Source organism: Ornithorhynchus anatinus, chromosome 3, assembly GCF_004115215.2.
Source record: "Ornithorhynchus anatinus isolate Pmale09 chromosome 3, mOrnAna1.pri.v4, whole genome shotgun sequence".
In the NCBI taxonomy this organism is placed as follows: Eukaryota; Metazoa; Chordata; class Mammalia; order Monotremata; family Ornithorhynchidae; genus Ornithorhynchus; species Ornithorhynchus anatinus.
This window is the reverse complement of record NC_041730.1, coordinates 56,302,621-56,590,978: the sequence shown is the minus strand read 5'-3', so window position 1 is coordinate 56,590,978 and position 288,358 is coordinate 56,302,621. Positions and strand designations below refer to the sequence as shown.

At 42.0% G+C, this 288,358-nt stretch overlaps 1 protein-coding gene across 1 annotated transcript; it reads left to right on the top strand.

The window, feature by feature from the left end:
* Positions 1-78,362: 78,362 nt before the first annotated feature.
* Positions 78,363-214,091, top strand: PIK3C3 (phosphatidylinositol 3-kinase catalytic subunit type 3). Its single transcript, XM_029060555.2, has 25 exons — positions 78,363-78,488; positions 83,778-83,966; positions 88,200-88,343; positions 95,091-95,220; positions 109,328-109,414; positions 112,201-112,296; positions 115,236-115,307; positions 118,752-118,856; positions 119,899-119,991; positions 128,219-128,404; positions 135,060-135,214; positions 136,462-136,555; positions 143,007-143,074; positions 151,049-151,154; positions 154,018-154,134; positions 158,391-158,522; positions 159,628-159,756; positions 160,800-160,869; positions 161,880-161,944; positions 166,409-166,493; positions 169,612-169,686; positions 187,479-187,647; positions 195,269-195,359; positions 200,933-201,058; positions 213,353-214,091. Exons 1-25 carry the CDS (start codon positions 78,421-78,423, stop codon positions 213,365-213,367), a joined length of 2,667 nt encoding a protein of 888 aa, XP_028916388.1. The 5' UTR covers positions 78,363-78,420; the 3' UTR covers positions 213,368-214,091.
* Positions 214,092-288,358: the final 74,267 nt, after the last annotated feature.

The following is a 288,358-nucleotide window of genomic DNA, read 5'->3' as shown; positions in this document are numbered from 1 at the left end:
AAGGATTATTGATATTTTTCATAAAGAAGCCCTATGGGCCCAGAATGTCTAGACTTGAACAGTGGCTCACAGATGGATACTCAAGATTGGGGATGGAGAAGATGAAGTGCTATTACATATGCTCACTGGAGGGAGCCTTGTAATGACACCCTTATAGACAGGGTGCCCTTGAAAAACAAGTGTCAAGCACTGTTCTAAGCACTGGGATAGATACAAGATAATCAGGTTGGACACAGTCCCTGTCCCTCATGGGGCTCATACTCTTAATGCCCATTTTACAGATGAGAGAACTGAGTCACAGAGAAGTGACTTGCCCAAGGTCACACAGCAGACAGTGACAGAGCCAGAAATAGAACCCAAGCCCTTCTGACTTACAGGCCCAAGCTCTATCCATTAGGCTATGAGTTATGCAAAACAATGAAATTTTGACCTCTGAACAGGAGTGGCTATCTCCTAAGAGGTGGGGAAAGGAGTCCAAGAGGACAGTGATCCCCTGAACTCAGCAAACTGAAATTTGGAACCGTTTTGAAATACTAGAAGCTCATACACTTATAACTTAAAAATGCTGTGATATGGCTTCTCCAGACCTGGGTATCTGAAGACTTCCGGATTTTCTCAGACAGAAACAGGTTTTTGCAAGTAGGAAGTGTCATGGGCAAATGAATGCAAAACCATGAGTTGCCCTAGTTTTGTAGGAGATAAATAGCTTATTTATTGTTATACTGTACACTCTCAAGCACTTAGTACAGTGATGTGCACACAGGAAGTACTTCTTAAATATGACTGACTGACTGACTTTCCCAGCCTCACTCCACTCCCAAAATAATGACAGCTCTCTTATAGCTATAAAAGACAAAGACTAAATAGTAGTTTGCTCCGGTATTGTTGTGGGAATTCAAATTGTATTCTTATTCTAGATAAATGGTGAACCATGCCTTCTGGGAGCTCAGAGTATTGTGGCCATCTGTCTGGTTTACAAGGTAGCCTAATTTTCAGCTGCTCTGATGCTTCTCTGGGATATATTTTTTTTAATGGTATTTGTTAAGTGCTTAACGTGCCAAGCACTGTACTAAGCACTGTAATACATATAAGCAAATTAGGTTAGACAGAATCCATGTCCCACAGGGGCTCACAGTCTTAGGGGAAGCAGCGTGGCTCAGTGGAAAGAGCCTGGGCTTGGGAGTCAGAAGTCATGGGTTCGAATCCCAGTTCTGCCACTGGTCAGCTGTGTGACTGTGGGCAAGTCACTTCACTTCTCTGTGCCTCAGTTACCTCATCTTTAAAATGGGGATGAAGACTGTGAGCCTCACATGGGACAAACTGATTACCCTGTATCTCCCCCAGTGCTTAGAACTGTGCTCTGCACATAGTAAGCGCTTAACAAATACCAACATTATTATTAATATTATCATTATTAATCCCCATTTTACAGATGAGGTATTCATTCATTCTTTCATTCAATCATATTTTTTGAGTGCTTACTATGTTGTCCCACATGAGGCTCATAGTCTTAATCCCCATTTTACTGATGAGGGAACTGAGGCACAGAGATGTGACTTGCCCAAGGTCACACAACAGACAAGTGGTGGAGCGGGGATTAGAACCCATGACCTCTGACTCCCAAGCCCATGGTCTTTACACTAAGCCAAGAGCTTGCTTGGAATTGTAGTGGTTGAAACGTATATGCCTTGCTTTGAATTTCAGTTTCAAATTTTAGCCCTGTATCTTTCCAGTGGGTGGTATCATCTCCTCCAGATCATTGCATATATAGTAGAAATTCCCCAAAAGTTTTGCCTACAACTCCAAGTACTGACCTAGAGCCACTGGCCCAGATATGAGTTATTGTCTGACTTTATGTTTTCATTAATTCATTCAAATTGAGAAAGATTTCAAATGTGGTAGTTGGACCAATGGAACATATTCTTCATCGTCATCCTCGTCCTCCACATCATTATCATCAACATCAAAAAGTCAGTCATTTCATGAAAATGTAAATGACCTCCAAAACCATGTGCATCCTCTAAGAGCATTCAATCTAAAATTTATTAGCTGTATGTGTTAGCTGTGAGTCTGAATAAATGAAATTTCCATGTAAACCACAAAACAGAAGGGGAATGTAGAGTGTTAATTGGTACTATGTCATCCTAGAAGGCTATCATCCTTGAAGGCTCATTTAGAGTACATTTTCCAGCCCATAGGAATTAAACAAGATATCTAACAATGAAAAGAAACAAAGTAAAGTGAACCGCCAGCCCCCCCCAAAAAAACACCCCAGCTAGAAATCAGTTAAGTAATCCTTCAGAGGAAGTTGTAGATAATTTCCCCAAGAAATTAAATTTCTTTACAAAACTACCCTCGGGACTTTAACACAAATCACTCTTCTTGCTTGGGTCTATTTATCATTTTTAGAGCTTATAAATTATACACATGAAACTGCAATTTTATACACCAACAACCATAATAATCCAGACACAAAACAGAGGTGTTGAAGGATACTTTCTCCTTATAAAAGAGTAAGGGGGTGGAAGGGACTGAAAGTATTTTTCTTTAAAGTTCTCCTTTCAGGAGACCAGATTTTCCTCTTCATCTTTTCTCACTTCCTTACAGATTTCTTTCTCCAAAACTTACATTTCAATTTTTCTCAGAAGACAGTAATGGTCATCTCAGTACTCTAGGTGTGGAAGACCAACTATATTCACTATCTTCTAGAACATGTAGCACGCTCTTGAACATATTCCTTAGTTCTCATGGAATGGAGAAGCAGTTGGACTTCAAGAAACAATTTATTCCATCCCCTGGTTTCTAAGAAGTGCACATTAAAGCATTCTGGAAAGATCAATTTCTACCCTTTTTTTAGTAGATAGAACAAGAACCTGGGAATCAGAAGGATCTAGGTTAAACCCGGCTCCACCACAAGTCTGCTGTGTGACCTTGGGCAAGTCAGTTGGCTTCTCTGAGCCTCAGTTACCTTATTTGTAAAATGGGAATTGAGTGTGAGCCCCATGTTGGACAGGGACTGTGTCCAACCTGATTAATTTGTATCTACTTCAGAGCAAAGAACAGTGCTTGGCACATAGTAAGTGCTAAACAAGTACAGTAATAGTAATAATAATAATTCTGCCCTGACAAGGAACCTGAAAGAAGGATACTGCAGAGTAGTAGGGAGAGCAACAGGGCATTCCTATTAGGGAAGTTATCTTCTCCTGAGTCAAGAACATGTCTCCTTTCAGAAAAGACCAAGGTAGGGACAGAAGTAGGTCATTTACCTCTCCAGTCACCCTTAGTACCTGGGGTAGAAAGACAGACACTGTGTTGGGGACTAACCTAAAAGATTACTATTTGGATATAGTAGAGTGTGTATGGAGAGGCTTCATTTCTTTATTGCATGCCACATATAGGTTGCACTTTTTTGAAATGTTTTGGTAGAAATTTGATCCAAATTTCATTAGGCATCTTCTTGCTAGGTCTCACTTCAGGATGGCCCAGCTTTCTTTCATGGAGTTCATTGTTACTGGTCAGAGAGCCATCCTTAAACTTTTGAGTTTTCAACCAGAGCAGCTCCACACTAAGCAAGACCACATTACAATTCAAACTAAAGATATGAAGTGTGTCTCTGTAGGGGGGTGGGTGTGGGTGTGTGGGTGTGTGTGTGTGTGTGCATGCGCGCGGGCATGTGCGACCAAATAAAATCTACATCTATTACTGGCTGCAAAACCTTTTCAACAACAATTTTGTGTGTGTGTGTGTGTGTGTGCGTGTGTGTGTGCATGTGTGTGTGAATACTCAACACTGAAGGACACAGAGAATACCCCAATTCTGATCTCAAGCAATTGCATTTTTCTCTTGTGTTTTGTTTCCTTTCCTTTTCCCATAAGCTGTCTGACTGCTCACACATCATCTTATTAATACACATCACCCACTATCTTGCTAATCTTCCCAACTTCCCCGGAAGGTAACAGATGGAAAGTAATATTGTCGCCACTTTGCAGACGCTCAGGCTCACAGAGGTCAAATTACAATTATGTGCAAAGTGCTATGCAGTGAGGTTGTCTCCTACCTAAGGGGTCTGGAAACTTTTGGATTCTGGTCTGAGTCACACTGGGGTGGGGAGGGATTTAAGGTCATTTAAACCTTCAATCAATCATGTTTTTTGAGCACTTACTATGTGCAGATCACTGTACTAAGAGCTTGGGAGATACAAGGTAACAGAGTTGGTAGACACATTCTTTGCCTTTAAGGGATTCCTCAAAATACTTAAAAAAAAATAACAAAAAACAAAGGGATCATCCATAATAGCATTCATTGAGTTCTGCCATATAGCATATTTTCATTTCATATTTTGGCTAGAAGGCAGTTAAGGAATTAGGAAGCATTCCTCTGACAGTGTTAGCCTGTTTAGATACAGAAAAAACAGTTATGCACATATGTGCAGTGTTAGAACATGTGAATAATACAATGCAAATTTTCCTTAACACTCAGTTGTACAACAGTGCAATCCCCACATTACAGGAGAACTCACATCTATCAACTCTGTTGTATTGTACTTTCCTAAGTGCTTAGTACAGTGCTTGGCACACAGTAAGAGCTCAATAAATATCAATGATGGATTCATTGATTGAGGTTGGTGTATGAGCAAGGAATCTTTGGGAAACTTTTTGGAATAACAGCATGGGGATATGGCCAAATGGCGTTCATTTAAATTAGTCAATCAATCAGTGGTATCAATTAAGCACTTACTATGTGCAGAGCACTGTACTCCTGTACTCCTTGCAAGAGTACAATTCAATCAAGTTGTTAGACATGTTTCCTGCCCACATTGAGCTTACAGACTGGTGGGGGGAAAAGTAATTAATATGAATGATAATTTATAGATATGTACATAACATTTCTCATTCATCATTCAAATATGAAAGGATTGGAAAATTGGTATGATGATAGAAATTTAAACTACTAAATTAGACTATCAAAGGAAGTTGGGAGGTTTATAACCTTTGGTGAGCCCTTTTTGGGGTAAGGATTGTATCTGTCTGATTGTACAGAATCTACTACAGCATTTAAAACAGGGCTTGCCACATAGTAAGCCCTTAGAAAATACCATTACTAACTCATTATGAAATGTTCTTTCATAATCCTAACTACAGTCTGACACACAGTGTGGGTCAGTGGAAAGAGCCCCGGCTTGGGAGTCAGAGGTCATGGGCTCTAATACTGCCCCCACCACTTGTCAGCTGTCTGATTTTGGGCAAGTCATTTAATTTATCTGGTCCTCAGTTACCTCATCTGTAAAATGGGGATTGAGACTGTGAGCCCCATGTGGGACAGGGACTGTGTCCAAACCAATCTGCTTGTATCCACCCCAGAGCTTAATACAGTTCCTGGCACATAATTAAGCACTTAATACCATAATCATTATTATTATTACTATTATTATTAAACCAGGGGGTCCCTCATAGGTTTACACATTAGAGCTCATGTGGACAGAGGCTCTTCTAGAGATTTCTTTCTATTATTATTATCACCGTCATAATCCTCATCATTATCATTGGAATTTGTTCAGTGATCACTGTATGCAGAGTGCTTGGGAGTGTACAATACAACACAGTTGCTAGGCACTTTACCTATGCACAGAAGCTTTCAATCTAAGGGGAGATTCAATCAGAGGTGGGACCCAATAAATTCCAATCAAACCAAAATGTTATACATTTTGTATGAAGAACACTTTCTACCTATTTGAGGGGAGGGTTTTAAGGGACAGACTTAGAAAGTCTGGTTAATTTTCTCAACTCAAGGTAGAAATCAGCCAGATTCTGAAGCTACCCTCTCAAAGCAAAGACCATTCAAGAAGCAAGGCATCATGATAACTTCATAACAGACTCATTCAGCTCGCATGGGGTTTAATCCTCAATGTACAAGATCCAAATGATGGGAATTCTCTCCCCAGCCCCCTCTATTGCTTTCTAAATGGAAAATAATGGAACACCATGTGATTTCCTTGAGAAAAATCGATTAAAGCATCAGTCAGAAAACCACATGCAGCTTTTGCGTGTTGCTAATGGATTAGGGGCCCATGGCTTTTACATCAACTTAAGGCTACTTCAACACCTAACAGGCCGTAAAACTGAGTAACAGCCAAGAGAAGAATGGGACTGGGAGAATAGAATGCCAGAGTTAGGGTGTAGGCCCCTCTAAACTGTAAGGTTGTTAAGGGCAGAGAATGTACCCGATAATTATTTTGTAGTGTACTCTCCCAAGCGCTTAGTTCAGTGATCTGCACATAGTAAGTGCTTAGCAATAATACTAATTATAAAATTTACAAATTTACAAAGTGATTCGTTCATTCAATCATGTACATTCATTCAATAGTATTTATTGAGTGCTTACTATGTGCAGAGAACTGTACTAAGCACTTGGATTTGTGATTACTATGTGCAAGCACTGTTCTAAGTGCTGGCGTAGTTATAAGCTAATCAGGTTGGACAATGTCCATGTCCCTCATGAAGTTCACAGTTTTAATCCCCATATTGGGGTAACTGAGGCACAAAGAAGTTTAGTGATTTGTTCAAGGTCACACAGCAGACAAGTGGCAGAGTGGGAATAGAACCCGTGTCCTTCCGATTTCCAGGCTCAAGCTCTATTCAACACTGCTTATTGATTGAGTAATTGATTAAACTTCTGCCCCCATCAATCATCCAGTATTTTTTACTGAGTGCTTGGGTGCAGATACTGTACTAAGCACATGGGAGAGCATACTAGAGTTTTAAGACTCTATTGGGAAGCAGTGTTGCCTAGTGGATAAAGCATGGACCTGGGAGCCAGAGGACCTGGGTTTTAATCCCTGATCTGCTCCTTGTTTGCTGTGTGACCTTTGACAAATCACAGTTTCTCTATGCCTCAGTTAACTCATCTATAAAATAGGGATTTAAGAGTGTGAGCTTCCTGGACTGCATCCAACCTGATTATCTTGTATATATCCCAGTGGTTAGAATAGTGCCTGGCACATAGTAAGCACTTAAGTATCATTCAAAAAACAAGAACCTACAAGTTGAAAATTCATTATTGTTCTCCTTACTACTTAAACTGTTAGCCACATGTATGGCAGGGACTGTGCCCCACCTGATTAATTTAACTCTACCCCAGCATTTAGATCAGTCCTTGACACATAATGAGCATTTATTCATTCACTCATTCATTCAATCTTATTTACTGAGCACTTATTGTGTGCAAAACAGTGTACTAAGCACTTGGGAAAGTTCAATATAATGATAAACAGGCAAATTCCCTGCCCATAATGAGCTTACAGTCTAGAGGGAAAGATGGGCATTAATATGAATAAATTAATGAATTACATTGCTATGTTTAACAAATACCATAAAAGAGACATGATCCTTGCCCACAGAGAACTTAATACCTAGTGAGGGAGACAAAGTCTAAGTAATTTAGAGCTAGGAGAGAAAAGAGAAAAGGGAAATGGATGGATGAGTGAGGAAGAGCTTACAAAATACTTTCCCAAATACTTAATACAATGTTCTGTGCACAATAAGTACTCAATAAATACTGATGATTGATTGATAGCAAAGCATGTAAGTCAATAGGGACACAAATGCTGCAAGTTAATGTGAGTGCATATGTGGTACAAACAAATTAATGTGATAGGAGGATGTGACCTGGTTAGGAGAATAATTAACTGGGGAAGACTTTCTAAAGAAAGTAGGACTTCAAAAAGGTTTTCTGTCACAGATGGAGATCTGATACTTATCCCTGAATACTAGTTTTTTAAAAAGAGGTTTAGCTTCATATTAATGTCCATCTCCTTCGTCTAACTGTAAGCTCATTGTGGTCAGGGTAACTTTCTGCTAACTCTGTTGCACTGTCCCAAGCACTTAGTATAGTATTCTGCAGATAGTAAGTGCTCATTAAATACCATTGAATGTTGATTGATTAGCTTATGATATCCAGTAACCCTGATAAGAATTATTTTTTCAACTTCAGAGCCCAGTGCATTTCTCAACCAACTCCTTTTTGCCCCATTGGGAGGATATAAGAGTAAAGAGCAATGTGAGGTCTATAGAACAGTAATTCCAAACCTGCACTGCTAACGATGACCAGTCCTTGACATTTTCACTAGCTTTCCTCAAACTGACCTAAGTAACAGTGTGAAGGACAGTAGTATTGCCGTGTTTCCACTGGTTATTACCAAAACAAGTAAATAAAAATTCATCTACACCCAACTCAGTTGGTATGGTCTCTGATCAAGGTAAATTAGACCAACTATAGATTAAGAGTCTCATCAAATGCAGGGGTTTTTTTGGTCATTTTTGTTGTTGTTCTTTGTTTTTATGGTATTTGTGAAGCACTTATTATGTGCCAGATACTGCACTAAGTGTTGGGGACATACAAGCAAATCAGGTTGGACACAATCCATGAGGCTCACACTCTTAATCACCATTTTACAGATGAGGTAATTGGCTCACAGAGAAGTTAAATGACTTTCTCAAGGTCACACAGCAGATAAATTGGTGGCAACAGTATGAGACAAAATTAGAAGGGGCCATGGATTTGGGTTGACAAGGTAGTAAGGAGGGGGAATACTGCAACCTCACCAAGTTTAGAAAGCCACCATAGCAGACTCTGAAGTTCCGACCTTTTTGGGAGAGGCAGTGTGGCCTTGTACCTGTTGTGTGACTTTGGGAAAGTCACTTAACTTCTCTTCACCTGAGTCATCATCTGGAAAATCAACTGGAAAATGAGCATTAAATGCCTGTTCTCTCTCCCTCTTAGACTGTGAGGCCCAAGGGAGAGTACAGTATTCTGCACCCAGGAAGTACTCAATGAATTCCATTGACAATAACAGTAGTGACCGCAACAAAAGCAGCAATGGTGACTTCATGGCATAGAGGAGACGATCTTTATCTTTCTCCCTCTCCCCCACTTTTCCTGTCTTCTTCTCCCCCTCCACATTTCCATTCTTACCTACTCCCTCTCCCTCTTCTCCTTCTCCCCCTCCTTCCCTCTCCCTGTCTCCCGACTCTTTTATATTGTACTTCACCCAGCACTTAGTGCAGTGCTCTGAACATAGTAAACACTCCATAAATGTGAATGATCAATTGAATTCCCTCCCTTTTTCTTTCTTTTCTTCTCTATTCCACCCTTTTCATTCCCATGCTCCCCTCAAACTGCTCCCAAGACCTCATCTCCTCAATGATAAAATGTCAGCACTGCTGAAGGAGAGTCATTAGTAGGGTCTCGAGAGGTTTTTTTGTCCATCCTTTTGTCCCCAAGTAAAGACACATTTAATTTCTAGTGTGGCATCTCCTGGGGTGGAGATAATACAACCTCCCTTAAGAACCCTTTGTAGGGACTACCTATATCCCTCTCTCGGTGTCATTTGAGCCCACCTCTCTTTCTCTGCCCTTGGCAGAGAAAGGAACTAGTCCAGTGTCCTTTTCAGCTGAAGATCCCACAGTAGGCTGGAAGCCTGTTATTAAATTGGCCCTCGGCCTTCTCAGCCTCTATGAAACAAAGCAGGGGCAGAGTGATCCTACAAAACAAAGAAACAGCCCATTCATTTCTTTCTAAATGATATTAATGAAAACATTTTGAATCATTAAGTTTTCCAAGATACTAATTACTAAAATAAAGATGGAATCTGGACCCTTCCAAGTTGACAGGGTCTCTTTAAATTGCTTTTTCTCCTCCTCACAGCTAGCTCCACATCTATAAATGTCTAAACCATGCTGTCAGCTAATCTTGCCTCTAGCTACTTTATGCAGGAGAGTCTTTTAGAAAACTGATTATAGCATTTCACTGCCACATAGTGAAAAAACAATGTAGTATTCTATGATAAAGCATTGATTTAATAAGTGGAATATGGAAGTGACTGTCACCAGTTTGGAGGGGTGCGAAAAGTATCACTTTATTGTTTCCCTGGGGTGAGTGGTGTAGGAGAATTGCATAGATATTCATTGTGATAAGTTCTCTGTCTTTTCCCTGCAGTCATATCCCCCCTCAGAATGCTGAACCCTTTCATCTCCAGGGGCTTCCAGGCCCAGAGAAACTTGGGAAGTTTGTTATGTGCCTAGATGCTTGCAAACTGGACATGAGATGAGATGATTGGGATCAAAGAGAGAGAACTAAGAGTCTCTATCAGATGCCAGCGATCCCAGGCCAAGATGTGATACCAGAGAGTGGAACACCAAGGCAAGGCTTCATGGAAAGACTCCGGGCTTGGGAGTCAGATTTCGTGGACTCAAATCCCGGCTTCGCTACTTGTCTGCTGTGTGACTTGGATAAGTCACATAACTTCTCTTTGCCTGTTACCTCATCTGTAAAATGGGGATTAAGACTGTGAGCCCCACATGGGACAACCTGATTACCTTGTATCTACCCCAGTGCTTAGAACAGTGTTTGGCATATAGTAAGCACTTAACAAATACCACCATTATTATTATACACCAGCTTCTGGTTCCTGTGTCAATGAAAACCCAATTTTCCAGCTGTTCTGGATCTTGTGGGGACCTGATGTCTCTTAGCCGGCTGCTGCTGAAGAAGCTGCAATGTCTATTTGTTCCAATTACCTAAGTCCTTGATTAGGTATAGGGCGTTACAGGGTACATGGGTGTAAGGGGCACAGATCCCAGATCCAGGCCTGAGTAGTAGCTAACAGCCAGTCCTAAGCAGGGCATCCATTCCTAACATTTCCCCATGCAATTCTCCTTCATTCATTCATTCAATCTCATTCATTGACCACTTACTGTGTGCAAAGCACTGTACTATGCATAGAGAAAAAGCACAGAAAGGTAAAATTCTGTATCACACAGTTTGTTTGGGTCACTTTGCAACTCTAGAGTAAATCCTCACACTCACCCCTACCCCCATTTTCAGGCGGCCATTACTCAGCTGGGATGTGGCAACATGAAGCAGGAACAGTGATGGGAGAGGAGCAGACCAAAACATTGCATCTGCTGAAAACTTGGCATTTGCCTGGGGGTGGGAAGGAAATGGGGGGAAGAGATGGAGGGTGTCAAGAAGCACAGGAAAGCTCCCAAGAAGAGATGTTCAGATTTAACCCTTTGGTGGCTGTTTCTTCTACCACCCAGGGGTCTCTGGGGCTCTGGGTTAAATCATGGTCCTGGGAGTCAGAGGATCTGGGTTCTCATCCCAGCTCTGCCACTGCTCTGCTGTGTGACTTGTCCAAGGTCACAAAACAGACAAGTGGGTGGCAGTAGTGTGGGCAAAAAGTAGGTGGGGCCTTGGCATTAGGCTGACAGGGTAGAAGGCAGGGTTGCTACTGGAGCCCCACAAGGTTTAGGAAGCCACAATTGCAGATTCTGAAGTCCTAACCTTTATGGAAGATGCAGTGTAGCCTCCTTCCTTTTGGGTGATCTTCGGAAAATTACTTAACTTCTCTTTACTTCAGTTTCCTCATCTGTAAAATGTGGATTTGATACCTTTTCTCCCTTCTACTTAGACTGTGAGCCTCATGTGAACCTGATTATCTGGTATCTTCCCTAGAACTTAGAATAGTGCTTGACATATAATAACTAATTAATAGGTACTATTATTATTGTTATTTTTATCATTATCATCATCATAATTATGATCATTATATTAAATCACAGATGACCTCTGATCATCTTCAATTGAGAATCGTTCTTCATCGAGAAGAGGATCTGAGGTAGGTGTATAATAATAATAATAAAATTGATGAGGGTCTACTATGTGCTAAGCACTGTGCCAAGTACTGGAATTAATACAGTGTAATCAAGTCAGACACAGTCCCTGTCTCAGAGGGGTTCACAGTGTAAGAGGGAGAGCTATAAGGTACTTAATCCTTATTTTACAGATACGAAAACTGGAGTACCAAGATCAGATGGGAAGGGGAGGAAAGAAAACAAGACTTTTTAGGGGGAAGGCAAGAGAGAAAAGTCAAAAGACAAAAGCCATTCCAGCAAGCCACCCATTGTTCAGTGTTTGTCTCCTTCCTGAAAGTTCTCCAGTGAGGCATTACTCTGCCTATTTTCCTAATTGACAGCTCTCTGGGCCCTTGGAATATGTGAATAACAATACCTTGGTTTATGTATAGTACTTTTATTCTAAAAGCAGTATTGTATTACTTATCTCATTTTTATGACCACCCTATAAGGTAGGTAAAAAAAGTCAGGTACTATTATTCCCATTCTGCCAGTGAGGAAACTGAAGCACAGAGAGGTGATCCGACTTTTCCACGGTCACACTGCTGCTCAGGCAATGCTCAGCCTCAAGCTCAGATCCTCTGACTGACAGGCTGGCGCTCAGCCTGAGAGTCCAATGAGAATAAAGAGAGGATGGAATGAAAGTTCTGAGCCAAGTTTCAGCATCACCTTTCTTCTAGTAGCAGATGAGTTTAGTTTGAATGTAGCCAGACTCCCATGAGTATTACCATATTTTTTTACTGTTTACCTTTAGAGTGCAAATTAATGTAAGGAAAGTAATATGCCAAGTTTGCTCTGCCTGGGGTTTCCTTAGATTAAAGACTTCTGGAAGCTGAAGGCCTGGCATTCTCTGCTCATACCCCCAAGGAATCCCCACTTGTGCCAACTCAAGAAGACTTCAGCTTTTGATTTTGAGTTATTGGATATTTTGACCCATCCTTCACCGTAGGATGGTTTGCTGACTGGCCCAGATTTGTATAGAAGCTGACTTACTCAGCCTGGGCATTCTTAGCAAACCTGTCATCTGAAACCCGGTCTGGGAAGCGACAGTTCGAATTCTGGAAGGCCCCTAAACAGGAAATTCAATCCTGGGGCCAGGAGATCAGAGAAACCAAATGTTATTCCCCAACCCCAACCAATAACACATCTCCACCAGCTGAACAAGGAGGGAGTTACTGACTTCCTGTATCTCATTCTGTCTTTTTCTGTCTCTCTTTCTATTGTTCTCTCTCACCGAATCATGATGATTCAAATGGAGAAGCAGGATGGTCTAATGGATAGATCATGGGCCTGGGAGTCGAAAGGATCTGGGTTCTAATCCCACCTCCACCACTTGTCTGCTGTGTGACCTTGGACAACTCACTTCACTTCTCTGTGCCTCGGTTACCTCATCTGTTAAAAGGGGATTGAGACTGTGAATCCTATGTAAGATTGTGTCCAACCTGTCAACCTAGCACATGATAACAGTTTAAAAAACATCACAAAAAAATTGGGCTATTTCAACATTTTCTTTTCAGTAACACCATGGGTTCTCCAAATTACTCATAAGCTGCTTTGATTTTAGTGACGGTAGGACAAGTGGTTCAGTAGGATCAAAAGAAAATAAAAGGTGGAATGAAGACAAAAGCTTCTGAAACCAAGGTCCCTTTCTGCTTTTAACATCTCCCTTCTCTTAACCCTCCTTTGCCCCTGGTGGGTTTAACCACACTACATGATGACTTCACCTAGTTCTTAGGGACTTACTTCATTGTACTCTCCCAAGAACTCACCTAGTTCTTAGGGACTTAATTCATTGTACTCTCCCAAGAACTTAATACAGTGCTCTTCTTTCAGTGAACTTCCAATAAATACCATTGATTGATTGAACGTGAAAAAATAGACAAAAAAAGTTGCAAAAATATCTTTCGGGATTTAGTTTCCAGACAAAAATGAGCAATTTCTCTCAGCCCTAAGGGGAAATTTACACCTAAATATGGGATGATTTGGGGAGAACTGGGCCTAGGGACAAGGGAGGAACTGGCCTCCCCAGCTTTCTGTGTCTAGGACATGAGGAAAATAGAGGCAATTTCAGGCTGAGTTATTAATCACGATAGTCACAAAGGTCCATCGGGTCCTCGACTAGAACTGACAAAATGAGGGACTTCTCTTAAAATGTGAATCAATGCCTAAGGTCTTTTCATTTGAGTGGCATGTACCTAGACCTTGAGAAGCAGAAGGCAGCCTCCCTCATGGAATAGGAGAGAGCTTGGAGGAAGGGCTACCAGAATCTGAAGGGGATCTTAAGTGGGCACCAGCAAAAAGCTGTGGGAAACAGTTAACAAAGCTGCATTTCTGAATCGGTGGAGGGGTAGCACTGGGGACACCACAGGGAAGGTTACCGAAGACCCAGAACCCAGATGAGGATTTTTAGTGGGTAGTTAGCACAATACACTTACCCAATTGTGCAATATTGTGTCGGAGAAAAAAAATTCCCTCCTGATCTCTGATCAGCTTAAGCCCTGAAGCATGAAATGTGAATACCTTTTTCTTAGCATCCATTAAATAAATGTTATTCTTCTCGCTGGCAGAAAAACACAAATTCCTCTGCTCAGTGCCATCCTGGAGCAGAAGGAACACAATTCACAATCTCCCCCTTTACGATAATGACTCTCACCTTCCAAAAGAAATGAGTTTTGAGGAATGGAGCATCATTGAGTGCCCAATGACAAGTCCGTCGGGTTTGCTGCTGATAATTATCTGGTAGGAAGGAAAGTCAGAGAGGATCAGGATCACTGTAGGAAGAAATATGGTTTACGAACTTGGGAGAACAGGCAAAGCACTTTGAAGTTAAGGTCACAGAAACCTCAGAATGACCCTGAAAGAAGCAACTCTCACCCTCACCAGGCTAGGCCTCCTCTCTGCTTCTCATCCCAAAGCCCGGAGGAAAAAACAGCCTCGGGTTATTGGCGGTTTGCACTGGGAAAGAGATGCCTTAAGACTAATACTATGCACAGGACAAAGAGGACAGGATAAACAAAGCATCATTTTGTGTTGCAAATAAATGGCTTCGTTAAATACCATATAAATCCCCTCTGTGCCTGTGGTCTGGAGCTCTGATAAAAATGCATTTGCAATACACTGAGTGTCAAGAAATCACATCTTGAAGTGCCAAGGGGTTAAGAAGAACTCCCCAACTAGAGTCTAAACTCATTAAAATTGTCTTTTACTGGAAGAGGAGGCCCCTGGATCCCATGCCATTTTTTCTCCTTGCACCAATTTATCGCCAGGCAAGGGAGACAAACTAAATAACATAATCCACATTTGTATAAAAAATAATAAGCTTGGGAACGGGTGGAAAAATCAAAAGTAAATAGCACAGGAAAACAAGGTAGAGGCGAAAGTTAACTTAATATAAAATACTTGACCTGCAGGTAAAGCATTAAAATGCTGTTTTGGCAGACAGAATTGATAGCAGAGTTGCTGAAAGGAAATCGGCTTCAGAAAGAAGACAAATACAATCCTAATCCTGCTCTCCTTCTACATGCCATAGATGAGTGAAACCCACAGGAAAAAAAAATTCTTATTACAGCAAATAGGTGCAAGTCCAGAGGAAAAATTAAGTCAACTTGACAATTTACAAATTTCCTTTCAAGCTTGAAAGGTGGATGAAAACACAGGGTTATTTTTAAATCGAAACCACAGTGGTTTGTATCTGTTAATATTGCTGCCAAAGGAAAAGGGACATCACCCTAGGTCTCATTATCAACCTAGGCTCCGTCTCACTGAAATGAAGCATGGATGAAATAACTTTTGTCAGGCAAGCAGTGTTAGAAAATCTAATATTGGGAAGAGACATTTTTCCTGCTGCCTGCTGGGTCCTGAGAGACTGGCAGGTTGAGCTTAGTTATGGTGCTACTGATGTGAACCGAGGAAAAAAGTTCTGGTCAGATAGCTTCTTAGAACAGTTCTTGACACATAGTAAGCGCTTAACAAATACCAATGAAACTTTCAAGGCTGTCAGGACCAAGCAGTCTACTGAGTGACATCCATCTTATTGTGGGTGAGTCTTTCCCGCGGTGACTTGAATCAGCCCCTCACTCCTCTTATGATCTGTTTCAGGGGTTCAACTGTGGCCTGAAGGAATATGAGTCCTGACCTTTCATCACAGATAGCTCCCTGTGGACGTGAGTGAGGGGACGGTGGTGATGAGATAGATGAGATCGAGGTACAGGTAGAAGGTTAGCATTATAGGAGCGAAGTTTGTGGATCTGGGTTGTAAGTAGGAAAGTAGCAAAGTGAGGTAGGAAAGGAAAAAGTGATTGAGTGCTTTAAAAGCCAATTGTGAGGAGTTTCTGCTTGATGCAGAGGGGATTGGGCAACCACTGGAGGTTATTGAGGAGAGGGGAAACATGGCCTGAATGTTTTTTGTAGAAAAATGATCTGGGCAGCAGAGTGAAGTATGGACCGGAATGGGAGGAGACAGCAGCCAGGAGGCCAACTAGAACACTTACTAGAGTCAGCGTAAAGTGCCCTGATTAAAATCATGTAGAGGGGTATTAATTATTGAAATAGGATGCAGTAGAAAGGAATGAAATCTCCCATCCAGGAAGAGCCTTAAAATAAACAATGAACAGAGTCCTGTCCTCAATGGTTTAAGTACAGATCTGCCAGAGGCAGGGGTTTGTTCAGATGACCTCTTCCAACTCTACAATTCTGTGGTTCAAGATGTTGCTCTCTTCCAACAAATAAAGCGATAAATGTTTTTATATCTTCAGTTCCTGAAAGAGGGGTGGTTTGGGGAAGTGGAGGCCTGTTTCTGTGCACCCAAGATAAGCTCACCCTTCGCCAACACCATCAGCAAGGCAGCACTTTCTGTTCACTTCGTGATACTGCTTTGGGAATAATAATAATTATTATTATTATGGTACTTGTTGAGTGCTTATTATGGGCCAAGCACTATTCTGAACACAGGGGTAGATACAAGTTAATCAGATTGGACACAGTCCCTCTCTCACATGGGGCTCATGCACTTAATCCTCATTTTACAAGGTGAGGTAACTGAGGCATAGAGCAGTTAATGACTTCCCCAAGGTCACACAGCAGACATGGGACCTGGTATTGCTTAGACTAAAAACTCTTCCACCAGGGAAGAAATTTGGTTTGTTTTCCCTCCTTCTCCCTCCCGGAAAGGACGCCCAAATGACTGATTTTTTTTTTTTAATTTCTCCATCACAATTATTTCATCCAGGCTTTAAATTCCCCGCATGTCATTTTTGTGTGCAAATTTTGCGGCGCATCACTTTTGTCTGGCAACGTTTTCGGGCAATCCAGAGGCAGGAATACTGTGGTCCCCAGAGCCAGTCAGGGGAATGTAGTGCTCTCACATCAGGAAAGTGATGATGTTCAGAGAATTGCTGGGATATAGCTACTTAACCCCCAAATCGTCAACTCCACCATACTGAAAGAACTAACCCAGCACTTAAAAAAAAAAATCACTGGAAGTAAAGACCACTCTTTCCCAAAGGCTGGGAGAAGCAGTCCCATCCCTTTCATAAAAGAGAAGAGATGAGATGTGACAAATGGCCTTTCGAATGGTTTCCTGTGTCTCGCTGAGATCACTGTGGTAAGGACTCTGAAGACATATTCAGTCTAATGGATAATAAATGGACTCACAGAGGATGCTAAGGGAACCTTTAATATTAGTGTCTGGAGGAGAAAACTTCAATTAAAACTTTGAAATGATAACACTACTAAAAGTTGTGTCTTTTTGAGAAAAGGGGATATTGTGTATTGTCAGTAGATAAGGTGGATCCCTTTTTATTATCTGATTAAAAAGCCACAGAGACCAAACATCAAAAAGAAAATACCAAGAAACTCTACACCAGAATACTCCTGGATATTTCAGTGCTCACTTAGGGCAATCTGGTCTTTCTTTATGATTGGGATTGAATCTAAACTTGTGAACTACGTGGATAATTCACATCCATCAAATCTTCTCTGTCTTTCCCCACCAAAATGGTATTTGTTAAGCATTAAGAAATATCAAGCACTGTACTAAGTGCTGGGATGGATACGAGCAAATTAGGTCGGACACAATCCTTGGCCTTCATGAGGTTCACAGTCACAATCCCCAATTTACAGATGAGGTAAATGAAGTTTAGAGAAGTGAAGTCACTTGCCCGAGGACACAGAGCAGACAAGTGGCGGAGTCAGAATTGGAACCCATGATATTCTGACTGATTCATTCATTCATTCATTCATTCATTCATTCATTTAATTGTATTTATTGAGCACAAAAAAGGGCTCACAGTCCAAAAGCTGGGCACTATCCACTATGCTGTGCTGCTTCTCCAAAGCTTAGGCCTGAAATACCCAGATAACTGAAGCCATGGAGGATTAGGGAGGAACAAATTATCCAGATCATTTTCTAGTGACGGTTTCAGCTGTGTTTCTTCCAATAGCTCCTCTGTTAAGCTCTCCATTTTTTTTTTCCTTTCCAAACCTAAAACTACAGGTATTTCAAGAATACAGGGCCAGATAACATAAATAAGAACCTATCTAAAATTAACTACATTTTTGCTCCTTTGACATGAAAACTGAGCCCAATTCTCTGTTCCAATGTTCTCTACAGTGCTACCAATGACAGCAGAAGCTCCTTCAATTCTCTCTCTTTTATTCAGCACACAAAACATGTTTATATCTGCTCTGAGCAGAAAATCACAGGATAGGAGATTGGTCACCTGCTCCATTCTACTCTTTCCCAATAGGACTTAGATCTGGATGGTTTAAGGTCAGAGCAGTGTATAAGCCAAAGATGGAACTGCTGCTGCATGATAATGATAATGGTATTTGTTAAGCACTTACTATGTGTCAAGCACTGTTCTAGGTCCTGGGGTAGATTTTACATTTTACAGATGAGGTACCTGAGACACAGAGAAGTGAAGTGACTTGCCCAAGGTCACTCAGAAGACACGGGGCAGAGTCAGGATTATAACTGGGTGTGGTGGTTGGTCTTGTCCCAAACCAGAGCACCCCTCAATATGGCCTCACGAATACTCGTGGTGAGTGCTGTGTCCGGGACAGGGCTGTTCAGAGGGAGTTGGGGAACAGTGGATGAAGAGAAGAGATAGGTTCAGTGGGGTAAATTGGTGAAGAGCCTTGAAGTCGATTGTGTGGAGTTTTTGTCTGATGTGGAGAGGTACAGGAAGACAATGAAGGAGAAGAGAGAGGTGGATTGAGCAGTGTTTTGAGATGATGATCCGTGCAGGAGAGTGTAGTCTTGGACTCCTTATACAGGATGTTCTTGAACTTCATTTCTTAATTTTTTTTAAAAAAAAGGATACTTAATGTTGTATTTCTTGTAAATTGAAGCAAAAATTAGTCTGAATACTTTAGTCAGGGTCCCACAGTGACATGAGGTAGAGTCAAAATTAAAGCTTGAGAATATCAATTTGTTTTCACTTGGATCACTGCTTATGTTATTCCTTTCTAGGGACTGGATTTGAACCTCTTTTTCATTTACAACACTTCTGCACATTTTTTTAAAGAAATAGTCCACAACAAAGCTTAACAAATGCATTTGTTACATTCAATGTTCTATAGATATTGATATGTTGCTTATAAGGAGCACAGTCAGTATATAAAAGCTCTGGGTAAAAGTTTCTCTATATAACAAAAGAGCTAATACATCAAGTTATGGTTTGTTAATAGCATTCAATTAACACATAACTGTTGTTAGTTGATTAAAAATTAACTGTGAATAACTATTAAACATTCGTCACTTACAAATGTTGCATGATTTATTAAAATAGTTGGAATTGAGGAGCCTTGGGAGATGCGAGAAATATTTTGGTGGATTTTTAATGGAAAGCTCAGACAGATTGTGAAATATTTCCTTCCTGTAAACATAACTGTAAATCAATCTTCATGTTTTAAGCACTCATTGAGAATTTTGCAGACCTCCTATTTTAAAGTGCTCTGGGAAATGTCTCCCATGAAGAGAAACCCCATCACTTTCCCTTTTGTTCCTATACAGATGGTGGATCAATCTGCAGAATTTGCCATTCTTAAATCTTTCCATTATGCATATGTTTCCAGAGTCAGTAGGAAGCAGGGTCAAAAAAGACTGAAGAGGTCATTGAGTCCAGTGGAAATTCTAGTGGACAAATCATAAATCCAGCAGTCCTCCAATTTATCTTTTTTTATGGCAGTTGTTAAGCACTTACTTTGTGTCAAGGCACTGTTCTAAGCACTGGGGAAGATACAAAGTAATCAGGTTGGACACAGTCTATGTACCCAAGTGAGGCTCACAGTCTTAATCTCCGTTTTATAGATGACATAACTGAGGCACAGAGAGGGTAAGTGATTTGCCCAAGGTCACACAGCAGACAAGTGGTGGATCTGGGATTAGAACTCAGGTTTTTCTGATTCCCAGCTGCATGCTCTAACTACTAGGTCATGCTGTTTCTCCATGCTGCTTGCCAGAAGATGATGGCAATGGTTGTGGGGCATTTTAACAACCTGAGATCCTTCACTCTGCCCCACTCCAACTACACACATTCAATCAAAAACTTTCACAGCTTGAATTTTGATTTTCCTGCATATCTTAACCAGAGCTCACTTTTGGCTGCTGCTTCCATCAAACAGCTGTTCTGGGCCTTGCAATACCCATCTCAGTGACCTCCCCAGGATACACCCCTGCTCCAAGTTTGACAAACCCTGAACAGTTCTTGAATTTTCAACATAACTTCTTTCCAGGATAGCACAGAGAAAAATGGACATTTGGCATTACCTTTCATACCATCGCTATGGGATGCATTAAATTACAAAATAAGATGTGTTTCCACTACACTGTAGCACCCCATGGAACCCGAGAGATTTCTTAATATAGTCTGGGAAGAACCCTATCTCTTAGACCATCACTTTAAAGGTTCCTACTATGTTTTGGGGAGGTAAGTAGGAAGTGGATAGTATTGTCTCCTTGTCATAGGAGGGTTACAGTGAGACACAGATAGAGCCTGTGTCTTGTCTGTGATCATTCAGGAAACACTGAGAAAACCTGGCAAGACATTTGAGAGCAAGAAAGGAATGGTAGAGTGCATGTCCCTTTACTTCTACTACACCAGAAGTATCATGGCCCTAGTGGAGAGAGCCCTGGCTGGGGAATCAGAGCACCTGGGCTCTCATTCTGGCTCTGCCTCTTGCCTGCTCTGTGATCTTGGCCAAGTCATTTAACTCTGTTTCCTCATCAGAAAAATGGGGATTAAATACTACTCCCTCCTACTTAGACTGTGAGCCCCATGTGGGACAGGGACTGTGTTTGACTGGATTGTTTTATTACCACTCAATATCCCAGAACTTAAAGTTGTCAATGAATTCTACCTAGGCAGGATGTTGTCCAATAATGGTGGGATAGATAAGGAGATGATGACAGAATCAGAGAAACAGCATGACCTAAAAAAGCAGTATGGCTTAATAAAAAAACCATGGGCTTAGGAATCAGAGGACCTGGGTTCTAACCCTGCTCTGCCACTTGTCTGTTGAGTGACCTTGTCCAAGTCAATTCACTTCTCTATGCCTCCATTTCCTCATTTGTAAAATGAGGATCATTCCCTGTTCTTCTTTCTATTTAGGCTGGGAGGAGGGACAGGGACTGTTTCTGACTTGATTGTGGTGTAGTAGATAGAGCACATGCCTCGGAGTCAGAAGATCATAGGTTCTAATCCCTGCTCTTCTGTCTGTTGTGTGACTTTGGGCAAGTCACTTCACTTCCCTGGGCCTCACTGACTTCACCTGTAAAATGAGGATTGAGACTTGTGAGCCCCATGTGGGATGGGGACTGTGTCCGACCCGATTAGCTTGTATCCACCCCAGTGCTTAATTCAGTGCCTAAGTCCCAGTCCCAGATGAAGCCCCCCTTTTTCTCTGTTCCCCCTCCCCCTCCATCTCCCCAGCTTGCTCCCTTTGCTCTACTCCTCACCCCCCCCCCAGTACAGAGAAGCAGCGTGGCTCAGTGGAAAGAGCACGAGCTTTGGAGTCAAGGCTCATGAGTTCGAATCCCAGCTCTACCACTTGTCGGCTGTGTGACTGTGGGCAAGTCACTTAACTTCTCTGTGCCTCAGTTCCCTCATCTGTAAAATGGGGATTAAGACTGTGAGCCCCACATGGGACAACCTGATTCCCCTATGTCTACCCCAGCGCATAGAACAGTGCTCAGCACATAGTAAGCGCTTAACAAATATCAACATTATTATTATTATTACTTGCATATATGCACATATTTGTAATTATATTTATTTATACTAATGAGGTATACTATCTATAATTCTATTTATTCATATTGATGCTATTGATGCCTGTTTACTTGTTTTGATGCCTGTCTCCCCACTTCTAGACTGTGAGCCTGTTGTGGGCAGGGATTGTCTCTGTTGCTGAATTCTACTTTCCAAGTGCTTAGTACAGTGCTCTGCACACAGTAAGCGCTCAATAAATATGACTGAATGAATGAATGAGGTACCTGGCACACAGTGAGGGCTAAACAAATGTCACAATTACTATTATTATTACTGTGATCTTCCCCAGCTACATAGTAAAAACTTAAAAATATTACAATTATTTATCATTTGAATCAAAAAGTCTGCAGAGCTCAGTGAAGGGACATCAGAATCCATTCCAAGTCGAATGTCTATAGTACTGTGGGGGTGTCTGATCTCCTCCTGTGAGATCTGCTTTCAAGAACAGTTCATTCAGTAGTATTTATTGAGCGCTTACTATGTGCAGAGCACTGTATTAACCAGTATCATCCTTGAACCACAGTAAACATCAACTGGAAGGACAGGTTTATCCCCACTGACATCCTCGAACATAGTCAACTCACCAAGATTGAAACAATGTTCACAGCCATACAGTTCTGTTGAAGAGGTCATGTAAGTCCGTCAGTCAGTCAGTCGTATTTATTGAGAGCTTACTGTGTACAGATCACTGTAGTAAGCAGACACATTCTGGGGCCACAGTGAGTTTACAGTCTAAGAAGAATGGTTGACAGAAGGACACCTAAGCAGATGATAGAATTTTCAATGAGACCATGTTATTTAGATTATTTGGCTATTTTGTCAATGGTTATGTCATTATAATTAAGTGGAGAATCAAGGATTGCAATGCCTTTATTTGTGCTAAAGACAGTGGTAGATGAACTTTAAGCATTTGGGTCCAGAATTACTTTAAAGAGGGTAATAAAACTCCACATTGCAATGATATTAATGGAGCCAGTGAAAAGCAGCTTGTCCTAGTGGAAAGAGCACATATATCTTGGAGTCAGAAGGAACTGGGTTCATTAAATTTTTTCATTCATTCAATTGTATTTATTGAGCACTTACTTTGTGCAGAGCACTGTATTAAGGGCTTGGAAAGTAGGGACTAATCCAACACCAGCACTTTTCTGCTGTGTGATCTTGGATGAGTCACTTCACTTCTCTGTACCTCAGTTCCTTAATGTGTAAAATAGGGATTAAGATTGTGAGCCCCATGTGGGACATGGACTATGTCCAACCTGATTAGCTTGCATCTATGTCAGTGCTTAGTACAGTGCCTGGAACCACAGTAAACACTTAACAAATATTTTTTTTTAAAAAGAGGGCCCCTTTCAAATCTTCAGACATTATCAGAGGATACTGGAACATCAGGTTAAGCAGACTAGTCTCATCTTTCTCCTGCAGCTCAAACTCTTTCCACCAGAAACAAAGGCTTCAGTCAGCCATGAGACCAAAAATGTTCATGTTCCTTAATTTCATGTATGTCTTGTCTTATTTCATGTATGTCTTGCTTCTCTAGTTGAGCTCACCTCCTCTGTTCTGCCTTCCTTTCTGGTAAAGTCAAACATGAGAGTCAGTCATTCAGTCTATGGTACTTACTGAGCACTTACTTTGTGCAGAGCACATACTAAGTGCTTGGGATAGTACAATAGGGCCTGTAGACAAGATCCCTACCCATGAGTAGCTTGCAATCTAATAATACAGAAAAAGTAGGATGAAGGATCATGGAAATTGGTCCATTATGCCAAATCTCAAGGCAGAATTTAGCTTCTTCAGACCAACTGAGAGAGCTTTATTGGAATCATAAGCCCCGTATCTCATAAACAGCTGTTGTAATCTTCAGACCAAAGACATTTTCCTATGGAAATCTACCAACCTGGGGTTTCAGAGTCCTTCAATGGGACGTCAAGCCATCCTGGCACATGGCACTCTTGGCTTACTCAAGAAATTAGGGGTAGGATTGGGGAGAGAGACTGGGAATGTGGCACAGTCAGGCAGCACATTCTGGAGCTTTCGGCATCTTGGTCCCATCTCCATTCCAGCCATCCAAGTGTAGTTCAGGGGGAGCTTAATCTGTCTCCTCCACACCAGCAAACAGTAGAACTGTGACTGCCCCTGGACTAACTCACACTCCTTGGGGTCCTCCTGGAGTATTACAACTTCCTGGTCTTTCTTCAGACTCAGTACAATGCCCTAGGTGGTTTGTGAAGCCCAGAACCTCAGGGAGGACAGGGATTCAGGGTCCAGTCAGGTTGATAAATGGATTGGGAAGTTTAGCCTTTCCCCTTGGTGCAGTCTGTTTTGGATATGCCCAAAACATCAGAGGGCATAGATCTCTACTCCTGTTGATAGTCCCGTACCCTTAGTTGCCATCATCACCCAGCCGGAAGTTGTGACTCTGTCCAGGGAAAAGGGAAATGGGCATATGAGAGAAGGAGACTCAGTGATTCATTGCTTCAGTGGATTGTCTTGCACCCTTGGCCATTGTTGCTCCAGTCAGTATTGTGGCCACAAGAGCAAGCAGTAACAGAAAGAGGGACTACAGGAGGCCAGAGGAGCTTCCACAAGGGACAGCCCTGTCAAAGGGACCCTAAAACAGCCCCACACCGAGAAATGTAAGACCCTGACATTCCTGAGTGAACAGATAGGTGTCTGACATTTCAGTGCAAAAATACCAAAACTTCAGGCTCCCCTTCCATTCAGCTTATAAAAAAAAAGAAGTGATTCTGGCATGTCGTTGTGCTTATGCTGTTGAAAGAGATTCTGATGCTGCAGTTCTGGAATAGGTCTCCTCTTTCTTTGAAAGCATGCTGTGTGATAGACTGTCATTTGTCCCCTGCTTCCAGAAGAGCCAGCTGGCAGCTAAGTGCTAAAGCCAGTGACTTGCATGTGTTTTTCTGACATTTAACAAATGGGAACAGCTTGCAAATCTGCATTAACTCACTCTGTCTCACAAATAATCACTGGATGTGTGGTGTAGACATTCGGAACATTAGTGGGAACACAAAAGAGAGTGAAAGTCGGAGGAAAAACAAGTCAGCAAATAGTGGATGTCTTAACGAAGGAATGCATGTAACATTTTGGTTCAAGGGGAAGATTTGATTTCTTTTTATTCAACCAGCCACTCCTAGTAGCACTCTGTCTGTCAGATCTGAGCTCCACAACTGACATTTGCTGAATGTACCTCACAAATGTTGATCTGCTGGTTGCTTCCATCTTGCAAATAACGTTGAATACTGCCTCTGCCTCAGAGAAAACATCTATCAAAGGGGCAGGGTTTGTCCAAAAAGGGACATGGATGTAGAGCCTACCAGTCTAATACTGGGTGAGACACTGACCCTTAAAGACACAAAATATGTCTTTGCAGAAACAGAGGTCCTTTGTTGGAATCTCAGACATGTGGATAGGCATGTTTATGTATGTAGGCTTGTGTCAGTGTGTATGTGTGTCTATGCGTGTGGTGGGGAGAGGGGGGAGTAGGTGCTTTGTAAGGGTTATAGCTGTCCTGTAGGCCAACTTTAATTTTCAAAATTGACATCACTGACTGTGTAGGTGTGGCTGAAAAAAATTAATGGGTGAACAATCATCTATTCAACATCATGTGGAAGAAGAAAATAATTTCTTGCAGCAGGATGCATTTGCCATTTTCAAGGCTTGTCACTGGGAGTGGGGTCTTTAGAAAGAGGGTACACAAGTCTATACACACACACACACACACACACATACACACCACATTCATATATGAGAATACATGTTTTCAAACTGACATTAACACTGTGGATTTGGGATAAACATGAGGGGATTTGAATCCCAGAGAATGCTATTTAGCATTTAGTATGCACATCATCCTATTCCCACAAGTTTCATATAATTTAAAGAGAAACTGTGTCCATAATGCTGAGATGACTAGCCTGAACTCTCAGAAGATAATAAACACCTCAGCATGAATAAAGTGAGAAATATATACATATGAAAATTCATTTGGTAATATCTTTTTGGAATTTCTCTTCAGGGATAAGCTAAATGCGACCCATTTTCTTTTTATTATTTTTGAATGTAAAAGAACAGTAAATGGTTCCTCCAAAAGGGAGATAAAAGGGAAATAATTCATCCCAAGGGAAAACAAGAGGTGGCCTTACAAACTTGTCATATGGCACAGGTCATTAGTTCAAGCTGGCCTTTGGGGAAGAAGTTAACCTGTTCCTGACAACAACACTCATTGCATAACACCAACAATCTTTTTCTCACACAACCAACACTAAGTTATCTGAGGTATTATAAGACAAAGATGGATGAATGCTATCCACAGGATATTTTAGAAAACTAATTCCCGTTAGTTTTCCCATTCAGATTCTGCATAGACAGCTAGATCAACAGGAGAGTCGGGAGCTTGGGTAGGACGAGATACAGAACATAACTGAATTTCCATAGATGATAAAGAAAAGTATATAAGTTGGAATGTTATTATTATTATGATTTTTATTATAATACCTTTTTTGGAGTGCTTCTAGTTTTTCATTTTATCTTCACAACATCCCTGTGAGGAAGAGAGAGGCAGGTATTATTAATCTCCATCTTACAGAAGGGATCTGAGGCACAGAGAGGTTGAATAACTTGCCCAAGGTCACAGCAGGCAGGTGACAGAGCTGGATTGAGAACTCTGGTCTCCTGAATCCTAGTTATGTGCTTTTTCCACTAGACCAAACCCTTCAGTGGATTGTCTTTCCTTCACTCACAGGATTATATCTCGACATTCACAGAAGTAGGTATCTGTGTCAAGGACCATCCAAAAGGGCTTGCCATATGTAATGTCACAGGGGTATCTTTGGATACGTTAAAGAGAGAGAATGGGGAGATGGAGTCCTACATTTTCTAAGGTTCTGTTTTTATACAAACCCCCACTAAGGAGAAGATAGTCACAGCTCTCTCCTTTTCCCTCAGAGAACTGTATTGCTTCTCCTGACACCAACTACCATTTTCTGGATTGGAATATGGGCTAGATTGGAACCACTTTTTTTTTTTTTTTTAATAACCTGCTAATCAGGCTCCCTCAGCCTTCTCCTGACGTATTATTGCCTGTATCGACTGGATCGGTTCACTCCTCACCCAATCAGTCAATCAATCAGTAACATTTATTGAGCATTTCCTGTGAACAAAACAAAGTACTAAGTGTTAGGAGGCATAGAATAGAATGAGAAGACATGATCGTGGTGCCCAAAGACTTTATAATCTAGCTTCACTCCGGCTTCCTCCAAACCTATTCCCCACATGGACATATTTTTATTTAGTTCTAATCCCATTTATGTGGCAGCATCTTGAAAAAGAAACACACAATTCATTGTTTGTACACATCAGTACAGGAAAAAAAAATCAAACCACATATGATCAATCTCACTTTAGTCTAATTCCCCCTATATGATGGGTTATTGTAGGAAAGTATGAAGGAGAGATTTAAATATTGCATAACATGCTATGTTATGCTTCAGAGGCTACCTGGGAAATGGACAATCTGCCCTCCTACCAATTATATGCCTGTCCCACTGAATAATAATAATTATGGTACTTATTAAGCACCTATTATGTGCAAATACTGTTCTGAGACCTGAGGTAGATATAAATTAATCAGGTTGGACACAGTCCCTGTCCCACATTGGGCTCACACTCTTAATCCCCATTTTTTACAGATGAGGCAAGAGAGAAGGCACAGAGAAGTTAAGTGACTTGTCCAAGCTCACATAGCAGACATGTGGTGGAGTCGGGATTAGAACCCAGGTCCTTCTGGCGCCCAGAACTGTGCTCTATCCACTTAGCCACACTGCTTCTCACTTTCACAGTTTAAAATTAACTATTCTTTGTTCCTCAGTAGTTCGTTCACTAGAGTTTGACCTTGAAATGATGTCCAAGAACAATAAACACCTTTCAAATAATGGCATTTTAAAAAGAAGTGCAGTGACCATTATTACTGGGTTTGCCTTGTGCTTCTTCAGTGTTTCTAACTGTTTCAAAAACATGTTTCCTGTATTTGGAAAAGGTATGAACTAACTGATTTTTCTCTTGTTCTCTCACCTTTTTTTTTTGGTAAGTGCTTACTATATGCCAGACCCTGTACTAAGCACTGGAGTAAACACAAGCTCATAGTTTTAATCTCCATTTTACAGATGAGGTAAATGAGACACAGTGAAGTTAAGTAACTTGCCCAAGTGGAGCCAGGATTAGAATCCAGGTCCTTCTGGCTCCTAGGCCAGTGCTGTATCCACTAGATCACATTGCTTTTCAACCTTTCTGGTTCTTCTGTTCTTAATGGCCCGTCAAGGACAGGCCTATGAGTTTATGATATAAAGCATTGAGAGCACCAACAAAATCTCTTCTCAAGTGTCACAAGATAAGTTGGATAGAACTCCATGATCTTTTGAATAGAGTGTTTGTCATTGATACAATGGAGAAGTTTGATCAGGTTTATGGTTTGTTTCCTCATAAAATTGATTCCATGCTGGGCTAGCAATGCTGCCATTGGTACTGGAAATCATTTGAAACCACAGTGTTAAAAATGCTAGCTATCTCTACAGTGGGTCTCAAGAGGAAGATTTTGGAGCTGCTTGTTAAATTAACATAGCAATGTGTGGATTTTATCCTGGACATCTTCATTGTCTTGAAAATCTTTCTGAAAAAAGATCTCATTGACCTTGTGGCACTGGTCCTCTCTACCAGGCATTCCATCTGACCTCTCCGCAAGCCTACACTTTCTCTGTTGCCCAAACAGTACCTGAAGCAGTCTTCCTCCCCCTTTCTGCCCAATCCTATCCCTATCCAGGTTTGAAAACTTCACTTAAATTACATTTCCCCACTGAATTCAGCACAGTCCCCACCAACTAGTAAGTTCAACTCACTTGAATTCTTGTAATTGGAAGCTGCCAGCCACACTTTTTTGTCGTTGTGGTCATGTTCTTGGGGGGAGGCTGTGGGTGGCAGGCAGTACCACTTCTAGAATTGCAGCTTCTGACTGCGGCTAGGAAGCTGCCAGTTCTCTGGGGCTCTGGGGCTCTGTGGTCTTTCTCCTGCTTCTTTGGCTGCTGCTCCAGGTTCCTGTGCCCTCCCCACAGGGGGTGACCCAGACACTTGAGGGCAGATCTAGAAGGGCAGGGGGGTGGAGCAGAAGAACTAGGATCTTTAAATCCATTCATCAATCAACCAGTCGATCAAACAGTGATACTGATTGAGCAGCTCTGAGCAGAGTAATCTACTAAATGCTGGGGAGAGAACAACATAACAGAGTTGGTAGAAGTGCTCCCTGCCCACATCGAGCTTACAGTCTAGTTGACGCAAAAAGCAGCGTGGCAAAGTGAATAAAGCACAGGCCCAGGAGCCAGGGGACCTGGGTGCTAATGTGAGCTTCGCCGCTTGCCTGCTGTGTGACCTTGGACAAGTCACTTAACTTCTCTGTGCCTTAATTTATTCAACTTCAAAATGGGGATCCAATTCCAGTTATCCCTCCTACTAAGACCATGAACCATATATGGGGCAGTTGCAGTGTCCATCCTAATTAACATGTGTCAATCCCAGTGCTCAGAATAGTGCTTGACATATAGTAAGCCCTTAACAAATACTATTAAAGTAAAAGTCATTTGGAACTTGGGAGCCATTAGGAAAGCAGTAACAATAACTGTGGTATTTGTCAAGCACTTACTCTGTGTCAATCCCTCTACTAAGCTCTGGGTGGACAAAAGCAAATCGGCTTTGATACAGTCCCTGTCCCATGTGGGGCTCACAATCACCATCCCCATTTTACAGATGAGATAACTGAGGCACAGAAAAGCAAGGTCATACAGCAGACAAGTGGCAGAGCTGGGATTAGAACCTAGGTCCTTCTGACTCCCAGGCCTATGCTCTAGCCACTAAGCATGTTGCTTCTCTAGGAGCAGTAGTGAGCAGCAGGTGGCCGGGGGAATAGCACCCTGGAACAACGTGCCGGGGAGTGACTCTCAAAAAGAACAAGACTGCAACTCTTCTCTTGATTATATCAACTCACCACGGGGCCAGGAATGGTACCTTGCCCAGAGAGACCACTTGGAAAAGCTGGAGATAAGGCTTGTGGGAGCAAGGCAGAAGTATTTTTAAATTACTAAATTCTGGATGGAAAATCCAAACCTCTCAGAGAGAATTGGCAACAGAGAGCCACGACAAAGGAGACTAACCTTGAAAAAATGCAAATGATAAAGCCTTGGTTAAAAAAATCAAATAGATTTAGTGGCGGCAGAAGCCAAGGACACGAGAATGCTAAATTGGGTATCCATATCGAGAATGTTGCTTGGCAAAGGAACAGTAAATTAACTGCCCACAGATATCTGAGGATGTCACTGAGAGACAGAAATGGTAGTGCATGATACTATGAGAGAGAATGAAAAGAATTTGAAGTTTAACTGAATAAAGAATAGGAAAGATTACATTGGAAATTATCTCACCTCTAATTGCTATATTTAATGGGGGTTGCTTATCGACTTCCTATGATTTCAGGGTGTTCCCCCTCCCCCCAGCCATCTACTTATATTAATAAGTCCTTAGATTTCATGTTTCCTTTGTTTTTTAATTGATCTACAGTCACCGTGACCTGGAACATATAGGGAGGCATATGTGGCAAAATGGGTAGAAGATACTGTCACTATGAATGCATAGAAATTTGCACAGCAGGACTTACAACATTCTATTTTGCACTTGTCTGGTAGTAATGCTATTGGAAACTTTCGACTTTAAAATCACTTGTTTTCTGAAGAATTCAGCACTTTATAAATATTCATTCCTCTATGGATTGGTTAGGGTCTTGCCTTTAGGGTCTTTGACGAGAAAAAGCAGAATGAAGAGATGTCATTTTGACACAGAAAGGACGTTCCATGGAAATTAATAGGTGTGTCCATGGAGTGGGAGAAGACTTTAGGGGAACAATCCTCTGTAGCCTGATCCTGAGGATCCCTCCTTCAAGGGAAGAAATTTGACAGGGGGTCAAAAATTGCTCCCCTGATAGGATCTACTCAATCAATAATTAATCAATGATATTCATTGAGCACAGGACATTCTTTTAAGCACTTGGGAGAGTATAATACCAAAGTATAAGTATAAATGATGCTTGCCCATAAGGGTAGCAGTGTGTCTTAGTGGAAAAGGGATGGGCCTGGGAGTCAGAGGATGCAGGTTCTAATCTTAACTCTGCCTCATATCTGCTGTGTGACCTTCGGCAAATCACTTAACATCTCTATGCTTAAGTTACCTCATTTGTAAAATGGGGATTAAGTTTGTGAGCCCCATGTAGGACAGGGATTGTGTCCAACCTGAAAATCTTGTATCTACTCCAGAGCCTAGTACAGTGCCTGGCACAGAGTAAGTGCTTATCAAATGCCATGGTTATTATTATTATCATTATTAATTAGTTCACAGACTAGTGGGGGAAGCAGATATTAGAATAAATAAACAATGTGTGCATAAGCACCATGGGGCAGGGGTGAGGAGAGAATCAAAGTGTTTAAGGAATAGAAGCCCAAGCGTATAGGTGAAACAGAAGGGAAGGGGAAAAGCATGGAAAAATTAGCAGTTAGTCAGGGCAGGCCTCTTGGACATGTGATTTTAGTAAGTCTTTGAAGTTGAAGAGAATGGTAGTCTTTCAGGTGTGAAGGACAAGAGAGTTCCAAGCTAGAAACCTCTGGTGGTTACCCATCCACCTCCACATCAAAAAGAAACTCCTTACCAGCGGCTTTAAACCACCTTGCCCCCTTGTATCTTACCTTGCTGATTTCCTACTGCCAGCCACACAACCCAGCAACCCAGGCCACACATTTTACTCCTCCTATGCCAACTTACTCACTGTACCTTAACCACCCTCTGACCCGGAACTCCTTCCCCCTCCATGTACAACAGACCACTACTCTCCCCACCTTCAAAACCTTATTGAAGTCACATCTCCTCCAGGAGACCCTTGCCGACTAAGCCCGCTTTTCCCTGTTTCCTTTGTCCTTCTGCTTCGTCCTTGCACTTGGTTCTCTACCGTTTTAGTATTTGCTATTCACCCCACTCTCATCCCCACAGCACCTACATGTATATCTATAATTTACTTATTTATATTAATGTCTGTCTCCCCCATTAGACTGCAAGCTCCTTATGGACAGAAAATATATCGACCACCTCTGCCGTATTCTACTCTCCCGATCAATCAATCATACTTATTGAGCACTTACTATGTGTAGAGCATTAATTCACATAATTCAGAGAACAGACATGTTCTCTGCCCAAAACAAGATTATAGACTAGAGAGGGAGACAGACATAAATATGAAAAAATCATAGTTTATAATATATAGAGATATGTACACAAGTGATGTGGGACTGGGGTTAGGGCACTAAGCACTTCCCCAAGTGCTTAGTACAGTGCTCAAAACACAGTAAGCACTCAATAAATTCCATTGTTTGATTGATTGACTGATATGGGCAAAGGGTTGGTGGTTAGATGAAGTCTAAGTACAAATAGTGGTGTTACTGTTGGAGAGGCAAAGTATATGGGCTGGGTTATAGTGGGAGATTAGCGAGGTTAGGTAAAAAGAGGAGAACTAATTGGGTGTCTTAGAGTCAATGGTAAAGAGTTTCTGTTTGATGGATCATTCTGAGAGAGCTTTCACAAACCGGTACATAGCGGGGCTAGGAATTCCCAAAGGGAAGTGTAGAGTTGGATAGAACCACTGAAACAATATTGCATAATGGATAGAGCAGGGGCCTGGAAGTCAGAAGGATCTGGGTTCTAAACCTAACTCTGCCACTTGTCTACTGTGTGACCTTGGGCAAGTCACTTAACTTCTCTGTGCCTCAGTTTCTTCATCTGTAAAATGAGGATAGAGACTATGGGATAGGAAATGTCCAACCTGATTAGCTTGTTTCTACCCCAGTGCTTAGTACAGCACCCAACACACAGTAAGAGCTTAACAAGTACCGTGAAAAAAAGAACAAAGAACAAAAAACAAATACCATTAAAAAGCAAACAAGCAAAAAACATGGGGCTGAAACAGTAGCTCTTGTATTGTCTGGCAACTGAGCAGCTGGATGTCCTCTAAAATCTGAAAAGATTCACCTCAGGCAAGATGGACTTGTATCCTTCCCTCCAGCTCAGCATTCTTTCCTTTGTTCTGTTATCGATTTTGGTTGGAGGGTAGAATCATTGGTTGGCGGAAGGGAGAGGGGGAAAAACAGCCCTGCTCTTCTTTGGACCAGAAGATACCTGAGTGAGTTTCCCTCCCATGTCTGAGTGGGAATCTCAAGCCCAAGACTCATTAATTCCAAAGTGCTGTGAATGAGCAAATACTCATGGGTCTTTCTTGTTCCTGCATCTTACCTTTTGGCTCCCACTCACCTCCACTTTCTTCTCTCCTTAGCTATTCCTCCTTTTCCATTTTTTTTATATTTATTTAATGCTTAATCTGTAGTAATAATAATTAGTAATTGTCGCATTTGTTAAATGCTTACTGTGTGACATGCACTGTACTAAGCCCTGGGGTAGATACAAATAAATCAGGTTGGAAGTTGGACACATCCCTGCCCCACAGCAAGCTCACAGTCTTAATCCTCATTTTACAGATGAGGTAACTGAGGCACAGAGAAGTGAAGCAACTTGTCCAAGATCACACAGCAGGCAAGCGACAGAGCTAAGATTAGAATCCATGACCTTCTGACTCCCAGGCCCTTCCTTTATCCACTAGGCCATGCTCCAGGCACTGTACTAAGCCCTGGGGCAGATACAAATTAATCAGGTTGGATACAGTCCATGTCCCATAAGGGTCTCACAATCTTAATCCCCATTTTACAGATGAGGTAACTGAAGTACAGAGAAGTGAAGGTCACACAGCAGACAAGTGGCAGATCCAGGATTAGAACCCAGGTTCTTCTGACTCCCAGGCCCGTGCTCTATCCACTAAACCACTCTTGCTTCTCCCATATCTGCTTCTGTATCTTTTTATCCCTCTTACCAATATGGCTCTTTCTCTCCTCTCACAGCAAGAGTTCAGATGGAGGGACAAATATCCACCATTGTCACTATTACTTATGTCCCTGTGAACTGTTGGGGAATGAAATCCCAGAAAGAATGTGAATTCTTATTTAGCAATTTGGTTTCATGGGGGCTGTTAACCTTCAGGGTGCTGGTCATTGGTTGGTCATAATTAAGATGTGAAAGGAATTCCTCTCCTTTTTCAAATGGGGGTTGAGTCTAAGCTGAGCCTTCTTCTGATGCATTTTACATCATTTACTGCTGCGGAGATAATATGGGGCTAAAAGGAACACTGAAGTATCTATCTATTCTTTTGTTATTGTTTAATGGTACTTGTTAAGTGTTTACTACTTGCCAGGTACTGTACTAAGTGCCTGGGTAGGTATGAGGCAATTAGATTGCACGCAGTCCCTGTCCCGCATAGGGTTCACAGTCTAAATCAGAGGGAATAGGATTTAATCCCCATTTTACACATGAGGTAACAGGAGACACCAAAAAAGGAAGATGCTTGCCTAAAGCTACAAAGCACACAAGAGGCAGAATGGAGATTAGAATCCCCTTTCTCTGACTCCTAGGGCTGTACTTTTTCCATTAGACCACACTGTTTCCCTCAGCTAAAATTCTGAGTTTATGAGGCAAGACAAGGAGCAAGAAAGCCAGTGCTCTGCACAAAGTGAGTACTCAATAAATGATGCTGATTGATTGATTGCTCAGAGTTATTAAAGTCTTTAGAGTTGCTGCCAAGGACTCTCAGTCCATCGGCCCATTTCCATAAAGCAAGATGAAATCAAAAGCCTGACAATGAAATACTAGTGTGGATGAGATGCCATGGGGCCCAAGAATGATAGGGAGAGAGGCAAGAGGCTAGGAAACCAGAACAGAGTGTGATATCCGACCCCTGATTAGATGGTGTGCATACTTCACACGGCTGTTTATGGATCTGGAATGATTCTGCATTATTTGAAGCTGCAGTTCCTGAGTATGGTGCTGGTGAAGTTCACACTTACTCTGATTTCCAGTGTCCCAGAATCTTAAAAACATCTATGAGTGTATGCATATGTGTGGGGGGGTGGGTGGGGGGGTGTTATGTGGGTGTTTGTGTGTAGCAGTGCACAGAGCCAGGCAGGAGCCTTCACACAAATGAATCAAAAAAGAGTGTCTGATAAGGAAATTTGTAAGAGATGCAATTTTTTTAAAGGGGAGTGAAAGAGTTATTGTATTTTCCAAAATCATCGGGGTGATGAAGTGATAGATCAGAGGACCGGCTGCTAGAACCTTCCTTCAATCCTACCCACTAAGTAAACATAGTCCTACAGCTCCTACGGGTGACCATAAATTTAGAGTTAATATTTCAGATCTATATCTAAAGAATGACAGCATCTCATAGTTCCCTGTTCCTTCAGAAAGAATGCATCATCTTTTCCTACCAATCTAATCAGGAATCCTTTTGCCTTGTCCATTTTTCTTCTTTCGTCGAAAAGGCTGAGGAAATACTTAGTCTTTTTCCCCTTTTACCCCATCTCCTGCTTTCCCCAACCCCACCTCAACCCGTATCCACTCCCCTGTCATGGAAGAGGAGAAAAAAAAATCGATTTCAATCCCTACACTAAGCCTCTGACCCAGCTACCCTGGTTCTTTTTCAGAGTTCAATTTCAAAGGCTGTACTAAAAGTACCATCTAGTGGCCAAAATTATCCTTGCACTCCCCCTGCTTTAAATCTTTCCGTCGTAAATAAACATCCTTATTTTTTATTTTTTTTAATACCAAGATGCTTCACTATTTGCCTTTTTTGAATCAATTATTTCTTCCATCTGTTTCTGTTTGTTCAGGAGAGAGATATCTTGGCTCATTTTCTCCTGCCCAAGTATGTTTTCTTCTGCAAAAAGCAAAGAGAAGCATATTTTGGTGAATATCACCTTTCTGTAAGTCCCCCACATTTCATGGAATGAAATCAAATTGATTTTATTTGATCTTCTACTGTGTGCTGCAGCACTATCCTGCAGGGAGGGGAGGATGGGTTGGAAACTCATGTGGACGAAATCTGATGAGCACAAAGGACAGTGGCATCCTTGAGGATCATAATGTGATTTCTCTGAAATTTTCAGCACTTCATTTTAGGGATCTAGATGGTGAATATTGGTTTGTCCATTGAGAAAGCCAGCTTCCTTTAAGGGGAAGATGTGATCATCATTTATTTCGATCAATTTGGGGACAGACGTAGGCTGCAACAATAGATTTGTCTACCAACTCTGTTGTATCCAAAATTTATTTATGTATATCAATGTCTGTCTCCCTCTCTAGTCTGTAAGCTCGTTGTGGACAGGGAATGTGCCTATCAAATCTGTTATACTGAACTCTCCCAAATGCATACAACAGTGTTCTGACTACAGTAAGCACTCAATACATATGATTGATTGACTGTACTTTTCTAAGTGCTTAGTACAGTGTTCTGCACACAATATGCCCTTAATAAATACCATTGATTGATTTAGATATAAAGAAGGCGTTCTTGACGATCGCAGACAACACAGAACATTGAGGTTGGCTGTCAGGTGTGTGTGTGAAAACTTTATCCTTTTCACAACCCCTGGAGACCTTAAAAGAAATATCGGATATCTAATTGTCCTACAAGAGACAGGAGACAGAACTGGATGTCCTCTTTAGGTGTTCCGTCCAGTTCTGAGATTCTGTAACTCCATGACCATGAAGTGACTCTTTCTGTTAGCACTTGAGTTACTGCTTTATACTTGGCGGTGTTCTTAAGGTTCTATTCAAAGCAAATGGAACACGGGGGGACATTAAAAGGACGAGTTGGGCAAGAGCTGCCACTCCAGGGAACTGGTTATGGTCATTACATCCTCAAACCTAGCCGATCACAGCAGCCAATAACAGCAGCAGCCAATCCCAGCTAATGATTCGTTTCCGACTTGCTCCCTAGAGTTGACAATGGTTTGGAAATGCTGTAAATAACAGATTGAGAAACCTTAGATATTGACACCCTTCCATAGAGAGCCAACGTGATCCAGGAAGGAAAACTGAAAGCTCTTTCACAGGACTTTGACCCTGACCTAGGAGAACCGTCTCAAATGGTTCACAACATCTTCAGTCTAGACTAATTTGGACACATTGAAAGGGAAAGAAGAGGAAAATAGAGGTGAGGTGCCTGACATCCAGACTGTTTCCAAACTATGAAGTAGGTGCTTCATGTCTTTTTAAGAATGTCCTTCGAGCTTGCAATGAGGTTTTGGAAATTGTTCATTTGTGAGAATGCCTTCAGTGATGCCTGTCAGTCTTTATCCATCCCCTGGATCAATGGTGCTGATCAACCTTGGCTTCACTAACCTAGTTTGGTTTTACAAGTGGTCTCAAATTTCCCAGATGATTGCCCATATTCCTGCTTCCCTTCAGCTATGAAGGTGCTTGGTTTTTTTTTTTCCTTTTTGGCAAGGATTCAGAGTACTTAGTTTTGATTCCACTTTTTCTCCAGTCAGGATAAGATTGAGGACTCCTGTTGGAGTTCAAGGTAGCAACAAGAAGATGCCTTATTGCCTCACATAAAAAGAAGAAGAAATACAATTACTGACAGAAATACAGAGAGACAGAGACAGAGAGGGCAGGGAACACGTCTACCAACTCTGTAATATTGTACTCTCCCAAGCACTTAGTACATTGTTAAGCACACAGTAAGCACTCAATGAATATGATTGATTGTATGATTGAGAGACAGACAGACATGCTAACAATATAAAAAACAAACACCTCAGTACTAATTGGTACCTCAGGGGAATAGAGGAAGAGTGCCTTTTATCAGAAAATGTCTAAACTTCTTTAGAATTTCCCAGATCAAGTCAGACTTGCCATATCAATAATAATAATATTTGTGGTATTTGTTAAGCTCTTATTATATGCCAGGTACTGTACTAAGTGCTTGGGTAGTTAGAAGCTAATCAGGTTGGACACAGTCCATGCCACACACAGGGCTCATAATCTAAATCCCCATTTTACAGATGAGGCAACTGAGGTACAGAGAAGTTAAGTGACTTGCCCAAGGTCACACAGCAGTCACGTGGCAGAGCCAGGATTAGAACCCAGATTCTTCTCATTCCCATATCTTATTGTTGGCCTACTGTAGACTTGTCAAACGGAGAAATCCATAAAAATTCCAAGTTAAAGTTCACCCTTGAAAAGTTTCTGAAAACAAGACATTTTCCTACTCTGCAAATCCTTAGATTGGTAAAATAAAGTCCAGCATTTCATATTCTTTCCTCTTTTACCTCTGCTCATTTAGAGACTATTCGTGACAGCCTGTCTACCCACTGTGATTTCATAGGGGGTCAAGCTGCTATAATCAATCCATTTCTTGGAGAGGAAAAATGATCTGATAGTAAAGGAAAGCATGTCAGAAGCAGAAAGTATGCTGGTTTCATAAACAGACATTAGGATAAAAATAGGATGACTCAAGTCTTGGATCTTCCATTTTCTGTCACATCCTTTTCACAGAGATCAATTTCCCATCAACTGCTAATATTGAGTCTAGTTCTTTCAGAATTTCAGGTCACTCTATGGAACACAAAGAAGAATTTAGAGAGAAGTGTCCCCTCTTTTTGACTACTAGAGGACTATTTAGTGCATAAGTAAAATGGTAATGTATTTTTGCTGAGGATGTTGGGGAGAAGATGGTGTTAGACAGATTCCATTAAAAAAAGGGAGAGACTCTACGAGACAAGAGTCTTGGAGAAGGTATTAACACTAAGGGAGAAATGAAAATGACCCCAGGTATACAGAGTGGTAAGTTGGACAGTGCTGCAAGGAACAATTTTACACATGGAAGGCATGCCAGTCACCCACTGCTTTTTACAGCCATGTTTGCACACCTTGATGAAAATCTCACTATCGGCAGCAATATCTTGAACCCTGAAGCATAGACATACACAGCTGCATATGCACTGTCAGTGAGGCAAGGAGTAAACGGTACTTTAATTGTCTGAAAGAGTGACTGCCCCCCACCAAAGTGCCCAATTTGTGTTCAGGGAATCACTTTAAATACTGGGAGAATCTAGCCTGAGGATTAAGACCTTGAATTTATAGAGTAACTGAACTACCTTCAGCAACTTCAGCTCAATTTACTTTTCTACAAGGTTCTGAGGTACAGGGGGCAGAATTGCACTCATTCCACTAGGACTCATTTTCTCCCTAAATATCCTTCTAGACTGTTAGTTTCTTGTGGGCAGGGAACATGTATGCTAATTCTTATATTGTACTCCCCCAAGTGTTTAGTACAGAGCTCTGCACACAGTAAGCGCTCAGTAGGCAGTATTTATTGATTAATTGATTGATTTTCACCAGGAATGTATTTTCACCTGGTCCCTAAGGGTGTCATCAGACTGTGTATATTGTGCTCCCCCATGGATTACTTTTGACAGTGATGACAGTAAAGATGATGGCTCTTTTACTTTAGTATAGGCTGACCACTCATCCTGGTTTCATTGAGGTAACACCAGATTTTTATGATCTGCCCTAGACAGTTTTAGAGAAATAATAAATATTTGTTAAGTGCTTACTATGTGCCAAGCACTGTTCTAAGCACTGGGGTATATATTCACTCATTCATTCAGTTGTATTTATTGAGCACTTACTGTGTGCAGAACACTGTACTAAGTGCTTGGAATGTACAGTTTAGCAACAAATAGAGACTATCCCTGCCCACAAAGGGCTAATTGTCCCACGTGGGGCTCACAGTCTTAACCCCCATTTTACAGATGAGGTAATTGAGGCACAGAAAAGTTAAGTGGTTTGCCCAAGGTCACACAGCAAACAAGTTTTTACGAGATGTTCTTCCCCTTGACGCTGTTTATTGCCATTGTTCTTGTCTGTCCGTCTCCCCCGATTAGACTGTAAGCCCGTCAAACGGCAGGGACTGTCTCTATCTGTTGCCGACTTGTTCATCCCAAGCGCTTAGTACAGTGCTCTGCACATAGTAAGTGCTCAATAAATACTATTGAATGGAAAAGTGGCAGAGGGGGGATTAGATCCCAGGTCCTCTGACTCCCGAGCCTGTGCTCTTTCCACTACACACTACTTCTCAAATAGACACTGATCCTGAAATTGAGATTGTCCTGGCAAAACAATCAATCAATTGATAGTATTTTTTGAGTGCTTACTGTGTGAAAAGCACTGCACTGTATTTACTGAATACTTTCTGTGTGCAGAGCACTGAACTAAGCAGTTGGGTGAGTACAATATAGCAATATAACAGAGTTGGTAGCCACATTCCCTGCCCACAATGAGTTCACAGTCTAGAGGGGGACAGACATTAATAAAAATAAATAAATTACAAATGTATACATAAGTGTTGTGGGGCATGGGGGGGGAGGTGAATGAAGGGAGCAAATCAGGTTGACACAGAAGGGAATGAGAGAAGAGGAATTGAGGGCTTAGTCAGGGAAGGCCTCCTGGAGAAGATGTGCCTTCAATAAGGCTCACTAAATGGGGATTGTTTAGTTAAATGTGTCAGTCCTACGTCAAACTCCAGATGCTCTTCTTCAGTTTAAATATCTGCACTTCTTTGCTCTGATTTCACTGTGCTTCATAAATTCTCAAATTAAAACCAAATAATTCTGGGACCTACAGCTTAGCTTGGTGCCTTGATGTCCTGGTTTGCAATGACAACAAAAATACAGTTCGCTAAACTTACTAGCAAAAGACGAACATGGAAAAATGTATACCACCCCTTCAGTAATCACCTTCCTGCCCTCTTTTAAGTAAAGAATCAATGTTCTTTGTTGTTGAGACTTGTAATGATTTCAGTTGTGCACCACTGTGCTATTATTCTGTTTGTCATATATCAGATCAAGAAAGCTCAGAAAAAATGCAAGGTCTGACTCCTAGAGATACACATGCGTTAGGAGTATGTCTACTTCAAATATGACATATGTATTTGTATACCTAATCCATATTATTTTTACATATATCACATCTATCTTTTCTATGCATCTAATATGCACTTTAGACCCCTATTTCAATCAAGTACGAGGTTTACATTTAACAGAATTTCCTGAAGCTTTATTTCCAAGCCCTTGGTGGTTTTTGAAATGGTATTAGTGTAAGATGTTTGTATCCCATTCCTAGCTCATCCATTGATTCTCTGGACCAGTCATTTAACCTCTCAAAGCTTTTATTTCTCCAGATGCCAAATGAGGATAACAATGCTTGCTGCCTTCCTATCTCCAAGGGATGCTGAGCAGATTAATTGGATGATTTTTCAAAAGTATTTTGAGGTCCTCAAAAGAAAGGCTTTGTACAGGCCTCTGTGCCTTGTGAATGATCAATACACTTTTGTTTATTTAGCTATCACTGAGGAAGATTGCTTAGTAATATTGAAAGGAATGGAACCTTGAATATTCCAGGGAATCTACTAAGATAGGAGGATGGTTGGAAAGTAAATTATGTTGCAAGGGGATAAATTGCTAACAGCTGACACCCTAACACTTCTGATAGTGGGGCATTCAAAGTTTGCTTAAGAGCTAGCTGCTTATTCCTTCCTCTGAAACAAATGAGAAGCAACATGGTCTAGTGGATAGCGCACAGACCTAGGAGTCAGAAGGACTGGGGTTTGAATCCCAGCTCTGCCACTTGTCTGCTCAGTCAATCAATCGTATTGATTGAGAGCTTACCATGAACAGAGCACTGTTCTAAGCACTTACGAGAGTACAGTACAACAGAATTAGCAGGCACATTCCCTGCCCATAATGAGTTTACAATCTAGAGGGGGAGACAGACATTAATATTAATAAATAATTTATAATGTATAATTTAAAGATATGGATGTAAGTGCTGTGGAGAAGGTCTACAGTGTGATCATGGATAAGTCACTTAACTTCTCTGTGCCTCAGTTACCTCATCTGTAAAATGGAGCTTTAGACTGTGAGTCCCAAGTGGGTTATTCTACTGATGCCTGTCTACTTGTTTTGTTTTGTTGTCTGTCTCCCCCTTCTAGACAGTGAATCTGTTGTTGGGTAGGAATTGTCTCTATCTGTTGCCAAATTGTACTTTCCAAGTGCTTAATACAGTGCTCTGCACACAGTAAGCATGCAAAAATATGATTGAATGAATGAATGACATAGACTGAGTCCAATCTGATTAGCTAGTATCTACCTACCCCTGCATTTAGTACAGTGCCTGGCACACAATAAACACTTAACAAATACCATAATACCATAATAAATCACTGTTCTAAGCACTGGGATAGATACAAGGTGATTAGTTGGACACAGTCCCTATCATAGGGCTCACAGTCTCAATCCCCTTTTTACAGATGAGGAAACTGAGGCTTAGAGAATGAAGGTTCTTGCCCAAGGTCACACAGCAGACAGGTGGCAGAGCCAGGATTAGAACCCATGACCTCCTGCTTCCCAAGCCCGGGCTCTATCCACAATGCCATGCTGCTTCTCTGGCTTCTCTCTATTTCTGTAAGCAGTTAGTCTCTCTCTCTCTCCCTCTCCTTCTCTCTCTCTCTTTTCCCTCCCTTGTTCCCCTTTCCCTTCCCCCTCTCCCCCACCTACCAGAGGTCAAGCTAAGTGACTTTAGGATTTAAACTGCACCTGGTCACAAGAGGATTAGACACAGCAGAAAAGCCAAGTGAAGGTCAGAATAATCGTTTACATTTTTATGGCACTCTTCTCCTGATCTCTTAATGCTTTGCCAAATAAAAGGTTGGATCTGCATTAGCCAACTGTAAAACATGTATTGCAGAGAGTGATGTGTTAAGCATGAAAATGACATGGCAACATGTGCCGTCTATCATCTCATTTAATAAGAGTAGCCTAGGAGAGCCAGGGTTACCTTTAAATATCTCAGAAAGAGAATTGTCTAACCCTCTCGGAAAGGAAAAGGAGACTAGCGCCAAATTAACAGCGGATTCAAGAAGACTTAGATTAATGCATAACAGGTACATGGTAAATTATTAGAGGGCTAATTAGGTACACACAATCAATAATAATAATATTTGTTAAGTGCTTACTATGTGCCAGACACTGTACTAAGTAATAGGGTGGATACAAGCAAATCAGGTTGGACACAGTCGCTGTCCCACGTGGGGCTCACAGGCTCAATCCCCATTTTCCAGATGCAGTAACTGAGGCACAGAGAAGTAAAGTGACTTGTCCAAGGTCCTACACAGCAAAGAGGTGGAGCCAGGATTAGAATGCATCACATTCTGACTCTCAGGCCTCCACTATGTCATGTTGCTTCTCAGTTGATCAATCGATCAATAGTTTTTCTTGAGCTCTGTGTGTAGAACAACATGGGCCTGGGAGTCAAAGGACTTGGGTCCTAATCCCGGCTGCATATATATTTGTAATTAATTTACATTAATTATAATCGATGTCTCCTCCTAGAGCCTGTAAGCTTGTTGTAGTCAGGGATTGTGTCTCTTTCTTTTTATATTGTACTCTCCCAAATGCTTAGTATTTGTTATTTGTTAAGCATTTACTATGGGCAGAGCACTGTTCTAAGCACTGGGGTAGATATAAGGTAATCAGCTTGTCCCACGTGAGGCTCACAGTTAATCCCCATTTTACAGAAGAGGTAACTGAGGCACAGAGAAGTTAAGTGACTTGCCCACAGTCACACAGCTGACGTGGCAGAGCCAGGATTCGAACCCATGACCTCTGACTCCCAAACCCAGGCTCTTTCCACTGAGGCATGATTGCTTTGCACACAGCAAGCTCTCAATAAACATGATTAAATTGAATTGAATTTACAGCTACTGTGTCCACCTAATTATCTTGTAGCTACCCCAGGACTTACTACAGTGCCTCACACATCATAAGCACCTAATAAATACCATTAAAAAAGACTAACAGTATAATGGTGGAGAGAATGACAGACATAAATTACTCACAAATAGTTGGAGAAAAAAGAAACGACACTAAAGTAACATAGCTGAAATAATGAAAGGATAAATAGATAAGTAAATAGAAATACAAGTTGATGTAAGTAAAGAATATGCATAGGTGCCAATGGTAGTGAATAAACATAAATTGTTGGGTGGAAATAACTATCCAGTTGGTTGTCAAAAAGGAGAGCCGCACAATTGATTCTCCAAGCATCATTTGAGAAGCAGCATGGCCTAGAGAAAAAGGACAGGCCTGGGAGTCAGAGGACATGGGTTCTAATTCTAGCTTTGCAGATTCCTCACTGTGTGACCTTGGACAAGAGACTTACCTTCTCTGTGCCTCATTTCCTTCATTGTTAAAATGGGAATTCAATCCCTGTTTTCCCCCTTTACTTATTTTCCCAATTTAGGCTGTGAGCCTCATGTGAGACAGAAACTGTGTTCCACCTAATTAAATGGTATCTACCTAAGTGCTTAGATCAATGCTTGACACATACTAAGTGCTTAATAAATATAATAATGATAGCAATATGAATAATAATTTCACCTGATCACAATATGCACCAATCCATTGTGGAACCCTTTGGAGTTCTCTTTACTTGGAACACTCTAAAGAATGCATCGCTTTCCTCTTCAGTAATTTAATAGCCACATTACTAAAAGGTTAGTCAAGTGAACTGAGAAGAGGAGGTGCTAACACGTTGTGAAATAATGTCCAAAAGGCGAGCCAAAAGCAGTATGGCCTAGTGGAAAGAGTACAGACTTTGAATCCAGAAGACCCAGGCTCTAATTCTGGCTTTGCCACTTCAATTAATCATTCATATTTAAAGTGTGCTTATTGTGTGTAGACCAACTGAACAAAGCATTTGGGAGCTTACAGAATGACAGAGTTAGAAGTCATGTTTCCAGCCACAAGGAGTTTACAATTTAGAGGAAGTGATAGTTAAAAAAAGAGAAATGTTCATAAGTTCTACCGGGCTGAGGATGAGGCGAATATCAGTTACCTAAAGGATACAGATTCAAGTGCGAAAACATGCAGAAGGAAAATGTAGGGGAAAGGAGGTTTTAATCAGGGAAGGCCTCTTGGAGGAGATATGAATTTTAAAAGGCTCTGAAGGTAGGGAGAGTGGTGGTCTGACGTATTTGGAGGGCCAGAGGGGACAGTTTCCAGGTCAGAGGGAGGATGTGGAAAAGAAGCTGGCAGTGAGATAAACAAGATGAACAAGATAGATGTGTAGTGAGTAAGTTGGCATTAGAGGAGCAAAGTGTGTGGAAAGGAAATCAGCAAGGTAAGGTAGGAGGGGGCAAACTGATTGAATTGAATTGAACGGATTGAATTGAAAGCTGAATGGTAAGGAATTTCTGTTTGGTAAGGAGGTGGATAGGCAGCCGCTGGAGGTTCTTGAGGAGTGGGGACATGTGGACCGAATGTTTTTTTAGAAAAAATGATCCAGGCAGCAGTATGGAGTTGGAAGAGCCAGGAGGCAGGGTAGGGTCAGTGAAGAGGCTGATGCAATTATTTAAGATGGGATCAGCCGACTAGCAGGCAGTTTTGATGGAGTGGAAAAGCGGGATTTTAGCATTGTCAGGAACGTACAACTGACAGGATTTGGTGACAGATTGAATATGTGGGTATAATGAGAGAAATGAGTAGAGGATAATACCAAGATTATGGAGCTTGTGAAAGATATTATAGTGGTATTGTTTACAGTGATGGGAAAGACAGGGGAAGATTGGGTTTGGGTGGAAAGTTGAGGAGTTTTGTTTTAGAAATGTTTAGTTTGAGGTAGAGATGTCCTGAATTCAGGAATGAAGGTGCATAATAATAATAATAATGTTGGTATTTGCTAAGCACTTACTATGTGCCGAACACTGTTTGGATAATCAGGTTGTCCCATGTGAGGCTCACAGTCTTAATCCCCACTTTACAAATGAGGTAACTGAGGCACAGAGAAGTTAAGTGACTTGCCCAAAGTCACACAGCTGACAGGTGGCAGAGCTGGGATTAGAACCCATGACCTCTGACTCCTAAGCCCGTGCTCTTTCCACTGGGCCACACTGTACACCTTCAGAGAAGGAGAGACATGAGGACTAGAGAGATAAATTTTGAAATCATCCACATAGAGAAGCTGGTCGAAGGCATGAGAGTGAGTGAGTTCTCCAAGGGAGTGGGTGTAGATGTAGAATCTAAAGGGACTCAGAACTAAGCCTTGAGTGACTCCCACTCTTAAGGATGGGAAGCCAAGGAGAAGCCTGCAAAAGAAACTGAGAAAGAGTGATCAGAGAGATAGTCAATCAATCAATCGTATTTATTGAGTGCTTACTGTGTGCAGAGCACTGAACTAAGCGCTTGGGAGACTACAGTATAACAGAGTTGGCACACAAGTTCCTTTCCCACAAGCTTACAGTTTAGGAGGAGAACTAGGAGACGTCAGTGTCAGTATTATTTCAAGGAAAAGGGGTGGTCCACAGTTTCTAAGGCTGCTGAAGAATCGAGTTGGTTTAGGATAAGTAGAGTCCATTGGATTTGGCAAGAAGGTGATTTTAGAGAGGTCAGTTTCTGTGGAGTGAAGGGGACAGAAACCAGATTGAAGAGGATCAAGGAGAAATGTAGGATAGGAAGTAGAGTCAGCAGGTGTAGGAATGGAAAGGAATGGTGGGAGGGAGATGTGACTATAATTTGAGAGAGCTGTGGGGTCAGGGAAATGTCTTTTTAGGATGGAGGTAGCTGAGCAGCATGGTCTTGTGGATAGATAATGGGCCTAGGGAGACACAAGGACCTGGTTTGTATTCTCGGCTCTGCCACTTGTCTATTATGTGACCCTGGACAAGTCACTTCACTTCTCTGTGCTTCAGTTACCTTCTATGTAAAATGGGGATTAAGACTGTAATAATAATGTTGGTATTTGTTAAGCGCTTACTATGTGCCGAGCACTGTTCTGTTCTAAGCGCTGGGGTAGACATAGGGGAATCAGGTTGTCCCACGTGGGGCTCACAGTCTTAATCCCCATTTTACAGATGAGGGAACTGAGGCACAGAGATGTTAAGTGACTTGCCCACAGTCACACAGCCAACAAGTGTCAGAGCTGGGATTCGAACTCATGAGCCCTGACTCCAAAGCCCATGCTCTTTCCACTGAGCCACGCTGACTGTGATCCCCACGTGGGAGAGGAACTTCATTCAACCTGATTTGCTTGTATCGGCCCCAGTGCTTGGCAGATAAGTGCTTAACAAATACCACAATTATTAGTAAATTATTATGAGCTTGTCTAAAAGCATTGGGGAAGGAGCCACTGATTAGTGAATGTTGAAGATGGCAGTCAGGAAGGAATGAAGGGAGGGGGGCAAGTGTTTTGATAAGGTGCAAAGGGATGGGGTGAGAGGCACAGGTGGAGGGAAAAGAGTTTGAGAGGAGGTGAGAGAGCTCATCTTGAGATCCTGCTGGGAAAGATGGGAGAGTTGAAGAGGGCATAGGAAAAGGGAGGACCTGGAGAGGAGCAGGGGAGATTTTAGGGAGGTAGTTCTTGAAAGTTTCAATTTGATCAGTACAGTTTGCCTGTTGCGTGATTTCAGCAAGTAAATTATAATAATGAAGGTATTTGTTAATAATAGTAATAATAATAATAATGACATTTGTTAAGCGCTTACTATGAGGGAAGCACTGTTCTAAGCGCTGGGAAGGATACAAGGTGATCAGGTTATTCAACGTGGGGCTCACAGTCTTAATCCTCATTTTACAGATGAGGTAGCTGAGGCACAGAGAAGTTAAGTGACTTGCCCAAAGTCACACAGCTGATACACGGCAGAGTTGGGATTAGAACTCACAACTTCTGACTCCCAAGCCCGTGCTCTTTCCACTGAGCAACACTGCTTCTAAACGCAGTTAAGCACTTACTATGTGCCAAGCACTGTTCTTAGCACTGAGCACTGTTCTAAGTACCTTTTCTGTGCCTCAGTTTCCTCATCTGTAAAATGGAGATTCATTACCTGGTTTCCATCTTCTTAGACTGTAAACCCCATCTGAGACAGGGACTGTGTCCTATCTACTTGTATTTACCCCAGAGCTTAGCTTGGCAAATAGACAACACTTAACAATGAGCCCACTTTGGGCAAGAAGTGTCTCTATTTGTTGTTGAATTGTACTTCCCAAGCGCTTAGTACAGCACTCTGCACACAGTAAGTGCTCAATAAATATAACTAAATTAATGAAATACCACATTTCAGATTATACCTGACTCTATTTTATGTCCCATGTCATAAGTAAGCTTGGGTTCAACATTGGCTAGGTCTGTCTAACATTTTCAAGCAGTATTTTCTGTAGAAAACCCCATTTGAAGTGTGAACCTGAACCAGACAAGCACAGTGTAAGAGGCCAACCTGTTTACAAAGTTTTCACCCCGCAAATGGGACCATTTTTGAGGTTCCATCTCTGAACTTTCCCTACAACCATGCTGCTAACACACCTACCCTATTGATGGACTGATGTCTGACTAATCTACCCACCAGCCTTCTTCCACCCATCCTTCTGCAGCCCTTAATAATAATAATAATAATGATGTTGGTATTTGTCAAGCACTTACTATGTGCAGAGCACTGTTCTAAGCACTGGGGTAGATACAGGGTAATCAGGTGGTCCCACATGAGGCTCACAGTTAATCCCCATTTTACAGATGAGGGAACTGAGGCACAGAGAAGTTAAGTGACTTGCTTGCCCATAGTCACACAGACGACAAGTGGCCAAGTTGGGATTCTAACCCATGACCTCTGACTCTCAAGCCCGTACTCTTTCCACTGAGCTATGTTGCTTCTCTGAGAGCGTCTCACTGTAGTACAGCAAGATAAAGGGGATAATCGCCTCCAGCCCTCACAGGAAATGGCTGTCAATTATGCAGACCTCTGGGTGGAATGGCTAGCATGAATGGGGACACAATCTCTGAAAAAATGTCCTTGGCTTAACACTTTTTCTGTTCCTGAGTGCTGACAACAAATGCTGTCCTTGACTGTATCAGTACCCTTAATGCTAGTGGACTAATAATATGTCAGGTACTGCTAGCTCTCTTAAAATGAATAGATTCTGGGACATTTTTTCAATTAGATCATGAGCCCCATATAGAACTTAGACTATGTCTGATCTTTTTTTTTTTTTTTTAATAGTATTTGCTAAGCCCTCACTATGTGTCAGGCACTGTACTAAGAGTTGGGGCAGATACAAGCTAATCAGGTTGGATACAGTCCAAGTCCCATATGGAGCTCTGGAGCTCAAAGTCTAACACCCATTTTATTGATGGGGCAACTAAGACAGAGAAGTTAATTGACTTGCCCAAGGTCAAATGATCTACTTTGTTTGTTACCCTTCTAGTACTGGGCACATAACTTCCATGGAGTTAGATTGTTCTTTGTGTAAACATGGCCATTCTCCCAAGGGAGAAGATGAAGTAATAATACAATCAGTGGAGAAAGATAAGCACTGATTTTTTTGTATGGTATTTGTTAAGTGCTTACTCTGTGCCAGACACTCTACTCAGTGTTGGGGTAGATACAAGTCCGAGATGTTCTTCCCCTTGACGCTGTTTATTGCCATTGTTCTTGTCTGTCCGTCTCCCCCGATTAGACTGTAAGCCCGTCAAACGGCAGGGACTGTCTCTATCTGTTGCCGACTTGTTCATCCCAAGCGCTTAGTACAGTGCTCTGCACATAGTAAGTGCTCAATAAATACTATTGAATGAACAAGTTAATCAGGTTGGACACAGTACATGTCCTACTTGGGACCTTACAATCTTAAACATCATTTTAAAGATGAGGTAACTGAGGCACAGAGAAGTTAAGTGACCTGTCCAAGGTCACACAGCAGACAAGTGGCAGAGCTGCCAGGCCCTCAGGACTCCAAGGCCCAAACTCTATTGTCTAGGCAACACTGATTCTCAGTTGTAAAACAGTTGTGGAACAATCTTGATGGACCAGGTGGAGAAAAAGAATGCAAGAAGGATTTGGAGGAAAGAGGTGGGAGAAGGAATAAAGAGAAAGTGAAGGAGGAAGTCAGAGAAGGAGACAAAGGATGGGAAAGAAAATAGTTTAAGGGACTGAGTTTTTAATTTTCAGAGGAAAAATTAAATTTTCCATGAGAAAAATAAATCACAGTAACTTTCATAGGGAGACTAGCACTCTAATATCCTTCTTGGAGCGCTGAGCTCTCAAGTGGATCTTAGTTCAAGGACAAAAGCACAAACTCCTACTCTTAGGAGGAGTGTCATGGGATCTTTAATGAACTCACTGAGCAGAGAAACAGGATCTGGGTTTCTTCGGGGGACTCATCAGCCTAAGTAAAATTCTCCTGTGTACATCTCTGTAAGGCCTGATTATTGACTAATGAGCCTGTGTGAATAACCTATTTGTTTTACTATTTGCAAGTAAACATACAATTATTCCAAAGCTAATTTGTCGATTTTGACTTTCTATATTTAATGGATTTTTGGCTAGCTCCCAGATCCTTTTTTGAGGACAAAGAGGCTATTCTTTTTTCTCCCCTCAAAGAATGTTTTTAGGCGAGCTTCACTGGATGTCATTTTTATTAAGAAAGTTTTTTTTCTTATTTCCATTAGTGGAACAGTCTAATTGCAGTCTAATCAGAAAGGAGAATAGCAAATACCTGCCTGACTTCACCACATCAACAGCATGGTGCGGAATGCATTTTAACAGTCCAGCGAACTGTCAGTGGCAAAAGTAATTGGAAATTGTTAGGATATTTCTTCATGTGATAGGGGTGGGAATTTTTCATGAACTTTGTTAATAGACGAGAACAACTCAATGCAGGTTGGGCACTCGAGTTTGCTTTATAAAGATGCTTCCTGATGTAGAAAAGTTAAGAAAGCAAAATATTCCAATGACTTGTTTAATGACTTGGTACTTGTAGCAGTGGTATCTGGCACCAGTTCACCTGTTCGAAAAAGGAAAAAAAAAAGCCTTTTTCTTAACGCCTGAGGTTTGAAGAGTGCAAAAGATCACTCTTATCAGTGGGTGAGAGGAAGGTGATTAATTTACCATATAAATAAAAAAAGAGAGAAAAGAAAGAAAACTGATTCTGAGTTCTGGATTCTTTCAGTTGGAGTAGAAGATTTTTGTTTTTCTATGGGAAGTTTTAATTCACTGTTATAGCCATTTCAGCAAGCCTCTAATCATTCTTGACAGAACACAGAGTGTGGATGAAAATATATATGAAAGAATATGCTTCAGAAAGCAAAATTAATAGGCATCGCAGGAGACATATTCAGCAGTCCATGGAGATTTGACTTTGCAGCTTCCATTAGTGTTAATGGAGAATTATTTGGCTAGTTGATATTTGAAAAGCACATTTAGAAGAAAAAAATGAAGTTCTCTGTGGTCTTATTGATGATCATGAATCATCACTGTCATTGTTCTTATTAATAAACACAACACTATCCCCGTGAATTCCAATCCAAACCAATTGAGACAAATGGAAGTAAAGGAGATGCTAGTACATTGTGCGTGTCAGGATTACCAAAATTATATAGACCACAGTGCTGCTTTGGACTATAATTTTTAAATCTGCATTCTGGACATTTTCACTGTCTGGGATAGTCATGTGACTGATGATACATGACAGTGGCTGCCTTTCATCATAGAATATATTCATGTAGACGTGGCCTTTGACCAGGTTAGAAAAGAAACAATCCTCATCTTCCAACTCCTCATCTTCCTTTGCTTCTTCATCCCAAACTTCTATTACTAGTGGAGGTATTCTGGGTGAGAATTCATCGCTTGCTATATAAGATCAGTCATCATCTCATCATCAGTAATGGCATTTGATTGAGCGGCTACTGTGTGCCAAGAGTGCTGTCCTAGGCACAAGAGGAACATACAGTGGAAGTCAATTATACAGTTCCCATCATCAAGGAGCTTTCAATGGTTGGGGAGCCAAGCAGACACAAATACAATGGGTCATTGAGTAGGAGGTTAGATTAGTGATGACCGAGCCTCTTGAGTTAAACAGCCACAAAAGGCATAAAATGGCTGAGAGCTGCAGAATAAAAAATAAATTCCCTTAACCGTTTAGCACACAATCTATAGCAAGAAGAAAGGAATGAGGATCAGCAGACATTCCCTGGGGTTGGCACACAGTGCCAGTGAAGCAAAGCAGGTACTGGGGGTAGGGATAGACAATGCCCCCTTTCCCAGACTGGGCAGCAAGTTGGGGCAGCAAGGGACCTCTGCCGCCCTAATGGCTGGATAAATGACAAACTGTGGGCACCATAACCAAACAACAAATGATAAAACTTAGGTATGGAAGCCTCTCAACAAGGGAAAATGAGTTGTATATGATTCGTGAGCCCCTGTTGGTCCACCCCTAGCATTGATTGAAGTGTTAAAGAGAAACATACACAAATCAATTAATGAATATCAAGGAAACAAGAAAATGCAAGTAACCACCAAGATAGATAAAAGGATGGCATGGTCTGGGAAGAATGCAGTGCTCTACACACAGTAAGCACTCAATAAATACAACTGAATTAATGAATTAGTCAGGGAATGTCTACTGGAAGAGGAGACCTTGGTTAGGGCTTAAAAGAGAGGGAGATTGTGGTTTGGTGGATTGGCTTCAATTAATCAATCGTATTTATCAAGCACTTACTGTGTACAGAGCACTGTACTAAGCACTTGGGAGAGTACAGAGTTGGTAGGCATATTCCATGCCCATAACAAGCTTACAGTATAGACCGGAAGACAGACATTAATATAAATAAATAAATTATGGATATGTTCATAACTGCTATGGGGCTGAGTGAGGGGTGAATAAATGGAACAAATTGGGGTGATTCAGAAGGGAGTGGAAGAAGAGGACAGGAGACCTTAGTCAAAGAAGGACTCTTGGAGATACGCCTTCAAAACGGTTTTGAAGGGAGGAAAGTAAATTTCTGTTGGATATGAAGAAGGGAGGGCTTTCCAGGCCAGAGGCAGAATTTGGCAAAAGGTTGGCAGTGAGGTAGATGAGATCGAGGTACAGTGAGTAGGTTGTTATTAGAGGGGTGGAGTTTGTGGACTGGGCTGTAGTAGGAGAGTAACAAGGTGAGGTAGGAGGGGGTAAAGTGACTGAGTGACCTTCCTGGCCTGAAGAAATGAATTTCCTGGCTTGAGAAAGTTCCAAGCAAGAGAAAAGGGTGAGCAATGAATTGAAAGTGGGGGAATTTATAATAATTATAATAATGATAGTATTTGTTAAGCACTTACTATGTGTCAAGCACTGTTCTAAGTACTGGGGTAGATACAAGGTCATCAGACTGTCCCACTTGGGGCCCACAGTCTTAATCCCCATTTGACCGATGAGGTAACTGGGGCAGAGAGAAGTGAAGTGACTTGCCCAAGGTCACACAGCAGACAAGTGGCAGACCCGGGATTAGAACCCACATCTTCTGAATCCCATGCCTGGGCTCTTTCCACTAAGTCATGCTGCTTCAATTACAATTACAATTCAGTTACAAGCAAATATGGCAATTAGAAGAATCAGCAGGATTTAGAGATCAACTGAATGCAGGAGGTAATCGACAGATAGGAGGAATCAAAGGTGACACCAAAGGTGTCAGCACCTAGGATAAGGTATCTGGGAGTAATGTCAATAAGAATAATCGATAAAATGAGAAAGTTTGGAAAGCAGGGTGAGGAGTTGTTTTTGACTTATTGAATTTAAGGTTCCAGAAGGCATTGCAGGTGGAGAAACCCAGAGGCTGGAGGAGATACAAAACTGTTAAAGCAAGTGAAACGACAGGCTGGAGGAGATACAAAACTGTAAAGCAAGTGAAACGATAGGGCAAAAGATGGGAGTCAACTGCATAGAGGAATCATCTGAAGAAAAGTGATAGCTCAAATTCAGGTGTGTGGTTGCATTTACTAAGAGAAATAGTATCAAACAAGTTGGCTAGAGGAACCAGAACATAGCTGACCTGAAAGTCTGTGTCAGTCAAGTTAAGGCTGGTGAAAATTTCTAGAAGGAAGAGATCAGTAATGCTGAAGGGAGAGAAGAGGTTGATTGAACAGGATTAGGAATGAGTAGAACTAGTAGATTTAGCTAAAAGTAGGTCATTGAAAATCTTGGTGAAGGAAGTCCCAGGAGAGAGAAGAGAGTGATATCCAGATTCCAAGGCTCACAAATCACACATATGAAAATAAAGCCCCATAGTTGGGTTGGAGAGGAAAGTTCTACAATTACATTATATAACAGGGTTCTGTAATTTCATTTTGTTTAGAAGAACCAAAAAAAAAAGAAACCTAAGCAGATGATGCACAAAGAAACAATTATAACATTTAAACATTTAAAAACACATTAACATAGTTTATCTCCTTGAATGGTAATGATGAAATTATAATGAAAGAAGGAATAATTAGAAGTTAATATTGTAATTGCATTGCAACTATTCTTATTGGCATTGAATTGCATTGCAAAAAAGGGATAAAGGAAAAGAGTGAGGAGAAATAAGAGTGGGAAAGGGAGGAACAAGGAGAAGGGAGAAAAAGAGAGGATGAAGGGGGAAAGGAAGAGGAGGGGAGAGAATGAAAAAAAAATGGAGAAATGAGAAAGAGAGTGGGAGGGAGAGTGGGAGAGAGACAGGGAGACAAAGAAGGAAAGAAAAAGACAAACTTATTCCTGATTCTTTTCATTTGGAAAATGGGGGAAGATGGGTGCCAGAATTGCAAAGTAGTAATAGTAATAATAATAATAATTGCGGTATTTGTTAAGCATTTACTATGTGCCAGGCACTGAATTGAGTTCTAGGTTGAATTCAAGCAAGTATTATACCTGCAGTGTTCACTGTCTCACCTGCTCCTCCTCCTCCTGTGCCACCACCCCTACTTAGCTACTCTGGACCTGGCAAAGTAGGAGATGACCTTTTCTAACATCTGTGGGGCTTGAGATAAATCAGCCAGTCAGTCAGTCAATCATATTTACTGAGCGCTTACTGTGTGCAGAGCTTGGGAGAGTACAATACAACAATAAACAGACACATTCTCTGCCCATAATGAGCTTACAGTCTAGAGGGGGAGAGACAGACATTAATATGAATAAATAAATTGCAGATATATACTTGAATGCTGTCCGGCTGGGAAAGAGAGTGAATAAAGGCAGCAAGTCAGGGAGACACAGAAGGGAGTGGGAGAAGAGGAAAGGAGGACTTAGGGAAGGCCTCTTGGAGGAGATGTACTTCATTGTGCTTCAATAAGGCTTTGAAAGTGGGGAGAGTAAGTGAACAGAGGCTGTAGTGGGTGAACAGGTCCCTCCCCAACAGCTCTGGCCAATGTCATCCTCATTCCTGCTTTCAGAGGAGCCAGAGAAGTCAGAGGGAAGAAAGGCTTGCCCTGCTCTCTTGCTCATCAGGGTAACCCACCAGTCTCCAGGATGAAGAGGGCAGCATCCTACAACCAGAGGGCAAGAAGTAGAGCCACCATTTTGGCTTTACCTCAGCCCCTTTCCTGCTCAAAAGGATAAGGTGGGCCAGTTACATCCTGCTTAAAAACCTGTGGGGGCAGCGCAAATGGCATCATCCTCACAGTGCTAAGTCTGTGGGAGAGCTAGCTTATACAGCGTCTTGGCACAAAGTCAAACTATTAACTTTCAAACTATATTCACCTCAACAAAGCTCTGCAGAATGGTACAGGAAAAAAGATAACAGGAGTAGGCCCAAGAAGCTGCTATATGATGAACCAAAATGGAGCAACAAAACACATTTAAGGATGTTACACACCACAGCGTCAGGTATCATATGGCTTCAGAGTTGAAAGATGGGAGGCAGCTGTGGCATAAAAATCATATTGGAGCATGGCAAACAAGAAAGGAGTGGCTCTATTTGAGGGAGAACTTTAGGAGGATTGTGAGACAGAGCCAAAAGTGAACACAGGACCAGAGACTACAAAAACAAGCAGAACAGTGGATTGAGGGATAATCTTTGGGTGTGTATGATGTGTAGGGATAGGCCCACTATGACCTATTTAGCTTCGCTTACTCCTAAAGGGAGTCTTCACGGTCGGTGACATCATTTTCATATAGGAAGGACAACTGTATATGCATTAGAATTAGAAATGGAGGAACAGATAGATCATGACATAAAGGAAAGACACAGCACCAGACATTGGGGGAACAAATGCAACAACACCACAAGGAACAACTTTTTCAAGCATATGATATGGAACGGCTCACCAATCACATATTGAACTCATCGGTCACATGAGCTAAAAATCACATGTTTGGTAGTATTATCTTTGTACCCAAAGGATAGTTTGTTCTTTCTCTCTCTCTCTCTCTCTCTCTCTCATGCACACACGCATACACACATAGCTAAACATATCACACACATATCAATTAAACAATTGTATTTATTGAAAGCTTACTATATGCAAAGCACTATCATGTGGGAGAGTACATTATCAGAATTAGCAGACAACTTTCCCTGCCCATAATGACCTTACAGTCTATAAATGAAATGGGGTCACCTTTCCCTGCTGTCTCTACTATCCTATTTCTTCTAATCTCCCAGTTAAATACAGGCACTTCCATTAGCAGAATATGAAATACAAATTTATACATATATCAAATATAATAAATTACAATTGAAATGGATTTGCCCTTTAGATTCATGGATGTGGCTATTGAAGATGAGTTTTTAACTCACAGGCATGGGTGTGACAGATTAAATTTTTGTGCTGACAGGAATAGAAAAAAATATGAATTGAACCAAAGAGAGAATAAGTACACCTAATTCAGCTGCTCCTCAGAGATTGTGTTCTCACAAAACCAAGTGTGAAGAAAAACTTTTATTGTAATACTGTAATGACGTGGGAAGTCGCATGTATGCAAATACACCCAACCACTCCTTCTGACAACATGTCATGCTCTTTTCAAACAGGCTCACAATGTGGGAGGGATTTTCTTCAATTTCCTAACAGCACTCTGACCAAAGCATGTGAAAATACTCATTTTGGCAGACATGAGTTTAAAATGAATAACTCCAGCTGACCTTCAGATGACTTTCTCCTCCTAGAGAAATAGAGTTGTAGCTACCATTATCTGCCAGAGAAGAGCAGGTTGGAGGTTTAAGCTCATTTATGGTCTCTTTAGAACGCTCAGAATCTTTTAGTCTTCTCTAACCATAACACAATGAAGCTCCCACATATGTTAACACAGCATATGGTGACATTTTAAATGCAAAAAATGTCAGGAAATTCAAAGTTATGATTCCCCAAGCTGCCATAAATGGGTTCTGTGTTCTGTCACCTTCCCCCAACCCTGAATATAGCATTTCATATTGGTCTAGTAGAGGTAGTGTCAACTCAAAAGGTCTTTTATACAAGTGTCATCTCTTTAAAGACCTGCTTAGTCTCACCTCTAATTCAGACATGTGAGCAGCAAATTCTCACCCAAGTGGCTGAATACAAGCTGTAGTTCAACTGCACTTTCAAAAGAGGTAAAGAGAATAAATAAGATGATGATGGTGATGATTATGTGACAAGAGGTACAAAATAATCATCAAATCATCATCAAAGTCATCATCATCATTTAACTAAACCAACAACTTTTTTATTCGGAGCCTGAAATTGGGGTACAGTGAGCTTGCTGTTGAGTAAGAGGAGAAGGGAGAAGGAAGGAGAGAAAAAGAGGGAAAGAATGGAAGAGGAAGGAAGAGTTGAGGAGAGAGAAAAAGGAGTAGAAAGAGGAAATAAAAGTGACAAGAGGAATATCTCCTCCAATCCATCAATTATATTTATTGAGTGCTTACTGTGTGCAAAGCACTGAACTAAGTACAAGGAAGAGTACAACACAACAGAGTTGGTAGATACGTTCCCTGCCTACAGTGGATAGAGCACAGGCCTGGGAGTCCAAAGGTCATGGGTTCTAATTCCGACTTCGTCACAACTCTGCTGGGTGACCTTGGGCAATCCACTTAACTTCTCTGGACCTCAGTTCCCTCATCTCTAAAATGGGAATTAAGAATATGAGCCCTATGTGGGACAGGGATTGTGTCCCACCTGATTAACCCCAGCACTCAGAAAATTATTTGGCACATAGTAAGTGCTCAACAAGTACCATAATAAGAATGATAAGAATAACGATAATAATAATAGCAATGATCTTACAGTCTAGAGTATGAGGCAGACATTAATATAAATAAATAAATCACAGAGAAACATCTCAGCTTTTATCCCAGCCTGGGGCATAAATCCTAACCATACAAGGGGCACCTTGCTTGCAGGGTGGCATTTGACCTACTTTTCCAGGGCTAAAATCCAACCAAGCTCCCCTCCTTCTCCATCTCCTAGTCTCTAGTCCTCACCAGGCACCAAGACTAGATGTGAGCGTCTCCTTTCATCCCCACCTTGAAGTCATCCTCCTGCTTGCTTCACCCCCATTTCACTGATGGACCACGCAAGCCTGTCACCATGGCAACTGTGATGCCGCCATGACACCCTGATGACCATTCCCTGCTTGTGTTATGAGGATGCCAGGTTGCTTTTGCTCTTATAAACAGTCCAGCCTATACCCAGATCCTTTTCACGTCAGACAAACCCCTGCCCATGTTCAACCTGCAGAGTACTTGGAAGGAATCTGGCCCCTACTGGCAGAGGAAAGAGGTGGATTTGTTTGTTTCCAAATCTACAGATAGGGCTGATGAAGTATGCTGCTCTTCCTGACCAAAAAAACTATGGGGGGAAAGCTAATGACATTGCCCATATCTAGCTATGGCTCTCAGTTCTCCATGGATTAGGCACCTACAATTTATATTAATTTGTATCCTCTTTCCAGGAACATGTCATTTATTTAACCTATAAATTTCATCAGACGATTACAACACAAGGGAGATCCACAAATAACAATTAATTTAAACATTTACAGGGACAGGACTATGTTTAATTCCTGTCTGTGTATTCTTTCCAAGTGCCTAGTATGCATTCTTTCGGTGCCTAGTACAGTGCTCAGCACGTAGTAAGTGCTTAAAAATATTATTGCTGTAAGTACTTAAAACTAATAGTGCTAATAAAAGTGCACTGGTTATTCAAATTCACCCTTGAAATTAAAGAAAAATTACTAACCCCGAAGTAATTCTTCTAACTCTTGCTCCCAGAGTAGGTAGGAGATTTAAAAAAATAAGACATAGGAAATCATCAGTCTTCTCTACTACACAACTACAGAAAACAACAACAACCTTGCTCGCTCCCCTAGGGAGTGGGAAAGTGGCTATTTGTAAACTCGTTCCAATTGCATACTAATAGTCATTTTAAAAATCTACATTAAGAATATTACAATGAGGCAGAGTTAGTAATGATCAAATCGTCATGGTTAGAGACAGCTCAAATTTAGTAAAGACAAATGTGAAATTGTTTTCCCTTGGGGTTAATATTTCTTCTATTTTTTTTTTGGTCCTCTTTGAAATGTAGATTTTATTCTGCTTCCGTTCCTAATTGAGTAATGCTAACTTTCCCTTTGTAGAAATATAGAAATACAGGATGTTTATGCACAGTAATTTCTTTTTTTTTTCCTGGAGGGAAAAGCGAGCATTCTGCCTGTGCTAAAGAAATATCATAATTATTCCAAAGAACTGAGCATGTGCAAAGAAAAAGTCCCAACTGAAAAATGTTTCAAATTCCTATTTTCTTGAATATACATTTCCTTCACTAGACCTGTTTCTTTAAGGTTCTGGGACAGTGGTACTCTATGCCAAGTCTGGGGATTTCGGGGAGACTATTTCTCCACTAATGATTGTACGAATAGGACATAGCCAAGCCTTGCTGGGGAACTGGGAAGGAGGTAGGGGAGAAGAAGGATGGGGGAAAAACAAGGGTTGTACAACACCACTAAAAATTCCTCCAATGCCCGCTCTGCATTTGCTACCTATTCCCTAACATTGGCTCCATTTGTGTCTATGGAAGCAGAGTAAGAAATCTACTTCTCCAATAGCTGAGAAATCCCCTAGCTTGGGGTAGAGACCGAGTAGTAGCTGTTGGATATTTGTTTGGGTTTTTTTTGTATTCTAGGGAGCACATCATTTGCCCTTTCCTAGAAATAGAAAATATGGAACAAACCAAGAAGAATTATATTTTCCCAAGATTTTTCAGCCCAGCCTCTTGAGATGGAAATATTGAATTATTTTTCATCTGCATCAACAGTGTCCAAACTGATTAACTTGTATCAACCCCAGTACTTAGAATAGTGCTTGGCACATAGTAAGCACTTAATGAGCACCATAACAATAATAATAATTATGGTAGCCCTATCATATGCTAATAATAACAGAGAGGGTTTTTGTAAGGGCTAAATTAATGGAATGGTATATTTGGAAATCTATGTAATATTTGGGGAGCCTAATGTATATTATGCCAGATTTTTTTTGATATCAGCTTAGGTAATAAAATCACCTAGCTCAGATTTTTTCTTAGCCAAGACTATTATCTCAAGCGGAACAGTCCATCTGTTTGAGGTCTAATCAATCAATAAATTCCATTTATTGAGTTCTTACTTTGTGTAGAGCACTGTATCAAATACTTGGGAGAGTACAATAAAATTAGTAGCCAAGATCCCTGACCTTGAGGAGCTTACAATTTATAGGTTTGTAACAGTCATTACAATCACTGATCTTGGACAGTAGTGCCCACACCATGCCTATTGCCTAAGAAATACCTTTGCATCATTTTTGCTAGGGTTTTGGAATGATTTTTTCAGGTTAATGACTTCTTGAATCAAAATAAGTTACTAACATAAATTTCATGATCTTTTTATAACCACCATTCATTCCTACTACTTTGGTCCCTGACAAATCTAACAATTTTTGTCTCTGTGATTTTGCTCTGTCTTTGAGGCAAACAGTTATACTGACATTTTCTTCCGGAATATCCTTCCCACTGCTCTTCACCAAATCATGTTCTTTCCCTCCTTCAAATCTCTCTAAAATACAATTTTCTAAGGAGCCTTCATATGCTAGCCTGTTATGCCAAGCACTCTAGTAATTAAATTTCTAGTAGTATTAGTATTAGAAGTAGTAGCAATAGTAACAGTAGTAGTAATTATTAATTGCCTTACTCTGTGCAAAGCACTGTACTAAGAGCTGGGAAAAAAATACACTAGTAAGAATAGGATTTGGTCCTAGGAAGCCAAAGAGCTCACAGTCTAAGAATAAAGTGAGGGAGAAAGATTTGACAACAGACACATATTTCTTATTTCTATTCCTATTTCCATATTTCTTTTTCAGGTGAAATGGTATAAAGACGAGAACAATATGAAATATGAGAGCCAAGATAAATAAAATAATATCAATAGGGTATTGTGGCCAGAGGAGCAGGATTTCAGGCCTCTCAAAACTCAGAGTCCAATAGTCACTACAGACACAGCAGCAGTCACAGAATAAGGTCCCTGACATTCTAAAGATTGAAACGGCCTCATTCTGCTCTTGCTGCTTCTCCGTCTGTATCTTCACCCTCCCTGCATTTAAAGTAAGGACTAATGGAAAATGTCTCTGGAGTGAAGTCTAGGCAGCTTCTCTCATGGGCTTCAGGCCTCCGATCCAGTGGTGAGAAAATGGCTCGAAGCCTCACCCTTGCATAATTGGATCAGAATTTGGGTCAGAGAAGTAGTGTGGCTTAATGGCCAGAGTACTGGCCTGGAGTCAGAAGAACCTGGGGTCTAATCCTGACTCAACCACGGGACTACTGTGTGACTCTGGGCAAGTCACTTCACTTCTCTATGCCTCATTTACCTCATCTGTAAAATGAGGAATAACACTATGAGCCCCATGTGGGACAGGGACTTTGCCCAACCTGAAAATCTTTTACCTACCTCAGAGCCTAGTACAGTGCCTGGCACATAGTAAGCATGTACCAAATACTTTAAAAGAACAACAACAACAAAAAAGAGGTGATGGGAAGCCTCCCATCAACAATCAGTCATCCCAAAGATAGTAACTGAGCCCCCCCTGTCTTCCACCAGGCTACACAGTACAGTATTAAAGTAGTTCATATTGTTATTATTTTTTTTTTTGGTCTTTTTGAGTATTTGTTTCTTCTTTCTCTCCTATTAGACTGTAAACATTCCAAGGGTAGTGAATGTCATATTCCGTTGATAAGGAAAATCCTAAGAAAAGAGCATGGGTCTTGTAATCAGAGAACTTGGGTTCTAATCCTAGCTCCCCTACTCATCTGCTGTGTGACCTTGGACAAGTCATGTAACTTCTCTCTGCCTCAATTCCTTCAACTGCAAAATGGAGATTCAATATTTCTTCTCCCACCTTAATAGACTGTAAGCCCCATGTGGGACCTGATTGTATTGTATCTACCCAAATGCTTAGTACAGTGCTGGGCACTTAACAAATATTATTATCATTGTTAGTATTATTATTATTACTTCCTTCAAGCTAAGGCAGTAATTAAAATTCCAAATCTTTTGCTAAATGCCTTTAAGCTAAGTTGTCTCTAAATGTTTTATATTTTTGAGCTAGGGATAATATGCCTTTTCATCTTTTCTCACTTAAGAGTTCTCTCTTTTTCAGTCTCTGCTCCCTGGTGTACTGATAGTGTTCATTCATACACAGTGGGGAAGGAAAAGGGAGTTAATGAGTTTTAGAAATGAGTCCTGGACTTCTGCATTTTTTTTAATACCTGATATGCACACACATCAAGGAATGACAAAATAATCAGATTTAAGATTTCATTGAAGAGGTAATCCTGAGTTTATCCATAGATCTTGCCATCATTTTCCCTGCTATGGCTATAACTAATATATCCACTTAGAGTTGGAAGCAGACTCTTTCTTGAGGATAGGAGAAGAATGCAGGAAGGATGGCAAGCTCTGACTCCTAGGCCTCATTTGGTTCATCTGAAGTCAAAATGCTTTACCCAGGGAACAAGCATCCTTGGCCCTTTCTGTGGGGATTTTCCCATATGTACCATCAGTCAGTGGTATTCATTAAGAATTTACTGGAGGCAGAGAACTGTACTAAGCACTTGGAGAGTTCAAAAGAATTGGTAGACAAATTCCCTGCCCACAACAAGCTTACAGTCTAGAATCTGTCACTGATGACTGTCCTGGCCTGAGTCCCCACTCTGCATTTGCACTCGACATTATAAAAGGGGACAACTGGGAAATGAGAAAAGCTGGGAACGTTTGCAGTGGTAGCCAGGAGGGAGATGGACTTGCACAAATGTTGAAGTGAGAAGGCATGGACCTTGAGCTTTCCAAAAGCAGGGTTAATCCTAAATGGTTTGGAGGAAAAGCAGTGTTGCCTAGTGGGAAGGATGTGGACTTAGGAGTCAGCAGGACCTGGGTTCTAATTCCAGCTTCACTACTTATCTGCTGTGTGACCTTGGGCAAATCACTTAACTTCTCTATGCTTTAGTTCCCTCATCTGTAAAATGGGGATTAAGACTGTGAACCCCATGTGGGGCCAACTTGATTAGGTTGTATTTACCCCAGTGTTTAGAACAGTGCCTGGCACATAGTAAATGCTTAACAAATACTATAAAAAAAAAAAGAAGGAAATCAGCTCATGTGGTCTGTCACTTCCAGGTTTGGACCTGGGAATGAGTTGCAAAAGGAGGTCACTTATTAGAAGGAGGCAAATTACTTAGACCTGGACTGACCCTATGGGGTAGTGGCTCTGAGGGAGAACTGTTCTGGTTAGATGATTTCACCCCTCAAGTTGAGAGAGAAAAGGCCCAGGGCAATTTCCAGAGTTTTTCCTAACCCCTGAGCACACTGCATCTTCCCCAGATCTCACCTGTGCCTTCCAATGTTTCGAGCTAGTCTTAGGTGGACTGTAAGGTTGTTGTGGACAAGCCACATGTCTACCAACTCTATTACATCATACTCTCTCAGGTGCTTAGCACAGTGCAGTGTGAGCTCAATAAGGACAATTGATTGATTGATTAAGCTTGGCCATCCTGATCAAGTAGTTTTTAGAAAGCAAAAAAGTGATTTGATCTTCTCCCTTGTTTCTCTGTTGTTTTTTAGTGGTACTAATTAATGGCTTACTATTTGACGAACATTTTACTAACTTTCTGCTCATATGTCTCGGGAGACAAGTTCATTAGTCCATGGAATCTGTTAAAAAGAAGTCATAACTAAGACTGAATTTATTTAAGGTTCTGACAAAAGTTCTAGAAAAGCAAACCGTTCTTGGTTTAATTCTTCTACTTTCTGTTCGAAGGCACCAATCTCAAGCATTTCATCTCCTTACTCCAGCATGCCTAATGTTACAAGTAGTGCTTTGTTTCCAAATGCAATTAGCCTGATACTGTCACAGCAAATATTCCTTTTCAAAGGTAGCACATGATCAGAACTCTGTGAATCTGAACCGTAGCTGGGGAAGAGCAGAATTATACACCAGCTTAAGAAGGAGCTCCGGGAAAGACTGATGTCTGCATCATTTATTTTAAGGGCTACCAATACCAATAGTTATGAATCTTTAAAGCTAGTTGAATGTTTCCAAGATCCAATTTATATTTTAAACACAACCACAGTGACTCAAGATCACGATCCAATAGATTCAAATGATGATAACAAATCTCACAAAATGTTTGATCTCTGGTTAATTCAGCAGACTGGAGATGAAAGAAAGTGATGGCAGCAGTAAATCATGCTCTGATAGAAAAATTCCGAAGTATTATCTCCGAAGACATGTTTAAACCTATTAAGTTGTAAATTCCCGGGAAGCAGGGAATGTGCATTTTGCTTCTGTTGAACTCTTCCAAGTGCTCTGCACTCAGTAGATAGTTAAAAAACACTATTTGAACAAATATGAAATTTTTTATAAGACTTTTTCCTGTAATATAAATAGTCCATTGTAGGAAAAGGAGAGTGTTCTACCTGATTAACCTGTATCTACCCCAGTGTTTAACACAGGACTTGGTACATAGCAAGCACTTAACAAATACCTTTAGAAAACTAAAAAGAAAAATATTAAAATAAAATAAATGGAGCTCTGCAAAACTAGTAGTTTGGGTTTTCAGTAAATGAGAAAAAGACTTTGGTACTCACACTATCAAAGTGTTCCTATTTACATGAGCCTCTTGGGCTAAAATAATGATCTCCTTTTCCCTTTCAAATAATTCCTTTCTTGCTTCTAACTACCAAGGGAATGTTGTGGAAACAGTCAGGACTATCATTGCTGAACTACACAAACAGAATACAAAGAAAAATTGAGGATGAGCATTGAATAGAGCACAATCCTCACTCAGCTGTTTTCTTCTTACTATGGGTCCTTCTTGGTCTTCCCATTCTTCTCCCATCTGCTCTAGATCCCATGTTGGAAAGGTCTTCATTCCATTATAATCTTGATCTCTCTTTGTCTGCCTCATACAGCCCATGAATTTGGTGCAGTCTGCCATTCATTAAACAGACAGTATTGCCATTATTTTATTTCCAGTTTCAATTAGTACAAGAGTAAGTGAAAGGTAGTTGGCTGCTGGAGGGGAGAGGGATAAGCCTACCTCTAAAACACCTGGGAATTTGATTTCTTGGGGTTGAATTCCACTATGGGCATGTAAGAACCAATCCTATTTCAGTGGGATGTGTGTGTGTGTGTGTGTGTGTGTGTGTGTGTGTGTGTGTGTGAGAGGTGTTATTGTCCTTAGAATTAGAAGATAATGGGGATCTCTCTTTATGCTCCTGGAAAGTGGCCAAAAGATAATAGTACTGATCAAAGATAATAGTAGTTCCCACCCTTGCATGGGTAAATATGCATGGGTTTGTGGCTACTTTTGCCACTTGCTTCATGTCTGGGTATGTTTTTAGCTCCTCCTTTCTCTGAACATGTCCTATCCAGAGGAGATGTGTTATAGTAAGCTTTATCTCTATAAAGGTAGATGACACAGCATTTGGGGGCTACTGTCCTCCCATTTGATTTTGTACGGTTCTTTGTTAGGGCTGATAAAATCACCCAGACTCAGTGATGACATCTGTGGTACATCTAGTGTGTAATCTTTCTGAAGATTTGACAATACCACTATTCTGTAGGCACTGAGTTCAATATGGATTTTGAAGCCACGATGGAACCACATTCTGCCAGCTACCAGGGAACATGTTGTTCCTTTCGAGTCAATCCAATTAAAATTCCCAAATACAATGTGAAATGAAAGCTGAATGTACAAGCCTTTGAAATGCAAGGGGTGGTTGAAGAGTCAGAGTGTAGAGATTTCAGAGCATCATTCTCACGTTAACTCTGATACTGTATTTTTAAAACTTGCTGAAACAACATCCATCTTGCATCAAATTCAGTCTAGTTAGGAACGGAATTCATTCCAGTCTCAGTTGACCTCTGCTTGGTCACCTCATCCATCTAATGTTCTAGCATCAGTGATGATGAGAAATGACCCCAGAGCCAGAACTCCCGTTATTTTCCCTGAGGGGCCGATGCATAATTAGATTCACAATTAGACACTCTTTCCCTGAAATTGATCCTTCATTTTATTTCCTAAAGCTTTAATCCCCAGTAGAGCTGGATTGCCCTAGAGGACAAATAGGTATTTTTCCATCAAAATTTCTCTCTGGGATTGAATATGTGCTAGACTCTATCTGTTGTCGAATTGTACATTCCACACACTTAGCACAGTGCTCTGCACACGATAAGTGCTCAATAAATACTATTGAATGAATTCCGTCACTTGGGTTCTAGGTTTACTCTTGTAGAAGAATGAGACTTCAACCAAATGTCTTCCTTTTATTGGTGTTTATTAACATTGTGCTAAGAACCATACATATGTGATAATCCAAAAATTAGCCTTCTCCAACACAAGACTGATAGTCTAAAAGGTAGAGAGAACAATTATCTCCATTTTCCCAATGAGGAAACTGAGTCAAAGAGAGGTTAAGATACTTTTCCAAGATCACACATCAGGCCAAGGGCAGAGCTACGCAACGTCAGGTCTCACAATGCACAGATCAGTGCTCTTTCCATTAGATCATATTATCTCCTTTCATTTTTTCTTCATGGTATTTGTTAAGCAACTAAGCATCAAGCATTGTTATAAACACAGACGTAGATACAGGTTAATCAGGTTGGAGCCTATCTCTGTCCCACATGGGGCTCACAGTCTAAGTAGTGTGAGGTAGTAGTAGTAACAGGTATTGATTCCTCATTTGCAGTTGAAAAACCTGAGGCACAGAGAAGTGAAGTGATGTGACTAAGGTCATGCAGCCAGCAATTGGTGGATCCAGATAAGAACCCAGGTGAGGTGGCTCCCAGGCTCATGCTTTACCTCGAGGCCATGCTACTTCCCTGCTTCCTCCTCCCTTTCCATTCATACCTTCTCCCTCAACCCCTCCCCGCCATTGATAGCCTCTTCCATTCTAAGCCTGTCTTCTTGATATCTCTCTCTACAATTCCACTCCTTGAAATCTAACCTTTTTTCTCTAACTCAAAACTTTTCTGTAACTCAGCAGATTAGTTTTAGCATCTTTTCTCTAGTTCAAAAATGAGGAAGTCTTGGCAGCTTGTGGTGCCTGTTTTTAGAAATCACAGACATTTAATTGCAAATATACCACAGATTTCAATCCTCACCCCAACTCCTATAGCATGTAGGACTCTGGGGTTAGGGTAAACTGGCTTCAGAGAGGTCTATGGAGAGTTAGCCCTTTAGGCTTTGAAGTTCCACAGCAAGAAATGATGCAGGATCATCCGTTATCATAAATAGTTTATAACTATAAAGCCTCGTCTCTCCTGTCCATTTCCTTAGGAGAACAGAACACTGAACAGTCACATCATAGGTGAGAGTTATGAATAGGGAAGGGTGGGGTGACACCATTTTTAAGGCAAAGGCTTAATGCTACCTGTGTCCTAAGTTTGTTCTAGGAATGCTTTTGCTGAATGCAGTGAACATTTCTTCTTCTCTGCCTACTCTTTTCCTGAGAATGGAGTGTGAGTTTTCAAGGTGCTTCAGCACTTCCCGGAGCAAAAGCAGAGGCTCATCAAATTGAAAAGTCTGCATCTTTGCTTCCCCTGAAGGTTCTTAAGTTCTTGAAGTGCAAAATAGAAGAACAAGTGGAATACATGCAGAGGAGATGTTCCTCTTTCAAAAAGCAGATGGAGAGTGGCAAGCAGGACTAGTTAAGCAGAGGCCCTAAGAGAAACACTTCTTCAAAGCGGAAGCAGAAGTTTCCAGCTCCTTCAATGGATGTGTTTATTTTAGCTTCTACCTGGACTACTCTGTGGGTGGGGAAGAAGATTGCCTGGGGTTAGGGAATGACCCAGCCCTGCACTGTCTCTCTCTCTCTCTGTCTTTCTCTCTCTCTTTCTCTCCCTCTTTCCCTCTGTCAAATGCCTGACTGTCAGTCTCTCTCTGCCTGTCTCTCCTTTCTTTAAAAGAGCAGATTTACTTCAGGGTGCAGCCTAGTTTCTTAATGATGGATAAATCCTTTGTGCAGATAGAATCTCTGATTGATGGAAATTGGGAAGGGAAGGAGAAAGACGAAAGAGAATTTATGAATTTGCCATAAGATTCAAATCACGACAGGGACTCTGCTAGTCTCCTTAGGCATAAAATTGGACTAGATGGAGATAGGCACTCTATTTGTTGATGTTTCAGTTGCTTACCCTTTTCATTATATCTCTGCTTACTCTGTTAACAACCTATTGAACTTGCAAAATCTGCTTTTTTTTTCTATTTTTACAAATCTGGTGATATGAGGCCAAACAGAAATGAAAATTCTTCCTTTTTAATCACCAGTTTTCCACAAGAACACCGCTGAAATTGAATGTCCTCGCCCACCTTGGAATTAATGTTTCCCCTCAGTTGGTTACTTTTCCAAGGTTTGCTCAATTAAATAACAAAATTACAGTTGGAAGCCAATTTTCTGAAACTCTGTTAGAGAACATCTGCTTTTCCAATTTGGAGGTTAGCTCAGATGATTAAAAGGAATGCCCAGTTTAGTCTGTTTTGTGGGCTATCACAAGTCTGAGACAGACAAAACCCATTTTGTTCTGGTATCGATTATGTAAACTAGTAACAGACTATAGCTGTGTGTGTGTGTGTGTGTGTGTGTGTGTGTGTGTGTGTGTAACTCCACATATCAGTAGCAGCAGATACATAGAGAGCAGTGTGGTCTAGCGGAATGTGCATGGATGTGGGTTCTAATCCCAGTGAATTTTAACAATTACCACTCTCATTACTATTACTATAATTATTATTACTATGATTTTTGATTTATGGTACTTGTTAAGTGCTTACCATGTGCCAGGCATGTGCCAGTTCCAGGTATTTTACTAAGAGCTGCAGTAGATACAAACTAATCAGGTTGGACACATGTCCCAGATGGGGCTCACAGTCTTAATCCCCCATTTTACACGTGAGGTAATTGAGGCACCGAGACGTGAAGTGACTTATCCAGAATCATACAGCAGACAAGTGGCAGAGCTGGGTTCATAACCCAGGTCGTTTTGACTCCCAGGCCCATGTTCTATCCTCTAGGCCATGCTGCTTCTCTAATGCTTCTTTTCTTATTTACCAAATGCATTCTGTGAGTACAGTCTTTACAGGAGACACAAAGGTTAAAAACATGCCCTCTGCCCTTGAAGAACTTTCGTTGCAGTGGGGAACAGAATAGACACATGGATTGATGTGCAATAGTTAAGAGAGAAAATGAATAAATAATAGATACAAGGGGATAACAAAGCAACAAATAAAAATGATAAATCTATGAGTACTGAGGTGACTGATAGACTGGCATAAGCCTGAAGGTGGGGAAATAATCAGTGAATGCCTTCTAAGGGAAATAGCTTCTGAGAGAATTCTGAGGAAAGTGAATGTGATTTGATGCATCAAAGAGTCTAGGGTATTCCAGGCAAGGGGAAAGGCCCCATTAGGATTTTTTTTTCTGAATTTTTTTTTTTTAAATTCTGAAGTATTAAACAAACACAAATTTTGTGTTTCTTATCTTTCTTCTCTCCCTCTAATTGTAATTGTAACTGTACTATTAGTTAAGCACTTAGTATGTGTCAAGCACTGTTCTAAATGCTGGGAAAGATACAAGATAATCAGATTCCCACACGGGATGCACAATATAAGTAGAGGAGCAGTGGGGGAGCAGGTATTGAATCCCCATTTTATAGATCAGGTAACTGAGACACAGTTAAGTCCTGTGGCTTGTGCTAGGTCACATAGAAGATGTATGGTGGAACTGTGATTAAAACTCAGATTCTCTGACTCCCAGACCCTTGGTCTTTCCGTTAGACCCTCAGCTCCTCAAAGATTCATTATCCGAATCTCCAAAAACCAGTGAGCAGAGACATCTGAGCTAACTTTTCTACTCTTCCACGTTTACCCTGGACTTTTCCTAGCTTTAGTGTCTTCTCCAGAGAATTAGTCCTCCTGATTATGTGTCCAAAATATGCCAGTCTAAATCAAATAATTTGGCCTTTCAAAGACCACTTTGGCTTAATTTGCTTCAAAATCCATTTGTTTGTTTTTTGGGCAGTCCATGATATTCACAAAAGTGTCCTCCAACACCACATTTCAAAAGAATCAATGTTCTTTCTATCCTGTTCTTTCACTGTTCAGCTTTCGGGAACCATACACTGTCACTGGAAACATCATAGGATTGGCCATTTATCTTTCTATGGCAGTTGCTACATCAGAACGTTTCATGGCTTTTTCCAGGCTCTTCATAGCAAAGTCTTCCTCATATTAATCTCTGGAGTATTTCTTGACTACTAATTCCTTTATTATTGATTATCGATCCCAGGAGAGAACAATTCAACAAAGTTGGTAGATATATTCCCTGCCCACAAAGAGTTTGCAGTATAGAGAAGGAGCTCATGTTTCCACCAGATCTTAACTGCATATGCCCTCACACCATCATGAAACTATCCTCCCTCAGATCTCCCATACCATCCCTCCACATCATCAAAGCTCTCCCAAAAAACACCTCTTCCAGAGGAATTCCCTGACTAATTTCTTCCTCCCTGATCAAATAAACCCTTTTGTCACTAGGTTGGAAATTCATCCAGTTTAGTTTTTTGTTGGTTGTTTTGGTTTTTATGGTATTTGTTTAGTGCTTATTATGTGCCAGACGCCATTTGAAGCTCTGTAGTAGACACAAGTCAATCAGATTGGACACATTCCCTGTCCCACATGAGATTCACAGTCCTAATCCCCATTTTACAGATGAGGTAACTGAGACCCAGAGAAATGAAGTGACTTGCCCAAGGTCACCCAGCAGACCTGTGACAGAGCTGGTATTAGAACTCTCTGTCCCCATCCAACATGATGTAATCGATAGAGCACGGGACCTGGGAGTCAAAAGGTCATGGGTTCTGATCTCTGCTCTGCAATATATCTGCTGTGTGACTTTGGGCACGTCACTTCACTTCTCTGTGCCTCAGTTTCCTCATCTGTAAAAGGGGATTAAGATAGTGAGCCCCATGTAGGACAGGGACTGTGTTCAACCTGATTTGCTTGTATCCATCCCAGCACTTAGGTCACTGCCTGGCACATAGTAAGCGCTTAACAAATACCACAATTATTATTATCCAGTACTGTGTGTGCATAGAGAGATTATCAAAGAGATGCCCAGCATTCTGGAGTGTCATCAGTCCCACCCTATTGTTTATCCTTAGATTGTATGTGTATATTGGTTGGTTTCTTCCATTTATTTGTACATTTTAAAAATGTCATTACCACTTGTATTTGTGTTTTCTTTGTTGTTCCAGTTGTGTATATGTATTATATTGTATGTACCCACTATGGACAACACTATCAGCACCCCAGCTCATAAACCCATAACCTTGGTATTCTACTCCACTCCTGCCAGTTCTACCTTCCCAACATCTCTAAAATCCTCCCCTTCCTCTCCCTCTGAATTGCCACCATGATTATCCAAGCCAAAAAAATACCATTCCCACCTGACTACTGCATCAGCCTCTCTTCTCCAGCTTCTCTCCCCTCCGGCGCATGCTTCAGTCTGTTGCCTGGATCATTTTTCCTAAAAAAAAAATGTTCTGGGCCTGCTCCCCGCTCCTCTAAATCTTCCAATGATTGCTCATCCCTCTCCACATCAAACTGCCACACTTCACCATTTGGTTTAGAGCACTCACTCACTTCTCTCCCTCCTACCTATCCTCACTCCTCCTCTACTACAATCATGCCCACATATTTCACTCCTTGAACACCTACCTACTTACTGTATTCATGGGGGAGAAGGACAAAGGGGAAGAAGAAAAAAAGAAAGATGTCCATTAAACTGTGATTTCCTTAAGGAAAGACACTGTCATTGCGTGTTTCCAAGTAATGAGTAATAGTTATCTTTCTGAATGGGTGGAATGAATCTCCATTGCAAAAACTTTCAAAGCTTCCATATCTTTTTAAGTTTCTGTCTCCCCCTCTAGACTATAGGCTCCATGAAGGCAGAGGTCACATCTACCAACTAAGTTGCACTGTACTCTCCCAAGTGCTTAGAACAGTGCTCTGCACGCAGTAAGCTCTCAAAAAATACCATTGATTGATTGGCATTCTTCCTTCATGGCTTTTTGAACAGTATAACAAACGTAAATTATTCTTCTGCAGTTTCTAAAGTCAAAGTTGGACTCCACCAACTCATCGCTCCTGATGAGCGACAGGCAGTCCAAAGTGATGCTTTTTCAACCCCTTTTGAAAATTACCTTATCTTCAAGTTGAAGAGGAAGAAAGACTAAGTTATAGAGGAGAGGTACGTCATTTTTTAAAAAAAGAAACCACAGCTTGAGAAGAAAGAGTACTGCTGTCCATATACCCCTTAGTTTAACTCAATGGCTCAGAAAAGATGGAAGGCCCAGGGGCTTTATCTCATATATTCACCTTATTTGGGGACTTTTTTCTATTGCTTCTGCTATCAAATCTCAGCCTACAGCAGTTCTCTAGTGGAACACTATAATTCTGTGGCAAAGCGGGCATGACAGGCATCAGGATTTTCTCAGAACTCTTAACTTTCAGAACTCTTACATGAACACAGTAGCCTAAGTCTGATCTCACCTGCAAATGAACAGTTCTCTGTTTTATTCCCTTCTTTTCATTTTAGGGGCTGCTCTTTAAGTCTTTGCATGAGTTTACATTTTTTTAGCTCTCAAACATCCCAGCAAGAAATTTGACTTCTTTTTCTTTGCCATTCAGCTCTTTCCCTGCTTGTTCAAAGCACTGAGCTAGGTGGTAGGAGAACTTAGACTAGTAACAGGGATCCCAAGGAATTGCTTGTGTCACTAATTATTGCCTTTGGGCTTGTAGCAACAATTTGGCATTCTTTCCTTCCGCTGAGGCTATGGATGTCTGAGTGACAGATCAGCAACAATTAAATATTTATGAGCCATCATAAATGTGCATGGCCCTGGAGTAAGCTCGGCCAGATAAATAAAGTTTTCTCTGCCTTGTGAAGTAAATTGTCCAAAGGGTCAAATAAACAGAGACAAACTAAAGAGATCAAACACAGAATCGGCAAGGGATTTACTGATTAGAATAAATCTAAAATTCAGGGAGTTTAGAAATCTTCATCTTCATCATCATCATACAATATGTACAGAAAGTAAATTGAAGAGATTCCAGTTCCTATCCTCTGAAATCTTGCTTTCTAAAACAGATAATGCTCAGTATCTGTTAATAATAATGTTGGTATTTGTTAAGTGCTTACTATGTGCCGAGTACTGTTCTAACAATGTTTAGGACAGCCTAAGCCTTTAATAAATGCCATAATTACAGACACATGCATATTTATAATACCCAGTCAGCTATTATTTCATTGTATTTTAGAAGGAATGCTTCTTTCTCTCTTTGAATAGGAAAGTCATCAACATCCAATAAATACTCAATAGAGAGTCAGTGGTAAAAGGACACAGGAGTGATACTCAATAGAGAGTCAGTGGTAAAAGGACACAGGAGTGTCAAACCCCAAAGATAGGGAAATACATTTGGAGGGAGGAAGTTCTTTTTCTATGTTTTGGTTTTCTTTGTTGTTTTGTTGGTGCTATTTAAAGTCAGGCCCCACTAATCACTGAACAGTCATTCATTCAATTGTATTTATTGAGCGCTTATGGTGTACAAAGCTCTACTAAGTTCTTGGGAGAGTACAGTATAACAGATGATGATCATGATGATGATGACGAATGCGACTGTATTGCTTAAGAACTTATTATGTGCCAAGCACTGTTCTAAGCACTGGGGGGGGGGATACAGGTAATTAGGTTGTCCCACATGGGGCTCACAGTCTAAATCCTCATTTTACAGATGAGAGAACTGAGGCACAGAGAAGTGAAGTGACTTGCCCAAAGTCACACAGCTGGCAAGTGGTGGAGCCAGGATTAGAACCCATGATGTCTGACTCCCAAGCCCGTGGTCTTTCCCCTGAGCCACACAGAGAAGTTACGTGACTTTCCCTAGGCCACACAGCAGACAAGTGGCAGAGCAGAGATTAGAACCCACATCCTCTGACTCCCAAGCCCATGTTCTTTCCATTGAGCCATGCTGCTTCTCAAACGTTCAGATCTCTCAAGATCTAGTGTCTGGGTCTCAGAATTTTGAGGCATCTCCCTCTATTGCCAACCTACTTACTGTGTCTCCTGCCAGCCTTCCCACCATCAACCTCTTGTTCCCACCCTCCCCCTCCATATCTGACAGACCATAACTCTGGCCGTCCTCAAAGTCCTACTAAAATAATATCTCCTCCGAGAAGCCTTCTCTGACATATCTCAACCCCACAGGACCTATGTACATATCTTCAACATATACTATTCTGTATTTATTTATATTAAAGTCTGTCTCCCCCTCAAGACTCTAAGCTTGTTTTGGGCAGGAAACCTGCCTGTCAGTCTGTTAAATTCTACTCTCCCAAGTGCTTAGCCCAAGGCTCTGTTCTTAGTAAGCGCTCAATAAATACCTTTGGTTGATTGATCGATTGAAGCATGAGGATATCTACCATTGACCCTGCAAGCAGGGATGTGACTTCATTCTACGGCCTGATTATAGGGAGAAGGGGCAGAGGAGGGGCAGCAGTGCTAAACTCAAGCCCAATCAATCCATCATATTTTTTGAGCACTTACTATGTACGGAGCACTGTACTAAGTGTTTGGGAGAGTACAACAGAATTAGCAGACCATTCCCTGCCCTTAATAAACTTCCAGTCTAGAGGGGAAGACAGACATGAATATGAATAAAAAGGTAATCTATAATATGTAATTTTAAAATATGCATTTAAGCACGAGGGGTTGGAGGTTGGGCAAATATCAAACATCCAAAGGTCACAGATGGTTGTGCACAGATGTCACATACCCGTGGATTACTCCTTCAGCCTCCTTGCTGACCTCCCAGCCTCCTGAGTCTCCCCACTCCAGTCCATACTTCACCCTGCTGCCCAGATCATTTTTCTTCATTCAGGACACGTCACCCCGCTCCTCCAAAAACTCCAGTGGCTGCCCATCCACCTCCGCATCAAACAAAAACTCCTCACCATTGGCTTTAAAGTTCCCCATCAGCTTGTCCTCTCCTACCTCACCTCACTTCTCTCCTTCTACAACCCAGCCCACACACTTCGCTCCTCCGGTGCTAACCTTCTCCACTGTGCCCCGATCTCGCCCCTCTCGCCGCCCACCCCTGGCCCGCATCTTGCCTCTGACTTGGAATGCCCTCCCCCCCTCAAATCTGACAATGACTCTCCCCCACTTCAGAGCCTTGCTGAAGGCACACCACGTCCAAGAGGCCTTCCCAGACTAAGGCCCACTTTTCCTCATCTCCCACTCCCTTCTGCGTCCCCCTGACTTGCTCCTTTGCTCTTCCCCCTTGTCCCCACCCCATAGCACTTATGCATATATCTGTAATTTTATTTATTTGTATTGATGTCTGATTATTTGTATCCACATCTCTCTCTCCTCCTCTAGACTGTGAGTTCACAGTGGGCAGGGATTGTCAGTCTTCACTCTTGTATTGTACTCTCCCTAGCATTTAGTACAGTGCCCTGCATGCAGTAAGCATTTAACGAATACGAATGAAGTTAAGGGAGAGTTTTCTTTTAGGATGGGGGACACACAAGCCCAGAATCATTATAATAAATTAATAATGATGGTATTTGTTAAGCGCTTACTATTTTAAGCACTGTTTTAAAAGCTGGAGTAGATGCAAGGTTGAGAAGCAGTGTGGCTCAGTGGAAAGAGCACGGGCTGGGGAGTCAGAGGTGATGGGTTCAAATCCCCGGCTCTGCCACTTGTCAGCTGTGTGACTGTGGGCAAGTCACTTAACTTCTCGGTGACTCAGTTCCCTCATCTGTCAAACAGGGATTAAGACTGTGAGCCTCACGTGGGACAACCTGATGACCCTGTATCTCCCCCAGTGCTTAGAACAGTGCTCTGCACCTAGTAAGCGCTTAACAAATACCAACATTATTATTATTGATCTCTTTTGAGGGTATTGCTGCCCGACTACTTATTTTGTTTTGTTTTCTTCTGTCGGTCTCCCCCCTTCTAGAGTATGTGCCCACTGTGGGCAGGGATAATAATAATAATAATAATAATGTTGGTATTTGTTAAACGCTTACTACTTGCAGAGCACTGTTCTAAGCGCAGGGGTAGATACAGGATAATCTGTATAATCCCACGTGAGGTTCACAGTCTTCACCCCATTTTACAGATGAGGTCACTGAGGCCCAGAGAAGTGAAGTGACTTGCCCACAGTCACACAGCTGACGGGTGGAGGAGATGGGATAATAATGATAACAATAATGTTGGTATTTGTTAAGCGTTTACTATGTACAGAGCACTGTTCTAAGCGCAGGGGTAGATACAGGATAATCTGTATAATCCCACGTGCGGTTCACAGTCTTCACCCCCATTTTCCAGATGAGGTCACTGAGGCCTAGAAGAGCGAAGTGACTTGCCCACAGTCACACAGCTGACAGGTGGAGGAGCCGGGATAATAATATAATGTTGGTACTTGTTAAGTGTTTACTACGGGCAGAGCACTGTTCCAGGCGCTGGGGTAGATACAGGGTAATCTGTATAATCCCATGTCAGGGTCACAGTCTTCATCCCCATTTTACAGACGAGGTCACTAAGGCCCAGAGAAGTGAAGTGACTTGTGCACAGTCACACAGCTGACAGGTGGAGGAGACCGGATAATAATAATAATGATAATAATAATGTTGGTATTTGTTAAGCGTTTACTATATGCAGAGCACTGTTCTAAACGCTGGGGGAGATACAGGGCAATCTGAATAATCCCATGTGAGGCTCACAGTCTTCATCCCCATTTTACAGATGAGGTAACTGAGGCCCAGAAAAAACAAAATGTGGGTATTTGTTAAGGGCTTACTATGTGCAGAGCACTGTGCTAAGTGCTGGGGGAGATTTACAGGGTCATGTGTATAATCCCATGTGAGGCTCACAGTCTTCATCCCCATTTTACAGATGAGGTAACTGAGGCCCAGAGAAAAACAAAATGTTGGCATTTGTTAAGCGCTTACTATGTGCCGAGCACTGTTCTAAGCGCTGGGGGAAGATTTACAGGGTCATCAGGTTGCCCCACGTGAGGCTCCCAGTCTTCATCCCCATTTGACAGCTGAGGGCAGTGAGGCCCAGAGAAGTGAAGTGACTTGCCCACGGTCACACAGCTGACAAGGGGCAGAGGCAGGATTCGAACCCCTGACCTCTGACTCCCAAGCCCGGCCTCTTTCCCCTGAGCCACCCATGCGCTCCAAGGCCGGAGCCGCTCCGCCGAGAACGGGGAGCCGGGCGGAAGAGAGGATTGCGATGCCCAAGCACGGGGATGAAGCCGTTTCCGGGAGCATTGGTGCCCTCAGTAAAGATGGCGGACGCGTCCCCGCCTCTCCCCTTCGCTTTAGTCTCCGCGCGCATGCGCCTGACCACCCTGGTGTGGAGGGGCGGCCCGCCTCTCCCCTTCGCTTTTGTCTCCGCGCGCATGCGCCTGACCACCCTGGTGTGGAGGGGCGGCCCGCCTCTCCCCTTCGCTTTAGTCTCCGCGCGCATGCGCCTGACCACCCTGGTGTGGGGGGGCGGCCCCCCTCTCCCCTTCGCTTTAGTCTCCGCACGCATGCGCCTGACCACCCTGGTGTGGAGGGGCGGCCCGCCTCTCCCCTTCGCTTTTGTCTCCGCGCGCATGCGCCTGACCACCCTGGTGTGGGGGGGGCGGCCACCCCTCCCCTTCGCGTTAGTCTCCGCACGCATGCGCCTAACCACCCTGGTGGGGAGGGGCGGCCCGCCTCTCCCCTTCGCTATCGTCTCCGCGCATGCGCCCGACCACCCGGGTGGGGGGGGCGGCCCCCCCCTTCACTTTAGCCTCCGCGCGCATGCGCCTGACCACCCGGGTGTGGGGAGGGCGGCCCGCCTCTCCCCTTCGCTTTCGTCTCCGCGCATGCGCCAGACCACCCGAGTGGGAGGGGGCGGCCCGCCTCCCTCTGGCCCCGCCTCCTGCCGCCTCTCCGCGTGGGGATTGGCTGGAGGGCGTGGGGGGGGCGGTCACGTGATCGAACGCGGAAGTGGTCGTGTCGCGGGGAGGCGAGGAGCGGGCCGGGTCGGGCCGGGCCATGGGGGAGCCGGACAAGTTCTGCTACATCTACAGCTGCGAGCTGGACAGCAACGTGCAGCTCAAGATGTGAGTGGCGGGCTAAGCGCAGGGTTAAGAAGAATAATGGTGACAGGCGCCTGCTAGGTGCAAAGCACTGTTGTAAGCGCTGGGGAGGAGAGGAGCAGCGGGGCTTAGTGGAAAGGACCTGACCTGGGGGGGGGGGGGGGGTCAGAGGTCCTGGGTTCCAATTCCCACTCTGCCACTTAGCTGGGGGGAGGAGGCAGCACGCAATAAGAAGAAGAAGAAGAATAGTGATTGCATTTGACAAGTGCCTACTAGGTGCAAAGCGCTGTTCTAAGCGCTGGGGAAGAGAGAAGCAGCGGGGCTTAGTGGAAAGGGCCTGACCTGAGGAGTCTGCTCGTGGGTTCTAGTTCTGACTCTGCCACTTAGCTGGGGGGAGGAGGCAGCACGCAATAAGAAGAAGAAGAAGAATAGTGATTGCATTTGACAAGTGCCTACTAGGTGCAAAGTGCTGTTCTAAGCGCTGGGGAGGAGAGAAGCAGCGGGGCTTAGTGGAAAGGGCCTGACCTGAGGAGTCTGGTCGTGGGTTCTAGTTCTGACTCTGCCACTTAGCTGGGGGGAGGAGGCAGCACGCAATAAGAAGAAGAAGAAGAATAGTGATTGCATTTGACAAGTGCCTACTAGGTGCAAAGCGCTGTTCTAAGCGCTGGGGAGGAGAGAAGCAGCTTGGCTTAGTGGATAGAGCCTGGGCTGGGCAGTCAGAGGTCGTGGGTTCCAATTCCGACTCTGCCACTTAACTGGGAGGAGGATGCAGCTCGCAATAAGAATAATGTTGACAAGCGCCTACTAGGTGCAAAGCACGGTTCTCAGCGCTGGGGAGGAGAGAAACAGCGGGGCCCAGTGGAAAGAGCCTGGGCTGGGGGGAGGAGGCAGCACGCAATATGAAGAATAATGGTGACAAGCACCTGCTAGGTGCAAAGCACTGTTCTAAGCGCTGGGGAGGAGAGAAGCAGCATGGCTTAGTGGAAAGAGCCTGGGCTAGGGAGTCAGAGGTCATGGCTTCTAATCCCGGCTCTGCCACTTGTCAGCTGTTTGACTTTGGGCAAGTCATTTCACTTTTCTGGGCCTCAGTGACCTCATCTGTAAAATAGGGATGAAGACGGTGAGCCCCGCGTAGAACAATCTGATTACCCTGTATGTACCTTAGCGCTTAGAACAGTGCTTGGCACATAGTAAGAGCTTAGGAAATGCTATAATAACAATACAACGTGATCAGGTGGTCCCACGCAGGGCTCACGGTCTTCATCCCCATTTTATACGGATGAGGGAACTGAGGCCCAGAGAAGTGAAGTGACTTGCCCAGGTTCACACAGCTGACAAGTGGCAGAGCCGGGGTTAGAACCCGCGACCTCTGACTCCCAGGCTCGGGCTTTTTCCACAAAGCCACGCTGCTTTTCTAGCCACCATATCATCATCATCATCATAATGATGATGATGGTGTTCGTTAAAGCGCTCACTATGGGCCAAGCACTGTTCTAAGCTCTGGCAAAGATACAAGGTAATACTAATGAGGCTACTAATAATGATGGCATTTGTTAAGCGCTTACTATGTGCCAAGCACTGTTTTAAGCGCTGGGGGAGATACAAGCTCATCAGGTTGTCCCACGTCGGGGATCACAGTCTTCATCCCCATTTTACAGATGAGGGACAGAGAAGTTAAACGACTTGCCCAGGGTCACTCAGCAGACAAGTGGCGGAACCGGGATTAGAACCCACGACCTCTGATTACAAGCCCGGGCTCTTTCCACTAAACGCGTGGGGCTCGCAGTCTTAATCCCCATTTTATAGATGAGGTCACTGACGTACAGAGAAGTTACGTTTCAGGTTGAGGGTGAACTAGAAGGGGAAAGCCAGAGCCCAGGAGGCGTGACAGACAAACAGTGTGCCCTGATGCACTTAAGTACATATCTGTAATTTTATTTGTTCACATTGATGACTATTTGTGTTGATGTGTCTCCCGCCCCTTCCCTCGCCCCCTCCACCACCACTCCCCACCCCCCGGCACACTGTGAGTTCATTGTGGGCAGGGATTATCTCTGTTTATGGCTGTATTGTACTTTCCCAGGTGCTTAGTACAGTGCTCTGCACCCAAAAAGTGCTCATTAAATATGATTGAATGAATGAATGAATGGTGGAAAGAGCAAGGATCTGGAAGGAAAAAGGACCTGGGTTCTAATCCTGCCTCTGCCACCTGTCTGCAGTGTGACCTTGGGTACGTCACTTCACTTCTCTGTGCCTCAGTTCCCTCATTTGTAAAATGGGGATTTGAGACTGTGAGCCCCATGTGGCACATGTAGTCTGTCCAACGTGATTAGCTTGTATTTGTCTGACTGCTTAATAATCAATCAGTCGTATTTATCGTACTGAGCACCGTACTAAGCACTTGGGTGAGTACACTATAACCGAGCGGGAAAGCACATTCCTTACCCACAACGAGTCTACAGTCTAGAGGGGGAGACAGGCATTAATAGAAATAAATTACAGATGTGTACACTAACGATGGTAGTTGTTAAGCGCTAACTTTGTGCCAGGCACTGTACTAAGCGCTGGGATGGATACAAGCAAATTGAGTTGGACACAGTCCCTGTCCCATGTGGGGCTTCACAGTCTCAATCCCCATTTTACAAGTGAGGGAACTGAGGCTCAGAGAAGTGAAGTAACTTGCCCAAGGTCATGCAGCAAATAAGTGGCAGAGGCAGGATTAGAGCCCATGACCTTCTGACTCCCAGGCCTGTGCTTTATCTACTACGCCATGCTGCTTTAGGTGGTAGGGCTGAAGGTTTGGGGATGAATAAAGGGAACAAATCAGGGCGATGAAGAAGAGGAAATGAGGGCTTAGTCGAGGAAGGCCTGTTGTAGGAGATGCCCCTTCAGTAAGGCTTTCAAGGTGAGGCGAGTAGTTGTCTGTGGGATATGAAGAGTCCAGACAAAGGACGTGGGTGAGAGGTCAGTGGCGAGATAGACGAGATCGAGGTACAGAGAGTGGGTTGGCATTAGAGGAGCAAACTATGTGGGCAGGATTGTAGTAGGAGCGCAGTGAGTTGATGTAGGAGGGGGCAAGGTGATGGAGTTCTTTAAAACCAGTGGTAAGAAATTTCTCTTTGATGCAAAAACAGATGAGCAACCAAAGGAAATTCTTGAGGAGTGGGAAAATGTAGACAGAAGGTTTTTGTAGGAAAAAAAAAACATCTGGGCAGGAGAGTGAAGTTTGGATTGGAGTGGGGTGAGACATGAGGCAGGGAGGTCAGTAAGGAGGCTGATATAGTAATCAAGGCGGAACAGGATAAGCGTGTGGATTAATGTGGTAGCAGCTTGGATGGAGAGGAAAGGGCAGAGTTTAGTGGTGTTGTGAAGGATGAGCCTGCAGGATTTAGTGATAGATTGAGTACATGGATTGAATGAGAGAGGAGTCAAGGATAATGCCAAAGGTTGCATGCAGGCTTGTGAAACAGGAAGGATGGTGGTGCTGTCCAGTGATGGGAAAATCATGGGGTGGACAGGGAATGGGTGGAAAGATAAGGAGCTCAGTTTTGGACACGTTAAGTTGGAGGTGTTGGCAGGACATCCAAGTAGAGTTGTCTTGAAGGCAGGAAGCAATGTGAGACTGCAAAGAGGGAGAGAACAAGGCTGGAGATGAAAATTTGAAAATCATCTGCATAGAGCTGATAGCATGGGAGTGAATGAGTTCTTCAAGGGAGTGGGTTTAGATGGAGAATAGAAGGGGGCTCAGAACTGATCCTTAAGGGACCCCACAGTTAGGGGGTGGGAGGCAGAGGAGGAGCCTGCAAAAGCGATTGAAAGTGAATGGCTAAAGAGATAGGAGGAGAACCAGGAGAAGACAGTGTTAGTGAAGCTGAGGTCCAGTAGTGTTTTCAGGAGAAGCGGATGGTCTACAGTTCTGAAGGCAGCTGAGTGGTTGAGGAGGATTAGGTTGGAGTAGAGGCTGTTGGACTTGGTATAATAATAATTAATAATTAGGGTACTGGGGTTAAGTGCTTATTATGTGCCTAGTACTGTTCTAAGTGCTGGGGTAGATACAAGTTAATCAGTTTGGACCCAGTGCCTGTCCCACATGGGACTCACACTTTTAATCCCCATTTTACAGTTGAGGGAACTGAGGCCCAGAGAAGTGAAGTGATTTGCCCAAAGTCACACAGCAGGCATCTGGTAGAGCTGGAATTAGAACCAAGAAGGAGATCATTGATGACCTTTGAGAGGGCGGTGTCTGTGGAGTGAAGGGGACGGATGCCAGATTGGAGGGAGTCAAGGAGAGAATTGGAGGAGAGGATTTTGAGGCAGCAGGGGTAGACAACTCACTCAAGGGGTTTGGAGAGGAATGGTAGGAGGGAAGTGGAACAATAACTGGAGGGGGTCAAGGGAGATCAGGTACTAGGTCAGGTACAGTGCCTGGCACATAGCTAGCGCTTAGCAAAAACTATAAAAAAAAGGGCAAAGAGGGAGTAGTAGTGGTATTTATATAGTGTTTATGGTGTGCAGAGCCCTGTGAGAGCAAGGAAAGTTGCAGGGGTTAGGAGGATGGAGATGGGGGCTTTGGAGTCTTCATTGAGGATTGGGGAAATGGGATCTGCATACTCTTGGGAAGGCAGAGGAAGAAGGGGAATGATGGACTTTAGTTTCCAGCAAGGAATATTTTCAGGAGTTTGGGGGCAGGCCATTACATTACTGGGACGTATGGCCTGTATCAAACTATATGTTCTGCCTCTTTGGAATAGTGTTTGCCTTTGCTTTTAGGAAAGGTTGACTTTAATGATATACATTTATTTATTACAAACTCTGACACTCCCCTGCCTTACCTGCTGATAAACACGTTGCTACACACCTGCTGATAAACACGTTGCTACACACTCATCTTATGAAGCAGTAGCGCCTTAAACACGTTACAGCTCAGGATTCATTTTGAACCTGAGTAAATCCATCAGTGGTATTTCTTGAGCACTTACTTTGTGCAGAGCCCTATACTGAGCATTCAGGAAGATATAACACGGTTGGTAGACCTGATCTCTGAATTTCATGAATACACCCATTTTTATTCCCGCACTTAAATTGGTGTTTGGGAATTGAGGCGATGGAAGACACTACTTAATATGAGTTACGATGCATTATGAAAGATGGTAATTCATAGTCTCACAGAAACCGGCAGAGGAAAATATAGCTTGGAAGAAGATGATATCATGACCTCTTGGAAGCAAGAGACTGAGGCACACTAATCTCCACCTGCTTGATTGTTTTTGTTTGTTTGTGTTTTTAACTCTGATGTGGTTCTTGTGGTTTCAGAGGCAGCCTGGAAGGGAAGAGAGAGCAAAAGAGTTACAAAGCTGTGCTGGAAGATCCTATGTTGAAGTTTTCCGGATTATACCAGGAGACGTGTTCTGACCTTTATGTCACCTGTCAAGTTTTTGCAGAAGGAAAACCTCTGGCCTTACCAGTAAGAACTTCCTACAAGGCGTTTAGTACCCGCTGGAAGTAAGTGGTTATTCGTCATTTGTAAATTCATCAGGTTTGCAATAAAATGTGTAATTGTGAACCTGTAGGGATTTTTCTGCCCTAGATTTTTGCCAACTGTCTGACCTACCCTGGAAATCTTGATGACAATAATAATAATAATAATAGTGCCATTTAAACATTTACTATGTGCCAAGCTCTTTATTGAGTGTTGAGAAAGATACCAGATAACCAGGTCCCACACGAGGCTCACAGTCTAAGTAGGAGGGAGTATGAGAACCGATTCCCCATTTTGTAGATTAAGGAACTGAAGCATAGAGCAGTTAAGGTCACATGGCAAATAAGTGGCTGACCTGGGATTAGAACTCAGGTCCTCTGTCTCCCAAGCCTGCTCTCTTTCCACCAGGCCACACTGTTTTCTAGTGTCTCCAATAGGAGAGATTCAGGGCAGATTATGTAGAAAATTAAAGTTTTCAGTGTATTAGGATTTTTTATTATCAATATTTTAATTATCAATATTATCCAAACTTTAAAAGAGCAGGAAATAAACATTGAGTTGTAAACAGTCCGTCTCTCTCCTCATCCCTCTCCCTTCCCTAATGTATATTCTTAGGCAGAAACCTGGGCAGAAAAGGGAAACTTTTTCAGCACCCTAAATACCTTCCAATTTGGTCAAGAACTAGGTATAGAAGCGTTCTCTGTCTGCAACGATTTGTGTAGGAATGACTATATTCAAAACTGTCACTGGAAGAGGAAATTGCAGAACCCCTACCCCATTTACTATATCTTGCATAAGGTTTCCCTCCTCATTTTTAAACTGCAAAGTTTTGAATTTTCACTGTATCCTGTATCTACCCCAGTGCTTAGAACAGTATTCTGCACACAGTAAGCACTTAACAAATACCAACATTATTATATCCATATATTTCTGGTGGTCAGTTATGACATAATGATTTCCAGGGGCTTCAGCTCTCCCTAGTGTTGGAAAGCTATAACATAGGGCTAAGCCAAACTATTTCTTTTCTTCACAATTTGTGGTCAAGTTAACCAACCTCTGTAGTTTTGTTTTTCTTATGTCAAAAGGCAGTAATGCTAATTTATTACCCTTTTATCCCAACATACTACATAAATAGGAAGTAACAATGGTTAATCAATGGAATATGAGCCCTTACTATGTGCAGAGCACTGTACTGAGCACTTGGGAGAGTACAGTACAACAGATTTGGTAGACAGATTCCCTACCCACAATGAGCATACAGTCTAGAAGGCAAGACAGACATTAATATTCAATAATAAATTACAGATATGTGAATACGTGCTATGGGGTGAATACCAGATGTCCAAAGGGCATAGATATAGGTGCTTAGACGAAGGGAAAGGGAGGGAATGGGGGAAAACCAGCCTTAATAGGAGAAGACCTTTTGGAGGAGACATGATTTTAATAAAGTTTTGAAGTTGGGGAGAGGGAGGGTTTCCAGGCCAGAAGAAGGATGTGGGAAAGGGATCCTGGTGCCAAAGACAAGGTCAGGGCACAGTGAGCAAGCTAGCACTAAAAGAGTGAAGAACGTGGGCTGGGTGTGTTAGATCAGTAAGGTCATATAGGAGGGGTGCAAGCTAATTGGGAGCTTTAAAGCTGAGGTTAAGGAGCTTCTGTTTGATGTGGTGGTGGATGGGCAAACACTGGAGATTCTTGAGAGGGGAGATGTGGACTGAACATTTTTTTTTTTCCTAGAGAAAAATGATCCGGGCAGCAGAGTAAACTATGGTCTGGAGTGGGGAGAGACAGGAGGCAGGGAGGTCCGTGAGGCGGCAGAGATGGTAGTCAAGGTGATATAGGATAAGCTCTTGGATCATCATCGTAGCAGTTTGGGTAGAGAAGACGGGGAAGATTTAAGCTATGTTGTGGAGGTTGAACTGACAGGATTTGGTGACGGTTTGCATATGTGGGTTGGATGAGAGATGAGTCAAAGTCAAAGCCAGGGTAATGGGCTTGTGAGAGAGAGGATAGTGGTATTGTTTGTAATGATGGGAAAGACAGGGGAGGACAGCATTTGGGTGGGAAGATGAGTTCAGTTTTGGATATGTGAAGTTAGAATGGTCAGTGGGAAATCTAGGCTGACATGTCCTGAAGGCAGGAGGAAATGCCAGATTACAGAGAAGAAGCGAGATCAGGGCTGGAGAGGTAATTCTGGGAATCATCTGCTTAAAGATGGTAGTTTAAGTCATGAGAGCAAACGAGCTCTCCCAGGGACTGGGAGTAAGTGGAGAATAGAAGGAGACCCAGGACTGAACCTTGAGGGACCCCCACTGTCAGAGGGTGGAAGGCAGAGACAACAGAAGAGACCGAGAAGGATGGGTCAGAATATTAAGAGGAGAAAAGGAGATGACAGTATCAGTGAAACCAAGGTTACAGGGAGAAGGGTTTGTTTCACAGTGTTGAAGGCACCTGAGAGGCCTAGGAAGATTAGTATTTATATAATAGTATTTAGCGGCTTACTTTTTTCACTTGGATTTGCTCCCTTTCATCACTCCTGCCTCAGCCTCACAGCACTTATGTACACATCTGTAATTTTTTTGTCAGTCTCCCTCTCTAGACTGTAAACGAGTTGTGGGCAGGGAAGCTGTATACCAACTTTGTTACAGTGTTATGTTGTACTCTACCAAACTCTTATTACAATGCTCTGCACATAGTAAGCATCTAAATAAGATTGATTGGTCCCAAGTGCTGGGATGAATACAAGTTAATCATATAGGACATAGTCCCTGTCCCATGAGGAATTCCGGATTTAAATTAATTCTTGCAATTACCCAAGTTAATATGAAGTGTGGAAAAGCCCTGTATAGAAGTGTGTGTGTGTATTTCAAGAACTGGCTTGAGATGGTTTATACTGTTTAGCAAATCCCGAAAAATAACATTAATCATAGTTGTTCAGGAGGTACTTGAAAGGCAGGCAGTATGGTTTCTAAAATAATGATTTGAATGGTTGCTGAAAATCCTATTCAGTGCAACCAAATGGTAGAGACCACTTCCCTTGCTGTCAGCATTGACTCTGGGCCAATTTCTTTCGCATTCATTATGTGGGCTGAAGAAACAACTCTGTGAGGATAATTTTATGTAAACAGAGGCTTTTTTCCTCATCGTCAAGACTGTCCACTGTGTGATTATAGCAGTCACTCTCACGGTGTTCGGTGGGGATCTGGTGAGCATTTCACTATTTTAGGGGAATTTCATTATCAAGTGATTCTAGTGTTGAAGTGAAATGGAGAAAGAAGCTTTCAGCGAAGCATAGAGATGATGTAAAGCCGAATCTATGTTCCACTCTTCCTTTATGAGGAACATTAGGTTATTTGAAAACTCTGTCATCAAAGGTGTTGTAGGATATTAAGTTGATGTTGCGGGGGAAGAAGAGGTTCACTCTAGGGAATTGGTTTCTTTTCACTGACTGTTTTGGTAATTGCGAGGAGCAGCAAATACAGTGTGCTGAATAATGGAGAAAGACATTCTTCTTCTAACATTGAAGAGCAGTGTAGCTCAGTGGATAGAGCACAGGCCTGGAAGTCAAAAGGACCTGGGTTCTAATGATGACTCTGCCACTTGTCTGCTGTGTGATTTTGGGCTAGTCATTTCATTTATCTGGGCCTCAGTTCCATCATCTGCAAATGGGGATTGACTGTGAACCCCATGTGGGACATGAACTGTGTCCAATGGGTTTGATTTGCATCTGCTCAAGCTCTTTGAAGGGTGCTTGACACAGAGTAAATGCTTAACAAATACCATAAAAAAAACAAACCAAAAAAACCCATTTTCAGTGGCATTTGCTGTGTGTGCCAAACACTACTAAGCATCCGGGTTGATACAACAATATCAGGTTGGCACAGTCCCTGTTTCACATGGGCTCTGAGGTGGAAAGGAGAGCTGGTATTTAATCCCCATTTTACAGAAGAGAAAAATGAGGCAAAGGCACACAGCAGGCAAGTGGCAGATTCACAATTATATTCATTCACTGTACTTATTGAGTGCTTACTGTGTGTAAAGCACTGTACTAAGCACTTGGGAGAGTACAATATAATAATAAACAGTCACCTTCCCTGCCCACAATGAGCTTACAGTCTAGAGAATTATAATTCGTCACCTAAATCCCAAGGGCTGTGATAGCAATACAGAGCAAGTTCCAAATCAACGTTGTAAATCAGTAATATAGGAAAATGTGTGTCACTCATGATAGTGAATTTTGTGGGGTTTTTTGCTTATAGCTGGAACGAATGGTTAAAGTTGCCTGTGAAGTATCCCGACCTACCCAGAAACGCCCAAGTGGCTCTGACGATATGGGACGTGTACGGACCCGGAAAAGCTGTCCCCGTAGGAGGAACGACCGTCTCACTTTTCGGGAAATATGGGTAAGTTTCTTTGCCTCACACTTCCAATCAGTGGTATTCATTGAGCTTACTGCGTTTAGAGCACTGTACTGAGCCCTTGGGAGAGGACAGTACAATAGCGTTGATTTAGCAATCAGTGGTATTTATCGAACACTTACCGCACACAAAGCACTATACTGAGTGCCTGGGAGCATCCCATGCAATAGAAGTATAGACAGGATCCCTGCCCTCAAGTGGTTTACAGCCTAGAGGGGAGGAGCTTACAGTCTAGAAACCATTTCTTCAGAGATCTTGAAGTCAGGGTGTGTGTAGGTGTGACTTGTGTCCTCAGAAACCTGTGGTCTCTCCCATTCAGGTGTATCTCTTTCATTCTAGATTTGCGGGTAGCTGCTGAAACGGAACATTTCTGGGCTTGGCGTCACTGCCATATGCCACTTTACCTTTGCCAGGCAGGGAGGAGTTTCCTTGCCATATGGAAGCAGATGCATTATGTGGTTTCAGAATTGTCTACAAAGTGATGGTAGAGTAGCATTTCAGTACTGATTTTTTCCACATCATCTCAGAATGTCTCCTTTTTCTCTAGTGCAGCAGACTTTTCTTGGGAGAAACCCACACTCTCAAGCCCAGAGAACATTGCACCCCTGTGTCTGTTTTATTTGGTACATTTAATTCTGCCAGAAGATGTGTTTTCATGACACATTTTGATGAGACTGCCGTTAGGGAATTAGGAAACGTTCTTCTGCTAGGACGAGCCTGTTGTGGATTCGATGTGGGCTGGGAAAAAAGCTGTTGTGAGCATGTGTGCATCAATGCTGCTTTGGGACACGGTGAGCGATGCGGCATGAATATTCCCTAGTGTGAGGTGTTGCAAACATGCAGCATCCGTATTATAGGAGAAGTAAGTATGCTGGACAGATGGGATGGAACTGATTTTGCAAAGAGATTGCAGCTGCCCTTGAGTTAAAGCGATCAAATAAGTGAATCCAGCTGCATAAATCCAGCTCCAGAGGTGGGACAACAGAAGTACTTTGGGTCTTCAACTCGGAACTTTGAAGGTTTCAGAGATCAATTGAAGTCATTGAGTGCTTACTGTGTGCAGAACAGTATATTAAGTATTTGGGAAAGTACAGTAGAATAGAGTACAGTAGAGTAAGTATTTTGATCCCTGCCTTTAAGGAGCTTACTATCTAGCAATGTGTTGGGTGTTGGGGGGGAGTGCGATGGGAAGTTTTAATTTTTTTGTATGGTTTTGAAGATGGGGAGAGAAGTGGTTTGGCAGATTCAGGTGGGAGAAACTTTCAGACAGGATTGAGGATGTGAGCAAGGGCTCAGTGGTGAGAGAGTTGAGAGCGAGGTGTAGTGAGTAGGTTGATGATAGAGGAGTGAAGGATGCAGGCAGTGTAGTACATGAGGAGACACAAAGAGCTGTTTGATAAATCAGTCAAGGGTATTGGATGCTTACTATGTGCAGAGCACTGTATTAAGTGCTTGGGAGAGTTACAGTACAGCATAATTAGACACATTCCCTGCCCATAACGGACTTATGGACTTGGGGGGAAACAGACATTAATAAGAATAAATAAATAATTTATAATATATCATATAACGATCTAGTAAAGCTGATGATGAGGCGATTCTGTTTGATGCGAAGATGGATGGGCAGCCATTTGATGTTTTTGAGGAGAGGGATGATAAGTACAGAACACACTTTTTGAAAAATGACAGGAGCAGCAGAGTGAATTAGGTTGGAGAGGGGAGAGAGATGGGCTAAGAATCTTTCTGATTCTGGCTGTATTCCCTTCCACCCAAAGCCTGGGGCCCTCAGCTGGCATCCAGCCCTGCTAATTAATAATTGAGGTACTTAAGCACTATGGCCCATGCACTGTACTAAGTGCTGAGGTGGATACAAGCAAATCGGGTTGGACACAGGAAACACAAGTCCTTGTCCCACATGGGACTCACAGTCTCCATCCTCATTTTATAGATGAGGGAACAGAGGTGCAGAGGAGTGAAGTGACTTGTCCAGGGTCTCACAGCAGACAGGTGATGGAGCTCAGATTAAAGTCCATGACAGAAGTCTCCCAGGCCTGTGCTCTATTCAATAATTGTGTCAGTGGGGCACAGTCAGGCCTAGAACTTGGCCCTTTCAACTAAGTGCTGGAGTATTAGACATGGCAAATATGCCTCAATTGTTTTGAGTTCATTTCACTTTCCAGTCTTTTATTTTTCCTTGTGTGGCCACCCTCTCATTTCCAAACTTCAGTAGTCATCTTTAAAAAAATTAAAAATTCCTCTGTCTTTGTTTGCTAAACTTTTTGGGAGTATGTCCAAAACATAAATCGGGGCTCCTTGGACTCCCTAGGAAGATAACTAACTTAGAACAAAAGTGATTCTATCCTCGCTCAGGATGTTGGTCCACGTTTTAGTCTCTGCAAATCTCTCTCAGGATCCGATTAAGCATTCAGCCTGAACCAGCAACTTCTTGGCAAACAGCTTAAGATCCGTAAGAGTAATTTGTCAAGATCAAGCCAGGATAGGTTGTTGGCCCTCAGTTGGAAAAGCTACCTTGTAAGTAGCTAAGGAGAGGATTGATCATTCTGTCTGGTTGGCCCGGGACTATGACGATTTGCTCGTTTCCGCTGCAGATGTTTCTTCCAAATGTGAATTCTAAAATCTGAGCATGATTACTGCTCTTTTTGACTTGGCACCGGAGGTTGGAGTGAGAACAGCAGCTGTTGCTTAGAGGCTGTGCTTTAGACTGACACCAGTGAGTAGTGATATTATGTATTAAATGCAGAGCACTGTACTAGGTACTGAGAAAGATTGCCGAGGTAGGAATTAGACAAGAGGCTTATAATCTATGAATTTAGGGGCTCATAATGAATTTCAGTGGGGGAGAGGACCATAAGCTCATCGTAGGCAGGAAGCGTGTCTACTAACTCTGTCTCTCAAACACTTAGTACACTGCTCATACACAGTAATTGCATATTAAATATGATTGGTTGAGTGATTGATTGGAGGCATCCGGAGTGTATCAGGAGTGATGAAACAATGAAATGTTGAAACAACATAAGAAACAAGGACAAATACACAATACGCACAATAAAAACAATGAAGCGAGGAGGAGCAGAATTTCAGACTCCTCATAATTCAGAAACCACGATATACCAGTAGCCCCAGCAACAGCTACTGCCAACACTAACCTTCCAGAGGTCACAGAAGCCTCTTGCTATAGGTTCTGTTTTCTTTCCTGCCAGGATAGTGGAGAGGGGAGCGGGATGGCATCTTCTTGGTGCAGAGGGGAGTAAGAATTGTTTTTTGAGAGATGACGTGGCTGGCACACAGAGCGTGGGGGACCCTAGGAGGTGGGGAGGAAAGGCAGTTCTTTTGGCCACAGGGAGAGGGATTGAGGTCATGCAGAGAGGTGAGACCACGGTTACTGGATGCTTCAATCGGCTGCAGTGTCTTGTCTGTATGTTTTTTCCCCTCTTCAAAAAGTAATGTTGCCATGTGCTTCTTTTGGCATGGCACCTGGAAGTGGACAGTTTTGAGCAAAGCTTCTTTTAATGTCTTAATTACACATTGTCTTGAGCAGATGATCTTGTATCCCTTAGCACCCCTCTCTTCAGTTTCTAAGTCCTGTAAATCAGCTGGCTTCTAAATATGCTTCATTGTGATTGGGTTACATCCAGCTGATGAAAATATTCATTTAACAGTACATTTAGTTCCAGCACCTCAGTCGCATCAAGGAGTAGAGAAGTAGCATGACCTAGTTGGTAGAGTATGGCCTGGGAGTTGGAAGGACCTGGCTCTACCACTTGTTTGCTGTCTGACCTTGAGTCATTTTACTTCTCTGTACCTTAGTTACCTCATCTGTAAAATGGGGATTAAGACTATGAGTCCCATGAAAGACGCGGACTGTGTCCAACCTGATTATCTTGTATCTACCCCAGAGCTTAGTAGAATGCCTGGCACATAGTAAGTGTTTAACAAGTACTGTTAAAAAAAATAATTATCTGAGCATTCAAGTCTTTTATTTCTATCCTTAGCACTTATCTATGTAAACTTTATTGTGCAATTTCTTCCTGATTCATTTGTAGTACACCTATTATCTCCTTGTTCCACTTACTTGTACTTCCTCTTTGCTCCATTTGAATTTTTTTTTTGTCTCCGCAATTCGATTGCAAAATCCATGAGAGTAGGAAACATCTTTTTAAAAAAAATTTTCACCCAAGCATTTAGTAGTGCTTTGCAATCAGTATGGTGAGGGGGTAGGTTGGTGTCAAATACTGTTGATTGATTTAAAAAAAAATTATATGTGATGTAATCAGATTTGGGTACCTGTTGTAGTATGTCTGTTTAAATCTCTGCCAAGAGGTGAGTTGTGTACAAATGCTTTGTTTTGAGGAGAAATTTCATTCTCTTCTGCCATGGACCGTATTTCATTCAGTCAGTCAATCATATTTATTTAGCCCATACTGTGTGCAGAGCTCTGTCTAAGCACTTGGGAAAGTACAGTATAACAGAGTTATTAGACACATTCCCTGTCCACAATAAGCTTATAGTTGAGACAGGGTGACAGACATTTATTTGAATAAATAAATTATGGTTATGTATGTAAGTGCTGTGGAGCTGAGGGAGGGGTGAATAAAGGGTGCAAATCCAGTGCAAGGGAGTAGAAGAGGAAATGAGGGCTTAGTCAAGGAGGGCCTCTTGGAGGAGGTGTGCTATTAATAGGCTTTGAAGGCTTTCCAGGAAAAGCGCTTTCAAGTACAGCTTGGTGGTGTAATCAGTGGTATTTACTGAGTGCTTACTGTGTGCAGAGCTCTATACCAAGCGTTTAGGAGAATACAGTGTAATACCCCTTCCCTGCCCATGAGGAGCTTACAGTTTAGAGGGGGAGAAATACAGTAAAATATGAGTATGTATATAAGTGCTGTGGGCTTGAGTGTGAAGTGAATAATCAAGTGCTTAAAGAGTACAAATCCAACTGCAAAGCTGCTAAAGAATTAAGAGGAAGTAGGGGAAATGAGGGCTTAGTCTGGGAAAGCATCTTGGAGGAGATGTGATTTGAATAAGGCTCTGAAGGTGGGGAGAGTGATCATCTGTCGGGTATGAATGGGGAGGGAGTTCCTTCCATTTTCCCTTTCAGCCCCTGTTCTGCTTTGGATTAATTTGGTCACTATAATCTGGATTCAAAACATATATAAGAGATGTGGTTCCTGTTGTCACAGATATCTGTTAACCTTTTCACCTCCGCCCCCTCAAGCTGGTTTCACCTTCCTTTTCGAGAAACCTCTGCCAGATGTAACCTGCATATCACTTTCCATTAGAAGACATTCAAATTGAAACATCAGCATGGGTCTGGGAGTCAGAAGGTCATGGATTTTAATCCCAGTTCCTTCACTTGCCTGCTGTGTGGCCTTGGACATGACACTTCTCTGTGCCTCAGTTATGTCATCTGGAAAATGGGGATTAAGACTGTGAGCCCTGTGTGGGACAGGGACTATGTCCAACTCGATTTGCTTGTATCCACCCTAGTGAGTAGTATAATGCCTGACACATAGTAAGTGCTTAACAAATATTATGATGGTGATGATTGAAATGTCTATCTCAATGCCAGCCTGCATCTTAAGGAGGGCTAAAAGGAGGGAAGCAGAGTTAGTTCCATGTAAAGAGAAGGTGAGAATTATTGTGGAGGTGGGTGAACAAAAGGCAGTATAGATACTGTGCAGGTGCTGATTGTTTTCCACCATTTTGCAACTGCAAAATACCCTGTGGACCTGAATGTCGTAGATAGAAATCGCAGTCGAAATCGCAGTCCGCAAATTGTTTATGCAAGTGAAATGACAGTGTGCTCATTTCATTCTTTGAAGTAAGCATCTCTAAAATTTCAGAAGCTGTACAGTAGAAATGTTCTATAAGTGACTGGGGAAAAGCCAGTGACTTTGACAACAGTATGGTTTAGTCTCTTACTGTTCAAAACTCAGCTCTCTTGAGTTGAGCCTAGGCTACGTTCTTATGTATGTCTAACATTATTTTGGAAAGAGGAAAAATATTGGTGTGTCTCTGACCACACTCCTCCGGGACCCATTTTCCCATTACCAGTAATTGTCCATGAAGCATATTATGATGGGTGGGCACTGAACTGGCTAATGGGGAGAATGCAAATCAGTCAATTAGGTCGCTGGTCTCAAAATGAAAACAGTCTAACGGACCTGTGATTGATTTTTTTTTTTTGTCTCATCTTGCTTGCTTTCCTTTCTTTTTCCTTTCGCACAAAACAACCGACTAGGGAGCAGTCCAGAAATGGTCTTTCTTTTCTTATCAGTCTCAATAACTGTGGAGGGATTTTTAGGTTGTTGCAGTGGCAGGCCTCAACTGATTTGATGTTTTGTGTACAACAGAATTTTTCAACCTCACTTGAGCACCTCTTGGTCTAAGTAGAAAAAAATGTTATTTGTAGAACATGAGAAAAGTATGTATGAGAATTGGAACTGTCCCAAGATTTTAATTGTCTTTAACCTAAAACCTATCAATCAATAACTGACTATGTGCAGAGCACTATGCAAAGCACTAGTGGGAGCAGATCAGAATTAGTAGATGTGATCCCTGACCTCAAGAAACTTACATTCTAGCATGAGAAGCTTGGCAACAGGAACATGTATTCCTTTCAAAACACTCTGGCTGTGTTTTGCACCACCAAAAAGGTCTCCAGTCAAAAGCATTCAGTCATTCCCCTCCACTGATGTTTGCCTTTTTCCTTAGCATGTTTCGCCAGGGGATGCATGACCTGAAAGTGTGGCCTAACGTAGAAGCTGATGGATTGGAACCCACAAAAACACCTGGCCGGACGAGCAGTACAGTCTCGGAGGACCAGATGAGCCGACTAGCCAAGGTAAAGTGCTAACCCGCAAGAGTCCTCCTAAGCCTCTTGTATAAAGTAACGTCTCCAGTATTGTTTTTCATCGTATTTGTTAAGTGCTTACACTGTAAGCCCTTAGACTAAGCCCCTTATGGGCGGGGAATGTGACTGTTTATTGCTTTATGGTACTCTCCCAAGTACTGAGTACAGTGCTCTGCACACACTCAGTGCTCAATAAGTACGACAATGAATCAGTGTGCCAAGCACTGTACTAAGCGTGAGGATATCAGGTCAAATTGCTAAACATGGGATTGAGGGGGACGGCTGGTAAAGCAATTTAGAGCCACACTTTAGATGTGTTAGCTCAGTAGTTTTGCACCCAATATTCTGTGCTAAATTTAATAATAACAATTGTGTTATTTGTTTAGAGCTTACTATGTGCCAGGCACTGTACTTAACACTGGGGTGGATACACGCAAATTGGGTTGGACCCAGTCACTGTCCCGCATGGGGTTCACAATCTTAATCCCCATTTTACAAATGAGGTAACTGAGGCCCAGAGAAGTGAAGTGACTTGCCCAAGGCTGCAGCAGAAAAACGGTGGAGCCGGGATTAGAACCCATTACTTCTGACTCTTAGGCCGGGGCTCTATCCACTACACTTCTAGGAAGTTACAGTCTGGTTCTAAACAATGCTGACCAAGTATAATCAATCAATTGGACATATTGAGTGCATACTGTGTGCAGAATACTGTACTGAGCACTTGGGAGAGTACACTATAACAATATAACAGACATTTATTTAGAGAGGGACACAAACATTAATAAATAAATTATGAATATGTACATAAGTGCTGTGCGGTGGGAAGGAGGGGATGAATAAAGGGAGGATGACAGGGCGATGCAGAAGAGAGTGGAAGCAAAGGAAAAGAAGTCCTCTTGGAGATGTGCTTTCAATAAGGCTTTACATAAGGGGAATGTAATTGATATGAAGTGGAAGGGCATTCCAGGCTAAAGGCAGGAGGTGGGCAAGAGGTTGGTGGTGAGATAGGTGAGACTGAGGTAGAATGAGCATGTTGGCATTAGGGGATGGAAGTGTGCAGGCTGGGTTGTATTAGGAGAGTAGTGAGGTGAGGTAGGAGGGGGCAAGGTGGTTGAGTGCTTTGGAGCCAATGGTAAGAAGTTTCTCTTTGATGTGGACATGGACATGGATGGGGAACCACTGGAGGTTCTCGAGGAGTAGGGAAACATAGACTGAACATTTTTGTAGGAAAATGATCTGGGAAGCAGAGTGAAGTATGGACTGGAGCAGGAGAGACAGGAGACATTCATTCATTCAATAGTATTTATTGAGCGCTTACTATGTGCAGAGCACTGTACTAAGCGCTTGGAATGTACAATTTGGCAACAGATAGAGACATTCCCTGCCCATTGACGGGCTTACAGTCCAATGGGGGAGACAGACAGACAAAAACAATAGCAATAAATAGAATCAAGGGGATGTCAGCAAGAAGGCTGATAGAGTAATCAAAGCGGGATAGGATAAGTGCTTGAATTAACGTGGTAGCAGCTTAGAAGGACAGGAAAGGGTGGATTTTAGCAAGGTAACAATGAGATATTTCTAACCCCAGCCCTGCCACTTGTCTGCTGTGTGACCTTGGACAAGTCATTTAATTTCTCTGTGCCTCGCTTACTTCATCTGAGAATGGGGATTAAGAGAAGCAGCGTGGCTCAGTGGAAAGAGCATGGGCTTTGGAGTCAGAGCCCATGGGTTCGAATCCCAGCTCTGCCACTTGTCAGCTGTGTGACTGTGGGCAAGTCACTTAACTTCTCTGTGCCTCAGTTACCTCATTTGTAAAATGGGGATTAAGACTGTGAGCCCCACGAGGGACAACCTGATTCCCCTATGTCTACACCAGCGCTTAGAACAGTGCTCTGCACATAGTAAGCGCTTAACAAATACCAACATTATTATTATTATTATTAAGTCCTCCTCCTGCCTACGTAGACTGTGAGCCCCATGTGGAACAGAGACTGCGTCCAACCCGATAAGCTTGTATCTACTCCAGTGCTTAGAAGAGCACTTGGCATATAGTCAGCATTTTACAAGTATCATTATTATTATTACCTAGATGGACTTGCACTCTAAGCTAATATCTTAGGGGTCCACACCTAAAACTCCCGAACTTCAAATAGTTTTGGAAAGCTATGCAAGATATTTTCTTTAAACACTTGTGTTCTGGGGCCCTACAAGTCTTGTTTATTCTTGCAAACTTAAAGCTGTATGGCTCTCTGGATATAAATTGCCTAGTGTTTTTGTGTATGTTGGGGGATTGAGTGTTTGATGCCCAAGTATTTCCTCCATATCAAAAATTGCTTTTTGATGAACTGGAATGACAAAAGTGCACAGTTTCCAGCTCAGTTTAATATGAACTTTGGCTTTCTTGGAAGACAATTAGTGGAAAAGAGGAACAGCTAACATAGCTCCTATTCTGCCTGTCATTGGTATGAATAGCCATCTTCTATTGAGATACATTTTAGTTTCAGGAGATAATAAAATACAGTTTTCTAACTGGCTGCCTCAAGGTTTAACCTGAAGAAATCCTGATTATAAAGAATGAGCAGTAGAATTGATTAGCCTTTGTGCTTCATCTTGAGGTTTTTTGTTGACAATCTCCTTTAATTGCATTTCTTTTTCTGGAAAATTGATTCCATAGCCACCTAATGATTAGACATTGTTTTCAATATCTTGTTGTCAGAGTGAAAAAATTCATTGTCAGAAATCTTAACGTTTCAAGGCAAGCATCCTTAGTTTTTATTCACATATTTGCACTGGGGACAGAGAAGTTCTGAAGCTATAAATATGTCCACTTTTCCAAGAGATTTATCATGGCAATAAAGTAACTTTCATTTAGACTCCTGTATGTATGCCTTTTTCAAAGATAGCTAACCTTGAGTTTCTAATAGAAAACTCATTATAATCAGCTCATTTATAGCCTGTGAACCACTATAAAGTGAACAAAATTGAATCCAAAAGGGCAATAAAGAGTATATTCGTATTTAAACAAAATATTGTAAAAATTATTTTCAGTGATCGGAATACAGGATCAAGATTGATCTATATTGTGGCTAGTGATCAAAATTTTGAATTTGGATTCCCCGATTCTGACATTTACATTATTACTTAGCTATGCCGTTTACTCTGTTTTATGTGTCCATATATTTGCTTTCCTCAGACATATCATGTACACAATCAATAGTTTCTGAATGCTTACTGTGTTCAAAGCCCCATATTGAGCACTTGGATGACTAAAAGGGTTAGTAGGTAAAGTTTCTCTCCTCAGATCCCACCAGTGGCTTCCTGAGTCTCTCCACATCAAACAACAACTCCTAACAGTTATCTTCATCAACTCTTTTTAAAGCATTTATTGAGCACGTGTTCTGTGCAGAATATTGTATTAAGCACTTGGGAGAGCATAGTAGAGTAGTGGACACAATTTCTGTCCTCAAGCAGCTTAGAGTTTAGTGACCAAAAGGGAGTCTAAAAATAAATGTAGAGAGAAGCAACAGAATTTAAAGTTGTTCATGTATGTGTTACTGTGGAATGAGGGGAAGTACCCAAATGTTTAGGTGCCATGGAAGAGCTGAAGTGGCAGTAGGGGGGTGGAAATAGGGTGAAGGGATGAGGGAGGTGTGATACCAGGAGGGCTTTGAAGATAGGGAGAGCATTGGTCTTCCAGATGGAAAGGGGGCATAGATTGACGTCCAGGCTCTCCAACACCTGACACCACCTTACATCTCTGCCCCCCAACTCACTATTCTTAAACATATTTCATCCCTCTCTCATGTCAACCCTCTAGGTATACTTCTCTCAACTCTCCCGGCTGTGCCCCCTCACATTGTCTTCTGGCTCTGATCTCTCACTCACCCCACATCAGAAAGACGACAGCTTTCCCCACATTCAAAGCCCCCCATAAAATCTCACCTCTTCCAATAAGCTTTCCCTGATTAATCTGCCAGCACCCCAAATTTATTAATTCATTTATGCCCTCTTCTGAACTCATGAATATTGATGAACTCTTACACTTGTCTCCTTGAGGGCAGGGAATGTGTCATTTCTTTTTTCTGTACTAATCCCGGCTCTGCCACTTGTCTGTTGGGTGACCTTAGGCAAGTCATTTAACTTCTCTGGGTCTCAATTTCCTCATCTGTAAAATGAGGATTCAATCCCTGCTCTCCCTCCAATTTAGACTGTGAGCCCCATGTAGGACAGAGACTGTGTTTGGCCTGATTAACTCATATCTTCCCCAGTTCTCAGAACAGTGCTTGACACATAGTAAGCACTGAACAATAAATACTAATAGTAATATTAATAAATGTACAGAGCCAGAATTTATTTATGTTAATGTGTATCTCTCCCTCTAGACTGTAAGGTCGTTGTGGGCAGGGACTGTCTGTTTTACTCTCCCAAGCACTTAGTACAGTGCTCTGGACACAGGAAATACTCAGTAAATACCATTGATTGATTAAGAAAGACTCATTTTTTGTTTTTATCTAAGTATTAGAAGTGAGTGGTAACACTGTGGCAATGGAGGGTAGCAGAAGTTGACCTTTTGGAGTTTTAAGTTTGTTTCATTAGTCTACTTCACTCTGGATAGTCACCAACAAAGTTATAAACTGGAGGCTCTGTCAGGTGCTAAAACTGTGGGAATTAAAAAAATGGGTAAGTTTTTTAGTGGCCTGAATCCCTAAAAATAATGGGAAGAGATCAGAGCAGACAACATACTTTATTGAAAGGGATGAGCAAAGTGCCGTTGCTACTTTGTAGACTGTGAGTGTTATTTAGCTAAACTCAAGGTAGAGCTAGAAGGCATACCCAGAATTTTGACCTTCTGTAGATTGCTGCCTATGGTTACATTAAAAAAAAAATTATTTGTGGTAACTAAATTGGTTTAAACTGTAACAAAATCAATCGATAATACTGATTGGAACCATGCCCTTCTCCTCTGCTCTGCCCTATACCCTTCACAGCAGCAAACTTTTTAAATTTTCTTCCAAGAAACTTGAGATAGTGTGAGGTAGTGACACATAGTGTTACAGTTTTATGATATTGACTGATGTCCCCTAGAGAATAAATTGAAACCATCAAAACCAGTAATTCACTTGAAAGAATACCTTGCGTCTGGCAGCACAATTGAAAATGCTGGGCTCTCTTTGAAGAAAACTCTTTTTTTATATCTTGTCATTTTTGACCAGTGTGTTTCATTGATTCCCATTTAGGATTCTGTCATGCTTGCCCAGGTTTGGGAGATTATCAAACTCACATTCTTCTGCCCAAAAAAAAGATGGTTTTAAGAGACAATGTTTTGTGAGAGATGAAAACAGAAAGCCTGTTCACCTGGTTTGGGGAGTCCCAAGCATCACATAACCTGTAGTTTTTCCTGACTTTATTTGTGAGATTAATTGACCACTATAAAAGTTCCAAAAGCTGGGATCATTGGCCAAGTTAATTTCATTCTTTCCCTCCTGAAATGTTTGTTCTTGGAATGAAACTCTTTTAGTTGCCTGTCTGAAGTTTGTGGTGTGGAGACACTGTGCATAACAATAATAATAATACTATTTGGTAAGGGCTGTATTGTACTGAGCAGTGGGTAGATAGTCTGGAAGTTCCTCCCTGTGCATATACACCAGACTGCCACTCTCACCATCTTCAAAACATTATTAAAATCACACCTCCTTCTAGAGGTCTTCTCTGATTAAGCCCACTTTTCCCCAGCTCCCTCTCCCTTCTGCGTTACCTGGGCATTTGGATCTGTGAACTTTGGACAGTGATATTCACCCTACCTCCAACCCCACATCACTTATGTACATATTTTTAAATTATGTAATATAAATTACTTATATTAATATGTGTGTCCCCCTCTATACTGTAATCTTGTTATGGGCAGGGAATGTCTGCTAATTCTATTGTATTGTCCTTCCCCAAGGGTGTAGTACAGTGCTCTGCACATAGTAAGTGCTCAATAAATGCCATTGTTTGATTGATAGAGACAAGAAAATCAGGTCCCAAATAGGGCTCACAGTCTAAGTTGGAGGAAGAACGGGTATTTAATCCCCATTTCAGAGTTGAAGGAACTGAGGCACAGAGAAATGAAGTGACTTGCCCATGGTCACACAGCAGACAAGTGACAGAGCTGAGATTGGAACCCAGGGCCTCTGACTCCCAGCCCCGTGCTCTTTTCAGTAGGCCTTGCTACTTACTGCCCTACCTCACAAAAGTAGTATTACTTGTATTGCTTTTAATTTAAGGCCAGTCAACTTTCCTTACTTGCTTTCTCAATTTTCTTGCTTGCTTTTTTTTTTTTTTTTGAAAAACTTCCCAAGTCATTGTTTCACCACCTTTCCCCTGAGAGTAGTAAAGTCAGCAATTCATATTCCAACTTCTGCTCGAATGTTCTGCAGGCAGTTCGTTTTCACCTTTGTTTGACCCCAGCTTTTCTCTTAGGATGTGCTAGTCACGCTTCCAAGTCGGGCACCTGTTTGGAACACTAGTGTTTTAGGCAGTCAAAGGGGTGGTCGCGGGTTTTCTCCCCAGCACGCTCTGCCACTGTAACTGTTTGCTGCCCCGACCATATGACTCTTAAGAGTAAATATACCTCCCACCCTGCCGGATAGTTATGGAAGTCGGGGAGAATTTTGCCCCCTCCTCTTCTATAGCGAATCTTCCTTTAGTAGCAGATTCAAATCAAATGCATACACACCCCCCCCCCCCCCCCCCAGCACACACACACACAGACACTGCCCCCCCAATGCACAAACACACACATACACTGCGCAGTTGCTCTCTCTGGTTATAAACTGATGACTAATATTTACTGGGTTGAAAGGTTCCATCAGAAGCGAGTAGTTTGAACACGAGAATTTTAAACTAAGCCTAGGAATAAGAACGTATCCTTAACCTTATGTTTGGTTTTAATCTGAGTCCAGTGAGTTCTACTCTCCTGAAACACTGCCATACTCTCCTTAGCAGCTCTTCTGGGAACAGCACTGCCCACATGCCCCTTCTTCATAGTGAACTCTCCTGAAACTTAGCCCTCTTGGGGAGCACCAGTTAGAAGCATCCACCTGGGAAGCCTGAAGAGATCTGGGGTTTTTCCTTGCCCATTTCCTCTGTAGTAGGTGCTACCTCCAGCTGATGATGCCTGGGAGGCCTGAAGGGGTCTGGGGTTTTTCCTTGCCCATTTCCTCTGTAGTAGGTGCTACCTCCAGCTGATGATGCCAGGCTGATGATTGACGTGACTGATTGGAAAATAACTTTCTCACTGGAAGGAGTCTTGAGGAATGAATAGAAACCAGTGTCTGAGATTCTTGAAAATGGTTGACACTGTCTCCCCTCTCCGATCAAGGTCTTGCTTAGCCTGATCCATCCTCGTCTTTCCACTCATCTCCTTGTTTTCAGGTGCTTTTTGTTTCCATCATGTCTTGTTTGAGGCAGATACGACATTCTAGTAGGAACTAGCATGCAGGTTTGTGTCTAAATACATAACTTGTATCTTATCATTATCATCATCACCTTTTAGAATGCAAGCTCCTTATGGGGGAGAGCATGTCTTCTTATTATACTGTATTATACTCTCCTGGGTGCTGAGTATGGTGTTCTATACATAGTGCTCAATAAATACCATTGATTGATTCACTGATCATCATTATTGTATTTGTTAAGTGCTGGGGCAGCTACAAGACAACGGTTGTGCCATTTTCTTGCCTGTCCTGCTGTCGACCCCTGGCCCACATCCTACCTCTGGCCTGAAATGCCCTCCCTCCTCAAATTTGCCAATCACACTTCCCCCTCTTCAAAGCCCTATTGAAGGCTCACCTCTTCCAAGAGGCCTTCTCAGCCTAATCCCTCCTTTTCCTCAGGTCCCCCTCCTCTTCCCTCCCCATCACCCCAACTCGCTCCCTTTTCTCTACCTCCCCCGTCCCCTAGCACTTGTGTATATGTATACATATCTATAATTCTATTTATATTAATACCTGTTTGTTTTGATGTATATAGAATAAATAGAATAATATTTATTGGCATTGTTGAATAATATTTATTTCCTTGTTTTTATGTCTCTCTCCCTCCTTATAGACTGTAAGCCTATTGTGGGCAGGGATTGTCTCTATTGCTGAATTGTACTTTTCAAGCATTTAGTACAGTGCTCTGCACACAGTAAATGCTCAATAAATATTGAATGAATGAATGAGTTCAGGCACAGTCCCTGTACCACATGGGCCTCACAGTCTGAGGAGGAAGATCAGCAACAGATCAGAACATATCCTGCTAACCTGGGAATAAATTATCATAGCAGTACCATCACATAACAGAAATATTCAGTCACAATTAATTGAGCGCTTACTGGGTGCAAAGCACTGTACTATGTGCTTGGGAGAGTACAGTGTAACAGTAGACACATTCCCTGCCCATAGTGAAATAATCTGATTGTGTAATGAAGTGAATTATGTATTCTGATTTCTCTTAAAATCTGGGCATATTTGATTTCACAGGAAAACTGTAATCTGCAGTTGAGCAGATTAGGACTTTTTTTAAAATTGATAACTGTTATAACCTTTGAATTTAACAGAATTGGGCTCCCAAATGTTGTCTAATTAAAAACAATATCAATACATCAGTAACTGCCTACTTTGTAGAGAAAACTTGGGAGAATGAAGAGTTAGTATACTATATTATTGTACTCTCCCAGCTGCTTATTGTGGCAATCATTTTTATTGAGCGCTTACTGTGTGCAGAGTACTGTACTAAGTGCTTGGGATTCTATAAAAATCTAACATTCCCTGCCCACAACAAGCTTGCAGTCACTCTACATACAGTGATCAATCCATCAGTTGTATTTAATGCTTTCTGGGTGCAGAACACTGTACTAAGCACTTAGGAAAGTAAGTGCCAACAAGGAGCTTGCCGTCTAGAGGAGGAGCTTCCAATCTAGACAGCTCTCTGAAAGGACTTGTTAAATACCATTGGCATTGGTGAATGGCATGATCACCCCTCTCTCAATCTAAGAATTTGTATGAGGTGTAGGCTTCTGTGCCATAGGGAATAATAATTATTATTGTATTTGTTAAGCACTTACTACATGCCAGGCACTGGGGAAGATAAAAGCAAATTAGGTTGGACAAAGTACTTGTCCCACCTGGGGCTCAGAGTTTTAATCCCCATTTTACAGATGAGGCAGCTGAGACAGAGAGAAGTGAAATGACTTGCCCAAGGTCACATAGACAAGTGGCGAAACTCGGATTAGTAAATAGGTCCTCCTAATTTCCGGACCCGTGCTCTGTTCACTAGGCAACCAACATTCCTTCTCAGGAGCAGTGTGAAGAGCCTGTGTCTGTGACCTTGAATTACTTTAGTGTCTCTCTTGCAGCATGTTTGATAGACCACACTCTTGGGTGTTTTCATAAATCTTGTGCCAAGTTGTTTCATTGTTGGTAGGTAGAATTTTTTGACTTGATTGTGACTCATGATATCTTTTACATAATCAAGTATGTTGTGTTATTGTTGTAAACAATTCATTCTCCGACAGATGTAGTAGAATCCCTCTTATCAGTCACCATCCAATTGCTTACTGTTGTCTAAAGCTGTCAGAAACTTTTAGGTCTGCCTGGAGATCTGCTCTAGGAAGTAGACTAAATTAGTTGTTGCCAGTGGAAAGATTGAGCCCTGAAAGGCTCTTGATTTATGTTCTGTAGAGCTATTGTCTGCCTTTACTAGAGCTTAAGTCAGCAAAGTGGTGAAGTACAGATCTCTGAGAAGGTTAACCAAAGAAACTCTTTTATTGAGACCAGAGCTTCTCCTCTTAAGAGCTATACTATAAATATGCAAAGGGGTGAAATTGCAGGTGGAGAATTGTGGCCCAGATCTTATCTTTCAGAACCAAATGTTTTAGTTTTTTTCATAGAAAAGGTCCCACCATCCTGTGTCTGGTTGTAATTAAAAATACAGTAGGAATGAAGAAAAGCTTTCTTATTTAACCTCAGTGAGCCAAACTTAAATATATGGTCTCAAGCTGAGTTTTGCTTTTACATAAGGAGGAAAGGTGCTTTTTCCACTTTCCTGAAAAATTAGGGAGTTGAGGTTCGCCATGACCTGGCAATAAAACAACACACCAAAATAAGAAAATTTCTTAAAGGAAACTTGGAGGTAGCTAATATTGCACTGACCTTGATTACCCAGGTATTCAGATTCCCAAATTTCTTCCTGAATTTTTCCCAGTTTTGTTTTACTCTATTTTAAGTTATGGATCAGATCCTTAATTTTCATGAGGCAATGGATCATGACAGCCTTTCCATATGACTACCCTTTATGTGAACTCTGAATTTCCCCATTATTTGCCAATGAAGTCTTGCAGAGAGATTATCTGAAGTGATCATTCAGAACAGTTTCTTTTTGTTTTTCATAGCTAGCGTTTTCTCATTCTATCTGAAGCTAATTTTATAGGAACTTACAACTTATAAATTTTAAAATGACCCTTCAAATAAACTAGTTATATTAAAGATTTCCACACAAGATTTTTTTAGTCCACTGACATAAAGACACATAAATGATTACATTTTAAAGGACCTATGCCTCAAGTTCTTTTTACTGTTCTGAATTAAATTTTCGAGAACAAAATAATGGAAAATGATAATCCTTGACCATGTCAGCTGCTTAATATATTTCTTCAGGGCAGTAGGCAAAAATGATTTTGGATAAAGCAGTAAAGATACAAGACATGTTAGCACCTTGTTTGCTCTTGGTTAAGTGAAATGTAGGTTAAATTAGAAAGAGTGCATTTATAATATGATAACATGATATCCCCCTCTAGCAAGTAAGCTCCTTTTTTAAAAATGGAATTTCTTAAGCACCTACTATGAGCCACACACTGTAGTAAGCTCTGGGGTAAATAGAAGACAGGTTGGACTCATCCAAGTCCCACATGGGGTTCACAGTCTTAATTCCCATTTTCAGATGGGGTAACTGAAGCACAGAGAAGTGAAGTGACTTGCTTAAGGTCACACAGCAGACAAGTGACAGAGTCAGGATTAGAACCCAGGTCCTTCTGACTCTCCCGCACAGGTCATATCCACTAGACTATGCTGCTTCTCCCACTCCCTGAAGACAGGCATCTGATCTTCCAACACTATTGTATTGACTCTCCCAAGCACTTTAGTACAGTGCTCTGGACACAGTAAGCACTCAATAAATTTGTTCGATTGATTGATATGAATTGTGATCTTAAAGTGAAATAGCAAGCTCATTTTGTTTAGGTTTTTTTTTCCTCTTAACCCAGGTTATTTCTGTATGGGTTTTCCTGGGTAAGGCTTTTTCCCTGATTAGTGACTTGTCTTTTGTTTTTTCCAGTTTTAGAAATGTGCTTAAAAGCACAGTGGATTTCCTCTTCCAGCCATTTCGTAGCATGTATCTCAGCAGCTGTCCCCAAAGCTCATTCAGGGTATTAGTGACTCTGTGCTAGGCACTATGGCACAGAAGAAAAAATGACATGAACAGTGTTCGGGGCAAGTTTACATCTTCATGTGCAAACGGAGAGGGTAATCAATCAATCAGTTGTACTTCCTGAGCACTTACTGTTTGTAGTGTACTGTAGTGAGCGATTGGCAGAGAACAGTACAACAGAATTAGCAGACACATTCCCTGCCCACAGCAAGCTTACAGTCTAGAGAGGGAGACAGACATTAATATGAATAAAGACATTAATACTAATGATTATAATTTTAAACTGATTTATTTTCATTTCATTTGCACATGTGGATGACCCTCTTAGGTCTGTAGCATAATTTGAGCATCCACATGGTCCAGCTCTTTGACTGGGGTGCGGGTGCGAGCCAGGCCAGAAGCTGCTGCTTCTCCTGTGCCTGTTTTACTGCTGTTAAAGGCCTGTTGCCATCCCATCTTGGATGTCCTGGGAACAAACGTCCTGAAGACATTGCCACTGGCCTATCCTGAGACCACGTTCTAATCTCTTACCTCCTCTGGATTTCCTGTTCTGCAGAATGGGAATTCAATGCTTGTACTCCCTACCTTTCAGCCTGGGGATCCCACAAGGGACAGGGACCATGTCGGACCTGATGATCTTGTCCCCACCCGGTGCTTTGCATAATCACTTAATAATACCGTCCCTCAACTAATGAAACTTTCATCCTTTCTACTTTCCCCTGTCCATGCTTCTGTTTGTGGGGCAGAGACACCATGAGGGGCAGGGAACTGGAAATAAAGGAATGGTGTAGGGAGAGTGACAGAAATACCATAATTGAAGGATGTGCTTCTCAGCAGCAGTTGAAGTGACTACTTGGGAATTAGTGCTCATTGCCTTTCTCTCTCTTTTCTCTTAACTCCACTAAGGAGGACGACTCAGTTGGTGCTTTATGTAAATATCCATATATTCCACTATATCCCCATCCATATTTTATTTTAATGCCTGACTCCCGCTGTAGACTGTAAGCTCCTTGTGGGCAGGAAATAGGTCATATTAACTCTGTTGTATTGTACTTTACAAGTACTCAGTAGAGTGCTCTACACACAGTATGCACTCAGCAAATACCACTGATGAATGCCTGTTGTTCTATATAATTTCCATTTTAGGTTGAAAGTGCACATACTTTGGTACCATGGAATGGTGCTAATTCCTAAGTGTTTAGAGTTCAGCGTAACCATCCAATAAAGTAATATTGTAATAAAGTAATAAAGTAGTGTATTCTCTATTTTTTATTCTCTGTATACAATTCAAATTTCAAAAGTAAAATGTAGAAATGGATCTTGATTCACTCTATAACTGTTCATGCTACTCCCTGTCTTAAGGATGTTTTCTCCCTCTCCTTTGGGACCATTTTTACCTCTGGTCCCAATATAAATCTATATCTATATACATACATATAATTCTATGGTATTTGTTAAGCACTTAGTATGTGCCAAGCACTGTTCTAATCCTGGGGTAGATACAAGTCAGTCAGGTTGGATACAAGCTCTGTCCCACATTGAGGCTCACAGTCCTAATCCCCATTTTCCAGATGAGGAAACTGAAGCATGGATAAGTTAAATGACTTGCCCAAGGTCACACAGCAGAAAAGTGGCTGAGCTGAGATTAACCCAAGTCCTCTGACTCCCTGGCCCCTGTTCTGTCCACTAGGCCACACAGCTTCCCAGATTTTTTCATTCACATTGTCCCTGCAGCATTGTCCCTTTCTGCCTCTTCTAGAAATACTGTAAGTAACTATCATCACACCCACTGGCTTGTTTTTGTGACTATATCTTCTTGCTACTGGTAAGTGACTCACCTTGATTTCAGTGTATTTTTTCCTCTCTGGAAAAATGTGTCTACATTGGGAAGACAGAACTATTGAGATAAGAAATCAAACTCAAAGTTAAACCAAAGGCAGAAGGCATATGACAGGTGGTATTGTTTTAACTGGTGAACTGAACTCCCCTTTATTAAGCCTTAGAATCCGAGTGTTGGATTCTTTTTTAGATACCCTTTAATTGAAATTATGGTAATCTGAGGGTTATTTAATCAATCAGTCATATGTATTTAGTGCTTACTGTTTGCAATGTGCTGTACTAAGTGCTTGGTATGAACTTACCATCTAGAGAAGGATTTTAATTCTTGGAAGTTTCAGGGGTAGACTTTTTTTAGGGTAGGGTCTATATGGGCTTGCTTTGAAAGCAGTGGGAAAGGAATCATTGGAGAGGTAACTGTTAAAGATAGCTGATGGGAAGGGAAGAAGAGATGGGGCAAGTGTTTTAGTAAGGTGTGAAGGGATAGGGTCAGAGGTGCAGTTTAAGGGGGTAGATTTTGAGAGGAGGCAGATCTCTTCTTGAGCTACTGCTTGGTAGGATGGGGAGTCGAAGGGTGGGACTGGAGAGGAATATGGGAGATTTTTATAGAAATCATGCCTGATGGTTTCAATTTTATCAATAAAATAGGGGACAAGGTCATATGGGTCGATGTACTGGGGTAATGGGGGAACAGAGGTCTTGAGTAGGGAGTTACGCTCAAACCAGAGCTGTGCGAAATGTTATGGGCATTACTTTAGCCTCTTTTCTCTCCAGAATCTTGATCGTTACTGATAATTGTTTCCATTTTCAGCTCACCAAGGCTCACCGACAAGGTCACATGGTGAAGGTAGACTGGCTGGACAGACTGACATTCAGAGAAATAGAAATGATCAATGAGGTAGGTCACATTTCTGCCAGTTTTCAAGTAGTTCCTTTCTATTTTATCCATTTTGCTGCCAGAAAAGTGCCAGAAACTACACCACTCATCCATTTCTTTTTCATCCTTTGAGTGAAAACAATTAACTAGAAGAAATCAAGGCACAAGGTGACTCAATAGAGATCTTTTTCTAAACTCAAAAGATCACATTGACTCAATGCGGTGTGGTGCAGGGCTTCTACATACCAGGTGTTGAGTCTAACATTTTGTGTCTGGGGAACAGAAATGACAATTATATTAATCAAGTTCTAGGGGAGGAGTATCAATTTCATAATGTTCACTAGCGCATAATGAGCACTGCAGGGTACAACTGACTTGATTTAGATTCTCTAAGCAGTTAAAGCATGTGCAAAGTCAGACAGTAGGTTTTATTTTCCAAAGAACTCTTAGAAAAGTAACTTCCATTTGTGGATATTGTGTTTTCTCATAGAGTATAACTGGGAGTAATGAGAAATATCTGGAAACTGAACAATAGAGGTTTTTAAACAATGCTCTAGAAATCTACTGTGAAAACCTTAGCTTAAAAAAATACATTTTCACTTTGTAGAGACTGTGTAACTGAATATCCTGTATCTTTCAGCATTATAACTTAATGATTTCTGTGCAGAAGAAAACAAACTGCTATTTTTATGTGTTTCTTTTCACTACCCATGCATTAGCCATCTCCTGTTTATTGTTTTGCTTTCATAATTTTTGTTTAACTTTTGTTCAGTTCTTCAGTTGAAACTAGTTATGTCTAGGCTGTAGGATCATTATAGGCAGAGACCATGTCTGCCAATTCAGTTGTATTGTGCTCTTCCAGGAGCTTAGTTCAGTGCTTTGCTCATAGTAAGCACTCAGTAAATACCACTGATTGATGTGCTATTGAATTGCTAACTGTTGTGATGTCACATTCTTAGAACCTTAAAGACTTTTGTGTTTTTGAAATAAAACTCTATTGTTTCCATTTGGTTAATTAAAATTATCAAATAGAAAAGTGATTTATTATTAAGCAAAATGATAAATTGAGAATGAGTCACCTGAACAAGACTTTTGGGAGGTAATCAGTAAATTACTAATTAAGTATGCTGGATTACTTTGTCATTCTCCATGTTGTCTTTTAATGACAGCATGCTTTCCTTTGAGGACAATTCTCTCATAACATTGCCTTCACCAATTTTTTTTTCCCTTTCTCTTGTGGATCCCCAATCTCTTATCACTCTCTAATAGTATTCATGAAAATTTACCATGTGTAAAGCACTGTGATAAGTGCTGAGGAAGATAGGCAGAAGAAAAATATTCAGGGCCCAAGGCCCCCAAGGTCTGGATGAAATTATTTTCATTCCTGGACATCCTGCTGCTATTGCTAGAATTGCATCTGTTTTCTCTTCCTCACTAAATGTGTTCTGTGATGCAGGCACTACACAGGAAAGGAATATCTTAAGTGGGAGCCTGGATGGGCAAAGGGAGATTAGCAAAAATGCTAGTAAGCAAATTTGAGAAGCTGAGTTGATAATTTAACTACATCTGTGACATCCAGCTGATTTCCAGTCTCTTCCTCCATTTCTTTGGGCAGATGGGGAAGGAGAAGGCTTTCAGGCAGTAGGGCTTATCCACAGGGCTGGAGATGGCCCCTATACCTACACAATCAGTGGTATTTATTGAGCGCTTACTGTGTGAAGGGCACTGTACAAAGCACTTGGGAGAATACAACACAGCACTATAACACACATTTCCTGCCCACAGCGAGTTTACACTCTAGAGAGACCTTACGTTTGAGCGCTTACTGTGTGAACATACCGGATTTTGGAGTGGTCTGGGATTGTTGGGACAACCTAGATCTGTCTGGCACATCAGAGTGGCATCAGACTTTAAGGAGCACATTGGCCTTAGATCCAAATGTTCTTGGCTAGAGCATTAGTAAAGGCTCCTGAATATTTGATACCCCTCCCACTGCTCTAATGTCTGTATCTTTAGATTATATAATGTAAATTACTTATTTATTCATGTTAATGTCTGTCTCCTCCTCCAGATTATAAACGCATTATGGGCGGGGAACATGTCTGCTAATTCTATTGTATTGTGCTCTCCCAAGCACTTAGCACAGTGCTCTACACATAGTAAGTGTTCAAAAGAGCATTGTCTGATCCTAGTTCATATGTATTTCCTGGTTTAATTGATTCACTATGTTTAAGAGCCAAATTATGGTAGCTATTCAAGTTGAATGTCATCCTCATCAAAATGCCAGGTTTGAACATTTCATGTTGTTGAATGATTTTTTCACTCGTAAGTATAGGGTGAGGCTTCCACAGCCATCCAAAATTATCTGGGGAGAACATTTCACAATTTAGTCTCCGTTAGACATTTTTGGTGATGTTTAGATTGCTTCCTTTGCCTTTTCAGGTCCAATCTGTAAGTTCATCTAAGTTTTCAGTCTTCTGGTGACCTTTTCAGTTCTTGTAGAATAAACAGTTATCTATTATACTATTTAGATAGCCGTCCTTCATATTTGAAGACCTCCCCACTGACAGTGAAGTTCCCCTGTGATGTACTATTTGGAATGTAGGGTAGAAAGTTTTTTTGTTGTTGTTTTGTTTTTCTTTTTTCCAATATAAGTAGTCAGGTTTATTAACTGAATAAATGCGCTAACACTTGATAATCTGATCCATCTGTTTCAGGACCAAAGCACTAATTGTTTAAAAGAATGTTTAAAAGAATGGCAATTATCTTCCTTCACTTCATCCTGTCTTTTTTTTTATTATTTTTAGAGTGAGAAACGAAGTTCTAATTTTATGTACTTGATGGTCGAGTTTCGCTGTGTCAAGTGTGATGATAAGGAATACGGAATAGTTTATTATGAGAAGGTATGTATCATGAAACTTTTTTATAGTGTCTTTAAAACAGAGGGGAAGGAAAAAGCATAAAAAATTACTGGCATTCCTGCTGAGATGAATTATTTAGTTTCAAGATATCAGCCGACAGCTGTCAGCAGCAGCTGTTTATGTACAAACAAATCAAATAGTATAGCAACAACAAGATTACAAAAGCCAATCATTCATGTAATGCAGCTCAGGGTTACAAAATTCAATAAACATGCAAGTGATTAAAAACTTTTTGATTTATTAGGTTCCAAATTGGCAAGTAACACTTTGTCAGAGTTAGTTTTATGTAAAAGTAATTCAAATGAATAATTAGGAAGAGGGACAGTATTTACTTGGAATGGCAGACTTAATGACTGTGAAGGGATCTATAATGTCAGCATTTTCTTCTCAGGAAAATAATGGGGTTTTCTTTATCTCTCAGCAATGTGGGGATATAGTGAAGGCTCAAGTCCCTAAAATTTAATGAAGGTGCTTTGCGCCTTAACTACTTGGCAACTCAAATTGTGACTTGAGTGTGAGCTGTTACAATTAATATACTTGCAGTGGGTTTCCAGGAGAGAAGCAACAGTGTTAAATTGGTGTAACAATTCTGCCTCACTGGTGTTAACACTAAAAAGGTGGTTTTAAGTTTTCTATAATGTAGTGAAGTTGCACCTTTTTTAATGGTAATGTTCAAATCAATGGGCAGTGAACGTTTCTGCTAATTCCATTGTATTGTACTCTCCCAAGCGCTTAGTATGGTGCTCTGCACAGTGTTCAATAACTACAGTTGATTGACTGATGAAGCCTTCACACATTCTTAAATTCTTTTAAATATCTGATTTACACACTAGCATTGTGACCCATCTTCTCCAAGCTCCCCTGCCCCCTTAATTCAGTAAATTAATGTTATATATTGACTTCTTACATTGTGCAGAAGAACACTATACTACCTGAGAGGCAGCGTGGCTCAGTGGAAAGAGCCTGGGCTTGGGAGTCAGAGGTCATGGGTTTGAATCCCAGCTCTGACACTTGTCAGCTGTGTGACTGTGGGCAAGTCACTTTACTTCTCTGTGCCTCAGTTACTTCATCTGTAAAATGGGGATTAACTGTGGGACCTCACGTGGGACAACCTGATTACCCTGTATCTACCCCAGTGCTTAGAACAGTACTCTGCACATAGTGCTTAATAAATACCAACATAATTATTATTACCTGCCACTTACCTGCTGTGTGATCTGGAGCAAGTGCCTTAGCTTCTCTTTGCCTCAGTTCTCTCATCTACAGACTTCCTCTGTGAACCCTGTATGGGCCCTGATTATCTTGTATCTACTCCAGTGCTTAGTACAGTGCTTGGCATAGTAAGCACTTAACAAATATTATTAATATTGTTAATATCATCATCATCATCATTATTACGATTACTAAGCAATCAGGAAAGTACAATAGAGTTGGTAGACCTGATCCCTCTTAAGGGAGCTGCAATCGAGTGGGAGAGACAGATGTTAAAATACATTACAGATAAGAGAAGCAACTGAGTATAAGGATCCGGTGGGGAAAGAGGTGGGGTGGGCGTCCTTTGTGCTTATAGGTGGGACTAAGTGCATAGCTGAGGCAGGAGAGAGGGAATATAGGGTGGGAGATGAGAAACCTGGTCAGGGAAGGCTTCCTGGGGGACATGTCATTTTAGTATGGCTGTGAAGATGGAGAGAGGGCTGGTCTGCCAGATATGAAGGGGGAGTGGGGTTATTCCAGGCAGGAGGGGAGGGATCATCAGCGGCTGAGGCAGGAGTGAGGGACAGCTGGTCGGCTGGCATTGGGGCAAGGTGTCTTAGTTGTGTTGGAGTGGGACGGGAAGGAGGATGGGACATGGGGAGAGAACTGATCGAGGGCTTCGATGATGAGGAGTTGCTGCTTGATGTTGTGAGACCCCTATTTGTCATAATTAAAATCATATCACTGTTAATTCACTTGCTTAAATGATAATCACAGTTGTAATTTCATTGTCATAGTTTTGTGTATGTTATAGTGTAGCAGAGTTCATATTAAACTTCACTTAATTAAGATGTCCAATATCAAAAGCAAATGCAGTATTCTGATTTTACAACTAACATTTAATTGACCTTTAGTGGATAATGCTTGCTGTTATGTAGAGTTAATTTTCTATTTCTCCAAAATGAGCATGGGACAGGCAGATGATCCCTCTGCTAGCTACTCCTAGTTTCCCCTGGAACTGGTAACTAGGAGCAGCTAGTTACCCCTAGAAACTCATGTCATGCTACCTGGTCTCCAAGGGGACCTTACAGGGTTAAAAAGGGTGGTGCCTGGCTACACTTTCGTGGCTACCGCAGATCCTGTAGACTGTAAGCTCATTGTGGGAAGGGAATGTGTCCGCTAATTCTCTTATGTCATACTCTCCCAAGCACTTAATACAGGCGAGGAAATGGTTCTGAGTCCCTGGCCATGCCGAGTAGGAGCTGTGTGAAGCCTGCCACTCCCCAAAAGTTTTTGCTTCTAATGTGCATCTCTTAAGTTGTCACTTCCTTTTTTTAACTTAACCATATTCCCACAGTGATTTCTGCAAATAAGTGCTGAAAGCAAATGTCATGTTTTAATTAGACTTCAAGGCTGGTTTTCCAGATTTCTTGCACCAATCACACATTTCTCATTTTTTCCCTCTTCTTTTTTTATCTTGAACCAAACGTCAAGGAATAAGTGCCCGCATATCTTAGAAATTTGTTTTATTTTGGCTAATGGATTGTCCATTTCTTGAATCTGCTTTTTTTCTTCATCATATTAAACCTTTAGTCTCATTTTGAATGAGAATTGCTTTCTTGTAACCTTTCTGCATGATCCATAAGTAACTTATGATGCTTTGTAGCACACTGTTCACCAACTATGTAACTTAAATATGTGATTTTTTACTCAAATTGTCATTTTAGGATGGTGATGAATCATCTCCCATTTTAACAAGCTCCGAGATTGTTAAAGTTCCAGATCCACAGATGTCTATGGTGAGTTATTTACATATCAATTACAATTTCTCTCCTGCCAAGATGCTTCCTTTATCCTCTGCCTTTTCTGTTTAGATATATAAGTCCCAGTTACTGAAGAAAATTTGAATGGATTTGCATTTTTATGGTATTTAAGTGTTTACTGTATGTCAATAACTGTGCTTAGCTTTGGGATTGGTACAAGTTAATTAGATTGGACACAGACCCTGTCCTGCATGGGGCTCAAAGTCTAAGAGGGACAATGAGTATTTAAGCTCCATTTTACAGTTGAGGAAACTGAGGCACAGAAAAGTAATATGACTTTCCCAAGGACACACAGTAAACAATTAGAGTTGGAATTAGAACCCAAGTCCTTTAACTCCCAGGTCTGGGCCCTTTCCACTAGGCTATGCTGCTTTCTATTTTGTTCTTAAATTCAGAAGGAGTGATCATGAAATCTGATTTTTCCAAATTGGTTTCAAGAGTAGCACTGGAAAACTTTAACAATATTGCTGCTATTTGTTGAGTGCCTTCTGATTGCAATGCACTGTCCTAAGTCTTTGGGAAGACCAACAGAAGAAAATGCCTTGTTTCCCTTTTTTTTTTTTTTATGGTATTTGTTGAACACTTAATATGTGCCAGGCACTGTAAGCAGTGGGGTTGATACAAGGTTGTCAGTTTGGACACGGTTCGTGTCCCACATGGGGCTCACAGTCTTCATCCCCATTTTACAGATGAGGTATCTACAGTATAATAGAGTTGGTAGATAAGATTCTTGTCCATCAATCACTAGTGCTTATTGAGTATGTACTGTGTGCAGAGCATTATAGTTAGTGCTTTGGAGAATATGGGGTTTACAATCCATTAAGTGAGATAAACATTGAAATACATAATAAAAATCATAATAATTGTGATAGTGTTATGTTCTTAGCCTCAAGACTGTAAGCTCCTGGTGGACAGGGAATGGGTTATACATTACCCTCCCAAGCACTTAGTACAGTGCTCTGTGCACAGTAAGCACTTAAATAACGTTGATTAATGTGCTAAGCACTGTACTAAATGCTGAGGTAGATTCAAAGGCATTGTCAGTCATCATTATCATCATCAATGGTATAGGTTGAGCGCTTACTGTGTGCAGAGGACCGTACTAAGTACTTGGGAGAGTATTAGTACAGCAGAGTTGGTAGGCATGTTTCCTGCCCATAATGAGTGTACAGTCTGGGATGGGGGGCAGACATTTTAATACAAGCAAATAATGCATTATATATATGTATATATATATATATATATATATATACACACACATAAGTTCTGTGGGGCTGAGGGTGGGTAAATAACAAATCCCAGAAGACAGAGATCCAAGTGCACAGAAGCACAAGGAGAGGGAGCTGGGGAAAAGAGGGCTCAATTGGGGAAGACCTCTGAAGGAGATGTGACCTCAGTAAGGCTTTGAAGGTGGGGAGAGTAATGTTCTGGTGTATGCGGATGGAGAAGGGAGGACATGGGAAAGGGGATGGAGGGAAGGTAGGTGAGATCGGAGTACAGTGAGCAAGCAGGTACTCTGTGGTATTGTGTATTCCCAAGTGCACACAGTAAGCACTTAGTAATAAGCACTCAGTAAATATGGGTGAGTGACTGATGGTGAGTTATCTGAGTAGAGATGATAACTGAAACCATTGCAATGGGCACATTCCCCAAGAGAGTGAGCAAGTCAGAGAGGTTAAAGGAATCAGTACAATCCTCTGTGAGACACCAACTGTTTAAGGCATGAATTGTAAAAGAGAAGGATAGCCAGAGTGTGGTTGGAGGAGAACCCGGAGTGATTCGAGTTGGCAAAGCAAAGTCTCAGTGTTTTGAGACAGGTATGGCCAACACTGTTGAATCAGTGGTATTTATTGAACTCTGACTATGTGCAGAGCCCTGTACTAAACACTTGGGAGAGTCCAGTCCAACAGAATGAGTAGACATGTTCCCTGCCCATAAGGAGCTAACAGTCTCTAGGTGGATTAGGATCTATTAGCGCCTAATAGACTTGACTGGAAGGAGGTCTTGGGATGATTGAGATAGTGCTAGTCTTGGTGGAATGAAGGAGTGAACACTTGACTAATGGTCTGGAGAGAGAGTAGGTGGAGAGGAAGCATAATCAGTGTGTATAATCAGCCTTACAAGGAATTTGGAAAGGGAAGGAGGAGAAAGGAGGAGTAGTCTGTAGGATCCAGAAAGGCTATTTTTGGAATAATAACGATGGTATTTGTTAAATGCTATCTGCCAAGCACTGTTCTAAGTGCTGGTGTATATACAAGGATATCGGGTTGTCCCAAGTGGGGCTCACAGTCTTCATCTCCATTTCACAGATGAGGTAACTGAGATACAGAGAAGTGAAGTGACTTGCCCAAAGTCACACAGTTGACAAGTGGTGGATTCGGATTAGAACCCACGACCTCTGACTCCTAAGACCATGCTCTTTCCACTAAGCCAGGCTGCTTCTCATAAGGGAAGCTATTTGAAGGCTAAGGGGAAGAAGCAAACCGAGTGGGAGAGGTTGAAGATAGCAAGAAGGTGATTTAGAGAAGGTTTGGCAGGACATTCATGAGGAAAGATGAACCAAAAGAGAGAAAGAACATGGATGATAAATTAAATCATGTCACCAGAGCGTCTCATCTTTGCTTCAGGAGTAGCTTCAGGCTCCTCTCTTTCAGAGAGGCCAACAGCTGCAACAGTCATAACAGCCGCAACCTTCCTAACATTCTACAAGTCTGAAAAAGCCTCACCCTCTCTTTCAAACTTCACCGTGCCCAGCCTGGGACGGGCCTGATGGGAGCCCTGGATGGCGTGGGGGCTGGGCAGCTTCTGCTCCTGTGTTCGTTTGCCCATGGATGAGGTTTGATACAGAGAGAGGCAGGATAGCCGACTGGCCTGAGAATAAGAGTGGCCAGCGTGCTTTGCAGACAGTAAATGCTCAGCGAATAGCATTGGTTGATTAAGTCCTGTGAGACTCTCCTCCTCAGTGGCTTTATCTGTATAATGGGGATAGGTATCCACCTAATGCTCAGGTATATAATAATGTTGGTATTTGTTTAGCACTTACTATGTGCAGAGCACTGTTCTAAGCGCTGGGGTAGACACAGGGGAATCAGGTTGTCCCATGTGGGGCTCACAGTCCTAATCCCCATTTTAGAGATGAGGTAACTGAGGCACAGAGAAGTTGTGACTTGCCCACAGTCACACAGCTGACAAGTGGCAGAGCCGGGATTCGAACTCATGACCTCTGACTCCAAAGCCCGTGCTCTTTCCACTGAGCCACGCAGGTATATTGCAAATGAGGTTCTGTGGAAAATGTCAAGAAAAGCCCACTTGGTGTAAAAATTGTTCTCTTATTGAATTTTCAACTTTTAAATTATTTTTTGAAATCGTTTTCTCTGGAATTAACTTTTCACAACTTATGCCATTACAAAACTGATTTAGGAGAACTTGGTGGAAAGCAAACATCACAAGCTTGCCCGAAGTTTAAGAAGCGGCCCTTCAGATCACGACCTTAAACCGAATGCTGCCACCCGAGATCAGCTTAATGTGAGTGAATATTGATTTTCATTTCTCTTGGCAGCCTTTAGATTTCAACCAGCATTGCTGCTCTGGAATCAGGAAAAGCATGAAGCATTTTTAGAAATGGAAGTGCTTTGATTCAAATACAGATTTATCATGGGTTAATAGTTACTTAGAGGGGTAGAATTAGGATACTTCATATGGAAAATCAACAGGAAGATACTATCCCTTAGTTATAAATTTTTGCTTTTGCTTTTGGGCCCTTTATTGGAAGCAGCATGGCTCAGTGGAAAGAGCTTGGGCTTCGGAGTCAGGGGTCATGGGTTCTATTCCTGGCTCTTTCACTTGTCAGAGTCTTGTACACTGGACGGTTTCAGCAGTAATTCTGAAAAGGATGGGTTTATTGTGGATAGTGAAACCGCAGTGATCATCAAGGCAGCTCATCTGACAATACCCTGCTAAGATGTGGTGTTAGGATACAGTAGTGGCACTCTGCTGTGGCCACTGGCTGGAGAGCTTGTGTTCACTTGATGATGCATTTCATCCTTGCCTACCTATGTATTTGTTGTCCTCTGTGCCCCCAGCAGAAACCTGATGGACAGAAACAAGAGAATTCAATATCGCTGCCCAAACCCCTGGCATTATACTCTGCTAGTTTGCACAGTTCTCTGTTCCAAAGTCTTTGTAATTGGCTCAGGACTAGACCATTGCTTACAATGAGTTCGTAGAGAACTCCCAGAGTTTGTAGAGTTTTTCTTTTTTTTTCTTCTTTTCTCTTTTGGTATTTGTTGTGCTTACTATGTGACAAACACTGTTCTAAGTCTTGGGGCAAATACAAGGTAGTCAGATTGGACACAGTCCCTGTCCCACATGGTGCTCATAGTCTTAATCTCCATTTTAGAGATGAGGTCGTTTAGGCACAGAGAAGTGAAGGGTCTTGCCCAAGGTCATACAGCAGACAAGCAGAGGAGCCAGGATTAGAACCCATGCCACTTTTCATTTAAATCATAATACTGTTTTCAATAACTTATCTAAGATGTTACATACTTTTTTTTTTCTTCTTTAATAGATCATAGTGAGCTATCCCCCAACCAAGCTACTCTCATATGAAGAACAAGACTTAGTTTGGAAGTTTCGCTACTACCTTACCAATCAAGAGAAGGTAAGGCATTTGTGCACTTCAGTACTCTCAAAATAAACCCGTAGAAAGACCCAATTCTTAAATCAACAATGAATACAGGCCCACCTTGTTATATTACTGTATGGTTGGATGGTATAATGCTATGGTGGATGGTACGTTAAGTGAAGAAATCAAATCAGGATCATGATTTTGAACAATTCTTGCTTGATTTTTTTTTAAATTATTATTATTTTTGTCAGAAAGAAAAGTATTTGGGTCCAGGAATGAAGATTTGAGGTGAAGGAGTCTGCGACTTTTCTCTCTATGTTGTTTGGTCTAAGGGTAATCACTGTAATTTCCCAGTCTAGGCTCCTCAAAAGCATCAGCTCTAAATGCTGCAATAATAATAATAACAATAATGGTGTCATTTGAGCATTTACTGTGTGCCAAGCACTGTACTAAGTGCTGGGGTAGTTGAACTATAAGCAGGTCAGACCAAGTCCCTGTCTCACATGGGCCTCACATTCTGGGAGGGAGGGAGAGCATGTATTTCATCTCTAATTTCACGGATGAGGAAACTGAAGCAGGCAAGTCACTTACCCAAGGTTACTTAGCAGGTAAATGCTGAAGCCGGGATTAGAACCAGTCAATACCATTTATTGAGCACTTACTGTATGCAGAGCACTTCCCCTCTGCGTTCAAACATGCCCACGTCTCCCCCATCCTAAAAAAACCCGCTCTTGACCCCACTTCCCCCTCCAGTTATCGCCCTATCTCCCTACTACCCTTCCTTTCCAAAATCCTAGAACGAGTCGTCTACAATCGATGCTTAGAATTCCTTAACTCCCATTCTCTCCTAGACCCCCTCCAATCTGGCTTCCGTCCCCTCCACTCTACCGAGACTGCTCTCTCTAAGGTCACCCGTGACCTCCTTCTTGCCAAATCCAATGGCTCCTACTCCATTCTAATCCTCCTTGACCTCTCTGCTGCCTTTGACACTGTCGACCATCCCCTCCTCCTCCATACCTTATCTCACCTTGGCTTCACGGACTCTGTCCTCTCCTGGTTCTCCTCTTACCTCTCTGGCCGGTCATTCTCGGTCTCCTTCGCTGGAGCCTCCTCCCCCTCCCATCCTTTAACTGTTGGAGTTCCTCAAGGGTCAGTTCTTGGCCCTCTTCTGTTCTCCATTTACACTCACTCCCTCGGTGAACTCATTCGCTCTCACGGCTTTGACTACCATCTCTACGCAGATGACACGCAGATCTACATCTCCGCCCCTGTCCTCTCCCCCTCCCTTCAGGCTCGCTTCTCCTCCTGCCTCCGGGACGTCTCCACCTGGATGTCGGCCTGCCACCTAAAACTCAACATGAGCAAGACTGAGCTCCTCATCTTCCCTCCCAAACCCGGTCCTGTCCCAGACTTCTCTATCACAGTTGATGGCACGACCATCCTTCCCGTCTCTCAGGCCCGCAATCTCGGTGTCATCCTTGACTCGTCTCTCTCATTCACCCCACACATCCTATCCGTTACAAAGACCTGCCGGTTTCACCTCTACAATATCGCCAAGATCCGCCCTTTCCTCTCCACCCAAACGGCTACCTTACTGTTACGGGCTCTCGTTATATCCCGGCTAGACTACTGTGTCAGCCTTCTCTCTGACCTCCCTTCCTCCTCTCTCGCCCCGCTCCAGTCTATTCTTCACTCCGCTGCCCGGCTCATCTTCCTGCAGAAATGATCTGGGCATGTCACTCCCCTTCTTAAGCAACTCCAGTGGTTGCCTATCAACCTCCGCTCCAAACAAAAACTCCTCACTCTAGGCTTCAAGGCTCTCCATCACCTTGCCCCTTCCTACCTCTCCTCCCTTCTCTCTTTCTACCGCCCACCCCGCACACTCCGCTCCTCTGCCGCCCACCTCCTCACCGTCCCTCGGTCTCGCCTATCCCGCCGTCGACCCCTGGGTCACGTCCTCCCGCGGTCCTGGAACGCCCTCCCTCCTCACCTCCGCCAAACTGATTCTCTTTCCCTCTTCAAAACCCTACTTAAAACTCACCTCCTCCAAGAGGCCTTCCCAGACTGAGCTCCTCTTCTCCCTCTACTCCCTCTGCCATCCCCCCTTTACCTCTCCACAGCTAAACCCTCTTTTTCCCCTTTTCCCTCTGCTCCTCCACCTCTCCCTTCCCATCCCCTCAGCACTGTACTCGTCCGCTCAACCGTATATATTTTCATTACCCTATTTATTTTGTTAATGAATTGTACATCACCTTGATTCTATTTAGTTGCCATTGTTTTTACAAGATGTTCTTCCCCTTGACTCTATTTATTGCCATTGTTCTTGTCTGTCCATCTCCCCCGATTAGACTGTAAGCCCGTCAAACGGCAGGTACTGTCTCTATCTGTTGCTGACTTGTTCAACCCAAGCGCTTAGTACAGTGCTCTGCACATAGTAAGCGCTCAATAAATACTATTGAATGAATGAATGAATACTATATTGGGTTCCTTGCGCACACGACCTCCTGTCTCCCAGGTCCATGTCCTAGAACATACTTCTGGGATGTTATCGAGCAAAGGTTTTGAGCCTAAGGGACTGTGGCCTGTGTGTGTATAGCGTCTGACTAATATGACCTGCCGCTACTGATGTCACTGAGGAGGATATCCATTCAAAATGTAAAAATGAGGCCATTTGGATTCAGGATGTACATTCCCCAAAATGGAACAAGAAGTATCAGCAGTGTTATAAAATAGTACCAACTTGCGTTGCAGAGGTCCTCTTGAAGATTTTTGTAAAGGGGTTTATCTAGTGCCACGCTCTATATGTCTAGAAATTAAGAAGCATTGTGGCCAAGTGAACAGAGAACGGGCCTGGGAGTCAGAGGACCTGAGTTCTAATTCTGGCTTCACCACTTACCTGCTGTGTGTGTGTCCTTGGCAAGTCACTTAACTTCTCTATGTCTCAGTTACCTCATCTGTAAAATGGGGATGAGGACTGACCTTCATGTGGCTTAGTGGAAAGAGCCCGGGCTTGGGAGTAAGAGGTCATGGGTTCAAATCCCAGATCTGCCACTTGTCAACTCTGTGACTGTGGGCAAGTCACTTAACTTCTCTGTGCCTCAGTTACCTCATCTGTAAAATGAGAATTAAGACTGTGAGCCTTATGTGGCTCTGTATCTACCCCAGCACTTAGAACAGTGCTCTGCACATAGTAAGCGATTAACAAATTCCAACATTATTATTATTATTGTGGGACATGGACTGTGTCCAACTTAATTAGCTTGTATCTATCCCAGTGCTTAGTGCAGTGCCTAGCACCTAGTAAGTATCTACAAATACCATAAGAAAGTACTTTATTTTTACCTATTCTTTTCAACATTCAGACACAGTCCTATTGGAGAATTTACTTTAGTTCTTCAATATCGCTTCTCCTTTATCTTACTTTGTTGCGGTTGGAAAATTGTGTAGATAAAAAATGCTATTGTATTTGAGCTCCACAGTGAAGATAAAAGGCTATTCATTTTATCTCAGCCCTAACATTTATATTACTGAACATATTGGAGTATTCATTAACAGAAACATGATCTTTTCTTAAATATTTATATTTCATTTAAAAAATAAATGACCTTGTTCCAACCCCTTCTTACAAGTTAGGTTTCAAAGCAGTGGTTTATAGGGTACAGCACAATACCTTTTAAAACACCATGCAAGATATTGAGTTAAGCCTTCTAGGTTGTACAGGCTCAAATAGTGTAGAGTGGATTTGCAGATTTACCAAGTGCACATGAGAACTTGTCTTGCAAGAAGAATTGTTGTTTAAAAAAATGGATACTTCCCACTTTCAGAACTGTGCAAAAGAAATAAAATGTTCGAGTGATAAAAAGTGATCGACCAGTTTCACTTAGTCGTTCGTAGATTTTTGGAAATCTTCCTGGAACATACTGTATTCATACAAGACGATCTATGTTTTCTCGTCCTAAAGAAAAACTTTTGAGTAAACTAAGTTAATTCCTTGAGGAGGAGACAGGGTGCAAGAAATTATCCAAACAATAAATTTAAAGAAAAGTTTTTTTGCAGAAATGTGTTCTCCCCCTCCTTTATCCCCTGCACTTCAAGCCCTTCAAGTGTATGATTTTGTCTGTCCAGTGTCCCACCTCTGAAGACAAATGTTTTCTCTGAAAATAGAATGGAAAATTATTGGATTTGAATGATAATTTGGTGAAGATTGATGCTTGTACTTGTTTAACCATCTCTTCCCTCCAATCATTTTTGTAACTGATGTGCTTATTTGCAATTTAAGAAGTGCTAAGAAAGTGATTTTACAAACTGGCTTTTTTCCCCTTCCCTAGCAGGGGGAAAAAAACCCAACAAACATCTTATTTAGGGAATGCATTTTTGATTGTTGTCTTTGGTCTGACATGTACCTGTAAGGAAGTCAATACCAAATTCCTGGAATTTCACTTAATTTTGCAAAATCACAGGGTTGAACTCAATCGCTAATGCACCTTTGTCCTCAATTGACTGACATAACTTCATGAATGAAGATGTGTCCAGAGTAGAAAGTTGGGGCTTAGGAGGAACCCTGAGAGCCTTTAGAGTAGGGCCTGAAACTTTCTGAATTGCTATTTTTGAAGGGTCTAGAAAAACCCCAGGTAAGCAGGAGGAGCAAGAAGTCACAGCCCCAGACATGAGACCTAAAAGTCCAAATTGGGTCTGGCTCCCCATTTAATCTCCATTCCCAAACTACCTTCCTTTGACAACCAAATTGACAACACCACCCTCTCTACTAAATGCAAGTTGCTCGCTCCCCTATCCTGTTGGTAATATATCACCAAACCACAGCCCTGGGTCATCGCCACAATCTCTTCCTACGCTCCTGTGCATGAGCTGCAGAGTGCTGCCGGGGGACATCGAGAAAGCAGGCTGACCTCGTCCACCTCAAGTTTGGCCTTGCATGCTTTAACTCTGCCCTGCAAATTTTTTTTTTCTCTCCTTATGAAATCCCATGGCCATTTCCCTCTCCAGTTCTTCCAGATGTGTAACTCCCTCTCAAACCCCCTAAACCCTCACCTCCCCATTCATTCATTCATTCAATCATATTTTTTGAGCGCTTTACTACGTGCAGAGCACTGTACAAAGCAATTGGGAAGTACAATTTGGCAACAGATCTCTTGCCCCTCATGAACTTTATTGAGAAAATTGAAACCATCAGGCGTAATCTCCCAAAACTCTCTCCTGCTCCTCTCTAATCCCTCACTCCTCCTACCCCATCTTTCCCCACCGTATCTCAAGAGGAGATCTCCTGCTTTCTCTCAGAATCCACCCCTTCCATCTGTGTCTCCTATCCCATCCCCTTTGCACCTTATCAGAACGCTTCCCCCTTCCCTTATTCCCTCCCTGATCACCATCTTTTCCTGTTCACTGTCCAATGGCTGTTTCCCCCCCATTGTTTTTGAACATGCTCATCTCTCTCCTTCCTAAAAAAGCCCTCCTCTGATGCCATGACTTACTCCAGTTATTTCCCCATCGCCCTCCTATTAATCCTCTCTAAACTCCTTGACCAAGTTGCCTATACCCACTGTCTCCAGTTCCTTTCCTCCAATTCTCTCCTTGACCCTCTCCAATCTGGCTTCCACCCCCTTCACTCCACAGAAACCTGCCCCTACAAGGTATCAAGTAATCTCCTTCTTGCCAAATCCAGTGTCCGCTACTCCATCCTACGCTCCTCTTTGACCTCTCAGCTGCCTTTGACAGTGTCTACCACCTCCTTCTCCTGGAAACATTATCCATCCTTGTCTTCACTGACACTCTCTTCTCCTAGTTTTCCTCTTATCTCTCTGACCATTCATTCTCAGTCTCTTTCACAGGCTTCACCTCTGCCTCACCCCCACAACTGTGGGAGTCCCTCTTCACCTACTGTCTTAGGGAACTCATTTGCTTCTATGTCTTCAATTACCATCTCTGTGCGGATGATTCCCAAATCTACAGTTCCAGACCTGATCTCTCGCCTTCTCTGAAGTCTCGCATTTCATTCATTCATTCAGTAGTATTTACTGAGCACTTACTATGTTCAGAGCACTGTACTAAGTACTTAGAATGTACAATTGGCCAACAGATAGAGACAATCCCTGCCCATTGACAGGCTCACAGTCTAATCAGGGGAGACAGACAAAAACAAGACAACATAATCTTGATAAATAGAATCAAGGGGATGTACATCTCATTAACAAAATAAATAGGGTAATAAAAATATATACAAATGAGCACAGTGCTGAGGGGAATGGGAGGGGGAGGAGCAGAGGGAAAGGGGGCTTAGCTGAAGGGAGTGGAAGGGGGAGGAGTTGGGGGGGGAGCAGAGAGGGAGTAGAGGGAAAGGGGGTAGCTCAGTCTGGGAAGGCCTCTTGGAGGAGGTGAGCTCTCAGTAGGGCTTTGAAGAGGGGAAGAGAGTTAGTTTGGCGGAGGTGAGGAGGGAGGGCATTCCAGGACAACAGGAGGCCATGGGCCAGAGTTTGATAGTGGAATAGGTGTGAACGGGAGACAGTGAGGAGGTGAGCGGCAGAGGAGCGGAGTGTGTGGGGTGGGCAGTAGAAAGAGAGAAGGGAGGTGAGGTAGGAGGGGCCAAGGTGATGGAGAGCCTTGAAGCCCAGAGTGAGGAGTTTTTGTTGCATGCAGAGGTTGATAGGCAACCACTGGAGGTTTTTAAGGAGGGGAGTGACATGCCCAGAGCGTTTCTGCAGGAAGATGATCCAGGCAGCGGAATGAAGAATAGACTGGAGTGGGGAGAGATAAGAGGAAGGGAGATCAGAGAGAAGGCTGACACAATAATCGAACCAGGATATTATGAGAGCTTGTACCAGTATGATAGCCGTTTGGATGGAGAGGAAAGGGTGGATCTTGGCGATATTGTAAAGGTGAGACCGGCAGGCATTGGTGACGGATTGTATGTGTGGGATGAATGAGAGAGCTGAGTCAAGCATTTCCTACTGCCTTCAGGACATCGCCACTTGGATGTCTCACAAACACCTCTAACCTAAAACATCCGTAACACATCCGTATCTTCCCACCTGTCCTCCGTCATTGTAGACAGCACCATCATCCTTCCTGTCTCACAAGCTTGTAATTTTGGCATTATCCTCAATTCATCTCTCCCATTCAACCCACATATTCAATCTCTCACTAAATCATGTTGATTCTGTCTTCACAACACCACTGAAATCTGCCCTTTCCTCTCCTTACACACTGCTACTATGTAGATCCAACCATTTATCCCAGTTCACCCTGACTAGTGCTTTTGCCTCTTTTGCTGACCTCCTTGCCTCCTGTCTCTCCCCTCTCCAGTCATACTTTACTCTGCTACTTGGTCATTTTTCTACAAAAAGTGTACCTACAGCCTTTTTTAGGAAAAGGCTACCGTGGATGGATGGTTGTAGTGATAGTGTTAAGCTCTCACTGTGTGCAGAGTACTGTACTAAGCATTGGGAGAATACACCAGTGGGCCATTCCTCTTCCTGGAGGCATGGAGTAGGCCAGATGATTCCTCAATCTCCCTTCCAGCTTTATGAGTCTTCTTTTAGGGAAGCAGTTTTGCCTAGTGGATAGAGCACAGGCCTGGAAGTCAGAAGGACCTGGGTTCTAATTCTGACTCCTCCGCTTTATCTGCTGTTTGAACTTGGGCAAATGTATTTACTTGTTTGGATGTCTGCCTCCCCCTTTCTGGACTGTAAGCCCGTTGTGGGTAGGGATTGTCTCTATTGCTGAATTATACTTTCCAACCGCTTAGTACAGTGCTCTGCACACAGTAAGCACTCAATAAATACAACTGAATGAATGAACCTCTCTGGGCTTCAATTACCTCATCTTTGAAATGGGGATTAAGACTGGGAGTACTGTGTCGGACAGGGACTGTGTCCAAACCGATTTGATCATATCTATCCTAGTTCTTAGTACAGTGCCTGGCACCTAATCAGCCCTTAACAAATGCCACAATTATTATTATTGTTTTTAATGGTAATGCTATCCCTTCTTGGCTGTATCGGTCTTTTGAAGAAACTACTGATATGAATCAGTGAGGTCTGCGTATCATCTCATTGATCTGTCTATAATAGCCATGGGTCTATAAACATACACTGTAATTTATATATTTGGCAAGGCAATGGACAGTCCTCTTCATCCGTGAAACTGAGTGGAGCTTGTTTTTTTTTTTTTATTAGGGTGGGTTATTATATGTTAGGTTGTTTGTCGTGAGGGCTATTTGAACTGTCGCAATTTCTTCCTGCTTTAGGCTTTGACTAAATTTTTGAAATGTGTTAACTGGGACCTGCCTCAGGAAGCCAAACAAGCTCTGGAACTTTTGGGGAAATGGAAGCCAATGGATGTGGAAGATTCCTTGGAGCTGTTATCTTCCCACTTCACCAATCCAACAGTGCGGCGCTATGCGGTTGCCAGATTGCAACAAGCGGATGATGAGGTACCGCCTATCACTCTTTAGTCTGTTATTCTTTATGCCTGAGTCTGGTCACTGAACTGCATATAGCGAGTGTGCTTGTGGCAGAGAGGTTTTCAGGAGGATGGAGGCCATTATGGAGGGTGAAGGGGTGTCCTATCAGTAGTAACTTAAAATATTCCTCCAAGAACTCTCTTGTGAAATGGAAATCTCCTTTCAGAACTATTACCTGACAGGGCAATTCCTCCCAGGATATTTCCTTGGCCGTGCAGCTTGTACCACGCTGGCTAAAGTAGTTCTACTGAAAAATATTTTTACATAGTGCCAGGGAGGGAATAATTCAGATACTCTTGATCAGTCAAAATACAAGAAGTCCCCATTTAATTGCACCTCAGAGAAAAAAAAAATCTCTAGGGTCCTGAGGTATATTTCTAGGTGACCTCTTCCTAGATATTCAACTGTATTATGGTTAACCATGTTGGGGGTCTGGGGAAGGAGTAGAGAGGAGAGCGAGGGGTGGGGAGAGGAGGAGGGGTGTGTGTGTGTGTGTGTGTGTGTGTGTGTGTGAAGGTGGGTCTCAGTCATTCTGGGTAAAAGGAATCAACTTTTCCTGTAAATGCTATGCTGGCTTCAAACGGAGACACACTCTCCAACCATCAGCAGTCTTTGATACCACTTATTTGATTTCCCAGTATACACTTTAAGGTCTGAAGCATTGTAGGATATGCACATCCATATTTAGCTTTCAGAAATGTCTGTCTCCTCAGCTAAGTGGCTCTGGTGGGGCCCTTGTGGCAGTTTATGGAGTGGCATATTCTTCGGGGAGGTGATTTTCATCCTTGTGCATAACTGCAGGATAAAGTAAGGCAGAAAGCCACCACTTTTGTATATGTTAATCAGATCTATCAATTGCATTTATTGAACACCTACAAGTGCAAAACCTGTTATTAAACACTTGGGAGACCTCAGCAGAGAAAGGATACACACTCCTGTCCCTTCAAGGATTTATAGCTTATTCATGTATACAGTCCATTAGGTTTGGACATGCATTAAGTGGTTGCTCTGTACCAAGCACTGTGCTAAAAGCTGGAGTAGGTAGAAGACAATCAGATTGTATGGCCAGAGTGACTGCAACAGTGTGCTATGCTTCTGCCCAATTAGAGAAGCAGCATGGCTCACTGGAAAGAGCACGGGCTTTGGAGTCAGAGGCCATGGGTTCGAACCCCAGCTCTGCCACTTGCCAGCTGTGTGACTTTGGGAAAGTCACTTAACTTCTCGGTGCCTCAGTTCCCTCATCTGTAAAATGGGGATTAAGACTGTGAGCCCCACGTGGGACAACCTGATTCCCCTCTGTCTACCCCAGCGCTTAGAACAGTGCTCGGCACATAGGAAGTGCTTAACAAATACCAACATTATTATTATTATTATTATTACCTTTGCACTTACTGTTCTTGTGGAGTGACATAGGAAAGAACAAGAGTAAGCATTGCACTCTGCAAAACACTGTCAAGATAATCAGCTTCTTCACACAGGTCCTCAGTCCTGAATCAGTCAGTCAGTTGTATTTATTGAGTGCCCCCAGTGCCGAGCACTAGCACTGTACTAAGTGCTTGGAAGAGGACACTAGCGAATAAAAGGCCCACAGAATCTAGTGGGGAGATAGCCACTAAAAGAAATTACAAGGAGGGGCAGCAACAGAATGTGAATGCTGGCATGGTGAGGGTTGTGTGAGTACCCAAGGGCTCAGAAGGTGCAGAAGAGCTGAAGGGGCAGTGAAGGAGGAGGAATAGGTTGAGAAGATGAAAGCTCACTTAGAGGAGATGTAATTTCAGAAGGGCTTTGAAGATTGAGGGAGCAGTGATCTGCTTAATGTGAAGTGGAAAGGGAGCTCCAGGAAAAAGGGAGGGGACGAGCATGAAGTCAGCAGCATGAGGGACGGGAATGAGGCACGATGATTAGGTTGGTCTGAGTGGAGTTAAGTGTGCGACCTTGAGAGGAGAGAGAAGGAGCATGTGGGGTGAGAGCTCATTGAGAGTTTCCTCTTGATAAGGAGAGGAATGAGCAGCTATTGGAGGATTTTGAGGAGATGGGATGTGCTTGGCATTTTGGATGGAGAAATGTTGTGAAGAAACAATGGGAGACACTCAGGGATTAACTAAACATTAGGGTTGAAAGAGAATGGCTTTACAACACTCAATCACCTTTTCCCCTCAGTAGATTTCCTACTATAACCCAGCACGCTGACTTTACTCCTCTATCACCAACCTACTCACTGTACTTCGATCTCATCTATCTCACGGTCAACTTCTCACCCATGTACTGCCTCTGGCCTGTTACTCCCACCCCTTTCATACCTGATAGATGATCACTCTCCCCACCTTCAAAGCCTCACTAAAATAATATCTCCTCCAAGAGGCCTTGCCAGACTAAGCCCTCATTTTCCCTATTTCTCTCTCTTCTGCATCACCCTAGTCTTGGATTTATGCCCTTTGCTCACACCACCTTCAACCCCACAGCACTTATGTATGTATCTGTAATTTATTTTAATGTCTCTCTCCCCCTTTTGGACTGTAAACTCCTTGTAGGCAGGGAACATGTCTACCAACTCTGTTATATTGTGCTGTCTCTAGCGTCTAGTTCAGTATTCTGCATACAGTAAGCACTCAGTAAATTGGATTGATTGATCCTAAGCACTTAAAACAATTGCCTTGCACTCAGTTTGGCACTCAGTAAATACTATTGGTCAGGACCGGACAGGGACTTATCCGTTAACAACCAGAGATTCCACCATCATAACCTGTCCAAGCTTTGTGTAGGACAGTAGGTGGGGTAGCAAGAGTTTTGGCAGCAGCAGTATCTATCACCCATGCAATTTTTATAGCCTAAACAGAGGACTCATTTCCCTCAAATCTTCCCTCTCCTCAAGCCATTATATTTGCAACTGATTGTTTTAAGAGATCACACGTAGGTTAATTCTTGAGAATTGAATGTGTTGGAGTCAGTCTACCAAAGACTCTGGGAATTTTGGGGAAAAGTCACTGCATGACTCAGAATCATAACTTAATGTAGTAAATTGGTTTATTCATGTGCTCATGCCCTTCATGCTTGGAGGCGCTCCAGTGAACTCTAAGGTAAGGCCATATAATGTGAAAGTCCAGACCTTCAACTAACTGTTGAGGTTAATTCATTTTAATTCATTTTCATACAGATGGAGAGAGTGGTTGAGGTATAGAATGCTAAATGAACTCTACAAATGAGACATTGATAAGTGACTTAGGATGAGAACAGTTACTCCTACGAATTATTCTTTTCCTGGGGAATTTAATAACAATGCAGCTGTTTGGTTTGCGTGATAAGAATAAGCCTTTTATTTAAGCAGAAAAGCACAACAGGCAGTGTATTCTGGAGCAATTATATTACATGCCTCAGGGAGAGAGAGAGAGAAAGAGAAGGTGAGAGACTGAAGAACAAATGACTTCAGACAACCAGGAAGAATAATAATTGCCATTAAATGTATTAATCATTCTACTATTATGAGATTAAACTCTTCATATGCAAATAATAAACCACCAGACACACATTACTGGTTATCATACTTTTGCAGAAAATAATAGAAAAAATAAGTTTCCAGGTTCTAAAGCCACCTTTGGGTAGTTTATTTTCCAAGTTGGTGTTAAAGGGATTTCACTCTGGCATGAACACTAAAAAAGCTTGAAAATAAAAACAGGCAAATTAGTATATCAATGTATTTTCTTCTTTTTAATGTTTCAGCTTCTTCTTTTCCTTAAACCTGATCTTGGGTATGTTCTTCAATGTCTAATGGGGGAAAAAAAAACATTTAAAGATCTCACTTCGCATTTGTTGGAAGATTAAGAAAGGATAGCCAGGGAGAGGAGATGAGGCTTTTCTAACATGAAATAGCAAGAAAAGCTTCTTAAATAAAAAGGGTAGAGAGAATGTCAGTTTATTGCTTGAGATTTGAAAGTTTCAGTTTGAAAAAAGTTTAAAAGTAAAATTGCCAGCAGCTCCTTAATGGTATATTGAGGAGCTAAGAGCTACTTCAGTCTTGTAGAATTTTTAGGGAACAATTTTATCCTGTAAGTTAAACTTAACGGTGCCCTGTCAAGTTAATGGAATTCTCTGACTAGCCAAAGGTACTTTATTGCCACTTTTTGCCCTAATTGACCTGTTGCTCACCATTGGAAGTGTTAAAAATTGCTCTGAGGAGCTGCTCAGGTTTTTGTTTCTGGCAGGCTCATACAATTGCCATATGGAAAGATGAGTTTCCCGTAGGGAAGGATGGGGAAATTCTCATTGTTCTTCTGATACCTGCTGTCACCATGCAGTGTGCGTTCTCTAAAAGCTGGTGCTCCTGAAATTTCAGAATCAACTCCATTTCTGACTCTGGCTAGGAAAGGAGAGAGATGAGGGAGAGGATTCATTCATTCATTCTTTTAGTTGTATTTATTGAGCACTCACTGTGCAAAACACTATACTAAACACTTGGAAGAGTACAATGTAACAGTAAACAGACACATTCCATGTGAGGATGAGACTGTGGAGAATCTTTAGGTTCTTCAGAAGGCATTTGAAGAGGCAGTGCTGATCTAGAATAGCCTTAAAGAAAGAATACTAATAATCATATTTAGTGAGCACCCATTGGGTGTACTCTACTGTTGTCACACTATACTGGACCACTGAAAGCATTTGGAAGGTACAGAACAAAGAAGCGATATGTTCCCTGCACTCAAGAATTATATGCTCTTATTAGTCAAACACACAAATATTTACAAGAATAATCCAAAAAAAAATTTGAACATGCAGCTGAAAAAAATGTAAACAAAATACTAAGAAGAGGTATAAGTAGGTTCTTACATGTTACTAAAGATTTAGTGCTGGGACTCCAACAGAAAAGCCTTTTTGGAGGAAGAGGCATTTAGAAGGTGCTTGAATCTGGAGAGAGTTCTTGTCTGTCGGATTTGGGGAGGGAGGGGGGAAGCAGTTCCAAACCGGGCAACAGTGTGAGCAATGGAACAGAGGGAGAGTTGAGAGCGATGTACAGTTAGAATGGTTAATTTGTGAGGATCAAAGAAGCAAGCTGGGAAGTAGAGTACTGAAGAGAGCAGATGTCAGGTGGGGTGAGTTGGAGAGCCTTGAAGCTGAACAATTGATTTGAGGTGGAGGGACACAGGAAGCCAACGGAATGTCTTGAAGTGATGTCTCCTGAGCAGTGCTTCAAGAAGGTGATCCATACTGCAGGGTTCATTCATTCATTCAGTTGTATTGAGCGCTAATTGTGTGCACAACCTTAAATTAAGCATTTGGGAGAGTACAATGCAATAATAAGCAGACACATTCCCTGTCCATAACAAGTTTACAGTCTAGAGGGGGGAGATGGGCATTAATATAAATAAATAAATGACAGGTATGTAAGCTACAGATGTAATTGAGGGTTGAGGGAGAGAGTTTGGAGGAAGGGAGACCAGCAAGGAAGCTGATAAAATAGTCTGGCCACCTCACAGACAAAGTGATGGCTATTTGGGTGGAGAGGAAGGGTCAGATCTGGGAGGTGCTGTGTAGGAAGAACCAGCAGAATCTGGCAGCACATTGAACGTGAGAGTTGAAAAACAGTCACTGAGGTGTCAGCCTCCTTCGACAGGGAGGATGATGATGGTGTCCTCTGAGATGAGAAAGTTAGGAGGAGGAATGGGTGTAGGGTTCATACTCAACTCAAAACTCTTTCTTTTGGCCAAGCCTAGCAGGGCTTAACTTGAAATGGGCACAGGGCAGAAGGATTCAAGATTTGAGCACATCGCTGGCCACCATACACGTTTTCAGTAGTGCCCTCGCCAGAGTGTGGGGAGAATCAATCAGTGGTGTTTACTGAGCATTCACTGTGAGCAGAGCACTATACTAAGCACTTGGGAGAGTACAATACAACAGAATTAGCAGATGCGTTCCCTGTCCATAAGGGTTCTACATTCTACAGGGTTATGATTGTAGTTCTCTAACCGGACACTTTCTTAGTCATTATTGAGCTGGGACAACTCCTAAGCCACAGACAGAAGACCCGGGAGGGATTTTGGGGACTTTTCTGAACTTAAGCGTGAGAGCGGCTGGATCTGCTATTCCAATAAAGACTGTGAGCCAGACCTGGCCTTCTCTAGCTGGCCACCTAAATGAAGAGTGTTGCCATTTATAGAGAAGCAGCTTGGCTTAGTGGGAAAAGCCCAGGACTGGAAGCAGTCAGGTGATCTGGGTTATACTCCCCCTCCACTTGCCTTCTACAAGACCTTGGGCCAGTCACTTCACTTCTGGGTGCCTCAGTTTTCTCATCTGTAAAACTGGAGATGATATTTGGTCTCCGTCCCTCTTAGATTGCGTGTTCTCTGTGGCATAAGAGCTGTTTCTGGCCTGGTTCAGGCCAGAACCTACTCCAGAGCTTTGCACAGTGCTTGGCACATAGTGCTTAACAAGTACTGAAATTATTATTATTACTATTACACATATCTGGGTACTTTAAACTCCCCCTTTGGAAGAGTAATAATTTTTTTTCTAGGTGTCTGCTAAGTGAGAGATCACATGAGTGTGGGGGATGGCTTCTTGACTGTGCATCATCTAAAACCGCTCTTGTTTCCATGTGGCTTTGATTTTTCTTTTCATCTTTGTTGTTCCCTAGGATTTGTTGATGTACCTCCTACAGCTGGTCCAGGCCCTCAAGTATGAGAACTTCGATGATATAAAGAGTGGATTAGAGCCTAGTAAGAAGGACAGTCAAGGGTCAATGTCAGAGAGCATGTCAGCATCCGGAGCAGGTTCTGCAGAAATCGAAAGGTAGGGTCTTCTAGAAAAGAATGCAAAACTGCATCTCTCAAGCATGTTATCATTCCCACACAGACAAAATTCTCCCATTAGTATCTGTGAGAATGCATGTTACCTGAGTTCAGAGGGCATCTAGACCATCATGTCATTTGTGACTAGAGATAAGGTCAAAACATAAGCAGTGTAGCCTAATGTAGAGCAGAGTCTTGGGAGTAAGACGGACTTGGGTTCTAATCCTGACTCTGCCACATCCTCTGTGTGACCTTGGGCAAGACATGTTACTTTATAGTTATCTGTAAATTGGGAATTAATACTGTGAACCCTTCGTGGGATGTGGACTTTGTCCAATCTGTTTACCTGGTATCTACCCCAGTGCTTAGAACAGTGTTTTGCACTTAGTAAGAGCTTAACAAATACCATAAAAAATATAGTAATCTGACTGCCCATGGGAACTGTGTTCTGCTCTCCCTCCAGTGTATGTATCAGGTTTCCATTAACTATCCAGGCACTGTAGTAGGTGCTGGGGCAGGTACATGGTAAGCAGGTTGGACACAGTTCCTGTCTGACATGGGGCTCACTGGCAAAGCAAGAGGTATTGAATCCTCATTTTTATAGCTGAAGGAACTAAAGCACAGAGAAAGCTAAGTGACTTGCTAGGGTCACCCACAACAGGCAAGTAGCAGAGCCGGGATTAGAATCCAGACCCATGTTCTTTCCACTAGGCTTCACTAGTAAGAGTTCATCTTTATTCCATTCCCACACTAATGCTCTGACTCCATCGGTCACTATTGTCTATCCACACATAGGATCCTGAATCTGTAGTAGTCAATTAAATGCAGTTACGAGTGAGGAAAAAAAAACACCAGTCAGGCTGGCAAACAGTGAAAATGTATCCTGGTGGTTACCCTTATTTCCCTTTCCTTTTGGGAGAGCCATTGAAGAAAACCTCTCCCTTTTTTAGTTCCAGACTAATTCAGGATTTAGATTAACAGCTGGTTTGAAGTTTTCTTCAAATCATTTGGGACTTGAGTTTTCCATTTCTGATCGTCTTTAGAATTATAGTATCTATTCAGTCTGTATTATGAAATTTGGTGAAAATTTTACCCTTGCATATCTGAGATTAACCATGCAAACAGTGTATCAGTATCTTGGAGATAGTATTTGCTGTCCTATCTGTTCCTGCTTTGTACCAATACTACTATTACTAAATCATAATTCTGCATCTTTGAAAGCTGATAACCATTTACTTGCATTTTCAGCTCCCAGATAATAACCACTACTCTTCCTCAAGTGTCTTCCCCTCCTCCTCCTGCATCAAAAGCAAAGGACTCTGCAGATGGTGAAAATCTGGAGGTGAGCAAAAGGATTTTACAGCTTTCTGAAGGGATGTTCTGATAGCAGGTATACATTTTTTCTTATGTTTTGCAGCACTAGGTATGATAAACTAAATACTACAAATTAATTAAATATCTTGTTTTATGACACGTTTATGACTTCTGTCAATGCATAAATTTTCAGATAGTCCACTGAATATGCATTTTACAAGAGCTTCAGGCATATAAATGGGTACCTAAATAACAGTCAAATGATTGGGGTATATTTTGTTAAGAAATTTCCAACTGTTTATAGACCAGATATTTATGAGCATTACTTTAGTGTAATTATAATCAAGTTCTAATGAATGTGATAAAGAAATATATCATTTTTGAGAGAAACCACAGTGTAAGGATAATTTATACCACAGAGCAGTAGATTAGGTCTTGCCAGGTGATTTAGCCCAAGGCTATTTCATAATACATTTTTATTTAATTGTGTTATATTATGTGTTACCAGGTGCCAAGCACTGTGCACTGCACTAGTGTGATTCAAATATAAGAGATCAGACATGGACTCTTCCCCACACATGTATCACAGCCTAGGTGTGGGTTGACACATATGAGCAGCAGTAGCACTGTCTATCCAACAAAAGCAGCAACCATCAAGGCTGTGAAAATAGGTTGCTGGTCAATTAATGGTAATTTTGGTGTGCTTACTGTGTGCAGAGCACTGTGATAAGTGCTTGGGAAAGTGTAGTCTAACAGAGTTGATAGACACGTTCCATGCCCACAGGGAGCTTGCAGTTTAGAGGGGGAAGCTTTTGCTGGTCTGAACATGGAGGTAGAGTGTCAAACCTGGGAGTTCTGGTCATAAGGGGGCTCTGAGCATGTGACAGATTGAGTTTCTGTCATTCTAATTATGCAAACTAATCTTGGTGTTCTTCTCTAGTCTGGTGCTTTTAGCTTTACTTACTTTCCTCTATTTTTTACCCCACTTTTGTGTGTTCCACACTTGACACTTAGCATTTATGCATTTGCGGGGATTTCTTTTTTACTATGTTTTCTGTTCTTCCCCTGCCTCTGTGCTCTACTACTTTCCTTTACCCACACTCTTGTGAATTCACACATACACCTCTGAGGAATGGAGAACTGCTTGGGGGGCTTTCCTTCCCCAGCCACTGTCTATGAACTGCCCTCCAGACTAAGCTCCTTGTGGGCAGGGAATGTATCTACCAACTCTGTAATATTGTACGCTCACAAGCGCTTAGTATGGTGCTCTGACATAGTAAGTTCTTAATAAATACGATTGATTGATTGATGGGACTCTTCGCCTGAGCTGTCTTGTGGAAGAAGGTGGTTCAGTCACAAGGTGGGCCATTAAGCAAAATTGTACTCTAGTGAGACAAAACAATAATGACTTTTTTTTCTAAAAGCCTTCTTCTAACTCAGTATGTATTTTTTTTCCAAATTACAAGTGTGCAGTCTTAATAAGAAAGATGTAATTTGTAGCACATATGGTGCTAATAAACAAGTAATAATGGAGGCTTCTAGTGTTTCAGTTTCCATTTTAACCAGTGTATGCATTTCTTCTGAATTCTGTAGTAAAACCAATTTTTGGAAGAGGTTGGAATTGTTTGTCATAATGATGGGTGGCCTGAAATAGTGTCGGATACTAAATTAAAACTTACATAGGAACCTCTGGGTGTTCTGACATATTTACGACTAAAGCTATTTTTTGATTAAATCAGTGTATCTGGGGACCCAAAAGAAATGATTACGGACCAGTTTTCAGTAAGCTTGTATGAGTCTAATCCACGGATATATTTTGTGGTTTGAAGTTTCTGTCATTCTAATTAAGCAAACTAAGAGAAACATCCAATCTCAATGGTCTTCTCTAGCCTGGTCCTTGCAGCTTTTTGTACTTTCCTCTATTTTTTACCCCACTTTTGTATGTTCCACACTTGACACTTAAAACTTATGCATTTGGTAGGCTTTCTTTTTCAACTACTTTGTTCTTCCGCCTGACTTTATGCCCTACTGCTTTATTCTTTACCCACAAACTTATCTCACACATACACCTCTTAGGAATGGGGAACTGCATGGGGGAGCTTTCTAACATACTGAGCTGGTCAGGTACCCTCTTGACTTGTGTTTTTTTGTGTGTTTGTTTTTTTCTGTGACTTTCTGTTAAAGTTGTTCCGTCATCCTCTCTTCTTTTGCTTTCTCTGCCTCTCCCCAGGAGCCAATTTTCTACTGTTGTCTTTCCTCTATCATCTTCTCTGTCTATCAAACATTCAGTCATTGGTATTTATTGAGCACTTTCTGTGCACCTGCAAGAATACCATACAAAGAAATTGATAGACATGATACCAGCCCTCAAGGAGCTTATAGTCTAGTTGGAGAGACAGACCATTAAAATAAATTACATTTATAAATTTATAAATTACATTTCTCGCTTGGAGAAATGCGAGAGTATAAGGATGTATACATAAGTGTTGTGGGCCTGGGTTGAAGGGAGTATCAAAGCACTTATTGGAGTACAGAACTAAGTACATAGGAGACACAGAAGAGAGCCAATAGGGTGGGAAAATGAGGTTAGGGGAAGCCTTTTGGAAGAGATAGGATTTTAGCAAGGCTTTGAGTAATAATAATAATTTATTATTTGGGTACTTGTTAAGCAGTGACTATGTGCCAAGCACTGTTCTAAGCACGGGGGTAGATAAAAGTTGTCAGATTGGGCATAGTCCCTGTCCCACATTGGGCTCACACTCTTAATCCCCCTTTTGTACAGATGAGGTAATTGAAGCACAGAAAAGTTAACTGACTTGCCCAAAGGCACACAGCAGACATGTGGTGGAGCCGGGATTAGAACCCAGGTCTTTCTTACTCCCAGGCCCAGACTCTATCCACTAAACCACTAAGAGGAATGGGGGGCAGGAGGAGACTGTTGGTTTTGAAGGGGGAATAACTTCAGGATGTAACAGGTAGGCAGCGAGGTAGATGGAATTGAGGTATAGAGAATAGTTTGACAGTAAGAGGAGCAAAGCGTGCATGCTGGGTTGTAATAGAAAATTCATGAGGTCAGGTGCAGGAAGAGAGAGTGGCTTAAAGCCATTAGTAAGGAATTGCTGTCAGATGAAGAGATGGATGGGCAACCTTTAGATGTTTTGAGGCATTTGGAGATGTTGCAGATTTTTTTTTTTTTAATGATCTGGTCAGCGGAGCCGTATGTGATTAACCTGTTTTTACTCAGATGCTTAGCATAGTGTAAGTGCTTACGCTAACCAGCATTTTCATTTAGAATTAATCATTTGATTTAGTGCTAATGCTGTGTAGCATCCGATATTAGTTGCTGGAGAAATCAAACAATCATTTATTGAATATATACTGTGTGCAGAGCACTGAACTAAGCTCTTGGTAGAGTACAATATAATAGAATTGGTAGACACATTCTCTGCCCACTAGAAGCTTTCAGTCTAGAGAAAACACTGTGAAACTAAAAAAAAAAAAAAAAAAAAAAAAAAAAAAGTACTGTATTCATTTCATTCAATTGTATTTATTGAGCACTTACTGTGAGCAGAACACTGTATTGTTTGGGAAAAAGTACTATTCAACAATTAACAGTACAAGACAACAGCTGTAGTCATGGAGTATAAAATCTAAAGGGATTGCTTTCTTCCCCCCTCCTTTCTCTCTCCTTCACCACCATCCCTCTGACCAAATGCAGACTGAATCACATATCCAGTGAAATAATACAAACCAAAATTCAGGGTGTACTTTTATTCTAGTTTTCCTCCATCCATGAGAAGTCCATTCATTCAGTAGTGTTTATTGAGCGCTTAGTATGTGCAGAGCACAGTATTAAGCACACATTCACTTTATGTTAATAGAGAATTTTCTAAAGCTTAAATTAAGTTCCAAATTCTTGGTAAAATTTGATTAGGCAAATTTGTAGGCAGTCCCTTTTAGGGACTTGTGGGCAGGGATCATGTGTACAAACTCTGTTGTATTGAATTTTATCAAGGACTTAGTTCAGTCTCTGCAAACAGTAAGCACTTAATAAATATAGTTGATTGATGTTGTGATACTTTTCAGCTGCTGTGGTTGTGTAAACATTGCCCATAAAACTCTACCAATAGTAATTATTGACTGCCTACTGTGTGTAGAGCACAGTACTAAGCACATAGTAGAGTGCAGTAGATTTAGGTTAGCAATATCCTTGCCCTCAAGGAATTTACAATTCAATGGGAGAGACAGACCCATAGTTATTTACAGATAGAAGAAAAAAGTATTTAAATATATGTTAAAGTAGTATGTACATAAGTACAGCAGGGGTTTTATGTGAAAATACTGGGGTAGTGCAAAATTAGTTAGAAGATAGTTGAAGGCAGGTAACCTGGGAATGAGAAAAAGTAATTTTGAGGGAAAAACATAATCATCCTTTAGTATCCGATAGCATCTATGTAATTGGTTAGGATGCTTGAACAGTCCTGGGCACTAATGCTAACTGAAAAGGGATTAAGAATTGAAAACTGCTTAGCAAGATGTTTACATAAACCATTTTGAGGAACCCATTTCAATTGGCTAATTGATTGGATATAGTTGTTAGACTATAGACTACAGAGAAAACTGCTTTTCTGATTTTCCCAGAGTATGACAGTAAGCCCTGTATTTGTGAAAATCTGCATACTGATTTCCTATTTCTTCAAATCATGGAAAAAACTGTACTTAATGAAAATGCACATTATGCATTTACAATTTAGATTTTAAATTCTGCCATCCAAACTTGGAAGGAAATGTTTGGCCAGTTGTTTTCTATCTGGAATCTTCATAAAAATCTTTGATTTTGAAGTACAGAGAAATTTTAGTGATAAAGGAGAATTTTTTTTTTGAAAAATCACAGGCATTATTTAAGTGTTCCTTATGATTGTTCAGTTAGTTGGGACTGTAGACTAAATCCTCTAGACTGTGAGCTCACTGTAGTCAGGGAACATATATAATAATGATGATGATGATGATATGTGTTAAGTGCTTACTATGTGCCAGGCACTGTATTAAGCTCTGAGCTGAATACAAGTTAATAAGATTGGATACAGTCCCTGTTCCGTGTGCTGCTCACAGTCTCAATCCCCACTGTACAGATAAGGTAACTGAGGGACAGATAAGTGAAGTGACTTGCCCAAGGTCACACAGCGGACAAGTGGCAGAGCAGGATTAAACCCATGTCTTTGACTCCCAGGTCTGTACCCTATCTACTACACCATGCTGCTTCTCTTCTGTTGCAGTGTACTCTCCCAAATGCTTAGTACAGTGATCTGCACATGTCCTTATCATCAGTCATATTTATTGAGTGCTTAATAATAATAATAATTGTGGTATTTGTTAAGCGCTTACTATGTGCCAAGCACTAAGATATCTACTCCAGCATTTTGTAGTGTGCCTAGCACATCGTGAGCACTTAACAAGTACCTTTTTTTAAAAAAGGGAGATACTAGATGATAATGATAATAATAATGTTGGTATTTATTGAGTACTTACTATGTGCCGAGCACTGTTCTAAGCACCGGGATAGATACAGGGTAATGAGGTTGTCCCACGTGAGGCTCCCTGTCTTAATCCCCATTTTACAAATGAGGTAACTGAGGCACGGAGAAGTTAAGTGACTTGCCCAAACTCACACAGCTGACAGGTGCCGGAGCCAGAATTAGAACCCAAGACCTCTGACTCCTAAGCCCGTGCTCTTTCCACTGAGCCACGCTGATGCTGCCTGAGCCTGCAGGTTTCCCTAAAGCTTTTTTGTCCAAGAAGGCTGCCATCCATATAGGATTCAGGAATTTAGGGGGAGTCAGGGTCTTCTCTGTTCCAGTGGGGGCTCCACAATCTCCCACGAGGTTGTTTTTTGAGGATCAAGTTGCTCCTGGGTCCTGTGCCTTGAACATTTCTTCAGCAAGTTAGGTCTGTGGGAAATGGGCAAAAAATATTGTCTCTCCTACTCGATATTGGACTTAGCCTCAAATTGTGTTTGGATGGGGCAAACCAATGCATAAGCAGGAAAACTCAGAAGACCGATTATGGGAAAATCACATCTTTATTTAGTCACCTTGTCCCCTAGTTTCCTCGTCTCTAAAAAATGAAAGAAAGATACCTGTTCTCCCTCTTGCTTAAACTGAGCACCATTTTAGGATATGGACAGTGTCTGATCTGTATATATTTATCCCAGTGCTTAGTAAAGTGTGTTGTGCAGAGTAAACTCTTACCAAATATTGTTATTAACAGTGTTAATAATAATAGTAATAATGCTGTTTGGTGGGTAGATATATTCTAGAGTAGATGGACATTTTTGAACCTAGTTCATTTACTAGCTGAGCATCTGTGTAGAATGTTCAAGTAAGTCCGTTGTAGACTTTAACTACAGCATCTTTTTTCATATTGATAATAAGAGGGAGATGGGAAAGTACACCTCTCTCTTTCTGTTTAATCCTTTTCAGCAAGATCTCTGCACCTTCTTGATATCCAGAGCCTGCAAAAATTCAACATTGGCCAACTATTTATACTGGTATGTGAAAATCAACCTTGTTGTTATGTGTTATGAGCATGTCGGGCCCCTCACCCTCCAACACTGCATTGTAAATCAAAAGATGCATATTTTAGGCTTGCATCCCCGAACGACAGGAGTTATGCAAAGAGGTCTCCCAAAACTTCTCTTCACCCTCATTCCGCCCATCAGCATGCCCATGAAGTGCAGGTTAGCTCCCTCTGGCTCTGTGCCTGCCTAGTTTCTATTTTAAGGTCGTTCATTCATTCGTTCATTCAGTCAATCAGATTTATTGAGTATTTACTGTGTGCAGAGCACTGTACTAAACACTTGCGAGAGTACACTATAACAATAGACAAATTCCATGCCCACAACGAGTTGTCTAATATAGGAAGTCAGTGGGCTGGGTTCACTTTGGCTTCTGTGTTGGTACAGTTCACCAAAAGACCTCTACTTCCCCATTATCAAAAGCAAACTGTGTGTCACTTATTAAGCAGTTTGCCTAGGGGAAAGAACACTGGCGTGGGAGTCATTGGACCTGAGTTCTAATCCCAGATCTACCTCATGCCAGCTGTGTGACCTGGTATAAAGCCGCTTAACTTCTCTGTGCCTCAGTTTCCTCATCTTGTAAATGGAGTGCCTCTTTTTTCTCCCACTTAGACTGTGAGCCCTCTGTGGGATTTGGACCTTGTCCCACCTGATTATCTTGTATCTACCCCACGCTTAGTAGAGTGCTTGGCATATAGTCAGCACTTATCAAATACCACAACTATTACTATTATTATTCTCTACAGACCAAATAGCCTTAGGATCTCAACAAACTATATTTTCTTAATAAGTCACAGGACACTACTAGGAGATTGCTCACATTGTAATTACTATGGCTTTTGGTTTTTGGTTTCAGATTGAGTTCTCTAAATTAGAAGATAATGATAGGCAATTTATTCTGTGTTTCTAAACACTAGCACAGATGAAGAATTTAAAATGTGATTCTTTAGGATTTCAAAATGCTTCTTTGGCAAATGCATTTCTGAAATAGAGTTCTGGGAATTGAGTAACTGACAAAACATCGCTCCAAATAGATAGGGTCAGGAATACTGGGGTCGGATGCAACATAACGACATTTATAGTTGTTATAGCTCAGGATTAAGCCTACTTTGGGTTTGTTTCCCTTGTGGTACCTTTTTTAGACTGAAATAGAGTTTAAAATTGACAACTGTATGCAAGGCTGGCAGTAAAAAAAAAAAAACCAGCGCACATCTTAGATTTCTCTTGGTGTGACAGCATTTGCAGCACAGAAGTAAGTGTCTGTTTCAATTCTACCTCTCTCAAAGTTGCCCAACCCTTCAGGGGGCATGACTGACCTTTTCGTGGTGTGTTTCCTGGAGCATAAACTCAGAACAGTATCTCCTTTGGAGGGGAGGGGAGAGTCTTGCTTGCCAAGAGATTTGACATTTTTGGATTACTTGGAGCTTAGATCATTTGCTTCCTGGAATAGTATATACAATATACTCTAATAGATCTCTCATTGCATTTTTGGAAAATGCCAGATCTTAGGAAGTCACGTCTCAATCATTGAGTCATTGGGAAAGAGGAGGCTAGAATCTCAAAATCTCAAATTTTTCAGAAGAGAAAAAAATGACCAGAGTCCAAGTACTATATTTAAAATGTGAAGGCGTGGGGGAAGTTGAGGACATCCTAATAATAATAATAATGGTATTTAATTACTTAGTAAGTGCTAAGCACGTGCTAAGTGCTTTGGTAAATACAAGATAATCTGGTCCCACATGTGGCTCACAGTCTAACTAGGAGGGAGAACGGGTACTGAAACCCCATTTTGCAGATGAAGCAGAATGGTGTAGTGGATAGAGCCCAGGCCTGAGAGTCAGAAGGTAATGGGTTCTAATACCTCCTCATCCACTTGACTGCTGTTTGACCTTGGGTAAATCACTTCACTTCTCTGGAAATAAAATGGGGATTAAGACTTTGAGTTTTATGTGGGACAGGGACTGTGTCCAACCTGATTAACTTGTATCTACCCCAGTGCTTAGAACAGTGCTCGGCACATAATAAGTGCATAACAAGTACCATTATTATCATTATTATGTGGGAACTGATGCACAGAGAAATTGTGACTTACTCAAGGTCATACAGCAGACAAGTGGCAGGGCCGAAATTATAACCCAGGTCTTGTATCGATTAGGCCACACTATTCCTCAGATGCTTTTCCTACTTCTCTTAGGTCCCTACAGCTTGTCTTCCCTTGCCATATCCCTCATTCCATGACTCCTAGACCAATCTTTACCCACTCCTGACTCCTATAATCGGTCTCCTTTCAGTACCTTTTGGGGGTTCTGCAGCTGGAGCAGCAGTCTGAATGCTGAGCTGATGGGGAAATGTTTGAGCTTGCAATTGGAGCTAGAGGAGTTGATTCAGGAGCCTATTTGTTGGGGCCCAGAGGCAGTCTGTGTGGGCCAGGCCAGGAAGGTGAGGACCACTGGAAACGGAAGGAACAAATTATCCTTTGGTAATACCAGAGCCCCTTAAATGTATGTTTCTTTCCTTTCCAAGGTTTCTTTATTCTGTTACCACTTAAGGTCTCATAGCCAAAGTCAGCATGGCTAGAGAAAGTGCTTTTTAAAGGAAGTACTCTTGATTCTCTATTTTCTTCTTCTGGGCTATTCCCTCGTCTTAGAGAATCAACGTGGCTTAGTGGAAAGAGCCCGGGCTTGGGAGTCAGAGGTCATGGGTTCTAATCCCGGCTCCACCACTTGTCAGCTGTGTGTCTTTGGGCAAGTCACTTCACTTCTGTGCCTCAGTTACATCATCTGTAAAATGGGGATTAAGACTGTGAGCCCCACGTGGGACAACCTGATTACCTTGTATCTATCCCAGTGTTTAGAACAGTGCTTGGCACATAAGTGCTTAACAAATGCCATTATTATTATTAAACTTCTTGTCATGAGGCGCACTTCTATATCATCTACCATTTGATAGATTATGGGAATTTGTCTTGGAAAATTGAGTTTTTGGGAGCCATGTTCTGTGAAGTTTGAATAAGGAAATCATATCAGAGAAGCAGCGTGACTCAGTGGAAAGAGCCCGGGCTTGGGAGTCAGAGGTATTGAGTTTGAATCCAGGCTCTGCCACTTTTCAGCTGTGTGGTTTTGGGAAAGTCACTTAACTTCTCTGTGCCTCAGTTACCTCATCTGTAAAATGGGGATTAAGACTGTGAGCCTCATGTGGGACAACCTGATTACCCTGTATCTACCCCAGCGCTTAGAACAATGCTCTGCACATAGTAAGCGCTTAACAAATACCGACATTATTATTTTATATGCCTAGCCTCACGGACAGGGACTGGGTCTAATTATCTTGCGTCTGATCTAATGATCTTACGTCTCTCACAGCAATCAGTAAAGTGTGTGGGACATATTAGTAATAGTATTTATTAAGCACTTACTGGGTGTGGAGTCCTATAATGTGTGGCAGGAGGAAATTCACAGGTGGGTTCTAAACACAATCTCTCTCAGGCTGGCAACCGGACAGTTTCCAGTACTCTATCAGGTTCGACTATGGGAGGGAGAGTCAAGCAGAGACATAGTCAAGCAGAGACATACACCCATTCCATTCCTAGCTTGTGCAGTGGCTAGCGAGTGGAAGGCAATCTGCTGTAAGTCAAAACTCACCTGTGCTGAGCAGCAGAGGCATGGGAGAGAATTGAGAGCAGAGACTCAGGTTTTCTGCGTGTAAGAAGGCAATGGTAAACCACTTCCTTATTTTTACCAAGAAAACTCTATGGATCCACTACCAGAATGACTGCAGATGAAGGTGGGGCATTCTGGGAGAGATGTGTCCATGGTGCCAAGGGTCTAAGACGGCTCAGATCTGGAGGACACGGGCATATTCTTCAATGGGAAGATGTGGGTTATACTTATAAGGTAGTACTTCCTCCCACTTAGGGCTATTATTTGCTAGAATGAGTGACTGAGGAAATCCTAGAATATCTTTTCTCTCATTATTGGGATCACACTCTATTGAATGACTTAGAGGTAGTTGTGCTTGAAGATAGAAATGGAAATAGACCAGATGACCAAATGTTATTTCTTCCATCCTTGTGATTCTATATAGTTCTGTCTCTAAAACTTGCCACCTGCTAATAGCACCTATTGATCTTTGGTTTTGCTATGGTGAGGGCCATCCTACAAGATGACCCTTTGTGGGAGATACCTATTTGGTTTTCCTTTGTTTTGCAATCTGTTGTTACCCAGTCTTTGTCCTTGACTTGTTTTGAAACCTAATAATTCTAGTTCAATCAAAAGATTCAATTTAGTAGCCAGCCATCTGTACACTACAGATTGTTGACTACTCATCCTGTACCAGAAGCTAAAAAAGGCTAGTGGACAGACCTCTACAGATCAGCTCCTAATGAAACTTTAAACTTCTTGTAAAAAAAAAACCACCTTCCATAAATAAATCATAATAGGACCACAGTCTCTCTTTTTTTTTTTTAACAATTCTTTCCCTTCCTGTTTCTACAACATGAGACTAAGAATGCATAACCACTACCTTTCTGATGCACTTCTTATTTTGTAATTTAATGAACCCCAGATTACTTTGTGAAGTGTGAACTACTTTAAAAGCACTATACAAAATGACATTCTTCCTTGATAAATCGTGTATCTCATAGCTTGATATATAGAGGGCTGTTAAATGATGTGAAAACAGCAGGGTACCAAGCAAATTGAACAGTTTCTGACAAAGCAACCCTGAGGCCCTTTATACCCAGGGAAAAGTGTTTTGTTTCTGACTCTAGAGTTTGTTAAAAAAAAAAATTGAGTATAAAAAATACCTATGAGTTTTATAAACATCTTTTCATATGTAAATATTGATTTTCATTTTGCTAACATAGCAGTGGTAGCATCATTTGCTCTAAAGAGAGTGATTATTTTTACTACATTCATACAGTTTCTTTGACATAGTGCATAATGAGAAATAAAGAAAAAAACATTTATAATTGTATTGATCTTTGGCTTTGCTATGATGAGGGCCATCCTACAAGTATATTAACTAGTTATATATGAGATCATTTTATATGATATGTGCATGGTTGGTATTTTATATACGTAATACACAGGCAGTTATTGTAAAAACAAGAGCATTAAACAAATATAGGAAGTTAAGTGGTACTTTCTTTGAAAATAGTGTATTCAGTAGAACATATTAAAATATAAATTTGTCGGCTGCTAGGCAAGGTGCCCCAACCCATCCTGGTTTTCCTTTTTAATATGTATTCCCTTTTCAAATGAATTAGTTAAGGTTCCTGCTACAGCAGAATCCTTAGGGAAACCTAGACACTCAGACAATCCCTCTAAAATGAATAGTCTCAACTTTTTAAGCCACAGAGGGAAGTTATGGTCCCCAGCCTGTACAGTGTTAGGAATCCAGAGCTATAAATTGCTTCAGCTTTTATTTTTATAGCCTTTCCAGAGTGTTGAAATTGAAAGCAAACTTGGACGTGTTTCCTGTGACTTCTAAGATCTCACAAGGTAGCAAAGAGTGTTTACAGCACAAAACTAAGGTGTCAGTCACCACTGAGGTCATTGTGCAAGAGGACCTTGGCCAATTTTATATTTTCCTGCTCTTTAAGGTGATAACATGGGACTACCGAACAGTGATTTACAAAATGGAGACTTGGGAGGGTGAATAGTGACCTGGAAAACAGAAACTTCTCCATTCTGCCTCAGTTGATCAACCAACGGTATTTATTGAGTGCTTGCTATGTGCAGAGCACTGTATTAATCGCTTGGGAGAGTACAATACAACAGAATTAGCAGACACGTTCCCTGCCGTAACAATCTTATAGTCTAGAGCGTCTTCCCATCTTGAAAAAGCAGTGTCCTTTAAACTTTAGGATGATAGTGTCATTTCATCTTCTGGACACTTGCCTTCATCAACAAGACTTGTGCAGTCGTTCTTAGTGGAAATGGCTTCCACTCAACATCCACTCTGACCATTCGTAGCCTAGGGGTACCCAAAGAGAAAAGGTTGTCAGAGGTCAGGTTGCAGACTCTAGCGGTTCAAAGAGGTATCAGATTTTCCTTTTTTTGATGATATTTAATAATGTTGGTATTTGTTAAGCACTTACTATGTGCCGAGCACTGTTCTAAGCACTGGGGGAGATACAGGGTAATCGGGTTATCCCACATGAGGTTCACAGTTAATCCCCATTTTACAGATGAGGGAACTGAGGCACAGAGAAGTGAAGTGACTTGCCCACAGTCACACAGCTGTCAAGTGGCAGAGCCGGGAGTCGAACTCATGACCTCTGACTCCGAAGCCCAGGCTCTTTTCCATTGAGCCACGTTGTTAAGCACCTACTTTGTTCCAAGCACTATATTTATCCCTGGGGTAGATACAACCTAATCAGATTGGACCAGTCTATGTCCCATGTGGGGTTCACTCTTAATCCCCATTTTACAGACAATGTGACTGAAGCATAGAGAAGTGAAGTGACTTGCACAGAGTCACACAGCAGACAAGTTTTGGAGCCAGCATTAGAGCCCAGATCCTGTGACTACCAGACCTGTACTCTTAATGCCTAAGTTACCATAATAACTGATAACACCTTTGCTGCTTTCTCGGGTGATTGGATTTTGGGATCTAAATGAGTACTATATTTTCAAAGTGGAAAGGATTGAGATATGCAAAAAGCTAAGTAGTGTAATAGAGGTGGTAGCTCGGTCTTTCTTTCTAGAAATCTACCACAGTCTAATTGTACCACAATCAATCAACAGTATCTGTCTAGCACTTGCTGTGACCAGAATACTGTACCGAGCGCTTGGGAAAGTACAGTGTGGTAGAGTTGTTAGATGTGATCCCGGCCCACAAGGATCTTAGAGGTTACAAATATACAGATTGCTCTTATCATTTTTAACAGTACCTGTCAACAGAATTTGAGTGCCTTTAATGGTCAGGGTGCTCTAGTAGGTTGGGGCTTGGAGGATAGCTCAAACAGCTCAGCATTTTAAGGTGTACACCTTCACAACATCTGTTAGGATGTTACCAGGTGCCCTTGAGGGTGCCAGGATTTTCCTAGGAATGAAAAGCAGTCCCTGGAAAGGGAAAATTTGATCAGAAGGAAATTCAGGAAAGAGGGGTGCATTAATTTTTTTAGATTGGAAAACTGGGACTCAGAGAGCTTAAAAAGACTGAGCTCATTTTGGGCAGGGAAAGTACCAACGCTTTTGTATTTGACTCTCCCAAGAGCTTAGTACAGTGCTCTGCACACAGTAAACACTCAATAAATGCCATTGACTGATTCCCTGAAATGACTTTTTTCAAGGTCACACAGCAGGTCAGTGCTAGAGGTAAGATTAGAACCCAGGTTTCCCGACTCTCAGCTCATTGTTCTTTCCACTAGGCCATGGAGGAATGGGCAAGTAATTGAGGTCACATGATCCAGTCAAATGATGAGTTAATTATTATTTATTAAAACACTTATTACAAGTCAAATTCTGTTCTAACCACTGGGGAAGACCTGTTATTCAGGTCAGACACAGTCCCTGTCCCCCATGGGGCTCAAAGTCCTAACACCAAAGTTACTAGTACCTTAATACAATTTGGTTGAGATTTTTAATGCTAGGGACATTAATTTAAATAAAGCACAAGAGGTTTCAGGATCTGTCTGCAGACTTTTATAGAAGGAGAGTTGAGCAAGTCTCATGCATTTTAGAACCATAGTTGCTAGATCTTTCCTTCATCTGTTAAAAGACTTTAAAAGAAATGGGTATAAATTGCTCAGAACCAGAGAAACCCACATGAAAACTTAATTTGATAAGGAGATGCTTAGTGCTGTAGTTTCCCCATATTTAAAATGAGTTGCTTGAATGCCAATTGTTTTATGTATCCTAGGGCTGAAGCAATAGAACTATGCTTGAACAACTGAATTTCATTTCCCTACTAAATTCTTTTCTTTTTTTCTCCTTTCCAAAGGTATGTGATTGTAGAATGCGAAGACCAGGATACCCAGCAGAGAGACCCTAAGACTCATGAAATGTACTTGAATGTAATGAGAAGGTTCAGTCAGGCTTTATTAAAGGTACAGTAATACATTTTTAGGGGGAGAAGCACAGAAACAACTTCATTAATAGTTGGGTGAAAACTGAAGCAGTGTGGTGTAGTGGGTAAGAGCATGGGCCTGGGAGTCAGGAGGACCTGGGTTCTAATGCTGGCTCCACCACTTATCTGCTGTGTGACCCTGGGCAAGTCACTTAATTTCTCTCTGTCTCTGTTACTTCTTCTGTAAAATTGGGATTAAGATTGTGAGCCCCATGGGGAACAGCGACTCAGTCCAACTTGATTTGCTCGTATCTACCCCAGTGCTTAGTACAGTGCCTGGCACATAGTAAATGCAGTGCTTTGTACATAATAAGCACTTAACAAATGCCATTATTATTATTATTATTATTATTATTAAGTGCTTAACAAACACCACAATTACTGACAACATAGTCTTTTCAACATTGTACTTCTATTTTCTTTCTCAGTTCTGGAGTTATCCTATCTACTAGGTTGTAGGTCTACCAGTTTGTTTATCCTAACAATAATAAGAATAGTAGTAAGAATAAAAATAACAGTAATGATACTTGTGGTATTTGAATGTTTATTATTTGTCAATCACTGTACTGAGCTCTGGAGTAGATTCAAGATAATCTGGTCAGGCACAGTTCCTGTACCATATGGGACTCACAGTCTAAGGTGGAGAGAGAACATGAATTTTGTCCTTTTTACATATGAGGAAACTGAGACACAGAGAAGGAAGTCAAGTGATTTGCCTGAAGTCACACATCAGGCAAATGGTAGAGCTGGGGTTAAAACCCATATCCCCTGACTCCCAAGTCCATGCTCTGCACTAGACCACACTGCTTCTCCATTAAATATTGTTTGTGTGGTCTTAGAGGACTTTTAAGGTCCCTTATCTCTCACCTTGGGTTATTTTGGTAAGGCACTGCAATGGACTGATTTGAAAAAGGAGTTCAGTCCACCCTGGCATGGACCACTCAAAAGAGGGATGACCCTTTTTGCGTATAGCATTTGGAATTTTATGAGATTAGGAAGCAACCAATCTTGGTGTTTTTTTGAGCACTTATTGTGTGCTGAGCACTGTACTAAGCCCTTGGGAGAATACAATGCAGCAGAATTGGTAGTTATACACTTCCTGTCCACAAGGAACTTACAGTCTACAGGGGGAGGCAGACATTAAAATCAACTATAGATATAAAATAGAAGACACTCTCCCTGTGTACACAGGAGCTTCCAGTCTGGAAGGGGTTAAAAAAAATTACCTATTGGTGAATAATAATAATCATAACGGTATTTGTAAAGTGCTTACTATATGCCAAGCACATAATAGAATGGAAGAGCGCTGGATATGGACTTAATGTTATGATACTGAGGGTGGAATTGAATATCAAGTTCTTAAGGGATACAGATCAAAGTGCATGAGCAATAAACAAGAGAGGCGATTGGGAGAAATGAGGGCCTGGTCAGGGAAACAGATTCAGAAAACAGCCCCACATGTTAGAAATAAATGCAGAAGCAAAACAAAGGACAGTCTTTACTTGGCCCGAGAGGGAACATATTTCCAATTAGTCTCTTAGGTCACACCCAGACACAAGAAAAAAGCATTCACCATCAATATTGTCGCTTTCAAATCCAAAGGGCATGTGGCATAGTTAGTTCACCCATAAAATGGGGATTGTGTTACTGAAGAACTTCATGTACAGAACATGCCACTTATAAATATCCATAATTCAGGGAAGCAGCGTGTCCTGGTGGAAACAGCCCTGGAAACAGGCCTGGAAGCAAGGGGACCTGGGTTTTAAATACTGTTTCTGCCACTTACCTTGGGCAAGTCACTTAACCTCCCTAGACCTCAGTTTCATCATCTCTAAAATGGAGGTTAAATAACCTTTTCTCCCTCCTACATATCTAACCTGATTATCTTGTGTTTCTATGGCAAAGAGTTAGCACTTAACACCGCTATTCTTGTTGCTTTTGTTGCTGTTATTGTTATTGCTGTGATTATCTTCATCATTATCACTGAATCATGAACCTTGTAGCTCATCCCCCAGATATTTTCTTCCAACTCCATACAGGATAAACCTATCAATCTGTTATATTAACTGAGTACTGGCTACATTTCTAAGCACTTGGGAAAGTACAATAGAAGAAAAAAACACATTCCCTGCTTTCAGTAATTTTCCCTAATTTATCAGTAGCAGTCCAACTAGACTATAAGAATCTTGAGGGCAGGGATTGTGTCTACCAACCCTGTTGTATTGTACTCTCCAAATGCTTAGTACAGTGCTCTGCACATGGTAACAACCAGCGGTTGATTCTAACTAAAACTCATAATGAATACACGTGTCACCAAAAAACTGACTGCCCTATGACTTCTAAAACAGGGATACATATCAGCCAGTAGAGGGTGTAGGAAGAATGCTTAAGAATTTTATCTTTTTGAGCTTTTCTCACATGTAATTCACTGATTAGTGATCTTTCATCTAGTAGCTCCTACTTCATATTCACTTTTTCCATTCAAATCTGTTTAAATATGACTTTTGCATCCCCGTTGTAGTGCTGGCAGGTCTATAGTTTGTGTTGAATCATCAAACATTCATGCCATCATTTGGCTGTCTGCTAAAATATGTGCCCTCTTTGAAACAAACTGATATTCACTGAAGGGACAGATAATTTTCAACCCTGGAATTATCGCTAGTGTTTTAACTAGAAGACTGTGTTTCTCATTATCTTTGAATCAAGATAATTAATCTTTTCAATTCAGCTTTGTCTTCAAGTTTATGGCTATTAGAAGAATAAATAAAGATCATCCAAGCTTCTAAAGAAATTCTGATCTCTACTCTGAGGAACTAATTTTGCTCTTCTTTTAATTCTCTCAGGGTGATAAGTCTGTCAGAGTTATGCGGTCTTTGCTGGCTGCTCAGCAGACATTTGTAGATCGGCTGGTTCATCTAATGAAAGCAGTGCAGCGTGAAAGTGGGAATCGTAAAAAAAAGGTAAACTTGGAGTTTTTTTAATTCCCCCTCCTTCACCTAGGTTACTTGAGGGAGTTGCAGCTAAAGACTGTCTCTGTTTTTTCATTATTATTTTTTTAAAAGGTATTTAAGGGCCAACTATGTGCCAGGGACTGTGTTAAGCACTGGGGTAGTTACGAGCTAATGATGTTGGACCCAGCCATGTCCCACCTGGGACTCTCAGTTTTAATCCCTGATGAGGTAACTGAGGCAGTGAGGTGACATACCCATGGTCACACAGGTAAATAAATGGTGGAGCCAGATTTAGAACCCAGGTTCTTCTGACTCCCAGGCCCATGATCTATCAATTTGACAACACTGCTTCTCTTAGACTACAGATTTTCACTTTAATGGGTGCATATAGCAATGTTTTATCATCTGAGCATGTATTTTAGGCTCAACTCATTTCTGTAATTTGATTTCCTAGTCCAGTGAAACACTACTGAGGCTTTTTTCTCCACTGCACTTATAAGGCCGATAATATTCCTCCCTCTGGGGCTCACGTTCACCTTCAGACCAGGTTCCCCTGCCCGGCTATGGCAGTCCATCCCAAGAGGGCTGTGGGAAAGTCTCAGCTCGGGGCTCCTTATTGTGGCAGTCACTCTATGTTAAATCACATGCCCAAACTTGAAAATGTTCCCAGAACAACTTATACTCTTCCTTCCCCCACCTCACCTGCTCCACATTCCAAAACCCTCCCTTCCCTCCTTTAAATTAAGCGCTTAGTACAGTGCTTTGCACACAGTAAACGCTCAAGAAATATGATTGAACGAAATTCCAATCCTCATTTCAAGGTTTAGGTCCAGGTCGTTCCCCTTAATAACCTCACCCAATCTGCAGCCATGACTTGATTTACCCCACACTCCCTCTCAACTCACACTGGGAATTGGTTTTCTTCACAAACACTCATTTTTTTGTCCAATATGCTCGGCGTAGTCAACAAGCAGCTTCTAAAAGACAGATGACCTGTCTGTTCTTTAATATGTACCCAGAGTATCTTAAGCAGCAGTCCTACTCCTGTGGGTGCCTGGCAAGTACTTATCGATTGACTGATAGATCCCAAATGGTTAGAAACAAGTTGTATTTCAGGGCAGTGCCTCCACTGACCTCTGCCGTCAGATTGAAATGCTTGTTCCGGCTCTTGGTTTGGGCTTCTGACAAACAGGGAGGGCAGTGTGTTGCAGTGTACATAAGTAGCATTGGGACAGCCACTGGGATTTGATGTGTTGTCTCTCATCGGTGCAGGATCCAAAGTGAGGATTTCTCTAAATGAGTTCCAAAGTTCTTTAGAATAATAATAATGTTGGTATTTGTTAAGCGCTTACTATGTGCCGAGCAGTGTTCTAAGCGCTGGGGTAGACACGGGAATCAGGTTGTCCCACTTGGGGCTCACAGTCCTAATCCCCATTTTACAGATGAGGTAACTGAGGCACCGAGAAGTTAAGTGACTTGCCCAAAGTCACACAGCTGACAAGTGGCCGAGTGGGGATTCGAACCCATGACCTCTGACTCCAAAGCCCGTGCTCTTTCCACTAAGCCACGCTGCTTCTCTAATAATAATAATAATAGAATAAGTGCTGAAGTCCTTGCCTAGTGGGCACTCTTGAGAGATTTGAGAATCAAGTTTGCCCCAATTCTTACCTTGCTTGGCATAAGAGAAATTGCATTTTCAGGCTTCACTGTGAAGATGCTTCTTGTAAACATCTGCCTTTCTAAAACCCGATCCCTAGTGACCTGATTCTGCAAAGCAGCTATTTCTCAGCAGCTTTAATTTTATTTTTTTTACATTTTACTTACCCATACGGACATCAGGGCACCATCAGGCATGAGCTTCCTAATTTCTCCCTCTCTCCTCTCCAGTCCCCCACTCCCTCCTCTTCTGCCCTCTTCAACTCTTCCAAAATTCCTAGCTCTATCTCAGGAAGTGATCTCTTGCTTCCTCTCTAAAAACACCTCCCTCCCTTCTTCTTCCTTGACTGCCATCTTCAGCCATTCACTTTCCAGTGGCTTCTTCCCTGCTTCCAAGCATTCTTTCATATCCCCATCCTAAAAAAAACAAAAAACCCTCCCTTGACCCCAAGTCTCCCTCCAGTTATCACCTCATCTCTCTCCTACCATTCCACTCCCAACTCCAATCTGATTTCCCCTCTCTGCACTCCACGGAATCACCCCTCTCTAAGGTAACCAATGGCCTTCTTCTCTCCAAGCCCGATGACCTCTACTCTATCCTGATCCTCCTCAGCTTCCTTCGACACTGTGGGCCACCCCATTCTCCTAGAAACTTTATCCAACCTGGGGATTCATTGACATTGTCCTCTCTGGTTCTCCTCCTGTCTTTCTTACCATTCCTTCTCAGTCTTTTTTGCAGGCACCTCCTCTCTCTTATGTTCTCTGACAGTGGGTCGGGGTTGGGGTGGGGTCTCTCAATGCTCAGTTCTGGGTTCTCTTCCATTCTCCATCTATACCCATTCCTTTGGAGAACTCATTCACTCCCGTGGCTTCAACAGGCATCTCTAAGCCATTGATTCCCAAATCAGCATCTCCATCCCTGATCTCTCTCTTTCTCTGTAGTCTCACATTTCTTTCTGCCTTCAGAACATCTCTACCTGAATGGCCCACCATTCCTTCAAGCTAAACCTGTCCAAAACAGAACTCCTTGTCTTCCCACCCAAACCCTCTCCTCCTTCCCTCCCTCCCTCAGAAAATACCACTATCCTCCTATCCCACAAGCCCATAACTTTGGTGTTGTCCTCGACTCATCTCTCTTATTCAACCCACATATTCTATCTATTACCAAATCCTGTCAGTTCTACCTTTACAACATTGCTAACATCTGCCCTTTCCTCTCCATCCAAACTACTACTACACTGATCCAAGCACTGGCAACGTGACTTAGTGGCAAGAGCCCGGGCTTAGGAGTCAGAGGATGTGGGTTCTAGTTCTGCCTCCGCCACTTGTCTGCTTCTCTATGCCTCAGTTACCATCTGTAAAATGGGGATTAAAAGTGAGAACCCCATATGGGACAACCTGATTACCCTGTATCTACCCCAGTGCTTAGAACAGTTCTTGGCACATAGTAAAGTGCTTAAGAAATACCATAAGTATTATCCAGCCTTGACTTCTGCCTCTGTGTCCTCGCTTACCTCCCTGCCCTCTGTCTCTCCCTCTGTCTCTCCCCACTCCAGTCCATATTTCACTCTACTGCCCGCATCATCCTTTTTCTAAAAATATATTCAGTCCCTGTGTCCCCACTCCTCAAGAATCTCCAGTAGTTGCCCACCCACATCCTTATCAAGCGAAAACTCTTTACCATTGGCCCAGAGCTTAGAACAGTGCTTGGTGCATAGTAAGTGCTTAACAAATATCGTAATTATTATTGAAAGCACTCAGTCAGCTTGCCCCCACCTACCTTACCTCACTGATCTCCTACTACAGCCCAGCCCACACACTTCACTCCTCTAGTGCCAGCTTGCTCACCGTGCCCTGATCATTTCTATCTTACTGCCAACTCCTCTCCCATATACCTTGATCTGGTCTGGAACTTCCTCCCCCTCCATGGACATCAGACCCAATCTCTCCACCATCAGAGCCTTATTAAGGTCACATCTTCTCGCAATTAAGCCCTCTTTTCCCTTACTCCCTTTCCCTTTTGTGTCATCGATGCATTTGGATTTATGACCTTTGGGCTTTTGGTATTCACTCCACCCCCAACCACATAACACTTAGGTATCTATTTTTAAATTACATATCATAAATTATTAATTCATACTGATGTCTGTCCAACCCTCTAGTCTGTAAGCTCGTCGTGGGCAGGGAACGCATCTGCCAACTTCTTTGAATTGTACTCTCCCAAGTGCTTAGTTCAGGCAGTCAATTGTATTTATTGAATGCTTATTATGTACAGAGCACTGTACTAAGTGCTTAGGGTACAGTATAACAGACACATTCCCTTCCCACAACGGGCTTACAGTCTAGGGTCTAGTACAGTCTACAGCCTAGTAAAGCACTCTGCATACAGTGATCACTCAATAAGCACCATTGATTGATTGAAATTGATCAGAGAAGTATGAGTCCAGTATTGTGCACACATGTGGTTACACATCATCTATCCATTATATGCTTACACAATTTAGGTGATTCTTTGAAAGTGTTTCAGAATCCATAAGATTTTTTTTAATGTTCTCACCATCCACTTTGCATCCATTTTCTTCCCATTAACCCCTTGTTTGTGTCCCTAGAATGAGAGGTTGCAGGCATTGCTGGGAGACAATGAGAAGATGAATTTATCCGATGTGGAACTTATCCCATTACCTTTAGAGCCCCAGGTGAAAATTAAAGGGATCTTCCCAGAGTCAGCTACTCTGTTTAAGGTAAGGGTAATAAGTCTTCCATTTAAGATGTTTATTATTGTTGTCATTTCATCCTTCCAGGCAGGGACTGGACAGATGCCATATAGATGGTCTGTGGCAGGGGTTGTATGTGTTTGAGAAGAAACATGACCTAGTGGAAAAATGGAAAAACGGACCTTCTAATCCCTGCTCTGCCACTTGTCTGGTTGAACTGGGGCCAGTCACTTACATTTTCTCTGCCTCAGTTTCCTCATGTGTAAAATGGGAATTAAATCCTACTCCCTCCTATTTAGATTGTGAGCCCTAGAATGGAGCAGGGACTGTGTTAATCTGATTATCTTATATCTGTGCCAGTGCTTCGCACATAGTAAGCTCTGAATTAATGCTATAATTACTTGTAGTTTGATTGCTTCCATTAGTGCTTATAAAAGGGAAAGAGTTCTCCTTTACCAGTCTATCATGTCAGATTTGTATCTCCTTGCCATTGCAGCACTGAGGTGATTATTATAATGTGTAAAATATCTTTTAATTTATGTAATTTTTATGAAATGTTATTCATTTCCCAAACCTAACTACTAATCAAAAGCATAGTTACCCCTTTCCACAAAAGCTCTTTTGAAGAAAATATCTTATATATTCCCTGGAGTCTTGGTTTGGGGAATGCAGGCCCCAGAAGGTTATTTCCTTAGCTTCCCTCCTCCAGATTTGCTCCTTTGCACTCTGAATGATGCTACCTATTTCAAAGCCGCACTTTTCTTCTACACCTCAGTCATCCTTCCTTCCCTGCTCAGAGGATTGCCAGAGGGTTGCCAGTAGCATGCCAGTTTTAAATCATATTGTATAAAGTATCTGTCTCGCCCTGTAGACTGAAAGCTTGTTGTGGACAGGGAATGTGTCTGCCAACTCTGTTGTGTTGTACTCTCCCAAACGTTTAGTACAGTGTTTTGCACATAGTAGGCACTCAAATGCCATTAACTGATTGATTGATTGTGATTAGACATTTGGACCCAAGTCCAGCATTCCTTTTGCCCAATTTGTCAAAACCTCTAGCTCTCCCTTCCACAGAAGTACTCTGTGGAACCATTGTATTCATTGATTCACTAAATCAATGTGTGTTTTTTTCCAGAGTGCTCTTATGCCTGCCCAGTTGTTTTTCAAGACGGAAGATGGCGGTAAATATCCAGTTATATTTAAACATGGAGATGATTTACGTCAGGATCAACTGATTCTTCAAATCATTTCACTCATGGACAAGGTTACTGTAACCTTTTGGATTTTTCTCAGTGTTAAAAGTCTCATTTCATTGAACCTCCTGGGCGAGCAAATAAATGGCACTGTCTTCACACACCGACTCTTCTGACAAATCATATGTGGATTTTGACATTTTGCTCTTGTCCACGTTAAAGTAAAGGTTTAGTTACTGCATATGGTACAATGGTAGAAAATGGTTTCTGATCGTTCCTCTTCGAGGTTTCCTGTGATATCTGTTTAATGTTCACAGACACCCCCCATTTCTATATCTGTCCCCATTTCTCAGATATTCCTTCCTCAGTTATTCTTCACCCTTATTGCTTTTACTTTCCTCCTTCCCCAAACCACAGTGGATCCTTCAGAAACTATAATGCACCCATGCATTGGTCGAAACCCTACCCTAAGAAAGATTAGTCTAGAGTATACACCCTGGAATGTGTGTTTGTGTTTTAATCAAGCAATCAATCAGTGGTATTGAGTGTTTACCATGTGCACAGCACTGTACTAAGCACTTGGAAGAGTACAGTGCAACAGTGTTGGTAGACCCCTTCCCTTCCCACAAGGAATTAAGAGTCTAGAGTGAGACAGACATTAAAATAAATTATGAATATGTAAATAAGTGCTGTGAGGCCGATGATGGGATGAATATCAAGTCCTTAAAGGTTTTAGATCCAAGCGCACAGGCGACGTGGAAGGAGAGGGAGTAGGGGAAATGAGAGCTTAGTCAGGGAAGGCCTTTTGGAGGAGATATGATAATAGTTCTTTAAAATAATAGCAGTTTAAAGGTGGGGAGCATGGTGGTCTATCTTAAATGAAAGGGGAAAGAATTCCAGGCCAGAGGGGGTGGATATGAGCAAGGGTTAAGTAAGGAAATAGACAAGATGGAGAGAGGTACAGTGAGTAGGATAATAGAATACGTGCTTTTAATAATTGCTTTTTGTGGAGATGATGATTTGAAAGTGTGGTTGTCTAAGAATGTTGGTGGAGTCTGCCTGTTCTCAGATGCTTGCAATTAGACTGATTTGGGTATTTGATTTTCACTTTCAGCTACTCCGGAAAGAGAATCTAGATTTGAAGTTGACACCGTATAAGGTGCTAGCTACAAGTACCAAGCATGGTAAGTTTATTTCCTAGTATTCTTTAAGAAGCTCAGTGTTCAGGAATGTCATTTTCTTTTGTCTTTGAATTTTAAAACTGTTTTATTTTTAGTTGCACCACTGACATCTGAAGAAAGTCTGAGTTAATCCCATTTAGAGGATGTAGCACTTTATACCTTACTAATGTGATTCCAACAACATTGAAATCCTTTGCTAAGTGAGCACTCTGCCCTAGAGATTAATTGGAGATTTCTTTCTGTCAGTCGCCCTTTGAAAAGGTTAAAAGATGAATCTAGCTGAGAATGCCAATTCTTCATGATGCTTTTGTAGGGACATTTTGGATACATGCTACCAAAGCAACTTCTACTTGAATATTCTGGGAGTCTTTTAGCCACAAATATTGGAAGAGTATAGTGAGTCTCTTTGGTAATATCACATGCCTTAAATAATATTGGTGAGATCCCTTTAGGGAGAGGAATTGCTATAGTAAAATCGTAAGACCATGTAGCTGCATCTTTAATTTGGCAATATGCCAAAAATGGAGGGGCATTTAGGAGGAAAGCAAAAGAAGCAGTGTGGAAACAGCATGGGCCCAGCTGTCAGAGGACCTGGGTTCTGTCTGTTGCTTGCTGCATGACCTTGAGCAAGTCAGTTGACTTCTCTGTGCCTCATTGTCCTCATCTGTAAAATGGGGATCAAATCCTTCTCCCTCCTACTTTAGACTGTGAGCCCCATGTGGGACAGGGACTGTGTAGAAAACATGTATCTACCCCAGCACCTAGAACAGCTACTTAACACATAGTAGGTGCTTAACAAACATCATTAAAAGGATGTTAACACTCTTAGATTTTCCTTGTAACTGAAACACAGATTTCAAAGTTACCCAAAAAGTTTGGTCCAATTCAGTTGATTCTTCAGGTTTACATGTGAGGATTGGTGTGTACTCATGTGTGTGAGTGCTAGAGAGAGGTGAAGATATATTTGCTACTTAGCCAATATCTAATGTTAAAGTTATATTTTTCTTTTATAGGTTTTATGCAGTTTGTTCAGTCGGTACCAGTTGCAGAAGTTCTTGATACTGAAGGAAGTATTCAGGTGCAAAACCTGTTCCATTCATTATTTTTAAAACTAATAAACCTAGCAGTGCTATCAGAATAGTTAAAATGCTTCCCATTCCCTTTTATCCCTTGGTAATGATGTTTTAAGGAAGCCTCTGTTCTGCAGTAGAAGTGTCTGATTTTGCAGTGGTTGGTACTGGATCTGATACTTAGCCAAGAAATAAACTCCCAAAGAGTAAGCTGCTCCCCTGTTGAAGAATTAAAGTCTATAGAAAGACATTAGGGGATATTTGAAGTTCATATTTAAGAATTAACACATGAGAACAGTCAGCAGGGACCTAATAGACAGTCTTGAAAAATTAAGGTATGTAGGCAGAACTACTTAGGTTGAACTTTTGCAGAGGAATTGAACGACACAGTGAAGGAGAGGCAGGTCATAGATGAGGGGACCAGCAAAAGGTTAAGATAGTTCATGCTGGAGGAGACAGAGGGCTAATGCAAGTGACTAGCTTGGCATTTGATTAGGGAATAGGAGAGGCAATCTAAGTGGTATTGTAAAGAAAGTTCTAAGATATGATGACAGGATATAGGGAGAAAGGACAGGGAAAAATCAAAGGTGCCTCTGGATTTTTGCACCTAAAGCACCAACTGGACAGTGGTTTCAGTAAATCTCAAATATGTGTAACGATTTTACTTCTATAGAAGTTTTAAATTTGGTTTAATTATGTTCTAGTTTTGCTGGCTAGGCAGAAATCCTTTTTTTAACACTAAGGAAAATTTAGAGCACTCATTCCCATTATTCTAACAGTTTGGATTTCCTTTTATGGGGCAGGTTTTTTTTTTCTTTAAGAAAGTGCTCTTTCAATGTGTTACTCTTATGAAAAAGTAATTTTAAATCCAGTTTTAAAATTCAAGAGCTAACAAAGCTGAGATAAATTATGTAGAGAGGTGAAGCATCAAAATACAATTTGCCTTTTTTTTTGGTCTCCCCATAATAGGAAAGGAATTGCACTTAATCTTGCCTTACTATTTCCTAGAATATAAAACTCATAGGAAATTTCTGATGGGTGTGAGTTGATCAAGTATTATACAAGGCTATAAACCAAATATCTTTGCTCATTAACACCAGATGAGATTTGGAAGCACTATTAATCAATCAGTCCTAGGTCGCCTCCACAGTCCACTTCCTTCGCTCCTGTCCACGTGCTGCAGAGCCATACTGATGGAAATCTATCCTGTCCATCTCATCTTATTTCTCACTTGCTTGTCCACTGCCCTCTCCTCCTCCCTGCAACGTTATTTCTTTGTCTTTATTGACGACCTTGCTGTTTGCTTCAGGTGTTGAACTCCATCCTCAAGTCTCCTGTCCCTCTACTCCTCCCATCTCTTTCCCCTAATGACTTGGCCGCATATTTTATTGATAAAATTGAAATCATTTTTCAATTCATTTCCCTATTCCCTAAAACCTCCCCAGCTTCTCTCTAGGCCCTCCCTCCTACCCTGACTCTCCCATCTTTCCCAGCAGTATCTCAAGAGGTGATCAATCAATCAATTATATTCAATGAGCACATACTATGTGCAGAGCATGGTACTAAACACTTGAGAAAGTACAATATAACAATATAACAGAGTAGATAAGCACATTCGCCCAAAGATCTCCTGCCTTTGACCCCACAACTCCCCTTCCAGTTATTCTCCATCTCCCTCCTGTGATTCTTCTCCAAATTCCTTGAGTGAGTTGTCTACACCTGCTGCCTCCACTTCCTCTCCTCCAGTTCTCTCTGACCCCTACCCAGTCTAGCTGACTTCTTTCCTCTTCACTCCACAGAAACCACCCTCCCAAAGGTCACAAAAGACTTTTCCCCAAATTCAGTGGCCCCCTACTCATTCTTACCCCTCCTGTATCTCTCAGCTGCCTTTGACACTGTGGACCACCCCCTTCTCCTGGAAACATTATCTAACCTTGACTTCATTAACACTGTCCTCTTCTGGTTCTCCTATCTCTTTGGCTTCCCCTTCTCTGTCTCTTTTGCAGACTCCTCCTCTGCCTCCCACACTTTAACTGAGGAAGTCTCTCAAAGCTCAGTTCTGGGTCCCTTCCTGTTTTCCATCTATATCCATTCCCTCTTGGAGAACTCATTTGCAACCATGGTTTCAATTACCATCTCTTTGTGGTTATTCCCAAATCTACATCTCCAGCCAACCTGTCTCCTTCTTTGCAGCCTCACATCTCCTCCTGCTTCCAGGATACTTCTCAAACTTAACGTGTCCAAAACAGAATTCTTCATCTTCTCACCTGACCTATTGTCCTCCTGACTTGTACATCACTGTACATAGCACCACCATCCTCCCTATCTCACAACCCATAACCTTGACATCATCCTAATAATAATAATAATAATTGTGATATTTGTTAAGTGCTTATTATGGGCCGAGTACAAAACATAGGAGTAGATACAGATTTCTCAGATGGAACACAGTCCCTGTCCCACACGGGGCTCACGGTCTCAGTATCAGTTTTACAGATGAAGTAACTGAGGCACATAGAATTGAAGTGACTTGACCAAGGTCACACAGCTGATAAGTGGTGAAGCTGGGGTTAGAATCCATGATTTTTCTGACTCCCAGACCTGTACTGTATCCAATACACCTTGCTTCTTCTTTACTCCTCCTTCTCATTCAACCCACATATTCAATCTTTCACCAAATCCTAAAAGTTCTACCTTCACAACATCATAAAATCTGTGCTTTCCTCTCCCTCTAAACTGCTTCTGCATTGATTCAAGAGCTTATCCCTATGCCTCTTTGATTCCTGCTTCAGCCTCCTCATTGACCTCCCTGCTTTCTGTCTCTCCTCACTCCAGTCCGTAGTTCACTCTGCTGCCTGGATCATTTTTCTTAAAAAAAAACCAAACAAACAAAAAAAAAAACATTGTCCATGTCCCCTCTCCTGAACCTCCAATAGTTGCCCATTCACTAGTGCATCGAACAGAAACTCCTTTCCACTGGCTTTAAAGCACTCACCTTGCCTGTTCCTATCTGACTTTGCTTAAGTCATACTAAGACCCACCCCTATCACTTTGCTCATCTCTCTCTCACCACCTACCCTTTGCACAAGTCCTGTTCCTGTCTTACAACTCCATCTGCCTTCATATCTGACAGATTTTCGTTCTTCCCACCTTCAGAGCCTTATGAAAACCACATCTGCTCTATGAGGCTTTCCCTGTATAAACCCTAATTTTCCCTACTTCCTCTCCCTTCTGCATTACCACGGCACTTATATCTGTACCCTTCAAGCACTTGATATTCCCCCCATCTTTAGCTCCACACAGAGCCAGCACTTAGGTACATATTCTTCTAGACTGTATGAGCTTAAGGTCAGGGAACATACCTAGCAACTATTGTATTTTATTCTCCCAAGCACTAAGTATAGTGCAGAGATACAAGTTAATCAGAGTTGGACAGAGTCCTTGTTCCACATAGGGCTCACAGTCTTAATTCACATTAAATAGATGAGATAACTGAGGCACAGAGAAGTGAAGTGACATGTCCAAGGTCACACAGCAAACAAGTGGAGCGGGGATTGGAACCCAGGTCCTTCTGAGAGTCAGGCCCCTGCTCTACCCGCTAGGCTACACTGCTTCCTTAATGAACCCAGAACACTATTCTAAGCACTTGAGTGAGTTCATCAGAAATCCATGCTATATAGAAAATAATGTGCATGACCCCTGCCCTCACAGAGTATACAATATAGCAGGGAAAAATAGGAATAAAGTATATTATGGTAGGAGCCTGTAATATAAAGCATAAAGATTTATACATAAGGGCATAAATACAAAGGGGTGTGAGGTAGCGAATAAGGGTTGAAGTGGCAGTTGAGGGATATAAAGTGTGGTGACTAGTGATTAATCAGGGCTAGCCTCCTGAAAGAGATGTGATTTCAGAAGGGCTCTGAAGATGGTGAGAGCTATGGTCTCTTGGATATGAAGGGACAGGAGGAGCAATGGGAGAAGAGAAAGAAGCCTAGTGACTAGGTTTGCTTGAAAGGAACAGTAAGTGCCAGCAGGAGTGTAATGGTAAAAGGATAACTAGGAGGGAGAGAATTGGTTGAATACTTCAAAGCCAGTGGTCAGAGGTGTTTGTTTGTTGCATAGAGGAATGGGCAAGCATTGGAGGATTTTTAAGAATGTGTTCAGAATAATCCTTCAGAAGAATGATTTGGGCAGTAGAGTCGAGTGTGGATGGGATAGTGGAGGGAGGGAGATTAATGAGAAGGCTGAACAAGAAGTCAAGCCAAAACATTACAATTTCTAGGACCAGCATAGTGGTGGTTTGGATGGGACATGTTGAAATTGTTGTGGAAGAATAACTGACTGGACGAACCAATTATGGGGTTGGAAAGGGAGAGAGTAGTTGAGGATAAGGCCTTTGCGGTGGGCTTGGAAAATGGGGAGGGTGGTACTGTTTGGGTCATCTAATCTGATAAATAATGCTCTTTCAGAACTTTTTCCGAAGACATGCACCCAGTGAAAATGGACCAAATGGAATAAGTGCTGAGGTTATGGACACTTACGTTAAAAGCTGTGGTATGTTGTCCCAAACCATTATATGTCTATTAAACGTTTTGACCGAGAAAAGTAGGTTATCAGTAATCAGTCATATTTATTGAGTGCTTACTCTGGAGAACATTGCACTAAGTATTTATGAGGGGACAATTTAGTTAGTAGACGTGATCCCCACCCCCAAGGAGCATACACCCCAGCAGAGAAATCAGACACTAAAATAGAGTTAGGGAGAAGGAACAGAATTATAGCGGGTGTACTATATGAAAATGAGGCACGAGTACTCAACTGCTGAGGTGATAGGGCAGTGTTAAACTTAGTAATAGGGGAGATGAGAGAGCAATTAGGAAGGCTTTCTACAGGAGATGAAACTTTAGAAGGGTTTTGAAGGTGGGGACCACCGTGATCTGCTGGATGTGAATGGGAAAGAAGCCCCAGAAAAAAGCGAAGGCATGAGCAAGAAGTCACGAGTAATGGATATGAGAATAAGGCATCATGAGTAGGTTGGTGTAAGAGGATCAAAGCATATGAGCTGGGATGCAGTGGGAGAGGGGAGCAGCTGATGAGTGTGGTAGGGAGAGAGATGATTGATTGCTTTAAATCCAATGGACAGGATTTTTGCTTGATGCTGAGAGGAATGGGAACTGATTGAAGAGTTTTAAGGAGCAAGGAGATATGTGCAAAACTAGATTTTAGAAGAATAATTCTTGAAGCAGAATTGTACTTTCCAAGTGCTTAGTACAGTGCTCTACACACAGTAAGTGCTCAATAAATACAATTGAGTGAATGAATGAAAGTGTTATATTGTTCTCTCCCAAGCATTTAGTATAATGGTCTGCACACAGTAAGCATTAAAATACTGTTGACTGGTAATTCATTTTTATGTCCTACTTGCTGCTTGTTATAATTTCTTAGACAGGGATCATGTCTACTAAATCTCTTGTATACATCCAAGCACTCTGTACCATGCTCTTCCCACAGTAAGTGCTCAGTAAATACGATGGGTTGATTGATGATTACAATTTTAATAAAGAGGAAGGGAGAGGCATAGATGGTGAAACTGAACCACAGTGAAGGCTAGATACTTGCTTAGGACAGGATCAGAGGGCAGGACAAAACCCTGGCATCAGGTCTTGGTGTTCTACCCATGTAATACATCCTCTTTTCTTAAACACAAGAGAAAATCCAAGGTCAGTAGAATAAGGCAAAGGGAAGAAAAAGTAAATGTTGGGGTTTTTTTTATTTTGTTTTTGGCAACCAACCCTTATTTAGACCTTTTGCCTTACATGCCTTTCTCTTGAAGGGGGTCAAAAAAAAAGTGTGTAAAGATGGTAAGGTCAAAGACTTTACCGATGAAATAAGAACTCATATAAATGCACCTACTTTTCCACATTCTGTTAAAGGGAAGGAACAGCAGCATGGCCTAATGGAAAGAGCATGGGCCTGAGAGCTGGAAGTTCTGGGTTCTAATTTCATCTCTGCCACTTGTGTGCTCTGTGACTTTGGGGGAATCACTTAACTTCTCTGTGCCACAGTTTCCTCCTCTATAAAATGGGGATTAAATCCTCGTCCCTCCAACTGTGAGCCCCATAAGGGATAGGGACTGTGTCCAATCTGTTTATCATATATCTTCCCCAGCATTTAGTGTAGAGTGCCCGGCATATAGTGAACACTTAAGGATCAGAAGAGTAAGCAAAACACTCAAAGAAAAGGTTCTTGCTCTATCTGTAATCTTGCTGGTAGGGTGGTTACCTTTGTTCTCCTAGAACAGTAATGTATAGCGGCAGGTGAGCAAGTATCTGGCATGTTGGGACACTTGCAAAATTTTCCGCTCCTCCTGCTGCCAACAAAGACTTCTTTGCCTGTTCCCAGTGAAAAGCGGAGCAGAAGAGTAAAGCAGTGACTATACTTCTCTCCCCCAGTGGCTTTCACTAGTTCCAAACCTGTGGCACTTCCACTCAGCCACCCCCAGTTTCCTGTAGTCACCCCATGTGTCTACAGTACTGTTCTGTGAAAAAAGAGATAACCATCCTAACAGCAGGATTACAAAGAAAGCAAGAACCTTTTCTTTGAATAAGTGTTTGCTTTGTTTTCTGCTTCTTGTTAAGTGTTTCCTATGTGCTGGCACTCTACTAAGTGCTGGGAGAGATCTAAGATAAACAGATTGGACAAAGTCCCTGATCTTATGGGGCTCACAATTGAAGGGAGGAGGATTTAATCCCCATTTTACAGATGAGGAAATTTCGGCACAGAGAAGTTGACTCACCCAAAGTCATAGAGCACCCAAGTGGCAGAGCTGAAATTAGAACCCAGAGCTTCTAGCTCCCAGGCCCGTGCTCTTTCCAATAGGCCATGCTGCTGTTCCTTCCCTTTAACAGAATGTGGGAAAGTAGGAGCACTTATATGAGTTCTTATTTCACTTGTAAAGTCTTTGACCTTACCATTCTTACACACTGTTTTTGACCCCTTTCAAGAGAAAGGCACGTAAGGCAAGAGGACTAAATAAGTTTCTAAATAAGAGGTCTAAATACCATGCTTATGAGAAGCAGCATGGCACAGTGGATAGAGCATGGACCTGGAAGACAGAAGGTCATGGGTTCTAATCCTGGCTCCACCACTTGTTTGCTGTGTTACCTTGGGCAAGTCACCTCACTTCTTTGAGCCTCAGTTACCTTATCTGTGAAATGGGGGTGAAGACTGTGAGCCCCTTGTGGAACAGGGACTCTGTCCAACCTGGTTACCTGGTATCTACCCCAGCGCTTAAAAGAGTGCCTGGCACATAGTAAGTGCTTAACAAATACCATCATCATTATTATTATTACCAACTCTGGGCAGTCACAGAATGTAGAGGTCTCTAACTGTAACCACAGCAGCCTTGAAGCCCCCATGCTTAAAACTCCTCCTCCTCCCCGGTTGATTTTCTGTCAGCAAGTGGGTAGATTTCTTTTCCCAGGTCCTCTTTGTCAATCATCTGTTGGATCAAAGATGAAATGGAGTTTCAAAATCAGAATGTATGGGAATTGTCAGAGTTTCAGAACTCTGATCAGTAACCCAAAAAAGACAGTTGGCCTCTATAGAAAGTAATAGTGGCTCTGCCTGTAATTTTCACACTATTTTTTTTTTCTTACTATCCTAATTGCAGCTGGTTACTGTGTGATTACATACATACTTGGAGTTGGTGACAGGCATCTGGATAACCTTTTGCTGACTAAAACAGGTAATCAACAATGTTTACTGAATTCACGATGTTCCTAGTATTCCAGATTTAGTAGCTGTGTATGTTTGTGTATCCTTATCTTTGACAACAAATTACATAACTCCTCTCCCTCTAAACCTCATTGACTTTAACTGTTTTCTTGTTAAGGTGTCTATAAAGTAAGCTTGTAATGGGCAAGTCTTCCTAATCTATTGTATTCTCCAAAGTGCTTAGCACTGTGCTCTGCACCAGTAAGCTTTCAACAAATTCCACTAATTGATTGATTGATTTTCTTCCTCCATAATCTCTCCTGGATTTTTCTCTTCCTCCCCATTCATACTACAGTCATGCTGGTTCAAACTCTTTCACCACTAAGATATCAAGACTCTTTTCTGGTCTCCCTGCCTTAAGCCTCATCCCCTCTTCAGTAAGGCAGATGGATCATATTCTTAAAACCCTCTTTAGAATACATTACCAACATTACAACTACAACATTACAAATACCAACATTATTATTATTACATTCCTTCATCTCTCAAAAGCTTCCCCATTATATTGTAAATTCACCCACCTGATTTAAATATCTACCCTTCAAACTGTGCCCACACCCCATCCCTTCTCAACTTGTGAAAAGCATTTGCACAAGGTTCTCCCACCTTTGATCACCATCTTCAGTGTTCTCTCTCTCAGTCCTCCTCTGCTTTCAGACCTGCTCAAGTCACTCAATCCTTCAATCAGTGGTATTCATTGAGTGCATGCTGTGTATGAAGCACTTGGGATAGTACAATGCGACAGTCTCCCTTGTCCTAAAAAAACCCAGTTGTGGACCCCATTGCATCCTCCAGCTATCACTCCATCTCCATATTCTCCCTCCTGTCCAAACTCCCAAAATATGTTGTATACATCACCTGCCTCCAGTCCCCCTCTTTTCTACCTCCCTTCTTGAACTGCTGCAGTCTGGTTTCAGTCAATCCATCAAATTTATTGAGCCCTTACTGAGTACAGAGCGTTGTACTAACTGCTTGGGAGAGTCCAACATAACAGAGTTGGTAGACACGTTCCCTGTCCACGGTGAGCCTACAGTCTAGAGGGACTAGAGAGCAGTCTGTTTTCTGCCCTCTTCACGCCACTGAGACCGCTCTCTCCCAGGTCACCAATAATTTCCTCCTTGCTAAGTCTAATGGACTGTATTCTAATCCTCCTCAGCCTCTCAGCTATAGTTCACACTGTGGATCTCTTCCTTTTCTTGGAAACACCATGTAACCTTGGTTTTACTGGCACAATTCTCTCCTGGTTCTCAACTCCTGCTCTCTTCTTTTCAGGCCCTTTCGCTGGTATTTCCTTTGCCGCCTCCCCTTAACTGGGTGACCCTCAAGGCTCTGTTTGCTCTCACTTCCTTGGAGAGCTCATCTTCTCCCATTCTTTCAGATAGCAACTCTCTGCCTCTACCTCACAAGCCCCAATCTCTCACTTCCCCTGTATTCTTCCCTTTCCTCCTATCCACAAGACAACCTTGATATGGGTGTCCCAGTAGCACCTTAAATTCAATATGTCCGAACATGAACCTTTCATCTTCCCTCCCAATTCCTCTTCTCCATTCAGTCAGTGGTATTTACTGAGCACTTTGTGCAGAGCACTGTACTAAGCACTTGGGTGAGTACAGTGTAACAGAGTTGGTAGACATGTTCCCTGCCTACAACGAGCTTACATAACCACCACCATTGACATCCAAGCACCTCCCGTCTTGGAAGCCTTTGCATTATTGGTGACTTCTCCCTCATGTTCATCACATGCAGTTTATCCTTCACCAAATCATGTCAATTTTCCCTCCACGACATTTCCCAACATGCAAATGGCCACCAGGCCCTTGTCAGATTCCAAATATATTTGTCTTGGCCTATGCTGTCAAGTCATCTCTGACCCATAACGACACCATGGACACATTACTGCATAATGATAATAGAGAAGAGAATCAGCATAGTGTAGTGGATAGAGCATGGGCCGGGGAGTCAGAGGTCAGGGGTTCTAATCGCAGCTCCACCATAAGTCTGCTGTGTGACCTTTGACAAGTCACATTACTTCTCTGTACCTTAGTAGCCTCATCTGTAAAATGGGAACTGAGACTGTGAGCCCCACTTGGGGCAAAAACTGGGTCTAATCCGATTTGCATGTATCCACCCCAGAACTTAGTAATACTTAGTGCTTAGCACAGAGTAAGCACTTAAGAAACACCACAATTATTATTAGTAGTAATAATAATAGTAATGACAATAAGTGCTTACTCTGTGTCAAGCACTGTTCTAAGCACTGTGTCAGTCACCTCACTGATCTCCCTGCCTTCAGACTCTCCCCTGTCACGGGCATACTCCACTCTGTTGTCTAGTACTGTCAGTACTGCTACTAATAATAATTGTATTTGTTCAGCGCTTACTTTGTGCCAAGCACTGTTCTAAGTGCTGGGAATGATACAAGTTAATCACTTCGATACACTCCGCGTCCCACGTGAAACTCACAGTCTGAGTAGGAGAAACTAGGATCTAATCCCCATTTTAAAGACCAAGTTACAGACCCATAGAAGTTAAGTGACATGACAAAGTCACATAGCAGACGCATAGCAGAACCGGGATTAGAACCCAGAATTAATGTACTGCATGCATCTCCCCTCTCCTCAGAAGCCTTCAGAGAAAGAGAAACATCCCTCTCCACATCGAGTAGCAACTTTTGTCCACTGACTTTAAGGCTTTCAGTTAGCTTTCTCTTACATGACTTTCCTTCCACTAGAAACTTCCTCCCCCTTTACAGCCAGAAAACCACTTCCTCCCCATCTTCAAAGCCTCTTTGAAATTCACATCTCCTTTGAAACCTCCCTAAACGTTTATATGCATGGGGTTCTCTAGAGGAAGGTTAGTCGTGTTTAGACTTAATAGATACTTATCTCTCACAAATATCCAGAAATCAGTGAGCCAGCTATTTGTTCGTGATTTGATGCAATATCAGTGAGGCCTTCATTGAGCACGAACTTGTGTGTGTGAGTTTGTGTTTAAAAAGTCCTGAATTTGATTATTTGGACTAACCTACACATAGACTTACTCCTTATATAATTTGCCACTAGAGGGGGCTAGTAATTTGCGTTTAAAAGGCAAGTTTACTTAGTTCAGGGCTTTTAGAGTAGGAATCACTCATAATATTTTTGTCCGGAGTCCCATGCCCAGATGTGTGACACAATTAAGCAAGTTGTAGGTGTATTTCCATGAAGATGGTTTCATGTTTGCATACTATGATGTATATATCCCTTCTACATCAGTGCCATGCACAATTTGAGGTCAATCAATGACTCTTATGGTTTTCTTTCTGTTATTTGTTTCTTCTCCAATACTATTGTTGACCCAGACACCCTCCATAAAAAGAGCATGACCATAACTTCATGGGGCAACCATATTTTTTTTTAAAAGAAACTATTTCAGAAGACAAATTAATTTTTGTCCCAAATCTCCACAGGGTAAGTTTCATGCTGTGAGTTCACCTTTGTATTGATCTCTTCAGGAAAGAGTTTGTAATCCCTGGTTCACCTGAAGAACCTTGATGGCTGCAAGTGTGCTCCATTGACTGAAAGTATTAGTTTCCCTTGCCAAGTGTTCCCAAAAATAGGCAGAAGAGTGGTTGCAGAGAAATCAGAACTTTTTGAACATTATGAAATCTCCAGCTTGCAGCAAACTGGCTGAAGTTCAAGAAGGTGATGAGGAAAAATGTAACATGTTTTAAGCCCATTAGTTCTGTTTACATTGCAAGGCAAAGCATTGCAGCAAAGATTTAAAATCATAATGCTGTGCACCCCTTTGGATTTTCTGTTTTCCTATGAGCAGTCATTAACACTGCACAATGAGTTCGATCAGAACTCTTATTTCCTTAAGTTTACCTTAACAATTAGTTCCTGTGTAATGCTAATGAACTACTTATAGAGTAATAGAGAAGCAGAATGCACTTTTGGCAGTGGGCTGGAAATGACAAGAGCAGTGTCTATGGCTGAAGACAACCATAATTTTTCACAGTGGAATATCATGGGGCCAAAATGGCATGATGTGGTTAGAAAACCCATGACTAGCAAAGGAAACAGGCATTTCAGGTATGTTATTCAATCAGTTAATCATATTTATTTTGTGCTTACTGTGTGCAGAGCACTGTACTAAACAAGCACTTGGGAGAGTACAATATAACAGAGTTGGTAAACATGTTCCCTGTCCACAATGAGCCTCTTCCTCATGCCGATTTAATAATGATAATGATAATAATTGTATTTGCTAAGCGCTTACTGGTTGAAAGGCACTGTACTAAGCACTGGGTTGGATACAAGCAAATCCAGTTGGACACAATCCCTGTCCTATGTGGAGCTCACAGTCTCTATCCCCATTTTACAGATGAGGTAACTGAGACATAGAGGAGTGAAGTGACTTGCCCCAAGTCACACAGCAGACAAGTGGCAGAGCTGGGATTAGAACCTGTGGCTTTTTGACTCCCAGTCCCATACTATGTCCACTATGCCATGGTCATTATTTTGACTCCGAGTAGTCCCAGAGGTCTATATAAGATGTCAGGATGCTTGGGGAAGGGTTTAGCACCTCAGCACCTTTAATTCACAGCTTTCAAAAAGAATGATGCTTGAGCGGGTTTCTGATAATGCTTGGCCTAAGGGGTGGAGGTCCCTACCCTGCCAGGTAGGGAATCTGAAGGATAGTGTTCTGCACAGAATACACACTCAAATACATTGATTGATTTTAATCTCAAAGCAGTAATTCCCTGCTACATGAGCACAGTCAGGTTTTCAGCACTTCTGTGCTAACTGGGGCAAAAAGTGCTAGGAGCAAGACCCTGTATTTGAGGTGTTATTGTGGTGTTAAGAGCAGACCCAGGGAGGGCCTGGGAGAATGGTTTGCTGAAGTATGTTGTGCGGTACTAGTTCAGACTGTAACAACACCAAGAAAATCCAGGTTGTCTATGTTTTCTCTAATATTTAGCCTCAGTAAAGAATGTTGCTTTTTAGAAATCAAACAAAAGGGTAAGAATATAATGAACACTGTTAGATGTAATTTTAACCGAATTGCAGTCATGCCTGCCCAAACTAGATTGCTGTGTCCCTCAAGGGCGAAATTGCATTACAGTAACTATTGATTTATTGGGAATGATTTGGAATGGAGGGTAGATGGTTCAAAGAGACCACAGCTGCCGTTTTCTAACATTCATTTCTCTATCATTGTTATGTATAGATAGCCCTACTAGAATGCTTTATACAGCATTATTTTATGACATTAATGTTGTCAAGTGGCCAAACAAAGAGTGCTGTTTGGTGCAGAGGCTGTGAAGCACTGCAATTTCACCCCTTGACTGCCACCCAGCATGTGCACTAATGTCTTCTTTGTCCACCAGATTTACCTGTCCCAAGTTTTGGATCATGTTGTACTAGATCAGATTCATGTTGTGAGGAGAACACTCCTTAATGTGTGTCGGGAACATGGCTCCCAACTCTGCTGTACTGCACGCTCTCAAGTACTTTTAGTGCAGTGCTCTCATCACATTACTCTGCCAAGCACTTAGTACAGTGCTCTGCACACAGTAAGCACTCAATAAATATGATTGAATGAATGATTGAGCGCTCAGTAAATCAATTTATTGAGCACTTGCTGTGTTCAGAGCTCTGTGCTAATCGGTTGGCAGAGTACAATAACCACAAACTTGGCAGACTCCTTCCCTGCCCACAGTGAACTTAGTCTTTGTTCATATTACATTCACATTGTGTACTGAAACGATGCTGTAGCAGCACTGCCAGTATTCTAATGCAATGGCAGTTGAAACTGTTGATTTGATTCTCTAATTTTCTTGGAGTACATTTTAACACAGATGTAAAAAGTTTTGTCATTTTAGCGCAATTTAAAAATGAAAAAAATGAGGATGGACAAATAAAATGAATACCTCGGGAAGACAAGGTTTTCTTGTAATGACTGAGATTTGAGCCTTGTCCTTAAAAATGTCATGTTTTTCCTTGTATTGTTGTAGAGGAGGAAGAATGAATGAAATGGAGTTACTCTCCAAATATTTCTACCCCTACATCCCATTAGTGGACATTTTAGTTCTTTTTCTCTAGTATTGAAGTCTGCAGTTTTTATTTTGAAAATTTAGCAAAGATAATGTGGAAGATAATTAACGGTCCATTTCTAAACTAATGTTAAGTATTCTCCAAGTTCTGAAAGCTCATAATAATTCATTTTAGAATTCCATAATTTTCCCATTATTATTTTAGCATGTCAGCTTAGAACATTTTCCAAAGCTATTAATTACATGCCTGTTAATAAAGAAGTCTGTGGAGGCAGTTTTGACAGCTTTTAGGAATTCGGCTGCATTACAAATGTATTCCATTTTTGAAATATTTGCTAATGTAACTTACCTTAATTATTCTTGATTCTTCATTTTCTTTCTGGAGACCTGAAGAAAATGTTTCCTCTCCAGAAAAGTACTGTTTTCAAATTCTGTTAATTTTTAGAAACATTAAAAATAATCAAATTTAGACTGTCATTTGGAAAATTGTCTTGGGAACAACATTTCCCTCTGGAAAAATGCAGTATATATATATTTTGTGAATACTAGATAATGGTATAGACTGTGTTCCACTGCACTTAATTTTTAGTCCCAACAAATATAGCACATTTTTATAATTTGGATTAATTTTCAGTATTAACCATGTTTTCTTCAAATTGGAACCAGTTACAGGTTTTTTCAGGAAAATTTTGGTTTAAGCAGTAGAGGGCACTGCACCGCCACCATTATTTCGTAGAGTATGCATTCCTTTGTCTCTGAAATATAAGTTGTGAAGCCACATTTATTAGACTTATCCGTGACTTGCTAACAGAACTTTCTGAATTTTGCCATATTGTGGTCTTCTGTGGATGGAAATCATGCCGAGTACAAGAAGACATGGTCCAGAATTTTTTCCCCCTTTCCTTAAAATGGGGTTTGTCATTTTAGTGACATTTGGGGAAATAGATTTCAGCTGGAGGATGCTTTCTGTGCTTTCAGAGTTTTTGAAAGTTTTGTTATGATTATTATTAACATTATTAGTAGTGTATTTGAGAGAAATAAAGATATAAGGAATTGATTCCTATGCCACCATATTTGAAAATGTTTATGGTTTTTCCATCTGCTCTCTTTGCAGAGCTTGGTTTTGTAATTGATTCAATATGTGGGTGATGTTTTCTCCCCTCCACAAAGATGAACAATTTTAACCAAAAACAAGATAGCCAGTAGACCAATCAATAACGTGAGAGCCAGACAAAACCTAATCCCAGGATTGATTTATTGAGACATCATAGAACAAAGTCACCTAGTCCTTTACTGCCTCAGTGATTGTCTACGTAATGTGTTTGGTCCATCTCACAACTCTGTGGAGAGGATTCAGGTGGGGTCTGTAGTTGAAGTCTTAGAAAGAAAGGCATTTCAACACATTTAAGTATCTTTAATCATCATCATCAATGATACTAAGCACTTACTGTGTGCAGAGCACTGTTCATCACTGGGGAGAGTACAGTACATCAGAGTTGGTTGACATGTTCCCTGCCCACAAAGAGCTTAAAGTCTGTTGTTTTGAATTAGAACGTTAGTTTATCATGGCTAGAATTTTGAAATACTTGTCATCCTTCTTCCACACGTGGGGTAACATCATGGTAGGTGGGGTAACACCTACAGCCAACTTTCACTCACTCAAAATTCCCTCTTTTTGATGTGCGTGCCTGCCCTAATCCAAGACAGGGCAGGAAGAGAATGTTCCAGTGGTTCCTTTAATCTTGCAACCAAAACTCAAAATGAAGAACTATTGTTGAGTCCCAAGGCTTATAGGATATCTCCTTAGCATATGCCATTATTCTTATAAGTATGGAGAAAAGGCAAGAATTTTATTAGAAGTTCATATCTAATAATAATAATTATGGCATTTGTTCAGCATTTATTTTATATCAAGCACTGTACTAACCACAAAGGTGAAGACAAGCAGGTGAGATACAGCCCGTTTTCCACATGAGGCTCACCAGTCTATGTAGAAGGAAGAACAGGTATTGAATGCCCATTTTACAGCTGTGGAAATCCTGACACTGAAAAGTTGTGTGTCTTGCCCAAGGTCATGCAGCAGGCAAGTGGAGGAGTTCGGTTTAGAATACAGGACTCCTGACTCTGAGGCCTGTGCTTTTTCCACTCGGTCAATCTACTCTAGGCATATTCTCAGTGGGATATGTGAGATCTCACTCTGTAAATGAAATGATGGAGTCTCCCGTCACAGAAAATGGACGGGCCCCATTCCGATCATGAAGATTTGCACAAGGGATTGATTATAGTTGTCTTGATTTGTGCACACCATGCACACCCTTTAGTCCCTGCCAGACACATTCCAGTTGCAATAACATTACAGTAAGTGTAATACACGATGATCAAAATGTCCCCAAGTGCCTATGCAAACTGCTAAGCCATATTTAATGTACAGTCTTTCATGAGTCAAAAATATTATTCATTAAATGCCCTCGGCCTTGCTTTTTGACTCTAGGGCTGTGTGTCATGCCTTTGATTTATCCATCTTTTTTGGTTTTTTTGAAAGGTACTCTTAATATCTCAATAGTAATAATAAAAGCAGTATTATTTTTAAGTGTTTACTATGTTTCAAGCACTTTTCTAATTGCTGGGGTAGGTACAAGTTAATCAGGTTGGCAAAGTCCTTGTCCCCTCTTGAAGTTCACAGTCTAAGTAGGAGGGAGAACAGGTATTGAACCTCAGTTTTACAACTGAGGAAACTGATGCATAGAGAAGGCTAATAATAATAATTATGGTATTCATTAAGTGCTTACTATGTGCCAAGTACTGTTGTCCAGAGTCACTCATGACATGGCAAAGTCTTCCAACTCCCAGACCTGTGTGTCTTTCACTAGGACACATTGCTTCTCCTAAGAGCATATCAATCAGTCACACTTATTGAGTGCTTACTATATGCAGAGCACAGTACTAAGTGCTGGGGAGAACTCAATATAGGAGGGTTTTAAAAATGAGGATTGATGTAATCTGGAACATTTGAAGAGGGAGGGAGTTTTAGGCAGGAAGAAGAGTGAGAACTCAGTATCAGACATGTTCCCTGCCTATCAGCAAATAGAATCATTCAGGGACAGTTCACTCATCAATGTTGATTTTTGTTTTGTTTTGCTTTTCGCTTACCTACCATAAAACATGTAGGCCATGTGTTGTAACAAATTTAATTCTCAAAGTATGAAACAGCAGGATTACTTTTAACATTATTTGTATTTAAGTGTTTACTATGTGCCAGGCAGTGTACTAAATGCTAGGGTAGATACAAGCTAATCTGGTTGGACACAGTCCATGTCCCACATTTTGTTTTTTTATTCACATTTTACAGGTGAGGTAACTGAGGTGCAGAGAAGTTAAGTGACTTGCCCAAGGTCACACAGCAGACAGTTGGTGAAATCAGGGTTAAAACTCAGGTTTTTCTGACTCCCAGTCCCATTCTCTATTCACTGGGCCATGCTGCTTCTCATTAACAAGTAGAAGTCCCTTGGAACTTTTTATTAATCTTCTATTAGATTTTTCAGTTAAGTGTGCTTATTTGAAAATTAGTCCTTTTTCCTAAGATAAACTGATGTACCACTTTTTTTTTTTATCAACAAATAGTTCTACAAATTGCAGAACTGGTCAGATTGTCCCTTTTTTCCTTGAAAAGATCAACTAGTGCCTAAGTTGAATCGTATCATGCTTGAGCAACATAATAGTTGATTGTAGTAAAGTAATAGAAGCTTCTTTCTGGGGAAAAAGGTGGTAGGAGACTAAATGAAGCAGATAATTTTCCAAATTTGAGATCATCTTTCCAAATTCCTTGGACCAAAACACATTTTTATGACTTTTCTTTGAAATTTTCAGTGCAGTTTGCACTGTATCTGTATTTTATTTTGCAAAAAACACCACACTTGCAAATCAACCAAGAAGTTTGTTGTTGGCAGAGAACATGTCTACCAACTCCGGGTTTTTTTGTTTTGTTTGTTTTTTAATGTTATTTGTTAAGTGCATATAGTGTGCCAGGTATTATACCAAGTGCTGGAGTAGAAAAAAGTTAATTAGGTCGGGCTCTCCTGAGTGCTTAGTGCAGTGTTCTGCATACAGAAAGTGCTCAATAAATATGATTGGTTGAAAAGTCATTATTTTGTAACTCTTAATGTGAACTGAGAGAATATTCACAGTTCATGAATTAGAAAGAACTTAATTTTTTAGGATAGTCAATCCGTAATTAGTTTTAATCTGTTATCAGTGTCCATTTACTATGAGATCGAATTGAGGATCTACAGAGTGCACAGAATTGTACTAGACACTTAGCAAATACTCTAAATGGACTCTAGACTGTGAGCTCGTTGTGGGCTGGGAATGTGTCTGTCATATTGTTATATTGAACTCTCCCAAGTATTTAGTACAGTGCTCTGCACACAGCAGTCACTCAGTAAATACGATTGACTGACAAATAAAAGTCAAGATTCCTATCCTAAGAAGCTTATAATCTCTGTCCTCAAGAAAAATGATTTTAGACCAATTTAGTCAATTGTAGCATTCATGGTCACAGGTCATGCATCTAAACAAAGAGGTAGATAATGCTACAGCAGCCTGTTTCTTTGAGCCAATAACTAGGAGAATAGTACCCAGAAATGTTTTTTGTTGAAATTTAATGGTATCTCCAGAAATTGTTTTTATGCATTTATGTGTTTGTGGTATTCGTAAAGGGCTTACTATATGCCAGATACAGTAATGAGCATTAGGTGGATACAAGCTGATCAGGTAGGACACAGTCCAAGTCCCACGTGGGGTTCACAGACTTAATCCCCATTTTACAGATGAGGTAACTGAGGCACAGAGAAGTTAAGTAACCTACCCAAGGCCACACAGTAGATAGGTGGCAGACCTGGGAGTAGAACCCAGGTCTTTTGACTCCCACACCAGTGTTCTTTCCAGTAGGCCATGCTGCTTCTCATATTTGCCAGGGACAACTTTCTAAATGTTTTATATTGGACTTAAGTACTTTTTTGAGTTATTGAAATTGCAGAAGGAAGAGAAATTTCATAAAAGGAACTATGAAGGAAGTAATGTAAGTCATTTTTACCATGAGAACCTTGGAAAAGAGAGGAGAAAAAGATCAGCATAAAGAATGCAAAATGGGGGAATGTCCCATAGCTGAGTAAATGAAAATTATAACTGATGAGGGGGAACGTGTGGTTTTTTAAGGAAAGTTTCCATTTCTGAAATTCCTGGTGTGAAATCTCCTGCCTTCTTGGTTTTGCAGGAGACATAATTTAGTGAAACTGGGGGCCCATATTGACAAGATTAGGTGAAATTATCCTACTGCTATGGTTTTTCAACATTTATTTTTAATAGAACTCTCCTTTTGACACTTGATACATGAAATAAGCCATTTAGAAAGTCCAAGAGATTTTGAAAATATAGATTGAATGTCACCTTTCTTTACTGAAATCTCAACTCCCTGAAATCTAATCTTTACAAGGACATATTGAAAGACCTGTAAATTGAAATTAGATGGGACAACTGAATGCTCTATTGGAGAAAGCAACTATGAATTGGCAGGAGGGAAGTAGTATTACAGGAATTGGCTAGTGTTTCATTTGTTTGTGGTAATTTTCTGTTATAACCTGAAATCTTGCTTTGGCCTCGGGATTAAGTAGCTTTAAGAAGTGGTAAATATGAGACTACACTTTTGTAGTCTTGTGATTGGGGGCAAAAAAAGAGTTTTAGTAGCACTGAGATTCCAAGGAATTGCTTGTCCATGTAAATTGATTCATTCAGTAGTATTTATTGAGCACTTACTATGTGCAGAGCACTGTACTAAGCGCTTGGAATGTACAAATTGGCAACAGAATTGATGGGATTGCTAAACTCGATCATTACTGTCTAGATTAAACTTCTTCCTGGCTGAGATCTCTAACATCCAGGAATTTCACATTTAAGCATTTACAGATGGTGTTGCATTTCATAGAAACCCTGACATCCCCTGTTACACAATAGAACTTTCCCTCCCCATCCTTCTGTTTCCTCCCCCCTCCCCAAACCAGAAAACTTCAAGATTTTCCAGCTCTGATTTTTAGCAGGTTTTGATTTTCCTGTTTTGTCATGTCACTTGAGAGTCTAACAAACTACAAACAAGAAACACCTTAGTAGTATTAGTGGACTGAAGAGGAGAGAGACAGGGAGGTCAGCGAGGAGGTTGATGCAATAGTTGAGGCAAGCTAATATGACTTGTACCAGTGGTGTAGCAGTTTGGATGGAGAGAAATGGAATGGATTTTAGAGGTTTTTTTGTTTTCATTTTTGTTTTTTAATGGTATTTGTGAATTGCTTATGTGCTAGACACTGTGCTAAGTCTGGGGTAAATACAAACAGATCAGGTGATCAGCTTACAGTCTTATGAGGTAACTATGACACAGACTGTTCCTCTGGACTGTAAGCTCCCTCTAGACTAGCTCTTTGTGGGAGGGGAATGTGTCTGTTTCTTGTTGTACTCTCCCCAGCACTTAGTACAGTATTCTGCACACAGTAAGTGCTCAATAAATACAATTGACTGAGAAGTTAAGTGATTTGTGCAAGATCACACAGCAGACAAGTGGTGGAGCCAGGATTAGGTCCTCTGACTCCCAGGTCCATGTTCTATGCACTAGTCCACTAATTCATAGGATGTGGTGACTGTCTAAACATGTGAAATGAAAGAGGGAGATGAGGAAAGGCTAATGCTGAGGTTGTGGATTTGTAAGACAGAGAGGGTGGCGGTGGTGTCAACACAGCGGTGAATAAGCCAGGAGGAAAGCAGAGTTTCAGGTGGGAATATGAAGAGTTCTGTTTTGGTTGTATTAAGTTTGAATTGTTGGCAGGACATCCAAGTAGAGATGGCCTGAAGGCAGGAGGAATCCCACCTGAAAAATGTATTGCAGAATATGGTTGAACTCTTGCCATATTCTGAACTTAAAACAGCTATCTATGTTATATTTAAATTCATCAGTATAATTTATTGTGTCTTTGTGTAGGGCACTGTACTGAGTGCTCAAGGGCATGCAATATAGTATAAATTAATAAGCAAAATTCCTTCCTTCAAGGAGTTCAACAAACTAGTAGGGGTGAAGCTAAAATCAGGAAGAAAGGGGATTATATATAACCATTTGTGTATAAGTAATAGGATTTATAAAATGATATATGCAAACATGCTATGGATGGTTGTGAATAAACAACTCCAAGCACTGATTTGGTAGTTGGGAAGATGTAACCTAAAGAGAAAAGACAACCATAAAGGGAAGACTTCTAGGAAGAGATAAGATTTTAGGAGGGTTTTTAAAATGAGGATTGATATAATCTGGAACATTTGAAGAGGGAGGGAGTTTTAGGCAGGAAGAAGAGTTAGAACTTGGTATCAGACATGTAGAGATATGCATGAAGTTGTGCAGGTTGACTTTAGGGAAATGGAATATATGAGCTAGAGTGTTGTGAGAGACAAAAATGGTTAAGTAGGAGGGAAGGGGCTGTTCTGAGTGCCTTAGGAACAATATTGTGTCAGGATTTTCTACTTGATGTAGAGAAATGGGCAGTCATTTGAGATTTTTGCGGAGTGGATAGATGTGTACAGTATGTTGCTTTAGAAAAATGATCCAGCACTCTGCTAATTTTTTCTGGGAGTGAAGTGTGTAAATGTTGTCAAATTTTAGTTTGTCAGTTGCACAACTAGAAATTGCAGTTGCCTTCCCAAATGAGTTTTGGGAAATAAAACAAAAACATATTCAGTGTGAAGGGAAGAATAAAATTATAAAGCATTTAACAGGTGTCAGTGTCAATCAATCAGTCAGTCATATTTATCGAGTGCTTACTGTGTGCAGAGCACTGTACTAAGCACTTGGGAGAGTACCCTATAACAGACACCTTCCGTACCCACAATGAGCTTACAGCTCAGTGATGGGGTCTGGTTGTGAGTTGTCCGATCACTACTGCACTTCTTGAGAAGTCTTCTCCCAGAATGCTCCCCGAAGCACATATTCAGTCAATAAGGCAACAATTCACTTATATTCAACTTTATCAGAAGCCACCTTCATTTTGAGAAAAGAAAAATGGAAAAAAATATCCTCACGTAACTTAATTCTCAGGAAAAAAAAAATTAAAAAGCAGTGATCCCACAAATTGCTTTTCATCTTCAAGCAACCACGATTATGAAAAATAGTTGTTGTTTCTGTCCTGGGAAGTGTTATAGCTTGTGAATGTTTACAAAATAGATGAGCTATAATATTACATTAAACCGTCTCCCAGGCCAGGGTCCAGCAAGGCAAATTTGATTATGTTCCAGGTAATATGCAGAATAGTAAAATTTGTCACCCTCATGACAAAAAAAAAAAAGATTGCATACAATGCTAGGAGCATCACCTTTGAGAAGACAAGGTAACGCAGTCTAGTGGAAAGAGCACAGACCTAGGAGCCTGAGGACCTGGGTCCTAATCCCAGCTCCACCACTGGCTTGCTATGCGACCCTCAACAAGTCTTCCCTGTGCCTTAGTTTCCTTTTCTGTAATTTCTTAAACCCATCAATAATGAGAAGCAGTGTGGCCTAGTGGCTACAGCATAGGTCTAGAGGGCAGGGAGTGTGGCTGCTTATTGTTACATGATACTCTGCCAAGTGCTTGGTACAGTGCTCGGCACAGAGTAAGTGCTCAGTAAATATGAATGAATGACCTGAGTTCTAACCTGCTATGCTGTTCTGCTATGTGACCTTGGGCAAGTCGCTTATCTTCTCTGTGATTCATTTACCTCATCTGTGAAATGGGGATTAAGACTGTGACCCATATGTGAGACAGGGATTGTCTCCAGCCCGATTATCTTATGTCTATCCCAGCACTTGGGACAGTGTCTAGCACATAGAAAGCACTTAACAAATACCTTTAAAATGAAAAAAAAAACAACCCACCACCCATTATCTCTATATCATCCCCACTACCTAGTCTGTGACCATGCCTCAGCCAACCTCAAGTCACAGGGTAGTTTGAAAATTGTGCTACTCAGCATGATTTTTAAATGCCTACATCAATGAAATACATTTTTTTTCCTATTTTGGGCAGTATATTCTCTGACTCTTTGAACCGTATTTCACCCCAATTAAATGCTGCAACCCTCAGTAATGGACTGCATTTAACTGTTCCAAGTTCTTCCTAGAAATCTTAGTTTTAAATCTCTGTAAATGAGCATATATTTTGTGTCTGTATTCCCAGATCTTTTAGTCATCCTAGAATTTGAGTCTTGCCTCCAGCCATGTTTGAAGCCAGTTGTCCTGTTAAGTAGAAAGCCAGTGTGTTTTGGATGGCCGCTTATTTTATTGGTATTTGTTAAGCATTTATTATGTGCCAGGCACTATACTAAGCCCTGGGCTACAAGGAAGATAATCAGGTTGGACACTGTCCCTGTCTCATATCTCCTCCAAGACGCCTTCACAGACTAAACCCTCCTTTTCCTCTGCTCCTCCTCCCCTCCACATTACCCCGACTCCCTCCCTTTGCTCTACCCCCACCCCCACCCCACAGCACTTGTTTATATATGTACATATAGTTCTATTTATTTCTATTAATGATGGGTATATATCTATAATTCTATTTATATTGATGCTGCTGATGCCTGTTTACTTGTTTTGATGTTCATCTCCCCCTTCTAGACTGTGAGCCCATTGTGGGCAGGGATTGTCTCTATTTTATGCAGAATTGTACAAGTGCCTAGTACAGTGCTTTGCACACAGTAAGCACTCAATAAATCTGATTGCATGAATGAATGAATGAATCTCCACTTTACAGGTGAGTTAACTAAGGCACTGAGAAGTTGTGACTTACCCAAGGTCACACGGCATACAAGTGGCAGAGTTGGAATTAGAATTTAGGTCCTCTATTTCACAATGCTTTATGTATTTATGATTTAATGGTGTATGGTTTTGCAGTAAGAATTGTGATTTGTACTTGAGTCTTATGGATTTTTTTCTACATGTTATGTTTTGATAAACAATACTAACTATTCCAGCAGTGTAAATAGAAGCATTTACAATTTGGGGTATTTATTCAATCGTGATGGGATTCTAACTGGATTTTAAAAATATTTCTAACCTAAGTATGTCATAGCCCATCAATTACTTCAAAGTAAAATGTGACAGAATTTTCAATGAAAAATATAGTGAGAAAGAGCTTTGAAATTTGGAGTTGTTTTTAAGACATTGTCATGTTTGTAACAGTGCATCAATGAAACCAAATGATCAAAGCCTCCATGTTCATTAGTTCTTGTACTCCTAGTTACCTATCACAGCTAGAAGTAACCTAACTGTGCTGTGCTATTTTGAACTGTTTTAGAAAGATCCCCATGTCACTTATGCAAAGAATGTAAAATTTTAATTAGCATGTATTATTCCCTCTATACTGCAAGTCGGATACAAGAGGATTTAATTATGATTGGCAGAGTTGCTCCTTTATGGTCCATTTGCACTTGACTCTTCAAGGTGGTAGAGTTGAATAGGCATGAGCCCCTCAAACTTCTTAATTACACATGTTTTGTAATTTTATGAAGTATAGTAAAGAAACTATACTTAAAGAAATTAACTTTAAAAAAGTCGTTCCCTTTGGTGTGCATGAGAATGAATTTTCCTAAAACATTAATAGCCTCTTTGCAAACACAGGCTTTTGAACTTGAAAAGCTTAATAGTGGTGCCATTATCAAAAACTCATTTTTTTATGTCTTTTAATAAAGTGGTAATCCTGCTCTTTGTGTCTCTATTACAAGAAAGTTGACTGTGATGGGAATTTTGCACTCTGAGCTAGCAGGCAATGATGCACTGCAGACTTCAGAATTCCAGGAAAACATGCCGTGAGGTGGACAAAAGTGGAGGGGAGGGGTGGGCCTTGGGTTCCCTCTTAGAAGCATTGGGTCTAGTCCAAGCATGAGTCATTTAAAATAGTGATTCCATCCTTGTCCCCTCCTTTTCAGCCTGACCTTCTAAACCCTCCTTCCCTTTTTTCCTTCCCCACCCCCATCTCTCCTTCTCCCCTTCATTGTATGTCTATCTTCCTATCTTTTCCTTCTTTCCTCTGCTCATCTGTCTTTCTCTTCGCCTCTCCCTCACTCCCTCCCCTGCCACCCCCCCCCCCAACACACATACACACATACACAAACGATACATCTTTTTCTTCGCTTTTTTGTTCTTCTCAAGCTCTCCCCTTCCAGTCTTGCCTGTCATCCTCATCTCTTCCAACACCACTCTCTTCTGATCCTGCCATTCTCCTGCCTCACCTTTCTCGGACCCGACTTCCTTAAACCCAGCCTTAGCATATCTTTATTAACTATGATCAACTTCATTTTAAATCAGCCTTTGGGAGAGGAATTTGGGAAATTCATTGTATGTCTCAACAGAAACAAACAAAAGACTGCTGTCAAACTCTTGATTTAATCTATTTGAAAACATTTTAGAAGTGGAAAACCGGGTCATTGGGAACATAGATCACTTTCTACATGAAATTGTTCCTCTAGTAAAAGCAGTACTGAGTAATAAAACATTTCCAAACAGCTTTAGAGAGTTGTTTCTTCTTAGCCTACAATGAAGGATTTTTATGCATGAAGGACATGCTTCATGAAAGAAAGTTTTTATAGTTGTATTCAAATACATTTTTTCAACAGAATGATTTGTAAAAGAGCCCCCAAGAGTTGCATCTGCATTTTCTTCAATCCTAGGTAAACTTTTCCATATAGATTTTGGATATATTCTGGGTCGGGACCCAAAACCTCTTCCGCCTCCAATGAAGCTGAATAAAGAAATGGTGGAAGGAATGGGAGGAACTCAGAGTGAGCAGTATCAAGAATTCCGGAAACAGTGTTACACAGCTTTTCTGCACCTTCGCAGGTAAGATGAGCCGTAGTTCTGATCCCTTTCCTTTTGATCCCCCAAAATTCCATGTGGCCGGGAGGTCCTTAATGAACAATATTCAGTCCACCAGCACCCCAACTTTGCTTCTGTTTCTAGAAGACACTAGTGCAATACTCTTTTAATATCTGCTCAGTGTCTGCATTATTAACCTGATGAGATAGGCCTTTGGAAAAGAAAATATGATGCATGGTTTTTTCTGCCATTTTAACATCTCATCAGTCATTTGGTCGAAAGAGCCGTTGGTTTCTCTTTCACCATCACTTCTTTATCCAGTCACTGAACCTCATGTCTTCCTAAGATTGATTATTCACAACTGACTTTTAATACACTGACTAAGCATCAGAAAATCAGAAACATTCCAAACATCAGAGTCAGAAAAAAACAGCAGCATTTTATTGAATAAAAGACATGACTTGGAAGATTAATCAGAGAGAACAGGACTGTGGAACCCCGTGCTTCTCTTTCAAGTTATTTAATTAAGATTAATTATAGGGTTAATTGCATGGGTAAAATGAATTATATTAGTCCTGATCCTAATAAGGCAGTCTATAATGTAGACGATCCCCACCCTCAGTAGACTCTATCTGCCAGTGGTGGCAGTAGTAGCAGCCAAATAGCCATAGGTGAAATAGAGTTTATTTTCCCCCCATGGACTTGGTACCTTCTTTGAAGCATCTCTTGGGATCCTAGATGGAGCAGAGTGAGAGATTTGTCTATCTGCTCTGTAGTGAAATCAATCAGTGGGGTTTACTGAGTGCTTACTGGGTGTAGATCACTGTACTAAATGCTTGGAAGAGTCCAATTCAAAAGAGTTGGTAGACATGTCCCCTGCCCACAAGGGACTTGTAATGCAGTGGGGAAGGCTGAGAATAATATAAATAATGGATCTGTATGTAAGTGCTGTGGAGCCGAGAGTGGGATGAATTTCAGATGCTTAAATAGAACTTATCCGTTTGCCTAGGTGACACAGAGGGGAAAGGGAATGGGGAAAAGGGGGCTTACTCCGGGAAGGAATCTCTTGAAGGAGATGTGATTTTTCAGTAAGGATTTGAAGGTGGGAAAGTGGTGGTCTGTTGGATATGTCAGGATTGGGTGGGGGGTTCAAGGACAGAGGGAGAAGGTGGGCAAAGGGTTGGCAGTGAGAAAGGCAAGGTTGAAATATTGGAAGTTGGTGTTAGAGTAATGAAGTGTGCTGATTGGGATGTAGTAGAAAATAGGCGAGATTCAGAAAGAGAGGGCGAGCTAGTTGCTTTGATGCATATGGTAAGGAGCTTGTGTTTAATACAGAGGTAGATAGACAACCAGTGAAGTTGAGGAGTGGGGAGATGTCAACTGAATGTATTTTATAAAAATGATCAGGGTAGCGTAGTGAAGTGTGGACTGGAGAGGGGAGAAACTGGAGTCAGGAAGTCTGTATTGTACTTTCCCAAGCGCTTAGTACAGTCCTCTGCACACAGTAAGCACTCAGTAAATGTGATTAAATGAAAGGGAGGTTAGCATGGAGACTGATGCAGTAATGAAGACTGGCTAGGATAAATGCTTGGATCATTAGCATAGTAACAGATTGGAAGGAAAGGAAAGGGTACATTTTGGCAGTGTTGTGAAGTTAGAGCCGATAGGATGTGTTGAAAGATTAAATATGCAGGCTGAGTGAGAGAAACGAGTACCGGCTAATCCCAAAGTTACAGGTTTGGGCAATGATGATGTCTTCAGTAATGGGGAAGGCAGAATTTGAGTGGGATGGTGAGGAGTCATGTTTTGGAGATGTTTAATTTGAGGTGTCAATGTGACATCCAGGTAGAAATGTCCTGAAGGCAGGAGGAAATGTGAGACTGCAGAGAAAGAGAGCGGCCAGGGCTGGCGAGGTGCTTCTAATACTCTTCACTGGCCTGATTTATCATCTTCTTAAAAACTCCATTTTAGAAACTGTTGCCTTGTTTGTCCGTAAGGTGGCAGGATGGCCCTGTTTTGTGTTAAAGAGCTGCCAAGAAAATGATGTGCGAATCAACGCTCTTTTGGTTTGCCAAGTGATGCAGAAGTGCTTTCACGGATATATGAGAGTTCCACTTTAATATCTGGATCCTTTAATATGAAACAGTCAAAGCCTGAAGAAAAAATATATCGAACAGTGGTGATCTTAGAAGGGAGCCAGACAAGATAATATGAAATGATAGCTCGAGAAATGTAAAAGGCTCTTTGACTTATTGAAAGAAGAAAAAAATAGCTGTGCCTTATAAACTGTCATTGATAATGGATTAGCCGCAATTCACCAGAATGAGAAAACAAAGACAAGTTATTAATCGGGAGTCAAAGTTAACTCCCTTCACTCCAGAGAGTAATCATGAAGAGATTCATCTGAGAAGTCTTGATACTAACTCTTAGTCAAAATGGCTTTGGAGTTTTGAATTCTCTAAAGAAATGACTCGTGCCTCTAAGTCAGTCGATATGAGTTCAGGTCTCATGCTGTGGTTGCACTGCTTTCTTATGGAAGCATCGGCTAAAGAAAGCCACCTGTATGTTCTCTCCCAGCCCTTCGTACAGTGCTCTGCACACAGTAGGAGCTTAAATACTCTTAGTACTGCATGATTGGTCTTATGAGAAAAGGGTTACAGACAAGTGTAAATATGAGATTACAGGTGGGGGTAAGTGAGATATGTTTGGGTTTTACCTGTGCAAGATGGTAGCTGAAAGTGAATGATCAGCCAGAGTAATGAGGAGAACTAGGAGAGTCTCTTGTGGGTGAAACTAAGATTAAATAAAGTTTCCCAAAGGAGGGAGTGTTTCATGGTGTCCAAGAGGTCAAAGAAGGTTAGGGTAGCGAAGAGGCTATTAGATTAAGTCAGGAAGAGGTATGCTGCCAAGACCACATCAAAGCAGGGATACACAGAACCCTCATTAAACCCTCCACAAAATTACATCCACAGACGTTGTGTTTAACTTCTTAAAAATACAGTTTGCAATCTTCGTTGAAAGTGGCCCCATTATAAATATATCTCTTCATTTGACGAAGATAATTAGGATATTGTATTACTATAACTATAGTGGTTATTTTGAAAACTATTTTTGACAAAAAAATCCTAAAATGATAATCTAATAAACAAATGAGCAGAAGGAAAATATGAAGGTAGAGCCGCTTATTGATTCTAAGAATTCAGCAAATAAAAATTACGTTATTGAACAGTAGTTCCTTTGCTTTGGAATTCAGTTTTTCAAGGGTATTTATTGAGCACCCGCTTTGTGTAAATCACAGAGGCACTATCCTCCCTGTCTCTCAAGCCCGTGACCTTGGCAGTATCTTCAACTTATTTTTGTCATTCAACCCATGTATTCAATCTCTTACCAAATCCTGTTAGTTCTACCTTCACAGCATCTCTAAAATCCGCCCTTTCCTCCCCATCCAAATTGCTATCGTGTTGATCCAGTCAACCAGTCAGTCCAAGCACTTATCCTCTCCCCCGCTTGACTACTGCATCAGCCTTCTGGCTGACCTCCCTGCCCCCTGTTCTCTCCCCACTTTGCACTGCTGCCCGGATCATTTTTTCTAAAGAATTGTTGTTTATGTCTCCCCACTCCTCAAGAACCTCCAGTGGTTGCTCGCCCGTCTCCTTAACAAAGAAAAGCTCCTTACTATTGACTTTAAAAGCACTCAACCAGCTCACCCCATCTTACCTTCCCTCACTAATTTCCTACTGCAACCTACCCTGAGTGCTGTGAACCTGGGTCCTCTAGCACCAGTATACTCCCTGTAACGATCCCAACTGTCTCACCAGAGAGCCCCACGCCTGTGTCCTGCCCTCTGTCTGGAGCTCATTCCCCTTTCACATTTGACCAACCGTCACTCTCCTCACCCTCAAAGCCTTATTAAACTCACATCTCCAAGCCTTTCCTGATTAAACCCATATTCCCCTTACTCACGCTCTCTTCTGTGTCACCTCTGCACTTTAAACACTTGATATTCATCCCACCCTCAGCCATACAGCACTACTGGACATATCTGTAATATTCAATCCCAGCCTCAGCCTTACAGCACTACTGGACATATCTGTAATTTATTTTAATGTCTTTCTCCCCCTCCAGACAGTCAACTCCTTGAAAGCATACCTCCTCCAAGAGACCTTCCCTGACTGAGCCTTATTTTCCTCTTCTCCACTCCCTTCTGATTTGCCCTGACACGCTCTCTTTACTCACCCCACTCCTAGCCCCTCTATTTATCTGTATTAATGTCTGTTTGCCCTTCTAGATTGTGAACTTTTTGTTGGCAGGGAATGTACCTGCTTGTAATTATAGTGTACTCTCCCAAGCACTTAAAGTGTTTTGCACACAGTAAGCACTCAATAAACACAATTGAATGAATGAATGGGCAAGAAACATGTCTACCACCTCTGTTGTATTGTACTCTACCAAGCTCTTATAGTTCAGTGATCTGCACACAGTAAGCACTCAATAAGTACCACTGCAGGATTGATTGAGAGTGAAGTCCTTTGAAAGCCACCATTTCTGTTATGTTTTGCTTTTTCTATTTTTGTATGCTCCAGTGATTGGGATTATACTATAAAACACATTTGTTTAATAACTTTACACTAATGTTAGAGAAACTGTGGCTGTAATAAGGGAGATTGTGACCAGCAGATTCCCTGGGGTTTGGATTGGTGACTCGACCAGTAAATGGGAAAAGCAGGTTAATGCTGATGGATGTAAAAGCATTAAATTCAGGGGCAGTGAACCAAAATAAGAAAGCCCAGATTAAATGGAGCAATCATCCAGTATACTGACCAGAAAAGCAGATTTAAAGGTTATTAGAAATCTCTGAAGCCATTATCAGCAGAGTGTAAGGCTGGGATGGGAACTCAGGCAGAGAAGAAGGGAATGTCCCCAGAAATGAGTAGAGAAAGTCAGTCAATTGCATGTATTGAGCATTTAGTGTGTGCAGAGAACTGTACTAGTTCTTGGAAGAGTACAATAGAACGAAGGCAGAATAGGACATATTTCCTGCCTTCAACAAGTTTACAGTCCAGAGAAATTGCAAATGAAAAGGGAAAAGATTTGTTAAAAGAACAAACGCTTATAGAGTGATTTGAAATTTTATATTGAGTTCTATGAACAATAACAATAATATGTGTTAAGCACTTACTATGTGCCAGGCACTGTACTAAACTGCTGGGGTGGATATTAGCAAATCAAGTTGGACACAGTCCCTGTCCCAGATGGAGCTCACAATTTTAATCCCCATTTTACAGTAGAGGTAACTGAGACACAGAGAAGTGAAGTGACTTGCCCGAGTTCACATAGCAGACAGGTGACAGAGCCAGGATTAGAACCCAGGTCCTTCTGACTCACAGGCCTGTGCTCTATCCACCAGACCATGCTGCTTCTCAAATATGCAGATATTTTTTTTCCCCAGGAGACCCAATTAAGTTAAGAATAATAAAATCTCTAAATTATTTCAGGGAGAAGCAATGTAGCGTAGTAGAAAAAGCATGGACCTAATAGAAGATCTGGCTTCTAATACCAGACCTGGCACATATATGCCGTGTGACCATGGGCAAGTCACCTATGAATCAGTTTACTCATCTGTAGGATTTAAATTCTATTTCTTTCTACCTTGACTGGCAGCTCCATGTGGGACAGGCACTGTGTCCAACCCAATTATCTTGTGTCTCCCCCAGCTCTTAGAACAGTGTGTGGCACATAGTAAGCGCAAAAGTACCATAAGCATTATTAATAGTAGTAGTAAGGAATCCAGTCAGTATATACCATTTTTATAAAGCCAACACCTGTTTAGAAATTGTTGAAAACGCAACAGAGTGTAATAATAATAATATAAAAGGAGAATGGATGGTAATCTTTCTAGCTTTCTTCCATATCTTAAAGTGATTTGTCCATTTTAAAATGTCAGAGGTAAAATATAAAACTAGACTCAGAAGCTCATAACTACAAATCTAAAGCCAACAGTTAGGTTATGCTGTCTCTGTTGTGAGTCAGCATTCCTAAATTGGTCTGGTTGCGAGTGGAGGTTAAAAAAGAAAAGCCATCCAGCTAAGTGCATTGATTTTTCTAGGTAATATAAAATTTTGAAAATTATGATAAATTATATAATTCAAGGTTTATTTGGCCATTGCTATCTACAGGTAGCATTGTCATTCTAAATAGCACTGACATTCTTAGTGCTAATGCCTCAACTGTAAGCTCGTTATGGACAGGGAACATGTCTACTAATTCTGTTGTATTGTAAACTCGTTCTCTAGACTGTAAGCTCATTGTGGGCAGGAAATGTGTCTGTTCATTGTTGTATCATATTCTCCCAAGTGCATAGTACAGTGCTTTGCACACAGTACGTACTCAATAAATACAATTGAATTCATGAGTATTGTATGCTAAGTGCTTAGTACACATAGTGAGTGCTCAATAAATATGATTGATTGATTTCTGCCTTGGGCCTCCATGTTTGTTTCTTCATTGTCATTATAGCACTTCATCTAAATGAATTATTCTTTAAAAAAAATGACACCAATCCATGTTACCTAGTTTGTAAACAAAAAATGCCAGCTAAGTAGGCATTTGAGGCCTGAGCTCCTAACTACCATCTCATCAAGCTTAAAGTAATAAAGGAGTTAGGTCCTTTCAGACAAGGGTCTAGGCACAGACCATCAAATGTCAGCGGCCTCTAATGCTAAAGATGCATTAAGATACTGCTTCGTGTTCAATGATGTATATAATAATCTTCATGCCTGGAATTAAAATATATTCACTTTGCGTTTTCCTCTTCCCTGTTCTGAGCTAAGGACTTTTTTACTCGTGTCTTAGAACATTACAGTTGCTAGCTGAAGCTAGGAAGGAAATTAGCAAACCTCTGAGACCTTAATAGTCCTTGAAAACCCTCACTTTGTTCACTCACAAAGATAATTTGAATAGGTTTATTCAACCCATGGCTTAAGGGCTGTCAGTTCTCCTTTATTAGAATAGTGGTGCTCTTGAATCTCCCATTTTAAGACTCATGCTTTGATTGACACCACCCATGTGCACACACTTTTTTCTTCTGCCATCATATCCAGGTAGACAAGTTGTTGGAAACTAATTCTTCATTAGTTTCCTATCTAAATGGTGTGATAAAAATATCTTTTATTGTTGCAGTATTGTGTACCTACCATGTGCAGAGCAGCATATTTAGGTTCTTTAGGGAACTATAAAAGAACTAAAATTTGTACCCCTTCCCTGAGGAGCTTACAATCTAACAGGAAGGCTATAGTCAAGAGTAGATAAATTCTGTTCTTTGACAAATTAATAGCCTCCTTTATTTCCTGGTCAGTAGCTTAGCAGAAAAGAAATGAGTACATTTCCATTTTCAGTTGATAAATTTTTAAAAAACTTTTCAGAGCTAGGTTTTTGGGTTTTTTTTACTCCTGTGTTTACAATATTTACAGATTGGTTATTCACAATAGGTGTACATTTCCCCTAATATAATGACTAAGGTGCCTCCTAGAGTGAAAACAGCTGTTACCTGAAGGAAATAACTATCTCATGTTCCAATTTTGTAAGTTGACAGTGCTGTGAGGGAGAAATAACAAATAACCGCTCACCTTTTCATTCTCCTCATTAGGTATTCCAACCTGATTTTGAATCTGTTCTCTCTCATGGTGGATGCCAACATTCCAGATATTGCTCTTGAGCCAGACAAGACTGTCAAAAAGGTAACTCTGAAATTCCTTTTCTGGACAGGCATAGACTATCTCCTGGAAACACAGAATCATTTAGAAACTACCCATGGTAAAGTAAAAAACTGAAGGGTGGTGGTGGGGCTGAAGAAAGTTGTTCTGGTAGCCCAAATCCAAGGCCTTTCTTCTTGCTTAAAATATCCTTTGTTTTTATTGTGACACTGATAGTTATTCAGATGCCTCTTTATTTGGACAGACAGGAATGACTAGTGACTCTCTAGGTCTTAAATACTTAAATTTCACATGCACACACAGTATGCGTGCATGTTTATGCATGCTTTGGACTAGCGTGCACGTGAAAGAACGCTTCTATGCCCGTGCTTTTGGATTAGTAGGCTGGTCCTTTAAATTGAGTGTCATTGTTCAGTTCAGGATACGCATAATTCATTATTTAAAATATTCTATGTTTGGCAGCTATTAATTAACTGGGCTCTGATTGAAAAATCCATAAATACTTTCTGAAGCCATTTAAGCAGATATCCACATTTCCTCAAACAGGAGAATAGTGGCTTCTGACATGCAGAAGGCTGTGTTTTTTATCATTATTTTATTTTTGTCAATGACTAAAGCTCATCCATCAGGAAGTATAATTGGCTGATACAAATTTCTTTCATCGTGATCGGCTGTAGCATCAGATTTCAGAAGTCCCCATCCTTCTTTCAACCACTGCCTTCAGGGTCTATCTTACTTCTTATTTGCCTCCCATTCATCTCTGTCAAGGCTTCACTGTTGCTTGACTTGATTTTATTCATTCCTGCCTGGAAGTCTCTTATGAGACTTCTGATGGTATTTGTCAAGCCAAATCTCCCAGTCTTTTCTGCCAATTTAGCTGGAGCGTACCTGTTCCGAATTAGCTCTTGCCACCATCTGTGGAACTGTTGGGGAAATCCCATTTCTCATCCTCAATGGATTGCTGCCCCCTTCTTGCCTCATACTTTATGATGCATATATTACTCTGGCCAAACAGTTATTTTTGTTTGTTTCAGGCTGAAGTAGCTCCTGAAAAATATCAAATGCTTTTGAAAAGTCTTTGATAAAGAATAAAACATAGACCTCAATTACCTGTTCTGTAAAATGGGGATCAAATCCTCCTCCCTCCTACTTAGACTGTGAGCTCCATGTGGGACAAGGGACTCTGTCCAACTTGATTAACTTATATCTACCACAATGCTTGGAACAATGTTTGACATATAGTAAGTGCTTAACAAGTACCATAAGTATTATTAATCATTATTATTACAATGCAGCAGAGTTGGTAGACATATTTCCATGTGGCTCCAAGGATTAGTAAATACCATTGACTGATAGATAGGATCAGAAAGCAAAGCAACCAGACCTGTTAATGAGATCCTTAAAGAACTAACTGGAAATAGCTCACCTTCATTGAAAGTAGAACATTATTGTTTATTAAATTGAGAATCTGGCCATAATGAGCATTAAGTCACTAGATTGTTTCCCAAAGACCCAAACTAGCAGAGCAGATATTTGTTCTGATCAGATTTGTATTATCCCCTAGAAAGTTAATTTTTTATGGGCAGGAAATTTGTCTACCAACTCTTATGATGTACTTTCCCGGATGCTCAAAAGAGTTCTCTGCACACATTAAGCTCTCAGTAAATGTGATTGAGTAATGTCTGTCTTCCCCTCTACACGTTAAACTCATTGTGGGAAGAGTACATATCTACCAACTCTGTTGTTTTGTACTCTTCCCAGTGCTTAGTACAGTACCCTTCACACAGTAAGCACTCAGTAAATACCATTGATGATGACGTTAACAAAAAGATTATTTTTCTGTACATTTTAATATCCATTTCTCCCATTTGATGTGACCTGGTTCCAGCTCAAAGATTTTTGATTAGGTCATTTTTCTTATAATCCAATAGTGTGCATCCAAGGTGACAGAAGCAGTTTCCCATATTTTTTTTTTAAGTATGTTACGTTGAGATCAGTATCTTGGCAAGAATCAAAGATTTTGAAAGCCCCCAAAATTGACACTTTGTTCTATTTTACAACACCTTTGTTCCAAGCTGCTTCATGGTCTGAAACAACTTCAGACTAGACGAGATATAAGATCATCATGTTCTGAATTTTTAGGGAGAGTCTTTGAAACTACCCAAAACTGATTTCAGAACATGTCCCCTGTCTTGGACATAATTCCATGTTATACAGTCAGCCCAAGATGGAGTTGTTCCGATGTACTAAAGCATTGACCATGCCGAGCCTAGCTGGTTATTAGATTGTCTTTTTATTCATTTTTATTTGACTAAATCAGGAACTAGACTTTTTAAACCTTTTTGTTGAGTGTCAAGTTTGTTCAAAGTCATTTAACAAGATAATACTGTATCTTGTTGTAGGAGAATTAAGTAGATGTTTTCAGCCTCCGAATTGATTTTTCTAAGCTTTAAACAAAAAAAATCTATATATATTTCAAGAAACTCCAAATTAGCTAAAGATCCATTTTAGACTGACCTGTAAAATTAAATTACATTCAGTGCCTATAACGTCAATAACCATTCCAACCATCACTTTTAGGTTAAGATATAGATGTTATTTGTTTTCTTATTACTGTGCCATATAATAGTAGGGAACTCAAACCCCGCTTTTTTCAGCGCATGTAAAAGACTCAAGCTTATTTTTGCTCATTTCCTTTATAAAAAAATGTTTTCCTTTAAATATTTAGTCAGTAAAGAGGCAGTTTGTTATAATGCAGCCAGAGAAATCAAGTGAACTCAGCAAGGGGATAACGTTTAAATTAAAACTCTTCCTTATAACCTGATAAATCAAAATTGTTTTTGTTGTAATTACCTTTGTGATTAAAGCATTAAGAATTGTGTATGGGGAAAAGGAGATGAAAAAAAAAAAGCTGAGATGCCTAATCTTTTGAGTTAGGAGGCTTGAATGCAGATTGTTTGGCTTGATTCATTTTAATGAAAGGTGCTATTATTTCAAAGATGCAAAATAAAATTATTTCAAGAATCAACCTCAATTCTTTTTGTACTGATGAATGTATCTTTTTGTATTGATGAATCCCTTTAAAATGCAGTATTTTGAAGATGTTTGAAGTTAAGCATGAAAATTTGGTTTTAGACATTTGAAATAACTCTCTGTTTCTCAAAAAGAATGGAATTAAGCCTAGAGAAGTCTGACCACTTGTTTTCAGTGACTACCCCTGCACTGTCAGAGGAGGACACTCAAAGTGAGGACATTGTGATGCTCTGAGGTATAGGAAAACTTCCAGTGGTTGTCCATCCACCTCTGCATCCAACAGAAGCTCCCTAGGCCCAAGCTCCATCCACTATGCCAGTACTTCTCTATAATGATGGTTAAGATTTAGTGCTTACTATGTCCCAAGCATTCTACTAAGCACAGGAATAGATACAAGATGAGGTTTCACCTACAGTTCTACAGCTCCCCCTTTCTCCAGCCTCGGGAGAGCAGACCTCCTACTGCAAGTGAAGGCAAATTCCCGGTCTGGTCTGGGATGGAACCCTCTCGCACTTGAGACTCCTCCTTGCTGCTGGCAGGTTTTGCATCTCGTCCTTGCACTGTGAGACTCTGCTCTGCTTGGACTCAGCAGTCATTTCCCTGCCTCCCTGCTCTCAGCCAAGCCCTCCCCTTGCAGAGCTGATTCTGTGGGTGTCTCCGTCTCTGGAGACTCCCCTAAAGGCAAGCCGTGTGGTGGAGAGATTAGCATGGGGCACACCCTAGGCATCAGGTGTGCTTCCCTCCCCCGTCCCAGCGCATCTCAGAGCACAGCCCCAGTGTACACCAGAGTACTTCTCACTGTACTCCCGCCACAGCTGGGTTGTCGACCAGCTCACTTCTGACAAGTCTGCCCTTTCAAAGCATTTCCATCCCTGCTCAACACCACCTCGGTTGACACCCATCTTCAGCTCTGACCTCCTAGAACTCTCTGAGGAAAAATTCTCAAAAATCCCCCCAGTTAAATGTTTCCCTTCCCTCTGACCTGAGACTGGTGAACGAGAGGGGCCTGCTCTGTCACTCCTGTGTTCACCTCTCTGGTGCCTGAGGTCTCCACCAATGGCACCTCGTTGGGCACCGAGGCCTCCCATTCTCTGAGCCCTTTCCCTTGCCTTGACTCTTTCCCTTGCCTATCATCCTCTCCGCATGTGTAAAAATAGAGAGGCCTAAGAATCTCACAAGGTGTCCATCATTGGCAAGAATAGGATTGTTTTCCATTTCTCGCATGTCACTTTTCTCATAATACATCCCAGTATCATATGCCCAAGTTAATTTCTCAGCCTGAGAGATTTTCCAACACACTTTGAAACCTGTTCAACATCATAATCTGTAACCAAACTTTATTTTTTTTTAACTGGGAGCGTGGCTCAGTGGAAATAGCACGGGCTTTGGAGTCAGGGCTCATGAGTTCGAATCCCAGCTCTGCCACTTGTCGGCTGTGTGACTGTGGGCAAGTCACTTAACTTCTCTGTGCCTCAGTTCCCTCATCTGTAAAATGGGGATTAAGACTGTGAGCCCCACGTGGGACAACCTGATTCCCCTATGTCTACCCCAGAGCTTAGAACAGTGCTCGGCACATAGTAAGCGCTTAACAAATACCAACATTATTATTATTATTATTATTATTATTATTATTATTAAAGCTTCACCATTGCTCCCTACTATGAAAAAGGACAGATAATCTTTTATTTTTTACAAAGTGTTTCCACTCATAAGTACTCTTTGTAACAGATAAGTAGTATGAATAATGTATAATTGTTTATCATATAGACTGTAAGACTTATAATTGAGCTTTCTGTGTATCAGAAACTTCCTTGATATTTGTTTTTTGTTTCTTAACTTCAAAGGTTTGATTCATTTTATTTTCCCAGGTTTTCAGATTGTCAGCTTGACATAATTTCACACTATTTCTGGTACAAAAATTAAAGTATATTTTTTAAGAATTCCCTTCCTTTCATGTGAACTAGTCCTTCAGTGTATAGCCAACCTGTAATTTTGCCAGTCCTATAAATAGTCAGCCTTTCTTGTTACACAGTAACATAGCTGACCATATTTTCATTATATGAGTAATTTATGTAATTTATATAACTTGTATCATGCATGTAGTTTTTGTTTCAAAAAGTATGTTTATTTAGACTTCTAAGAAAGCACAGTCTTAAATTTAAAAATCACAATTCAAATAAAAACATCAAAGACCCTTTGGACCTTTTCCCCTGTGGCTCTTTCTCTCTCTTTTTTTTTTTTCCTCTGAAGGACTTAACAATTTAATTTTGGTTTGGGGGAAGTTTTTCACTTCAATAAATATGAAAGCTACCAGAAAAGTAATTGTATACACCAGGTAGTATAAAGAGTGTATAATAAATTGGGTGTTATTATCATACAGTAAATTTCACACTCAAAGAAATGACTTTCATAAGTCATTCAGAATTCTGCTTCTTTTGAGTTATGGGTCATTACCTCAGCATGGAAATAACTTGCTGTATATTATTGCAGTACTGGCATGAGTTTGACTCTGTCACAGTAAAAATATGTTTTGTTTTGTTTTTTTAAAACAAACTACTTTGTAGGTTCAAGATAAATTCCGTTTGGACTTGTCTGATGAAGAGGCAGTGCATTATATGCAGAGCCTGATTGATGAAAGTGTTCATGCTCTCTTTGCCGCAGTGGTGGAACAGATTCACAAATTCGCTCAGGTATGTCACGTCACAGCGTGGTTACCATCAGGACTTGGCTATAGCTCATCCCATATTTTGAACCCACAAAAATAAAGCAACCAGTTGTCATAGTTTTCCCCCTCATGCCTTAGTTGAGGGCAATGGTGAAACCTTACATTTGAAACTTTGTGGCCAACCTAATTCACTTGTGTCCACACCAGCTCTTAGAACAGTGTTTGACACATAGTACCATTAAAAAAAAATATTGTAGCCCTCAGAGCTCCCCATGCTCTTTCTGAACATGTGGAAAATTATCTTAATTGTATGGAGTGTTTATTGTGTGTAAAGCACTATACTAAGTGCTTGGGAGAGTACAATATAATAGAGTTGATAGACATTCCCTGCTCTTAGCCAACAGGGGATGCCTTGTCATTTGGGAATGTGATAATTGGAAAGGGAATGGCTCTCTTGCCCCACTGCAATCAGTGTATTAAAAAATGCATTCTGTTGAGTGTTTACTATGTACAGATCTCTGTACTAAGCACTTGGGAGAGAACCATACGACAGAATTGATAGACATGTTTCCTGCCCAAAAGGAGCTTACATTGTAAGAGATAAATGCTTTAATAATAATGTTGGTATTTGTTAAGCGCTTACTATGTGCAGAGCACTGTTCTAAGCGCTGGTGTAGACATAGGGGAATCAGGTTGTCCCTCGTGGGGCTCACAGTCTTAATCCCCATTTTACAGATGAGGTAACTGAGGCACAGAGAAGTTAAGTGACTTGCCCACAGTCACACAGCTGATGCTTTAGCAAAAGCAGTTCTTTGAGAAGCTGCATCTGCATCCCCCGCCAAAAAATGGAATGTGTGTGTGATTATTCCAATAAGTAGATTAAGAGTGCAGAAGATATCATCTTGGCTAGTGGATAGCCCATGGGCCTGGGAGTCAGACCTGGATTATGTGACCTTGAGCAAGTCACTTCACTTCTCTTTACCTCAGTTGCCTCATCTGTAAAATGGGGACAAACTGTGAAGCCCCATGTGAGACAGTGATTGTGTCCAATGTCATTATTCAATAGTATTTATTTCAATAGTATTTATTGAGTGCTTACTATGTGCAGAGCACTGTACTAAGCGCTTGGAGTGAACAAGTCGGCAACAGATAGAGACAGTCCCTGCCGTTTGACGGGCTTACAGTCTAATCGGGGGAGACGGACAGACAAGAACAATGGCAATAAATAGAGTCAAGGGGAAGAACATCTCGTAAAAACAATGGCAACTAAATAGAATCGAGGCGATGTACATTTCATTAACAAAATAAATAGGGTAATGAAAATATATACAGTTGAGTGGACGAGTACAGTGCTGAGGGGATGGGAAGGGAGAGGGGGAGGAGCAGAGGGAAATGGGGGGAAAAGAAGGTTAAGCTGCGGAGAGGTGAAGGGGGGTGGTAGAAGGAGTAGAGGGAGAAGAGGAGCTCAGTCTGGGAAGGCCTCTTGGAGGAGGTGAGTTTTAAGTAGGGTTTTGAAGAGGGGAAGAGAATCAGTTTGGCGGAGGTGAGGAGGGAGGGCGCTCCAGGACCGCGGGAGGACGTGGCCCAGGGGTCGACGGCGGGATAAGCGAGACCGAGGGATGGTGAGGAGGTGGGTGGCAGAGGAGCGGAGCTTGCGGGGTGGGCGATAAAAAGAGAGAAGGGAGGAGAGGTAGGAAGGGGCAAGGTGATGTAGAGCCTTGAAGCCTAGAGTGAGGAGTTTTTGTTTGGAGCGGAGGTTGATAGGCAACCACTGGAGTTGTTTAAGAAGGGGAGTGACCTGCCCAGATCGTTTCTGCAGGAAGATGAGCCGGGCAGCGGAGTGAAGAATAGACTGGAGCGGGGCGAGAGAGGAGGAAGGGAGATCAGAGAAAAGGCTGACACAGTAGTCTAGCCGGAATATAATGAGAGCCCGTAGCAGTAAGGTGGCCGTTTGGGTGGAGAGGAAAGGGCGGATCTTGGCGATATTGTAGAGGTGAAACTGGCAGGTCTTGGTAACGGATAGGATGTGTAGGGTGAACGAGAGAGACGAGTCAAGGATGACACGGAGATTGCGGGCCCCAGAGACGGGAAGGATGGTCGTGCCATCCACGGTGATAGGGAAGTCTGGGAGAGGACCGGGCTTGGGAGGGAAGATGAGGAGTTCAGTCTTGCTCATGTTGAGTTTTAGGTGGCGGGCCGACATCTAGGTGGAGACATCCTGGAGTCAGGAGGAGATGCGAGCCTGAAGGGAGGGGGAGAGGACAGGGGCAGAGATGTAGATCTGCGTGTCATCTGTGTAGAGATGGTAGTCAAAGCCGTGAGAGCGAATGAGTTCACCGAGGGTGTGAGTGTAAATGGCTCATTAGCTTCTATCTATCCCAGAACAGTGCCTGATAAATAGTAAGTGCTTAACAAATACTATTATTGTTATTATTACTGTTGTTATTAGTAATAATAATAATAATGGTATTTGTTAAGTGCTTACTATGTGCCAAGCACTGTCCTAAGCGATAGGGTAAATACAAGGTAATCAGATTGTCCCACGTTGGGCTCACAGTCTTAATCCCCGTTTTACAGATGAGGTAATTGAGGCAAAGAGAAGTAAAGTGACTGGGCCAAAGTCACAGCTGATAAATGGCAGAGTCGGGATTAGAACCCACGACCTCTGACTCCCAAGCTCATGGTCTTGCCACTAGGCCATGCTGTTATTATTGTGTGCTATTTCTTTATTCAAAGCTGATGCAAGTGCTGGTGTCAATCACCTCTGAGTAGCAGGAAAGTTCAGTACTTTTCTATCACACTGAAATGACTGTCACATTTTCATGTTTGTGATTTTCAGCATCTGGCACCATTATAACTTTTGTCTCCTGGTCTCGCAGTCCTCTCAAAGCTTCTCATCAAAAAGAGACCCCTCTTTCTACATCTATTGTAGCAAAAGTCTTTTCATCATAGTTATCTCCCAACTTTCAGCTGTGACAAAATGTAGTTTACCTTCATCCTTAAAACATCTCTGCTCTCTTACTTGCTTTTGGTCACCTTATTTAAGTTCCCCAGGCAGCAGTTTTTTAGGTAGCCTATTCTCATTCATTTACTTCACATTCCCATTCTGGCGAAATTGTGTCAAGGTGAGCTTAACATCAATATTTGGTCCAGGCTTTCATCATTTATGATTCTGTTTTGTTACTTGATGTTGTGTGGCCCAAAAGTGATGGAAATGAAACTGCTCAAAGCATCATGTATGACTTAGGTGACAAGGCCAGGACCCCAACTGTGTAGAGCAGACAGCACTTGAGTGCTAAAGAACTTCAGTTTAGTCTGAAGCCACTGCACATGAACATAAAATTGCCCAAGGAATAATTTTGCCCCAACGATAATTAACTTTCTTAGTTGTTTTGTCATCTCCTCTAGCCCATTGCAGGCAGAGAACATGTCTGCTAATTCTGTTATATTGTATTCTCCCAAGCACTTAGGAATAATAATAAAAATAATAATGATGGTATTTGTTAAGCACTTACTACGTGCCAAGCACTGTTCTAAGCACTGGGATAGATACAAGGTGATCAGGTTGTCCCAAGTGGGGCTCACGCTTTTAATCCCCATTTTACAGATGAGGTCATTGAGGCACAGAAAAGTTAAGTGACCTCTCCAAAGTCACACAGCTGCTAGGTGGCAGAACCGGGATTAGAACCCACAACCTTTGACTCCAAAGTCCGTGCTTTTTCCACTAAGCCACACTGCTTAGTACAGTACTCTGCACATAAATACCATCAATTGATTGATTGGGCATTGTGTTGCCCAGGTAACAGAATTCTGTGGCAGCATTTATTTCCGTGTTGTAGACCTAAGAGCAGCATTGCCTAGTGGGTCTGGGAGTCCTAGGGCCTGGGCTGCACTCCCAGCTCTGCCACCTGCCTGCTCTGTAGCCTTGGACACGTTACCCAGCTTCTCTATGCCTCAGTTTCCTCAGCTGTAAATTGGGGATTCAGTGCCTGCTCTCCATCCCCCGTTGGTGGTGAGCCCCATATGGGTCATGGACTATGTCTGACGAGATTAATCTTTATCTACCCCAGCACTTAGAACAGTGCTTTACACACAATAAGTGCTTAACAAATACAATAATAACAATCTTAAATTTGTCTGTATATAGGGTTTTCCTAGAATAGGCTAATGCATAACTTCAGTTTTCTTCAGAATTATCATCAGACTGTAACCCTGGCTTGATTCTAAAGCATGTCACCATCTTCTCCCAAACCTCTGGGGTGTGTCCTCCAAGGGCACCACATATAGCAACTCCTGAATAACTGCCTCTGGCAATCTCCATGATATGTATAGCCTCTTAAATTAGAAAAATTTCCTAGGGGAGCTAATTTGTTTATGTTACATTGCTCTGCCCTCCGTTGCCAGCTTTTAACTGCCCTTAGTTCTGCTGTATTGTCTTAAGTGTAGCTTCATTCCCTCTGCAAAATGCTTAGTGATGCCCTATGTCAAGTGATTTGGAAGAGTTTCCCAGAGGATTTGGAGTGTATTCTAAATCCAACATCCAGGTCCTTTGCTCAAGCACTTAGTACAATGTTCTGCACATAGTAAGCTCTCAATAAATACCTTTGATTGGTTGAATCCGCCTGTCTGGCTGTGTCAAATAAATTGCATGTGCAGCCCAGCACAGAGGACCAGCCTGAACTTGTCCAGGGAAACATGTATGAAGTTTTGACCAAGGAGCACCATGGGAAGTAACCCACACCCAGCTGAACATATAAAGTTTCTAACCGTTCATTCTCAGTCTTCTTTGTGGGCTCCTCCTCCCCCTCCCACTAACTGTAGGGGTTCCTCAAGGGTAAGTTCTTGGCCCTCTTCTGTTCTCCATCTACACTTACTCCCTTGGTGAACTCATTGGCTCCCACGGCTTCTACTATCATCTCTATGCAGATGACACCCAAATCTTCATCTCCCCGTTCTCTCCTCCTCCCTTCAGGCTTGTATCTCCTCCTGCCTCCAGGATGTCTCCACTTGGAAGTCCACCCGCCTCCTAAAACTCAACATGTCTAAAACTGAGCTCCTTATCTTCCCTCCCAAACCCTGTCCTCTCCCTGACTTCCCTGTCACTGTGGGCAGCACTACCATCCTTCCAGTCTCACAGGCCCACAAACTTGGTGTCATCTTCGACTCAGTTCTCTCATTCACCCCACACATCCAATCCATCACCAACACCTGCCGGTCTCACCTTCACAGTATTGCCAAGATCCGCCCTTTCTTCTCCATCCAAACTATCATGCTTGTACAAGCTCTCATATTATCCCAACTGGATTATGATGTCAGCCTTCTTTTTGGATCTACCTTCCTCCTTTCTCTCCCCACTCAATATATTATTCATTCCACTGCCCGGATCATCTTCCTTCAGAAACGCTCTGGGCATATCACTCCCCTCCTCAAAAACCTCCAGTGGTTGCCTATCAACCTTCGCACGAAAAAAAACTCACTCATCGTCAAAGTTCTCCATCCTCTTGCCCCCTCCTACCTCACCTCCCTTGTCTCTTTCTACTGCCCACCCCATACACTCCGCTCCTCTGCTGCTCACCTCCTCACGGTCCCCCGTTTATGCCTATCCCACCGTCGACCCCTGGCCCTCATCCTGCCACTGTCCTGGAATGCCCTCCCTCCTCACATCTGCCAAACTAACTCTCTTCCCCTCTTCAAAGCCCTACTGAGAGCTCACCTCCTCCAGAAGACCTTCCCTGACTGAGCCCCCCTTTCCCTCTCCTCCCCTTCCCCTCCCCCATTCTCTGTCCCCCTTCCTGTCCCCTCAGCACTGTGCTCATTTGTATATATTATTTATTACCCTATTTATTTTGTTAATAAGGTGTACATCTCCTTGATTCTATTTATCTGAATGATGATGTTTTGTTTTGTTCTGTTTTGCTTTGCTATCTGTGAGCCCATCATTGGGCAGGAATTGCCTCTATCTGTTGTTGAATTATACATTCCAAACGTTTAGTACAGTGCTCTGCACATAGTAAGCGCTCAATAAGTACTATTGAATGAATGAATAACAGCATTCACACATATGGGTAGATATCAGTTGGGAAATGCGTATCCTGAAGTACCTTGTTTGCAAGATTGCCTTCAAATCATATGATGTGCATCTCTCAGGAGTAGAGAACAGAACCAAGATCTAGATCCCCCTCTAGATTGTAAGCTCCCCATCTAAACTGTAAGCTCCTTGTGGGCAGGGAATTTGCTATATTATATTGTATTCTCCCAAGAGCTTAGTACAGTACTTTTGAACAGTAAGAGCTCAATAATTACTATTGATTGATTAAAATCAATCAGCCCACCCTGAGGACAGTTTTATACTAGGTAGTGTAGACAATTATTATAAGGGAGCAATTGATGTTGTAAGTCAAAAAGTCTGATTTCTTTTTGATGCGGTCTACCCAGTGAGGGCTGAAAAAATATTCCAAATGCTAGATTTCAGGTCAGTTAAATTTGCTCTTGGAAGCTTGTCCCCTCCCAGTCCTCCTCCCCAATAAAATCGCTGCACCTTTTTCCATCCCATCTCTCAAAATAAGAAGTTTGCACCTCTGCAGTCACTGAAAAGTTGAGAACGGGAAATTAGCCTCAGGCTATATTTGCCAATGAGACTAAATTTGTCCACATCAATGTCCGTCTCCCCCTCTAGATCATAAGCTCATTGTGGGCAGGGAATGTGTCTGTTGATCTGTCACTCTCCCAAGCGCTTAGTACAGTCTATAGACTGTAAGCCTAGTGTGGGCAGGGATCATCTCTACTGCTGATTGTACTTTCCAAGCATTTAGTATAGTGCTCTGCATACAATAAGTACTCAATAAATACGATTGAGTGATTGAATGAATGCTCTTCATACAGTAAGCACTCAGTAAATACAATTGACTGATTGACTCTTGGCTCTGACAGGCTTTGCCATTTTAAAGATTAGCCTTGAAGATTAAAAACCCTCTCCAGCCACCTGTGCCCTTCCCAAAGCCCTGCTGGGATCACTGCAGGACTGGCTACCTTTCACCACTACCCTTCTGCTCCTCGGTACTCACACCTGGGAGGGAAGCCCAGTCCCTGTGCCATTGTGGAGTCCTCAGGCCAAAACCAAAGACTAAGTGGCTCAGTGACAAGAAGAAAGAAAGAAAAAAAACCTAGAAGAAACTGCTTTGAAATTCCTCAAGTCAGAATGGGTGGCCAGTTACTTGTTCTTTTCCCAGTGTCCTGTTCTGGGATTGTTCCGCCATACTCTTTCCCCCCTCATTACTTAGAACATACCGTCCCTTGTCTGCCAAGAGCTCTGGTCTTGTCTTCCATGAGGGCTAACAGGGAAGAAATTGCAGGTTCTTAAATAATTGAAACCATTTAGAATGAACAAATGCTTTAATATCTAGGTGATAAAAAAAATTTGTTCTCTGATTAAAGAGGGTGGCAGGTGAGATTGATTTGAATGAATGGCACTTTTGTGCCATCAACAAAGAAACTTTTTTAGTCCCCTTTAAGAAAGACTATGAAAGATGGAGTTTTAGAAAAAAAAAAAGAGAATGAAGTAGCGTGGATAACCCTGGCTTAGAAGTTCATGAAATAAAAAAAGAATGATAGAAGAAAAGAGTCTCTGGAGAAGGAGTGAAGGGTCTGAGACATACAAATCATAAATAAGCCTGAAAATGTTGGTTTTGTGGTATGTGTTCTACAGTAGGGACTAGATGGAGCTATCAGTGAGTAGTGATTCCTTGGTATTGTTCAGTGAAGTAGATCCTAGAATAAGAGGGCATTTTTTCTCTTCTGTCCATTAATAAATGATCAAGAAGGCATTTTGAGACAGATGAGGAAAACTGAACTATTTCTGGCCTATATTAGGGGAATGTGGGATAGTGGAGAGAAAGTAGGGGTAAATTGCATGATATTTTTCTTATTTAAAGAATGCCAAAAGCCCCCAGATGTCAGCTTCCAATATCCTTGTGTTCAGGGAATGTGTCTACCAACCCTAGTGTATTGTACTTTCCCAAGTGCTTAGCACAGTGCTCGGCACATAACACTAAATAAATATTATTGCTAGGCTATTTTTTTTAATCAGAATCAATCAGTGATATATATTGAGCCCTTACCATGTGCAAAGCACTATACTAAGTGCTTAGGAGAGTACAACATAACAGAGTTGGTCGACCCATTCCCTGCCAAACAAGAAGCTTTTAGACTAGAGGGAGAGAGGGCCAATGAAATAAATTACATTTCTATATTGGTAGGTCATAAAAGTTGCTTACTTGTGATCCCTTTCCCCACTGTAGATGGGGTACCACCATCCTTCCTGTCTCACAAGCCCATCACCTTGCCATTGTCCTCAACTCCTCTCTTCATTCAACCCACATATTCGATCCATTACTAAATCCTGTCGGTCCCACCTTTGCAGTATCACTAAAATCCACCCTTTTCACCTCCATCCAAACTGCTACCATGGTAATACAATCACTATCCTATCCCACCTTGATTACTGTATCAGCCTCCATATTGACCTGTCAGCCCAGTCTCTCCCCACTCCAGTCCATAGTGCATTCTGCTGCCTGGATCATTTTTCTACAAAAATGTTCAGAACATGTTTTCCCACTCCTCAAGAAACTCCAGTGGTTGCCCATCCACTTCCACATCGAACAAAAACCCCTCACCATGGGCTTTAAAGTATTCACTCACCTTGCCGCCTCTTGCTTCACCTCACTACTTTCCTTCTACAACACAGCCTGCACGCTTCACTCTTCAAATGCTAACCCTGTCACTGTATCTCAATCTCACCTATCTCGCCATTGACCCTTAGCCCATGTACTGCCTCTGGCCTGGAACTTCCTCCCTCCTCAGATCGTACAGACAGTTCCTTTCTCCCCCTCCAAAGCCTACTGAAGGCACATGTCCTCCAAGAGACCTTCCCTGACTAAGCCCCCTTTTCCTCTTCTCCCACTCCCTTCTGCAACATCCTGGCTCTCTCCCTTTATTCATCACCCCCCCCACCCAGCACTTATGTACATATCTGTAATTTATTTATTTTTATGATGTCTGCCTCCCCTCTAGATTGTGAGCTTGTTGCAGGCAGGGAATGTGTCTGCTTTTTGTTACTTTGTACTCTCCCAAGTGCATAGAATGATGTTCTGCACACAGTAAGTGTTCAATAAATATGACTGAATAAATGAATGTATTGCCTCACCATGTTGTTGACTATACAGGAGTGTGCCCAAGTGGGTTGCAGGGGTACTGTCTAGGAAATGGTTTAACCATAAATTTCTTCCTCCTTTGTCTTCTTCATAGCTGATCTGAAGCCAGCCATAGGAATCAGGAGAAACAAAATTTTAAGGGTATTTCTAGAACAAAATACTTCAAAGGACAAATAATTCACTTCTAGATCTATTAAGTAGTCATATATCTGGACTTACAGCCTATGTATAGCCAAATGTGTGGTTTTTTTTTCCATTAATATCTATGTAACACAAAAGGTTATACAAAATTTATTCAGAACAGTGAACCCTTAAGTCATTTCAGTTAAGATTTGTTATTTTCCTCCTATAGATTGTCTTCAGAGTTTTGCCAGTGTCATACACTGTTTTTACCAGACAATATTTATAAGTATATTTATCATAACAGCCTGGGCATTTCCCTCCCACACATTCTATATCCCCCAAATCCCATCACCTAAAAACCAAGAGGAATCCATGGAAGAGGTGGGTCACCAGAAGCAGTTAACATCACATGAATGTGCAATAATGTATTCATTTGGCACATTGGCCAAAATCAATTGTGAGCTTCATTTGCCCATATGCACAGCTTTGGTGCACTGCAATCAGTCTTGCAGTTAAAATAGCAATTAAAACCCACGATGTTTAAACAGTTAGGCACTTGTTACATGACAAATGTGTTTAAGCCTTATGGTTAGTTGATTATTGGGCCAGCAGTGGTAGGCAGAATGCCCTCTAATGTTTAACTACAGCCTTCAGTTTTGTGTTTGGATAATTTACGGTTTATGATCCATCCATATACATTGTATTTCCCTTATCTCTTCCAAAAGAGGTCTGCAGACACTAATATGTAATCATTAGTGGATGTTTCACCTGTTTAGATAACATTTTTAATAAGATCAGTTATTATAGTAACCATTGTGTTTTGCATCTCACGTTATTCTATTGGAACAAAGCGCACAGTACCAAAAGAAAACAGATGTTTTTGAGATTAATTGAGCTACTGAATGTTTTTTCAGTGTTTTCTGTAAACGGAGATAGTTAATCCAGCGACTAGAAGTCATAAAGGATTGTCTCTGTTGCTGAATTGTACTTTCCAAGCATTTAGTACACTGCTCTACATGCAGTAAGCACTCAATAAATATGATTGAATGAATGAATCAAAGCATTGTTTGTGTATACCATCTTAAGCATTCCGTAATTTGTCATATTTTAGTAATTTTGGGGATATTTATTTTTTTGGACTGGTTGGATCAGTGCCGAACTTTTCTCTGAAGAGCATGGGTATCTATGAAGAAAATGCTTCTTTTTGTGCATGGTTTGGGGATCTTCCTTTGGAATTGGTTAAATTCAAAAATGATACTGGTGGGATATTTGAAGGAAATTCTTCTTTTTTAATGGTATTTAAATGATTGGTATGTGCCAGTCATCGTATTGAGCATTGGGATAGATACAAGCAAATTAAGTTGGACACAGCCCATGTGTCCCACTTAGGCTCACACTGTTCATCTGGGAGTCAGAGCTCATGGGTTCTAATCCCTGCTCTGCCTCTTGCCTGCTTTGTGACCTTGGGCAAGTCACTTAACTTCTCTGTGCCGCAGTTACCTCCTCTGCAAAATGGGGAGGAAAACTGTGAGTCCCAAGTGGGACAGGGAGTGTGTCTAACCCAGTATGCTTGTATCCACCCCAGTGCTTAGTACCATTCCTGATGCATAGTAAATGCTTAGAAAATTATCATTGTTATTATTAATCTCCATTTTACAGTTGAGATAACTGAAGCATGGAGAAGTTGTGACTTGTCCAAAGTCACACAGCAAATGGTGGAGCCAGAATTAGAACTCAAGCCCTCTTACTCCCCTGCATGTGCTCTATCCCTTAGGTTAAATTCTTGAAATCTAATCAAATAAATCTTTATTATATAGCTTTTATCTGCAGTGTAAAATGCAGTGATCAAATTATTATGGTTCATTTGACAAAATCTGGATATTTTAAGGATTGGAGATTTAAAACCCAGGAGAGCCAGGTCAACTTCTCATATTTCTAAAACACATTCTGCCTTGTCTTGAATTGTATTAAGCCTTTTATCTCAGATTGTATTAAAGGAGTGCTTTACTCTATAATATATTAATTCAGCCATGGCTTTAGTTAGTTTTCAGAAAAAGCTGCTGCTGGATTCCTAACCAACCCCAAAAGCGTTAGGGAATGACCAGTTCAGGATACGTTGAGGGGAAAGTTAGCAGATGAAGGCTTTCCTTGGCCAAATCTGTCACCGTCTCTTCTGCCTCTCTATGCCAAGCTCCTTGGATCACCTCTCTCTGGCTCCCTCTCCTCGTGTCTCACCACTTTTATCATTTCCCAGGATCCTTACACCAGGTGTCGGAATTAGGAAAATAGTATTTTCTATTACTACCATAATTATTATAATTACAAATATGACTACCGCTGGGGAGAGAAAGAGGTTGTTTTTGCCCTCCAGCTCACATAAGGGTATTGTAGGACTTTTAGATACTATGACGCTAGGATAAGGCCAAATAAGTTGCCATTGGAAATTCTCAGAGGTAACAAGATGCCATTGTATTAGTAACTCAAAGTATTTTGAGACATGAAGTAAAAGCAAATAGTTCCTTGCAAACATTTTCTTGTTGTTTAGTTCAAAGGCCAAATCCAAACTAAGGCCCTGTAACTGATGAGTTTTCTCTCCCAAAATGTAAAGTGAAGTTAGTTCAGATTCATTTAATATTAATTGGTGCTTTTAGACAGCAGTGTACATTATTTAATGGAAGTTAGAAATTCCAGTTACAGCTTTGCTCCTGCAAATGCTATTGTCGGCAACGTCTCCCTGTACCCTCTAATTTAACGTGGAATTTTAATTGTCTTTGACTATGGAGAAATAATTTGTCTAATTAAAAATGTTAAGTTGGCTCAAAAGTCTTTGCCAGTGGCAGAAACGATAATCCAAAGGAATATGTTTTGCTAAGAAACAGGTTGTTCTTCTGCCTCAATATATTTTCCAGAACAAAAAAATTGACAGCCAGGAGTCTTGTGAACTGTTCAAGGTAATGTCTCTTCTTTGTTTCTTTTAATCTCTCTAGTACTGGAGAAAATGAAGCTGCAAGAAATGCCTCTTGAGAAACAACCAGGAACAACCAGCTCGAGAAAGAGAGTATTTCATCTTTGGGCGGTAGTGTCCCCTCTGCATCAAGTGCTTGAATTATGTTTCCTGGAACACCATTGTCCTGCAGACACTTGTGAGGATTTTGTTTCAAAATATTGTATATATTTTCTACTGTATATTATTAATGGGATGTGAAAGTAAACGAGGAACTTGCTCCATTGCCATTTAAGTTGCATGAGATTTCCTGGAGAGTAATTTGCCTGCCACTTAAATGACAAAGTTTTTTACTCCAGGGATTCAGAAACCTAAGTCCACTCATGTCCTTAGTGCCGTACCTGGTCGCAAATACTATCAACATTGGGAGATATTTCTCTTTTGTTTAAAGAACTGTAATGCAGAGCCTTGAAGAAAACAAGTTTCTTTGGAATTCTACATCAACACCTAAAATGAAAGTTTCTCATTTCACATATGTCCATTTCCCAGTTTGGGAAAGGGTTTCATCAGAAAAAGGCACTAATTTCCTCTCTACTAAGAAAGGGGTATTTTAATAAACACAGATCCCAGGTCAGGCAATGTGTGTATGTAAAGTAGGATTGAGAAGTACAATTAGCTGACTAGCTTGTCACAAGGTAGTAAGAGGGTAACTATCACTCCAGGGGATTTTCTGCATAACCTGTAAACATGGATTCTAATAAATCGTCTATGGATGCAAGCTTGATCTTCCCGAGCCTTTGTAAAATCATCTTTCTCACTTAGTATGCAGCAGAACCCCATATCCTGTCTGAGATTGGCTTCCTTCACCCAATCCTCTGCTCTTCTCTAATGCTAGAATTCACTGTGCTCCATTGTGCCTCAAACTCCATGCTTGTGAAAATGAAATGAGAGGCCTAATTTCTAATGATAACAATAATAAGAATAAGAATAATGATGATCGTATTCATTAAGCACCTAGTATGTGCCAAGCACTGTTCTAAGCACTGGAGTAGATGCAAGGTAATCAGGTTGTCCCACATGGGGCTCACAGTCTTAATTTCCATTTTACAGATGAGGGAACTGAGGTACAGAGAAGTTAAGTCACTTGCCCAAGGTCACACAGCAGACAAATGACGGAGCCAGGATTAGAACCCATGACCTCTGACTCCCAAGACTGGAGGCTCTTTCCACTAAGCCACGTATTATGCACTTAGTTAATAATGATGATGATGATAATGATGGTATTTGTTAAGCGCTTACTGTGTGCCAAGTGCTGGGGCGGATACAAGCAAGTCAGTCCCTATTCCATGTGGAGATCATAGTTTCAATCCTTGTTTTACAGATGAGGTATCTGAGGCACAGGGAAGTAAAGTGACTTGCCCAAAGTCACATGGCAGACAAGTGGCAGAGCTGGGATTAGAACCCATGACCTTTTGACTGCCAGGTCTATCCACTACACAGTGCTGCTTCTGACTTAGTTGTTAACTCAATGCCAGTTTGATCTCAGAAACTAAAGCAATGCCAGGACAGGAAACTTGGTTTCTAATCTCAGCCCTGCCACTCATCTGCTGTATCACCTTGGGCAAGTAATTTAATCAGTTGTATTTACTAAGTGTTTACTGCTTGCAGAACACTGTTCTAAATGCTTGGGAAAGTATAGTAAAGCAGAGTTGGTAGACATGTTCCTTGCCCACAAGGACCTTACATTCTAGAGGGGAGAAGGACATTAATATAAATAAATTGCAGATATGTACCTAAGTGCTGTGGGGCTGAGGGGGTGGTGAGTAAAGGGTTAAAATCCAAGTGCAAGAGCAACACAGAAGGAAGGAGGAGGAGAAGAGCTCTCTACCAACAGCCCACTAGGCAAATTCCTCCCAGAATAGCCCAATAGCTGTGACCTTTGGTCATTTGATAAACACCCCACCCTCAGCCCCACAGCACTTATGGACATATCTATAAATTATCTATTAAAAATCATTTATATCATTGTCTGTCTCTCCCTCTAGACTGTGAGCTTGTTGTGGGCAGAGACAATGTCTGCTAACTTTGCGGTATTTTACCAAGGAGTGCAGCATGGTGCAATGGATAGAACACAAGCCTGGGAGTCAGAAGGTCATGAGTTCCAATCCCAGTTCTGCCTCTTGTCTGCTGTATGACCGTGGGCAAGTCACTTAACTTCTCTATGCTTCAGTTACCTCATCTGTAAAATGGGGAGTGAGATTGTGACCACCACGTAGGACATGGACTGTACCCAACCTGATTAGGTTGTATCATCAACCCCTTTGCTTACTAGAGTGCCTGGCACATAGTAAGCGCTTAACAAATACCATAATTATGGAAGCATCATGGCTTAGTGGAAAGAGCAGGGGCTTGGGAGTCAGAGGATGTGTGTTCTAATCCCGGGTCCACCACTTGTCTGCTGTGTGATCTTGGGCAAGCCACTTAACTTCTCTATGCTTCAGTTACCTCATCTGTAAAGTGGGGATAAAGACTGTGAGCTCCACATGGGACAACCTGATTACCTTGTTTCTACCCCAGTGCTTAGAAAAGTGCTTGGCATACAGTAAATGCTTAAATACCATAATTATTAATATTATTATTCTCCCAAGCACTTAGTAAGTGCTCAATAAATACCATTGAATGGATGAATGCAAATGAAGGGTCACTTTGAAAGCAAGAGTTAAAAAACTTCAATTGGTCTCTTCTTGCCCTTTGAAACATTGTAAGCTCCTTGAGAGAAAGAAACACATCTTGTCCTTCCATTGCAGTTACGTGTGTAATAATAATAATAATGTTGGTATTTGTTAAGCCCTTACTATGTGCCAAGCACTGTTCTAAGCACTGGGGTAGATAGAAGGTTATCAAGTTATACCACATGGAGCTCACAATCTTAATCCCCATTTTACAAATGAGGTAACTGAAGCCCAGAGAAGTTAAGTGACTTGCCCAAAGTCACACAGCTGACAAGTGGTGGAGCTGGGATTAGAACCCACAACCTTTGACTCCCCAGCCCCTGCTCTTTCCACTAAGCCATGCTGCTTCTCAATAATAATGATGGTATTTGTTAAGTGTTTACTATTTGCCAAGCACTGTTCTGAGCGTTGGGGTAGGTAAGAGGTAATCAGGTTGTCCCGCTTGGGGTTCACAGTCTTAATCCCCATGTTACAGATAAGTGAGGCACAGGGAAGTTAAGTGGCTTGCCCAAGATCACATAGCAGGACAAGTGGTGGAGCCAGGATTAGAACCCACGTCCTCTGACTCCCAAGCCCGGTCTCTTTCCCGTAAGCCACTTTGCTTCCTTTGTTTGCTGTGTGACCTAGGGCAAGTCGCTTCACTTCTCTGGGCCTTAGTTCTCATCTGGAAAATGGGGATTAAGACTGTTGAGTCCTATGTGGGACAGGGACTGAGTCCAACACAATTACCTTGTATCTACCCCAATGCTTAGTACAGTACCTGACATTCAGTAAGTGCTTAACAAATACCTCAATTATTATTATTATTATGTGATGAGGTGCTTGACCAATGTGGATTAACAAAACATCCACAGTGAAACTTCATTCATTCAGACTCCGTTGTGACCTCACCTGGGAAGCACACTTGAAAGAAGGAAGTGTTTGATATATGGTATGGCTAATAATAATAACTGTGGTATTCGTTAAGCACTTACTATGGGCCAGGTGCTGTACTAAACACTGTGGTGGATACAAGCAAATCAGGTTGGATACAGTCCCTATCCAACATGGGGCTCATAGAAACAAGTGGCTCAGTGGGAAGAGCACGGTCTTGGGAGTCAGAGGTTATGGGCTCTAATTCCAACTCCATCACTTATCAGCTGTGTGATGTCACTTAACTTCTCTGTGCCTCAGTTACCTCATCTGTAAAATGGGTATTAAGACTGTGAGCCCCACATGGCACAACCTGATTACCGTGTATCTCCCCCAGTGCTTAAAGCAGTACTTGGCACATAATAAGCACTTAACAAATACCATCATTATTATTTTACTGATGAGGTAACTGAGGCACAGAGGAAGTGAAATGACTTGCCCAAGGTCACACAGCAGACAAATGGCAGAACTGGGGTCTGTATATAAATAGACATCCAATTGTGATTGCTATCTTTGGGAGTTGATGTTTTTGTTAGAAACAAAAACTAATGAAATAAGCACTTTGGTGTAATGATGGTCTTGTTTTACGGTGTCAAGTCATCTCTGACCCATAGCAATCCATGGACACATCTCTCCCAGAGAATGCCCCACCTTCATCTACAATTGTTCCAGAGGTATATCCGTAGAGTTTTCTTGGTATAAATATGGAAGTGGTTTACTGTTACCTCCTTCCACGCAGTCTCCACCCTCGACTCTCTCCCATGCCGCTGCTGCCCAGCACAGGTGAGTTTTGACTTGTAGATTGCCTTTCACTCTAGCCACTGCCCAAGCTAGGAATGGAATGGGTACGCCTCTGCTTGACTCTCCTTCCCTTATTCGAGATTCGTAGAGTACTGGAAACTCTCCAGGTGTGACCCTGAGTGGGGCGTAATGATGATATTCTTAGAAATCGTACGTTTTCCAAATGAAATAGTTGGGGACTTTTTCAGACGGTGATTAGATTATGCCCTCTCTGCGCCGGAAACTTGTCCTTTTATTAAAATCACAAATAGCAACAAAATGAAACTTGCAGTGTTAAATGTATCATCTTAATGGTTGAATCCAGGCTTAATCCCAGGCTGTCAGTGGATATAAAATATAGGTTTTATTACAGAGTATCCACAGTCTAGAGGGACTCATTGAGGACATAGATTGTAGGTGAATAGTTTTTCAATAAAGGGGATCTTTGTAACCTATTCAGTTGATGTGGCACTTCTTATCGTATTGCTGTCAGCATGAGAAAATTTTTGAATTGTGCCCAATCCATGATTTGAACGGGCTTTGAAGTCTCACCAGAGAAAACAGGAAATGTGAAAAATAAATTCAGTCTCCCTTGTCGTGTGTTAAATTTTAACATTTGCTTTTAAAAAAATATTATTCATCAGCTAAACTAAGGATAATTATTGACTTGTATTAGCCTCAAAGAATGTTGTTGCCACTTCAAACCTGTTTTATTTATAATGTGTGTTTTCACTCAAGGTGTGTTTTAATGAGATTGCTACTGAGAGGCCTTATTTTAAGGTACCACTGTACTGTTCAAGAGTTCCTTACAAAATATCTGAAGATTTTCCATCAGTAGTATTTATTGCGTGTCTACTGTGTTCAAAGGATGGTACTAAGTACTTGGGAGCATATATCTATTGCCAAATACTTAAGGCTTAATGGAAAATTAGTTTTATTTTCAGAGATTCTGAGTTGATTTGTCTCTGTGTAGATTGTGGTAGGTTTATTGAAGTGGGTAAATATTGGAGTGAATACTGTACCTGGTAAAGCGTGGCTCAGTGGAAAGAGCACGGGCCCTGGAATCAGGACTCATGAGTTCGAATCCCAGCTCTGCCACTTGTCGGCTGTGTGACTGTGGGCAAGTCACTTAACTTCTCTGTGCCTCAGTTCCCTCATCTGTAAAATGGGGATTAAGACTGTGAGCCCCACGTGGGACAACCTGCTTCCCCTATGTCTACCCAGCGCTTAGAACAGTGCTCGGCACATAGTAAGCGCTTAACAAATACCAACATTATTATTTCTCTTCATAACTGATGTGAGGGTTTTGAAATACCACATCCTGAGACATTTTAGATCTAAGGCAATTGTGGAAGCTGTTTACTCTCACTTGTTTGGGCCTTAGTTCTGGTCAATCAATAAATCAATCTATCATGTGTGTTGAGAGCTTATTGGGTACCGAGCACTGTACTGAGCTTTTTTTTTTTTTATGGCATTTACGTGCTTACTATGTGCCAGGCACTGTACTAAGCTAATCAGATTGGACACAGTCCACAGCCCCATGGGGCTCACAGTCTTAATCCCCATTTTACAGATGAGGTAACTGACGCACAGAGAAGTGAAGTGACTTGCCCAGGGTCACACAGCAGACAGGTGACAGGTCCTTCTGACTCCTAGGCCTGTGCTCTATCCACTAGGCTATGCTGCTTGTCAGCATTTGGGAGAATACAATATTAACAGAGTTGATAGACACGTTCCCTGCCCACAGCCAGTTTACATTCTAGAGGGGGAGACAGAGATTAATATAAATAAATAAATTATGGATAAGTACATAAGTGCTCTAAGGCAAATTCAAGTGCAAGGGTGATGCAAAAGGGAGTCAGGGAAGGCCGTGTGGAGGATGTGCTTTGAAGATGGGGAGGGTGATTGTCTGACAGATATGAAGAGGTATGACTAACTAGACCCTCTCAGTCATAAGAACCCTAACAGAAGCTCAATGATACAGGTTACAAGACCACTTGGTGGGTACCTGGGAAAGACAATGTTGCTAAAGCCTAATTTATGTTTGGGGTATTTCACTTGGCAGTGGGTGGACGGGACAAAAATTAAATTGAAGCTGGAAGGTTATGGATTCAAAACATAGGGGAATTTTTTTTTTTCCCTGTGGAAGTAACCATAAGAATTTTGTAACCCTGGGTCTGTCGATACAGAAGACATAAGTATGTTCAAGAAGGGTTTGCATAAATTCATGGACTAAAGGTCCATAGTTTAGTTGAGGTCAGGAGGATGTTTTCCACTTTACTGGGAAAAGGAAAGTAAGAAAATAACTAAATTAAAAACTGCAAGTATCTGTTGCACAAGTAGGCCACAGAAGACCCTTGTCCACCAACGATTCATTCATTCATTCAGTAGTATTTATTGAGCGCTTACTATGTGCTCTGTACTAAGTGCTTGGAATGTACAATTTGGCAACAGATAGAGACAATCCCTGCCCAATGACAGGCTCACAGTCTAAATAATCCTGTTGTATTATAGAAAGAGAGAAAAACAAGAAGATAGTCCTCTGTCTGAAAGTGTAGCTGAGACTCTAATTCATTCAATCGTATTTATTGAGCGCTTACTATGTGCAGAGCACTGTACTAAATGCTTGGAATGTACAACTCGGCAACAGATAGAGACAATCCCTACCCAATAATGGGCTCACAGTCTAAACGATCAGAGCTCCTTGTGGGCAGGGAACATGTATACCTACTCTGTTAGATTCTACTCTCCCAAGAGTTCTGCAAACAGTAAGCACTCAATAAATACAACTGATTGATCTCCTTCAGAAGGTCTCCCTAACTAATCTATCATTCTCCCTACTTGCTTTTCCTTCTGTGTCGTCTGTGCATTTGATCTGTAACCCTAAAGCACTTGGATGTCCACCCAACTCCCACAGCACGTAGGTACACAACAATCTGTATTTTAAAGACACTCTCCCACTTTAATCTGTAAACTCCATGGGTAGGGATTGTGTCTACCACTCTTCCCAAATGTTTTTTACACATTGGTATTTATTACTCTGCACACAGTAAGTGCTTAGTAAATACCACAAATGGATGATTTTGTCCAACCCCACACTATATTAAAAAGTCAGGATGGTATACCATACCAAGTTTGGGAATGAAAATTGGAAATGAGATCACACTTCTTCTGTGTCCTAGTCCTGACTGAAAGCAGCATGCCCTAGTGGATAGAGCACAGGTTTGGGAATCAGAAGGTCATTGGTTCTGATCCCCGCTCTGCCACTTGTCTGCCTTGGGCATATACTTCACTTCTCTGTGCCTCAGTTCCATCATCTGTAAAATGGGGTTGAAGACTGTGAGCCCTATGTGGGCTCCAACCCAATTATCTTGTATCTACCCCAGTGCTTAGAAGCGTGACTGGCACATAGTAAGTACTTGACAAATAGTATCATCATCATTATTATTATCATTATTATTAAAGCAGACCATATGTAGGATCTAGGGGAGCCAGATCGCAATCCTCTACATGCTTTCGCCAGACATCCCACAGTTTTCATTTTAACCCTAAAATGCTTGTCCACAGTGTTGATACATTCATCCAATTCTAGTGTAATCTGAATGTTCATTGCCTCACCTCCTCGGTCACCTGGCTTAGTTTGCAAGCACCTAGAGGGCAGGGGCCGTGTTTGGTGGAATAGGATGTAGCATATCAATTTCTGAAAAATAGGATCAGGCTCCCTAAGCGATGCAGCAAATTCACTCTGCTTTGTCCCCATGGGTGCCATGGTTGTGCTAAAAGGGGGATGTGTTTTGAGATTGAAAAGGAGGGGAACCAGAGTCTCCTAAATCCCATTTCCAGACTTGGGTTGGGATCACTTGCAGCCCAAATACCAGGAGAAGGAAGTGAAACCTGGGGTACCATTTCTAACCCTGGCATGGGTCACAGGGAGAAAATACAGGACCCAAAGAGGAGGTAGAGAAACAGGAGGAGGAGAGAATCAATCAGTGATACTTATTGAGCACTTACACTGTGCAGAGCACTGTACTAAATAGTTGGGAGAGTACAGTACAGCAGATTTAGCAGACAAATTCCCGGTTCAAAATGAGCATACCAGCCCAATTAGAGAGAAACTAAAAGGTTTGAGAATGAAGGGAGAGTTCAGTTTGGAGAAGGAAGGAAATTATATGGGATGACAAAGGGAAATCAGGTGGTGGGGAGAAATCAATCAAACAATGGCATTTACTGAGTGCTTACCGTGTGCAGAACACTGAACTAATTGCTTGGGAGACTGCATTATAATAGAGTTGGTAGAGACATTCCCTGCCCACAAGAAGCTCACAGTCTGGAGGAGGAGACGGGCATTAAAATAAATAGATGTATTTTAATGTCTGGAGAAAGGAAGAAAAAGCTTAGAGACATACCCCAAGCAAGAGTTTCATAACAATCCATTAGTACTAATTGAAGCGGTTAAAAGCGTTATTCCTCACTGAGAAATGGAAATAGAATATCTGTGGAATGGAGAAGATGAAAATCGTTATCAAAGAGTAGAGCTGAAACTGGATGTTAAAATAGGGAGGGTCTGTCCAGGATGGACTTGGGGATTTTTTTTTGGTGTGTGGTATAATAATAATAATGTTGCTTTTGTTAAGCACTTACTATGTGCAGAACACTGTTCTAAGCACTGGGGAGATACAAGGTTAACCAGGTTGTCCCACGTGAGGCTCACAGTTAATCCCCGTTTTACAGATGAGATAACTGAGGCACAGAGAAGTGAAGTGACTTGCCCACAGTCACATAGCTGACAAGTGGCAGAGCAGGGATTCAAACCCATGACCTCTGACTCCAAACCCCGGGGTCTATCCACTGAGCCACGCTGCTTCTTAATTAATATTAAGTGCTTGCTTTGTGCCAAATATTGTGCTAAGTACTGGAGATAATACAGTACGTTCAGGTCAAATGCAATCCCTGACCCACCTATGGCTTATGGTTTATGAGCAGACCAGGCCCACAAAAGCAGCGCAGGAGAAACTGGAGACCAACTTTGACTTAAGTGGTCAGGCAGAAGGGTCTGGGCCTTTCCTTCTTAAAAATGGGCATTTCCCAACAGCCTCTCTATTTGATTCCTTCCCTGGAGGCTCTTTGCTTTCCTCCTGGTGGGTGTCTCCCGAGATAGAGTGCAGGTAAAGCCTATATCTTGACAAAGCTGAAAGTGCCTCAGTGGCTTTCTATTTGATGGGATTTCAATTTTGTTCCTCAAAGTTGGATTCTCCCAGCTTTGGTCTGAGATGCCTTGTGGAGAGAGAGGGAAATGAATAAAAAAAGCCACAGGCAGTTATGTTAATCTTGCCTTACCAGTTTTCTACTCACAGTGCAGGGAAAGGGGCCCCAAAGGCCATTTGTCTTACTAAGCATAATCTTGGATTCAAACAAAGCTGCTGCGAGATACCAGTAGAAATGCATCAACATTCCCTTTCCTGACAAACTGAACTTTCTCTTTTCAAGAAGAGAAACTGATTTGCTCCTTTTAATAATAATAATAATAATAATAATGTTGGTATTTGTTAAGCGCTTACTATGTGCAGAGCACTGTTCTAAGCGCTGGGGGAGACACAGGGGAATCAGGTTGTCCCACGTGGGGCTCACAGTCTTAATCCCCATTTTACAGATGAGGGAACTGAGGCACAGAGAAGTTAAGTGACTCGCCCACAGTCACACAGCTGACAAGTGGCAAAGCTGGGATTCGAACTCATGAGCCCTGACTCCAAAGCCCGTGCTCTTTCCACTGCGCCACGTTTTTATTCACCTCTTCCTCAGCCCCACGGCACTTATTCATTCAATCGTATTTATTGAGCACATACTGTGTGCAGAGCACCATACTAAGTGCTTGGGAAGCACAATTTAGCAACAAATAGAGACAATCACTGCCCACAACGGGCTCATAGTCTATAAGGGGAGAGACAGGCATCAAAACAAGTAAACAGGCATCAACAGCATCAATATCAATAAATAGAATTATAGACATGTATACATCAATATAAATAAATAGAATTATAAATACGTACATATATACACAAGTGCTGTTGGTGGGGGTGGGGGGGAGAGCATAGAGCAAAGGGAACGAGCCAGGGCGATGGGGAGGGCAGGGGGAGTTGAGGAAAAGGGGGGCTTAGTCTGGGACTTACATACATATCTGTAATTTATGTATGTTAATATCTGCCCCTCTAGACTGTAAGCTCGTTGTGGGCAGGGAACATATCTACTTTGTCGTCCTCTCCCAAGCACTTAGTATACTACTCTGCACACAGTAAGCACTCAATAAATTGATTGATTGATGGATTGAACCATGTATCCTCTAGAAAACATGCTGATGATGAAACAGCTTGCCATGACATTAAGGAAATGCTATGTTTTTTCTGTAGCCAGGGATGAATCCATAAGCATTTATAATAATAGTGGTTCAATAGTAATAGTCATATTAGTATGCCAAACACTGTGCTCAGCACTGGGGTGGATACAATCCAATTGTTCCCATACCACGAGTCTCTTCGTCTTAAAGGAATGGAGGTTTGAATCCCCATTTAACAGATAAAGGAACTGGGACATAAAGAAGTTAAATGATTTTTCTGAGACCACACAGCAGCAGGTAACTGGCTGAGTTGGGATTAGACCCCATGGATCCCAAGCCCCTGTTCTTTCCACTAAACCCCGCTGCTTCTCTAATCCCTCGTTGACTTTCAATTATTTGGAAATGGATTATCCATGGCTGGATTTTCAGTGAGTTTTTTTTTCCCCTTTCCAAGTACTCAATTTTCCTCTCCATTTTCTTTTTTCCACTGGATAGTCCAGAGACTCAGTCCTAGCTCCAGGGCTTCTCTGTCAACACTAACCCAGGTCTGACCCTGCCTTGGCTCACATTAAGGTCTCAGGCCTTCTCAACTCTTCTTAAATTACAATTGATGACCTCCCAGTTAGAGTAGTCAACACCTTATGTAATGAAATAGCAATTTGCAATAATCCTAATTAAAAGTGGCAGCAGGAGAGAAAGTGTAAACCGCAGCAGCAAGAAGCAGATATATGTGACTTAAAGCTGGGCTGTGAGTTTTTATAAAAATCTATTGCAAGCTGATTTGCCTAAAGTTTTTATGAGAGATTTAATCCCTAACAAGCGTCAAGAGGTCTAAATTTCCCCACTGCTGCTAAAAATATACTGCATAAAATTATTCAGGTTTCTACATATTTCTGCTTTGGTCATGCCATTTCATGATTATAATTTTTGGAGTGTGTCTTTATACATTTGAAAATAGAGAATATTATTTTGTCTTTAGAGCTGTATTAACTCCATGAGACCAAGAGTATTATACAATTTATCATCCCCTTTATTCAGGATTTAGGGCATAGCAATGAAGGACAAAGCTATTAATACAAATAAAAATGTCAAGAATATGTAAATACTATATAGAAGAAGTTTTGAATTTACTAGATCCTGTTCACAAAGATAGTGACAGTGTATGTGGATGCTGGGATTTATAGTGATTTAAGTGAATTTACCAGTTCCTACAATGAGAGTGTTGAGTTAGTTGGACTTATTGCAGGATTAATCAGAAATATAATAACTTTTTTCACTTTCTATGCCTTAAGCATTTGAACCAAAATATGAAATTTGACGCCAGTACTGTGAAAAAGAAAACTGAAGGATGTTTGCCCCATTTTTGTTGGGAAGAAGTGAAGTCTCCTGGGAAGAGAGGTGGAAGAAAAATGGAAAATAAGGTGAGAAAGTGGGGCAGAATGATGAATTGAAGTTATTTTAGCACCACTGGAAGTTGTCCTTGAGCAGCAGTGTGGGCTAAGGAGGTGGAAGAGCTATGGTGCAGAAGAGGCAAGGACAGGAGGAGAGGAGCAGGTAGTAGACAGGGAGGGTTTGAGAAGACCCTATTCTCAATCAATCAAAGATATTGATTGGTTGCTACTCTCATAACAGACCCAATTAACAACTACTCCTTAGAGTCGATATTAGGAATAATGAATCGGGCAATTATCTGGGGCTGGTAATGGAGGTAAGATTTAGTGGTGAGACCCCTTCTAGACTGTAAGCTCACTATGGGCAGGGAATGTATCTGTTTGTTGCTCTATTGTACTCTCCCAATCACTCAGTACAGTGCTCTGCACACAGTAAGCACTCAATAAATACAATTGACTGACTGACTAACCTTGGTAATAAAAGATTTGGCCTCAGCCCCAGGGAGCTATTGGAAAAGTCAATCCGTGGTATTCTTTGAGAGCTTACTATGTAAAGAGCTTGGGAAAGTACAGTACAGTAGAGTTGATGGACCTTACAATCTAGTTGGGAAGACCAACTTTAAAATAAATTACAGATAGGGAGTGTAAGGATATATAAATAAATGCTGTGGATTGGGGTGAGTAACCAAGTGCACAAGGGGTACAAACCCCAGCGCATAGTCAACAGAAAATGAAGAGAGGGCAAATAGAGTGAAGAAATGAGAAATTTTGAGAATAATGGTGGCAAAATGAGCCTCCCTTTAAAATTTTGACTCCTGGAAAACAGCAAGTCTGCAACTTCCTTGTGTAGAGTGCAAGACAGTTTCATAGTGTCCTCTTAAAATGGTCTCATTGGAAAAGGCAAAAGCTGTTTGAGGACATCACAATGGGGGTATCAGGTGGATAATCATTATAAGCATAGAGAAGCCCCATGCCGTATTGGATAGAGCATGGGCCTGGGCATCAGCTCATGGGTTCTAATCCCAGCTCCGTCACTTGTCTGCTGTGAGACCTTAGGCAAGTCACTTCAGTTCTCTGGGCCTCAGTTAACTCATCTATAAAATGGGGCTTAAGACTGTAAGCCCCATGTGGGACATGGACTATGTTCAACCTTATTGCTTTGTATCTACCCCAGTGCTTTGAACAGTGTCTGGCACATAGTAAGCACTAAACAAACACCATAATTACTATTATTATTCTCAGATTTTCCTTTCTTTCAACTGTTCCTGCTTTTCTGGGGGAATAAATTCCTCTAAGCCTCAGGTCTCTAGATGTATGCATGAAAAGAAAACAACAATAACAAAACATATGACTCTTGTTTCAGTAAGAATGGACAGTTCTTTGACTCTGGGTCATCTGTGGTTGTTCAGGAAGAAGCTCTTCAAGTAAAAAGCAGCTCTGGTGCTAGTAATTAGATAGTCCTAAAAGGAAAAAGAAAGGACGGAGAGAGAAAGGGCGAGCGGACTTTCCATACTTTCTCCCTAGACTGCAAATACTGCTAATTAGGATGCCACATAGACTAGTTATTGCATAAACTGTAGGGATTACTGCAAGTTGATCCATCACTTCCCCAAGGAATGTCACTAGCACAGAATTTGTTCCCTGCCCGCAATAAGCTTCAACTCTAACAGGGACGAAGGTTGAGGAGTACAAGAGGGAGTATGTTTGAACGAGCAAACACATTTTGAGAAGCAGTGTGGTCTAGTGGAAAGAGACTAGCAGTGGGAGTCAGGAGACAAGAGGTTCTAATCCATACTCTCCCACTTGCCTGTTTTATTTCAACTTTCTCGTCTGCAAAATGAAGATTCAGTGTCTGTCTCCCTCTCTCTCAGATTGTGGGAAAGGGACTGTATCTCATCCAGTCATCTTGTATGAATTCCAGTTCTAAGCAGAGTGCTTAGCACATAGTAAGCACTTAACAAACACCACCTTTTTAATTATTATTAACACTATTTTTCCACAGCAAGAGAAAAGCATTTGGAATACATGAAGTTATGCAGGTCCAAAATGGCAATGGTTTTTGATTGATTCATTTAACAAAAGTTTTGAGCAATTGGTGGATAATAGTTTTATAATGGGTCAAGGAGGCAACTGAGGGGATGGGACATTCACACCACCACCATCCTCCTTATTCCAGAACCCATGAACTTCAGTATTATCCTGAACTATTCATCCTCTTTCAAGTCTCTCATTCAGTGTACAGCTAAATCCTGCCTGTTCTTCCTATGTTATGTTTCTCGGAGCTGCTTTTTTCCAAATGACAAAGTTACCCCAAATGGCACCTTTCCAAGTGTAAACCTTGTTGTGATTTTCATCACAACTTCCTTTATGGCTCTGCTTATGAGGGCTTGGGGAGGCTTAGGTGAAAGGGGACAAACTGAAGATGCAGGAAGTGATGAAACAATTTTGAAAGGGTAAAAAGGTTTGTAGAGGGCAAGGGGAGTGGAGTGTAAAGGGGACAGGATTAACTTGTCATCAAATGGAGTCATGAGGAAGAGTAAATGGATCCACTTGCCTTCTGATAAGGTAAAAGTCAATTCTCACTGTCATGAAACCTGACTCAGTATTATGGACCGTTATTACTTACTGATTGAGTATACAGTTCTGGGCAATTTCAGTAAAAATAAGTTATCCAACTTCAGTTCAGGAACCAATCCCCTGTTTATAACATTGTTCCTATAAGAAAATTGGTTCTGAAATACAGTGTTCTGACTTAAGATGTCAGATTTTAGGAACCAATTAAGTTGTAGGTCCTAGGACTGCCTACATTTATTTGCTTATTAATCTAAGTTTTAATTAAGCCAAATCCACCCACAGTTTATAAAGTGCTTTGGAGTCTTTACCCAGAGTTGGACACACAAAACCCTTCAAAGGTGGAGCACAATAAGGAACTTTTACATGTGAGTTCTGCTTGGATGCCCCCCCCGCCCCCATCCCTCACCCCCAACGATCTGACCACCTACTTCATCACGAAAATTAACACAATCAGGTCCGAGCTCCCCAAAGACACCCCTCCCCCTACTGCTTCCCCCCCACCCCCCAACTCTCTCCCCTACTTTCCCATCCTTCCCTGCAGTATCCTGAGGAGATCTCCTCCCTCCTCGCAAGTGCCACACCCTCCACCTGTTTTTCAGACCCCATTCCTGCTCACCTTATAAAAACCATCGCCCCTTCCCTCCTCCCCTCCTTAACTTCTAACTTATCATCAATAGTATTTATTGAGCGCTTACTATGTGCAGAGCACTGTACTAAACGCTTGGGATGAACAAGTCGGCAACAGATAGAGACAGTCCCTGCCGTTTGACGGGCTTACAGTCTAATCGGGGGAGACGGACAGACAAGAACAATGGCACTAAACAGCGTCAAGGGGAAGAACTTTAACCACTCACTTTCCAATGGCTTCTTCCCCTCTGCCTTCAAACATGCCTATGTCTTCCTCATCCTAAAAAAACCCTCTCTCAACCCCACTTCCCCTTCCAGTTGTTGCCCTATCTCCCTCCTACCTTTCCTTTCCAAAGTCCTAGAACGAGTCATCTACACTTACTGCCTTGAATTCCTCAACTCCAACTCTCTCCTGGACCCCCTCCAATCTGGCTTCCGTCCCCTCCACTCTACCGAAACTGCCCTCTCAAAGATCACCTAAATCCAATGGCTCCTACTCTATCCTAATCCTCCTTGACCTCTCAGCTGCCTTTGACACTGTCGACCATCCTCGTCCTCTCTTGGTTCTCCTCTTATCTTTCTGGCCGTTCGTTCTCGGTCTTCTTCGCGGGCTCCTCCTCCCCCTCCCATCCTCTAACTGTAGGGATTCCTCAAGGGTCAGTTCTCGGCCCTCTTCTGTTCTCCATCTACACTCACTCTCTTGATGAATTCATTCACTCGCACGGCTTCAACTATCATCTCTATGCAGATGACACCCAAATGTACATTTCCTCCCCTGTTCTCTCCCCCTCCCTTCAAGCTCTTATCCTGCCTCCAGGACATCTCCATCTAGATGTCAGCCCGCCACCTAAAAGTCAACACATCCAAAACCGAGCTCCTTATCTTCCCTCCCAAGTTCTGTCCTCTTCCTGACTTCCCTGTCACTGTGGATGGTACAACCATCCTTCACGTCTCTCAAGCCCGCAACCTTGGTGTCATCCTTGATTCAGCTCTCTCATTCACCCCTCACATCCAACCCATCACCAACCTCTGCCGGTCTCACCTTTACAATATTACCAAGATCCGCCCTTTCCTCTCCATCCAAACAGCTATCGTACTGGTACAAGCTCTCATATTATCCCAGCTGGATTATTGTGTCAGCCTTCTCTCTGATCTCCCTTCCTCCTGTCTCTCCCCACTCCAGTCTATTCTTCCTTCCCCTGCCCGGATCATCTTCCTGCAGAAACGCTCTGGGCATGTCACTCCCCTCCTTAAAAACCTCCAGTGGTTGCCTATCAACATCCGCATGAAACAAAAACTTCTCACTCTTGGCTTCAAGACTCTCCATCACCTTTCCCCCTCCTACCTCTCTTCCCTTCTCTCTTTCTACTGCCCATCCCACACGCTCCACTCCTCTGCCGCTCACCTCCTCACGGTCCCCCCTTCACGCTTATCCCGCCGTCGACCTCTGGCCCACGTCCTACCACTGTCCTGGAATGCCCTCCCTCCTCACCTCCGCCAAACTAACTTTCTTCCCCTCTTCAAAGCCCTACTGAGAGCTCACCTCCTCCAAGAGGCCTTCCCAGACTGAGCTTCCCCTTTTCCCTCTGCTCCCTCTCTGCTTCCCCTCCACCCTCTGCTCCCTCCTCTTTCCCCCCTTCACCTCCCCTTAGCTAAGCCCCCTTCCCTTTGCTCATCCCCCCCCTTCCCCTCCGCATTGTGCTCATTTGTATATATTATTTATTACCCTATTTATTTTGATAATGAGGTGTACATCCCCTTGATTCTATTTATCATGATTATGTTGTCTTGTGTTTGTCCATCTGTCTCCCCCGATTAGACCGTAAGCCCATTATTGGGCAGGGAATTTCTCTATCTGTTGCCGAATTGTACATTCCAAGCACTTAGTACAGTGCTCTGCACATAGTAAGCGCTCAATAAATGCTATTGAATGAATGAATGAATGAAGTGAAGGTAACTTTTGCATCCTTGGCTGAGTGGCTGGTCCCTGATCCTGAGTTTCATCCCCCAGAATCCCTCACCACTTGCCTCCAGTCTCACTCTGAGACCAAGAAACTAGGGCTGTGAGTCAGGCCATGGCCCAACCACCAGCTCACCCAGCCTGTTCCTACCCCTGACCATATCTCCCATCCTCTTTGAGGTTAGCAACTATGGGGGAATGAGAGACAGACTGGACCTAATTCCTCCACCTCCAAGCCCACCACCCCTGGCAGAGGATCCCCACCTCCCAGCAAGGTGGGGTCTGGGAACCCACCTCCCATAACTGACCCTGTTTCTCCTGAAATGGAAACCCAGTGACCCCAGTATGGCAGAGAGAGAGAACACATCATGTAGCAGTCATCTCCTGTCCCAGGACTTAATGGGATGGTGACTGGAGGAAACTTGTTTATGAGTCATTTAAATCCCTAATGCTGCCATTCTTGTGTCATGATCCCTCCCATTTTATCTTGGGATTCCTGGATCAGAACAAAGTGCATTTGAAGCATTTCAGAAACCAGAAATTTGAATGTTTCCCATTCCTAGGTGATAAGTTTTCAGCTTAGGCTAAGGGAAATTTCACTTTGGCTGTGTGACCGTAGGGCCAGGCAGGCAGCAAGATCAAGTAAACAGAAGTTAATTGTTGACAGATCTTGACCTGTTGGCACTTTGCCTACAAGACTCGCTCCCCTAGAAGAGTGACTCTTATTGATGCTCCCCTTTCCCAGCACCTTATCCTCTCCCCACTATAGCTGTCAAAGCCCTTTTCCCTGGATCACTTGGCAAGAGAATCCTCTATTCTGTGGGGAGTCTAGGTTCATTAACTACTGGGGAAAGTAGTTGTAAACATTTTTATTGGAAATTTTCTTTAGCAAGACGTTGAGATGAGGGAGGTGTTAAACAGAGGAACACCAGGGTATTAGAATTATGCATTCAGTTAGATGACAAGAAAGAGTTGATTGGAGATATTACATTGTTAAAGAGATGACATAATTGATCCTCAAAGCAACCAGGCAGGTAAATATTATTATTCCCGTTTATACCTCAGGCAAGATGCTAAGAGATTTAGTCAAGATTCCAGAGGGATTCAGGCTTCCAAGAGGAATTAATATGTTGATTCAGTTGTACACAGTTGGATACGATTCATTTGGATTTTACAAAAAAGTGATATGTAAATAGTCCCTTTACACAGAGAAAAAGTGTAGCTTTGTGGAAAGAGCATGGGCCTGGGAAGCAAGGGACCTGGCTTAATAATAATAATAATGTTGGTATTTGTTAAGCGCTTACTATGTGCAGAGCACTGTTCTAAGCGCTGGGGTAGACACAGGGGAATCAGGTTGTCCCACATGGGGCTCACAGTCTTAATCCCCATTTTACAGATGAGGGAACTGAGGCACAGAGAAGTTAAGTGACTTGCCCACAGTCACACAGCTGACAGGTGGCAGATCCGGGATTCGAACCCATGACCTCTGACTCCAAAGCCCGGGCTCTTTCCACTGAGCCACGCTGCTTCTCAGTGGGTTCTAATACCAGCCTGTCACTTACTTGTTGCATGAAGTTGGACAAATAACTTGTTTGGTCCTCAACTGAAAATGGGGATTAAAAATATGTTCTCCTTCCCCCTCTGACTGTTAGCTCAATGTGGGATAGAAACTCTTTCTGATCTGATTATCATGTATTTACCCCAACTCTTAGCACAGTGCTTGGTATATAGTAAGTACTTAATCACTTAAGTGCTTGGTATATAGTATTTATTCATTTAGTAATTCAATCATATTTATTGAGCGCTTACTGTGTGCAAAGCACTGTACCAAGTACTTGGGAGAGTACAATATAATAATAAACAGACACATTCTCTTCCCCCAGTGAGCTTACAGTCTAGAGGGGGAGACAGACATTAATATAAATTACAGGTATGTACATAGCTGCTGTGGGGCTGGAAGGCAAGATGAATAAAGAGAGCAAGTCAGGGCAACACAGAAGGGTGTGGGAGAAGAAGAAAGAGGGGCTTGGTCAGGGAAGGCATCTTGGAGGAGATGTGCCTTCAATAAGGCTTTGCAAGGGGGAGAGTAATTGGTGGATTTGATGATAAAGTATGTTCCAGGCCAGAGGCAGGATGTAAGCAAAGCGTTGGCAGCGTGATAGACAAGATGGAGGTACAGTGACAAAATCCATAGCACTTATTATACATCAAGCATTCTTATTCTGAATAATTTTGACATCTACTCTCTTATTTATCCTCTCCACTTCCCTAAACTAAGGGATAGGTAGGGACAATTATCTTCCCTTTCCAGGTGGTAGACCTGAGGCTCAGAGGGTTTCAGTGACTTGACCAAAGGTCAGTGTCAGAGCTAAGGCTGGATTCCAGCCCAGAACTTTTTCCAAAAAGACCCATTACCTGTAGGAATGGTAGGTCATTGTCTGAAGGAGAAAGCTGAGCATTTAGTCCAGCAAAAACTCTTCTCTGTTTGCTTCAGTTCTCTTCACCATAAAACTAAGGCAACAACCTAGGTCGGGGCATGAAAGAGTCTGAACATCCTGTTTGAGTGAATTTTTCTTGTCAGTACTTCTCCATCCTCCCCTCTTTTTAAAAAAAAAAAAATATTTGTTAAGCGCTTACTATGTGCCAGGCACTGTCCTAAGCACTGGGTTAGATATAAGCTAATCAGGTTGGACACAGTCCTGTCCCACATGGGGCCCACACTCTAAATCTCCATTTCACAGATGCAGTAACTGAGACACAGAGAAGTGAAGTGATTTGCCCAGGGTCACACAGCATACAAGCAGCAGAGCTGGGATCAGAACCCAAGTCCTCTGACTCCCAGGCCCATGCTCTTTCCAACAGGCAACACTTCTTCTCTCGGAAATGCATTGCCAAACCGGTAAAATGGACCTGTGCCCACTCCCACAATCAATAGGGGACATTTGAGTTGTACACTCAGAAGTCCCTTGCTCTCTCTAATGATTTGGAGGGTCCATGATTGTTAGGGGAGTTTATTGATGCTGACTCATCATGCCACACACCCTGTCTATAAACGGCCCCCACCAGTGCCAAGGAAAATGGTGAGCCTGTGTCTAGGAGGGTGTGTGACCTCTGACTCCCAAACCCATGCTCTTTCCATTAAGATGAGGTAACTGAAGCACAGAGAAGTAAAGTGGCTTGCCTAAGATCCCACAGCAGAGAAGTAACGGAGCTGGGTTTAGAACCCATTTCCTTCTGACTCCCAGACTGGGGTCTATGCACTAGGCCTTGCTAATTCCCTGTTTCCATAGTTGCGCTGCCCAATTATGTCCAGAGTACAGTCATCTTGCATAGTAGTAGAACCGGGAGAATGATTCTCCCCTCCGGAATAGTGGGGCCCCAAAAAACTTGCCCCTTCCTGCCTCTGGGTCTTCCCACTGTAAAGAAGAGAGAGTAGATCAGTCTGTCCTGGAAAAGGAGGTAACTATGATTTCTACATTTCCTTGAGATACTTTCAACTTCCTACTGAGAGAGTCTAAAGCAATGAATAAAAGTCTACTCAAATATTTTCATGACTGCCTCCCCTTCTGGAGTCTAATTTTTGCGTGGGCCGGAAGTATGTCTCTTGACTCTTTTGTACTCTCCCAAACATTTAGTACTTCTCTATATCTCAGTTATCTCATATGTAAAATGGAGATGAAGACTGTGAGCCCTACGTGGGACAACCTGATTACCTTGTATCTACCTTAGTGCTTAGAACAGTGCTTGGCACATAGCGCTTTACAAATACCAACATTATTATTATTACAATGGGCATCTGATAAACACAATATTACATCACTATGTTATGTTGCATGTGCACCATGATGACTTGCTAATGTCTTTAAAGCACCCAATCACCTGCTTAAAGTACTCAATCCCCTTCCCCCCTCCTACCTCACCTCACTGCTCTCTTACTACAACCCTGCCTACACACCTCACTCCTCTTATGCCAACCTTCTCACTGTAACTCGATCTCATCTATCTCATTGCCAACCTCTCACCCACCTCCTGACTCTGGCCTGGAATGCCCTCCCACTTCATATCCAACAGACAATCACTCTCCCCACCTTCAAAGCCTTACTAAAGGCATATCTTCTCCAAGAGTCCTTCCCTGACTAAGCCCGCATTTCCTTTTCTCCCACTCCTATGTCGCCCTGATTTGCTCCCTTTATTCACCCCTCCCTTAGCCTCACAGCACTTATGTACATATCTGTAATTCATTTATTCATATTAATGTGTCTCCCCCATCTAGGTTGTCAGCTTTTTGTGGCAGGGAATGTGTCTACCAACTCTGTACTCTCCCAAGCACTTAGTACAGTTATCTGCACACAAGAAGTTCTCAGTAAATATAATTGTTTCATTGATTGGTGTCATGTAGAACACTAGGTGGCTCTATTGACCCAACCTCAGGGTGGCCGAATACCTGAAGGCGGCCCTGGCCAGAGAAAAAGACCTGTACACAGCCCTGGAACCACTGAAAGACAATCAAAGTGGATGTGTTTCCCAGGAAGGGATTTTGCAATTCTGCTCTGCTGCTCGCTCGGGATGCAAGACAACTCAGCCAAAAGCTGCAGGCTGCCATTTCATATCCTAGGTCATCCAAAATTCAGAATTTTCCAGTAACCCTCTAATCCTGGCAAGACCACAGGCTCACCCAGGATTTCTATGTACTATGTTTCTCGAAAATGGGGATGTTTTATGACCCAGTCAAACCATAGGATACGTTTTCTCCTAGACTTGAATGTAATTTGTCACCTTCCCGTTCCTGGCATAATGTCCAACATGACTACGGAGCCCATCAGGTAATAAATGAGAAGCTTCACTGCAGATCCCTCTCTGCCACCTCTCTCCCCTAGTCCCTTCCCTCCATTATTTCTAGGGACTTCTCTGACCCCCTCAGTGTGTCCCAATTTCATCTCCCTCCATCCCAGCCTCCTCAGCTCTTTTCATCCTGCTATCAGAGTTCTTTTCCCAATGGTTACACACTTGGGTCCCAGCCCTGAGCTCCTTTTAGTTCTGCTGCCTTGCTGCTTACTCTCCAATCAATATCCCCCAGTGTGCAGGTTCCACAGATTCTCCTCTCCTCCTCATCCCCCTCCACTCATCTCCCTGCTCAGCCCCCAGTCCTCTGGTGCAAACTGGGACAAGCCCATGACCCTTCTTCTCTCCCCTTCTTCTCTCTCTGCCTCCCAGGACTGCTGGGATTAAACACCTCTCTCCCATTGCTTCTTCCCCCCCTCCCTGACTGATCCCCTATCTCCCTGAATGCTTTGGCTCCTACAGACCTGTAAGGGGTGGGGCAAAGGTAAATTTATCAACATGTCTTGAATAATGCTCCAACTCAGTGATTTCTTGTTGTAAATTGAGGGAAATTATGAAGAGAAAAGTGAGGCAGGGGTGCTGTTAGAAGTCTGGAGGAGAAAAACTACTCAGACGAGGGCTGAGCAAAAAATGAACCAAGTGGAAGAGGGGGGAATGAGAGGGAATTGTCCACCCTGTGCTGTGTACATACTGTCTGGTGGGGCTTTAGGATCTTCAGTTACAGCTGCTATTGATGCATGACATATCTATGGATTTTACATATTGTGGTTGTTTAGAAGCAGCAATATGGCTGTACCTCAGTCATTCTGAGAAAAGCCTTATCCCGGAATCTTAAGCCTATTTGGGAGTGTTTATGATTTCCCTCCCCAAAGGTCAATAGTTTGGGGGAGCTTCAAAGCAGAGATTCCTTTAACCGGCGATCTTTGGAAATGCAGTGTTAAAGGGCTGACATGCCTCCTAAAGGCTAAGGGGGGTTGCCAGGCCCAGCTCCATCAGCAGACAGGGGTGAGAGTGGGTGCTCATCCTCCATCCTTAGTTCCCTAGGCAGCACAGATGCCAGCACAACATTGTACCCAGGTGCCCTGCGCAAGTTATTCGAGGCACGGCCACCAAAGAACTCTGTGCCAGCCAAAGCCTTCAATTTGCATCAGATACCCAGGTGTTCCACGCTTGCTAATGAGCAGGAGGGAGCCGCCTGACCAGTGAGAGAGAGGAAGCAAGAGAGATGAATATGCTAATTCAATTAGGCTGAAGTAAACATTTTGTGAGGGGTAATAAAGCTGACAGGATGCTGGTAGTTTGTTCTGCAAGTGGGCCCCAGAGAGAATAATTACCAGGTGCACCAATGGTGGGGGAGGGTGGGGTGGTGTTTAATGCTGGCTCAGAGGCAGCAGAAAAGACTGGTTAATATTCCATAGGTGGCCAGGATTTGGTAATCCAAAGAAAATGAGTCTCTTAGAGATCATTGGAGGCTGGGGAGGAGAGGAAGCAAGGCCTAGTGGATAGCCCAGGGGCCTGGGAGTCAGAATGACCTGCCACTTGTCTACTGTGTGACCTTGGGCAAGTCACTTAACTTCTCTGAACCTCAATTACATCAGATGTATTCATTCATTCATTCAATAGTATTTATTGAGCGCTTACTATGTGCAGAGCACTGTACTAAGCGCTTGGGATGAACAAGTCGGCAACAGATAGAGACGGTCCCTGCCGTTTGACGGGCTTACAGTCTAATCGGGGGAGACGGACAGACGAGAACAATGGCAATAAACAGCGTCAAGGGGAAGAACATCTCGTAAAAACAATGGCAACTAAATAGAATCGAGGCGATGTACAATTCATTAACAAAATAAATAGGGTAACAAAAATATATACAGTTGAGCGGACGAGTACAGTGCTGTGGGGATGGGAAGTGAGAGGTGGAGGAGCAGAGGGAAAAGGGGAAAAAGAGGGTTTAGCTGCGGAGAGGTAAAAGGGGGGGTGGCAGAGGGAGTAGAGGGAGAAGAGGAGCTCAGTCTGGGAAGGCCTCTTGGAAGAGGTGAGTTTTAAGTAGGGTTTTGAAGAGGGAAAGAGAATCAGTTTGGCGGAGGTGAGGAGGGAGGGCGTTCCAGGACCGCGGGAGGACGTGGCCCAGGGGTCGACGGCGGGATAGGCGAGACCGAGGGACGGTGAGGAGGTGGGTGGCAGAGGAGCGGAGCATGCGGGGTGGGCGGTGGAATGAGAGAAGGGAGGAGAGGTAGGAAGGGGCAAGGTGATGGAGAGCCTTGAAGCCTAGAGTGAGGAGTTTTTGTTTGGAGCGGAGGTCGATAGGCAACCACTGGAGTTGTTTAAGAAGGGGAGTGACATGCCCAGATCGTTTCTGCGGGAAGATGAGCCGGGCAGCGGAGTGAAGAATAGACCGGAGCGGGGCGAGAGAGGAGGAAGGGAGGTCAGAGAGAAGGCTGGCACAGTAGTCTAGCCGGGATATAACGAGAGCCCGTAATAGTAAGGTAGCCGTCTGGGTGGAGAGGAAAGGGCGGATCTTGGCGATATTGTAGAGGTGAAACCGGCAGGTCTTGGTAACGGATAGAATGTGTGGGGTGAACGAGAGGGACGAGTCAAGGATGACACCGAGATTGCGGGCCTGAGAGACGGGAAGGATGGTCGTGCCATCCACGGTGATAGAGAAGTCTGGGAGAGGACCGATGTAAAATGAGGAGCCCCACGTGGGATGGGAACTGTGTCCAATCTGATTTGCTTTTATCCACAGCAACTCTTAGAATATGGCTTGACACATAGTAAGCACTTAAATGCTACAACTATTATTGTTATAAGGTATTATTATTATACACTTTCTCCCAGTTGATATTTAGGGGCTCCACCTGAGGAAAAGAAAAGAGCTATAAACCTAACTGGACAATTCTCTAATGAAAGACCTATCTGGATTGTGACTTATGATTTTTAGTAATACTAACAGCAATGATAATAATAATATTGATATTTGTTAAGCAATTAATATGTGCCAAGCAAAAGGGTAGATACAAAATAGATAAATCAGACCCAGTCTCTGTCTCAGTCAGAGCTCAAGTCATGTGGATAGTTGCTATAAAAATCTAATTCCAGAGTTAAATCCTCTCTGCTCTGTTCAGGCCTACAACTGCTTAAACCTGGGAACCAACAGGGTCAGTGATTCCACGTGATGATGCCATATGCAGGCAGAAAAAATGAGCCACAGCAGCAGCTGCATGCAGTGGCTAAAGCTCCCAGCTCTGCCACTTGTCTGCTGTGTGGCCCTGGGCAAGTCACTTTGCTTCTCTGTGCCTCAGTTACCTCATCTGTAAAATGGGGGTTGAGATTGCGAGCCCCATGTGGGATAGGGACTGTGTCCAACTTGATTTGCTTGTGTTTGGCCCAGCATTTAGTACAGTGCCTGGCACATTGTAAGTACTTAAATACCATATTTTTAGTAGTAGTAGTACTAGTAGTAGTAATATAAAGTAATTGTAATAATAGTGTAGTAGTAAATAAATGGTAATCATGCATTCATTCAATCATATATATTGAGTGCTTACTGTGTGCAGAGCACTGTACTAAGTGCTTGGGAGAGTATACTGTAACAGTAAAAGACACATTCCTTCCCCACATTGAGCTTACAATCTAGCGGGGGAGGCAAACATTAATATAAATAAACTACAGATAGTAATAACAGAGTGTGCAGAGCATTATATTAAGCTCTGGGAGAGAATACGCAGATGGTAATTAGAACTGGCTCCTATCCCCTGGGCAGCTCAAAGGTGGTGATGCTTTGAGAAGCAGCGTAGCTTAGTGGTAAAAGCAAAGGCTTGGGAGTCAGAGGATGTGGGTTCTAATCCCAGCTCCACCACTTGTCTGCTGGGTGACCTTGGGCAAGTCACTTAACTTTTCTGTGCCTCAGTTATCTCATCTGTAAAATGAGGATTAAGACTGTGAGCCCCAGATGGGACAACCTGATTGCCTTGTCTCTATCCCAGTGCTTAGAACAGTGTTTGGCACATAGTAAGCACTTAACAAATACCATCATCATTATTATCATGATTATCATTCCCTCTCATATGAAGGCCCTGAAAGATAACCTTATGCCCCCTTACACTGACCTGTCCTTCAGGGAGGAAGGCTTGTGGAAGTGGTGGTAGTAGAAGTAGTGGTAGCAGTAGTAGTGATATTTATTGAGAGTCTAGTTGGTAAAATGCACTGTACTGGGCACTTAAGACTATACAATAAAGAAGTGTTTTGTTCATTTCCTCACAAGGAGTTTACATGTTAATCAATTAATCAATCACTGAGCGCTTACCACGTGCAGAGCACTATTCCTAAGCTTGTGGGAGAGTGCACTATAACAGAGTGGGTAGACATGTTCCTGCTTATAATATGAGTTTATAAATATGTAATGGGGTGATTGGAACATAAAAATATTTACAGTTAGAGAGGGCGAAAATAGCAGAAACAAAGTTACATAGGTGAGGGCTAAGAAGGGTGTAAATCAGTTCGTAAATTGGCTGAAGGGGTGCTCAGGGTACTGGGAAATTCATCTGGAAAGTCTTGTTGGAAGAGGAGGGGTTTTAGAAGGGATTTCTGACTATGGAGAGAGCTGGGGGCCTGTCTGCTTTGTAAGGAGAGGGCCTTCCAAGCTGGGAAAACAAGGGTGTGGAAGGGAAAACAGGGCAGGGCAAGGAAGCGGATGGAGGTATGAAAATTGAAAGTTAGTATAATTGGGAGAAATGAAGATAGTGAGTTAGAGATTAGGGGGTGAAGACAGCAGAGAGGGTATATGGGGCCAGAAGGCCAATTGTGAGGTATTTTGCGTGATGCCAATCGATTAATCAATGGAATTATTGAACACTTACTGTGTACAGAGCGCTTCAGATAGTCCAATTCAGACAAGATAGACTCGATCCCTGACCTTTAAAATATAGCAATTTAGTGAAGAAACTGAGGAGCAGGTGGAGGCATTTGAGGAGAGGAGAGATGTGTGTGGAGCAATGCCTCAGAAAGATGATCCATGCAGCCACATGGAGTATAGATTGGAGTGGGGAGAAGTATCAATTCCTGTAGATGAGTGTAGCATAAAAAGACCAAATGGCAATCCTCCTGCCCCCTCTATTGACTTGGACTTTGGCTACTCCCATTAGACTTTCCTGAGTGCATTAGGAGTTCAAAGAGGGCGTGAAGAGAGGGAGAGGAGATGATGATGGGGCCATCTGTGAAGATGTGAGAAGCAGGGTGGCAAACTGGAAAGAACACATACCTGGGTGTCAGGGGATCTGGGTTCTATTCACAGCTCTGCCATTTGTCTGCTGTATAAACTTGGGAAAGTCACTTAACTTTCTCTGTGACTCAGTAACTTCTCTTTACCTCATCTGTAAAATGTGTAAATCTGTAAAATGTGGGACAGGGATTGTGTCCAACTTGATTATCTCAGTTCAATCGCAGCACTTAGTACAGTGCCTGGGTCATAGTAAGAGATCAATAAATGCCACTGAAAGAAAAAAATTATAATCACATCAATTTTGTATTATCATAAAAAACTCACTGTATCTCATTCTGGAGAGCCTCGGTGCCCCCTCCTAACCAGATGCCTCAGACTAAGAAGTGAGAAGTTCAACATGTTTTAATTTAGCTATATTGATCCTATCGATGTCCTTGTCAAGCAATAAGAAACAGAAGCCCCTGGCAGCCATATTAGAGTCAACTCAGTGACAGGCCAGCTGGTCTTTTGACCCCTATTATAATTTCCTTGGGGCCTCGTTTTCTCTCTGCGATAGAAAATCAAACAGGTGGCACATGGAGGAGAGCCCACACAGTCACCTCCACAAAGGAATTTGTAGAGCTGGGCTTCACCTCACAGTGCTCCCCATGTCAAGAGGTCATTGCTGAAGCATCCATCATGCTCCAGCTCTCCTGCCATGGATTTGGTGTTGATTGGAATGGCAATGGACCGGACCGTTCACTGTAAGATCCCTCTAGACTGTAAGCTCGCTGTGGACAGGGAATGTGTATTGTAGAGAAGCAGCGTGGCGCAGTGGAAAGAGCACGGGCTTTGGAGTCAGCGCTCATGAGTTCGAATCCCAGCTCTGCCACCTGTCGGCTGTGTGACTGTGGGCAAGTCACTTAACTTCTCTGTGCCTCAGTTCCCTCATCTGTAAAATGGGGATTAAGACTGTGAGCCCCACGTGGGACAACCTGATTTCCCTCTGTTTACCCCAGTGCTTAGAACAGTGCTCTGCACATAGTAAGCGCTTAACAAATACCAACATTATTATTATTATTATTAGTCTCCCAAGCTCTTAGTGTTCTGCCCACAGTAAGTGCTCAATAAATACGATTGATTGACTGACTGACCAAACATTCTCTAGGCTTTGTCACTTGACAACCTCCACTAACCACAATTCTACAAGCCAAATGCTCGTAAAGGGAAAAAGGGAGAAAGATTAGATGATAGACCGAAGGCATGGAAATAGATTAGTTATGTGTACAAATATACACTGGACAGTCTGGGTTTGAGCAAGTCCATCTCTTCACCAGATTAGACATGGAATGTCTTTCTGTTCAGTATTTTAATTTTAAACACCTGAGTGCTGTGGATCAGAAGCAGTGCCCGAGTTCACAGAGAACTGGGAGAGAAATGCAAAGACTCTGGAGCAAGATGGGGGAGTGGGCAGTGACTCTGTGGTGAAATTATTTAGATTCTGATGGACTTAAGGAAACACCTGAGACTGTGAACCCTTAGAGAAGTAGCATGGCCTAGTGGATAGAACAGAGGCATAGGAGTCAGAAGGATCTGGGTTTTACTCCCAGCTCTGCCACTTGTCTGCTGTGTGACTTTGGTCATTTAACTTCTTTGTGCCTCAATTCCCTCATCTGTAAAATGGGGATTAAGACTTTGAGCCCCATGTAGGACAGGGACTGTGTCTAACCTGATTATTTTGTAACTACCTCAGAGCTTCGAACAGTGCCTGATACATATACAACTATTGTTATTATTATTATGTGGGACGATTAGACTGTAAGCCCGTCAAACGGCAGGGACTGTCTCTATCTGTTGTCGACTTGTTCATCCCAAGCGCTTAGTACAGTGCTCTGCACATAGTAAGCGCTCAATAAAATACTATTGAATGAACAGGGACTGTAACCTGATTAACTTGTATCTACCCCAGTGCTTAATACAGAGTCTTGCACATAGTAAACATTTAACAAATGCCATAAAATACACCTCCTAGGTTCTAATCCCAGATCCGCCATTTATTTACTGTATGACCTGGCTAGTCATTTAACTTCTCTGTGCCTCATTTCCCTCACCTGTAAAATGGGGACTAAGCCTGTGAACACTTTGGGACATGGACTGTGTCCAGCCTGATTATCTTGTATCTACCCCACCAATTAGTACAGTTCCTGGAACATAGTAAGTGCTCAATAAATAACAATTTTTAAAAAAGCCTAAAAAATCCTCAAAATAGTTAATAATCAATGATATTTGTTGAATTCTTATTTTGTGCAAAACCTATAAACACTTATCTAATAATAATTATTATTATGGCATTTATTAAGCACTTACTATGTGCCATGCACTGTACTAAGCACTGGGGTGGATACAAGCAAGGTGGGTTGGACACAGCCAACAGTCTCAATCCCCATTTTCCAGATGAGGTCACTGGGGGCCAGTGAAGTGACTTGCCCAAGGTGACACACAAGGCAGACAAGTGGTGGAGTTTGACAACAGACTCCCAGGTACGTGCCCTCTCCACTAAGCCAAACTGCTTCTCTATCTACATGATGACATTACTTAAAGGGAAGCTCAGTGACTAGTAGACATAAATACCATCACAGGCCAGCCTAGGGGGTTAGTTAGGGAGTGATGTGCTCTTATATGACCTAAATTACAGGAGACAATGTGGTCTAGTCAAAAGAATATGGGTTTGTGAGTTAGGAGTGCTTGGTTCTCACATCAGGCTGGCCACCAGCCTGCTAGGTGACTTTGAACAGGGCCTTAGAGTTCAAAAGGAATAACTGAGAAGTAGCATGGCCTAATGTAAATAGCCTGGTCTTGGGAGTCAGAGGAGCTGGGGTCTAATCCTGGCTCTACCCCTTATCTGCTGTGTGACCTTGGGCAAGTCACTTCACTTCTCTGTACCTCAGTTACCTCATCTGTAAAATGGGGATTGACTATGAACCTTATATTGGACAGGTATGGTGTCCAACCTGCTTATTTTGTATCTACTCCAGCACTTAGTAATAATAATAATAATAATGTTATTTGTTAAGTGCTTACTATGTGCCAAGCACTGTTCTAACCAATGGGATAGATACAAGGCAATCAGGTTGTCCCATGTGGGGCTCACAGTCTTAATCCCCATTTTACAAATGAAGTAACTGAGGCACAAAGAAGTTAAGTGACTTGCCCAAAGTCACACAGCAGACAAGTGGCAGAGCTGGGATTAGAACACATGACCTCTGACTCCCAATCCCTTGCTCTTTCCACCAAGCCACACTACTTCTCTACAATGCCTGGCACTAAGTTCTAAACAAATATCCTAAAAAAATTGATAAAAACCATGGTGAAACTGCTTCAGAAAAGTAAAAGTCATCAACAAATTCAAGGCTAGGTTTGATTTTTACTGACAGCCAGGAAAGATTTGGCATATACCCATCAATATCAAGTGGAGGAATTCATTTCCATTTCTGTATTTTTAATCTGAGCTTGGGCTGGGGCTGGGAGGGGATCTGGCCATAATATATGTAATTTGTAACTGTCAGGGAGAGCAGAAGAAATTGAGAACCTAGGTGGGGAAAATTATCTGCATTTGCATTCGATATTTGAAACTTCTATTTTTGAGTGGATACCAGTGCCTTTATCTGACCTGTCACCATAATAGATGATTCCTGTATATTGATAAAGATATTTGCCTAGCTTTTATCTGATGGATGCTCATAGCTGATTTAATATTTCAATTTTTATTGGGAAAATCAATTAATATTTTGAAAAGAAAAGAGAATGAAAATGCACTGGTTTTATTTGCTCCCGACCTTGGGTCCCAATGCCCTTCCTTATCCATTATGGTTTAAGTCTGGGGGTGCCCTGGGTACGGTGATCTCTGGCCTGCTGGGGTCATGGTGAGTCTGTACTTTGGGGGGAAGAAGTCACCTGTAGAAAAAAATAATAATTGTGGTATATGGCATGTGGTATGTTTAGCACTTGCTATGCACTTAATGATGTACTAAGGAATAGAGTACATACAAAATAAATTAAGTCAGAAGTGTCCCTATCCCACATGATGCTCCCAATCTGAGAGGAAGAAAAAAGAGGTATTTAATCCATCCCTTGCAGGGGAGGAAGCTGAGGGACAGATAAACTAGTTCACTTGCCCAAAGTCACACAGCGGACTAGTGGCAGTGTCAGAATTAGAACCCAGGTCCTCTTACTCCAACCCTTGGCTCTTTCCACTAGGCTTGTTGCTTCTCCGCTTCAGTGTCTTGGACCTTCTGAGTAGATATCTTAGTCTACTTTATCCTGGGATTTGAGGGAAAGGGTTAGGGAACAGGCAAAAATACCATGTGGAGATTTCTTCACCAACCCCATCAGATGGTTGAGTACTACACTCCACAATCAATCAATTGTATTTATTGAGCACCTACTATGTGTAGAGCACTGTACTAAGTGCCCCAAAGAGTACAATACAACTGGGGCTCAGTTGTATTGAGAAGCAGCGTGGCTCAGTGGAAAGAGCACGGGCTTTGGAGTCAGGGCTCATGAGTTCGAATTCCAGCTCTGCCACTTGTCGGCTGTGTGACTGTGGGCAAGTCACTTAACTTCTCTGTGCCTCAGTTCCCTCATCTGTAAAATGGGGATTAAGACTGTGAGCCCCACGTGGGACAACCTGATTCCCCTATGTCTACCCCAGCGCTTAGAACAGTGCTCGGCACATAGTAAGCACTTAACAAATAACATTATTATTATTATTATTATTATTACAACACAATACAATAGAACTGGCTCCAGTTCTCCTCTGTATTGCGAAGTAGACTCCAGCCCTTCCTTCCTTTCACACCCCAGTGGGCAAACGAACTGCATTCACAGCACGCCTTCAGTGCCCCCCTGAACTGGACAGTCAGTCATGCTAAAACCCGGGGTAATGACACCAGATCTATTCCATGCCACCGAGGAGACTCCACCCCAACCTGCCTCCTATGCTTTGCTGGGAAAGAGAAAGCCATCCCCAGCCTGAGGCCTCCACAAAACCCCAAGAAGACTGGTGGCTGCTGTACTGGTTGCTGTGACTTTGGGTGAGTCTTGAACTCTGAGATCAAGGAAGACTGATATTCTCTTCCTCTAGCCAGAGCACCGTACTGATTTTATTAGTTTGTTTATTTGTTTGTGTTTCAATCATTCCTGATAAGTCTGCTACCGTTCCTTTACCCCACTTCTACTCATAGATGGTGAGTCCCCCAAAGGATGGGGACCATGTCTAATTCCCACCTATGTATTTTCTCCCAGCATTTAATACAGTGCCCTGCACAGAGTAAGCACTTAGTAAATACTATTACTGCTACTAGAAAAGCCTTGCAGGCCACTCTCTGGCATTTGGACTAGGAATGCTAACCTTCACCCCAGTCTGTTAGCCAACCTTTAAAATATGATTTTCTTTGGGGCAAAAGGTGTCTTTGGTGGACAAGTTCTGAGAAATTCTTCCCAAGTAGTAAGAGATCCTAAGTTTCCACTCTGCAAATCTAGCCATTCTAGGAGTTGAGGGAGGAGAAGGGGTCCAGAAAATTTAGATTCTATAGAATGAGGTGCATTATAAGCAGGTACAAGGATGCATGCTTTCTCCACCTTTCTATTCTATTTGAAAAGTTATTAACCATTTCAGAATATGTTGGTGTTATTGATATGATTGGTCTTTGGGAGACATTCAAGTCAAGTGAAAAGAGCACTGGACTGAGACCTGAGAAATCTGGGAATCCACCTCATGAGAAGCAGCATGGCCTAAAGGAAAGAGCATGGGCCTGGGAGTCATGGAACCTGGGTTCTAAACCCAGCTCTGGCAAATGCTTGCTGCGTGAGTTTGGGCAAGTCACTTAACTTTTCTGTTCCTCAGTTCTTCTGTTCTCCCTCCTACTTGGACTGTGAGCCCCTGGTAGGACAAGGACTATGTCCAACCTAGTTGACTTGTATCTACTCCAGTGCTTAGTGTTTGACAGATAGTAAGTGTTTAACAGATGCCATAGGGCGAACAAACAAACCTCATCCAAGATATATTCCCCAACCAGTTCCCCTTTTCCTGGTTGTGTCTTTCCAACAGCCACCTTTATAACTTAGCTAGACATCAATTTACATACAACATTGATTTCTTCATTTTTCTCTACTCTTATACTTAACAGTTGAATGTTACATTTATCAGTTGAATCTGTATTTTTTCCTCCTACTCTCACTGTGTATCTACACAATTTATGACTGCTCTCTAACCTGTTAGATCATAAGTTTCTCAGGGATAGAGAACCAGGCATTTTTTTTTTATTGAACTCTCCCTACTTCTTTGTTCAGTGCTCTGTCCTTGGAAGGTGCTCTATACTATTGAAATGACTCAAATTGACATTGTGGGGAAATATGAGATCAGTGAAATGAAACTTCAATCATACAATAGTATCTATTGAACACTGGGGCAGAGCACTGTACCAAGCATATAATAATAACAATTGTGGTATTTGTTAAGTGCTTACTATGTGCCAGGTACTATACTAAGTGCTGGAGTAGATACAACCAAATTGGGTTGGACAGAGTTCCTGTCCCATGTGGGACTCACAGTATCAATCCCCATTTTACAGATGATGTAACTGAGGCACAGAAAAGTGAAGTGACATGCCCAAGGTCACACATTAGATAAGTGGCAGAGCTGGGATTAGAACCCATGACCTTCTGACTCCTAGGCCCATGCTCTATCCTCTACACTGTGCTGCTTCCCCATTGTGAGAAATGTACAAGAAAATTAGTATGATACCTGTCCTCTAGGGCTTAACATCCTAACCTTGGTGGACAACACTAAAATAAATTGTTGATGGGAGAAAGAAAGGAAAGAAGAATATATGAATGAAATAGTGCATCGTAATACTACTACTAAAACTAATAAGAATAATTGTGTTATTTTTAAAGCACTTATTATGTGCCAAGGACTGTACTAAGCACAGGGGTAGATACAAGCACTTACCCCCTGGAAATTACGTACATATCATTATAATGATGATATTAATGAAAATAATTGTTAAGCACTTCCTACATGTCAAACACTGTACTGAGTGCTGGGATAGATACAGAATAATCAGATCCCACTTTGGGCTCACAGTCTAAGTAGAAAGGGGAACAGCTATTGAATCCCCATTTTGCCGATGAAGGAACAGGCACAGAGAAGTGAAGTGATTTGCCTAGGTCACTCAGCAGGCAAGGGGCAGAGTGGGTATTAACAATCCAGCGCTCCTGATTCCCTGATTCCTATTCTTTTTTTCAGTAAAGAACTAGAGCTTAAACACTTACGTAATTTACCCCATAGTGGTGGAGGATGTACTCCTCATTGAGGGAAAAAGAAAAGGAAGCAGAAGGAAAAAAAAAAGAAAAGGGATGGGAGACAAGAGTATGAAAAAGACAAGGAGAAATAAATAATATGAAAAAGACAAGGAGAAAAGAGTAAAAGGAGGAAGACAAGTGAAAGATGTGGCCACAGAAGCCAAATTAGGGGAGGTTATAGAGGGATGAAGTATGTGCGTATAATGGGAGGGGTTGGTAAAGGGAAGATAACTGCATGGGAAAGACTAGGACAATTCTACAGATGGGGCTTAATGGGGTGAAGGGTGCAAAAGCCTAGGGAATGTGGTGCTAAATGGATTCAAATTACATCTCCTCCAGAAAAACCTCTCTGGCAATCTCTCAGGTTTCCACCCTATTTCCCTTTCCTACTGTATTAGTCATACACACTAATGACTGTGAGCTTGCTGTGGGCAGGGGAATTGGCATTTGTTAAGCACTTTCTATATGTCAAACACTGTACTAAGTGCTGGGGTAGAAACAAGGTAATCAGATCCCAACTGGGGCTCACAGTCTGAGTAGGAAGAAGAACAGGTATTGAATCCCCATTCTGCAGATGAGGGAACTGAATCACAGAGAAGTGTAGTGACTTTCCAAAGGTAATACAGCAGGACAAAAGGCAGAGCTGGAATTAACAATCCAGGGCCCCTGATTTCCAGGTCTGTGCTCTTTCCACCAGCCCACGCTGCTTCCCTTATGCTTGGTTGTTCTCCTCCCTGTGTCCACTTGCTCCACCTTGCTCTTCCAAATGCCAAGTACCATGCTCTGCACCGAGCAAGTATTCAATACCATTGATAAATAGATAGAATGACTCAGTAGACCAAGTCTATTCAAGTGCTTGGTGGATGGGGGAATGTAAAGGGAGAAGATTTGGCCAGGCCAGTGAGAGGGGAGTACCAGGTCTCTCCTACCTGAGGAAGCAGGGAGCCCCACCAGGAGAAAATGGAGATTCGGGCTATAATTTATTAGTGAAGACCCCAGGTTAGACAGGGAACTGATTAAAATGCTCCTGTGGCAAGCCCTAAATTAAAACTGAGATTCTAAGTGGTGCTAAGAAAGGCATCTCTCTGCCCTGCACAAGGGTAAATATAATTATCTAGTGTAACCCTTATAAGCAATTGATTTCTGCTTTTTCCATCTCTGAGAATTTCTGTAGGGCTAAAGCAATATTAACCAAAAGAACAAAGCCTTATTAAAAAGCTCTCAAAGAGGAGATAGAGCAATTGACAAATCGTGTAATGTCCAGCACATTTCAAGGCTTCCCACTGGCCTGTTCCCCAACTACCTACCCTGGCTAAATGTTTATGTGTCTTTTGTGTTCATCCATGTACCTATGGGTCCTGATAAGCTGCAGACGTATATCATAACTCCCGTCTTCCCTCTGTGTGGCCAGATCCACTGTTAAAGCTGTCATTAAGCAATCCAGCTCCTGCCTGTGATTTTTATTGCTTCTGGACTAGGATCCTGTGCCATTCATGGACATTGTTCTTTCTGAGCAATTAAATCCCACAGGCTCCTAATCTCTGAAGCCATACAAAAGAGTAAATAAAATGGTGTAGGCAGGAACTTCTGCCCTGTCTTCCAGGTTATTTATTACTTTAATAAATCTAGGTTCATCTAGGCCCTTTTGAGTCTCCTGTTTCTGTCAGGCAGGAGAGGAAAAATGATCTCCTAATTGTTCTGTTTGTGAGCACAGGACAGATGCCTAATAGTTTATTGTGCAGGAAAGGCAGTTAAATAAGACAACATAGGTTTCCCCTGGCCAAAGAGTCGTTAAAGAGAAATTAAAAGCAGAAAACTCTAAAATATCTTTGGTCTAATTTGTATTCACCTTTTATAGAGTCATCCTGTTCTAGGACAAGTTACTGGTAACAATATCTGTCTTCTTTGGAGGATTTCCTCACAGACTCATGAGGGACCACCAAAGCTCATTTAGCCCATTCCTCTGCCTCCCTGTGGGATCGGGCCTAAACCACTCAAGAAAAACTGTTCATTTGTCCTCCTCTGATGCTGAGTTAAGCCAGCATATTGTCCAGTATTACGGGCTACAGAAATTCACAGTATTTTTCAGTGTTTAAATTGTGGGATTTTTTTTCCCTGCAGAAGTAGGGACCTCAACTTGTGCTCCAAATTGATCTCTGTCTGGGTTTGTTATTGGAACTGGCAGGATGTGCGGATGTGAACAGAAGACGTGGGGATAAGCCAACTTCCAAATCCCTCTCTGGAGCCCTATAAAGGCTGCCCCTTCCATAGAAAATTTCTGTGATAGCAGTACTGACTTTAACTTCACTGTAAGTAGTTATGTCCATTTTCTCCAACTGGCAATCGAGTAGACAGTGGCTGTTTTCTTCCCCATTTCCTCTCCAGCTCCTCACTCCCCTGACCCTCCTTACACTTCCCCATTCCTCATACCCCTCTCTCCCATGGTGGCTTTCAACACTGTTTCCCAATGGCTTCTGCAAATCCCTGTCTACTCCCCGTGTTATTCAGAGCTTTCCCAAGGGCTTAGTACAGTACTCTGCAATCAGTCAAGAAATCAATCAATGGCATTTATTGAGCCCTATGTGTAGAGCCCTGTACTAAGCACTTGGGAGAGTACAACATAGTAGGTAGAAATGTTTCTAGCCCACAGTGAAGCTAACAGTCTAATGAGGGAGATAGCTGTAAAAATAAATTATGGATAGGTACGTAAGTGCTGTGGGGCTAAGGGTGGAGTGAATAAAGGCTACAAATCCAGATGCAAAGGTGACACAGAAGGTAGAGGGAGTAGGCAAAATGAGAGCTTAGTCAGGGAAGCCTTCTTGGAAGAGATGTGATTTTAATAAGGCTTTGAAGGTGGGGAAAGTGGTGGTCTGTCTTTTATGAAGGGTGAAGGAGTTTCAGGAAAGAAGGAGGGCATGGGCAAGGAGTCAACAACTAGATAGTCAAGTTTGAGGTACAGTAAGTAGTTTGGCATTATCCTTGACTCCTCTCATTCAACTCTCATATTCAATCTGTCACTAAATCCTGTCGGTTCCACTTCACAAAATCAATAAAATCTGCCCTTTTCTCTCAATAATAATAATAATATTTAATAATTATGGTATTTGTTAAGCCCATACTATGTGCCAGGCACTATACTAAGCACTGGGGTGTATACAAGCAAATACAGTTACACACAAACCCTGTCCCAAATGAGTCTCCCAGTCTCAATCCCCATTTTATAGATGTGGCACCTGAGGCACTGAGAAGTGAAATGACTTGGCCAAGGTCGCACAACAAACAAGTGGTGGAGTCAGATTAGAATCCATGACCTCTGACTCCTGTGCTTTATCCACTACTCCATGCTACTTCTTTAACTGCTGCTGGGCTACTTCTCTCCATCCAAATACTACCACATTAATCCAGCCACTTATCCTATACCCCTCTTGATTACTGCATCAGCCTCCTCGCTGACCTCCCTGCCTCTTGTCTCTCCTGATTTTGGCCTATATTTCATTCTGCTTCCTGGATCATTTTTCTACAAAAATGTTCAAGCCATGTTTCCCCATTCCTCAAGAAACTTCAGTGGTTGCCCATCCACCTCTGCATCAAATAAAAACTCCTCACCATTGGCTTCAAAGCAATCAGTCATCTTGCCTCCTCTTACCTCACCTCACTTCTATCCTACTACAACCCAGGCCATAGTGAAGCAGTGTGGCTCAGTGGAAAGAGCACAGGCTTGGGAGTCAGAGTTCACGGGTTCTAATGCCGGCTCCACCACTTGTTAGCTATGTGACTTTGGGCAAGTCAGTTCACTTCTCTGTGCCTCAGTTGGCTCATCTGTAAAATGGGGATGAAGACTGTGACCCCCCCACGTGGGACAACCTGATCACCTTGTATTCCCCCCCAGCGCTTAGAACAGTGCTTTGCACATAGTAAGCGCTTAACAAATACCATACACTTCACTCTTGTAGTGCTAACCTTCTCACTGTACCTCAATCTCACATATGACGCTGTCAGCCTCTCACCCACATTCTGCCTCTGTCCTCGAACTCCCTCCCTCTTCATATCCTACAGACAGTTACTGCCCCCCCCACACACACACTTCAAAGCCTTATTGAAGGCACATCTCCTCCTTATTGAAGGTCTTGCCTGACTAAACCCTTATTTCCTCTTCTCCCAATCCCATCTATGTTGCCCTGACTTGCTTCCTCTATTCATTCAGGCCCACAGCACTTACGTACATATTTGTAATTTATGTATATTTATTTTAACGTTTGTTTCCCCTCTACAATGTAAGCTCACTGCGGCAGGGAATGTGTCTCTTTATTGCTACAGTGTACTCTCCCAATAATGATAAATGATAAATGATGATAATAAAGATGGTATTTGTTAAGTTCTTACTATGTGCCAAGCACTGTTCTAAGTGCTGGGGTAGATACAAGGTAATCAGTCCCACGTGGGGCTCACAGCTTAAACCCCATTTTACTGATGAGGTAACTGAGGCACAGAGAAGTTAAGTGACTTGCCCAAAGTCACTTAGCTGATAAGTGGCAGAGCCGGGATTAGAACCCACGATCTCTGACTCCCAAGACTGAGATCTTTCCACTAAGCCACACTGCTTCTCCCAAGCGCTTAGTATACAGTACTTGGCACAGTACTCGTATTTATAAATACAACCAAAATAAATGAATGAATAGATGCTTTATAAATATTATTGACTGATTGGTTTATTGACATTTAACAGAGAATTCTGAATCCTTCCAAGTCTTCATTAAAATGGTCTAGAGTAGGAGATGCTAATCTGGGAATCAATTATGAATTTTTTCTATTTCCAAACTCTTTCCAATAACTGTGTGATTGGTGCAGTCTGTTTTTGGCTTGCCTACCCACTGTGGGAATTTTCATTAGCAGAGAGATTTGGAAAACTGTGTTTTGGACTTAAAACATAAGGAAGTTGGAATTATTCAGCACGGGAAATAAGAATGTTGTTTAAGATCACTTATCAAACCTAATCAACACAGTCTTTCCAGAGTCAGTGCTTACATTTAGGACTGTGTGCTGATCAGATTAAGAGGTACTTGTTGTTTAAGACTGGTGAGAGAGTGAGTGCCACTTCAACTTCCCTTTAAGTAAAATAATCACGTCAACCTCCCTCTGTCTCCACCAGGCAATCACATAATGCCACCTGCTCTTAACCCTGAGACATTTTCTCTCCTTCCCTGCCCTTTTTTGAAACTTACTCCTCTTCCTTCCATCTCACCAGACTGTAACGTCTGAAACTATTCTCTTGATTTTTTTTCCTGCAGTTCCTGTAAGCTCCCTCATTTCCTGAACCCCAAATCTTTCCCCTCATCACTGCAGCCTCCTGCACTCCCCATCCCTCTCAATCAATCAACTGTGGTTATTGAGTGTTTACAGTGTGCAGAATACTGTGCTAAGCACTTGGGAGAGTACAGTATAAACAGAGTTGGTAGTTTCATTCCCTGCCCACAGTGAGTTTATAGCCTAGAGCTTGCCATTCCCTCCATTTTGTGTTTTCTGCTCTGTCTTCCACATTTTTCAACCTCGTGCACACCGTGATGGCCATCCCCTCACATCTTCACACTTAAGAGAGTGACTCTCCTGGCTTCCTCTTCCCTATGTGCTTCCCTTCCTTGGGGGAAGTGTTAATAATTAGCCAAGCCAATCAGAGAAAACTGTTAAGGTGGACCTAAGGGTGCCAGGTAGCTGGAGATGAAAATCCTCAGCCATCTAGTAGATGAGAGGTTGTGAGTTGTGTGCCTGGGAAAGTTTATGCTGCTACCCTGGGTGGACGCAGAGCACTGGGAGGGATTGGCGATGATGCCAGGTTAGAGTTGGGATATACTGTATATTCAGGGGCCAGTGGTTAGGACTCTGGAGGAGTGAGGCTCCTGCCCCTGAGAGGGAGAAGGGACTCTGAGGGACTCTGCTTCTACAGGGCATATAGGCATGAGGATGGAACCTGGGACACCCTGAGGGAAGAGGACAATGGATCTGTGAAATGGGACCAACAGTGCTCAGAACAGTGCTCGGCGCTTAGAACAGTGCTTGGTACACAGCACTTAACAAATACCATCATCATTATTACTCCATTGTACTCTCCAGGTGCTAATGGAGTGGTCTCCAAACACTAAGTGTTTAATAAGTACCACTAATTGATTGATTCATTGGAGTGGATTGTTAGTGATATATTGGTCTTATCAGCCACACCCACGTATATAGATAAATCTCATTATCAAACAATTGCAACTTCTTTGAACATAGATGATAACTCCCTCTCTCCCTCTCATTCTCTTTCTCTCTTTTTCTATATGCATATCTATTTTTCTATCTAGATATATAGTTTTTTATTTGCATATCTATCTAGATACTCAACTAGATTTTCTAAATTTATATATTCCTCTCACTCTCTAGCTAAACATATATATCTACACACCTATATATCTACACATCTATGTAAGCACATAGCCACACCTATAATGTGTATAAGCATACAAGTTTGTAAAGCAAATAAGTAAAACATTTCCTGCCCAAGTGAAAAAATATTATGCTACATCACCCTAAATAATTGAAAATCAGTATTGTATCAAGATTTGGGATTTTTTTGTAATATAACAATATGAAGATGAGTAAACATTCATATTATGTTAGTGTGATCTTGGCCAGACTTGATTTCTAAGAGCCTCCAATTTTTGGCACATATGGACTGGAACTGGACTGGAAGCATGGAATATATTCAGAAGTTTCAAATTTTGGCTAGAGAGTAAATTATCTTTCTTTCTACATTAATGACTTTTTTCTTTTTTCTTATTTTTCTTTTAAAGCAAGAGACAAGTTAAAAAAAAATTATGGAACCAAGAAGAGGATGCTACTCCTTTAATGATCCAGCACCCGCAACAAATGATGCTTGCTGATAATGTACACATATTGCAGTTGTCATAGTAACACAGTTAGCAACAAAGAAACCTTGACCTTTCCCCATCTGTTTTGAATCTTCACAATGACACATTAATTTCAGCATATGAAAATAATAAAAAAAAACCTTCCAACCAGATTCTACCATGCCTAAAGTGCACTGATAAAGCCTGTAGCTGAGGGGGAAGATAAAATGGAATGGTCTCCATTATGTGAAAATTTTAAAGCCATGTCTATGATAATAAATAGTAGTGCACCATTTTCATGGCAAAAGATGGAGTGCCTTGAATCCCTGGATTATGCTGAGGAAGATTTAGGCAAGGTTGTAAGCTTCCTCTAGCTGGTAATCTCTTTGTGGGCAGTGAACATATCTATTTATATTATACTCTTCCAGGTGCTTAGGACTGTGCTCTGAATACAGTAAGTGTTCAATAACTATCACTGACTGATTGATGAGGGTGCTCATATAGCATTACTCTACAAGCTAGGCTTTCCTCACCTGAAACACTACCAGCCACAGAAAAAACTTCTATCACTACTCCTCATTATTATCCTGAGCTGTTTTCATGAAAACAGCCTTAATTTGATATTAGTCTTAAAAAAGAAATGCATATCAATAAGTATTGTCCATTCCATTCCATCAAAGGAAAATTTTGGGTGACCAGTATCCTTATTTAAATAAGGACATTTGCAGTTTCTTTTAACTAACCTATAAATCTCTATAATTATCTTTGGGTTGAGAAACAGGGTTTCTGAGGAAAGAAACAGTCATTGGAGAAGCAGCATGGCATAGTAAAAAGAGTATGTGCCTGGGAGTCAGAATGACCTGCGTTCTAATCCCAGTTCTGCCACTTATCTGCTTTGGAACATTGGGCAAGTCACATAACTTCTCTGTGCCTCAGTTACCTCATCTGTAAAATGAGAATTAAGGCTGTGAGCCCCATAAAGAATATGGACTGTGTCCAACCTGATTACCTTGTATGTACCCCAGAATTGAGAACAGTTCCTGGAACATAGTAAGCACTTAAAAATCCCATACAAAAAGTGGTATTTGTAAAGTGTTTAGGCAAAGCATTGTACTAAGTGGTGGGGTAAACACTAAATAGTCAGTTTGGACATAGTCCCTGTCCTAGATGGTCTTCTCACTCTAAGAGGAGGGGAGAATAGTTTATGGAATCCCCATTTTATAGCTGAGGGAACTGAGGCCCAGAGAAGCTGTGACTTGCCTAAGATCATACAGTAGGCAAATCAATGGCAAAGCCAGGATTAGAATAATGTGTTTTTGAAAAAATCTGGAAATTATTGAAAATCAGTTCAAATTACAAATGGAGATCCTCCAGGGATGATATGTAGTGAAAACTTGGATAAATGAAAAATGGAGTTTAATTCTTCATATCTAAATACTCTTTCTTCTAGGGAATCAATCAATCAAACCAATGAAAGCCAAAGCACTGAGGAACACCCATGGATGCTTCTCTTTCCAACAAGCAAGGAAGGAGTGACTTCTTAATCAATACTGTGATTTTTTTACCCAACCTGTGCTCAGCTCTATTTCAAAATGTCTTTCCCATTCGGGAGAATACACTGTGTGAAAGCACTGTGCTTTTAGATAAAAACAATCTTGAACAGGGAAAAAATAACAGTGGAAGCAAGACATTCTCCTGGAAACGCCTGATCGATCAACTGCACTACTGAATGATTCTTTACAATGGAAAGTGGTTACTGGGTAAAGTTGATTGGTATGACTCTGCAGCCAAGTTGGGTTTTCTCTAATGGCAAGGAAAAAATCAACTCTAAATAGACCAAGAAAGTGTGCAGCAAAGGGGAGGTCAAAGACAAACACTATCATGGGGCCTGAAAACTCGGGAGAAGCTGCTTGCTTGTTTGCCCTTTGACCACTATTAGTTCTAATGTTCTAACTTTTCCGGGACTTTGCTCATTGATTGGGCAAAGAAAGGATGAGATCTGTGTGGCAGAACTATCAGTGAAGCAGTTAGAAACTCATTTAAAAATTTGGTCAGGGTTTATTGCACTCTCTCAGAGGTCAGGTCTGCAGAGGGGGCAAGCAGTTTTTTTTTATAACTGTTTTAGTATATAGTTTTGTCTGAATATGCTAGGATGACTACCAGACAAGGGAAAAGAGCATGGGCCTGGGAGTCAGAGGACCTGAGTTCTAATCCCGATTCTGCCACCCACCAGCTGTGTAACTTTGGGCAAAGCCCTTAACTTCTCTGTGCCTCAGTTCCCTCATCTGCAAAATGGGGATTCAATACTTGTTCTGCCTCCTAGTTAGAGTATAAACCCCATATGTGACCTAATTATCTTGTATCTACTTCAGCACTTAGTACAGTATTTGACACATAAGTACTTAACAAAATACCACGATTATTATAATTATCATGATTATTGTTACTGCTAGCCTTCTTAGTTAATGAATAGACACATATGAAGTCACATGCTTTATGCTGAGTATTCAGTATTAAATAATTTAATCTTGTGTGCCATTCGTAGAAGTATGCTTAGAACACCTGAACCTTAATCAATCAATGGGTTTATTTGACCACTTACTGCATGCAGAGCACTTTGCTAAATGTTTGGGAGAATATGATAAAGTTATAAATTGTTTTTCCAAGGGACCCTCTGACTACTTACCTCAGTAAGTAGTGTTCCTGTGTTCACTGTGTTCCTCTCCCAGGTCCCTCTCACTATGGGCACTGCTTCCAAACCATGGAATTCAAAAGCAGGAGCTGAAGCGAGGGAGGCCAAGTGCTTTAAATAGAAATGCTGGGCACAGGGGCTTCCAGTGCCAAATTCATGCCAGGCAGGAGAAAGGCCAGGTGAAAATTGGACTGGTATACACCTGGAAGCCTGGCCAACTGAGAATCTCCCAGGGAAAAGTCTAATGTGAAGCCTCATCCTAGTTTTAGCAGCAGGGAAAGTACAGATTGGGGGTAGACAAGGCAATGATCAGGTTTTCAGAATCAAGTTAATTAAGTTCCATTCCTGAGCTCACCCTGGAAAATATGCCCCCATGTGATTGACAGGTCACATGTCTGAATTAGGATGATGGAGAGTGGATGGGGCCCACATCCATCTCTGGAGACCAGGGATGCTGATAGAGAGATGGGGCTGGGCATCAGATCGCCTACATCCTGGACCCTGCAATAGTAATAATGATGATGGCATTGGTTAAGTGCAATGTGCCAAGCACTATTCTAAGCACTGGGGTAGATACAAGGTAATCAGGTAGTTCCACGTGGGACTCACAGTCTTAATCTCCATTTTACTGATGAGTCAAATGAGGCACAGAGAAGTTACACAGGGTCACAAAGAAGAAGCTATTTGCCCAAAGTCACACAGCTGGCAAGTGACGGAGTGACATTAGAACCCATGACCTCTGACTTCCAAGCCCATGCTCTTTCCACTAAGCCAGGCTGCTTCTTGTATTAATCACTATCAGTCAGGTGGGTTCTTTGGTCAATCAGGAGGGTGGGGTCTCACAGGATACACCTCTTTTTTCCACAAATTTAATTTGGCTTTCTATGCCTACTAGGAGACAATAGTTTGAGTATCAAATTCCCCTAATATTAATTGGTTAACTAGTTCCAGGTTGCTACCAAGTGGTAGATTTAGACAGAACCTTTAACTTCCACCCACCTTTCAGTTTATACACTTACATGGATTTGACTCTGTCCTCCTGACCTCATCTTCAGTGGTATTTATCGGGTATTTACTGTGTGCAGAGCTCTGTATTAAGCACTTGGGAGATTGAAATACAACAGAGTTGCTACACAGCCCTAAGAGTTTAGAGAGCCCTCTAGACTGTGAGCTCTTTGTGGGGAGGAATTTTCACTCTCTACTGTTGTATTATACTTTCTATAATACATTATACATTATAGTGCTATACATGCAGCAAGTTCTTAATAAATACGATTGATTGAGTGAATGAACAGTTTAGAGAGCCAAATCACCTTATAGAAACAGGAAAGACCTCAAACAGCCAAAAAGCGCATGAGTACCTGAAGTGGCACAGTGGAAAGAACATGGGCTTTGGAGTCAGGGCTTATGAGTTTGAATCCCAGCTCTGCCACTTGTCAGCTGTGTGACTGTGGGCAAGTCACTTCACTTCTCTGTGCCTCAGTTCCCTCATCTGTAAAATGGGGATTAAGACTGTGAGCCCCATGTGGGACAACCTGATTCCCCTGTGTTTACCCCAGCACTTAGAACAGTGCTCTGCACATAGTAAGCGCTTAACAAATACCAACATTTATTTATTTTCCCAGCTCCCTGGCAGCCATTTGCACTCTAGTTGTACTCAATTTGTGTTTATGTTTATTTACTGACATTGTATTAATGTATTTAACAGCTAACCTTTGTTTTTGTCACCCAAAGCATCCATGCAGACACAGCTAACTATTTGATATCCCTCAAGGCTTGTAGAGGAAAAGAGAAAAGGGCAGGTTACAGCCATAGGACAGAACTGACTGATTTAATCAGAGAGGGAATATTGGAGAAATCTAGGTCCTTCTAAGAAGACAGGAAATGCCTGATTAGATTAAAAATGCAATAGGAAAAGGGACAAAGAAGTGGGGGAAAGGTTAAGGGCAGAAAGGGGAAGGCCAGGAGTGAAGCTGCTGACATAGCTCCCAGGAGATAATAAGCCAAATTGAAGTTGATCTCTTTGCCCCTTTCACTGCTTACATCGGTTGGGTATGTTGAGGACCCTTCCAGGAAGGTGTGAGGGCATAAGATCCATGCCTGGAGTGAGCCATTGATCTGAGTGTTTTCTAAACTCTCTCTGGAAGTGGTAGCAGTTGTCATTATTTCTATTTCTCTTTCACCTATTGACTGATACTCTGTGCCTGCTTGTCCATCAATCAATCAGTTGAATTTATTGAGCACTTAATGTGTGCAGAGTACTGTACCTTGACATTAAATCAAAAGCTCCCTCAAGGGCATGGACTATGTCCTTTTACTTCCAGTGTATGCTGTTAAGACTCTAGACAGTGCAAGGTTCAGTGTACAGCAGGGGCTCATTGAATGCTTATGCCCATTACTGGTGATGATGAGGAGTAAAATATCAAAGTCACCATGAAATTAATCACCAATGGTATTAATTGAGTTCTTACTCTGGGTAGAGTACTGAACTAAGTGCTTAGGAGAGCACCACGCAAGACAAGTTCCTTGCCCACAGTAAGTTTACAATCTAGAGCAATTGATCAATTAATCAGTCATGATCACTGAGCTCTTACTGTGTGCAGAGCACTATGCTAAGTGCTTAGGAGAGTACACTACAATGGAGTTGGTAGATGGGATTCCTGCCCACAAGGAGCTTACAGTCTAGAGGGGAGACAGATATTAAAATAAATTACAGGTAAGTACATAAATGCTATGGGGATGAAAGTGGGCTGTCAAGTGCTTAAAGGGTAGGCAATGCCGAAGGGAGAAGAAGTAAGCGAGATAAAGGCCTCTTGCAAGAGATGTGATTTTAATCAGGCTTTGAAGGTGGGGAGCATGATGGTCTGTCATACATGAAAGGAGAGGGCATTCCAGGAAAAAAGGGAGCTGTGAGCAAGGAGTCAGCATTGAGATAGATGAGATCAAGGTACAGTAAGTAGGTTGGCATAAGAGGAAAAAGTGTGTGGACTGGGATGTAGTAGGAAATCAGTGAGGTGAGGGAGGGGAAGAGCTAAGGGATTAGTCCATAATTCTTTTTCCTAGTTGGGACAAGCTTCCTGGAAGTGATGGGCAGTGAGTTAGGCTTTAAAATGATAAGGGTGATACAATGTGACAGATCCAAATAAAGAACCTAAATTTTATCTGGTGCAATGTGGTACAACACTGAGGATGTGGAGGATAGGAGTCATGATAATTGTTATATTCAGGACAACTCCATAGTTGATGCATTCAGGACAACTTGTAATGTCCCTCCAAGTGTCTTTTGGTGCCCTAATTGGCAACTGATTACAGGACGGAGAGGCCATCAGTCTGACCTAGGATTGCTCTGTTTAAAAGTGTCACATAAAAAGAGGAAATAATGATGGGGATTCTGCATAGCCTTGGATGAAATGTTTGATACTGGGATTCTGAAAAGAAGGGGAAGAGCAGGTAAAGTGAGGGAAAGAAAGGCACAACTTAGTTCCCACTAAGACCTAGACAACGCTCAGCAGTAGCAGTAGTAATAGTAATCATGACATTTATTGATGGTGCCAGCAGAAGTAGCAGGGGCAGTAATAGTAATATGAATTGAGTTCCCACTTGGTGCCATGCCCAGTACTAAATGATTGAGAAGTACAGAATATAGAAGTGACACGTTACTTGCCCTAAATAACTTAACCTCTCATGGAGGAGAACAACAGAAAAATATTTACAACTAGAGTGGTCAAAATAAATAACTAATCAATGGTGCTTACTGAGCACTTACCCTGTGCAGAGCATTCAAGTGCTTGGGAGAATACAATACAACAGAGCCAGTAGGCACATGCCCTGCCCACAATGAGTTTACAGTGCAGAGGGATGGCTAGGAGATATTTGAATAATTGAATAAATAACTGAATAAATAATTATAATAGGAAATAATTGAATAAACATATACCTGAGTAGTGAAATTGAGTATAAAATTCATAAATGCTAGATTTGGTTAATGGGATTATATAGTTTAGGGAGCAGGGAAATTTACTAGGAAAGGATTGTTGGGGAAGGTGAGATTTTAGAAGGGATTTGTCTGTGAGGAGATCTGTCTGTGTGGGAAAGGAGGGAGTTCCAAGCCTGGAAAACAGTGTGAGCAGGGGAACAGAGTGGGACAGTCAAGGGTGAAGTTTAGCTAGAAGTTTGGCTTGGGAAGAAAGAAGAAGGATGGTGAGGAATAGTGGGTGAAGAGGGGCAGATAATTATAATGATAATAATAGTGATATTTGTTGAACGCTTACTATGTGCCAGGCACTGTACTAAGCGCTGGGATGGATACAAGCAAATTGTGTTGCCTGTAAAATAGGAAGACTGCTTGATAGATAAGGTGGGGTTAGATGACGGAGAGCCTTTGAAACCACTTTGAGAAGTTTGATGTGGAGAAACACAGGAAGCCAATCTAGGGATTTGAGGAGAGGAGAGACATGGGCCAAGCAGTTCTTCATGAGAATGAAACCAGCAGCAATAAGTAGCTTGCAGTGGAGAGGGGAGAGGTTGGAGGCTGGGAAACCAGCTGATGCAAAGTTCTGTCAAACTAGAACTTGTCTCAGGGTGAAGCATTTGGATGGAGAGGAAGGGGTGAATCCAGGATATATCACACAGTAAGACTGGAAATACATATCAATAGACTGAATGTGAGAGTTGAAAAGTACTGAAATTGAAGATTTGCAGACTAAATTTGCAGGCTAAATTACAAGGAAGATAACTCAGAGTTATCCACTGATTATAGAAAGCTAAGTGGGAGGAGTGGGCTTTGGAGAGAAGAAGAGATAAGAATTATGCCTCAGCAGGTAAACTTGGTTATAGTACTTGGGCAGTGCCTTAGTTAAGGGAGGAGATGAAATGACCAGAACATGGTGGGTGAGAGAACCAATGCAAAACAATCAGCCCTTACAAGCTAATTTTGTGTGGTCATCATTGCTTTGGAACAAGAGTGAGATCCTTTTTCAACCCATGAGATAAAAACCCAATAGTTACTGCTCATCAGTGTCACATGAAAAGAAAGCAAATCTCCATTCTTGGATCAATGCTCCGTAACATGGTATCGTGGTTCCAATCTGGAAAGATAGAGGCTGAGCTCGTAAATCTTCTCCCCCAGTTAGCATGCTGAGAAACCAGTGGGTTCTAGGGGGAGTAAGAATTTCCTATTAAAAAGCAACAATAAACCAGTGTCTTGGGGTCTCACTGTAATATGCATTACACAGACCTGTCTAATCTCAATCCTTTCTGTTCTTTCCACCCAATTTTCAGCATTTATAATGCATTCCTAATTCATTCAGTCACATTTATTGAGCCCTTACTGGGGACAGAGCACTGTACTAAGCACTTGGAAAGTACAATTCAGCAATAAAAAGAGACAATCCCCTGTCACATTTCCTAGGAAACTGGATGGGGTCTTACTGATGCTGTTTCAAACCCAGCTCCCCACAGACACACTCTTTCTCATCCCCTCACCACCTTATTCCAACTCTTCCCTGGCCTTACCCCACCACCTCGAGAAGGAAGAAAAGAAAAGTGGGCAACAACAGGAAGGGCAGAGAGGACAGAGGAAATATGAAAGGTTTTGGGGACGGAGAAGAGGAAAAAGTAGAATGGATCCATTGCACTGGAAAATCTGGCTGGAGTTAATATATCTATATATATATTTTGTATTACCCAACAGGATTACTCTCGCTCTGCCCTATCCTTAACCCTTTATACACTTGGAACCATCTCTTCGGACACGATCCCATCTCATAAATTGGCCTCAATGGTAGATTGTGTCAGAACCCTCCTAATTGCCATTTAAATATCCCCAGGATGGAAAAGAGGCAGCCTATCTAAAAATCTCAGTCCCCATAAAATTTCCACCTAAGGCCATGTTGATATTTTATGGATTAAGGTCTTAGTGTGCAAATCTTTGTGGGGAATGAGACACAAGGTTTCTCCATGTCTTTGGGTTCTGGACCATCACTAATGTTGAAATCCTCTTTCCACACTGTGGCCCAGACCCAATTTGTTCATTGTTCAATTATTCATGGAGTTTCCTTCCTAAGTGTTGGTGACTGGGAGGTTTGGAGGCCAGGTAGATTAGAGTGTAGGCAGTGGGATCAACACCAGTTAATTCACTAGTCCCCAAAACTCAAAATGAGGTGGGAATTTGGGGTGGACTTTAAAAAAAAATCAGACCTTAAGCAAGAAAGTTTTTAATACCTTTGCAAATGCAAAGGAGAAGCAGCCTGACCTAATGGAAAGAGCACAGGCTTGGGAGTCAGAGGACCATAATTCTAGTCCTATCTCTGCCAATTGCTTGCTGTGTGTCCTTGGGCAAGTCACTAAACTTCTCTGTGCCAGTTTCCTCAGCTGAGAAATGGGGATTAAATCCTACTCTTTCTTCTACTTAGACTGTGAGCCTCATGTGGCAGAGCAAATGTGTCTGACCTGATTGACCTGAATCTACCCCAGCACTTAGAACAGCATTTGACACACAGTAAGAACTTTACACATACCATAGAAAAATGCAACCACAGTTCTGCTCCACATCCAAGGCTGAATTTTCTGCTTTCTGGAAAATACATTGTCCCCTCTGGACTGTAAGCTCATTGCAGGCAGGGAATATGTCTGTTTATTGTTATATTGTACCATGGGATGGGATACCAAGTGCTTAATACTGGGCTTTGCACCCAAGAACTGTTCAGTAAATGCACTCGATTGACTGACTGAAAATAGCTGGAGAGAAACTTGGCAGAAATTTATGGAAGGGGTAGCTACGAGTCATTTCTGCATCTGGACAGGGAGAGAAGTGTATCCATGGCCAGGACCATTTAGGAGTAATATTAATAATAATAATAACTGGGGTATTTAATAATAATAATGTTGGTATTTGTTAAGCGCTTACCATGTGCCAAGCACTGTTCTAAGTGCTGGGGTAGACATAGGGGAATCAGGTTGTCCCACGTGGGACTTACAGTCTTAATCCCCATTTTACAGATGAGGGAACTGAGGCACAGAGAAGTTAAGTGACTTCTCCACAGTCACACAGCCGACAAGTGGCAGAGCTGGGATTCGAACTCATGAGCCCTGACTCCAAAGCCCATGCTCTTTCCACTGAGCCCGCTGCCCTGTATTTGTTAAATGCTTACTATGTGCCAAGCTCTGTACTAAATGCAGATTATTATTATATTTGTTAAGAGCTTACTATGTGCCAAGCACTGCTCTAAGCGCTGAGGTAGATACAAGTTAATTAGGATGGACATAGTCCCTGTCCCACAAGTGGCTCACACTCTTTATCCCCATTTTAAAGTTGAGGTAACTGAGGCCCAGAGAAGTTAAGTGACTTTCACACAACAGACATGTGATGGAACCAGGATTAGAACCCAAAGCCTTGTGACTCCCAGGCCCATGTTCTAGCCACTAAGCCATGCTGCAGTACAAGATATTCACTGGACACAGTCTGTATTCCACATGGGCCTCACAGTCTTAGTAGGAGGAAGAACAGGTATTGAATCCCAGTTTTACAGATGAGGTAACTGAAGAGAAAGTAAGTGACTTGCCCAAGGTCACCTACCAGGCAAGTGGTAGAGCCAGGATTACAATCTAGCTCTTCGGATTCCCAGGTCAGTGCACTTTCTGCTAAGTCACACTGCTTCTCAGGAGTAGGGTAGGAGCAGGCTGAAGCCTGGGAAATAAACTCATCCTGTCAGGGATCCTGCCATGAAGGTCTCTGGCCCTGCCCAGCTGAATCAGGGTCTTGATTCTAGAGTCGTTGAGCTCGGTTACATCTTCTGGTACTTGTCAGGGAATCTGAGGGAAGCACCCATTCATGAAGCACTCAGTGTTGGCTGCCTCCTCGTTGGGGATGTCCATGTTGGGGACTCCCAAGGAGGGCTGGCTGCATACAGGCTGACTGACTTGGACAACTACAGGGCTTTCATTCCCACGCACACACTTCCCAGGGAGCAGAATGAGTCCTGGCAAGTCTCTTGACCTGGAGGAGCTGCCAGGAGCACTCATCTTTTCTTTTTCCGAGCTGATGAGATTCCAGAAGAAGCTGGGGCTATGTCCACTGGGTGGGAGGTGCTGCGATTTTAAGTTTACTCTAATGTCTGGGGCCAGAGGAGCAGGCAGTGCCCATCTGTGGCCCTGCATCAAGCTTGGGGAAGGAGCCCTTTCTAATTAAGGGAATTTAGGTCCCCTGACCAACCAAGGAGCAAAGGTCTGGGTATATCTGAACCCTAGAAACTAAAGAACAGTTGGTGTCCCAGCATGTCCCAGCAGGAGGATTGGCACTGCTTCTTCACACAATCTACTTGGCCTGTTTAAACCTGGTCAAGCCTGCAAGTTGTTCCTACCTCTGAGCACCATCACCTGTGTTGAGCCCCACTTTTCCCTCTTGTGAATTTAACCCAGGGGACTCCAAATGTTCCAAGCTTTAGTCTTCAAGGTCCTATTCCAATTATAATCCACCTCCCTGCTCCTTTCTCCCCTTCAGGACTGGATGTAATCAAGTATTAATGATAGTAATAACAACTGTTATTTCTTAAGTTCTTACTATGTGCCAAGCACTGTTCCAAGTGCTGGGGTAGATACAAGCTAATCAGATTAGACACAGTTCCTGTCCCACATGGGGCTCAGAACCTTAATCCCCATTTAACAGATGAGGTAAGTGAAGCCCAGAGAAGCAAAGTAACAATAATAACAATAATGGTATTTGTTAAGTGCTTACTATGTGGCAAGAACTGTACTAAGCACTGGGGTGGATACAAGTTAATTGTCCCTGTCCCTTGTGGAGCTCACAGCCTCAATACCCATTTTATAGATGAGGTAACTGAGGCACAGAGAAGTAAAGTGATTTGCCCAAGGTCACATAACTGACAAGTGGTGGAACTGGAATTAGAACCCAGGCCCTTGAGTCCCAGAACCGTGCTCTATACTAAGTGCATACCTGTGCAGAGCACTGTGTACTAAGAGCTTGGGAGATTACAATACAATAGAACTGGTAGACATGATCCCTGCCTTCAAGAAGCTTACAGTCGGAGCCATGTGAGGATGAGGCAAGAACCCAGTTGACCTCCCATCACATGACCTGATGTTAGCATGAAGTCCATTACATCTGCCCGTGAGGCAAAGCCGGGAGCACCCTCTGAGGCCAGTTGTTTAGGACATTGGCAGCACCTGTTAACCCCCTGGGCCCTGAGGTCATGGCGTGAGTCAGGTTCCAGGACTAGGGGAGATGGGGAGCTAGGAAACAGTCAAACGGCTCCTAGAAAGTCTCTATCCTTAGCAAAAAATTTTGTTTGGCTCCTGGGACTGAGTGCTGCTCCAGCCTCCCTTCCTCCCTTTCAGCCCAGCTGAATCCTTATGTGTCCTGCTCAATGGAACCAGGATGGAAGACAGCGGGCCCCGCTCTGTAGAATTCTCACCTAGACCTTGTAGGGCCACATACAGTCCAGCTCTTGGCCTCACTGAGAAGACCTCGCTGAGAAGGCCTCGCTGAAATGGCCTCTCTGTAGAAGCCAAGTGGTCTAGATAGAGCATGAACCTTGTGTCAGAAAGACCGGAGTTCTAGTACTGGCTATTCCACTCATCTGCTGTGTGTCCTTGGGTAAGTCACTTAACTCTGTGCCTCAATTCCCTCATCTGTAAAATGGGGATTAAGTCTGTGAGCCCCATTTGGGGCAGGGAATGGGCCCAACATGATTACCTTGTATCTACCTTAGTGCTTACTACAGTGCCTGGCACATAGTAAGCACTTACCAGATAACACAATTATGATTATGATTTTTACTATTATTAAAAGGTCTTGCTGAGACGGTCTCACTGAAGAATCACTAAGCTGGCCTTGCAGAGAAGGGCTCTCTGAGGCAGCATCCCGGAGATGACCTTGTTGAGATAGCCTTACTAGGATGGCCCCCCCCAAAGACAGTCTCGCAGAGAAGTCCTCACTGAGATGGCCTTGATGAGGCAGGATTACTGAAATGCCCTCCCTAAAAATAGCCTAGCTGAGATGACTTTGCTGGATGGACTTGATGAGGCAGCATCACTGTCAGTCAATTGTATTTACTGAGTACTTACTGGGGAAAAGGTCTCGTTGAGATAGCCTCCTGAGATGGATTTGCTGGGATGAATTTGGTGAGATGGCCTTGTTGGAGCCGTCTTTCTAGGAGAGCCTCCCTGGGGTGTTCTTGCTGAGTTGGCCTCACTAGAGTGGCTTTGCTTGCTGAGACGGACTCACTGAGGTGGCATCGCTGAGATGGGCTTGCTTGGACAGCCTCACTGGGTTAAACCTTGCTGAGGTAGTATCACTGAGCTAGGCCCGCTTGCTTCTTCCAAGCCCAGTCCATTCCCCTTGGCCTCCTGCTGCTACACAAAGTCTTGCCCTACAGGATGAACCTCCCCCTTCCAGGGAAGTGGGAAGGGAAAGGTGTCAAAGGGAGGGAAATGGGTGATCCTGCAGTGAATTTATTTCAGGGGACACATGTGGGAAAGATGTTAAGGTAGCTACCCCAATCCCTGGCTGCTGCCATCCCGGCTGTCACCTGATATCCTAGAGGCCTGATTTGCAGGCAACCCTGAGCCGATAACAGATCAATCAGTGGTGATTATTGAGCACTTCTGTGCAGAGCATTGGACTAAGTACTTGTGAAAACACAACAAAGTAGACACAATTATTGCAGTCAAGGAGCTTACAATTTGGGGTCAGTCAGTCAATCATATTAACTGAGTGCTTACTGTACGAAGTGCTTGGGAGAGTATTATAGAACAGACACATCTCCTGCCACAATAAGCTTACAGTCAAGAAGGGGAGACAGGCATTAATATAAATAAGTAAAAAAATTACACATATGTACATCCTGGGCCCCAGCCCAGGCCTGCAATCACTTAATCCCCTTTCTCTAAAGCTAGTGGCATCATGGCTTGTCCGTGGCCTCTTCTTTTTCTTGTCTTGAAAGGCAGTCAGTTAAAAACAACACATGGACTCAATACCCAAATTCACAAATGCCTCAGTTCCAAACTGCTGGGGACAAGCGGAATCTCTCCCTTCCAACTGGCATCCCTGTTCCTAACAGGCCTTTGTCATTCTCTGTTCAACCGCAAATCTTTCTCTTTGCTCCAACTGAGCAAGCCTGACATAGGCTCCTGGCTGATGGGAGTTATGGGGGTGGGGTTAGCAGCAGACACAACCCTCCTCCCTCCCAAGGATCTGGGATGCAGAGTTGTGAGGCATGCTGGAAAGGATACTGATTTTTTGGAAACTTGCTCTCTGTCATAAGACTGGTAGATTTTGCTATCCATCAAATCCAGTCTACAGGAACCAGTCAGAGGGAATGGTGCATGAGGCTGCAGTAAGTTTATCCCTTCGACTGGGTGGAGGTTGATCAGAAGCAGCAGCCCAGGGAGGCTGCAAGCCAATCAAAAGTAGTTTGGGCAATTCACACCTGGATGGCAGACAGCCAGAACACCACTTTAAAGTCCATCTTTCCGATCTCAGTACCAGACAGGTGACCACCTACTTGAAAATCAGACTTCCTAGTATCAGCCCAGACACTGTCCTTTCTCTAACTTCTCACAGCACCTAGCATAGTCTACAAAGTGGAAGCTCACTGAGTACAGTTACTGTGCTAATTATCTTTAATTAGCTTGCCCTCCAACCTGGTGAAAGCCAGCCTATAAATCAGCCTGCTCTCTCTTCACCCAACATGCACCCCTAAGGGAAGAGGTAAGTGGCTATCTGTAAAGAAGGGAAAATGTCAATCTTGAGTTTTCTACAACCCCAGAGCTATGTTCTTCACATTCTTCTGTGTTCTCAGGAAAGGTCTGGCCAGTGTATTTCTCAGTGACATCAGCCAGTCAGAGACTCTGCTGTTTTAATAGCTGAAGCCCAATTCTACTGTCTGCTCAGAACACCTGCCATTTCTTTGCTGAGTGAGCAAGAGCTGAGAGCTGATTACTCAGCAGGCCCACAGGGCCCAAGCCTGTGACCATCACAGAGAAGCCTCTTTGAACGACCTGGCCTTGGCCTCTCTAACTTAATCAAATCGCTTTGAGCCTGACTGGGTTGATAAGACATGGTGGTCTTGACATTTGCTAAGAGAACAACAACCATACAGGGCCAGAAAAGACCCTGGGGAAGTTCCTGAGGGAGAGAAGCAGTGTGGCCTAGTTGATAGTCATATATATTCAGTACTTACTGTGTGCAGAGCACTGTACTAAGTGATTGGGAGAATGCAGTATGTCAATATAACAGACATCTTCCCTGTCCACAACAAACATACAGCCTAAAACATGGGCCTGGGAGGCAGAAGGATCTGGGTTCTAATCCTGATTCTGCCACTTGTCTGCTATTACCTTGGGCAAGTCACTTCACTTCTCTGGACCTCAGCTACCTCATCTGTAAAGTGGAGATTCATTCAGTAGTATTTACTGAGTGCTTACTATGTGCAGATCACTGTACTAAGCACTTGGAATGTACAGTTTGGCAACAGATAGAGACAGGCCCTGCCCAAGAACGAGCTCACAGACTAAAAGGGGAAGACAGACAGCAAAGTGAAACAGAACAAAACAACATCATTAAGATAAATAGAATCATGGAGATATACACCTCATTAACAAAATAAATAGGGTAATAAATAATATATAAAAATAAGCACAGTACTGAGGGGAAGGGGGAAGAGCAGAGTGCAAGGGGAGGGGAGGAGGAGCAGAGGAAAAGGAGGGGCTCAGTCTGGGAAGGCCTCCTGGAGGAGGTGAGCTCTCAGTAGGGTTTTGAAGAGGGTTAGTTTGGCAGATGTGAGGAGGGAGGGCATTCCAGGACAGCAGTAGGATGTGGCCCAGGGGTCAACAGCGGGACAGGCATGAACGGAGGACCGTGAGGAGGTAAGCGGCAGAGAAGTGGATTGTATGGGGTGGGCAGTAGAAAGAGAGAAGGGAGGTGAGGTAGGATGGGGCAAGGTGAAGAAGAGCTTTGAAGCCAACAGTGAGTTCTTGTTTCATGCAAAGGTTGATAGGCAACCACTGGAGATTAAGACTGTGAGCCCTATGTGGAACAGGGACTGTGTTCAATCTGATTAACTTGTATCTACACCAGCTTAATACAGTGTCTGGCATATAATAAACACTTAAATGCCATAAAAAATAATATAAAGTCAAGAGGGCAACCCCAAGACAACCCTCCAGGACCCCACATTTTCAACCAGTTGACACAACTGAGGGGAAGCCCAAGTGAAAACAGTTTTCTCCTAAGGAATCTTCATTATCCTTTGAGGAGAAAGGGTCTTGCAAGGTCTCCCAGGACCACTCTCTTCCATCTTAAAGAAGCAAGTGATTAGGGGGGTGGGGGAGAGAGAGAAATACCTTGTGGTTCGTTTGTGTTTTTTTATGGTATTCATCAAGTGCTTACTATGTCTCAAGCAGTGCTCTAAGCCCTGGAGTAGATACAAGGTTATCAGTTGGGAGGTAGTTCCTGTCTCATATTGGGCTCACATTCTTAATCCCCATTTTCTACAGATGAAGTTACTGGGGCACAGAGAAGTTAAATGAGTGGCCCAAGGTCACACAGCAGATAATGTGGCAGAATCGGGATTAGAACCCATGACCTTCTGACTCCCAGACCTGTGTACTATTTACTAAGAGAAGTGCTTACTATGTCTCAAACAAGGTGCTAAGTACTGGGGTAGATACAAGGTTATCAGATGGGTTGCAGTTCCTCTCTCATACAGGACTCACAAACTCTGTAGGAGGAAAGATGACTTAAGCTCCATTTTTACAGTTGAGGAAACCAAAGCATAAAGAAGTTAAGCACCCTACCCAAGGTCACACAGCAAGCAATTGACCAAGCTGGTATTAGAATCCCTGTCCTCTGACTCCCAGGTCCAGGCTCTGTCCATTAATCCAGGCCACTTCTCTGGTTCTTATCTGCTGTTCTACCTCTCTCCTAATTGCAGCTGCAAGCAATGTGGTCTAGTAGAAAGAACACAGGATGGGGAGTTGGGTAACCTGGATTTTGCCACTGACTTGCTGTGTAACCTTGGGCAAGTCACTTAAATCTTCCCAAAGGCCTCAGTTTCCTCATCTGTAAAAGGTGGATTAAATTCTCATTCTTTCTCTCCCTTAGCTATAAACACTATGTGGAACAGGGATGTGCTCATCTAATTATCCCTTATCTACTCAGCCCTTTGTACATAGTAAATATTTAACCAACACCATTATTATGATTATTATTATCATCATTATTCATCTATGTCCTGGGGATTCTGAGCCACTTTGGGGGTGAGAAGGAGAGTGGGGTGCATTAGTGGAATATGGGGGGGAGACTAAACTCCTTGTGGGCAGGGAACATGTCTACCTATTCTGTTATTTTGTGCTTTCTCCCAAGTGCTGAGTACAGTGCTCTGCACACAGTAAGCACTCTATATATATGATTGCTTGCTTGATTGAAAGAGTATAAAGATGTAAGATTCCGCTGTCCCCAGCCTCTGCTTTCATTCTCTGAGGTCTTCCTCTTCCCTACTGCCTCTTTCCTATTGATCCCCTTCTACTTCTCTTTAACAACACCTCTTTAGATTCACCACACCCACTCTGAATGCTGGAGCATGCTGCTTTTTACATTTTTTTATAAATTGCTACTTGCTGAAAGGACTAGACAAGGCACAATGAAAGGGTAAGCACTCCATCTGGCTGAGGGTTGGCATTGAAGGGGACTTTCAAATTGGCCCTGTGGAGCAGCTCAGGAACCGATCGATGTTCAGAAGAAAGTTAAACGAGCCTCGTTTGCTACAACGTTTGACATGAACAATGCCTAAAACTCCCCCTAGGCCAGTGGTTGAACAGTTCAAATTGGAAGAAGGCAACATACTATGCTAAACCGCTCTCTCTGTGTCTCTCCGTCTCTCTCCTTGTGGTAGGTCATCTGGAAATCACTCCAGGGAGAAGTCCCAGATGAATCAGCTGGGGTTGGATAGCCTCATTTTCCTTTGCTTAAGGCACAGAGAGATCACTTGGGTTAAGTCCAGTCTGACTACAGAGGGCTAGTGTTATAATCACATTGTTCTTCCCAAATTGAGAGACTAAGACTTCTTGGCTTATTTCCCCTGTTTAACATATACTGAACCTGTTAGGACTGACTCTTGTATGTGCTGGAGTCCGGAATACACAGATCAATCCTGAGGGATTTTACTTCTCTCATGGAGGTTGTTTTAGATTTGGCTATAAAACTTGTGATTCCCTCCTGCAGACAGAACTGATTCTATGGGGAGAGATACAACTTTCCTTTTGACTGATGACCTGAAGTGCTTGTTAGGTTAAGATCCTTGAAATTGTGACTTTCCTAGACACTTTGTGAGGCAGAGCCCCTGCCTAAATATCTGGGGAGAATTAAAAGGAAAAAAAAATTGGTTGGTGGAGCTGGGAAGCTAAGTGGCCTAGTGGAAAGAGCACAGGCCCTGAGAGTCAGAGGCCCTGGGTTTTAATTCCAGCTCAGCTGTGTGACCCTGGGCAAGTCACTTAACTGCTCTGCACTTCAATTCCTTCATCTGCAAAATGGGAAATCAATAATTGTTCTCTCTCCTACAAAGACTGTCAACTCTATTAATTATCTTGTATCTATCACAGCCCTTAGTACAGTGCTTGGAATATGATGAGTGCTTAACCAATACCACAGTTAGTGTTTAACCAATACCACAGTTATTATTATTATTATCAAATTCAGGGTGGCACACTCCCACTCCTGCTACAAGAAGCACTGGGGAAGTGGCCATGTCTTAGTCAGTCTTTTTATTTTTATTTCTTTTTTTTTTTGCTGTGGAGAAACCTGATCAAAGACCTTGTTTTAAAGGTGTTGAGCTAGAAGAAATGCCAATTGTTATTTTAGTTCTGTTAATCAGTCAAACAACCAGTGATATTTATTGAGTGCTTACTGTGTGTAGGACACTGTATTTAGCATTTGGGAGAGTACAATTCAATAGCTGGTTCACTGCCCATAAGGAGCTTATGGTATACAATGGGTACTAAATTAGGGATAGGGGCAATTATCAGTAGGAGGAGCTGATGGCTATTTCTCCAGCATCTTAGCAGTAGTCATGGCAACATTTATTTGTGCCCACTTTGTGTGAGACACTGTACCAAAAGCTGGGAAAGTACAGAATAAGAGCAACATGTTTTCTGCCCACAAATAATTTACACTTCAATAGAGGGTACAGGCATAAAAATATTTACAACTCTTGGGGTTAAAATTAATGATGAAAAAATCTGTTGGTTTAGTTTGCTTCCCTTAGATCAAACTCTGGGTTCATCTTCTTAAATCCCAGCCCACTATCAATCAATTGTATTTATTGAGCTCTTATTGTGTTTAGACCACTGTACTAAGTGCTTGGGAGAGTACAATATAACAGAGTTGGTAGATACATTTTCTGCCCACAGTGAGTTTAGAGTCTAGAGGAGAATACAGATATTAATATAAATAAATCAATTACAGATATATACATAAGTGCTATGGGACTGGGGGTGGAATGAATAAAAATGCAAATCCAAGTATGGAGGTGTCCCAGAAAGGAGTGGGAGAAAAGGAAATGAGGGTTTAGTTGCAGAAGGACTCCTGGTGATGTGCTTTTAATAAGAAGCATGAGAAGCAGCATGGGATGGGCTTGGGAGTCAGAGGAGCTGGATTCTATTCTTGGATCTGCCACTTCTCTGCTGTGTGATTGTGGGCAAGTCACTTAACTTCTCTGTGCTTCAGTTACCTCTTCTGTAAAATAGGGATTAAATCCTTCTCCCTCCAGTTTGGACTGTGAGCCCCATGTCAGACAGGGAGTGTGTCCAACCTGATTATCTTGTATCTACTCCAGTACGTAGAACAGTGCTTGATATATATAGTAAGTACTTAGCAAATGCCATTAAAATATTAAATAAAAATAAGGCTTTGAAGGTGGGGAGAGTGATTATCTGTTGGATATTAAGAGGGAGGGCATTTCAGGCCAGAGTCAGGAGGTGGGTGAGAGGCTGGCAGCAAGATAGATGAGATCAAGTTACAGTGAGTAGGTTGGCATTAGAATAGCAAAGTGTGCTGAAAGCAGTGAGAAAAAGTAGGAGGTTGTCAGTTGAGTAAATGCTTTGAAGCCTATGCTAAGGAGTTTCTGTTTGATTCAGAGGTGGTTGGGCAACCACTGGAGGTTCTTGATGAGTGGGGAAACATGGAATGAATGTTTTCAAAGAAAAATGATCCAGGCAGTAGAGTGAAGTTTGGACCAGAGTAGGGAAAGACAGGAGGCAGGGAGTTCATTCAGCAAGGAGGCTGATGCAATAATCAAGGTAGAATAGGATAAGTGCCTGGATTAATATGGTAGCAGGTCAGATGGAGTGGTCAGAGTGTGTTTCACGGATGTTATGAAGGTTGAACTAACAGGATTTGATAATAGATTGAACATGTACATTGAATGAGAGATGAATTGAAGATAATTCCAGAGTTATGGGCTTGTGAGACAGGAAGGATGAAGGTGCTATCTACAGTGATGGGGATGTCAAGGGGAGGACAGGTTTGATTGGGAAGATAAGGAGTTCTATTTGTGACATTTTAAGTTTGAAGAGTCAGTGAGACTTCCAAGTAAATATGTCCTATAGGCAAGTGGAAATATAAGATTGCTGAGACTGTGAGAGATCAGGACTGAAGATGTACATTTGGGAATCATCCACATAGAGATGGTAGTTGAAGCCATAGAAGTGAATGAGTATTCCAAGGGAGTGGGTGTAGGTAGAAAATAGAAGGGGGGACCGGAACTGAGCCTTGGAGAACTTCTAGCTATGGAACTGGCTAACTTCCATAGCTAGTGGGTGGGCAGCAGACAAGGAGCCTATGAAAGAAGTTGAGAAGGAGCTGCCAGAGAGAAAGGAGGAGAATCAGGAGAGGACAGGGTCACTGAAGCCCAAGTTAGATAATATTTCCAGGAGAAAAGGGTGGTCTGCAGTGTCAAAAACAGCTGAGAGGTGCAGAAGGATTGGGATGGAGTAGAGGCCACTGGATTGGCAAGAAGGAGATCACTAATGATCACTGAGAGGGCAGTTTCTGTGCAGTGAAGAGGGCGAAAGCCAGATTGGAGGGGGTCAAGGAGAGAATTGGAAGAGAGGAAGTGGAGGTAGTAGGTGTAGACAACTCGCTTAAGGAGTTTAGAGAGCAATAGTAGGAGGGAGACGAGCCAGTAACTAGAGGGAGCCCACCTGCTTTCCAGCCTGCCATCTGGTCACTCAACCACTGGCTCCCAAATAGAGCCAGGCAGAATCCCCCACCAGATAATCTATTCTTACATTCTAGAAAAAGCCTCCAGTTTGAGAAAGGTCTCCACTGTCGTGTTCTCTTCCTGGGGAATTGATGTTCCTGCCCACTTTCATTCATTCATTCAATAGTATTTACTGAGCTCTTACTATGTGCAGAGCACTGTACTAAGCGCTTAGAATGTACAATTCGGCAACAGATAGAGACAATCCCTGCTCAATAACGTCAGGCTAAACTAATCTCCAAGGGTACTGGGATCCTGAAGGAAGTGAACAGGGAGCTGAAGCAACCAGACAGGGTTGAGTTAGCCACGGGGACAGGAACAGAGGAAGCTCTATGAACAGATTTCTGCAAAATGTTGAGTAGGGCACCATATGGAATGGAAGAGGATTGCCAATTTTTCCCTGGCTTAGGCCGGCCAAATGTTGGAAGCCTGCCATGGTAGGGCACAGATTGCTCCTTCCTGGAGAGTATTTAGGCAACTTTCTCCATTTGTTCAAAAAAACAAAAATGGATTCCATAACCAATTGTATTAATAATAATCTTTGTATTTGTTAAGTTACTATATGTCAGTCACTGGGGAAATAATAGGGAAAGAGCATGGCCTAGAGGTAAGAGTACAGGCCTAGGAGTCAGAGGTCCTGAGTTCTAATCCCAGATCCCCCACTTACATGCTGGCTGACCTTGGGCAAGGCACTTAAGTTCTCTAAACCTCAGTTCTCCTAGCCTGCAAAATAAGGATTCAGTATGTGTTATTAATCAATCAGTGGTCACCCAGCAGACAAGTGACAGAGCTACAGACCAGGTCTTCTAACTTCCAGTCCTGTCTTCCGTCCATTAGGGTTTGTTGCTTCTCTGCCTCCTACCTTTCCAGTGTGGTGTGAAAGGAGGAATATTCTTAAATTAGACATCAGTTAATTGAGCACCAACATATTAACTCATCTCATATTAATTCCAACCAGTCTGATAATGATGGAATCATTACTGACATGAGAAGAGGATGTGGGGTCTAGTCTAGGTTAACAATTAACCTCACTCAAGAGAAGGGGTAGGGCGGGTTGAATGGATCATGCTGGTGGGTTGATTGGATGGTTGATTGGATGAATGGGTGTGAGAGTATTTTGTGTTGTCTTCAGTTGACCATTATAATGCTAGTTTTTCCAAGATTTGAAGGCAGTAAGCAGTATGGTCTAGAGATTAGAGCCTCGGCCTGGTAGTCAGAAGGACCTGTGTTCTAATCTCAGCTCCACCACTTGTCTGCTCTGTGACCTTAGAAAGGTCACTTCACTTCTCTGTGCCTGAGTTACCTCATCTGTAAAATGGGGATTAAGCCTGTGAGCCAGTGTGACTGTGTCCAACCCAATCTTCTTGTATCCATTCCAGTGCTACAGTGCCTGGCACATAGTAAGTACTTAACAAATGTCATAATAATATTAGGAAAATTTTAAGCAAGTGATAAGGAGAGGGTCCAGAAGTGGGCAACAGTGAAATAAAAATGAGGTGTTAACAGTGAAGGGGTAGAAATGGCTAAAGGTTGTTAACAGGAGGTCAAGGTAGGGTAACCAGTCTCACCCTGAGTGATCCAGCCCTTTGTTTTGACTTTGAGAGAAATTGGAGTTTCTGGGAGTCATGCAAGGGCCTCTACTGACCTATATTTTTCATGAATTGAATATTCGGCTTTAAATGTGAGGAAATTTGTCACTCTTGTGTCTCAGAGAAATCATCCAATTCCATTTTATACTTTTGTCTGTTTCCAACTTGTCTCCCTTAAAGCTGCCACTCAGAAATTTTTCCACATACACTGCCCTGTAGAATATGCTGGTAAAGTAATTTTAAAGTACAAATAAACTGAAAAGATGTACTCTTTTCTTTCAGCCCTTCCCCCCGATGCATTAAACACCACCTTTTCCTATGAGCCACAGTCCAGCCTAGTGTGTATTTTGAACCCAAACCAAGGCCCCATACTGGGAGAACTCAACTACACTTGCGCCACCAGGGAATGTTGGCTCCCTGAAGATTCAAAACTCATGGGTGTCTGCACAAATTAAGTGCCAAGTGCACTGTGGCTCACTGTACACAGTACTATATTGGGAATGGAATGGTTTATCAGTGATTCAGGTAATTTGATCAGTAGGATAGGCAAATGGGATACTTCAGGCCAAAACACTTCCCTTATTCCTTCATGCTATGTTTTTGTGTATTGTTTTATTGAGATAACCTCATTTCACTCGTCCAAATAAATAGCCTGAGGAGATGACAGATTTCTAGTGTTGTTCGACACATCTCTAGGAAAAGATTGTTTGTTCTTCACCTCCCACCTAAAATGGTCCCATATTCCTCAGCATGGCTCCCTTCTTCCATTTCAGCTTTCTACCAGTTCTCTCAGTCTTCATGATTTCTTCTAACTTCACCTCTTCTTACTCCTCTCTGGCTTCTCTCATCCTCTCCCCACCTCACTTCTCACACTTACTGGCCCCTTCAAAACCCTCTCAGCTTCCCTCTGAACCCTAACTCTACAGTATTGACAAAGCCACATTCAGCAGATATAAAGCCCACATTGACACCCCTTCCACACACCCATTGAAGACCTGAGAGTCTTATGCTGGGAAGAAAAAATTCCCATTTTGGACCAAACCAAATGTAGGCACTGACTCCTCCACAAGTCATAAAAATAATCACGGAACTTCCAGAGATTCATAAAAGGTGGAGGCGAGAGAGGTCTAAGAATCAATTCCCGCTAGGAGACTCGAAGCATAACTGAGTATAATACATTACTCCACAAAACTCAAAGCTGCCGGTGAAAGAAGTCCACCTCTTCTGCATATAAATGAGAGGCACAGTGATGACATTTTCTGCTGAGAATGAATTCCCCAAATGAACTTTGGATGGAGGAGTTTTGCCTTTTGGATGTAAAGATTTTCATTTAAAAACACACCCACTTGAGTAAATTGCAAGCAGTACAGCAGCCTCATAAGCTGAGGATTTTTATATGGTAGAGGGAGAACCGGGTGCTTGTTTTATAGAGTGCACTAGCCAGTAGATACACATTTGACATAAAGAATGCTGAGTTATCAAGTTTTTTCCAAGGGCAATCATATATCTCTAGGATTTGGAGCCAAATTATATTTGACATTTCATTTAAAGCTCAAGACATCTTGAAGTTAAACCAGAATATAGGAGTGCAAAAGCAAAAGGGCATTCAATTTGACAGAAAGGATGTTTCTCTTGCTATCTTACCTGTTCGGGTAATAGCCAAGTCCTGATACTTTCTACCCCCTTTATTTCAACTCCACTGAAATGACACATGCTTCACGTTTTTCTCTCTCTGGCACGTAGAAACATCTGGTGCCATTTTCAAGCTACAGTATGTTAGGTATTATTAATAAGAAGACTCAATTTACTTACCTTCTGCTTCCCTTTCAACTTTCTGAAGTATTTCCAGGAGAGGTGTCAGTAGGAAAGAGGTCAGGTGAGATGTCACAGAATCGCAGATTTGTTCCTGTCCCCTGCAATTCAGTCAGCAAGTATAACTACTGAGTCCCCTAAAGGTGCAAAATATCATACTAAAGATAGTTGGGATTTGCAAAGGAAAAGAAGGTTTTTACTTCCAAGGGTCTTGCAATCAAATTGAATCTGGAGCCATTTTCTTGTCCTTATCTTGACAGAGAGGGGAAGTAAATAGAGAAACCAGACCTTAGCTGGCACTGAGAGAAGGGAATGGCAAAGGGGGAAGTAGATATTTTCTCAGCATCAAAACTCAAACCATTTGGCAGCTCTAAAATCTTGAGGGAATTCCATCTGAGGATGACAGCTTTGCAAGTCTCTGAACCCTCTATGTCCATTTTATCTTCTACCATTATTTTGATATAGTTGGCCTTTGGGATCCAGAGAAGGCCCTTTGCCAATCAGGTCATGAGTTCTAAATAAGGAAGCATCATGGCCTGGTGGATAGAGCATGGGCCTGGGAGTCAGAAGAACCTGTATTCTTATTCTGGCTCCAGTGCTTGTCTGCTATGGGACCTTGGGCAAGTCACTTAACATCTCTGTGCCTCAGTTACCTCATCTGTAAAATGGGGATTAAGACTATAAACCCCAAATTGGGCATTGACTGTATCCAACCTAATTAGCTTGTATCCACCCCAGCGCTTAAAGTAATGCCTGGTGCATAGTAAGCACTTAACAAATACCAATATGCCCTCCCTCCTCACCTCCGCCAAACTAATTCTCTTCCCCTCTTCAAAACCCTACTTAAAGCTCACCTCCTCCAAGAGGTTTTCCCAGACTGAGCTTCCCTTTTCCCTCTGCTCCCTCTCTACCCCCGCTTCAACTCTCCTCAGCTAAGCCCTCTTTTGCCCCCTTTCCCTCTGCTCCTCCCCGTCTCCCTTCCCATCCCCTCAGCACTGTACTCGCCCGCTCAACTGTATATATTTTCTTTACCCTACTTATTTTGCTAATGAGATGTACATCCCCTTGATTCTAGTTATTGCTATTGTTCTTGTCTGTCTCCCCCGATTAGACTGTAAGCCCGTCAGAGGGCAGGGACTGTCTCTATCTGTTACCAATTTGTACATTCCAAGCGCTTAGTACAGTGCTCTGCACATAGTAAGAGGTCAATAAATACTATTGAATGAATGAATATAAAAAAAAGGAGTAGCGATCAGAATGTTTCTAAATGGAATTGGCCTGGTCTCTCCACTCCCTCTGCATGTGCATATCTGTACAAAATGAAGGAAATCAAAGAAGCAGTCTTGGTGTTTGGGCAAACCAATCCATAAAATTGGCACAGCCACATCAACTAGCCTGGCAGGTGATGAAAATGAGTTCACAACTGTGTAGAGTGTAGAGATCTACTATGGCTCTATCATTTCCCCTATCTGCACATAGTAAGCACTCAATAAATGCCATTGACTGATTGATCTGTAATTTATTTCAATATCTGCCTCCCTCTGTAGATGATGAAGTCCCTGTGGACAGGGATCATGTCTATCAGTTCTATTGTTCTGTACTTTCCCAAGCTCTTATGACAGTGTTCTGCACATAGTAAGTGCTTAGTAAGTACCTTGATTGATTGATTGATTGATTGACTGAGATTATCATCAAGGGACTGTGGATTTTGGGGGGTGAGTCTTGTTTATGTTTGTTACGTGATACATTGGCATTTTTCCAAGTCCACGATACTGGGGCCTGAGCCCACTGAATCCTCTTAGTATTCAGAGTGCAGCCAAACTAGTATAGTACCTAGCACATCAGAAGTGCTTAACCAACACCACAATTATTAATAGTAGGCTGATTTTTCCATTAGTATGCAGCATCGGAGGACCTGGTTTTTAAATCCAGCTCTGCAACTAGCCTGCTATGAGACCTTGGACAAGTCACTTAAGTTTTCTGTGTATCAGTTTCTTCTTCTGAGTCCCATGTGGGATAGGTAGAGTGTCTGATCTGATCTATCTGATCTGAATATAGGAAGTGCTTAACAAATACCATCATTAAGAATATGCTTGTCTTCTTCCTTAAAGTAATTTTGAATAATTACCTAGACTCCCAGAATACCCATGTATCTTTTTGAGGCCCCAGAGCTGGCCATAGTCTTTGGATTCAGCAGCATTAGAATCTGGAGTCTTTTAATGAATCAGCTAATTGTCTTGGTAACTGGCTATTAAGTAGCTGAGTATTTTTTGGTCTACCACATAGCTTTCAGACTGTAAATTTGCATTTTTTTGAAGTCCACAATATTGGGACAGTATTTTATTTTCATCATCCTCCTCTAGGCTGTAAATTCATCGTGGACAAGGAATAAGACTACCAACTCTGTTGTATTGTACTCCAAAGCACTTAGTACAGTGATCTGCTCACAATAAGTGCTCAATAAACACTAATGATCTATTGACTGATTCAGACTTTTTGTCCAGCTAACAAATCATTTAAATAATTCAGATCCCTCTCTTAAGTTTACTTTGCTATAAATTGTCCAGAATTTATTTTTTGGGGTGGGGGGAACCCAAACTTTTTGTTTTGTGGTATTTTTATGCCCTTTTTTATTTTAATGGTATTTGTTACGTGCTTATTATGTGCCATGCCCTTTACTAAATGCTGGGACAGATATAAAATAATCAGGTTGGTCACAGTCCCTGTCCCACATCAGGCTCACAGGCTTAATCCCCATTTTACAGATGAGGTAACTGAGTCATAGAGAAGTGAACTGACTTGCCCACGGTCACACAGCAGGAAAGTGTAGGAGCTGGGATTAGAACCCAGGAGCTTTTGACTCCCAGACCCATGCTCTATTCACTAGGCTACACTGCTTCTCAAAGCATTTACTATGTGCCACATTCTGTATTAAGTGTTGTGGTAGATACAAGTTAATTAAGTTGGACACAGCCCCTCTCCTACATGGGGGTCACAGTCCTAATCCTCATTTTACATATGAACTGACTGAGGCAAGGAGAAGTGATATGAATTTCCCAGTGTCACACATCAGACAAGTGGTGGAGCCGGATTTAGAAACAAAGTCCTTCTGACTCCCATGCCTGTGCTCTATCCACTAGGCCAAGCTGCTGAACCATCCAGATATCTAGATCAATAAACAGTTTGGTTTAGAGAAGCAGCATGGCTTAGTAGATAGAACATGTGCCTGGAAGTCAGAGGGACCTCGGTTTTAATCCTGGTTCTACCACATGTCTGCTGGACAAATCACTTAACATCTCTGAACCCCAGTTACCTCATCTGTAAAATGAGGATTAAAATTGTGAGCCCCATGTAGGACAGGGACAGTGTCCAAACCAATTACCTTATATCTACCTCGTGCTTAAAGCAGTGCTTGACACACAGTAAGCGCGTAACAAGTACCATAATTATCATTAGGCCATAATAACCTTTTGGCTCTAAATGACCTGGTCATTTATTAATGTAGACCAGGATTTGGCTCCATCTTGGAATACAATTCCTTTCTGCTGATTGTGTAAGGACAGTGAAGGAGAGAAAGTGACTCCATACAACAATATCGAACTGAATGAATAAGCCTGGCTGCTTAAAAGATAATTGCTTCACCCTTGGCAAATTTCTTAGTCTGAGTCTACCCTTTCGACCTCAGGAATGTGCTCTCAGTGACCCAGTGTGAGTTGAGAAGTAGCGTAGACTACTTGGTAGACCATGGGCCTGGAAGTCCGAACATCCTGGGTTTTAATCCTGACTGCCACATCTTCAGTAAGACCTTGGGCAAGTTACTTCACTTCTCTGGGCCTCAGTTACCTCATATGTGAAATGGAGATTAAGAGTGTGAGCCCCATGTGGGACATGGACTGTTTCCAACCTGATTAACTTGTATCTACCCCAGCACTTAGAACAGTACCTGGCATATAGTAAGCACTTAACAAATACCATTAAAAAAATCCAATCTAGTAATGGTATTTATTGAGCACATACTGTGCACTGGACTCTGTAATAGGTGCTTCCTCCTTCTTGGATTGCCTCACTGGTTGAGACTCCTGGGGCCCTTTCATAATTGCTAGAAAATCAGCTTTCTAGTTGCCCTTTCGGAGACAACATAAGGTAGCAGTTGCGGAGAGGCTCATTATTTGTGGTAATTTATAATAACAATAATAATAATAAGAAGAATGACATGTATTCAACACTTACTCTATGCCAAGCACTATACAAAACATTGAGGTAGGTACAAGTTAATCAAGTCAGACACTGTCCATGTCTCACATGGGGCTCACAGTTTTAGTAGGAAGAAGGACAGTTGTTGAATATCCATTTTACAGAAGAGGAAGCTGAGGCAAAGAGAAGTTAAGTGACTTGCCCAAAGTCACCCAGCCGGCAAGCTGTAGAGCTGAAATTAGAACCCAGGTCCTCTGATTCCCAGATCTGTGTTCTTTCCACTAAGTCATGCTAAATCTATGTCTGTTCATGTCCAACATTTTCATCCACTTACGCCAGGGCTGGGAAAAGGGGTTACCATCCAGGTTTGCTCTATTAATGTGAGGGTCTAGAGGGGAGCTGACACCATCATTCTTCCCTCAGGGCCAAACAACCCTTACACCCAACCCCCATATTGATACATATCTCAGCTATCTCCAAGTTGGTTTTCTCTTCTTCTCCCAACAACACAGCGGAAAATCATTATTAGGAAGATTTCCCTGCTAATTCACTAGATGGTAAAATCCTCAAAGACAAGGATCAGGTTCATATACTAATATACTCTCCCAAGCACTTAGCAGAGTGCTCTGCATACAGTAAATGCCCAATCAATTTGATGGATTGATTGATTAGTTCCTCTGTGTATAGACATATCTGTGTTGTTTTTCTATGGATGGAGAAAGTGGGGAGAGGGAAATGGTGTTAGGCCTTGATGGGAGCTGAGGCTCTTCTCCCTCTACTCCCTCTGCCACCCCCCCCTTTACCTCTCCGCAGCTAAACCCTCTTTTTCCCCTTTTCCCTCTGCTCCTCCACCTCTCCCTTCCCATCCCCACAGCACTGTACTTGTCCACTCAACTGTATATATTTTCATTGCCCTATTTATTTTGTTAATGAATTGTACATCGCCTTGATTCTATTTAGTTGCCATGGTTTTTACGAGATGTTCTTCCCCTTGACTCTATTTATTGCCATTGTTCTTGTCTGTCCATCTCCCCCGATTAGACTGTAAGCCCGTCAAACGTCAGGGACTGTCTCTATCTGTTGCCGACTTGTTCATCCCAAGCGCTTAGTACAGTGCTCTGCACATAGTAAGCGCTCAATAAATACTACTATTGAATTGAATTGAATTGAAAAATACAATTTTGTATTCTTAAGTGCCTAGTACAGTGTTCTGCAAATACTAAGTGCTTGATTGCTTTGTGTACAGTTGACCTGAGTGTGTGGTAGTTGGAAGAAAGAGAAAGTTTAAAGGCTGAAAAATGCACTGAATTCTTGATTCTCTTCTGCATTCCTTTTCTGTTTCTCTGAAAAATTAGGGCTGACAACCATCCTTTTTGTAGCACCCAGTGGGATTTCCCCAATATTTAAAGTGTGTGTTTTTAATTGTTACTACAGGTAGGTTTTGTTTTGTACAGGCCCGTTTTCAATTTCTTGGGAAATATGCCAGCAAATGATATTTATCAGTGAACCCCAGGGGGGAAATGTAGCTTTGATCTTGTTGTCTTCAATAATACTACCTGCCACCATTGATGCAGAGAAAGGGAAATAATTTTCCTGGGAATCTAACAAGGGGAGCGATCTGAAAATGCACGCTTCTTAGATAGTCTACAATATTGATTGTCACTCCAGTGGGAGATAGGGCATGGTGATCCTGTGTCCTAATCACAGAACAGCTTAGACCTGCCACTTCCTCTCTATCCAAATGGCCATCATGCTCATCCAAGACCTGCTCGTACCCCAGCTGGATTATTATATCAGTCTCCTCACTTCCCTTTCCAGTCCATATTTCAGTCTGCTGCCCCAAATCATTCATCTAATAATATCATTCTGAAGACATCTCCTCACTCCTAAAAAACCTGTTTGCCCCTACTTCTCCACATTGAGCAGAAAAATACAGCCTGTGAATCAGTGGGACAGGGACTGTGTCCAACCTGATTAACTTGCATCTACCCCAGTGCTTACAGTGGTGCTTGACACATAGTAAGTGCTGGATGAATATAATAAAAAAAGTTCCTGATCATTGGCTTTAAGACACTGAATCAGCTTTAAATCAGCGTTTACCCCATCTCTTCTCACACTAAGCCCCAGATTGCACTCTTCATTCTTCTCAAGCTTTCTTTCTCAATGTGTCTCACTCTCATCTCTCCCAGTTCCCATCTACTGCTCACACCCCACCATCTTCCTGGAACTCCTGACCCATAAAATTTGAGAGTTCATCACTCTCCCCATATACATGGCCCTTCTGAATTTATGTCTCTTCCAGGAGGACTGTCTTAAATAATTACCAACTGCCCTTTTTACATCCCCCTTACTTTTTTTCAAGCACTTTGTACCACTTCTGTACTAACAACTTCCTGCAGCACTTTTGAACATATTTTATATATCCCTTTACTTACCTCATTTGTATATCTCTTTTTCCTTCTCCTATTTGTAATTTATTGTCTGTCTCTCCTGATATATTGGAAACTACTTGAGAGCAATGATCATGCTACTGTACTCTTTCAAGTGCTCAGAACGGTGCTTTGCAGATGGGAGCTGAGTAAACACTATTGTTTGGTTATTTGTGGATGTGATCAGAGCAGGACAGGCCATGAGGTCTGCATTGAAGTTGTGTTTCTACCAGTCATACAGGTGGTCAGTTTCCTGACAGTGATTTTCAGCTCTGACCAGACAATAATATTTGTTTGTGTGACAAACATTGAGCCAAACTCTGGGGTACATACAAGATAGGTTGGACACAGTCTCTGTCCCACATGAGGATTACAGTCCCAGTAGGAAGGAATATCAGTAAATACATTTGACTGAATTAAATGGTCAGGAATGGTTTGTAAATAGACAGTAATCTATTAACAGTGTTTACTGAGCACATACTCTAAGCAGAGCACTGTTCTAAGCACTTAAGGAAGTACAATAGCAATAATGAACATGGTTCCTACCCTATAACATAGAGGAATTAGGAAGGAATGTAATGTTACTCTGATATGAATATGAATCAGTCATAATTCAGGCTTGATCAATCAGTCATTTATTGAATGCTTACTATGTGCAGAACACTTAAGGGTGTAAGCTTGGAAGAGAACAGTAGAACAGATTTCGTAGACACTTTCGCTGTCCACAATAAGCTTACTGTTTAGGAGTTTACAAAGGTGGGGAGAAGTAACTAGTGTACTCATGTGACTGACACTCACCTGGGGTTTGGAGAAGTCCCGTCTGCCAAAACCATCTTGGCAAACACTCATTGGAATTTGTAAAGCAGCTATTCGGTTTTTCCCCTCTTTTCCCATTTGCCATATTAAACCTCTAACAACTGTGCCCAGGATTTTCCAATTACCAAGGACTGACTGCTCTTTGCAGACAGCTTTAAGATCCAAGAAGAAAAGGCCCCAGCTATGAACAAAGGGTTATTACCCTAACTTTATTATGCAGAGAAATTGCTTCTTCCATCTCTGGGGTGGGTCCTGGCATCTGGTTCAGAGATACCCAAATGCACTCCACTACCAGCTGGGGACCAACTTCGAGGAAGAGTTTGCATGCTTCTGAAGCTGGAAGGGAATTGAATTTGGCAGAATGCCCCTCCTGGAGTTGAAATTAAATGTTGCCAGGTTGAGGGGGCTGCACTGGGTAAAAACTATTGCAAGTATTTGGAGGCTTTGTGTTCTTGTTCACTGAAAAGTTGTCCTCTGTGCTATGGTCATTCAGGCAAGATCAGAGGGAGGAGAAGGAGAAGAAAGGAGAGGAAGAGGAAGAGGAAGAGGTAGAGAAAGAGGAGGAGGAGAAAGAGAAGGAAAATGAAGAGGTGGAGGGGGAGGAGGAGAAGGAAGGTCATAGGGATGAGAAGAAGGAGAAGAAAGGGGAATAGGAAGAGAAGAAGGAGGATGAGGAGGAGAAAGAGGAGAAGGAGAAGAAGACATGTATACTATTCGAGCTTAGGAAAGGCAACAGGGTGTCTAGGGAGCTTGGACTGTTCTTGTTCAGTTCAGGACCTTTATCAGGAAAGTTACTAAAGGTTTCAGAGAACCTGGATTGAGACTTGCCTTTATCAATCAATTGTATTTATTGAGAGGCTACTGTGTGCAGAACACTGTACTTAGTGCCTGGGAGAGTAAAATACAATAGTGTTGGTAGATAACAACCCTCCCCACAAGGAGCTTACAGTCTAGAAGGGGAGACAGGCATTAAATTAAATTACAGATAGGGAAATGGCAGAGTATGAGAAGATGCATAAACTCTGTGGGGCTGAGATGAGAATCAACTTGCTTAAGAGGTACACACCCAAGTGTATAGGTAACAGAGGAAAGGGTGAATAGGATGGGGAAATGAGGGGTTAGTTTGGAAAGACCTCTTGGAGAAGTGATTTTAGGAGGACCCTGAAGATTGGGAGAGTGATCATCTGTCAGCTGTGAAGGGTTAGGGAGTCTGTGAAGGGGGAGGAAGTTCTAGCTCAGAGAGAGGATGTGGGGAACGGGTCAGCAGTGAGATAGATGAGATCAAGGAACAGTGAGTTAGTTGGTTTTGAGGAATAAAGTGTGCCAGCTGGGTTATTGTAGGAGACAAAGAAGGAAGGGGGTGACAACTGAGTGCCTTAAAGCCAATGATGAGGAGTTTCTGATTGTTGAACAGCCACAGGAAGTTTTAAGGAGTGGGAAGATGCAGACTGCACTTTTTATTATCTTTTTTTTCAGAAAAATGGTCCAGGCATGGCTGTAGGGAGGAAGTTATGATCATTAGAATGGGGTTGACTTGCATATGTGGAGCTTGGAGGGGTCTGTAGAGGCAGAACAGGTCTACAGAGACAACCAGCAACCTGGCCTAACACCTGGACTGATTTTTTTTTTTTCCCCCAGAAATTA

Excerpts from the sequence above, each read along its gene's own strand:
- PIK3C3 (XM_029060555.2), top strand. The coding sequence starts at position 78,421 with ATGGGGGAGCCGGACAAGTTCTGCTACATCTACAGCTGCGAGCTGGAC. Across the intron at positions 109,415-112,200 it reads AAATAGAAATGATCAATGAG|AGTGAGAAACGAAGTTCTAA; the intron begins GTAGGTCACATT and ends TATTATTTTTAG. Across the intron at positions 161,945-166,408 it reads ATACTGAAGGAAGTATTCAG|AACTTTTTCCGAAGACATGC; the intron begins GTGCAAAACCTG and ends ATGCTCTTTCAG.